General features: G+C 35.0%; 7 protein-coding genes and 1 long non-coding RNA gene across 14 annotated transcripts; 4 read left to right on the top strand and 4 right to left on the bottom strand.

Annotated features, from left to right (window-relative positions):
• Window positions 1-5,845: 5,845 nt before the first annotated feature.
• On the bottom strand, window positions 5,846-20,426 carry LOC142975468 (protein FAM151B). 3 transcript variants are annotated; one of them, XM_076118320.1, is made up of 6 exons: window positions 20,266-20,426; window positions 15,528-15,629; window positions 12,317-12,561; window positions 10,070-10,123; window positions 6,526-6,768; window positions 5,846-6,163 (listed from the first exon to the last, which is right to left on the bottom strand). In XM_076118320.1, the coding sequence occupies exons 1-6, from the start codon at window positions 20,294-20,296 to the stop codon at window positions 5,936-5,938; spliced, it is 903 nt and encodes a 300-aa protein (XP_075974435.1). In that variant the 5' UTR covers window positions 20,297-20,426; the 3' UTR covers window positions 5,846-5,935. The 3 variants fall into 3 exon arrangements, with proteins under 3 accessions (XP_075974435.1, XP_075974436.1, XP_075974437.1); XM_076118321.1 differs by lacking the exon at window positions 20,266-20,426 and adding an exon at window positions 15,906-16,020; XM_076118322.1 differs by lacking the exon at window positions 10,070-10,123.
• On the top strand, window positions 16,173-25,121 carry LOC142975469 (uncharacterized). 3 transcript variants are annotated; one of them, XR_012959618.1, is made up of 4 exons: window positions 16,173-17,021; window positions 21,496-21,634; window positions 22,752-22,854; window positions 24,982-25,121. It is a non-coding gene; the product is annotated as an uncharacterized LOC142975469 (long non-coding RNA). The 3 variants fall into 3 exon arrangements; XR_012959617.1 differs by having other exon boundaries at window positions 21,496-21,642; XR_012959619.1 differs by lacking the exons at window positions 16,173-17,021; window positions 21,496-21,634 and adding an exon at window positions 22,296-22,612.
• On the bottom strand, window positions 23,458-105,199 carry LOC142975465 (protein peste-like). 2 transcript variants are annotated; one of them, XM_076118314.1, is made up of 11 exons: window positions 105,003-105,199; window positions 67,836-67,914; window positions 49,964-50,105; window positions 39,823-39,961; window positions 33,152-33,312; window positions 31,740-31,955; window positions 31,225-31,356; window positions 30,044-30,215; window positions 28,767-28,969; window positions 28,495-28,568; window positions 23,458-27,475 (listed from the first exon to the last, which is right to left on the bottom strand). In XM_076118314.1, the coding sequence occupies exons 2-11, from the start codon at window positions 67,892-67,894 to the stop codon at window positions 27,205-27,207; spliced, it is 1,569 nt and encodes a 522-aa protein (XP_075974429.1). In that variant the 5' UTR covers window positions 67,895-67,914; window positions 105,003-105,199; the 3' UTR covers window positions 23,458-27,204. The 2 variants fall into 2 exon arrangements, with proteins under 2 accessions (XP_075974429.1, XP_075974431.1); XM_076118316.1 differs by having other exon boundaries at window positions 67,842-67,914.
• Window positions 44,626-49,108, top strand: LOC142975467 (alpha-1,4-N-acetylglucosaminyltransferase-like). Of its 2 annotated transcripts, none has more exons than XM_076118318.1 (5): window positions 44,626-44,864; window positions 45,620-45,915; window positions 46,282-46,566; window positions 47,017-47,120; window positions 47,773-49,108. In XM_076118318.1, exons 1-5 carry the CDS (start codon window positions 44,715-44,717, stop codon window positions 48,006-48,008), a joined length of 1,071 nt encoding a protein of 356 aa, XP_075974433.1. In that variant the 5' UTR covers window positions 44,626-44,714; the 3' UTR covers window positions 48,009-49,108. The 2 variants fall into 2 exon arrangements, with proteins under 2 accessions (XP_075974433.1, XP_075974434.1); XM_076118319.1 differs by having other exon boundaries at window positions 44,628-44,844; window positions 45,624-45,915; window positions 47,773-49,104.
• A 10,193-nt stretch (window positions 105,200-115,392) lies between the features above and the next one.
• On the bottom strand, window positions 115,393-150,064 carry LOC142975466 (protein croquemort-like). The gene is made up of 11 exons (XM_076118317.1): window positions 149,813-150,064; window positions 141,011-141,140; window positions 137,391-137,573; window positions 131,302-131,427; window positions 130,624-130,833; window positions 123,563-123,771; window positions 122,214-122,322; window positions 120,309-120,472; window positions 119,542-119,646; window positions 118,940-119,087; window positions 115,393-118,449 (listed from the first exon to the last, which is right to left on the bottom strand). Exons 2-11 carry the CDS (start codon window positions 141,125-141,127, stop codon window positions 118,333-118,335), a joined length of 1,488 nt encoding a protein of 495 aa, XP_075974432.1. The 5' UTR covers window positions 141,128-141,140; window positions 149,813-150,064; the 3' UTR covers window positions 115,393-118,332.
• A 657-nt stretch (window positions 150,065-150,721) lies between these two features.
• Stip1 (Stress-induced phosphoprotein 1) lies at window positions 150,722-158,406 on the bottom strand. The gene is made up of 7 exons (XM_076118708.1): window positions 158,219-158,406; window positions 157,691-158,140; window positions 155,877-156,336; window positions 153,693-153,893; window positions 153,005-153,201; window positions 151,794-151,919; window positions 150,722-151,474 (listed from the first exon to the last, which is right to left on the bottom strand). Exons 1-7 carry the CDS (start codon window positions 158,225-158,227, stop codon window positions 151,295-151,297), a joined length of 1,623 nt encoding a protein of 540 aa, XP_075974823.1. The 5' UTR covers window positions 158,228-158,406; the 3' UTR covers window positions 150,722-151,294.
• A 731-nt stretch (window positions 158,407-159,137) lies between these two features.
• Window positions 159,138-170,773, top strand: Mad (mothers against decapentaplegic homolog 1). Its single transcript, XM_076118709.1, has 3 exons — window positions 159,138-159,608; window positions 162,549-162,710; window positions 163,063-170,773. The coding sequence occupies exons 1-3, from the start codon at window positions 159,501-159,503 to the stop codon at window positions 164,059-164,061; spliced, it is 1,269 nt and encodes a 422-aa protein (XP_075974824.1). The 5' UTR covers window positions 159,138-159,500; the 3' UTR covers window positions 164,062-170,773.
• Window positions 170,774-179,933: 9,160 nt separating this feature from the next.
• Cpr97Eb (Cuticular protein 97Eb) lies at window positions 179,934-203,989 on the top strand. Its single transcript, XM_076118343.1, has 3 exons — window positions 179,934-180,069; window positions 198,000-198,267; window positions 201,123-203,989. Exons 1-3 carry the CDS (start codon window positions 180,055-180,057, stop codon window positions 201,710-201,712), a joined length of 873 nt encoding a protein of 290 aa, XP_075974458.1. The 5' UTR covers window positions 179,934-180,054; the 3' UTR covers window positions 201,713-203,989.
• Window positions 203,990-218,700: the final 14,711 nt, after the last annotated feature.

Genomic DNA, 218,700 nt, shown 5'->3' with positions numbered 1-218,700 from the left:
AGTGTTTATCGGAATATGACAATGGGAAATATAGTTTAGCATCAATTGCAATGCATTGCGCAAGTTTCGGCTCTAACAAAAAACGCGTGGCGGTTTCAATTTGTATATGTTTATTTGTTCATTTTTTATAATAAGTTATTTAAGTTTTGACAGCATGTATGCTGTCGAAACCTCAAGTGTTTAGATGCAAACAAATATGTAAAAACTTACTCGATAACATGATAGCAGCATGATTGTTACTAATGCTGGAGAAGGATATTTCACCAAAAATCTTAATAAAACCAGACAGACACGGCTATTAGCATATATGTACGTATATAAAACGTAGTAAGGTCACAGTAATGTCTAATTTCGAACTCTGCCTGCAACCACGCATGTGTAGTAAATGTCATGTCACGTTACATGTCGTACCCATAGGTCAAGTCATTAGAAAGGGCTTGTAGCAGTAAACTTTGGTCAACTTTAAACTTTCGCGTTGTATGTTTATCTTCAATAGATAGATTACGACCTCCAGTGCTTACTTATGAAGTTGCCAGACAGTGTAACTTGCGCCGAAATGTCAAGTAATGCGTGTTTGCGTTAATTGTCTTTTAAGAGTTAGATAATCAATCGGCGGTCCTGTATGACAAGATGTATGGATGTGAAAGAAGGAAGGGAAGTTTGTTGAGAAGTGGCGTTCTTTTGTCTCTGCTCACCTCTATGGGTAAAAGACGTGATATTATGACAATGTATGTATGTAATAAATGTGTAAGGCGAAAGAATAAAAGTTTCTTATCTGTTTTTTTTTCTTACTTTCATGTTAGAACGGCTGAACTAATTTTGATAAAATTGAAATGAGGGATAGATTTGAATAGATGATTAAATTTCAACTACACGGAATATTCTAGTAAGCTAGTCTAGATTAAACTAATTTTGTGGTAAAATCTAGGCACCAAAATCTCAAGACCTAGTTTAATTCTAAAACAAATAATTATTAAGACCTAAATAACCTATATATCTGATCGTAAACTACAAAGTAAATGTTCAAAGAACACGACAATGTATCAGTATTATAGAAATACACAGAATTAATATTATTAGCACAAAGGAACCTTTTGTTGTGCTTTCTGAAGAAATATGCAATACTTAGAAGAATGTATTTTTATTTTTAGAAATAAAGTTTCAAAGGGATCGGGTTTTTTGTCCCTTTTTGTATAAAAGAAGTTCGATATCTAAATTAAGTGATCATTGTGTCGATTCTCGTGCAATATACTGTTGAATCGCTATTGATCCCATATTTGATTATTATCTATATGCATTTTACTTTGCATTTGGGTTTTCAAGTATGCAAAAGCTATTCCAATTATCGCAAAAAAAAACAATCTTCGAAATGTTGATATTTGCAAGCTCTATTTGGATTACTGGACGTTTCGGCGCAGGTTACACTGGCCGTAGTAACACACTGATTATATCGCGACATATTTCATTTAATTTAGGAATTACTTTGTCAACATTAAAAGAGCGACATACAAACATCTATAATACTATAACAAACCAATTTTAAAATACTACGGATCCCAGCATCATAATTTTCCAACGTGTTTGACCGGCAGGAACTTTTAATTTAAACTAGGCTACCAAAATACTACTGTTGCCTCCTTGTCTAGTCCAAATGACACACCGTCCAAATAAAATAAATAAACAATATCTAAATCAGTCGCTTGGCACCTCACACTGTTTATCCATATGTCACTCCCGATCTCACGACCCGGTTAGTTCCCACACGGTTATAAAAAAATAACTATCGTGTCTATGGCCGCTTAGTCACGTAGCCATTAAAAATGTATTTTTAACATCATTGTAATTCTCAATGGATTAGAAGGATTTACTTCATAAGTAGCTGACCTGAAGATTTATTGTTCTCCCCAAAGTCAAAATTCGGCCGCAGCGTAACAATTTTTGTTTTCATCTTCGAGTCATATTTCAGCCATAGCGTCGCTTAAGTGTATGAAATGCATCTACGTTTCATTATTATAGTGTAAGACTCTTATAGTAGGACCTTATTATGAAAACCTTCTCATTTATCTTACCTTCTGGTGAAAAGTGCATGAAAAGTTGATCAGAAATATTTTAGTCTTTTGTACAGACGTGTGTTAAGTGTCGGTTAGCTTATCAATTGGATCGAACTGAAACTGAAAATAGTTCTCATATCTTTGCTGTCACTTATCTATCAGATATAATATCCAACAATTATCTATAAGTCGAGAAACGGGCCCTTGAGGTCTTAATTTACTACTAAATATTTAGGTAACAACTATGACTAATTCTAACACACCTAAGTTTAGTTAAGCTTTAGTTTGCCAATCTAAAATCACTGTCACTATTCGAGGTCATTGCACTACAGTCTATTAACTGACAACTTACAACATGTATGATTCAGTATCTAAGTAATTAAACTCTTGATTATTTCAGAATTTGATAGAGTTCATGCTGCATTTGCTTTTCATAAAGAAGACGAGACCGAGATCTTTGAAACCGTGAAACAAATAACCGGTCTTAAATATTATTTGTGGTTGATGCTACATTGCAGTAAATTGGTTTTGTCAGGAAAGGACCCAAAGATTTCAGTTTGATATTAGATAAGGAATTCATCCCCTTAGAATGTCTGTATGAGCAATATTTTGGATTAATTTAATATTAACTACTCCCCAACCCGCACTTGACCAGCGTGGTGGACTCAAGGCCTCACCCCTCTCTCGTTTGGGAGGAGACCCTTACCCTGCAGTGGGATAGTAACGGGTTATAAAAAAAATGCTACATAAAATTTATTTTATCAAAATTCTACAAGTATTTACCCAATCATCAAGAATCAAGCCTGTACCTTTATATAGGTAAAATGTAGAATGTTCTAATCCTTTAAAGTGCTAGTGGCTTAACTGTTTCTTAAAACCATATTTTACAGTCTCCTCACAACTTCAAACGACGTAATTCCTCAGAAATCATTCTACTTTCATGCGTCTTCTGGACGTTCGCCTAAATACATAATAGGACTGCTCATGAGATATACATGGGATTTTATATGCACATACATTTTACACGACAGAAATTATTCTGAATATCGCGGAAAACAGTTTTATTTCATTTACATTTCTCACCTACTTTTCTCACCAATATTGATAATACGATTTTTCTGTGATTTTGCGTTATAATAATAATATAATTTATATAATAAACGTAATATAGTCAAATCGTCTTTACCGGATTCTATTGAATATGGTGTTCACAAGCTTTTTGTCATAAGAGCAAGAAAAACCTCAATTTCCCAAAATTCGAGGCTCCAGAATCCAAATCACTTCAAAGCAACGTTCATTATAGTTGCTGAAAATTTGAAATCATCAACAGCATTACTCATAACTAACCCGGTTCTAAGTTTGCTTTCTTGCAATACATGCAAGCTCTCGCCAACCGCACACACATTGTTATCTGAATGATTCTTCATTTCCATGTCACACGCCCATTCTTGAAATGCAAATAGCCTGCAGGTACCAATTTAAATAGATTCATGTCTGGTAAAACAACAGGCCGTGAATGACAATATAGGAACCGCGTCACGTGGATAACACATGGCAAAGGTCGACACCCTTTCATGCAAACACACCCTAAAGAAACTTCCAACTTTATCTCCTTCAAATAAAGTCGAAATTCCTTTGACAGATTTATTAAATCCTTGTTTGCTGTAGGGCTGCTAGGAGATTTCAATTTGCTGTTATAATCACTCTTAATTTGTTTCCACTAAAGTTTAAATTTCAGTGTTTTTGGTTGTTGTTTCCTTGGTCTTCGGGAGACAGAAAGGCGCTCTGGGACAATGTGAATTATAATAAACTGGTCGTAAAGTTAGTATTAATTACTAGGCAGTTGTCGCGGTACAGTATTGACCTTAAAGTGAATGCGGCTCACGACTTGAGTAGGCGGCGAAAGAAATGACAGGTTGCAACCTTTGTGTTAATCTGGAATGAAGATTTGGAATTTACCGTATTCATTGAGGAAGGGTTGGACCGAAACGGTAAATACTTAATTAAATTTCGAGAATTTACGTGGCAGTAACTGATGTAGCATATAAAGCCTTATGTTTGAAAACTGGAGGGATTTTCGTCAGGACTTATTTGGTGTTTGTTCCTTAGTGACCTCTTAAAATGTCTTTGTAAAGTAAACGTAATTGTATTCTCTTCAAAAGGCAGTTTAAACTTAAAAACTAGGCGGCTCTTTATGTCAAACTTCTTCAAGTATCTTGAACAACTTTGACAGCAAGTTAACCATATACAAAATAAACAAGGAAAACTTGCTAAGCTTTTTTCAGTAAGACACAAAGAGTTTAATATGACCACCAGCTGAGATGGTTGCACAGATAGAACGTCATAGTCCGACGAACAGGAAACTACACACTCACCGGATGTAAGCCTCGCATTAATGTTTGTTTAGATGGAGTGATATATCCTATAGTTCATTACTGACAGACGGATTGCGCTTATGTTGCGTCTTAGTAAGAGGTACTTACTCAATTACAGATTATTGCCAACACGGGTGAATCCCCGGACATGAGTATGCAATGGGCTTATATAGGTGATGAGGGCTATTGCTGTATGTATTGGGTCTAACTTCTGTTTGCTTCTGAACAGCAATATCATTTTCAATTTGTCTGGTGACACATATGGTATGTGAAAGAAAATACATTTACGTATAGTGAAAGTCGGATACTGGAAGGCGTTAGGCAGTACCTTTCATGCAGTCCACTCGGCATAGACCATATGCTAGAACGATCTGATAGTGTTTGCGATCTTCAAAGGACGAAGAAGAAGCTTCAACTCAGGTTTTGGAAGGAAAAGAGGGTATTTCTCAAACGACTGAGACCAACTAACTAAACTAAAGTACTCAAATAGTATTATAATCTTTTACCTCCCTATAAACTCTCGTTAATGTATCGTAGTTACATATGTGTTGACTCAACGACTTGAAAATTCTCGCTTCAATTACGCCAGTAGCTCTTTCGCCCACCAACAGAGGCAATAATTCATCTCCAATTATTTCATAGATGCATAATATTTACACCGAGAGCCAGTCTCTTTGTCCGCTGTTAATTATAGCATCATAAATAACGAGTAGTTGACGTCTTCTCACATCTGGTGCATTAGATGTTGTTTCTGGAAGCCAGTGCCAGTGTTTAGGAAGTATAGTGACATGAACAAGGTTGGATAAATATATTTTATTCTGCTTTTTGTAATATCTCGTTTGTTTTACTCAAAAGTCTACGTGAATGGGAGGCTAAGGCGTATGACATTCCTAGAAAAGACATATATCAGGCAGTTTATACCATTATCGTTGAGAATATCCCATGACAAATTGGTAAATTTCGATAGCACGTCGCGCCCTGGGAATTGAACACCAGATCTTTGATTCAGCAATCGCATATACTGCCGACTAGATTGGACCGTCAGGAGGTGCTCGACAAATGTTTCTAAGCTAACACCCTTCAAAATGTCTTTGCTTTGAATCAATTTCTGGACCGTTAGCCTATTCCTCCATCTTTTTATATATATAATTCTTCTGTAAGTGTGTATGTCACTGAACTTCTCTTAAACGACTGGACCGATTTTGATGAAATTTTTTGTGTAAGGGAATCTGAGAATGGTTTAGATTCACAATTTTGTCCGCTGGACAATGTATTTGAATTAATTTTTAATTTATTAGACAGGACAACGTCTGTCGGATCCGCTAGTTCTCAATATAATTTATTAGTTTATACCCACTTGCATCTATCATTACGGAAACTAATGGACTATTTTAAAGGACAAAATAAAAACTAAGAAACTTAAATTTTCCATAAAATACTTTTATTTTCTTTCTTGCATCTTTTCACATCAATAAATAAAACGACTCCTTAATAAATACCATAGTTTATTCAATTCTTGGCCTTGGCAGGGGGGAGGTGGAGCTTGGCTGCCAGCTCCTGAGGGACGTCAAGGTAGGTCCTCTCCAGCCCAACGGTGAGGATGAGGGCCCGGAGACGGTCTACCTCCACGTGGTCACCCTCGCTGGACCAGACGGTCATTGAGGAGTTCAGGGAAGAGGTCTCCCGGAGAAGGTCCAGGATTACCGGCTGGCTGTTTGCTGCTAAGCCGGCGCGGACCTTGAAAAGAAAAATATTTGGGCATTCTATTAAGAATCTTTTTGAGTGTGTCCGGGTTGATCATTCAGTTTATCCACATATTTTTCAGCAGTATCATTCACGGTACCCGGTTTTAAAAAATTGGAAATCTTTACTCATTAATATGCTTAAAGCACACATATCCACTAATCGATAGATGATCTGTGAAATAACCAATTTCACGTTCATATAAAGCATGTTATATTTTAGCTAGGCATCAAACTCATCAAGTTTCGATTATAAATGGTACCTACTAAGACAATAGACAAATAGCAAAATAAAGCTTGGTCAATTATGACATAAGGAAGAACACCTTAAGAAGAATATTTATTTCTTCTACTTACAGGGAAAGTGACAGTCTGATTGATGTGATGTTCATTGATCATCCTCAGCATTGTCCCGATCTGTTCCCCGCTGTACTCTCCCTCCGTGAGGTTTCCTCCGTAGTTGGTGGTCCATCCGACAGACAGAACAGCCCGAGGGTGCTTGGACCCCAGCTCTAGGAACTTGGCAGGATCTACCGGCTTCACTTGAGAGTCCACTGGGCCAGGCAAGATGTCCGCGTTCAGCCATATTGGGAAGTTTGGCTGAAACAAGGGAAGAAAGTTACCTATTGAGTTTTCCACAAGAAATTATGGGACATGGCTGGCAAAGTATGGGTTGAAGGCTTTGAAACCCTAAAATTTGTGATTTAAAGAACTCTCAGGCATGCGTAGTTACATCATATTTTAATTTGACGCTAGAACAAGTTATAGAAAGAGTAGTGTTTGCAGAATATGCTAAAAGCGATAAATAATTTATATAAATAGTATATCATACGAAATTTCTCGATAGCTGCTCGGTTATCGATAGTCGACAATGGTCAGTCATTGCCTATGGGAAGGTAAAAACCACTGGCAAAGTGGTATAACGATATCCATACTTACTTACTTACTAATATTATAAATGCGAAAGTAACTCTGTCTGTCAGTCTGTCTGTCTTTCTGTCTGTCTGTCTGTCTCTACTCAATCACGCCTAAACTACTGAACCAATTTACATGAAATTTGGTATGGAGATATTTTGATACGCGAGAAAGGACAAGGAAAGGCTATATAATTATCATCACGCTACGACCAAAAGGAGCAGAGTACCAGTAATTAATGTTAAAAAAACGGGGAAAAATTTCACCCATTCTCTCTTATTAGACGCAAGCGAAGTTGCGCGGGTCAGCTAGTTTTAGCATAAATGGAATCGGTATTCCTTGTTGTCATGAGGAACTATGGATCGAATAGGAACCTTTAAGCCTAATTAGACGTAGGTACGTATTATCAGTATACTGACGTAGGAAGATATCAATTTGTAATTTTTCCTTCCCGTATTAATCCTATTTATATTCTTACCAACGTGTTATTATTTAAAAATGAAGACTTACATACTCAATTTTACGAGAGGTATTTAGGCAGCCCGCAGTTTAGTCGTTTTAAAAAATGTGGCTTGTCTACTAAAACGCCACATTCAATTAAATGGATTAAAGGTTCATAATATTATTATGTTAATCTACTTAGCAGTCAATCTAATGTCAGTTATTTAAGCTGACAGTTTTTAAAACCACTAGCTGACCCGCGCAACTCCGCTTGCGATAAGAGCGAATGGGTGAATTTTTTCCCCGTTTTTGTAACATATTTTACTGCTACTCTGCTCCTTTTGGTCGTAGCGTGATGATATATAGCCTATGTCCTTTCTCGGGTATCAAAATATCTCCTTACCAAATTTCATGCAAATTGGTTCAGTAGTTTAGGCGTGATTGAGTAGCAGACAAACAGACAGACAGAGTTACTTTCGCATTTATAATATTAGTATGGATAAAAGAAGTTATTTTTAAACACGACAAACAAGAATACCATCAATAACTTATTTTTAAAGTTGATAAACGAGTAATTTTTGTGGTATATTATTAAAAGTTAATCAGATAATTGCATCGGTTGCAAGTTAAATGGCTGTAGAGTACTAAGTGGTATCGCGAGCCCGGAACAGAGGGTGACTGCTAATGACGCCACATGTGCGAGAGTTCGGCTTGTTGACTAGTAAATGCGAATTATAGCTGGCTTCAAATGTAAAGTTGGGCTTCACTTGGCTTTTTTGCGATGCTGCGTGACTAAGCTGTGTTATATAGCAATAATTCTGTTTGAGTTATAAGTGAGAATATTTTATTTAAATTTGGTTGGTTTTGCATAAAATAAGTACTTAAGCAGCGATAGCCGAATGTAAGGCACTTATATATTTTTTTGATTGGATATTAAAAGGTGAACAAATCTTAAAGAGAAAAGTGTGCATGCTTTACAGAGATAAAGAGTTTTCGCCAATTATAATATCAGTACCATGTAATGGAACAAAGCAAGTTATTGAGAATTCGAATTTCAATATAAATTATAAAAGCGCTTTGCCCGACCCGGAGATCGAACCTGAGGCCTAGTAATCTACTGATTACACATAGTCTACACTACCACCAAGACCAAGGAGTAAAGACCAAGACCAAGGGAGTAACTCTAAGCTATACTTTTTTATTTTATAGCTATATCCTCGCTGTAGCTGCTCGTTTAATACACGAACGAAGATGTATGGTGACCGTGAATCAGTCTTTTGTAATGGAGACATATCTGTGAGCGGTTCAATTGTACTTAATTAACTGGTACGCTCCTAACCGCTGATGAAATGGCTTAACTTGGCTCAGTTAACTCATAACTGGGATACAGACAGTGGTATTTATTGAGAGATTAATAGAGCTAAGTGAAGATTAATTGCGTGATTTTAAAGAAAAGTTTACTTACTCCGCTTTATAAAAAAGCTTATGGCTCGCATCGCAAAACCTTTCTTAACAATCACTCTATCTTTTTATAAAAAACGCATTAAACTCACGAACAAACAGCCAGATGCAGTAAGGGGACTTTATTTAGTCGTGGAATCGACCATAAGTGTGATTAGAACTTTCTTTTGACCCATTACTGTCCGACAACCGGGCAAAGGTCTCCTGCTAAACTAGGGGAGGGGTTAGGCCTTGAGTGCACCATTGCCTGCCCTCAAAAATACCTTAAAAATGTTTTTACATGCAAGGTTTCATCACGATGTTTATCATTGGAGCTAAAGATAATTATTTCTAATACATACGAAAAGTCATTGGTGTTGCTTAGGGTTCATATTACTTAAAACCTAATTAATATAAAACTAAAATAAGTTTGTATCGCTAGGTCGTCACAAGGACATGGGTTTGTACCACATGTGTTAAATCCTTGCTGGTTAGTTTGAACCCGCTCTGAGCATCAATGGCGGGGCGAGTATTTACAAATGTGACACAGACATATGCGCGGTGTGACTTTGTTGTTATTGTACGGCCACTAGAACTGCGACGCTTAAGCTTAGAGCGAGATTTTAAATTAATTATCTTTGCTGTTTTGTGTACGTCTGTAGCGCGGTTGTTAGTGTATGCGGCTGCCGTGTAGAAGTCTCACGTTTGACTCCCAGATCGGGCAAAGTTCTATTCTATTTTCTAATGCATATTAGAATATTTGTCATTAGTAGCAAGGAGTTTGGTAACGTATCCGGTAAATTGCAACAGGCCTAGTTCCCTATTACATGGGCCTAACATTGTTAATAGTGAAACTTGTGGGTTTTTACTTATTAAAACTTATTAAACAAAGATATATAAAGGCGGACTTAATGCCAAAGGCAAATGTTTCATACACCTCTACCTAACCTAATTCTTCGGGTATAACAGGTGTAAAATTTTAAAGAAATTTAAAATCTCATAGCGCATACATTTCAAGCATTTTTCCTTTAGCTTATAATTATAACCCGTAAACTTGCATGCTTATTATCCAATATACAGGAATGAATGCGAACATGCATGTTACCTGTGATTGCGTGATGTTTCGGCGCAGGTTACACTGGCCGTGGTCGCAAGATGACTGAAACGTCAAGCAATCCAATGTTAAATGTACGTTCGCGTTAATTCCCATATTAAATTTATATATTACTCATTGGATATACCCATAATTTTGAAATAATCCCGGAATAGGTAACTTTCACAGAGGCAGGTTTGTTGCCTATTTAATGAGTGATATACTAGAGCAATATGAAACATACATACGTACATACAATCATGCCTGTTATATCCAAAGGTGTAGGCAGAAGTGTGAAATGCATCCACGTTTCGTAATTTACAATGTTAGTCCTATGTATTAGGGGGCGAGTCTATTGCCATAACCAAGCACATTATCAAATATCAAAGCTAATATTTAGAAATGTTCTTATATAAGACTAGTAATGACGAATAGAACTTGCCCGTGGAATCGAACCCTAGACATTGTGATCGTCTACACAACAGCTGATACCAGAATGGCAGTCCTTTGTGTTTCGAACTGTTTTAGTTCTCCTCCAAATTGATTCAATGATCGTTAAAAAATACTGTACTCGTACTAATTATTTATTCATGTCTTTAAGACACCTTATACGTGTATCGTATATCGGACTTTCAGGGAAAGAATGACATAATATTATACCAGCATCGCTTGTACCTTTTTTCTCCAAGCCTTCCCGCTGCGCCCATGGCCCCAGCCTCATACAATCCGACCACACAAGATGTTGTTTCAAATTCTTGAATATTCACACGCTATGTCATTATTCTAATTAAGACGTCTGCTTTTATATCTTCAAACTAAACACTACCTTATCACCTTTAAAATAAAGCCTATGTTTCCATAGCATAATCTACCATAAGCCCTTTACAACAGCCAGAGAAAAATCGACTTTTTGTTCAAAATTTTAAGGTGGATATTTCAATGTATGGTTGGTTTGTAAAGGGATCTCTATGAGACAATTTTGAAACCATAACTAATTTTAAATGATGACTGAATTGATTACTTAATGTTTATTATTTTTCATTGAGAGATAGTAGTGTTGGTTTGTTAGTTTGATTGTAAGTGGTTATGTGTGTGGGATTCGATTCTCTGGTAAACGAGGGCAGAATTTTTTAGGTTTTTCGAAGTCTGTAATATCGACTTGGAGTTTAGAACTAAGACAGATTTGCTAGCACTGAATTTGACACAAATATTCCAAAGTTAGATGATTAATATTTTTAACCGACTTCAAAAAAGGAGGAGGTTCTCAAATCGTCTGTTTATTTTTTTGGTTTTTGTAAAATTGGTTACATTTTATACGCAAATTACGAAATTGTCTCATTGCCAATTCAATGACATGAAATTAATTTCTCTGTAATATAACGAAATACTATTTTACCAAAAATAGGTGGTCTATTTTACCACATACCTTAATCAGCAATCAAACCCGGAAACGCAAAGCTTCATCAGTCATCCTAGCTTACCCTCGTAACAGTTCCTGATTGCAATTAAGTTAAAATTACCCGGGAGGAGATAATCTAACCAGTGTAATAGCATCTTGCGTGTAGGTACAGTAATAACTGCCCGTGTGGGTGGTCCCGGGTTCGTGGTCATGTAGATTGTGAGGGAAATTAGATATTAGGTAAAGTTTAGTTTTTTGTTAGTTTTGTGTTAGGGGTGAATAAGTTGCGGGGAAGTTTTGTATCAAAAGAGGCTATGAACAATTTAATTGTTTACTATTTTTTCGAATTGGTCTATTGTCAGTTTAGTGTCAAAGTTGTTCATGTTGTTCGAAGGGTTTTGTTTAAATATAAAACAAATATTTTGGTCGGATGACAATCTGATTGAACAGTAGAATAAAGTGTAGCAGGGACCTAGGGGGCTATCACGTATCTCAGTTGACAAAAATTTGAAAGCCAGCCTATGCTATAAATTGTTTATAAGCGCAATAACAACTTTGTTGATTTAAACTCTTCTACGCTAAACTACTGAAACAAAGGTGAAATTAGGCAGGTCGCATCCAAGCAAAGACCAAAAGAAAAACCCATTTATTTTTCTACTATACTATACTTTGTGAAAAAGGTACAGAAGACTGAAAGAAAACTGAATTGCCTGATTGAAAATGGACATCGATAAAAAGAGGCTAAGACTGATAGAGATGAATGGAAGAAAATACCTGTTTTACCCTACTTAGCGAAGGATAAGGTCAAGACAGTCATATGAACGAAATTTAATGCAATAGAAAATTAAGTAATCTCTTACCTGCGGCTTACTGTACCGGGCAATCACATCCTGGCTGCTCTCAAACGCCTCTATGCTCTTGAAGTCCAGCTTCACTCCCTTCTGCTTGTCCGTGTTCTCATAGTTGTACTGAGCCACGGTGGAGAGGAAGTTGGCCAGAGACAGGTCCGAGCTGGTAGCCGGTGGGTGTGCCATCACCGGGATAACCTCATCCTTGCCGCTTATAGTGCCCAAGACGATGTCGGCCTCCAACATGCATATATTGCCTGGAAAGAAATTTGATTTAGTCGGCCTTAATGGAAAAACTCTCGCTTTAATGTTTTTACTTGAAAAGGCTGCTCATACTCCAAATTATCTATTTCAAAAGATTTTTCGATAGATTTAGTTGGCTTCCAAAGAATGAATTTTGGTTAAAAACACTCGCTACTATTTTTTTTTGCTCTTATTATGAATTTTTACGTTGGAAGCATGCATATTATTATGTATTTTATTTAAAAAGCTGTTTCCGCACTATTTATGCAAGTCAATTGTATTTTTTATGTCAAAAGTCTGTTCAGATATATGTTATAATATGTATGGGTATATTATAAACATAATGATGTTACTTTCGCTATAATCATTTTATTTGAAAAGCTGTTTCTGCACTCATTATGCAAGTCAATCGAATTATTGTTTTTATGTCGGAAGTATGCTCTAGTATAAAAAGTAAAATATAAAATTCTTAGTTTAAAACCTCCTTTTTGAAGTATGAAATTCTGTTTAATCTATGGTCACTTTATTAATGACATCTCAAAGTAAATATAGGTTTGAGTTCAGTTTGATTACAGTTTGAATCTGTACGTTACATTACATTGTAACAAATTACTACATAGCTAAGCCAGGTAGTATTATTGATTTATTTCTTCAAGATCAAGACAAAAAATATTTTTTATTATATTTTTTAACGTAATTTAATGATTTCATAGAACAAAAACATGTAGATTTTCAGAATTTAGGATAAACTAACAAGTAAAATTTCATATTCTTAATTTTATTCAGTTAATATTTTTTTCTTTCTGTATTCTTGAGCAGTTGCATTTTTTCCTTTTTAACATATGTTTTATCAAAAAGTTTAATTTGAAAAAAATCCTTTTCACTCTTTGAGTATATAAATCTCAAATGAAATTAAAATAAAAGCAAATTGCGCCACTAAGCAACAAGAACGACTAAATCCAGGAACTCTATTGTAAAAGCCACAATTAGTCATATTTTCAAAACACAACTCAACAAATACATTTCTCATTTGTATGTATTTACAAACATACAATTCCTTCACGTAGCGCGCACATTTGTACAAATATAAGTGGTAGTGCGAAGCCCAAATCTGTCAAATGCATAATTGTTATAAATCGTTCAGTTCTGTGAACTAACTGCACGGAACAAGAGACGGCTATTTTAGATGCAATTTGGTTTAAGTTATAGGCTTATTCATAATTAATTAGGAATATTAATGTCTATTTAATATTCTGTGCTCATTTGGTCTGTATCATCTATGATTGTTGGGTAGGTACCTATGTTCCCTGTTGTCTCCTCTAAATCTGTCACCGAGAGTATACAAGTAGGATGAAAATAATTCCCAGTTTTCACCCCGGGGGACAGTGTTAGAGGAGGAATATACCGTTGGGTAAGGCCGGACAGATATAAGATTTTCTGTTTAAAATTTCTCAATAGCAATCTAAAATGGCTCATTCAAATAAAGCAGTTCAGACACTAGATCTGAACTGCTTTATTTGAATGAGCTATAACAATAATAGTTCAAATGTTAGTGTGTATTTGTAAACTTCTGAGGATGCCTTCGAATATAACAGGCGCGGAGTTAAAAGAACTTTAAGTAAATTCAGACCGATATCTTTTAAATTAAAGTCGGTGAGCGGAAGGATCATTAACAAGTCCTGATTTATTTCGGGAAGAAAAAGAAACTTCTGATTATGATACCCGCTTGATTCTTTAACTTTGACCACTACGCCATTGATCCTAGTGTTGCCACACTCAATCAAATCACATTATTCTCCGGCTAACCGCTAATTCTCTCTCTTCCACTCATATACTGCAAGACAGAGATGCAAGACGCCGTTGATTGATAGGTGGCGCAGCTGGTATTCTCAGTAGGAATGTAACTAATGGTAATATTATGGAGCTTGATTGGTGTTAGCTATTTGCAAGTAATTACAGTGATGGAGAGTAATTTCTATTTTATGAGTTAAACGTTTTATTGTAATTAAACGATTAAGGGTCAGTAACGCGCTTTTTGTTGCGTAAGTTGTAGACGTAATGCGAGACGTTGTAGTGCGAAATACGAGATAGTAAACGGGCAAAAAATTTATATCGATGAATGTAATTATTACTTTATTAAACTGGCATCTAAGTTTTTATTTTTCATTGATAGAATAATATTTGTATATCATTATCACTACACGTAATAAAACGATGTATCCTCGCGGCGCATCGTCTTTTCTGCCTGTCTGTCTGTCTGTTCGGTATCGCGAATAATTCAGAATCATCTTTCATTAATCATCAAACATTTTTTTGATGATTTATGAATTGAAAATTTAACTTGGTCGAAGCTGGGGCGGGTAGTAGTATAATGAATTAGTTTTAAGCTAGAGTTTATATGTTGTAGACTGTAATTTTAAGTGTCTAGTCGCAAACTAAATGTAAATAGGTACCTACGCGCTAAATGAGTGCTTGCAGCAAATTGCTACATAGGCCGCAAGCAAGGAATGCCTTTGTTTTAACCCTTAAGTGCTGACATACCAGACACTATAGCAACATATTGTTCCTCGCACTGATCGATTCTTCAGCATACCACAGGTACATAAATCGCTTCAGGTGCATTGAAAATTTTCAGCAACTCGGTGTGTTTTGCTTTATACAAGTTTTGGCGTTTAATGTATTATGTCTTACGTACGTTCATTATTTCATAACTATTTGCGATTTCATTTTTCCATATAAAAATAAATGATTTAGGTAATTTTTAACTGTCTCCAGTTACGTTAAGGTTTTACCGAAAATGATGACTGGGTCCTAACTTCGTAAAGATTCTATATATAAAAGTTCTACAAATCAATGCTACAATATGCAGCTAATTGTGTATATTTTTTTATCAATTTTTGACACTATTATACTGTTCCTATCAATTTAATAGGTTTTAGTAGTTCGTTGTCATTCAAAATGATTTTCGCAATATACTTACTAGCAAGCACCGCCTCCAAGTAGGTCTTGTTATTGACGGCATGAGCCCAAGTGACTGTTGTCAAGTTTCTCATGTTCTCCTCCTCTGAGCTCACCACGGTGGCTGTGAACAAAAACATTATTTATATGCCAAATAATATTCAAGAGACAAAAAAAGTTCCAAGGTCTATACTTTTTCTACCAAAATGGTACTATTTGTACTGGCAGCATTTTGGTAGAATAATATTTTTTTTTTATTTCTGACAACACTACAACCTAAATGTCATGTTAAACAAAAATGACACAGCTTGTTTACAATCTCAACCTAAGTTAAAATCTATGCAAATACAGTGAAATATTACAATCTAATATTAATACTGAAAAGTTTTCAATACTTTACATTGTTCCGCCATAACTTAATGCTTTAAATGATGTTTATTACTGGTTAAATGTTTTCTAACCTTTCAGCGCACAATAAAAAGAAAACTAACTGAAACAAAATAACTCGTACTAAGCTGTTATTGTTAGTGGCGCTAGTAGTCAAGGAAATTCTTTGTTTATCTTGTAGTTCCAAATTTTACCACCCGCACGATAAATTTCAGTATTGCGTAGCTACTTTTTCAAGAAGTAGCGCTTTGAATAGCAGTCTTTTGAGTGAGCAGTCTTATTTTTTTCGCAATTTGTTTTTGCGTGTCTGTTTAAAATTCGATTGTTTTGGATTTTGTTTCGTTTATGTATTAAGGATGCAATAAAAAGTATTATTATTGTTTTTATTTAATTGAATTTTAATATATTTTCTAGGTATAATGATCTGGAAACTTTTCCTATATGCATGTAGTCAACCACGTCCCGTCGCATCCCGTCGCGTCCCGTCATCCTGTTTGTATAATTAAGGACGTCCTATGACGTCAGAGAAATCTCGGCGGACCTCCATTTTAGTAAATAATTGCTTTTAATTTGAGTAGGTATTATTCTAGTTTATTTTTTGTATTTTTGTTATTGCGTAATTAAGTACTATTTTTATACCAATTAATTTATTATTTTCGCGTGGTTTAAAAAATCATGATTTTTTTTTCATTATCTTATTCTCATTCCATTATAACAAAACACGTCCATATAGACTAGACAAAAAAAGAGTGAGAAAAAAATATAAATTCTTTCCACACATCAAACAGTCTAAACCTAATGGAATCCATTCGATTTTATTGCATGCAATTCAAAGATATTTAGTATCATCGTTTGATCTTGGGACCGGAAGCCTACTGACTCAGTTTCTGTGGAAACTGTGAAATTAGGTTATCTTGATATAATATTGGCTTTAAGACTCACCGGTGATATAAGTGTTTGGATTATGAATACGGGAAATGCGATTAAGAATGTGGGTAGTCAAAGATTAGTCATGTTATTTTTAGAAACGACGGTAGTTTAGTTTGTTAAAGCAGTAATTTTGCAAGCGTGATATCTTGGCTTCGATGTATTACATTTTTTCTCCGGCTTGGTTTTTATTTGTTCATTGGTAAGTACCTAATATTTTATATACTGGAGCGGTAAGCAATCAGGTAGGTAGGTATACAATCTATTAACGATTTTATACTCTCGCGATTTGTACACATAAATTGTAATCATGCACCGGGTCTAAAACGCGATTGAAAATTAAAGGTTATGCTACCTTTTTTGTTTACTCTGCTTTTTGTACAATCACAGACAAAATTTAAATTTGGTATGTAAATTTAGATATTTGTCATTATATGTTCTCGGTTAACTATTTAGTAGTAGAAATGTAGTCTAGTCTTTAACGTTATGAGATTGCATTTAAGATCCGTTTAGTAATTTACTATAATGTGTACCAACCGAGATAGTTTAGAAACATTTTATTAAGTGCTAGCTACCTACCGTATTTCAATACTAATAAGTAAATACCTCCTTCCTAACTCACGCAGTAATTTAGGTAAAAGATAAAAGCTATTTTAAATAACAGCTACATTGACAATCATAAATTTTACAACATGTATTTATAGTAATCCAAGTGCCAACACGTTTTTAATAGCACTAACGCTGCGACACATTGCTCGTTAAATAATGTTAGGAGCTAAAAATTAAATAAGAGTCGTTTGTATTATAAACCGAAGTAGCATAAAACAATTATTACTGTTCTTGAAAATATACAGATTTATCGGTCGGTATTGCTTTAACTTTGGTATTTTAAGTGCAAGTCTTTTGAATTCTGTTTTATTTTTTGACGTCGTATTTATTGTTAGTTATTGATACCTAATATTAAAAGCAGGAAGGGAAATCTTTATATAATACAGTTATGTGTTGTACAACACAACTAAATACTTTTGATTCTACTTTAAACATTTTAGTCAAGGATGTAATAAAAGCCTGAATGGCTATTTATATTAATGCTCTAGAAACGTTCAGTAAGAGGATTGCAAATAAATACATAAAAAATAATACTTTTCATTAACATTAACAACAGTATTACAACAGTCCACTAGTAACAAATTTAACTTTAATAATAAAAAATCCAAAATTAGCTTGTGAGTATTTCTAAATTCAATCAAATCAGCAAAATGCATTTCAATAATAAAAGCAAAACATACCCAACTAGCACACAAGCTGCTTATACAGTCGTTATACAGCCTGATAGTTGCATAAGAGTCGTTCAAATGCTGTACAATTCTCTATAAGTTGTATACTAGCTATTTAAAAAACCCTTTAACAGCTAGGCGGGACAGTAGCCGTTTAGTAGGAAACTAATGACTTATAGTGATATATGAGCATGTAATTGCATCGCTAGACAGCCTAGGGAAGTATAACTGAGTTAATGGAATCTTCTATAACACCGTTAACTGTATAAGGGGACTTTAGGAGATAAAGGAGTTTAAACGGAGTTATGCGTTGCGCTTATAGCGCTCAAGAGCGTAAATAAGCTTTTTGTAATGCCTTAGGTTCTATAACAGATTTTTTTAGGGCTAGTGTATTACTCATCTATAAAAGAGTTGCGTAGGTCTTTAATAGCGCCTTGAGCGTTATATCAGATATTTATATGGCTTCTGTACGGCAAATAGATGTATAAGGTATCATTCGAAACATTTTTACAGCCATGGGGATTACAGAATTATGTTAAGCACCTAAAGCGCTATAACCGAGTAATATACCTTTATACTAAAGCTTAAAATTATTATCATAATATATTTACATAGGTGCAGTGGTGGTTCAGTCTGTCAACTGTTTTGTCAATAAAATAAAATAAAATAAAATAAAATAAAATAAAATAAAATAAAATAAAATAAAATAAAATAAAATAAAATAAAATAAAATAAAATAAAATAAAATAAAATAAAATAAAATAAAATAAAATAAAATAAAATAAAATAAAATAAAATAAAATAAAATAAAATAAAATAAAATAAAATAAAATAAAATAAAATAAAATAAAATAAAATAAAATAAAATAAAATAAAATAAAATAAAATAAAATAAAATAAAATAAAATAAAATAAAATAAAATAAAATAAAATAAAATAAAATAAAATAAAATAAAATAAAAAAGATTTTCAAACTATTTTAATATTCAACGACTGACCCCTAAAAGTACGAGTAAAATGCTGGTGTGCGACCAAAACAGTTATATTGAAGCACTCCTATGCCACAACTGCAAAACCTTGAGGTCTACAACAGCAAACACTAGAGCCTTTGTACAGCTTAAGGCGCTAGAGCAGATGTAACCAACTCTGAGAGCTGCTTGATCGAGACGCCATTAGCATTTGGTAAACATATTTTTTGAGGTTATTACGATCTTTTGAAGATCATATAAATCTATAGCCTGGTAACGTTAACATAATTAAAATCATTTTTTATTACCTATAACCCTAATTAAATTATCTGTAACCCTCAAAGTCTTATTTATGTTCAAAATACAATTTCCAAATCCACATATCTATATAATTTTTGCACTTAAAACTGAATATTTTGAGGGCGCATGAAAATATTGACGATAATATACATATATATTGACAGCAAACTTGAACTCGCACTTTCATATCACGTACACAAAGAAATAAAAGCGATAGACTACTTGTTATTTTAATAATCCAATCCGTAAAAATAAAATGTCTCCTCATTTGTCACTGATGATTCATTTTAAAAAAATATATTTAGTTTACACCATAATAAACCGACTATATTACTAATTTAGAGCGTTAGCATTTATAACCGTTACACAGTAGCGCTAAAATAAGGTAAAGGTGATATAATCGCGCTGCAAGAGCTTTTTCGAACGCTCGTGGCGCTAACCACCTCTGTACAACAGCTGGTAAGCGCCACGAAGCTGCGAAAAAGCTCTTGTAGCGCGATTATACCACCTTCATCTTATTTTAGCGCTCCTGTATTACTACTATACTACGTACTATTATAATTACTATTTACGACCACTGTAGATCCAATGTCGAGCTATAAGCTGGACAGTATGGGCCTATTTGACGCTACAAGAGATCTGTAGCCGCTTATAGAACCACTATACTTCTTACTAAGGAGCCTAAGGCGTTATAAAAATCCTTTAACCGGCCATTGTACAGCTTGTTATAGCGCTTGTGTGCTAGTTGGGATAGTCATGTAGGTAATAGTGCCTCAACAGTTTATTTGACAAGTGATATAAAATTCAAACAAGAAAAAAAAACAATCGGAAAATTTCACAACATTTGGCAATCCAAAAACAATATAATTTTATCAATAAATAGTAAGCAAACTCAACTTACCTGCTACAGCCAAGACGAGTAATCGCAGCATATTTTTTTTAATAAATCCTTTTTTTAAACACAAGGAGTTTTCATACCTCGACGTCGTTCAGGCCCGACTTGATGTGTACTGGGACACCCTGATACCTGGTTATTGCTAAATTGCTTGATTATACTTTGATTGGTACAAAGTGCTTTTCGAGATGGTCCTCAAGGACAGAAAATGACGTTCGCGTGTTAGGTGGCGTACATATAGAGAAAACATTTATAAATAGATTCGGTGATTATTTGGACAGGTGTTTTAGGCATTTGGGGTCAGGGCTGACAAAAAGAGAGAAAAAAAAGAAAAATATTTACATAAAAAAACTTGGTTGCAATTTCAAAAATACGTGCCCATTTTCTTGATAGGTATGTATAGGAATTATATACCACATATCCTGCATGGTTGAGGATATCAATCTTAAAGGAAAATCTGCCATTTTTTTCGAGACTTCTCGAGGAATGACTCAGCCCCCAGTTACTACTGGGCTAACGTGAGCGGTGGACATACGTAATCTGAAATAGGCACAGATTATGAGGAATAACATAATAATATGCTTCGTCCATTTTTTTTGAAACCACTGCATTTAAAAGCAATTAACCAAACAAGTTATTACAAACAAATCAATTTCACGAAAAATTTAGCTCATTTCATAGAAAAAATAGAGTCTATCTTTTACTTTGGTATAACATGTAGCACTCAGCGTTGAAAATAAAAATCAATACTTAGCTATAAAAACGCTGTAAATATTTATATACCTATTTACTTTTAACATTTTATAGTCATTTTTACTAAAAACATTTTTTTTCTTCATGAAATAGTTTGTGTATGAAAACTGTCTTATTTAGATATCCGTATCATATGCCGAGACGCAGTTATCTACATTATCTGAGTTTCATCCCATTCACAGTTATAGAATATTTTTTATCTTTATTTTAGGCTTTATCGCGTTCTAGTTATTTTAACGTACAGTTTTTATATAAATATTATAAAAAATTATGTGCTCTCCAAGGTACTATGATCTCATTATCCTTGCTCTGTCCTTTTGCGTCGTTTTTTCAAACCAGATTCATGTTTTATATTCAGGAGCAGTGATAGCCGAGTGATCTAAGTATGCGCCTACCACGCAAGTAGTCGGTAGTACGAACCACACACTAATATTTTTTCTTACTTTCCGTATTAGATAATTGTCATCAATTATTGTTCATAAGGTGAAGGAAAACATCGCGATGAAACTGGCATGCCTAAGTTCTTTAACACAGTTCCTGAAGGATTGCAACCCGCACTTGGCTGGCGTGGTGGACTCAAGGCCTCTACCTTATTACGAGAGGAGACCCCTGCCCAGAAATGGTACAGTAGTAGGTAGTAATTATTATTTACCTTTCCTCCTTTGATGTTGAATATTTTTAACAACCATCTTCATCACCATTATTTCCAGCTTTTCCATATAAGTATATTTGTGCCAGCCATATAAAGTGGCCTCTGTTCTGTGCCACTAGTAAGCATGTCTTCTATACATCTATCCCTTTACATTTCGCATTACATCAAAGCTTCACCAGCAAGTATTATAACTGGCCAAGACTCATATTCATTGAGCATTTTTTACCTATATGGGTCTGAGTTCGAACACTATTACGTGGCTTATTTCGACTCTTTACTGTTTTATCTTCATATACTCGTATAATTAGGAGTTTGCTACTGTACCTACCTACGAAAATCTTAAAAAAGTAAGAAAAATCTCAGCGTTTTACAAAAACCTAGTCTATTATGTGTCCTAAGACGTAGCCTAGTATTTAGGACTACGTCCAACCTGAAGTCTAGCTCAAATTACGTTGTCACCTACATGTCATTCAATGTTAGATCGTCCGTGCGTCCGTTAACTACTACCACACATATACACACAAAAACCACACGAAAATCAACCTTATTGCACACAAAATAAAAGCTACACAAACCGCAAATGTTAAACTGGTTTTGCGCTCTTCTGTATGAGAGATATTCAACTTTATTCTTAATAGAATAGAGATAGTTTTTCTGTGATGTACCAATGACAATGAGTTTTGTCTGAAATAGCCGTGGCCACGATAGGACGAGGCGATTTGAACTAGCTGGGATGTCGTTGATTGCATATCCTGCCTGGGTGCTCTATGTATACTTGTATGTATGGTGACACGTGTTGCCAAAAAGACTGTCACGTGAATTGTGGCATTTGGAAGTGTCTCGTGTCAGCCGAGGACCGCGACATCCGTGAAATGAATGGACGCCTTTTTAGGACGTCTAAAGTATTTATTGGATGATTTAAGACGTATTTTTTTCGACTGTTCAGATGTAAGACCAACGATTTCTAGAAATTGGACGGGCTCTGCAAGATTGGTAGATTTTTCTTAGCATTTTCAGTAGCCCAGTCCAGCTGACTTAAATTCATATTTCATTTACATTAATCCAGTGTTTTTTTTAATTTTCACAGGTCTATAACAAAGATGATTCTGAGATGGTGACCAATCACCCTGCCCAGTGGGTGGGCCAAGAATACATCCGGGTGTGGCTTTGATTCCCGAGTCTTGTAAATAGTAAGTGGGAATTTCCGATTTCCGTTAGAGCTGATCGCGTTTTATACCTCTACTTGAATGAAACCTAATTTCTGAATTGGCGAAAGTATTTGAGTCTGTAAATATCTATTTTCATTATGATTTAATTACATACTAATGTAGTGGCTTTAAAAGCGCAACTAAGGCCATTTACAGCACACATTGCCAAATTCGTGCTGGGCATTTTTTCAGTCTGCTTTAAGAATTTAATTATACATAAACTTAATAACTTATTGACTGAAAGTCAAACCAAATCGGGGTTGTTGTCATAACTACTGTATGAACAAAATATTTTATTTAAATAATAGAATAACTAGTTCACTGTGTACGCTATAAACTGTAGACTATTCTAGACTTCTAGAAGCTACTAGAATTACTCTTTCCATACTATACTATGCAACTACGTGATAAGAATATGGATAAAATTTAATGGCCACAGGACTGCAGTGTCCCGCGATCTCTTCGAAAGTAGAAAATAAATTATAGGAGAGAACACCAAATTTTTTTTTTAATCCTTTTTTTTTACTAGAAAGCGGGACAGTAGTTTCATAGCTTTAAAGTAACCTTAATAAATAAAACACAAAATAACTTCATATTAATTTAATATCTTGTTTTTTGTACAAATTACTAACTTAAACACATATTATCGATGTACTGTCAACAACACAAACGAACACTCAACCACACACGACCACAGTTTCATTTTACTAGAAAATATCATATTATAACCACACATTGGATTTTCGAGCACATAATATGTCACTCACAATGCGGTGGGTTTTATTAAAATAAAGTAACCACACTTTGCGACCACATTTTCAAGACAATACTGAATCGTCGAACAAAAATTTCGTATACATAAAATACCGTAAAAGTTCAAAAGAGGCAGTAAACTGCAAACTGCGATAGACTGATTAAACAAAATAGGTCTATTTCTTTAACTTCAGCAATTATAAGATAACAGTGACTTGTGCAATAGGACTGCCAGATGTTCAGGAAATTGAGTATGTCCCAAAAATCCGTGTATTTTCCCCGTGTAATCACATAAGACAGCACAAAAAAATCGGAACTTAAGTCCCGATTTTTTATGCTGCGTATGTGATTTTTAAAAAAATTGAATTTATACTTAACATTCTTCATATGCATTAAACATTCATGAAAACTGTATTGTATAATTGCTACTTATGCTTATTCAAAATAAAGCCTTTAATTTGCAAATTACCTCGCAATTTGCAGTCTACCACGCTTGTCGTAATTTTAAACTTTCTAAAATAAAGTGTGGTCAATGTTCTTAAAGACTAGCACATACATGGAATATCAAACATTTAATACTTATTCTATTGTCATTCGTAAATAAAATAAATTTATTACAAAAATATCTCTGATTTAACATTTTTAATGTTAGATATTGATATAATTTGTTTATGAGCAAAACATATTAAAACGCCAGACTTTGTTATACAGTCAGCTACAAGACTTTACCAATTGTATATTTCCAAAACCCCTTTATTTCGGAATTTACGTGAAAAAGTAAAAAACATGTAAAAGTTGTTGAAACAACATTTTAATCAATTTCAAATGTTGTTTAAGTTAATTAATATGAATGCTTCGGAATAAAGCGTTTCGAAAGGTTTAATATGTTCTGTGACTTTTGTAGCTGACTGTACCAGTGTACACGTAGTATATTTAATAATGTACTTTTTTTCCAAAGTTGGTTCTATAAGGTCAATAGTAGATGGTAACCAAATCTTTTTTACAATATATCGTATTAATTAAATATTCTAAAGTGTGGTCAGACGTTTCCAAAAGTCAGAAGGGATAAAAATATATAATATATTTTTTCTAAGCTATAAGCTATGACCCCATGCGTATGGAATGTCCTAAAATAATATCATTATTATTGGCACTGAGCTATTTTAATAAAATAATCTATATTAGCTAGTACAAGAAAAATCTTTATAAAAAGTAAAATCTGAAATTATTTGATCGATTGTAAAAATATTATGCAAAATATTTATGCAATTTTATAACATTCATAAACTCTATTCTATTAGTATACTCGGTACTAACTAATATTACACAACAACTAATACAATACACTTTTTGTAGATACACAGGGGTAGGCAGAGACCAGAGAACGTCTTCTCTTTTACATTATCCTTATCCCACGATATATGAGGGCAGCATGCCTTTTCTCAAAAATATGCTGAAGCAGATTTGGCTGAATATTTATACCCGGCTGCTTTCTTGACGTCAACCTTCGCAAGGTATGTATGACTTTTACGACCAGGTTTGGTGCATCTGACGCTGATTTTTGAAGCAAGGGTTGATAAATTTGCTTGATTATTATATTATCTCCGTGTAATATTAGTTAATAGCTATGCAACGCGAAACTTTAGGAAGTTATACTTATATTATTTTGTTACAAAAAATATTCATAACAATAAAAATATAATATTACTTTATAGAATTTGATGTTATATAATATTTTTATTATTTAACTGGAATGATATGAAATATAACACTCACTATATTTTACAAAACATACAAAATCTCTTTGGTCTAAAATTAGTAATACATTTATATTTTTTACTTTATTATTTCAAACATACCTTTATATAATATATTTTATTTATGTAAATATTTAAATGTTTTATTTTTCCCGGCCGTAATTTTAATGTGGTCACAGACACAGTTTTTGATGAAGTTGTATACAATTTTTATAAAATTTTCGTTAGTGTTGACTTCAAACTGTAAGCCCCTTTACACATTAGCGGTAAACCGCAGATACGGCTAGAAACGGTTACGATTTATGCTAGTGCGTAAATGAGCTGAAAGTGGGAAAAGTAGAACAAATTATCATTTGTTTAATTATAATTCAACTTTATGCTGCTAAACTTTTTATTCAATGATTATACGGTTTGGCAACTTACTATTTTTTGTATTCCTTTTCTTAATATACTTAATACATTTTTTAATTTGTTGTGTTAGAAAAGAGTAGTGCTCCTGAATTAGCAGATTGTGGACCTTGGTACTCTTAATCATGGCAGAATACGGCACAAATAAAGTATAATCTTTAAAATTATGAATGGCAACATTTATTTTATATTATTATACAATACAACTTGCACACTTGGAAATATCACAGAGCATTCTGATATACTCGTAAAATTATCAATAATATTAATTAATTATTTATTTTTATAACTTTCCTTTGAGTCACACAATTTATTAACAAAAATAAATAGAAATAATAGAATTAGTTACATACATAATATAAATTTTAGTAAGATAAATAAAAAACACTGACACGGCCTGAAAAAATCTTTTCATGGCAAAAAAGAGTGGATCTCAAATACTTATCTCAGTTTATTAAAAAAGCTACCTATCGCAAAAATAATAATGAAATCGGATTATTTATATTAAAGGTTAATTGGGCAGAAGGTAAATATTATATTATATACATACCTGAGTGAATAAAAAATTTCCAAAAAATCTCAAAATAAAATCTGGACGGATAAGTATTGATGTGATTTTTCTAACAAATTATCTATAAAAAATAGTTTTCTTCAGGCATAGTTTTTATAATATGAAAGTCATGGTACTAAAAATTTACGTGTCATAATAAAAAGTGGCAAATTATCAAAGAAAATAGAAATATAAAAAAGCTATTAAAAGCTAATATCTCTCTTAAAAAAACATTCTCACAGTACAAAAAACTTATAAAAATAACACATTTATCACTAAAATACAATAATATCTATCAAATACATTGTTCTAAAATAAGGTAGTATTTACAGGACGATCGTGGATATAACATAATACCTTAAAAACTCGTTCCAATAAAGTTTGCCGGTGACTTAGTACATTTCTTAGAGTAACTTGCAAAGAAGTCATCGGCAAACTGTTATTGGACTAGTTAAAAAGAGCCCTAGACTTTTTAGAGTGCACATATTATATACTTAAGTTTTCAGTTGTTTATTTCATTCTTACTTGTATTGTAGACTACACAATATAACGGCCAAGCTTGGTTGGAATATGAACTTCGACTTCTCGCTTCTGCGACTTCTCGCTCGCAAGTCTGATACCCCAACCTTTAGGGTACCACCGTAATAAGCTTGTGGCGATTCAAAATCAAAGATTTAGGTTTCTCCAACATTAAAGTATGTTTTAAAAAATCAAATACGCCTCTAAAAAACTAGAACTCTTTCACAAGTAATTACATCCCGTCCTGTAAAACACCCACATCACTTCATAGTCAAATGGCACTTATCCACAGTTCACCGTACACATAGATCTTTCTTCCACTGAGAAAAAACTTAGATTCGACCTTCATATAGGGTTCAGTTTCAATTCGGCCTCGTCTTTGGGCTTTTCAAAAGACGCAAGGAGTTCTGATTTGATGTACTGTGGCTTTCTCGCGCAACACGTTGCAATAGTGACTAAGATGGCGAAAACAAGCGCGGCGCATGCGCAGACCGTGCCTCCCCAGTCAAAAATGGCGCGCACGTATCGAAGCTCTGCTATAACATTGTCGTCAATTTTCACTTTTTGCTCCACCCAGAATATTGGGAATAACATTCTTGGGACGTTTTGGTAGAGGCTGTGGATAAAAGGAGATGATTATTAGTATTAAAACACATATATTTCGTTGCTAAGTTGGGTAAAAATAAGTGATAGATAGGCACTCGTCTCCCACGCAGATGATCTAAGATTCAGAAGCACAACAATGACTTTTCGACGTTATGTGTTTATTAGCAATAATAATTATTTGCCCATACGGTGAAGGAAAATTTTGTGATGAAATTTAGCATGCCTAAAGTGGTGCAACAGTTCTTGAAAATTATGCAAAGACTTCATTAAAATGAATATGTTTTATAACAACTGTACTTAAATTACAAATTGATATCTCCAAATGATTGTATTTTCTTAGGAAATAAGAAAAAAAAATGAAACAAAAAAAAATGCTGCAAAAACTAGATGTGCACTAACTACATTATAATCGAGGTCGATTCTAGCGAAAGTTCAATCAAATCCGATCAAGCTGTTTACAATGATGGTGATTACAAACGTACAAAAACTGCGAACCAGTTTAAAAATTACGGTTCGATTTAAATTACTGGGTAGGCAGTAAGTGTGCTAGGTCAGTAATGTTATGGCCTAGTATTTTTTTGCGAAGTTAATTAGTTTTTTGAGTACAGATACGTGCTATTTTGGACCTAATAGCCTTTATGACTTAGGCTCAATGAATAATCGGACTCGAATCCCGCTATTGTATGCAAGAATGACAAAATACTAGCTATCATTTTTGTTTGTTAGTGGTTTAGGCAGATCCAGGGTTTCCGTACCGCTCTTTAGCTTGATTCTCTACTACTGTTGACTACCGACAACCGTCTTGTCATCGAGAAATTTTGTATGAAAATCTGATCAGCGCCTCTGACGTAGAAACTATTTTGACAGTAGATTCTAAATGTCAAACTTTCGATACTCAATCGTACCGACTGTACACAATTGTGCTACTGTATACCTTTCTTGCATTGGGTTGCGGGAGTTAAGCCTATAGCAATGAAAAGTTCAAGCCCTCTCCGAAAACAAAATATTAGCTGTTCTTTTGTTACTCACGCAACGTTCGGACTTGGTTCCATGTATATGTTGAGCTGGAACCTCGCTGAAACGTCTAGTGGGACTCCAAGTTTCTGGAAATGAAATTATACCAATATTTATGTATTTGAAATGCTATCTTTCATATCTCGTATGAGATTCTCAGGGAAGAAAGTACTAAGAAATCTTCTGTTATCATCTTTAAATATACAAAGTTAAATTGACAGAAAAATGTTACATTACCTACCAATTCAAGTTTAAATAGATTCATAATCTAATTGTTTGCCACTTACCGGCTCAACAGCGAAATAAAAGGAATGTTCTTCAGGGTTAGGCTCCATGCCTTCAACAGCCTCCCTGAGCTGAGGGTCTCCGTGCAGGAAGTGAGGGAGGGAGAGGAAGGCCGGGGAATTGAACCTGCACGCCGACACGTTCATCACTCCGCTCCACGCGCACTCGCCGTTGCAGAAACATGTGTTTGATGGAGATAATGTCGCTGGAAAGACAGACATCTTTTATAAAGTTGTTGAAGAACATTTAGCCTGGTTTACCTATTTCTGGATAAGTAACTGATAGCTTAACAGAAGGAATTTGTGACAGTTGTTTTGTTTACATCTGTCTGTCACTTCTTTTAGCAGATTAATTAGTTAACTTTGTTATAGTTAATCTGCTTATTAATTTTTTTATTCATCAGATGAACAAGTTTTCATCAGCTGTAAAACCTTCCCGAAAATTGAAGTTTTAGTGCTTCGAAGTTTTCTTTTAAATACCTACATCTATACTAATATTATAAAGCTGGAGAGTTTGTTTGTTTGAACGCGCTAATCTCGGGAACTACTGGTCCGATTTGAAAAATTCTTTCAGTGTTAGATAGCCCATTTATCGAGGAAGGCTATAGGCTATATATCTATACTAATATTATAAAGCTGAAGAGTTTGTTTGTTTGTTTGTTTGTTTGTTTGAACGCGCTAATCTCAAGAACTACTGGTCCGATTTGAGAAATTCTTTCAGTGTTAGATAGTCCATTTATCGAGGAAGGTTATAGGCTATATATCATCACGCTACTACTAATAGGAGCAGAGTACCAGTGAAAAATGTTTCAAAAACGGGGAAAATTTTGACCCATTCTCTCTTATGCGACGCAAGCGAAGTTGCGCGGGTCAGCTAGTCATATATATATATATATCACGCTACGACCAATAGGAGCAGAGTAACAGTGAAAAATGTTACAAAAACGGGGAAAATTTTGACCCATTCTCTCTTATGTGACGCAAGCGAAGTTGCGCAGGTCAGCTAGTTTTATATAAAAGCTAAAAAATTTCGTTTTCTATTGCTGCGTTGCTGCATTTTGCAGCTATATTTCCTGTAGGCACTTATCACTCATACGATTGTTGACTGTACGCTACTCATTTTTTCACGCGTGAATTTGAACACAAACAAGACAGTTAAAATACTAAACTACAACCCCAGATCCTCAATCCTTTATAAAATCGCCTATTAGCCTAACTTTCTATGCAGAGAAAATGCCATACAGTTTCAGTTCTCCTACATTTTGTCAATCAACACTCACAATTATCGAAGCTCCTCTGCGACACAGCGTACTTGTGGTACATCAGTCCGTCAATCTCCCCGCTGTCCACATAGTCCATGTTCACAGTCCGGCACAGGTCTGGCACGAACATCGTCAGCACGGAGTCTTCTGTCAGGTTGCGTGGCATGAACTCTCCAGCACTGCCTGATAGCTGAGTAAGGGAGATTTTATAAGAAAATGATGGTATGCTTTATATAACAAATTACTCCATATTTGTAACCTAACACAGGCGTTATTTGCTTGACAGGAGAATTCAAGCACATATTGTTGTTTGTTCATATGTATTGTAAGTTAAATATATCAATTTATGGTTAAAATAGATAAAGAAATGTATTATTATTACTCTTTCTATAGTTTTCGGTAGTTGTAGTTCGAGGACAAACATAAATAAAGATCAAACGGAGAACTTACTTTTTGAGTCGGTTAAGTTTTAAAAGGTTTTATACGCAAACACTACCTACTAAGCACGTAAAGAAACGACATATGGATTTTAAGCCCGTAACCTTATTGGTCCACTGTGAAAGTTTGAGTTTGATTACCACAGGGATAAAGTTTTGGTATTATGTAGGTAGCTACATCCAGAACAATAAAAAAATGTTTTAGAATTTCTTAAAAGGTATGTCTTATTTAGCTGTATACGCATCGAAGTTTCAACTGCTAATAAAATAGCACCAAAGCTCGGTAAACTTGTCTAAAGCTAATAAAGTAGAAGCATCCAGATTTCTAAAAGGTCATAGTTAATTTTTGGTCGATTAAAATACTTCTAATATTCTAATAGTTATATAACACCCATCATTCATAATAACTATGACGACTCTAGTTTATTAATTATTCCAAAATAATAATTTGACACGTAACCAAGTTTAAAGATTTGAAGGTCGCGCAAATTGATAATCATCTTAACTTTTAATTTACAATGTAAACGAAATTAGTTTGCTTACATTTTGTAGATTGTGACTAAAAAAAATATGTCTTATTATAATTCTATGTTTTGGATTATCATTTTGAACAGACAACTCCCGCACTAGTGGTGAAGCCTGTTTTGAACGGATTTCGTGCCGCGGAGCTCGAAAAATAATTATTTAGATAAAAAACAATAATTAATCTGAAGGGATTGCTAAATATAAAGATCAGTTTTATTACAACTAGTCAATAAATACCTTAGAGCATTCTCCTTCATAATAAGGCAGGTGGTCTTCATAGTTCCATCTCAGGATCTGTCCTGGTAAGGTACCAGCCAACTGTCCAGTGGAGACCTCCATGTAACCGTCTGTCTCTAACGAGTTGTTCCTCTGGAATAGAAAGAGTATTTACTTAGTATGAATCACTTATCTGCAAGCTAAGGCATGAGGCCAAAAGAAGTTATTGAAGTTTGGACCTAAAGTTTTGCTATAAACGTTAGCTCGTAAGTACACTGTCAATCGACTTTAGTACGAGTCTGGATTAGGCAGTTTACAAAGTAGCCATTCGCAAAGTTTTTAGAAGATTTGCACGTTATATCTAAGAATTAGAGGTATAATGTTTTTTAGTCTATGTGTCTACGAAACAAAGACTCTCCCAAGTTCGAAGAACAACTAACAGGTCTTAAAATTTTTATTTCTATGTTTATTTCAGTGTTAACAATCAACACCACTGACCAGATGATTAATAAGAGTAGAAAAACAGCCCGGCTTACCTCATAAAACCATCCAAATCTGTCAACCGGTGGTGCTCCTCCCGTAGTGCTAGGAGGTAGACTCTTGGCCAGGTCCAGCAGAGGATCCGCGTAACCTTCGAACAGTAGTTCTTTAGCCAGCTTGGAGACGGCGATCTTCTGGTTGAACATGGAAAGACCCATGGAGAGACCCTTCTGTTGAAGGAAGCCCCAGTACCGAGAGCGGTAGACTGCAGACTGGAAATAAGAAAAATTAGGTTAAATTTGGTAATTTGGGTACGTATTTTTTTAGACTGACTCCCGTGTGGCATGGGCGTACACTACCAACCAGGCCACAAAGTTGTCCGACTGCTGACCAAAAGGTTTCGGGTGCGATTTCCAGGTTGGACAAAGTGCATTTGTATTGTCTAATTCATATGACCTGAAGAAATTTGTATGAAAATCTGATCAGCGCCTCTGAAGGGCGTCGTGGAAAGTTTTTTGGGCAGTACATTCTAAATGTCACAATGTCGATAGCTACACGGTTGTCGGTAGTCGATAGTGGTAGAGAATCGAGGTACAGCTCTCCATTACATTGGACTAACATCTTAAACAGCAAAACGCGTCTGTATTTCAGAAACCCCTGCTTTCACCTCTAGTTATAAGAGGCACGTTATTATGTGAGTATAAATTAACAAACCTCTAATATCATGTTATTCTTTATCAAAATAAACAAAATAACATAATTATTTCGCAGAATGAACACAAGTAAGTTGATACGGTATAAAATGCTTGTTAAAACTCCCAAAGCCAGGGTGTAGCCGGATTAAATGCGGGCAAGTTTTAATGATCTAAACATTTGGTGTTACGAGAGAACAGGGATAAACGTACCATCTCAAATGGCTATAGTAAAAGATTTTAGAGGGAAATGAAGTTAATTTATTTTTACGATTTGAATAAAGCTGATTTGGTGAAATTTTCAGCAGAAATGTTACTACCAAAGCAGTTAAAGCTTAGGAAATGATGAAGTAATCTGCGATTTTGGGTGTCTTATAAATAATTTAGTCCTTCAAACTCATTAATTTTACTTTAGAGATTATGAAGGTGTTAAACGAATATCTTAGTTATTGTAGCTTAAGTTACCGATGCAAACAATAAAAAGAGATTACTTTTACTATCGCGACTTCTTTTGTGAAAATGTTTTTAAGAACACACAAACTCAAAGCGACTTATTGGACAAATAAGTGGCCTAACCACACCGTCACATAGAATAAATGTAAGACAGAAAGGCGCTCAACATTGTTTTAAAAGGAGATTATTTTAACTGCAAACAATCCTTTTTAAAATTTGTCTTTTGACTTCACTTAACGATACTCCAGCCAATTTGCAAATTACTTACTATCAATTAAAAATATAGAGCACCTGAAATAACTGAAACAGAAAAGTATACTCACAGCAGCAATAACGTTCAAAGTAGTGATATTATCCTGTAGTGTTCCATTGGAGTTCTGTTCATCAAAGAACCAGCTCCGCTGCGTCTTGTAAGCCACGGTACCGTTGTGTTCATGCCACGTCACATTCACGTGCTTGCGCTTCTCACGGAAACGGTAGGGACCTGAAAAGATAGATGGAGTTTAAAAAACGGAGAATAGTTTTAATATGGCATCCGTATTTGCTGTTTAACTTATTACAATATACTACTTAAAACAGAAATGTAATTATTTAAACACGATTTATTGAAAACCTAAGTCTCTGTTTCTTTTTTTCATGTCTCATGTGAATATTGTTTACGTAATTTGACAAAGTCGTTGATGTGGTTTCGGGGTATATCTGTATTGCTTTTGTGCAAATTAGCGTAGTAGTGACTTTGATTAAGTATATTATCGAAGGTGTTGGACAAATATTGGTGCCGCATTAAGGTTCAGATTAAAGCAGAATAAAGTCTGCATATTTGAACTTTAAGGAGATGATATGGTTTTCTAGTAAGGCCTTACTGTAATGATCTTAGATTAAGATTTTACACCTTTTAATACTTTTTAAGTAGAAGAAAATCTCCGCCGCTGTACTGACACTTAACTACTTACATAAATGTGGGTACACTTTTTTATCCGGAAACTAAAATATAACCTCCAAATCCAGTATTTGCACTTAGTTTATATTAACAAGCTGTCAGTTATCTATCTTTGAAACATCGATCTAATTTATAAAATATGCATTTTTAAAATTATGCAAAAAAACGCTGTGATAGAAGGTAGACCAGGTGACTTAACCAAGGTTCTGGTAAAAAATTACAAGTTTTATTAATTGTCTATAATTCTAATTAGGAAACCGACACAAAACACTGAAATATAAAAGCAAATATAGTTTGTGTAGCTGCACGATTATGAAATCACGAAGAAAAAAAAAGTAAAACTACCCTCATTTACGATGTTTTTTTACATGAACTGTCAGTCTAATAAAATGATAAAGTGCTACTTTAATTGGGCTTTTATAGATATTATCTATAAAAGCCATATTAAAGTAGCACTTTAATCATGCACGTTAGGCATTATTATCTACATTAGGCAAAATTATAGTATAAGTACAATTGGAGTAAAAACCGCGAACCGTTTAAATAGCTAATTATTAATTAAAAAAATGCAAAAAACGAACTTGTTAACACTACCCACACTCATTAAATACACATAATAATATAATAACATAGGCGTAAATAATAAGTAGTTATGATAAACAACGTCTAGTTTTTATGTACTACCGTCATTTGTCAGGTGTTGTCTAGGACCAGATACGAACCTTGCTCTAATCTAGGTTCATGAGAGTTCATATTTTAATTAATTAGGAAACGCCTTCATGTTTATGTCCCGTAAAAAAACAATAGACTGCAAGCGTAGTTCAATAGTACTAGTACGCTAAAAAGAGTTTTTTTTGGCTTACTTTATTTCGAATGTTGTCGTGCTTACGTGCTTATATGTGTTTCACCCTCAGTTTCTGAGGTACATTTAGCGGATTTATTCAATAGCGTTAAAACTGATATAAAAAAACGCTCGCGGCGAATTTATCTATGTAACACGCAATAGACGGTTTGGCGTTCGACCGATTCGGCGTAGAAAGAAGGAAAGCCTAAAAAAAATGCAGCTTCTGTATGTGTCCTCTCGTTGGAAATGATCTATCAAATACTCTTAAAAAAAATTAACCCATTCATGTCCCGCTGCTTGGCAAGGGACTCCTCCCATGATAAGAGAAGGGTTAGGAGTTAAGACCACCACGCTGGCCAATTGCGAGTTAGGGACTTCGGTTGCGACCTATCACCCTGGCAATTTTTTTAGTAGCCGTGACAAAAACGCTGACAGCATTACTTTCGCTTATATGCATATTTAATAACCATAAACATTAAAAACCTTTGTTTTTCTGTCTGAACTGAACCAGCTTAGATTAGTTTTGACAAAGTTATAGACCATTCATTAAAAGGAAAAATCATAGGCTTATAGAAGGAGCCATTAAAAGCTTGTATCTATTCTTATTAGTATGTATTTCTACTAAAATTATGGTGCCAAAGTCCCTTTCAAAACACGCATAATTTGACATTTTGCGTACAGGTACCCGATGATGTAATTTTTGATAGTGTATGACCTTGAATATATGCGTGTTTGATAACCAAATACTAGAAACAAACAGCTACACACAATAGGTACACTATAAGCTATTTGACATTGTGTTTTTTTATTTGTTTACTAACGCCTAGCGCCTACGAAGGGGCCCCATTTGGACATAATATTTTGATTTCCGTACAGGTTTTTAACTACTTATAAAGCCGTGGTTATTGTTTTGTTTACATTTCGCCGGCGTATTAGTTTATCTGTGATAGTACAACAGACGGACAGACTTCCCTACGGTTTTATCAGGACTATACTGTTCTTACGAATATTATAATTGACTACATTTCTAGGGGTAAAGGTTCTCCAAGTTTTGCAGGCATTATTCTTGCTGTGTATGAAATCTCATCAGTATATGTTTAAACATCCTTACATTCAGTTAAATCTATACTAATATTATAAAGCTGAAGAGTTTGTTTGTTTGATTGTTTGTATGTTTGTTTGTTTGTTTGAACGCGCTAATCTCGGGAACTACTGGTCCGATTTGAAAAATTCTTTCAGTGTTAGATAGCCCATTTATCGAGGAAGGCTATAGGCTATATATCATCACGCTACGGCCAATAGGAGCAGAGCACAAGTAAAAAATGTTACAAAAACGGGGAAAATTTTCATTCTCTTTATGTGACGCAAGCGAAGTTGCGCGGGTCAGCTAGTATCCAATATAAGTAGAGTTAGAATCGAACAATAAAGCCCATAGCCCTCTTGTACCTATTATAAAAAAAGGCTTTTAACTACAGGAAATAGGAAAATTACGGAAACTTTTTCCCGCTGATAAAGTAGGAAATGAAAACTAATTTTACAAAAGAGGTGACGTTTTTACCGCGCTTTAGCCGCTTATCTCACAAAAAAACTTCATCATCTTTGATCAAAACACAGACTCAGAAACTACTTTGTCTTTAATTAACACAGGAGAAAAAAAAATGGGTTAAAATAACCCATCCATTTTTTTTCTCCGATGGACTCAAGGAATAGTCGAAAGATTTTCGGGCAGGACTAAAACCTGTCATTACGAATTACTAAGGATAATAAATAAATATATAAAGGCATTAGAGTAGGAGAAACGCCATCGTATTGGGATTCGTCTGTCATTTTGACGTGGGTAATAGGGCGAAGAGACCAGGGCTTGTTAAGTCACAAGATAGTCCATAATATCATTATCACTCGTTAACTAAATCACTAATTAATGTCCAACATTCAGAATTATAAAGGATAGTAATGATCTAACTCGATTAACATTCCACCACAACACGTGGGTGCGTGCGCCACCATGACAACCCAATTCTCTAATAATGGCCGCCTCCCCAGCGCTCGGTGTTATGTCTTATGTCAACGGTCACTAGCCAGCATTTAAAACCAACAAAAAGGTTGACGCGCCTACACGGCCAACCCTGACTGTAGCACGTCCTCGTGCGATTAGTAGTCTCGTACAGAATCATCTGAAAGATTACACGTATTAGTTTCAGTACGTTCACGTATATTGTGAGCTCGTCCATGCCTGACACAAAGCCAATTTGATAACTCAATTCGGGGTGCAATATTCTCACGACTACAATACGCATCACTGAGACATGGACCAGACGCATTAAGACCCGGGTGCACGTGACCTTTCCGACCTTTGGACAATCGTATAGACATAGCATGGGCCGGGCGCATAGAGCCCCTTCAACCAGCCAACTACAGTAACAAGGCGTGGACCGGGCGCATAGAGCCCTTTCAACCAGCCAACTACAGTTACAAGACGTGGACCGGGCGCATAGAGCCCTTTCAACCAGCCAACTACAGTAACAAGGCGTGGACCGGGCGCATAGAGCCCTTTCAACCAGCCAACTACAGTTACAAGACGTGGACCGGGCGCATAGAGCCCTTTCAACCAGCCAACTACAGTAACAAGGCGTGGACCGGGCGCATAGAGCCCTTTCAACCAGCCAACTACAGTTACAAGACGTGGACCGGGCGCATAGAGCCCTTTCAACCAGCCAACTACAGTAACAAGGCGTGGACCGGGCGCATAGAGCCCTTTCGACCAGCCGACCACAGATACAAGGCGTGGACCGGGCGTACAGAGCCCTTTCGACCAGCCGACCACAGATACAAGGCGTAGACCGGGCGCATAGGGCCCCTTCGACCAGCCGACCACAGATACAAGGCGTGGACCGGGCGCATAGGGCCCCTACCGACCAGCCGATCACAATACACAACTTCATGGCGTGGACCGGGCGTACAGAGCCCCTTCGACCAGCCGATCACAATACACAACTTCATGGCGTGGACCGGGCGCATAGGGCCCCTACCGACCAGCCGATCACAATACACAACTTCATGGCGTGGACCGGGCGTACAGAGCCCCTTCGACCAGCCGATCACAATACACAACTTCATGGCGTGGACCGGGCGTACACAGCCCTTACCGACCAGCCGATCACAATACACAACTTCATGGCGTGGACCGGGCGTACACAGCCCTTACCGACCAGCCGATCACAATATACAACTTCATGGCGTGGACCGGGCGTACAGAGCCCCTTACCGACCAGCCGATCTTAGCCATGGACCGGGCGCACTAGGCCCATGTCGACCATTTATCCGGGCGTGATTTAGGCGTCCGAGGCCTTACCAACCAGCCATTACAATAACATAGATGTAACTTAGGCGTATGAAACCTTTACAATCGGTCTTTCTGTTCATCAACTCTAGGAAAGTGGATAGTGTTCGGGACGAGCATTGGCATTAAACTCCCTATAATCTACACACGTCCTTTCCAAACCACCCTTCTTCTTGTCTAACAGGATGGGGCTGACAAACCGCGATGAGCTCTCACGAATGACATCTGCATCTAGAAGAGACTGTACATTTTTTTCGTTTACTATAATATCCTTGTCAGCAGGCGATACCCTTAAAGGACGACGTTGTACCACCTCATGTGGGTCTATTAAATCAACCTTTAAAGTGCCTGTCGAAACGCGACGAGTTGGAATACTTACTGTAAATAAAGGAGGCGTTATATTTTTTTAAGTATTCTAATTAGTGCAAATCAGTCGTCACTTATAAATAACGTTAGTTTCAATAGTGTTAAAATCAACCTTGTTTGCATTTTGCACATGTTTACTTCTTTGCGTACAAAGAAAACTTAGACTGCCACTATTAATTTCAACATGGATTCCTTTTTCGAGTACGTCTCTTCCTATAATAATTGCATCTGAAATCACATTATCAGAAACGACATGAAGCAGTATAGATAGAGAGATTTCCTGTATTGTAACAGAGCTAATGATTTGCGATAAACACTTAACATCTTTCCCGCCAATCTCCGTTAAATAAACTATCTCGTTGCGTTTAGTGCCGGGTAATTTCTCAGTAAAACTACTTTTTACCAGAGAACAAACCGAGCCACTGTCGAAAAGAAAAGAAATGATCTCACCAGATGATGTCGACAGTGTACCTCTACTCGCCCGTCGTTCGCAAGTCAGGACTTCCTAGGACGCCGGAGCGCTGCTGCTTGTAGATTTCTGGCTTCCCGTACGCATAACACGTCCCTTCTGCTTCAGCTGGTTTTGACTGCATGGTGCCCCGGCGTTTGCGATACTCCTCCATTTTTTACCACGTTTTCCACAAAAGTGACAGGTATCAATGAATCGTGAGTCACTTAAACGAGGTTGCTTCGCATCTATCTCCTTTTGTGGTCCTTATGTCGTCTTTTGATAGAAATACCGTAGAACATTCTGCACAGTTGAGCTCTTGAAGACACAAGATAAGAATTCAATCTCTTGGTATCAAGGGGTACAATTATAACACCAGACACAGACACAGATTAGGTCCCCATCATCGTTTACATGGTGCACAATTCGTTTGTAGGTCTCGGCATTCGATTCTTCAACAAGCTTCTCAAGCACATCATGGATTTACCCCTTCAATATCCGAATCAGTTACGTCTGCATCAAACTTGACAAGATGTGGCGGCGAGCTAGTTGATGCATACTGTGTAGTCGCCAACAAGCGAGATGAAAGCACCTCCATGTTTGTCAGAATGTTTTTATTCTCCTCGCTTATGTTAGATTGGCCAGCGGTCGCGCCGCTGATCTCCTCTAGATTAGGCCCTCAACATCCCACTTCTGATAAAGGCATTAGAGTAGGAGAAACGCCATCGTATTGGGATTCGTCTGTCATTTTGACGTGGGTAATAGGGCGAAGAGACCAGGGCTTGTTAAGTCACAAGATAGTCCATAATATCATTATCACTCGTTAACTAAATCACTAATTAATGTCCAACATTCAGAATTATAAAGGATAGTAATGATCTAACTCGATTAACATTCCACCACAACACGTGGGTGCGTGCGCCACCATGACAACCCAATTCTCTAATAATGGCCGCCTCCCCAGCGCTCGGTGTTATGTCTTATGTCAACGGTCACTAGCCAGCATTTAAAACCAACAAAAAGGTTGACGCGCCTACATATAAGTATCGTTCTTACCTAACTGCTGCAGAACCGGTTTCTCATCAGGAAACTCTTCAGAATTAGTCCAGTTGAAGAAGTAGATATCAAAGTTGAGGGGAACTGTTGGCTCCACCCAGTCCCGGTATGACCTCGAGGTCGGAGTCAGGGCTAGTTGCTGGAACAAAACTTTACTTATTAGGACTTGTACCCTCAAAACAGATGATCGAAATTAAGAAATTGATAAGATTCCGTCGCAATAATATTAGTCCGACAAATTAATAGAGAGCCTTGACATGCAAGGTTTATCAAAAGGATAGTTTATAATTTTGTTTTTTCTAAAATAAAGTAGCTGTATCAAACAGACACCACCAGTTTGTTGCATAAGCCTGGGTCACTGATATCCTAAATTCTCATTTTTATATTTGCCTGCAATTCAAAGTTCTCTACAAAATTGATATTTTTATTACAAAGTTTCAAAAACTGAAGCACGCAAGTCTTATCTGAGCAGTACATTTTCTTAAACAAAATACTCCGGGAAACTGTAATTGGCAGGCAAACATCGCACCAATAGCTTTCGTGCGAAGAATTAATTTGCTCTAAATTGGTAACACAAGTAAGCCATTTGTGAACTCTCACTGCTAAGTAACTTGATTAGGATCTAAACCTTTTCTTATCCTATGCCAATTAGCCTATAATGGCTGACTTCTTATTAAGCCTTCTTCAACCTATTTTGCTCGCAATAATGAGGTCTGTTAAATACATAATTGGTTTCCATTCTTGCATTGGCTAATAGTGACTGGGGTTTTCTAGTTTCAGTTGGAAATTTCTCGATTATCACGTAAAGCGGTGTTAACTGGGTGGTCTAAGCTTGTGTCTCCCACGAAATTGCCTGACAATTCAATCCCGAGTGTGTTTTCGAAGTTTTGTAGTATTATTTCTGAGCCTGGTTGTCAATTTATCTATATAAGTATATATTTAGAAGTATTTAAGTATGTTTATCAGTTATTTGGTTACCATAGTACAAGCTCTGCTTAGTTTGGAATCAGATGACAGTGTGTGAGTTGTCCAATGATTTTTTTTTTTAATTTGTGTGAAAAAAAAATACTTATCTTTGTTCTAACCGTAAAAAAAACCATGAAACCATGTTTGCCTAAAAGTTTTTTTGTTATGTAATTTTATGATAAATTACTTTATAATCTAGGAAGTATGGTAGCAGTATTTCACACGTTAACAATTTTTTTTCAAGTATTTATCATAAAATAAGCAGTGATAGCCGAGTGGTATAAGTTGACACCTGCCACGCCAGTGGTCGCAGGTTCGAACCCGAGGCAACACACCAATGACTTTTCGAAGTTATGTGTGTATTAGAAATAATTATCACATGCTCCAACGGTGAAGGAAAACATCGTGAGGAAACCTTGCATGCCTAAAAATTTGTTTAAAACATTTATTGAGGGCATGCAAAGTCCCCAACCCGCACTTGGCCAGCGTGGTGGACTCAAGGCCTAACCCCTCCCCCATTACGGGAGGAGACCCTTGCCCAGCAGTGGGACATTAATGGGTTAAATTTATTATTTATCATAAACAAAGGTCAAGTTCATGAATAAATATCACAAGGTCATTAACCTCTTGAATGTAAGTCATTATTTCAAACGTTTTATGAGGGGCTGTAAAATATAATTAAGACAGAACGAAGTCTAGAATCAGGTTTAGAATGGAAATATACTGAAAACTGGCTGATTGACTTTTGATTATAATTATTTAATCAATTTTAACTTTAAACCTAACTAGGAATAACTGCCATTATCGACAACGGAGAAGCGATAGGCAATTTGTATGGACTATTTTTTTCTAATCATTTAAAATGTCAACCGCTTTGCTAGTTAATTTCGAGACGATTCTTGTGTTAAGTTAAAAACAACCTCCTTCAGCTATAATTGGTACAATAAATTCTTAATAACTGTTTTATTACAAGTGCAAATAAAACTATTTTGAAAACAAGTTTTTGTTTATATTGATACAGTCAGTATCACAATTCACATTTACATTAAACTGATATATTTGAATCCTTTACTGCCTAAATGCTGGTCAAGGATTTCTAATTGCAATGAGTCATGGGTTATGCCCTAATCCACAAAGCTTGTCCCTTGAACATTTATTAACTAAGTCTAAGAAAGTGGCATAACGTAAAGTAAAGTATGAGAGTATTTAAAACATCGGAAAAAAATCAAGAATATTCTGCGCCATTTTCCAAAACCAACGCTTAGATATACTTAAAATATGAGTTATTATTTTGCAGTTGGTGTTTTGGGATTTTTTGAATAATTTAATCAATTTTGAAAAGAAAGATATTCAAAGGGTCTGTCAAATGAGTAACGGATTAACTGTTAATTTTCTCCGGTTGAGGAGCTCGTGGCTTAGTTAACGATAGCCGCGCCGATCGATCTCTGAGGTTAAGCTACGCTTGCCGAGATTGATCTGTGGATGGGTGACCATCTTATACATATCGAGTTCCTCCGTGTTTCGGAAGGCACGTTAAATTGTGGGTCCCGGTTGTCATTTTCGAAGATCTTTGACAGTCGTAAACAGTAGTCAGCAGCTTGAAAGTCTGACAACCAGTCTTACCGAAGGGTATCGTGTTATATCCCAGGTGACTGGGTTGTGGAGGTCAGATAGGCAGTCGCTCCGGTCAGTCCAGTGAGACTGGAAGCCGACTCCAACATAGTTTGGAAGAAAGGCTAAGCTGATATATTTCTCCGGTTTCGACCGCTTATGACTTAAGAAATATTTATCTATTAAAGGCGGTAAGCATATTTAATCATATAAAATATAAACCTTTTCTGTCGACTCTACATACACAGATCAGTAATAATATAACTTTAACTGTGACCTTTCAATACCTAGACATATGACGTTAGTTCGTTACCTAAAAATGTTAGTTAAGTTTTTATTAATCTGTCTGACTTTAACTAGTTGGTCCAGTAATAAACTTCCTTAATAAAAAACATTACGTTCAGTTTATTTCGTATAAGTTACTTGCATATTGATGACATGTAAATGATATCTTATTAATTGAATATTAAAGTATCGTTTGCCAGATATTCAATATTTGAACACTAGTACCTAGATTATTTTCAGTTACTTAAAACTTTAAAGAATGTATAGGTACAAACTACAGTATAATGTTCTAACTTAGTAGAGAACCTTGGCATGCTAAATTTATCGAGATGGTAATTAATACTTTTGTATGTTTCCAAAATAAAGTAGATGTTTCAAACAGGCCTCCATCAGCTGCATCAGCCTGCGGGTCAATAATGTTCTGAATTTAGTATACCTCCGTAAGCCGTAAATATATCTGTTAGCCTTGCATACAAGACTCTCTTCAAAGTTGTTGGACTATATCACTGTTGTTGTTTATCGTATGGTTAGTGGTCAACCTAGTGTCAAAGTTGTTCAAGCCGCCCGAGAGGCCTTTGACATAGCTTAACGACTGTTATCTTAGTAGTCAACAGCCGGAACAGACTTTTTACGTGCCCTCCGAAGCACGGCCTTCTCCGGAAGCATACCACTATGTCACCCATCTATGGAACGACCGCGCCAAGTGTTGCTTAACCCACAGATCGTTAACCGACCCGAGAGCGCAACTGGCTATGGGCGCCTCAGACTAGGTATATCACTCATATTTTTCTTTTGTTTGCCTAGACCTCTTTACTAACTCCAAAGCACGAAGACGCTTAACTAATCGAATTAAATAATGCTAGCAATTAGTTACCCATCTATGGTCCATCAGCACCAAAGATTGCTTAACTCCTATACCGACTACGGTCTTTACCGACTATTAAAAGTGACTAGGTATGATTATTTTATATTTTTCAGCAATAATGGAACCGTAGTTCAAAGTTATCTATACCCACTATGAATGTGAAAGTGTCCGTCTGTTTTTTAAGCCTAAACATTTTGATGTAGGTATATAGATAGACGTAGATACCTAGTTGAAAACCCAGGTCCATACATACATTTTAATTAATCAACCTTTGAGCCTCTGAAAAATAAATTGATAATTTTGTACGCAAGCAGAATCATGCGGCTCAACTAGTCGATTATAATGTAATACGCAATTTTCCTTTCATTTGACATCGGGTCAGAAACAAAGTTGCACAATTAAAAGGCTTATCCAGTATTAATTGTCATTGACCATCTATTGATTTGCGACCGATATTTGACACCAATTGTTCGCGAGGCCACGGATCAAGAACCAATTGGTCTGGAAGTGACCGCCAGTGGGATAGAATTGCATCCTTCTTACGTCTACGTTTTTTATGACTAAATAACCTTTGATTAGTCGTTTATTATGTAAAGTTTTATGTTTGACGCGCTCATAGCCAAATGCGCTCATCGGTCAGTACAATCAGTGGTAAAGCAACCCTAGGGGTGGTCATTTTACAGTTGGGTGACCGCATAGTGATATTGAACTGAGCGTCTCTGTGTAGACTTCGGACAGGCGGCCGGTTTTAAAATCATCTTTCAAATCCCCTTAACAGCATGTTTTCGAGACAAATCATAATATTGTAGTAAAGTAAATTAGGTGCTACATACATGCATACACTAACATGGTGTAAGAAATGTATCATATATACCCACAGTTCACCATTAGGTACTTATCTAACGATCAAAAAATCCAGACAGACCTATAATAAAAACAACCTTCCGATATTTACCAACACATGTTTACAAACAAACAAACACGCTGTCCATCAAATAAATAACAACAATGAACTACACTAATAACTATTTTATATTGGACAATACATGCACGTAACAGTGCGTTACGCAAGTCTAACAAAACCAATTAAAATTATCGATAGCAAAATGGAAAAATTGTGGTTGAAAAACTACGAAATAATTTTCATTTCTCAATCAGTATTGTAATGTTAAGAATCGAAGTTTTTTTCTCTCGAAGATGTCTGAATTCCAGAATGTTTCCAAGGAAACTGTCTATATATTTGTTGATATTCACTCCTTTGGTGCTAGTGATTTACTTGGCTGTCTTCAAGACGGGTGTGTTAAATAAATTCCAAGTACGCGTAAGTTTACTAATACGAAACAAATATATTTTAGAATGTTGCAAGAGTGTAACTTTATAAAGTATAGTTTGTCACAAATATTAAATACTAGCTGACCCGCGCAACTTCGCTTGCGTCACTTAAGATAATCATAATTTTCCCCGTTTTTGTAACATTTTTCACTGTTACTCTGCTCCTATTGGTCGTAGCGTGATGTTATATAGCCTATAGCCTTCCTCGATAAATGGGCTATCTAACACTGAAATAATTTTTCAAATCGGACCAGTAGTTCCCGAGATTAGCGCGTTCAAACAAACAAACTCTTCAGCTTTATAATATTAGTATAGATTTGAATGCAGTGCAGTGATAGCCAAGTGATCTTAGCGTTTGCTTTCCACACAAATCACAACAACACCTATGACTTTTCAAGAGTGTATTCGAAACTCACTTGTTCTAAAGGTGAACAAAAATATTGTGTTGAAACCATTATTGCGTGTGAGTGTTAAAATAGTTTTACAAGAGATGCTAGGTCCCCAACCGAGACTTGGCGTAGTCTTGAAATAGCGTAGTCGAATTACTATCCCCTCCCTCAGTACGGGAGGAGACCTTTGCAGTGAAACATTAAATGGTGTATTCGAATAAAGATTTGGTTCTGACGTGAAGTTTTTAATTCTTTCAGATTTAATTCGTTGTCGACTAATTCGAATTAGTAAACTTACGAAAACATGGTACTTAACCTTACACTTTACTAAGTCAATTTTTCTTTCAAGACAGGTTTAAAACCAGAGCAACCAAAGGCACACTACTGGAGCTGTCACTTCAAAGAGTACAACAATGCTCTCCCTAAGCTCGGCAACCAGAGGTTTCTTAAGAACTCCATATTCTTCGTGGAGTCTTCTTGTACGGGAGGACTGAGCTCCCGCCAGGCCTGTGCCGTGGAAGCTGCTGCGACAACCAATCGTGACAGTCTGGTCGTGGTGTTCTTCACTTCTACGGTAACCTTGGACAGGATTAACAACAGTGGCCTCTCAGTTTTACAGAAGATCGGCAATGTGATGCTGTTTAAGTAAGTAAAAATTAAACTTAAGAATTAATAAAAACGAAACTTATTTTGAATATTTAAGTTATTTAATTATCAGGATAGGACTTGCATTTTTAACTGTCCCTCTGCTGGGTAAAGGTTATCTCCAGATTTTAGGTAAAAGTTAGGCCTTTACTCCACCACGCAAGCCAAGTGCGGGTTGCGGATTCTGCATGCCTTCCAGAAAAGCGTAAAACAACTTTTAGACATGTAACGTTTCAAAATCTAAAATCAAATCATTTCTTCATTTAGGTCAAATATTGACACTTATGACAATCGTAAAATTAACATGTTTCACTTTTCATGGACTTTTTAAAAATACGAACTAAATTCTATTCTCTTACATTACAGGATAAATCTAGAACACTTCGCTGCGAGCTCACCAGTGTTCTCCAGACTAAAGACTGGATTCTTCTACAGAGACGACATAAACATGAACATAGGTACTATCCTCAAGTTCCTCACTATTTACAAGTACCCTGGCATCTATTTAGACCTGGATGTGATAGTAGCCAGGTCTTTTAAGGAACTGCGAGGTAACTGGATAGTGAAGGAAAACCCTGAGCTCATGTCTTCGAGCGTGTTTTCGTTCATTGATGATGAAGATGGGAGATTATTGGCTAGTTTGGTTTTGCAGTAAGTATTGATATATAATGATACTTTAGAGTTTAGAGTTAGATAGTTAACTGGACTTTAAGATAGAAGGTGGGCCAAAGCAGCAAGCGAATGATGACCATGAAAGTCAAATAACTAGACATCTTGTAGTGCTACCTAGATAATTATGGCACAGGACTGGCTAATTAAGGGGTAGCCTTATACGTCCTAAACTCGACAATAGGTGAAAATGAACAAAATCATATCTTAGATTAGTAAATATAGTGGATAATAAGAAAAATATTACCTTAGAAAGTACAGTGGAAAAAATAAAATCCGGCCCAGTAACATGACTTCGACTTTGACGAATTAACCTATTCGATAGATATAATGACGGCGAATGCTTAACAAGATCTCTGCGAATATTCTAGTTGTTAAACTAACCAATACTTATCCAGAAGTGGTGCAATGATATGGTTAATATATTTACAGCATATTAAAAGACTATTTAATCTTCCCGGAGAAGCAATACTCATTTGTTATCAACGGTTCTGACATTTTTGACCAACTTATGAATATCAAGACCCAAATGACAGGTATTAATAAATTTTGTTCAAAAATCTTTTATTTCTTTCCGATAATGGTAAATTAGGTATTAAACTGCCTTCGTGAAGCAGGAGTGAAGATGTCTGAAGAATTTATAGAGAACGGGCAAAAAAAGTGCAAGTGCAACAATTCCAACTGGTTATAAAACTGCAGTGGAAATATTACTACTATCGACTATCAATGATTGACAAATATATGAAAAACTGATCAGCATTTCTAACGCACTTCAAAAGAACTATTTTGTTCATGTCGTTGTAAATGTTAAGCCATCCATAGCCAGTCGGTCACCAGTCGGTAAACGATCTGTGGATTAAGCAAACGATCTGTGCGCTTACTGGCGCGGGCATTCCATCGATGGGTGACCGCATAAGGGTATCTGAATTGGACGTCTCCGTGCTTCGGAGGACACGTAAAAGTTGGTCCTGGTTGCTATCAATTTTATTAAGATAATAGTCGTTATGCCACGTCAAAAGCCTTCGGGCGGCTTGAACAACTTTGACATGACCACTAACCATACGATGCGAAGAAGAATATACTAAATAGTCTTGTTTATATAACGATATGTGTTTTTTGTGATTGCCAAGTAGAGAGGACTTTTCTCGGTGTGATAAAATAATTATAACGATGAATTTTATGTTACAGATTTAACAGTACACGAACCAGAACAATTCTATCCACTGTCATTCGAAGAGAAACATAAATACTTCAAGCGGGGCAATCTGGACGCGTGGAAAAAAGAGGAAATATACACATTTCATACATGGGACAGATACACTAAATATACGAGGATGAAGAACGACTCTTTGTATGCCAAAATAGGTCAAAAGTACTGCCCAAAGATTTATAAGTATTATGGAGATAAATTTGGTAAATGGTGAATATCATTTACCCCCGGTTACTGAGTACATTTAGCGGTTGTTTATCTATTCAATAGCGCTTCTTTTATGTGAGTTATAAACCGGCCATTAATCGCAATGAAATATTTTTGGGTTCCTTTGGAAAAAGGGCAAGAGTAATAGCGTTTAGAGTGTCCCCTATACTGCGTCTGCGTTTGCTTCCTTGTACGGCAACTTGTACTCAAACTGCTTATTGGCACCTACTCAAACAATTTCAAAATCATAGCAATATTTATAGTTATATCTTGTAAACCTTACATTTTTTCTGAAAACTGCGGCTATTAAACCTACAGTCAAGACATACAAAGTATTGTCCAAGAACTAGTTTTTCTGTTAATGACCCGTTAATGACTTTAGCATTACTTGTAGCATTGAGACGGTAGAATTATATCACTTGTGAGGGCTCGCCACACGTGCGTCTAAGCCGATTAGACGCTTTGATTAGCGATTGTCACGTGATAACGTATGTAATATAATTATCTTTAATTTGGCGAAGTTACCCGGTTAGTAAATGTTTATAAAATATTATATTCATCGATTGGCCTCAGAGAACCGACGGCTTTACGTGCACTGCTGCTTTCTGCGCCTGGTCCTGTCAGTTATCCGTCCCACTGGGTTACGAGAGTAAGGGAATAGGGAATGTATCTGTGTGTTTTACACACACTTAGAAACTATAATCAGAGTCCTGTTCCACAGTCGGCTGGTTTCAATGAAACTGGCCGTAGCCGAAATTCGGTCAGGAGGACATTATTCTACTACTATTCTTGTAGCTAACCAAATATTTTTGTTATTTATCTATTAATCATTAGCTATTTTAAAAAAAATGCGGTTTTCAAAGCTTTGACGCCTACACAGAAAGGTTAAAACAATAGTTACTTTTTCCTATATTCTATTAACCAGCAAATTTCATGTCTTGGTTCACAAGTTCAGTTGATAAAAGCGTTGGAGACAGATATTTATAATAATAGTATTACCTTTCCATCCTACACTCTCTTACGCATAAACTCTTACAAGTGCACGTCTGATGCAATGGGCAATGAAAGATCTGTCCTACTTGCGTCAGTCATGCAGGATTAGCAACTAACTTGAACTACTGAACTGATTAGAGTAAGATTATTTTGTTTGATAATTATAGTCAAATATATTTTATTATTCTTAGATATACCGGCAGTCATCTTGCCAATCTGAAACATTCATTCAATTTGAACTCTGAAGAGGGAAATAAAAATATAAATTTGAAATGACAGTTTTGCTACTCTATAAACTTTATTTATCTACGTTTTATAACTATTGAAGGATCACTAAAAGGATTTATAGACTCATGCAGCACTACGAGCCTAGACAAAATTGCTCTTTTGTGAGCGCTTGCGGAATGTTCAAAATGTATGAAAATCATACTGCCGCATGCCGAGCCGCCGCAAGATGCCGTGTCGAACTAAAGCGCCCTGTCTTCCAAAAATGGAAATGCTAACGCGAAATTATTTTCGACACTTAAAAAGCCTTCGTGTCATACTTCATTTAAATACAGAGGTCCCTTTTATATCACCCTAATATCATGGATAAGTTACGCTAGGCAACCGCTGCTATAGTGACGTAGACAAGCAGCTTGAAAAATGATGCTCCTTGTGAAGGATATTTAGGTCCGCTTGGAAAGAAGTACGGCGCGAAGTTGCGAGGGCTATTGAAAATAGCGTTTCTATCACCTGTCTCTCCATTCTTTATGCTACCTACTACCTGCACTCAAGTTTCAATTTGTGTTCAAGTTGTTTGGCTGTATATGTACCTAATTATGTGGCTATTTCGAGGAAGCTACTTAATGGAAATGGAAGCAAATGGACATCAACCAATCAATGCTTAACTTACGTCTTATAATTTAAAGTAGGCACCTTTTTAACAGTTGTTAGTGTAAATGTTTCATTAATAGTTTGAATACTCACCGAAGCCAAAGCAGAGTCAAATATATTGGTCCAGGCGAGGGCAGCACTGAGCGCGGTCAGGGCAAGTAGCGCTCCGCACCCGGCACCCACCCACAGCCAGCGCGGAGTACGCCCACGCATCTTGGGCGCTACGGGAGACACTCTGTAATTAAAAAAACTGTATAAATACATAGAAAATATCAAACGCTTGAAAACAATGGTAAATTTTCGCTTAGTAAGCGTAGGTAACCATTTATTTTACCTGTTTTAGAACTACATACGGTGCCTACAATCTTCGCTATGTGTGGTGTGGGTAGTTTGAGAAAATTACGGGAGTGATATGACATGATGTGTCAAATTGTTATACTTTTTGACACAACCGACACAACTTACTTTTAAAAATGCAACTTGTTAATGGAATGACCAAGTTCCAAGCTAACAGTGGCCTGTTTGATACAGCTACTTCATTGCATTAAGTAGAATTATTTATTATAATCTTGATCAATTGTGCGTGCCAATGCTCTTGACTAAGTTGCCAAACTATAAAACTAATTCAGTATTTTTTATCTTCCGTCTTTTTTACTTCGCCTTTAGCAAAGAATAGGTTTAAATTCTAAATTATAGACGAATCTAGATACAGTATACTACTTATAGACAACTAACTACAAAATATTTTGAAACCTACACTACAATCATAAACATAAACGATAAAAAAGAAATTCGATAAATAACTTCAGGTGTTTGTTTATCAAACATTTCTCGGAAACAGCTCGACAGATTAAGATAAAATTGTAATAAATAATAATCATGCTATTTACGGATGTCCTAGTATGAATGAAGCAGATAATGTAAGTGTTAAAGATCAATATTGAAATTAAATAATATTTTCTAGTACGTATGCAGTTATTTTATAGGTATTCTGATAAATATGTTATTGTTATGGCTATCTTAATAAAAATATGTTTTATAAATAAAAATGCATAATAATAGTGACCTTCTTAGCCGATATCCGGCTACGGCGGTCAGCTTCATTGAAACTAGCCAACAATGCAGGAATTTGTTTGTAGTGTCCAAGTGTGTGCACAATACACAGGTACACTCTCTATTCCTTTACTCTCATAGCTCAGTAGAAAGGATTGACAAATCTCTGGCCTATATCGTTTTTTATATGATTTTATAGCCTATTGAATAGATAAACTACCGCTAAAAATGCCTCAGAAACCGGTTATAAAAGTTCTAAGAACAGTTCTCGAAGGTGAGTAAAGTCCCCAACTCGCACTTGATCAGCGTGGTGGACTCAAGGCTTGAACCCTCCCTCATTACGAGAGGGAACCATTACCCAGCAGTGGGACATCAATGGATTAAATTTATGTCTATTTATCCAGGATTCGTGTACATAGTTGTAGTAACCATGACCCAGTAAATAATCCGCGTTACATAAGAGCGGGTGACCGCAACGATCGATACATGTATCACGTAACAAACAGACAATCCATATACTTAATATATATATACGATTCTGTGTCTGACCATACCATTTTATTTATTTATTTAATAAAATTGTATCGTATAGTTAGTGGTCAACCAAGTGTCAAAGTTGTTCAAACTGAAAGACTTTTGACATGGCTTTAACAACTGTTATCTTAATATACATACTAAAGCACGGAGATGCCCAGTTCAAATACCACTATGCAGTCACCCATCTATGGAATGACCGCGCCAAGGGTTGCTTTATCCACAGATCGATTACTGACCGGTGAGCGCAACTGGCTATGGGTGCCAGTAAACCAAACAGTAATAAAGAAGCTAAGATTAACTCATTAAATAGTTATATACAAAATCAAAAACTTCAGTAACTCGAAAGAAGAGTGAAGAAAAAAACCTTCTAATTTTTCAGTGATTTTCATAAAAAAACCAACAACAGTCTTCAACTTCGTTTATTTCGCCCCATAACTTTAATCAGAAACATAAATAAGGTCTCCAATAGCCTTTGTATCACATAAATAACTATCAGCCTTTATCCCGGACAGGCGAGGTCACAGGACCCCACTAGTTCAACGTAGAAGGTCGAGCCAGTAAGATTAAGTATGTTAATACACTTACTATTCCCTAAGGAACATGATTTTATTTGTCGTATTTTAGTAGTAAAATAAATATGGAGCTCGTGCCTAAGTATCAATGCTGCACGAATTGATATTTGAGGTTAAGCTACGTTTGCCGAGGTTGTTCTGTGGATGGGTGACCATCCTATACATTTAAAATTCCTCCGTGTTTTCGGCACGATAAATTTCGGGCATCACGGCTGTCATTTTATAAGATCTTTGACTGTCGTTATAGTCCATTGAAATGTTACAATTTGAGGGCCGAATATTGCATTTCTTAGAGGACGCAATTTTATTTTTGGAACATGTAGGGGGGGTCAATAGAAGCTTAACTTGAAGTTTGTGGGGTCGCCACTCTTGTCCCCCGGCCGCCATCTTGGAAAAGGGGGTGGAAACCATTTTTTCACTATATCTCAAAAACTATGCGTCTTACAATGAAACTGTAAAAGCATAATTTGTAGCAAATTATTTTGCCTACAAATATGTTCAAGAACTTTTTGCCCTAAATTAATAATTAAAGAAGTTATAAGCAAAAAAGTGTTTTTTTTTACAAAAATTTTCTTTCCGAATCTGGTCTAATTCGGAGCGCTGTTACTTAGTTTCTATTTATTGAAATTGAAAAAAATATTTGGAAAATTTTTCCTCGAAAAATACTCTCCAAGATTGGTCTGAGGTATTTTTTTTTGTATATATTCATATCAGCTTAGCCTTTTTTCCAAACTATGTTGGTTCGGCTTCCAGTCTCACCAGGTGCTGCTGAATACCAGTGTTTTACATGGAGGGACTGCCTATCTGACCTCCACAACCCAGTTACCTGGGATTTAAAACGATACCCTTCGTTAAGACTAGTTGTTAGACTTCCAAGCTTCTGACTACTGTTAACGACTGTCAAAAATCTTCGAAAATGACAGCCGGGACCCACAATTTAACGTGCCTTCCGAAACGAGGCGGAACTCGATATGTGTAAGATGGTCACCCATCCACAGAACAACCTCGGCAAGCGTGGCTTAACCTCAGAGATCGATCCGCGTGGCTGTTGTTAAAAAAAGTTATATAGAAACAAAGAAAAATTTTATAAAAAAAATTGCATGTTTTTGCTTATAACTTTTTAATTGTTGATTTAAGGCTAAAAGTTATTAAGCATATTTGTAGGCAAAATAATTTGCTACAAATTATGCTTTTACAGTTTCATTGTAAGACGCATAGTTTCCGAGATATAGCGAAAAAAGTGTTTCCACCCCCTTTTCCAAGATGGCGGCCGGGGGACAAGAGTGGCGACCCCACAAACTTCAAGTTAAGCTTCTATTGACCCCCCCTACATGTTCCAAAAATAAAATTGCGTCCTCTAAGAAATGTAAAATTCATGTAACATTTCAATGGACTATTAACAATTAAGTCAGAAGCTTGTCGTAACCTAGGTAACTGGGTTATGGAGGTCCGGAAGACGGTCGCTTCATATAAAATACTGGTTTAGCTACACCCGATGTGACTGGAAGCCGACTCCAAAATAGTTAGAAGAAAGGCAAGGTTGATGAAGAAATATGGAGTATACACAGACTTATAAAGACTATAAAATCATACCTACATTCATACACCATACTGATAGTTCAGGTTTGAGACTGACGGCTTTAGGTGTTCTGCTATGCAAAATTTATCAACTGTCTGTAACTTTTGGACACATTGGAATCTGAACCCAAGAATTCTGCACGACGGACATAAACAATATCGATGCAAAGGATAAGTACTCATATATGTATTTCAGGTTTGTGGTCATTCTAGCGGCAAAATTGTTCAAGACGCATGTCTTAAAAAGCCACGAAAAATCAGTTTATAAATTTTAATATAAAAAAGTGTATTTTATAAGTAAATGAGTAGTCTTTGACATTATAAGTCGTAATAATAAATTATATCAATACTACACTGTTGTCAGATTATTAAGTTTTTTTCAAACCATAAATATTCAAATACTTTTTTTTTCCAGCGCGTGTTTTATGTGACGCAATTAACATTTTTTTTGTCTTTTCTTATAATTACGCAAAAAATATGCAATCAATGATCTAGCTTCAAGAATTTATGATAGATTATTTGAATAATATGAATATAATGCATATTGAATAGTTATAATTAATATTATATAACTGTGGACTAACAACTTTTATAATTAAAAAATAACTGATGAACATAATTCTCACTGTCATGTCAGGGGCAATAAAATGTCTCGTAGGTACTCAAAATTATTTTTTGCATATTTTGTATAAATTACTATTATGATATATGTCACATATTCTTGGCTTTCTAACCCTAGCAGCAATTATACCACTAAAAATGTAACAGTAGTTTTCACTCATTCATTTCTCATTATGGGCACTTAATTTTTGTAACGAATAGTCAAGTATCCAACACAGGGTTGTGAATTCCAAAATAAAAAATACTAACAATAAACTAATCACACCTTCGACTAATCAAATATTATTGATACTAATAATATTAATTCCAAATTCTGTCTGGAGAATATATAATGTAGTTGAAACAAGCTCATTTATGCTGCGTCAACTTCTTTACCTTACTCACAGTCAAAACAAATGTGTAGACCAATATAAGCTGACAGACTTAACCTTGATGTCTTAAACCTGACTTCGAAAAAAATATTTTTTGAAGGTTTTACAATGCCTAGTCTTATTAGTGCGTTGGCATAGCAGAAGATTTTGAGATTTTTGACGAGAGAACCCTTTTTATCCGGCGGGCATCGTCTGATCTCTCTTAAGAATAGGAAATTGATCACGCTCCTAAATTACTGCTTAGATTCGTAGTATATTATGAACTCTCGAACACTTGCATCAGAGACGAATTCACTTGGAATCGCTCATTTAGAGCAACAGTAACATATTTTTTTTCCAAATGCATCGTAATGCATCAAATGTGAAATACCTATCACTGCGTACAAAAATATCAAAAATCATTCCTTTAATAAAGTTTCTTAACGATGGAAATAACTTTGAGCTATAAAGAAAAAATGTCGCAACGTGGTAACATTTTAAGAGCAATGTTGATAGAAACTATACTGCTAAGGTTTCTCTTCAAATAACTTCTGTTGCAAAACGACTTTATTAATTTACCTTTAACCTCAATCAAGAAACTTTTAAAAAGGGTTATTTTTTATGAACTTGTAAGATTTCTTGCGAAATTCACTCCATTGTTCAATGGGGAGTTGTGAAACATTGAACCTATTTAACCTTCAGTTAAATAACGATTCGGGGTCACTAGATGCTTTTCATTGCTTATTTTTTAGATTTGGTTAGGTAAGAACGAGTATGTACCCTTGTATGAGAGTAAGATACGCAACTAATCTCGATAAACTAAAAGATGACTTAAAGGCAAACATACATACATGACACATTATCACGCCTGTTATACCCTAAGGTGTAGGCAGAGGTGTAGAATTACTCGCACGTTTCGCCATTGTAATACGGGACCAGGGTATTGCCAGTGAAATAATGACATTCTATCTGAACCTTATACGTAGTTTTGGAAATACATAAAAAGTACATAGAGTCAAGGCTTTACGTTTTAAGAAAACTTTTTGATAGGTCCTGTAACCTAAACAAGAGCATTTTGAAAGCTTGAAAAATTTCGCCACTACAAAAAATATTAAGATCTCTTTTCTATACAAATAATATAGATACAAATATATTTAAATTCTAGATAATCCCAGCATTAATGCCTAAAAGCCTGTCATGAATGCTGATCATTAATTAGAATATAAACAAAATAATGATTCATAAAACAACTTGTGAATGGATTTGAATAATTGATTTGATTAATGCGTCACTTAGCGTCATCAGTAATGTAATAGAGATAACTATGTATGTCTTATATTAAATCTTTTTATTAGGTCGGGGAAAAAGTCTTTTCGCATTATAGTATGCATGAACATGTAATAAAATCTTTTCTCTACACAAAAAAGCTCGATATTTGGGTACTTCACGAGCTCACTGAAAGAAACCTAATAAACCGTGTACTCATTTGTGATTCTTGAAGCCAAAAAGATTTTATTACAAGTTCATACATACTATAGTGCGAAAATACTTTTTTCCCGACCTATTATTTTTATAACTTATTAGTGTCCCACTGCTGGGCAAGAATCTCCTCCTGAACGAGGGAGGGCTAAACTGTACCAAAAATAGTAATATTATAGTATAATAATAATTAATGCTTGTTTAAAATATATATCAAAATCTAACAAAGGTTTTAGTTGATTTCATGTGTTTAACTAAATCATGTTAATTTTCATGCGTTTAGCAATAAAATACATCTATTACGATGACAATTAAATGTTATTTTTATTTATGAAAAAAGATATCATTCTTTTTGCTAGAATAAAAAAATACCGGACACAGAACACGCGTGACTTAAAAAATGCGTACAAGTAAAATTTATTTTATTACCTTAAAAGACATAAGACAAAAAAATGTATTTCTATACCTAAATAAAATGTTTAAATTTTCTAGATTTTTTTAGTCCATTAATATTCATGTAAAAATTCTGTAAAACGATATGCCTGTAACGAAATTTAATTCGGGTTTTTTCTGCCAATAATGATAAAAATCTTTAATGGCGAAGTTGTGTCACATCCTCTTTTATGATTGAATTAAAATGTAGACGCATACTCAGATAAATGTAAAGATTGATAAAAGTGCATTGACTTTTGGCAATTAATTATTTTAATTATTGCTAGCTGTGTTTTTTTTTGTTGATATAAGAAATATAGTGCTACTGCTGCTATACTGCTGAAATATATTAAGATTCTTAATTCCTTTATCCAAATTATTAATTTCGACGATTCTTACTAATATTATAAATGCGAAAGTTAGTGAGGATGATTTCTTCACTTTTAAAAATAGTACTCCAAACTATGTTTGTTTATATTATATAGTAGATATGTTAGTTTGTTACTCTTTCATTCACGAAAATCCTACTGGACGGATTTGGATTAAATTCAAGTCACATATAGTTTATATATAGCATTAACCCATAGGATACTTTTATCACTAGGCAATCTTTCAAAGCAGACGAAATCGCGTACAGAAACTGATATATTATAATTAACATAACGGTACTGACTAAAATATGTAGGTACCTGCCATTATAAAAAATATGAATTTATAAAAAAAAACAGCAACTCGAAGAAACTCCCACACACCCATCCGAATCTAAACCTCTTCAATGGTGCTTAACCACACTTACTCATTTGTTTACATTGTTACAATGTAAACACTTGTTTAAGTTTTGCCACGCGCTACTACGACTCGCATCGGCCTTGTGTTGACACATGTCTATAATGATTCATTCATACTTTGTATGTTTGTATCAGGGATGTTAGAGCTCTGTAATTGTATCCGAAACAATCGAATATCCGAAAAAAATAAAGGTTTCTGATAAATTCTACATTTATCAGAAACCTTTAATTTTTTGTCTTGTCCCTTGATAAACTAAAAATATGACTTATTTTGAAGAAATTTGGTGGTTAATTATATATTTTGGGGGACAAAAGACGCTGTTTCACACATAAACTATATTTTTATTGTCACTACGGTTTCTTATACAAATACCAGGCTTATGGATTTTATTGTGGGTTATGGGGTACAATAAATGCTTTTAAAATACACTCACCGGCACGGAAACTTGGCCACATACGAATTTGGCGATATTTTTTATATTATTATATTTTTATTACTAAATCAATGGTAGATTGATTGATTAAGTGTTTGTTAGGATATTTAAAGTGTTAATTAAAAGATTAACTCACCAATAATAAAGTTTTTAAGTTTTTTACTTTCACGAAAAAAAGTTTCATCACTTTCCACAAAAACAAAAACACTGTAACTGGAAACTAAGCGAAATGTCTTTAAAGTTTTTACATTTTAGTATAGTGTGTTTCCTCCTCGTGCCCTTATAACCGCTTGCATTCGATCAGGCATGCTTTGAATGATGTTTCTGACGTCAACTTGCGGTATACTGTTCCAAGCGGATACTGCTGCACTTCGAAGTTCGTTTAAAGTTAGGGGAGGGTTGGATACCGACTTAATCTTTCTTTTAAGCATATCCCAGATATGCTCTATTGGATTTAGGTCTGGGCTTCGCGCTGGCCATATCAGTTTTTGAATACCGACCTCTTCCAGGTATTCTTCAACGCAATTTGCGACGTGGGGGCGTGCATTATCGTGCATTAATCTGAATTGCTCGTGTCCAATGAATCCAGAATAAGGCACAACATGTTCCTGAAGAACCTCCTCCATGTATCGCACAGCTGTAAGGCGATTATCGACAACAACCAGCTCCGTGCGTGCATCGGAACTAATGCCTCCCCAAACCATTATTGAGCCTCCATAAAAACTCACTGTTTGTGTGGTGGTGATTGGTAGAAATCGCTCTCCTCTTCTTCTCCACACTCGTTCCCGACCGTCAGGAGCACGTAAAGCTATCCTACACTCATCTGTGAACAATACGTTTGCCCATTGCTCATGCGTCCAGTTAGCGTGTTCTCGAGCGAAGCGAAGTCGAGCTACTCGGTGTTGTCTGAGGAGTTGTGGACCTCGCGCTGGCCTACGAGCTTTTAAATTAACTTCCTCCATTCGTCTTCTCACCGTACGCTCACTCACATTCACACCTCTTGAAATTTGAAGTCGCTGGCGTATCTCAACTGCGGTGAGGTAGCGGTTTCTCAGAATTTCTAAGATAATAAAGCGATCGTCTCGAGCCGATGTGCACCTTTGGCCTCCACTACCTGGTCTGCGGGTGTGCCCGCCCGTCTCTCGGTATCGTTTCAGGGCATACTGCATTGATGACCGAGGTACATTAAGTGCAGCAGCAACTTCACGCTGTGACATCCCTTGGTCAATCAGTGCTACAGCTTGTGCAACTTTTGCAGGTGTTAGGGGCATCCTTTATTGGTTTAAAGCACGCCTACTTACGAAATAACAAACAGGAAATCACAAAAGTAAAAAAATGTAACAGAAAACCTTCAACATCACACAAAATCAAACTTGCAACTTAGTCGCTAAAATGACCCGAACCGACTAAAGCTCAGAACTAACGTCATAGTGCACTCAATCGTTATGAATTACCCTCTTGAGCTGAAGTAAACATTTTTTTGACCTACCTGCACTACAAACCGTCAACTGAAACACTTAAAATTTTTGTTATCGCGAGATAAGTGATTGGCCAAGATTCCGTGCCGCTGAGTGTATGTTCACTTTTTTATTTAAATATGATCTATTTAAAACTAACGGATATACCAAAAATAATTTCATATCAGTAACCGTATCCGAAAACGATGTAATATAATTTTATTAACACAGTATACTATTAGAAATAAATTAAACTCTCGAGAAAAAGAAGTAAGGCCTAAACATACTAAAATAATGGGTTAGAATAAATTATAACTACATATACGGATCTGAAATTTCTTCTCCATAACATCCCTAGTTATGTATGTATGTAGTAAACAGTCATCGTAGCATCGTGCAGTAAGATGCGTTTATAAATATCACTTTGTTATAATTAGATGACACAAACCAGTCAAGAAAACATAATTCTTAATAGGTACATTTGTATTTAAATGACTTGCACAGATTATTGTACAATGGTGAATGGAGTTGTCGCAAGTTGAATCATTCGTACGCGTTGTAAAGAGTTGTACTAAAGAGTACTTATATAAATATTACTAACTGACCCGGCACACGTTGTTTTGCCATATAAATAAAAAAAAATAGTTTCACTTAGGGGTATGAAAAATAGATGTTGGCCGATTCTCAGGCCTACTCAAAATGCTCACCAAATTTCATGAGAATCGGTCAAGCCGTTTCGGAGGAGTACGGCAACGAAAACTGTGACGCAAGAATTTTATACATATATTAGATATTACTAGAGGCCACTCGCGACTTCGTCCGCGTGGAAATCCATTCCGTGTAAATCCCGATCCCTCAGGAACTCCGGAATAAAAAGCCTATGTGTTATTCTGGGTCTTCAGCTTCATACATACTAATTTCATCGTAATCGGTTCAGTAGTACTTGCGTGAAAGAGTAACAAACATCCATCCATACGTATTCGCATTAATAGTATTAGTAGGATGTACCATAATATTAAACCCTGAGTTGCTCATATTTTAAAAATAATTATAAGATGTAAATCACTTCAAAACTACTGAACCGATTTTAATAAAATTCGGTTAACTGGTTTTTCTTGCCTCGGGAAACGTAGGACTGAGGTTAAAAAATCGGTGGTAAATAGAAAAATGGTTATTTTAAAAAATATTGTGTTACACTTTTCTTCTAACAATTTTATGAAAATAAACTAAGTATCTATTTAAAAAATACTTAAAGGTATTAAAGTGAAACGTTATTTCGATGAAGATTACTGGAATGTAACATTGAAATGATTAAGAATTTATACATAAACAATCAATTTCAAAGTAGTATGAAGAATCTAATTATAATATCGATTAACTAATAACTAATCATACAAGCTAGACATAATATATTATTTTCCATTTTCATAATATAGGCGATTTAGATGACAATTTTAAAATCAAAAAGTTATGCATATTTTAATCGGTATATTTTTGAATTTTTATATAAAACAATAATTATTGAAATATGTGTTTGTTTTTAGTCTCATATGCATTTAGATGATACAGCATTTTTATATACGAGTATATGCTATTAACTACAGTTCGTGACTCTTTTTGCATGTATAGTGTATAATATTAGGTCGGGGAAAAATTCTTTTCGCATTAAAGTATGTATGAACTTGTAATAAAATCTTTTCTCTACACAAAAAAGCTCGATATTTGGGTACTTACCGAGCTCACTCAAAGAAACCTAATGAACCGTGTACTCTTTTGTGATTCTTGAAGCCAAAGAGATTTTATTACAAGTTCATACATACTATATTGCGAAAAGACTTTTTCCCCGACCTAATATATACCCAATAGTAGTAGTAGTATGTACGACGGTTACTGACGGTAGTTTTGTCCAAAACGTTAAGTCAGCACAGGCTAAAACATTTTATTAAGCATTCGTTTGATCCCAACGAAGATATGAAACTATGACGTCACTATCTCGTAGCTGATTTAACTGGTAGTCGACTACTGATCGCAAGCTGTCTTTATGCAAAATTTTATCAAAATCGATGGTTAGTGGTCAGTGGTTTAGCTATGGAGTGTAACAGACAAACAGACAAACAATGTTTTCTTGTATGATAATAGTATTGATAAAATAAGTGTCAAAATTAACCAGTTATATGTTAAAATATATAATTAACTCGTATATAGCCATATTAGTTATGTATAACACCATGTTTTTTTGTAAAGAAAACAATGTAGTCAAATGTCAATATTACAATAAAATAGGTGGCTAACATTTTTCGAAAAGTTAATCGATACAGTGTTTTTTTATTTATTTTTTAAGTGGGTGTGGGTATTTCAATTTATTATTTTTATTTATTTATTTCAAACTGTTTTTTGAATTAATAATGTTTTACTACATTTGACACGGATCTACTGTTAGAACTCAAGGTCGCAATTGTAAAAGGTATGAATATGAAATAATTTCTATGCATTAAATTTTATATTTATAATAACAAAACAAAACCGACTCTACTCATTCGTTCGGCACAATACCTATGTGCGCAGCAACTCTAATTGGTAAAAATTACACAGAAATGCGTTTAGTAGTTTTGGACTTAACAGGAACAGAGACAAGAAGCCCCAAAAAAGAGGTTTTACATCACATTTTTATAATTCTTGAAGATTATTTTATGTGCATGGTAACTAAGAAAATGCAGAAATTATAAAACGACCATAGGTCGAGGTCCACAATGACTAAATAATATTAAATCGGAATAATTTGTAATTTGATACAAATGGGTGTATGTAAATTAGCATATATTATAACTTATGCCATTCATTGATGTATGATAAGAAAGGTTAAATTACTTTCTGCCTTCTACTGGGTCTATAGATTTTAAATATTTTAAGTTGAAGATATAGTTTATCAACTTGTCTATCTAGAATTTTCGTAAAAATTTACGTATGATAGTTTTTTATCTGATTTATCTGAAAATTACTTAAAATATCTTATTGCTGCAATATTATGTTCTAGAAAAATAATGAAGTCTTATTTTAATTGTGTGGTAATTATACAACGATACTTGCTAGATTTTCTTGCTTTGCTTGGTAATTCATACACCTCATCAAACATGCACACTTTGCCCACAAATTAATAAGAATCATAAATAATAATAATATTTAAATAGCTTTCATACATAGTAAATATAGGCAAATAAATATGTTTTAATAATAGCATCTATAATATATTTTTTTTAAGACAACTCCCGCACTAAGAATTGCTCCTGTGTTGCGGGGACTTTTACAAACAAACAACGGACACAAAGCACAATCAGACCCGAAACAATTATTTGTGGATCGCACAAACAATTGTTCCGTGCCGGAATCTCACCCACGACCTCCCGACGCAACAGTAGAGACATGGAGACCTAAACCATTGCGCCACAGAGGCAGTCAATTAACCTTTGTTTAAAAAAAACTTAAAAAAGATTTCCTCAATCCTTTCAACAACATTCATTAAAACATACACACAACTCCACAATCCCTGAAGAGATAATACAATGTACGTATGTATGTACAAACAGTAGTGGAAATGTGAAAATCATATACATTTCCACGCAAATGTTATGTCACGTCCCCTGGAGAGTACGCGAGACCTCGTTATAAACTACGTGACTCGTTTCTGTATATTTGTATGTTTGTATTTAGATATTTTGTATGTATGCCGATTATTGGAAGAGTTCTTTGTTAAAGGTATACTCTGTATTGTGAGAGAACGATTTTGTTGAACATGTGCAATGTGCATCTATGCCGTTCAATTTATTTAGTTCGTAAACTTAACTGTTTGACAATCGAAGAACTTATATTGGCCGCGACTATCTTCGCATAGATTCGAAACACAAAGGAATAAATTGTAGCTTTCCAAAGAACCTCTCTTACCCCCGGTTTCTGAGGTACATTAAGCGGTAGTTTATCTATTCAATAGCGTTAAAACTCATATAAAAAACGCTATTGAATAGATAAACTACCACTAAATATACTCAGTAACCGGGGATTAGTGCTCTCTCTTCCACCTTCAGTAAGTCAGTCAGTCAGTAACAGAAGAGTTATATATATTTTAGCAGTGAAAGGGTAACAACCAGTTTCGCTTATATTTCGGATGTTGTGTAGATAACCTTTCTAATTCGATGATACCTTCGCCCAGCAATGAGACAATAGGATGAAATAATAAACAAATACATGACGACATCATGTCATTCGTTGTGGTCAACACCACGCGGTACTATCATGGACTTCACAAATCATTTTCCTCTAATAATTGTCATGGTTTGGGTTTTGTTTTCTGTTAGATATTTGTGTGTTTGTAAAAGAGCTCATAAAGCAAGACTAATAGCGCGCTTTTCTATCTTTTATCGTTTCATCATACTTATCTTAAGGAACAGCTAAAGTCACTGACTTCTTAAACATTTATTTCAATTCATTAAGAAACAAATTTGATTGTCTTTTTGAATTTTCCCCTATACTTTGGCTATAACTTTTGACGAAGAAACTGGCCGTAAGAAGCGACCTTTTGGCATTTGAAATGTCTTAATATTTGTCCTGAATAAGTTAAAGAGCGCTGGTTGTTTCATACAAAACTTTTAGATGCTTACTACTTGTTGTCATAAAAAGTAGGAAATTTTACCTCTCCTCTTGGTGCTAAAGTAGTATTTTAAAAGAGAATAATCTATATTAATATTATAAAGCTAAATAATTTGTTTGTTTGTTTGAACGTACTAATATCAGAAACTACTGGCTCGAATTGTAAAATTATTTTTGTGTTGAATAGACCTAGTAAGGCTTTAGGCTATATAACATCCCGCTGCGACCAAAAGGAGCAGAGTAGCAGTAAAAATGTTACAAAAACAGGGAAAATTATGACCCATTCTCTCTTATGTGGCGCAGGCGAAGTTGCGCGGGTCAGCTAGTGAAGTGAAGCTAGTCAAATAAAACACAAACAATCTCAAATGTTCAAGAACTCGTGTTCGTGCGTAATGGCGGTAATCTTTCAATAAGTAGCGACGAACGGCAGATTGACGCGTCCGTTGTGCGTAGGCGCCATGAGACACTTTCTCTAAGATTGTAAGATAATCATTATATCATTACACGATGACAATGTCGTAATTACCATTAAAACTGATCTATGTTCTTTTCTTTTAATATAATAACCTAAGGTTTTTTAACAGAGCAGTGATAGCCGAGTGGTTTAAGTTGACACCTCCCACGCAAGTGGTCGCAGGTTCGAACCCGAGGCAACACACCAAGGACTTTTCGAAGTTATGTGTGTATTAGAAATAATTATCACATGCTCCAACGGTGAAGGAAAACATCGTGAGGAAACCTTGCACGCCTAAAAATATGTTTAAAAAACATTATTGAGGGCATGCAAAGTCCCCAACCCGCACTAGGCCAGCGTGGTGGAAGGGAGGAGACCCTTGCCCAGCAGTGGGACATTAATGGGTTAAATTTATTTATTATTTATTTATTAAGTTTTTTTAACCATGTGTATTTATTTAACCTGACGTAATAATTGAAATACCAAATTCGGGTATCAATTTAAAAAGGTACGGAGTGATCTAAATTGTAATTTATTTATTTAACCCGCTAACCTTATATTGTTTGTATGATCGACTACCATATACTGAAAATCTAATCGCATAATTTTGCTATGGCGTGGGCGGTGTCAATACAAAAGCTTTAACCGAAAATAAAGAAAGGCTTGTAAAATAATTTCAGATATGAATGTGATTTCAAGGAACCAATATGAATCTGTAGCATCTTTCTGTGAAAACGCATGCTCCATTTCAAAAGTATTAACTGCACGTTTGGCGCAGTGGTTTAAGCGGTCACCTCGCCGCAACAACCGTAGCGCCGCGTGTGGTGGGTTCGAATCCCACCCGGGACAAATCTTTGTGTGATGAGCACGAGTATTTGTCCTGAGCCTGGAAGTTAATGTATCTATATAAGTATGTATTTAGAAGTATATAAGTATGTTTATCAGATATTTGGTTACCATAGAACAAAATCTGCTTAGTTTGGAATCAAATGACCGTGTGTGAGTTGTCCAATAATATTTATATTTATTTTATTTCTTTTATTAAGAATCAGTAGCGCGTCATAAAGTGGCTAATGTTTAATCACCCACTTGGAACAAGACACAGGTGTTAATTATCTACAATCAATTACTTCAGCGATAGGCCTACTTGTCCCACTTGATTATCTATCCTTGTGAGAAGATATCCTGGAAAATATATGTTTATTTAAAGATTATAAGATTGATGATTCAGTACAATAGGATATCAGCGAAGATCAACATGAGGATCAGTCTCTCTGGTTAAGCTATACTTGCCAAGGTTAGTCTGTGGATGGGTGAACATATTATACACATCGGTTTCTCTGTGTTTCGGAAGGCACGCTAAATCGTGGGTCTCGGCTGTCTTAAAAATCTTTGAAAGTCGTAAGCAGTAGTCAGACGCTTGGCGGTCTGAAAACCAGACTTACCTTTCGAATCTCGGTATGTACAATATGGTCAACCATCCACTAAACAACCTCGCCAAACGTTGCTTAACCTGAGAAATCTACCGAATCATTGTTGTTACTTTAAAGTAAAACTACGCAGGTACAAAACCGACATAAAATCACGTCACAGCCACATGCCCGATAACAAACAAGTGCTAGCGATTTAAACTTGAATTCCAAACTGTAGCGCAATTCTGTATAGTCTGTACCATCGAGTATCGAGAGTTTGACATTTAAAATTAACTGCCAAAATCTATACTAATCTATACTGATATTATAAAGCTGAAGAGTTTGTTTGTTTGAACGCGCTAATCTCAGGATCTACTAGGCCGATTTGAAAAATTCTTTCAGTGTTAGATAGTCCATTTATCGAGGAAGGCTATAGGCTATATATCATCACGCTACCTTTATTAGGAGCGGAGTAGCACCGAAAAATGTTACAAAAACAGGGAAAATTATGACCTATTCTCCCTTATGTAACGCAAGCGAAGTTACGCGGGTCAGCTAGTAGTACATAAGAAGCCCGGTAGAGGCGCTAAACAGATTTTCGTGTAAAATTTCTCTATAGTTAGTCGGTCGTCGGTAGTCGATAGTATGTAGTAGAGAATCAAGCTACTGAGCCGTAAAGGAAAAAGACTGTGCGATAACACAATGTTTATAACATTATCAATAAGATTAGGGAAAACAGCAGTGATCAAAGTTCATACAACAACATGACGTATAGAAACAAGATTAGTTTGGGTAAAACTATTGGTTATCAAATTTCGTCTAGCCGCATGACTTATGAGCAATGAGCATACGTTATAGTTATAGAATATATAAAATAAATATTTACAGAATTCTAAATGTAAAGGTTATTTTGTTCATAGGTCAGGTGCGTTATGCGTAGTACTGGTAACCAGCGGTCCTGTATGACAAGATGTATGGATGTGAATGAAGCAAAGGAAGTTTGTAAGGATCGTACCAAGTGGCGTTCTCTGGTCCCTGCCTACTCCTATAGGAAAAAGACGTGATTTTATGTATGTATGTAAAAATACTTCAATAATATAAAAAACGTAAAGTATAGAATTACGACTAGCTAAGCTAGCTACTCCCGATAAAACCGAATGCTATATCGGTCGAGGGTCAAATCATACTTTTAAATACCAAACTAAAACTGACTTACAACTCTAAAACTACAAAACAACTGTTGAATTTTTCTACTTTACTCTCTAAATACTTTTGCCACAATAAAAATAATTCTAAATCTCTACTACAATTACATTTGCCAGAAGCGAGATATCTATAGATAGTTCCAAACAGTTACACGAAATACTTTTTGCCATAATAATATAACAACAAATAATTTCAATTAGGTCTTCTTTTAATACTTTTAACCCAAAATACGGATATTCTTTTCAGAATCGAGATGTATCTATATAATTTCAGCTATCAACTCTACATTTAATAATGATTTTGTCAAAATAGAGATATAGTTCATTTCAGATGACCACCTCTTTTTCATTTTACTTTGGCCCTTAACTCTAAATACTTTTACCAGAATCGTGATATAAGTAATTAAATAACTGCTCTGCTTGGAAAAAATTGCCAGTTACTCTAAACAAGTTTGCCAGAATAAACATCTGATATTTCAAATGCCAACTCTAAGTACTAATCAAATCTAATTTGAATACTTTTGCCAGACTAACTTCTAAGCTGTGCATCTACTGCTTCGGAATTTTAGCGTACGGACCGTAAGGATCTGTCTCTTTGATGAATGATTTTATATTTGTACACCACCAAGTGGTAGGACGTAATTGTTTGTAACACCTATTGTATATAACCTATGTTCACAAATAAATTAATTGAAATTGAATTTGTATACATTTCTATGACACCGGAGTGCCGACCGAGTGGACGCAGTACCATAGAAATTAATACAAAGCAACAAATCAAAGGCCATACGTTCCGATGCCGACGCAGTAGACGCGCAGATTTATACTAACTTCTAAATACTCTTGCCACAATAGTGCTATATTCCATATTCCAACTAGCAATTCTGCTAGAAATACCTTTGCCAGAAGACTTAGAGAAGAAGGCACACATCATGTAAGAAGTAGCAAGTACCTGTACCTGAGTCTCTTGCCAATCTTCAGTCCGGTGGGCAGACCGGTGAATTGTGGCATTTCCTTCTTCACCGCCCCAACTATAACAAGTGGAAATATACCGGTCAAATAAAATAAGTAATAATCTAAGAATGAGAAGAAATCCCACTAATGCAAGAACATCAGGAATTTTCGTGAATTTGTAGAAAAATTCGAAAAAAATAAATTAAGCAATTAAACTTAACCCATTAATGTCCCACTGGTGGGCAAGGGTCCCGTAATGAGAGAGGAGTAGGCCCTGAGTCCACCACGCTAGTCAATTGCGGGTTGGGTTGTATACCTTCAAGAACTATTCTAAATAACTCTCAGGCATAAAGGTTGCCTCACAATGTTTTCCGTCACCGTTGGAACAAGTAATAATTATTTCTAATACATACATAACTTTGAAAAGTCATTGGTGTGTTGCCTCGGTTTTGAATCTGCGACTACGTGCGTGGAAGGTGTCAACTTATATCACTCGGCTGTCACTTTCCTAATATATATCTTTTATTTTTACTTTATCCTTTAAAATAACAGAAGTCACCTAGTAACAATGCAATCTTAATCTTTATCTGAAAGTATTAAAATATTGAAAGAAATAGTATTAACAATGCAATAAAGATCTGATAAAGAGCTCAAGCGTTTTCTATTGTGCCTGGTGCGAACGTACTCGAGAGGTTAAACTAGTTAATTTAAAAATACACAGCACTGCCGGTACATTAAGTGCATATGTCATACTTTCCTTGCGTATTCCAGAATTACAAAAACTAGGCCTTTTATCAGTCCTGAATAAGTAAATTGTACCTTATCAGGTGGATTTTTTACTGATGTTTTAATATATTTGCTGTCATTTATCTTGCAGATAAGTTATCTGACGCATATCTTTAAGCTGTTGAAATTAGACTCAGAGATAATATTATGTTTTTATGAAGAGCTGTTCAATTGCGAAACTTGGATGCAACAGTATTTCGAGAATGCATTTTTTTATTGTTGTCTAATCAACGACAACAGGAAGCCGAGAAATTGAAATGTTTGTCTTCCTAACCTTAAAAATATTTCGTTACCAGAGTTATAGGCTGATTTTTCTGAGGTTAAATAAGTTTATTTTATGAATAACATTGGTGATTATTTACGAGGACATAATTAGATGGAGTATCAATCAAAATGATTCGAAACTCTCTGAATATGGAGAAATCGGTACTTTTTAAATACAAATTGCGGCCTAGCCTAGGGACACTAAAGGAGACATTAAAAAAAAATAGAGAATCTGTCAATGGGCTAACATATTTCTGTTTACAGTTATTAAATAATCACATTATATACTGTACTATTCCTTTAGGAAACTTCTTAGTGAAACACTCAAACCTTGAGCAGTATGTGAGTGAGTTGAGTTAAAGTGTTGGATCAGTAAATATAGCGTCTGTCGTCAGGTCGCTCGTTCAGAATTCGTCCGCCACAAGTAGATAATGACCGTGTCCGGTGTGGACCGACAAGACACGTATTATCACGAGCGGGACGGACTTGGGACGGGGGCTTGGGTGCATAGTGTACGGCATAATTTTTATTGTACTAGTAAAAACGACGAAACAGGCAGGCCGAGGAAACGTTGGCGTGTCAATTTGGACACCTATCTGGAAGGGTGGCAGGAGACGGCTGAGGATAGAGACCGGTGGAGGAGTTTGGGGAGACCTTTGCCCAGCAAGGGGACAACATAGGTTAAAAAAAAATCTCGTAAAAAGTTTATTGTAATGATTGTTTAACTATTGAATTTATTGATACTTTCATACTTTCTACTCATATTAAAATACGATTTTACTTTTGGAAGTCTTTTCACGCGAACGTCGGGGACGGAGCTAGCGTCTTATAAATGTGAAATTCTTTATACTTGTTATTATTTAACGACTGAACTGCTGATTATAGTGAAATCTAGTAAGGTAATGGAAAACTCGAGATCAAATAAATATGGATAACTGTTTTTATAAAAATCACCACTAACTGACTAAATGCTCTTTAAAAGTGTAGTCACAATTAAAGCAGCGCTACCTGGTCAGCTGGTAACTTCATAATAATATATCTAGACTGTTAGATAATAGATAAAATTCTTTAGGTTTTATTATTATCTTCATAATGTAATGACCAGTAAGCCAATAATCCTGTTGTTTGCGACGATAAATAATTTGCAGATTAATAAAAAAACCCTACTATCCCAAGCGTGGAAATCATTAAAGCATATTGTAATCTTATAATAAACTAGCGGATTGACTTCGTCCGGGTATAGTATAATTTTATCCAGTTGATTCAATTCCTATAGGAAGTTTGATCCCAATAAACTGCTACAAACATATTTTAAAAAATCCAATTTAGTTCAGTTGTTCAAAGATTATTAAATTTTGTTATAGATTACTTTTGATCAGGCTTATTTCTTGAATTCAATATACCATAGGTACCTTGATTTGATATTATAGTCACCCAATTTTTTGAAATTATTGAAAGACTATTTCAGGTTGTGTTTTTATAATTTAATTTATTTTCACAAACCAAATTTTCTTTTATAAAAAACCAAATAAAAATTGTAAAAATCGCTGTAGATTTACCAATAAAAACATTTGATGGCCAGTAAACAGGTTATCACATGCTTTCATTAGAGACTTGGAGTTATCAGTTCCTTAATCAGGATAGTAATTTGGCCGATAGCATTACGATACCATACAAGTCAATTATTTATTGTCATTATTTATATTTAAACAAAACTTCGCTTTTGATAAGATCGTTGCAGAAACGTGATGCTTATTAATATATTTGTTAATTCTAGATAGAACTAGATAGGATAATAATATAGGAGTTCATGCCTCAATAAACCATAGTCACGCTGATCGATCTCTGAGGTTAAGCTACGCTTGCCGAGATTGGTCCGTGGATGGGTGACCCTATTATACATTCCGAGTTTCTCCGTGTTTTGGAAGGCACGTTAAATTATTAGTCGACAGTGGAAGATCTGAACTTTTTTCATGACATCGCCAATGTGCTCGGCGTTTGTCTTTCTAGGGCGCCCATTCCCGACGCTTCCATTTACAATAAGTTTTCATTTAATTAATAAACAAATAAATGCTGTAACACAAATTTTACCTCCCTACAAAATCAAAACTAAGCACCCAAACTCATCACCATTATTGTGGGCCCATCGCACCTCTGACCTAACTCCCTCTCTGCGCAGTATATCAAGAGGAACCACATACAGCTGACCCTCTGTCGTTTGATCCGTGCTCATGTACTCATGGACTCTGGCTACAGACTCGACCAAACTGTTCGTGTAATATCTTATGTATTATATTGTATTGCTTATATATTCTTTGAGAGAACAGATGATATTATCATGTCTACAAAACTGACTATATTTTTCACATAAGAGATTAGTGATTCTCGACAGTAGCTATTTATTTTAATTTTTTACTAGCTTTTACCCGCGACTTCGTCCGCCACTTGAAATTTCGTCGAATGGGAATGCGTCATTTTCCCGGTAAGAAGTAGTCTATGTCCTTTCTCGGGTATCAAAATATCTCCTTACCAAATTTCATGCAATTTGGTTCAGTACTTTAGGCGTGATTGAGTAACAGACAGACAGATAGACAGAGTTACTTTCGCATTTATAATATTAGTATGGATATGGATTAATTCTTTTATTTTATAGCTGTACTCGCCGGATGGATAAATATATTTAGATAAATCTAAATATTGACCCGCTAAAAATCATAAACCATTTTTTATATTGACAAAAACTTAGTTAAGTTATATTACCACCTGGATACCAATTAACAAATAAATATATTTCTACAAGAGACTACTTAGCGACCACAGATAAGAATGTGACGTCACTAACTAATTATTATGTCATTACTTATATACTGGCCGTTTGTTTGTTTGACCTTCTTAAAAACTAATTAATAGATACAAATAAATAAGTATGTTTCTTAACATAATATATGTATGTATGTTTTGATATATTTAGTTGTACTTCAATATTATTATAAGTATAAGTGAGGAATTTGGTCTGTATGTTACCCTTTCACTGCTAAAATGATGAACTGATTTTCATGAAATTCTGAATACAGTCAGTTGAAGACTTAGAAGAAGCCGCTCGTGTCTGCAATTTAGGACATTGTAGAGGTCGTAGCAAATATATATAACCTACCTTGATTAAAATAAAGTATGAGAATTTTTATAATATAATAGTATAATATTTTGCCTAACATTACACTAATTTCCAAGTCTGGGGGTGTAATTTTTTGGCCTTGAGTCTTCCATGGTTGCCAAGTGTTTGAGGATTATATATCATTTTGAAAACTATATAAAAGAAACGTTAGGTTTCCTTACAAAACTTTCCTTCGCGCTCAAAACAAATGACAATTGATTTGTATCAACAATTAAAATGTCATAAGTCACTTTTAAACTGATAGTTATAACACAAAAACTTGACTTATCTCGATTAACAAGTCCATAATAATCTAAAATTATAAACAGTTTAATTAATACGATGAAAGAAAAACTAAGATCTTAATGATAACTAAAGGTTTGTAGTTTCTAAATGTCTTGAACTTTAGTTAGTTGCGATAAAGGTGGGTCTACGCTTGAGGAGCCGAGCACAAATTTCTTTGAGAATTCGTGCTTTTCTTTTAATAATATCGCCAAACTGTGAACCAGTTCGTTGGCTTATTCGATGCTTGCCGGACGGTAAAATCGAATATATCTGTAGATTTGTTTTCGACAAAACACCGGTCGCAAATACCGCGCCTGAAGAAAAACCGAATTGTAACGATTTGACCTGAAGGAATAACGCGATCGGTACAAGTCGAGCAAGTGCAGTATTTGCTTGGAGTAGGTTTTGTTTTTTGATAAATACTGTCGAACCGAATATGTATGTAGCAAGCCTAACCCCCGATTTCTGAGGTCGGTAGTTTATCTATTCAATAGCGTTAAAAGTCATATTCCGAGCTAGTGGTAGATTCAGTAATTGTAACGACTATCATAAGTGTCAATATTTGACCTAAATGAATAAATGATGTGATTTTGATTTTATAAAAAACGCTATTGAATAGATAAACTACCGATAAATGTACTCAGATTACGGGGGAAAGTCAGTCCATACTGATCGGATTCGAGCTCGACTTTTGCTGCACTGATGTTTAACTCCTAGTACTGACTATAATATTGTAGACTCACCTTAACAATCTTCAGGTATAGGTTATCCAGTCAATAAAATAATAAAAACACTAATTTACGTGAAGATGTTATCAAATGCATGTTAAACTAAACTTTAACACATTAAACACATGTTTTTGGTTAATATTAACATAAAAATCGTATATTTTTAAGATAAAATGTTTTAAATATTCAGTTATCGATTGGATGTAACATTTTGATTGTTTTTTTAAATGAGTATTAATTGAATTAATTGATAACATTTTGTGGCGCCCGCCTGATTACTTTGATTATATTATTATAACTGGACAACTCACACACGGTCATTTGATTCCAAACTAAGCAGAGCTTGGTTACCAAGTAACTGATAAACATACTTATATACTTCTAAATACATACATATATAGATACATTAACAACCAGGCTCAGAAATAAAACACGTGGGATTCGAACCCACCACACGCGGCGCTACGGTTATTGCGGCAAGTTGACTACTGCGCCAAACGTGCAGTTACTCTCTTCACTTCGCAACTTTCGGTCCTGGACCATTTCCCGGTCATGTCTAATACCATCCCATCGGGCTATGAACTGGCCTAGTGCGGGTTTGACTTTGCATACCTTCAAGAACAGTTCTTCAAGGTAGGCAAAGTTTATTTCTAGTTTTTTTTTATTATTTCAGTTTATTACTTTCATTAGCTTTTTCATATTGTGTCGGGATTATTTTTTCAATACATATTACAATAAAAATATTCCAAGAACACGGACTAAATAAGAAAAAATACTATTTCATATATATAGTTAAATATAAGTAATAATAATATAATGAAAATGCATACTTTATCTACTTTAAACTGCATACTTTACTTGCCAATAAAAAGATAATGTAAAAATATTCATTAGGTACAAATATTCCTTTAGGAAAACTCTAGAAAACGCAATTCTTCGTTCTTCTTAATCAATATGCATGTAAATATAAATAAATTCTCAAACAGATAACTATCAAAACACTAACAAACTATTTTACAATGCAAAACTTTTCCTACTGATTTTCAGATAGTATTATATTTCTTAACACAATTTTATCAGCTAGTAATAACCTTTTATTATGTTAAGTATATTCATATTTATATTATGTATACTGCAAATGTTCACGATCATTTATGTACTTTAGGTCATTCACCTTCTATTCTGCAACCTTTTCGTATATACTAGGTAGTAGTTTGTAAATTTTTAACGACATGGCTAGACGAGAGGACTCGAAATTGCAATTTTTACATGTCTTCAAGAGAGGTGGAATAAAAAATTCTTAAATAGATTTAACTGTCTGCTGAATAGACTGTCCTACTGCTGGACAAGGGCCCCCTCCAGGACTGACGAAGGGATGAGTCTATAGATCAGATTACCAATCCAAAAATCTGTCCTCACCACACGCGGCGCTACAGTTATTGCGGCGAGATGACCACTTTAACCTCTGCCTCCGTTGCGAAGTGGTTTATTTCACCACGCCATACGTCATACATGCCACGCCACGCATACCATTGCGACGGGAGATGGTGGGTTCGATTCCCACACGGAACAATTATTTGTGCAATCCACAAATAATTGTCTCGGGTCTGGTTGTGCTTTGTGTCCGTTGTTTGTATGTTTCTAAAAGTCCCCGCGGCACAAGAGCAATTATTAGAGCGGGAGTTGTCTTTAAAAAAACAAACAAACAAAACACTGCGCCAAACGAGTAGTTAAAATATATAATTATTTCAAAGTATACAGGCGTTGATCGATTTTTAATTCCCTGATAGCTGTTCGACTCCAGGAAATAGCTCAACAGAACCTACTTATTATTCCAGCAGCGAAACTCCTCACTTGTCAACGATACAGCCTCTAAATTATATTTAGTTTATCAGCACACAATCGTACATACCAATAGGCCTATACATCTATATAATCTATACTAATCTATACTAATATTATAAAGCTGAAGAGTTTGTTTGTTTGATTGTTTGTTTGTTTGTTTGTTTGAACGCGCTAATCTCAGGAACTACTGGTCCGATTTGAAAAATTCTTTCAGTGTTAGATAGCCCATTTATCGAGGAAGGCTATAGGCTATATATCATCACGCTACGACCAATAGGAGCAGAGTACCAGTAAAAAATGTTACAAAAACGGGGGAAATTATGATCCATTCTCTCTTATGTGACGCAAACGAAGTTGCGCGGGTCAGCTATCTGATCTATACCTTCAGTTACAGCAGGCGAGATAGTATTATGTTGGGAGCACAAAAATGGTTGAACGTATTTGGCAAAATTTATACTTATTTCCTCAAATGATAATACACGTCTATAAATACTAATCTGTGTATAATTGTGAACGGTTCTAGAACATCATATTTTTGTATGTTGTATGATGATTTTTATTGCAAAACTTACCTATAATTGACAAGATAATTTAATGATTAATGATAACTATCACTTCGAAGCCACGCTTACAAATCAATTTAATTGTAAACAATGATACCTACTTTTTATTCAGTGAAAATAGGTACTTGTATGTTCTAGACATTTTTTGAAAAGATCCATCACTAGCTTCTGTCCACGATTCCCTCCGCGTGAAAAGATTTCCCAGGGTATAAAAAATATCCCATATGTTAATCCAGGTGTATGCTATCGGTGTATCAAAATCCGTCTAGCAGTGTTTTCGTGAAAAAAGTAAAAACCATACATATCCATTCCATCCATATAATGTTAGTAGGATTTTATAAAGGGAACGGGATATATTTTATTAACCCTTAAACTAAAACACTTCTTACTAGCCGTTTCTACTTCTCGAAAGTATCAGTAAATGCCAATATCAAAAAAAACAACTCCCGCACTTAGAATTGCTCTTGTGTCCAGGTTACAAACATACAAAAAACGGATACAAAGTACAACCAGACCTGAAACCATTATTTGTGGATCGAACAAATATTTGCTCCGTGTGGGAATCGAAAACTCACGACCTCCCGACACAATGCTATCGGCGTGGCGTACTGAACCACTGCGCCACGTAGGCAGTAAATAAGTATATACTTTCTATTATATTCAAATCAAGTTAAAAATAAAGCCCAATCTAATACAATGTCCTTCATTACATCATTTACATTATCTAATCAGTTCGCTAATCAGTATTTAGTCGTATTTCAGTACCGACACTATGTTTATCTTTCATCCGATATCTGCTTGCAATGAAGATACAATTGTCATGCTGATTTGTTATGTAGAAAATATATTTAGTACTAGATCATGTATATTTTTATATTAATGAAGATATGAAAACAGGTGTACAATTTTGGATATTATTTTGAAAATGACAGCAATGATATCGCAATTAGGTTTCAATGCGTTTCATTGATGACTTTTTTAAATTATGTGTATTAGAAATAAGTACGTAAGTATGATAATAATATTCGTTCGTTCAAGTAATTCTTGAAATTATGATAGCCGAGTAGGATCAGTGATATTGGAGTGGTCTAAGTTTGCAACTCCCATGCAAGTTGTCGACGGTTCGAACTTGAAGTAACGCACCAATGACTTTTGGCAATTTTGTGTGTATAATTTCTTTTAACAGTAAAGGAAAGCATCATAATGACATCTTGCCAGCCTAAAAGTTTTTTTTACGCAGTTCTCGAGGGCAAAGCGAGCCAGTTCCCATAAATTGAAGCAGGTAACCAAAACTCTGGCAACTATTGAGAAATATTAAATTATAAAAGACTAATCACACTTTGCCCAACGTGAGACTCAAGCCTGGGAGCTCATGATCTGCAGATTACACTATATCAACAGTGTCTTAAACGCTTCAACTGCTTTTTATTGCATCTAACATTAAAAACGTTTTCTTTCATAAGTGAGGCATGATGGTGGAACTTTTATAAAAGCAAAGTATGACAGAAATTTGGATAAAAATGATCTGTTCCTGGACAAAAGTGGGCATTTTAATGCAGAAGTTGACAAAGGTTCTTTAAACGACTATATTAAAACTTTAGTAATAAGCTTTTGACGTAAAATAGAATAGACCAATTGAGATTGAATCATCTATACTTATATACTTATAATATTATAAAGCTGAAGAGTTTGTTTGTTTGATTGTTTGTTTGTTTGTTTGAACGCGCTTATCTCAGGAACTACGGGTCCGATTTGAAAAAATCTTTCAGTGTTAGATAGCCCATTTATCGAGGAAGGCTATAGGCTATATAACATCACGCTACGGTTATTAGGAGCGGAGTAGCAACGAAAAATGTTACAAAAACGGGGAAAATTTTGACCAATTCTCTTAGGTGACGCAAGCGAAGTTGCGCGGGTCAGCTAGTATAAAATACTAGCTGACCCGGCAAACGTTGTTATGCCATATACCTAAATAAAAAAAGTGTCACCTAGAGGTATGAAAAATAGATGTTGGCCGATTTTCAGACCTACTCAATATGCTCACAAAATTCCATGCGAATCGGTCAAGCCGTTTCGGAGGAGTATGGCAACGAAAACTGTGACACGAGAATTTTATATATTAGATTAGCAGGGCTTTTAAAAGTCAAAAATATGTGTTACCTTTTAATAATATTTGTAGACTAATCACTCTTATCAGAAAATAAGTGATTAAATAGTCGAACACCAAAATCAGTGTCTATTTCACGCAACTTTACAACCAGCTGAACTAACTGTAAAGCTACGGCGTAGACAACATATAAGAAGCCCAATGAAATAACTACCATAAGTAATTTACACATAAGGTGCAATTTTAAATGCACTCATTTACATAATTCTGTACTAAAAAGAGATCAAAAGTTTCCAATATCTCTTAATACAAAACAATAAACAATGCGTTTATGTAACAAAAAAAAACAGAATTTTGTTTTTCCGTGAAAAAAATTCAGATTACGAGATAAGTCTTAAACTGGGCTATCTATATTATAAACTAGCTGACCCGCGCAACTTCGCTTGCGTCACATAAGAGAGAATTTTCCCCGTTGTTGTAACATTTTTCACTGGTACTCTGCTCCTATTGGTCGTAGCGTGATGATATATAGCCTATAGCCTTCCTCGATAAATGGACTATCTAACAGTGAAATAATTTTTCAAATCGGACCCGTAGTTCCTGAGATTAGCGCGTTCAAACAAACAAACTCCTCTGCTTTATAATATTAGTATAGATGAAAATAAATCAAATAAATGATGGATGTCTGTCTGTACTGTTATCTTGTTTGCGATAGTGTAAAACTTTCGAGAGTGCAATGAATCATGGTCAAACTATTTTTGTGCGAATTTGTTTTTGTAAATACGTGTTTTTGCGACTAATGACGTTGACAGTTGCTGCATAACATTTAGACAGCTACAAATTTGTAAACAATTATTGGAAATATGTTACACTAATATTGCATGCAGCTTTTTGAAGTGCAGATGTTACATCCCGTTATTTAGACAAAAGACACCAGCAGTAGCTTTAAAGCTTTTGCCATGCATAGCTTTTATATCCAACTAGAGGCTAGCCATGGTTTTGCCCAGTTGAAAAAGTTATCTAACAGAAAACCTTAACAAATTAACTTTACACTTAAATCTTCCTTGAAAATCGCTCTACTTGTCAGAGAAAATCGAAAATCCATTCAAAATATTTAACGTTTATCGCGAACATACAGACAGGCGTAGCGAGGAAACTTCATCATAATATTATACTGTAAGTAATTAACACAACCGTCTAAGTAAGTAGTACTTCATAAACTGTAGTGTTTTATTCAACTTGTGCCGAAACAAAGAAAACCCAAGGTAAACTTGTAAAAAATACAGAATTTATCGTAAAATACATTTTTTTTTCCTCCTCATTAAATTGGATGCAAATAAATGGTCAAATCTAATCAATAATGCAGCTTAAAGCAGTATAGACTATTGTTATGAGCGAATTATCAGATAAGAGCCTGTTTCAAATGCTACACGAGGCGCAAATTAAGTTCAAGGTTGGTAAGTTCCTTGTCGCTTATTCCCGTCACGTAAAGACTTGCTTAAGAAAAAGGTACGGAGTAAGGGTATCTTATACCCTTTGAGTTGGCCCTTTGATGTGGTTCGAGAGTGGTATATTTTATTATAAGTTTTTCGTTGTCAGTTGCACTTTAACTTGGGTATATGATTACAGACTTATGATAGACTAGCTGACCCGCACTCCGTACAGGTAGTCTTGCGAAAAATCGAGTTAGTCATAAGAGAACGCTATTTTTTTAGGCTTAAACGCAAATCTTTAAGCTTCATGACGTCTAAGTCTAAACTTTAAAGTCTTAAAGCCCTCGTGCTTTGGATGGTAAATTAAGCTTTTCCTAGTATCTATCTGTTGATGGTATCATGTCACAACTCCATTCGCTCTAAATCTTTATCAATTATGTAGAATTATCAATCATACGAAATGATTGAATGACTGTTAAAAAACAGAACCTTTACCCTATTTCAAAACATGATGACATCAATACTGACATACCTTCAACGCGTCAGAAGACAGACAAATAAAGATATCAGCGATTACTTATCCGGAACATACGATACAGACAATCACTTCTAGAACATCCTTAATACGATTTCCATAAGTTACGAATAATAATGTTATATCGACTGATATTGCATATGATATTCTGCCCGCGACTTCGTCCGCATAAAATCTCCCGGGGTAAAAAGTATCTTCAGTGTTAATCTAGATTAAAAATGATATGTGTCCTAAATTTCATTAAAATCCGTTGAGTAGTTTTTGCGTGAAAGGGTAACAAACGTTACAACATACATGTACTTCTTCTTTGTAATATCACTAGCTTTCTGCCCGCGGCTTTGCCCGCGTGGAATATTCAAAAATTCTCTTTTAGTTCTCCTTTACACTTCCTTCGGTATCTTTATATCAAAATCCAACTTTCTACGGTCAGTATTTTCTGTACGTTGTACTTGCTGTACTGTGTGTGTACCGGCTGTACGTTGACCACCAGACGAGTCAGTAACGGAAAAGTTTTATATGCATAAATGAATTGATTAAAGCAAATTATTATTAAAAGTAAGTTTGTACGGAAGTTGTTTTAAGTGACCACGTGTATGCATAATACAAAAGATCACTCTCAATTTTATTACTTTTATAATCCAATGAGCCAGTATTTTGACACGACCGTTGAGAGATCAGGCGCAGGACCGATGGCTTTACGTGCTCTCAGAGGCACGATGATCTTAGGTTTAGACTTTGTTACTTAGAGCAATTACTGAGAACTTCTAGACTGAAATATTAACCAATTTCAAAGCTTTGGGATAAAAACTTGGTTTGTTTTTTGTAATCGGATCCGAACCTACTTATTCTGCTGTTATTCTGCTGCTTAGGCACCAGCGGTTAACCGCAGGAGCTGCTAGCCGCGCGGTTGCGCGGTTGCAACCGCTTGAAAATTCATGGCAGTTAAGTGAGTACAATCACAGGCGGTTGCATATCAAACTGTAAGACCAGTTAACCGCGCGGTTAGCCGTTCTCGCGATTAAGCACCAGTGAGTAAGGTTTGTTACACACATATTAAGTTCGGAAATATTTACCAAACAACTATACCAACTCAACTCACTTGTTTGACTTGTGCCGATCGGTTTCATCTACACATATTCGTTCATGTCATCCGGCTAAGCCGATTAACGCCGAACTAAAGCCGGAACAGTAACACTCCTATATTTTTATCAATTCTAGTACATCTTCAAAAATATTTCAGGAATATGAACTAATAACTAAGTAATGTGCTTCATAACATTAAATAAACAGCTGTGTCTTCTCATTCTGATAAGATATGCTTACATTCAATACACGAACTTTTATCAGCGAGTGGCTACGAATACATCGTAGTTATACAAATGTCGATTAGATAATTTGTGTCTGTGAAATTAGGAAATAAATGAAGGTAAGGACTATGAGTAGGTTTGGATCCGGCAAACCGTATTTATTCCGCATTTTAGACAGCGCTGTTTTTGTATTTTGTATGCTTATTTGACAGCTTCGACAATTAACGATACAGAACAGTAGCTCAATTCTCTATTACTATCGACTTCCGACAACAGACCTGTCATTGAAAAATTTTGTATGAAAATCTGATCAGCGCCTCTGACGGGTATTGTAGGAAACATTTTGGCAGCACATTCTAAATGTCAAAATTTCGGTAGCTAGCCGGTTGTCGGTAGTCGATAGTGGTAGAGAATCGAGGTACAGTAGCGCGATTTTTTTTAATCGGAACCATCGAGTTTCGATAGTCTGACATTTAAAATGTACAGCAAAGATAGTTTCTACGACGCTCGTTAGAGGCGCTGAGCAGTTTGTCATACAATATTTGTCGATACCCGGTTTTTGGTAGTCGATAGTGGCAGAGAATAAAGCTACACAATAAAGATTTATTTGACAAAGCTTTAAACAAATCCTAAAGCTTCGTCTTTTTTATTTTTTACACAAGTCAAACGAACTTAATAAAAATGCTAGCAATGATTTTTTTTTCTCAAATAACGTATACACAAAAAATCTGCGCGTACGCCTAGAACATTAAGTTTTTATCAGAATGCCTATCACGTAACGAACAAACTAACATAGTATTCAGCCTAGTCATTCTGAGAAAGACTAAACTGTAATTACAGTAGCAAATCTGCGCGGCTCCACACGCTTTTGAAAAGCTTTTGGCTTTTAGGATTTAAAGAATAAGACTTCCTCAAATTGGTACTAATATCGGTAAATATTTAAAAACCACTTGATCAAGTAGGTAGAACCAATAATATTTGCATTCTCTTTCAAGATAAGTAGCTTGTATTAGTTAGAAATAAAGTGTTTAGCACTTTATTGAAAGAAAAAAGAATGTTGAGTGTACGTGCTTTCTACAACAATTAAAACCAACAAAACTTATTTTCTCATTCATTAATTTCACTTCTCAATCTGAAACTGCTCTGCACTGCTGAAAGTTTCAGAATTTATAGTATAAGGCAGACTGGTACGGTAGAGGACTTTGTTTTTACATATGTAGTTACAGATAGATAGCCTTACATTTAAAAGAGCACTAACCTATTGCGTTCTTTCGTTTGAAATGTTAGTATATAAAAACCTAGGTCCAGTGACTGACAGTTAATTTAGACATGAAAATTACTCATCACAAACATATTTGATAGAACGTAAGAAAAAAATAGTAGTAGATGATTACAGACACGATATGAGAACAAAAAAGTTGAAGTTAAAGTTAGTTTAATTTTATTTTTTCTACTTTTTTTAACAGTTAAATAAAACTGTTTATGTTTTTGTAAGTATGTTGTGCCTGTTTTTCTGAGTGCAAATTTAAAGACCTGTATTAATTTGAAAGCTGAAATACAGGAATATCTGTCAAATAAAGAGAAACAGCCCATGAAAGTTTCATGATTCAGACAAATTAATTTGCAATTAGATTTTAAGAACTACCAAAATTATATATTATATAAATATCTTAGAATTTATGCCACAAAAAAATCTTAAGGCATTTTAGGTCCCAAGACTAGGTACCGCAAGAGACGCTGGCCGTACAATCTTTTTCATATAAACCAAAATGCATTCTCTAACAGAACATTGACCATACTTCCGTGCATTGACCTATGCTAAATTAAACGTACTTATGCAAAAAGCTATAATAAAACACTTATCTATGATATCTAGATTTTACTAGACCAATCTAAAGTTCCTAGGAAAAAATTAATTGCAGTCGCTTCTCAAACGATGCTATCTGATTTCGCATACCTGTTACTTGGTAACAAAATACTTATGTATGTTTTATATTGTATCAGCATCTTTCTTCCAACTAAGTTGGAGTCGGCTTCCAGCCTCATCTGGTGTAGCTGAGTCTCAGTATTTTACATAGGGCCTCCACAACCCAGTTACCAAGGTAACACGATATTCTCCGATAAGACTAGTCAATTTTATATGACGAAAACTGCCCTAAGAATCGTAATTTTACAGACATAGATACCGAACTGAAGAACAATACCTAAGCCGAAAAAAAACAACGCATATAATAATATGTTAATGCTTAAAAAAATCTTCTGCTTGGAAATCTAATCAACATACCGACCCTATTTCCCAAAAAATAAAGACTAGTACCCCTTAATGTATTTGTCCTAGAAATCATATATCCCTATCTAACCCTATAGTAGCCGTAGCTGCATTTTAACACTAAGACACTGGTTTTTCATTCGACTTGCAAAAAAAACAGCCTCACTTGGGAATCAATCCGAGACTACTGCTGATCGTAGACGCGGAAGAACACAAAACAGCCATTAAATTAAAAACACCTGTTATCTAATGAATTGAATATAAAAAAACAGAAGTTTTAAAACCAAACGGATATTTAATTTACATAACAATAAAGAACTGCATTTCTGCATAACACACTACTCTAGTCACCTTTTAAATATTTAAATAATAATGTACTAAATATCTCTTCAATTAATGAATGGGTTTGACACATTTATTGACCATTAAACATAAAAATCTATCTTGTTTAAATTGTTCTGTATAAAACACTAGCTGTGCCCGCGTCTTCGTTCGTGGAAGGCCTATAGTAGCGATTACCTTGCTCTATTTCATCAAAATCCTTTCAGTAGTTTCCCGAAAATACCGTTACAGAAATCCTCTCGCACTTATAGTTATAACTCCACTTTCATGAGTCGTAACTTCATGTTACATAGCTTTAAATCTTGTATGCCACTAAACAATTGATTTTAAACTGTAGCCTTTTGTGATGGTGTCTTCGACTATCTACATGCAAAATCAAACCTTTTCAGTAGTGCTTTTTTTAGACAGCCGCACTTAGAATTACTTTTATGTCATGGGGACTTTTATAAACATACAAACATCGGACACAGAGTACAACCAGACCCGAAACAATGTTTACTGGATTGCACAAATAATTGTCCCGTAGTAATGGTAGCGGCGTGGCAACCTAAACCACTGCGCCAAGCAAGCAGTCTGTTTAGCCATAAATGGCATAGTATACAGACAGAATTTCAAATATATTAGTATACTTGTAATATATAAATATTAGTATAGACAAATAAATAATTTAAATATTCAGTATTGCACAATATGTTGCAACTCAGTTACACGTGGGAATAATAATAAATAAATGAAATATACATATGTATAGGAATAACAACAATAATAATAATATGTTTTCTTAGAATATAAAGTAGATATCCTATTGTATTAACCGTATAGACTATGAATCATAAAAGTAAACGATAGTTTACACGATAAACTATCTTTAATCGTTTTGTTACTTAACTTATGTTTTAGTTCAGTTTTTTTTAACCCGTTACATAAACTGCTGGCAGGATCTCCTCCCAAACGGAGGGTTTCATCACGATGTCTTCCTTCACCGTTAGAGCAAGTGATATTTTTCTAATAGGTATACACATAACTTCTACAAATAATTTAATTGGTGTGTTGCCTCTGGTTCGAACCGTCGACCATGGTTTATTTGGTGACCGCTTTACAGTGTGGGAGATGCCAAGTTATGCTACTCGGCTATCACTTTTTTGTTAAAAAATATCGGAAAGTAGGGCCAATTAGGAGAGCTGGCAAAAAAATCCTGGCCTCTTCCTTAATTTCCTTAACCTATCAATAATGGCCTCTAGCCAATATACAGCTCCGACGGCGACGGTCAGTTTCATCGAAATTGGCCACTACGGAAATTTTCTTATAGTGCTCAAATATATACTGTACACAGGTGTAGTCCCTATTCCATTACTCTCTTAGTCAGTCTTAGTCGAATGGAACGGATAACTGACACGACCAGTGAGATGTCAGACACAAGACCATGCTTTCCAAAGCACGGAAGTCTCAAAAATCTCAACGTAATAACTCCGGGCAATTTAATCCACTAAGTATTTCTTGATAGAAAAAATCAGTCATAGTTTTTTAGCCCGACTTCAGTCACCGTTTCAGAGATTTAATACTTTAGACTGTTAAAACTGAGCTTTTTGAGAAAGTTGAAGATCTTATTAAAATAAAAACCCAGGCAGAACATTAAATTAAAATAATATATAACCCTTTACTGTACCACTGCTGGGCAAGGGTCTCCTTCAGAAATGAGTAAGAGGTTAGGCTTTAAGTCACCACGCTAGCCAAGTGCGGGTTTTCACCAAAACGTGAACAACTGAAGAACCCAAGATGGCGACTGCGGTTTGTTTGTCAGTGCCATTAGAATTTCTCCATAATCCGAATTTTGCGGGTGGATGTGTTGTCGAATCGAAATCAATATTTTTTTTATGTTTTGTTATTCATATTATATTTCGGGCGAGTCTACCGTACCCCTTGACGAAATGATTAATACAGATTGAGAAGCAGGTAGAACAATTAATCATATTTTGCGTAATATTAGTATTTATTCGCTCAAATACGAAATGATAACGATTATCTAAGATTATCGGCACGTTGTCATAGGTCACGCGTAGGTCAGATAACAGACTTGATCCTTATTACACGTTTGCTGTTATATCAGTGATAGCATGTATATTTCTACTTCTCCATTCGATATTTTGACTGAGAGAAAAATAACAATGACGTAAGGTCCAGGAAAGAAAAAAGTAAATTAAATCCATTGTCCCACCGCTGGGAAAGATTTCCTTCCAATATAATATAAGTTTGGCCAGCGTGGTGGACTCAAGGCCTAACCTTTCACCCTCGTTTTGGAGGAGACCCTTGCCCTGCAGTGAGACAGAAGTGGGTTATTAAGATAATAATAATTATAATAAGGGAGAGTTCAGGCCTTGCGTCCACCACGCCTTTGCTGGCCGAGTGTGGGTAGGTTTCGTCCCATTCTAATGTCAAAGTTGTTTGAACCGATCGAGGGCCTTTGACGTGGCTTAATGACTGTTATTTTAATTGACATATTACGTGCCCTCCGAAGCACGGAGACGCCCAGTTTAAATACTATTTTGCGATCACTCATCTATGGAACGAAAGTAGTTAAAGGTTTTTAAGTATATGAATACTATAACTTATTGTAGCTAAAATACTTCTAAAATAACCAATATCTTTCAATGCACTAAAGAAATAAATAAATTTAACTCTTTATAAGCTTCTCATATGTTGTCAGTTGCTAAGCAAGATTCATTAATATTATATTTTTATTATTAAATTATGTCATTCATTTCACCCCTAAATAGATATCCGGATAATAATAGAACTTATAATATTTATTCATTATATTATGAATATTATAATGATTTAGTTATTTATTTATATTAAGTCATGGAGACACGTTATGTTAAATGTTACATATGCAATAAAAATGCAACAGCAATAAAATCCATTTATTCTTCATTTATATTGAAGGGGCTATGTTTGTCAGTTTGGGTGTGGCAATCTCTAAAACTGCTGATCCTATAGTTTTTCTCTTTTTTTTTAAGATGACTCCCGGACTAAGAATTGCTATTGTGTCGCGGGGACTTTTACAAACATACTAACAACGGACTCAAAGTACAACCAGACCCGATACAATTATTTGTGGATCGCTCAAATAATTGTTCCGTGTGGGAATCGAGCCCGCGACCTCCCGACGCAATGGTAGCGGCGTGGCGACCTAAACCACTGCGCCACGGAGGCAGTATTATTGCACAAAAACACATAGGCTATATTATTATTATTTATAATGCAGGTGTCAATGATTTCTTACGAACTTATCGCAATAATCTCTCAAAGATATGCGATATCTTGGTGAAAACTGCATTTCCTCATTATTTTGACAAATTGCATGTTTTTGTTATCTTATATACAAGGCCAAAGATTGCTATATTTAAATATTATTATTTTAAATAACCGTGCTGCCTTTCTTAGAAATATTAATATAATAAATAAATTTAACCCCTTAATGTCCCACTGCTGGGCAAGGGTCTCCTCCCGTAATGAGGGAGGGGAATTACTATTTAATATTAGTAGCCAGAAGCTTGAAAGTCTGAAAACCAGCCTTACCGACGGGTATCGTGTTAAAACCCAGGTAATTGGGTTGTGGAGGTCAGATAGGCAGTCGGTCCATGTAAAACACTGGTATTCAGCTGCATCCTGGTGAGACTAGAAGCCGACGCCAACATAGTTGGAAGAAAGGATTAGCTAATTGAATATGTCATTCAAAATTCATCAGGATTAGTTCTGTAGTTTTGCTGTAACAGATATGTCTCTTTTGCCTGTAACGCGAATACAAAAAAAAATAAAATTAGATTTTCCATTTTTGTCAAATGAAGTGAATATAAGTGCATAAGAAGCTCAAATTAAATTAATTTAATACAGAATAAATGACAAAAAAATAAATTATTTAATAATAAATACGGATCTTAATGCAGCCATTATTATTATTGTTGATATTTCAACGAATAATACAAATGGCTTTACATTTTGTCATTCGATACGTCAATAAATTCACAGATTTGTTATCTGTACATTCTGTTAAAAGCTGAAATTCTTATCTTTGGTCTTTGGTATTTTAAATAATGCGTTACTACTTCATTTTACTAGATTTTTCAATTAATATATCGAATAATATTATTATTTAAGAGATACACATATTTAAATACTACCTGTCCCAAATGGCATTGGCTTGCGTAAAATATTTTATCTCCTATTTTACCTGCTTAAGGGCTGATTTTCGTAATGTAAACTAGCTAACATTTTACCCTAAAAATCTAACGATCTCCACGTCAAATTTCAGCAAAATTGGATCAGCCGTTCAGCGTTGAAAGCGAAACAAAGAGGCAGACTAAATTTCCCATCTATAATAATAAGTATGGATATGAATAATGAAAATGTGACCATATGGATTTCGATTTCATTTGCGTTTCGTAGCTATTACAATGAATATTGTAATAAATATGTCTAATTTAATGTAGTGGTATTCTTAATATGTAATTTTAGACCTTGAATTTAGACGGTACATAAGTAAAGACAAATGCATTGAGTACTTTTGACATTTAGACGATAGGGGCTCGTTAAAGGTCGATAGAAGTTCGATAGAATCGAATATTTGCCTGAGTTAAAACGACATGATTGAGACGTAACAATTACAGTATCAATCACCTTTACACATCTACTAGTCTCTTATTTTTATTATTTTACTTTGAAACAACGGTTTGTGGCTTTATTCCGAATTGTAAAGTTATTTGGCGTGTGTTTTTCGTCTTTTGAATTTATTGTCCCCTGCGCAGCGACTTGCCGCTATATTCAAGAACACAAAAATTAAAACGATTACTGTAAGTAGTGATTCTTTGATTTTTCTGTTATTTTTTCTCTGAACTGCACCTCGGCCTTATAACAGACTTAAAAAAGGAGAAGACACTCAGATGATTGACTCCCGAATTAGTCTCATACAAATTTCCTTATACAAATTATCGTGGCTATTGTAATTAAAGGATGACAATGCAAAAAAGTATAAAAACCCAAGAAAAATCTCATCTAATCTTGTTAAAGTAGATAAAATTATTTAGGTAAAGTCTACAAGGCTTAGCTTAAGTAAGGCGAGGCTTATCAAATGCAGTCGAATATTTCAATAATACCTATTATTTAATCATCATTTTGATGCATAAATATATATGACGAAGCAGGGTCCCCATGCTGATTTTTAGAAAGCGTGATACCAGCATTGCTGGCATCACAACTTGCACGGTCAGGGTTGTCGCTCATCTTCAGGTATCAAAAGAAACGCAAGTAATAATTTCCTGAATTTATTCTCGAACAGGGAGGTCCGATCGCTACGACGGCTCGAGTGATAATGACGCGAGCCGGCGTGCGCTCGGCCTTTTATAGTAAAACTAGGTGACTCATTCATTCGAACAAAATACTTATCCATGCATAATTAAATATTGTTTTTTACACAAAATAATGTTACAATTAAATAATTACACGTTTTAAATTAATTTAAAAACTATAAACACGTGTAAATCAATTTTTAAATGTTGACATGGAATAAAAATATTGCACATGTGTTTTCATTTTACAAATGCTATTTTCTTACAAACTAGAGTAGGTATTTCAAAAATAATCATCAATATTAATTTAGTACTGTAGTATTTCAAACGAAATTTATCATTTCTTTGTTCTGAAGTGTGGCAACCCGCCGACACGGCCATTCTGACAGGCGGCGCGTGCTCTGCGCCTGCCTGCATTGTGGTTGTAATCTTGAATGCCTGAATTTAAGAAAACGTTTTTCTTTCAGGTTGGTATCAGTAAGCAACCCATGTTGCTTATTTTTATAGGAACATTTTTCATACAAGTACATCAAGATATCTTAAATGCACTGCTTTATTTATTTCAAATCTGTGGTGTATACATGTCTACCCATAGGTTCCACAAGGCGTCCCGACGGTATCTCAAGGTTCCCTTGTGGATGCATCAAGGATCCGTGGTTAGCTCAAGGGTAACACCTGGTATAGCTCAGAGGTACCACTCTCCAGACATTTTAGTCTTATAGGTTATAGTTGAAACTGTCGTTAAAATAATAAATTTTGACTCACGGGTTAATCCGATGATGATTGTTCTTTATCATGAGTTATCTGAACTGGCTGGCCAGCTTGAGATGTGGATGGCACTGGATCAGGAGTGGTTGCGATGTTATTTTCTGGTGTCTCGAGATCATCTCCCGCCGACACGGCATCTTGGTTCCCCGGTTGTGGTGCACGCCGAAGTTGATCGTGGGCGACTTTTCGGGAGCGCCCCCTGCCGACCACTTTTTTTACCATATAGCGGTCATTTTCGAGAACCCTGATAATTTCGTAGGGCACACTGAATTTAGGGTCCAGTGATGTTTGATTGCGGGGATTATTTTTGATCAGAACATAATCCCCACGTTGAAAATGATTTATTTTAGCCTTGCGGGAATTAAAGCGTTGTCTATCATACTCAGCGGTCTGAGTCAGTCGTTGCTGCACTTGTCTAGTCAACGCCTCTATGTCAATTGTTTGGTTATCGATGTCAACCAGGTTAAGTAAACCTGGTGGTGCGCAATGTTGTCGTTGTGTGATCAACGTGAGTGGTGCTACTCCTGTCACACGATGTGCTGTGCAATTCATCGCCAGCTGTAGTTCTTCAAGAGTATTGTGCCATTCTTCGGTCTCATAATTCTTGATCATTACCAGCGCGTTTTTCAGTGTAGCTACCACTCTCTCCACCTGGCCATTTGCTCGGCTGATACCTGGCGCTATGGCATGAATATTTATGCCAAACCGTTCACAAAATTGTGTGAATTCACCTAAAAATTCTCTTCCTCCATCCACAATTATTTGAACTGGTGTTCCAAATAAATGTACCGTACGTTTTAATGCGGCAAGCGTACTGTGTGGACTTTTATCAGTGGCATGGTATAATAGTACGTATTTTGTGAAAGCATCCACTGTTACAATAACGTACTGTTGATTCTCTTGGGTTCCCAATTTTCCCGTGATGTCCATGTGGATTACTTGAAATGCACATGTTGGTTTTTCAATCGGATGTAGCTGAGCTTGTACTGCTCCAGATGTGCCTTTACAAGTTCTACATACCACGCAGTTGTCAACATATCTTCGGATTGTGGTGCTCATCTTATTGAACCAGTAGGTTTCTTTGACTTTCTGTAGGGTTTTATCCCAACCAGGGTGCTTGAGTGTGGTGTGGAAGGAGTTTATTAAACTCCATTGGAAGGACTTTGGTACTACTATTCGCAGCTGTTGGCCGAATGTCGGGTCTAGGACGTGCTTCTTCAGAACACCTTCTTCCAAGATAAAACCTTCCACTGGATTGTTGTCAAACAGGTTATTCAGTATTGGTCGAAGTTCTTCATCTCGTCGTTGTTCGACCTTTAACCATTCTAAGTCTTTTGTAATTATATTAACTGCTAGTTCACCGTGATTTCTGCTGAAGAAATCGGCATGCTGGAGTCGGTTTCCTTTACGATATTCGAGCTCGAAATCATAGTTTTGCAGGAACGCCCACCAGCGGTGAATCCTTGGTAACAAGTCCTTTTTATGTTTCGACGCCTTAAGTGAATTACAGTCAGTTATTACTGTAAACTTCCTTCCGTACAGGTACTGTCGAAAGTGTTTTATTGCTCTGACCACTGCCAATGTTTCCAATTCGTATGAATGGTACCGGCTTTCAGTATCAGTAGTCCTCATACTCATGAAAGCTACCGCATGTTGTCGTCCTTCAAAAACTTGCACGAGGACTGCTCCAAATCCGAGACTGCTTGCGTCTGTATACAGCTGTATTGGTGCTCCTTCTTGAAAAAGGGTCAGCACTGGAGCTGAGGTGAGGCATTGAATTATTGTTGACCTAGCCTTCTCGTGTCGGTCTTCCCATTCCCATTTAGCTCCTTGTTTGGTTAATTCGTACAACGGTACCATGATGCGCGAAAAATCCGGGATGTACTTTCTGAAATAGCTTGCGAGCCCATTGAATTGCCTCACTTGTTTGACGGTCTTCGGTATCGGGGCTTTGATCAGAGCTTCCACCTTTCTTGGGCTGGGTCGTACTTGGCCGTCTGATACCAGGTTGCCTAGATATTCGATGGTCCGCTTAAAGAAACTGCACTTGTCGGCGTTGATAGAGAAACCAGCTTCTTGTAAGGCTATTAGGATGCGTTCAATGTTGACTAGCCCTTCACTGAAATTTGTGCTTTTGCTGAGCACGTCATCAACGTACACTTGTGCGACTGTTCCCAATAGTGAGTGCAATGCTCTATTGATACACCTCTGGTAAACCGAACAGGCATTGCTCAATCCAAACGGCATGGTAATGTACTCGTATAAACCATCTGGTGTCACAAACGCAGTCTTCTCAATGGACGTCTCTGCGATGGGTATTTGATGAAAACCAGCTGCCATGTCAAAGCTACTGTAGTAGTACCCATTGGCCAATTGATCAATCTGATCAGAGATCAATGGCAGTGGATAATGGTCGCGTAATGTATTTGAATTGAGTTCCCTGTAGTCCACACATAGCCGATCATCTCCATTCTTTTTTTTAACTAAAATTATAGGACTCGAGTAAGGAGATTTGCTTTCGCGAATGATGTTATGTTCCAGCAAATCTTTGATGATATCCCGAACTTTCTCCCGTTCCACCGGACTAAGTCGATAAGGCCTTCGCTCAACATATTTGTCTGCATTCTTCAGTCTTATTTCCAATTCTCCAGTGTTAACGCGTGTTTTTGGATATCCTCGAATGAACAAGTGCTCATATTTAGCCAGTAGCGTGCGTAACTGTTGTAATTCTTCGGGATTAGTCAGGTCACAATCTAATTTCTCAAAGGTACTACTTTTTGCTGTCACATGATGAACCATTTGCTGATGCATCAGTCTGGTACCGTCTGATGTTATCACCATGCTTAAGTTGGTACCATGAATCAAATTCATACCAATTAATACATCAGCTGACATCTCATGATCAGGAACCACAAAGAATAATATTTCAATCCTTATCGCGTCAATGATGCAAATGGTCTTCATCTCTACTAATGAAATTACCGGAAATTGACCAATCCCCTTCAGGTGGTTAACTGCAGAGCGTCGTTGACCAGGTAATTTTGCAGCGATAGTTTCCCGAATCAATGAACACTCTGCTCCACTATCGAAGATGGCACGTGTTGTTATTGAACCAATCGTAACAGTGATAGGTGCTTGATTGGTTCCAGCTATACAGTTCACGTTCGATGTCAGTGCGTTTTGTCGTTTATAGCACGTTTCGAATGTGTGACCCGTTTTCTTGCAAAACGAACAAGTAATTACATTTTTTGATGTCTCCATTGTTGTAGTATTAGTTCTTTGAAGATTTGAAGTTGATTCCAAAGGTTTGAATCTACAATCATTGGTGCTATGGTTGGTCCTTTTGCATATTTGGCAACGTACAGCAGGTTGAGAAGAATCTGTATATCGCGCACGTTTAGGCACTGATGTGATAGGATTCTGGTGAGGGCGCTTCTTTCTTAATGAAGAAGCCACAGAGATGAGTTCTGGAACTGTATTTGCTTTTGCATTCAACAGCTCGATACGTAATCGTTCATCGCTTATACATCCTATTACTGCTTCCACTGAAAGTTCATCATCCAGTTGATCTTTCGTAATTCTTCTCCAGAGAACCCAGGCGCGGGATAAAAATTCAGAAATGTCCTTGCTTGAGTCATATACATGCTCCCGAAACTGTAGTATATCACGGGAGTATCTATTCTCTGGCTCAAATGTGGTAATCAGTTTTTCGCGGAATTCTTCCCACGAGGATGTTGTCACCAACCAGTCGTCGATCCACATCTTAGCACGACCCTTGAGTAATCCACACACCTTAGTGCGTAGATCCAGGTCATTAAGCTTGTAGCTGGCAGCTGCCTTATCTATGTGTTGGCACCATTCCCGGACTCCAACATGACTGTCGGGGTCAAATGACGGTAGATATATGTCCTTGATCCTGATCCGTGGTTCTGGCGGAGAATGCAGTCGTTCAGACATCCTTTCCATCATCTCCATCATTTGTATCATAAACTGGGGAGGACATCCGACCATTGGAGTGGTTGGTTGAAGATGTACTCCCCTATTTGCAGATGTCCCTTGAGGATGTACTCCTTCATTGTAGGAAGTGAATCCTATTGGCATGAATGGTACCCCTGCGGGAGCTGGTATTTCCGCAGCGATTGGTGTACACGTCGTGCCTGTAGATATTCCCATTGTGATGGGCTGTACGGTATTCAGGTTAATTGTTTGTGCTTCAGACATTTTCGATGTGACAGGGTCTATCAACCTAGTACTACCCTGCGCTGCTCCAGTCATGACAGGTTGAACCGAAGTCGCTGAGGATGTGGTTAGGATCAGGGCTTGTTCTGATCCCACTTCTGATGACGAAGCAGGGTCCCCATGCTGATTTTTAGAAAGCGTGATACCAGCATTGCTGGCATCACAACTTGCACGGTCAGGGTTGTCGCTCATCTTCAGGTATCAAAAGAAACGCAAGTAATAATTTCCTGAATTTATTCTCGAACAGGGAGGTCCGATCGCTACGACGGCTCGAGTGATAATGACGCGAGCCGGCGTGCGCTCGGCCTTTTATAGTAAAACTAGGTGACTCATTCATTCGAACAAAATACTTATCCATGCATAATTAAATATTGTTTTTTACACAAAATAATGTTACAATTAAATAATTACACGTTTTAAATTAATTTAAAAACTATAAACACGTGTAAATCAATTTTTAAATGTTGACATGGAATAAAAATATTGCACATGTGTTTTCATTTTACAAATGCTATTTTCTTACAAACTAGAGTAGGTATTTCAAAAATAATCATCAATATTAATTTAGTACTGTAGTATTTCAAACGAAATTTATCATTTCTTTGTTCTGAAGTGTGGCAACCCGCCGACATATATAAATAAAATATGTTTTTATTTTGTCTCTGATAGCGGCTTTATCGGCTTATTGTTTTAAATGCAATTCTTGTTTTTGCTTTCGGTAGCAACTGTATTCTGCAGTCGTAGAATGTTCTGGAATTCTTTATTATTAATTTTACAAGCTATCTCGCAAGTCCGTTGATATACTTAAATCCCCTTTGTGAGCCGCTAAGGGATAAACTAAAAAACCACTTGTATTGCAGGTATTTTCTTTATATGCTAAGCCGTAGCAGGCAGGACGTCAGGCAGGCGGAAAAGCAAGCAGACTGACAGGCAGACAGACAGACAGATAGAGTAGTAATTTCTATATTAACATAGATTTTTAAAGTCTTGAAATGAATCTGAGAAGTCTATGTCAACTATACTAAAGCTCACATTTTTCATTGTACGGCAACCTATCATCCCTATAGTTATAAGATAAAAGTATCAATGACCTGCAGCCAAATTCGTGAAACGCAATCTTTAAGATACGGAAATGACAATAAACGTAATCAGTTAGTTTTCAGTTTTGACTCAAAATTGTACGGGGTATTGACCGATAAAAAACCAAAAAAAAATGCAATTATTGAACCGAAAATGATAACAATAATTGAAGTTAATGAACTATTAAAACAAACAATCATTAATTCTTTTTGGATATTGTTGCACGCGCGTGTAACCTAGAAAAAAATAGGCATAATAATCTCATTCGATGATACGAGATTAGGTAAAAAGCTGAACTTCGCATATTTTCGGCCTACTCACACATTAGGTGCCTTTGAAGAGCCTTGAAAGAGCGGGTGTGTAAAGGCACTTTATGTGTATAACAAACCTTTTCCTATTCCTTATAGTGATCTGTACCCAAGAGGTAAAAACGGGATCCTAGATTAGACTTGTCTGCTGCTTTTCTGTCTGTCCAGGCTGTATCTTACGAACCGAGATAGTTAGACAGTTGAATTAATTCGTACATGATGATATTATATTGCTACTTCCACAACAAAATATACCTAGTTACCCTAATTGAATAAATATTTAAGGGGGCTCGCATACAATACATATTTTTTATCATTTTTAAGAATAACGGTACGGAAAATAAAGTACCTTCTAGTAATAGCCGTTAGTTATAGTAAATAGCTACTACTAGAACTAACGGCTTATGAAAAAAATAAATGAATTATGAGTACATCGTAACAAATTCGGCCCTTAAAATATTCTAGTCAAACCTGTTCGGTCATCTGTTTCGTAAATACCGGTTTGGTTAATAGTCGGCACAGATAGACGGACAAAAAAATAATAAGCCGCTTATATTTGTAAACCTTGAAAATATGGTTCTAGAGCAAACATATGATTAACCTACTAGGGGAAACTACTAATTTAATTATTAGTACTAGTATAGGATGACTGGACGCAACAAGCGACCCAGGATTGGAAATCCAAGGGCCTTTGCTCAGCAGTGGGACACAGAAACAGGCTAGATAAAAATTAAGTAGTATATTAGGCGCTTACTGATCAATAAACGATCTGTGAGTTAAGCAGCCATTCTGTAGATGGGTGATCGCTTAGTGGTATTTCAACTGACGGTTACCATGCTTCGGGAGGCATGTTAAATGTCGATCTTGGCTGTTCGCATTACAGATGACACTCGGATTAAACAACTTTGACACAAGGTTCGATAAAAAAAGAAATAGTTGCTTATATAAAGATAATATTCTTTTTACTACCTCATATTTCCATTTTCTTATTAACCATTGTTCACTGTATTACATTTTTTTTAATCTATCACTCAAATCGCATTTCAAATAGATTAAAACTGAAATTTATTATAGTTTAAATCAATTAAATAAATTTTATTCATAGCCCCATTAATTTTCAAGCCTCATTTACAAAAATCATTGTTTTTTCTACCGTAGCAACAGATTTTTTCTAAAGACTTCTATAAAACACACCGGTTCGGTGTTTTTCTATGTCATTAATAATATAAAACATTTAAATAAAATGCAAACAGCCGGTAGATTGATTTAAAACGTAACTATTTCAATAAATTAATGGTCAAATGAGTTTCTAGAATATGACGTCAGAAGTGCATACCTATTTTTTTTATTGACTATATTTACGGCCGGCTTCACCTCTGAAGTATCAGTTTACTCAAGAGGTATGATTTCGACTGACTTTTAGCATGAACTATAATATTATTAATCTATTTTAATATCTGGATATAAGCATAGCTAAGATTTCGTTTTATTTATATTTTTTTCATTGAATCTTAAATATACTTACATAGTTTATTTAAAAGTATCGAAACTGCAACAATGAATAAATAAACCATTTTACTCAAGTATTTTGTTATAACATAGGTACATATTATTATAATCAAATGTAAACTTCATCTTAATACAGCATGGAAGCAGTTTAGTATTTCACAGACAGACAGACAAGAAGAGCACAAGCCGCAAGACTAAATCTATGTTTAATCATATAATGTGTAAATAAGTGTCCGTTTTTCTAATCTCCATAAAGTAATAAATCAGCTTAAATAGAGTATATTATTTACCAATAAAATCCGACCACAAATTAACTATATACATGCCAAAATACAGAGCAGTGATAGCCAGTAACCTAGTGGTATAATTTGGTACCTCCCACGCAAGTGGTCGACGGTTCGAACCCTAACTCACCAATGACTTTTCAAAGTTATTAAAAATAATTATTATCAATTGTTCCAACGGTAAAGGAAATTGCAAACCTGAGAGTTTTTCGGAACGGTTCTTGAAGGTATGCAAAGTCCTCAACCCGCACTTGGCGAGCGTGGTGGACTCACACTAATCACTATCTATGTACCTACATTTTATGCAAATAAATTCTATTTTATTCTAAGTTTTTCGCTTCCGTCATTACGGGAGACCCTGCTCAGCAGTGGGCCATTAATAGTTTAATTTTATTCAAGTAATGTTTGCCAAAATACACCTTTTATTTGACCTACTTAATTAACAGTTAATAATACAAATATATTATAATACATGCGGTAAGAGGCCCCCTTGTAATGGCAGTTTAAATGTATCATGTCATTAATAGTCAATCAACGTAGCTAAAGATAACATGCTTTGTGATTGAGAGGTCTTGAGGTCGATTTCCGAGTCGTTAAAGGGTGATTTGACCTTATTATGACATAAGGTAAGGTTTGGCGGTTCTTTTTTATAGGTTATCTAAAAGATAAACTAATTAATCGATAAATATTGGAAAAAATCTGTAAAACTTAAATATTCTATGTCATCGATTTTCTATGTTCTGTCTTCTGTGGCGCAGTGGTTAAGGGGCACTTCAGGAAGTCGTGGGTTCGATATTATTAATATTTCGGGTCTGGTTGTACTTTGTGTCCGTTGTTTGTATGTTTGTTAAAGTCCCCACGATGCAAGAGGACCTCTATCCTAGTGCAATAGTTGTCTTGAATTTTTTACTTCCACTTGGACAAGATAAAACCTTTTTTATTTGATATTTAATCATTAATTTTTCTTACATAATAATGCAATTTACTACACAGTTACATTATTTTATTCGTCTTATAACACTTTAAACCGCCAAAATTCTACGACATTAGTCAATTATCATACCAACACATATTTAATGAACTATTATCGAATACAAATAGAAGGGCCAAGGGCAAGGCGTGAGCGACGCATAATTATATGGAGAACTTGATGTTTGTCTGTTGGGCAACAACTCAGAAACTACTGACTCGATTTTGATTACATTTGGCACAGAAAAACGTGTATTGAATATTATACTGATAGTTTTGTTTTAGTTAATAGAGTAGTAGCCGGATTTTTATTGCAATGCGCTTGGTTTCAATAAGCTGTCCACGTTTATGGATAGATCAGCAACACTTTATCTTCAGACTAAATAATTTTGTCGAATATTAAAATAAAGTACTTTTTCAAACAGGCTAACAATAGCTAAATAAGTCTACTAGTCACTGATGTTCTAAACTGATCGTTTTCAATACTTACCTTAACATACAAAGTTCTTTACTAAGTTGTCGGATTAGAGCAGTTGATAACTAAACAAAAAATTAAAGGCCTATCTGAAGATATGTTATTGACATCGGCAAGCGAACGTTTTGTAAGGCAAATACATCTTGGAGGCTTCGTTTGAATAACATGTTTTGGACAATGCGCAATTAACTGGGAGTACCTGCCTATTAATTCTACTTCCTACAAATATTATAATGGATGTATGTTTGTTACTCTTTCACGAACAAACTACCAAACAGATTTCAATGAAATTTAGTACACTGATAGTTTATAATCTGGATTAACATATAGGCTACATTTTATCACGGGAAATCTTTTCACACGGACGAAGTCGTGGGCAGAAACTAGTTTGTGAAAAAAGACGTCCGTTTTGTCGAAAAGACGTTGAACTAGCTTGCTATAATAACTTAAATATAATTTACCTTAATATTTGTGGTTCGCACAAATAATTGTTCCGTGTGATAATCGAACCCAAGACGTCTCTCTACTTTAACCACAGTAACATGGAGGCCTTCATTTTCTTTTTTTTTAATATTACTCTTGCAATCATCTCCCAAACGAGGGAGGGGTTAGGCCTAGAATATTGAAAGCGTAAATATATTTTATTTTGCCGGTCAATGACAGACATTATGACAGGAAAGGTACACTGTCCCACACAAAACAAGGGTATAGATAATATCAAGACAATGTTATTCCCTAGCCAATTGACATCGTTTTAATTTAAGAGAGTGGTTTGATCAATATCTATAAAAATAGTTTACTTATTTTTTGGCATTGACGTAACTGTCACAATGGAATATGAAGGATTTTTTTTACCCATTACTGTCCCATTTCTGGGTATGGCCTTGAGTCCACCACGCTGGACAAGTGCGGGTTAGGGACTTTGCATTCCCTCAATAAATGTAATAAATCATAGTAATAAATTTAACCCATTAATGTCCCACTGCTGGGCAAGGGTCTCGTCCCGTAATGACGGAGGGGTTAGGCCTTGAGTCCACCACGCTGGCCAAGTGCGGGTTGGGGACTCTGCATTCCCTCAATAAATGAATTAAACAATTTTTTGCAAGCAAGGTTTCATCACGATGTTTCCCTTCACCGCTAAAGCTAGTGATAAATATTGCTGATACACACATAACTTCGAAAAGTCATTAGTGTGTTGCATCTGGTTTGAACCGACGATCACTTGTGTGGGAGGTGCCAGCGTATACCACTCGGCTATCACTGCTTCAAACAGATTCCTGTATAGCGTAAGATAAAATTAGGTCGGGAAAAAAGTCTTTTCACATTATAGTATGTATGAACTTGTAATAAAATCTTTTCAGTACACAAAAAATATTTGTGATATTTGGGTACCTCACGAGCTCACTGAAAGAAACCTAATGAACCGTGTACTCATTTGTGATTCTTGAAGCCAAAGAGATTTTATTACAAGTACATACATACTAAAATGCGAAAGAACTTTTTCCCCGACCTAATAAATGCTTAGACATTTTTATCACGAAATGGCCAACGCAAAAGATATAGTTCTAGATTATCCTAAAATTGCGTATAAAATAAACAAATAGTATCGTAATATTTTGTTTTTCACGGCCGGAGGACAGATTACACTGATTAACATTTTGTTTATCATAGACACATCTTTTATTCATTCAGGTCATAAAGTTACGGTCATAAAAAATTAGTAACAACTTTACCGCCTAAAAAAAGAGCTTATAAATTACGAACCGCGATCTAGGTATATACTAAAACGCTATATGCTATGTTCTCTGTCTTGGCATATACTGTTTAGAGACCTTTTCACCGTTTTAAAAAAAGAAGGTGGTTTTCAAATCATCCGTTTTTTTTTTCTTTTGCCGTTTCCTCTCGGCTTTTCAATAGATGGACTGATATTGATGTTTTTTTTTATTTATTGGAAAGGTATCTTTGAATGGTGGTGCTTCTAAATTACTTGGTGATGTTTGAAGACGGTTTCTTTGCAAGAATTATTAAAGATTATTGTTTACTATTTTAATCTGAGTTTCTTGTAAATAAGACTACCCTACCCTTCTTTTCTCCTATTCTTGTTTATCTTAAATATACAAATACAATAGCAAAAGATTCCGTCATTAAAGTATAATACCGATTTTATAAGAATGACTCGTTTTCAAACTTTTCGTGACAAACAATGAAAAATCAGATATTTGAATGCTCTTATGTCATAAATAGGCTATATTTTAGTATTGTTAGTAATCATGAAATCATGATTGTCTCACTATAATTATTCAGGGGATTTTCCTATTGCAAAAGGAAAATTTCCTACTTGAAGATTTTTTTCAAACTGGCCGTCTCTTGCGCAATTGTTCGTGCATCTAACTAATGAACATGAGGTTTCAGGTTCGTTTCCCGGGTATAATAAATAATAAACATTTACAATTATTTTGAAAAATACATATTTCTGTTCTATAATCGTGGACTTTGACATAGCAAAGAATTTAGCACGGCTGTTTAAAAAACCGTTGACCTGGGTTTTAAAATGTTTACTAAGTAATAAATTAAATTTAACGATGTTTTATTGTTATTTTATGTAAATATTTGGACATATTTTGGTAATTTTTTATTACCATTTTCTAATTAATAGCTTTCAAATATTTTCTTTAATCAAAAAGTCGTAATTGTTTGCAAGCAGATTACAATAATATTTTTCTCTCTTCAATAAATACGACTACGTAGGGATACCGAATTCAATGTCAAGGTCAAATTTGTAAATTGTCTTCTTCTGTTAAGAAAATCAAGATGAACTGAAAGCATCATACTCTATATACATACATAGCCATTTACTTGAAGTAAGCGTTTTGTACTTGGAAGGGCTATAAATGGATCTAAAGTTATGTCAAAGAAAATAATGTAACATTAAATAACTTGAACTCTAGATTAATCATTAATAAAGAAAACAAAAAGTAATGTCTCTAAGTAGTAATCAAAAAAGATAAACATTACTTTAAATTTTGTTTAAGACCCATTACATTATAATAATATGTTAAGAGTTTAAAATAGTTAATAGTTGTTTTGTAAATTAAAGAGTAACCCCTATTTTCTGAGGTGCATTTAGGGGTAGTTTGTCTTTTAATTCAATAGCGTTAAAACTCATATAAAAAAACGTTATTGAACAGATAAACTACCGCTAAATGTACTCAGAAACCGAGGGTAAGAAAAGTAAATAAAATTATTTAATTACTTGGTCATATTTCTTTATAATAAATAAAAGCGGCAAACTCTAGACTGCCACAGAGTCACAATGTCATTGACATTGATAATCTCAGTTTAAAACAAAACATTTGATTACAATAATCACTCGTATGACTCCAATTATACAATTATATCGTTGTTACTTTCTCCTACTGTTATCGGGTTTACTACTTAATGACTAATTCGATTACCAGTCAGAAAATATGCTAGTAAAATGATAATTTAGCTCTATGACTAACAAAGTCTTGTTATTCTTTTAAATGTTCTGCAACTACAAATGTTATTAGTTAGGTACATTTGTATAGATTTTGATAAAAACAAATGTACTCCACTACTGGACACAAGTCCCATCTCTACTATTGGAATTTTTCGTGTGCCGATATACCAAACAAACGTGATTATATTTATAGGATATTAAAAAATAAATAATAACAAGGATTTCTTCCTTTGCACGCTTTCGACATGTAGTTTCAAAAAGAAAAAATTAAAATATAACGAGGAGTTGCTATAGGTACCCTAAAAATAAATTTAAATAATACCCTTCAATATTGAATAGCTAGAAAATACACGTAACTTATCTATTATAAGGTATATTTGTAATTATAGTTATCTTTTAGGTGTAAATATTTTCAAAATAATTAAAGTACAATAACCTTTAAATACGTAAAGAAAAAAACCCTTTTCTTTGTATTAACGTCATACAAAGACACAACAAAGTACATCTTCATACAGTAATGTTTCCCAGCTTGGTAAAAAGTACCGGATACTTCAATAAATCTTATCGGTTATTTGATTAGCGGACAGACGGTCTGCCACTCATACCACACAGACAATGAGAACACTACGATTCTCATGTCATACTCACTACCTAAATGAAACGATATTAAAAAACTACTGAACGGATTATGATGAAATTTGGTACACTGATAGCTTATAACCTGGATTAACTTCTGATACTTTTTATACAGACTAATTTTTACACGCGGACGAAATCGTTGGCTTTTAACTAAAGTTACGGCGTGGTACTGAAAAGTCCTGAAAATCTTTAACGCAAAATCACAGTCACTTTTGATAATTGTGAGGGGTTTGATTCCGTGCTAGGACGTTAATAGGGAGATTAAATTTTGACGCACGTAATGATTATGTCATAGGCTTGTTTTCCAAATTAGAAAGAGATTTTATACACCTCCGTGGACACAGACGAGTATAAGAAATATTTATTTATATCAATAACTTTAATTACAATTAAATAAACAATTACGGCGCATCTCTCATTACTAAGAAACAAGACTTACGCCCTTTTACAAACTACACAAAATATTATTCCATATAAAACATGGCATAATATATAATATTCTCAAAGAACAGATGGCATCAATACCTAAATAGAGATCGCACATCCATTACGATCAATTTGTCAATCAATCAGTTTAAACAATTGACAATACGTCTCTCAGTAATGACAATGTCATGTCATTGAACACTATCACTTTATTATAATACTATATTACTAAGAAATTGTGAAAAATAGTACGATTATTTATTGTTTATTTAAGGCTATATACTATACGGAATAACGTAGATGACTGGTTTGAACTTGTACTCATAAAAGGTTGAACCAATACAATGAACGTGTAGCGCTAATACTTTTCGTAAATTATATTGAAATTAAAATTATTATCAACTGAACATTATATAACGCACTCACTTGACTTCAACAAAAAACGAAATTGTATTGTGACTATGTCTTATTTCTACGATTACCCTGTAAATGTGAACCTGCATTATCAGTCATGGTTGCAACCACCGCCAGTGAAACCTGCTCCGAAACTTCAAGCAATCTTATGTAAAACGCGTCACCTTTTGATGATATTAGTTTCGTACATCGCAATAGTTTAAAATTCATGAAGACAATTAAATAAGAAAAGTCTTAAATCGTAATAAAAATAAAGAAATTAATTACAAAGTAACATTACATCCAAAAAATATTACCATAGACATTTATCTTTTTAATCCGCATGTCATCAATAATGTTATCGAATTCGGAAGATAACTGGCCAGTAGACAGTATGTTATCTGTAGTCAGATGACCTACAACTACTTGTACTGATTAAAATTATGTTACATGGCCCTAACATTTATAATCAAGTTGCAGAGTAGAGCCATTTAAATTTCTACTAAGAATGTATTTAATCAATCGTATTATTAATATTTAGTTGTATGCATGCTTAATGAATGACATGTGACGATTAATAATTAAGAACCATAAATAAAATTTAAAAATACTTTAAAACAACCGATGAGGAAGTTTTTAAATCGTCATATAATTTGCGTAGAACTCGATTTAGAATAGTGCGTATGTTAATGAGTGAACGAGATTAGCAGTAGCTAAATGTGTACTTAGAAAATTAAATATCTTGTTGACAGACGCACTTTTTTGACAACTTTGGCATATCGAGTGTCAATACCTTGACGAATGACCTGATTTTTTTTTAGATTTTAGTCTAGTGCTGCGACATGAACGGCTGGTTAAGAATAAGACGCGGAATAACTCAGGTTAGGTTTCTCGAGTATATTGTCTATGAATGTAGATTTTCATTCTTTTTTATGGTTTCTTTTACAAATTTAGAGGCTTTAAGGATTTTAACGTTTCAGGCATCATTAGAATTATTGCCATAAGAGTGCAAGTAATGCAGTGAGAAAAAGAATACCCGACATGATTTAAATCATGTCATAATTTAAAAAAATACGAATTGACGGATTAGTGCGAGTAGTGTTTTAATAGTATTCTTCTTAGATAGTAAAAAAATATGACTTAAATGTTAGTATTCCTGCATAATTGTTATTGCTTAATGTGAATATGTGCCATTAATTGTTTTTCTTTGAGGTCGTGATAACTGAATGATTGAATGAAGACATCAGACATTTAATCATGTATAATTGAACCCAATAACATAATTGATTTACGCCCACTTATAACTTAAACATACAACATTGTATGAAATTATCAATTGTTTGTATAAATATATCTAGGCACCTATAAAATTATTGTTTGTGTTTTTTCCCGGATTTTATTATCTCCAAAGTAATTAAAGTTTTGATTAGGTATACAAGTTTTCGAAAATTTATAAGCCCCTACTGTTTCTTTGAGTTTTATATCAAAATAAGAATCGTAGCACTTATCAATTGCCGTACACGTGTAAGTAATCACATAAATTTAAATCGAATTCAACGTCTCAGCTAAAATAAAACATTATCACAATAATATATGACCTAATTAATAATCATTAAATCTGATAAACTCACCTGACTTCCGAACGAAAAACGTGAAAAAAGAAACCAAATTGATTATTAAAAATTTGCTTGTCAAAAAAACTGAACAGCACTTTCAAGCACTATTTTTAAAAATATAGAGCACTAATTTTATTTTTAAAATGTTTTTGACACTTCGCGATTCGCGCGTAATTTTTTTGAAGTTGGAACGAACGTGCGGCCAGTTCGAATGATAAGACCGTACTGAGGCGGCACAGATAAAAATATGTACACAATATGAACGATTAACTTTGGACATTGACTATAGAATGATTTAATAGAATTATTATTGTGATTGTTCGAACCCAATGATTGTTTTGGTAAAGGAAAACTTGAATATTAGTAAACTATGGCGTAGTATTACTTTAAGACAAGTGGGCATTATGCCGAGTTGCATTAGATCATGTGAACGTTTTCAGGACTTGTTTATTTCATAGAGGCGTTTTATTCTTTTTTGCTTTAGCCAGTTTACTTATATTTTGTATATGTTCGGATTAATTAGGCTTCGCCAGTATGGTGTTAAGCCCGCACTGGGCACAATGCTTGATTTCCCGTTTCCTTATAAAGTTTCTAGAGTTTGAGTGTGGTTGTAATTTGTGTTTGTGTTATAATGTTTATAAAGAATTTGCTTATATGAATATCTTCACTTAAGCAAAACGTTTTTTCATAGTTTTCTGAACCTTGTTTCTCCTTTTCTTCAGGACAGGATCGGCAATACTCGTTATCAAAAGCTTATCAATTTTGCCAAGAAATTGACTAACCGGGCTCCAGAACTTAGTTATTAAGAATGACACTGTCCAACCTGGAACTTGAACCTGGAAACAGTGGAAACCGTCATTATCATACGCAACAAGGACTTTCTATTCAGCTCCTAATTTTATTTACGATGCAATTTTTTGATGAGTAGGACTAGTCGGTTTCTTCCGCCGATATGACCTGATATAAAAAGGAGGGACGTCGATGCCCAGCAGTGGGACACTCAACCAGGCTAACTAGCAGAAAAAAAAAGTAAAGCCTGAGTCATCCCTATTATTTCGCAATACGATGGCTAAACATAACTAAAGTCATATAAAAAAATATTCTACCGATTTTCTTTGTGTTCACCACGCGGTCAGTCTGACATTAATCATTAACCTTGTTACATATTACCTACAAATAAGAAAAACAGAGTTTACTAACCGTTTATCAATGCATACGTCGGGTCATCTCAGAGAAACGGATTAATTATATAATAATAATAATTAGCTATTAATTAAATTATTACAGTGCAACTGCACTGAAAAAGCTAGACTTTTGAGTGCAAAGAGTGTGTTCGTTCTGGTGCAAATTTTGCTGAAAGCAGGTTTTCAGTGCGTTTGTTCGTAAAGCACTAAAAATGTACTCTCTTCTTATGTTGAACTCGGTGTGAATCAGAATCGTTTCAGATGATAAACTGACGTTTTATATTGAAATTGAATAGCACTGGAAAGATAACCGGTATTGTGAGCCATTTTATGTTTTTATTCTTTTCTTCTAAAGACAACTCTTCTTCTCTTTTAAAGGCAACTCCCGCACTAAGAATTGCTCTTGTGTCGCGGGGACTTTTACAAATATACAAACAACGGACACAAAGTACAACCAGACCCGAAACAATTAATTGTGGATCGCACTAATAAATGCTCCGTGTGGGAATCGAACCCACGACCTCCCGACTCAATGGTTTCGGCGTGGCGACCGTAACCACTGAGCCACGGAGTCAGTCAATACTATTACTTTTGCACAGTTAAATATATATTGTTTTGAGAGCATCTAACGTAATGTAAAACCACGGTCACAAAAGTCTCACCCACTCCCGGTTTCTGAGGTACATTTAGCGGTAGTTTATCTATTCAATAGCGTTTAAGTTCATAAAAAAAAAATTCGACTTTGTCCGCGTGGAAAATCTTCCCGTATGAATCCCGGTCCCGGTCTCCGGGATAAAAAGTAGTCCATGTGTTATTTTGGGTAGTATATGCGTGAAAGAGTAACAAACATCCATACATTATCACAAACTTTCGCATTTATAATATTAGTAGGATTTAACGACGTTTCAAGAAAAACTCTTTACAATAGACATAAAAAATACAGCTTAACTTGAACACTATAATGTTCCCGAGTGCTATTGACATCGTGTTTCAGTACAACTGGAGCGGACGAGTTTATCAGTTTATGCCAATTGCCAGTACACGTGAGAGTCTACTTTAATGTACTTAGCTATTACTGTTTAATAGTTTTACTTAGTTATTATGAGCCCATAAAAATGTACGGAGATTTTTTTCTGCTTGTCGATCAGTGCTAAAAGATTTTAGAGGTTTTGTGGGTTCCATGTTCAAATTTGAACCATCTCCCTTAAAATAAAGATTAAAAAAAAAAGTTTTGTGGTTTTTGAGTTAGTAGAGTGAATTGTTTCTTTACTTATGATTTTATTAGGGCAATCCTTGAATGGACCAAGATCCCAGAGCTGCCAGACCTACGTCATTTTAGCAAAGCTGAAACTTTGAGGATTGTTAGTATAAAGGGTCTGTTAAGAGGTATGCACATCCACTACCTTGAAAGCGGGGCCGTTTCTGAGGTAGCGCGGAGTGAAGGTGCGTAAAAAACGACCCAACCTACGTTATAGTAGCAAAGTTGGTTTTCAGATATGTTATTAATGATATTATGTAGAATTAAAATTGACTATTGCCAGACCGTTTCCCGGGGCCATTACTTCTGCCAGACGCCTTAAATGTTATAAAAAAATGAGGTCAACTACGTCATAGTAGCAAGCCTAAATTTTATATATGTTATTAAAGGTACAATTTTAAGACCCCCTGTATGCGGACAGACCATTCCGCAGGGCCCTTCGTCCCCTAGACGCCATTAAAATTTCCCTATGAGTGCGAGAGTAAGAGCATTATTCATACGCATAAATGAAAAACAATTGAAAAAAAAAAAAAAAATTGAAAAATTATTGAATACTAACTGACCTGCGCATCTTTGCTTGCGTCACTTAAGAGAAATAGGTCAAAATGTTACATAAACGGGTTATGTAACATTTTTCACTGTTACTCTGCTCCTATTGGTCGTAGCGTGATGATATATAGCTTATAGCTTTTCTCAATAAATAGGCTATCCAACAGTAAAATATTTTTTTATTCGCACCAGTAGTTCCTGAGATTAGCGCGTTCACACAAACAAACAAACTACTCAGCTTTATAAAATTAGTATAGATTAAAAGTACTTGGAATGTTTAGGAAGATAAGTAACATTATTTTGGGAATTATTTTTAAAATAGATATGGTTTACACTATTCACAAAAATTATGAAAAAAAAATTGTAGTCATTCATCATCATCATCATCATTATCTGAGCTCTTACTTCCCTCATCAAATTGAATATTTAAATCATCTCCACCATCGTCTTCATTGTTACTTGAATTCTCTGTAAAAAAAATGTAGGTAATGATGTTGAAAACAGTTACAAGTAGGTATATTGAAATAATTTATAGTTAAAATAAAATACCTAATTCGTTTTCAAGTGATTCGCTTACGAAACTTGGCAATTGGTCACCATCAAACCACTTAAAATGATAATGGTTATCCTTTAGAACCCACCCTTTATTTGCTGGGCTTAAAATGCTAGGACGCTTTATATGAGCATTACTCCAGACACCCGCAATATAATTTGCTCGTCGAAATTGTTGAAGCAATTCAGATTTACAAGGAGGTAAATTACTTGCGTCGAATTTTTTAACATTTTGCCGGTGGAATTTCTCATTCACATCGCCGACTGTATACGTGTTAATGAAAAGTTGTAGCCGTGCAGCATCTACATCAATTCAGCTCAGACCATTTAAAATTTTAAAGAAATCGCGAGAATATCAAGAAGCTTATGTTCAATTCGGAGAAGTTGAATTATCTATTGATAAAGCGAAGGAACAAAATATATTTGATGTACTTAATTCAAAAATTTATCTGCGAGTTATATAATGTTCCCGGATTAATTGATGTAGATGCTGCACGGCTACAACTTTATATAACTATAAATTATTTCAATATACCTACTTGTAACTGTTTTCAACATCATTACCTACATTTTTTTTACAGAGAATTCAAGTAACAATGAAGACGATGGTGGAGATGATTTAAAAATTCAATTTGATGAGGGAAGTAAGAGTTCAGATAATGATGATGTTGATGAATGACTACAATTTTTTTTCATAATTTTTGTGAATAGTGTAAACCATATCTATTTTAAAAATAATTCCCAAAATAATGTTACTTATCTTCCTAAACATTCCAAGTACTTTTAATCTATACTAATTTTATAAAGCTGAGAAGTTTGTTTGTTTGTGTGAACGCGCTAATCTCAGGAACTACTGGTGCGAATAAAAAAATATTTTACTGTTGGATAGCCTATTTATTGAGAAAAGCTATAAGCTATATATCATCACGCTACGACCAATAGGAGCAGAGTAACAGTGAAAAATGTTACATAACCCGTTTATGTAACATTTTGACCTATTTCTCTTAAGTGACGCAAGCAAAGATGCGCAGGTCAGTTAGTATTCAATAATTTTTCATTTTTTTTTTTTTTTTTCAATTGTTTTTCATTTATGCGTATGAATAATGCTCTTACTCTCGCACTCATAGGGAAATTTTAATGGCGTCTAGGGGACGAAGGGCCCTGCGGAATGGTCTGTCCGCATACAGGGGGTCTTAAAATTGTACCTTTAATAACATATATAAAATTTAGGCTTGCTACTATGACGTAGTTGACCTCATTTTTTTATAACATTTAAGGCGTCTGGCAGAAGTAATGGCCCCGGGAAACGGTCTGGCAATAGTCAATTTTAATTCTACATAATATCATTAATAACATATCTGAAAACCAACTTTGCTACTATAACGTAGGTTGGGTCGTTTTTTACGCACCTTCACTCCGCGCTACCTCAGAAACGGCCCCGCTTTCAAGGTAGTGGATGTGCATACCTCTTAACAGACCCTTTATACTAACAATCCTCAAAGTTTCAGCTTTGCTAAAATGACGTAGGTCTGGCAGCTCTGGGATCTTACTCTAGAACCTTCTTCTTCTTATCGTATGGTTAATGATCAACCTAGTGTCAAAGTTGTTCAAGCCGGAGACCTTTGACGTGACTTAAAGACTGTTATCTTAATAAACAACAACGGGGACTGACTTTTACGTACCCTCCGAAGCACGGAGACACCCAGTTCCAATACCACTATACGGTCACCCATCTACGGAATGACCGCGTCAAGGCTTGTTTGACCCGCAGATTGTTTACCAGTGAGCGCCACTGGCTATGGGCGTTCAAACGGTGAACCTTGTTAACTGTTTTACGATCACAAATTAAGACGTCCTTTTCATAAGATTCTCCATGAAAATGGTAAAGGGTTTCATACTATTTCATAATGCACGTAGGTAAATAAAGAAATTCCGTAACTCGAATAAGAGAAACCGGTTCGCGAGGAAACCGTAGAAGTACTTAAATTTGGTTTTGTATAACCTACACGTGAAAAGAGACAATATATTTTACGCGAAATAAATATCCTACGTCTATTGTTATTCCTCTAACTTATGCAATTTTTCCACAGTTTACGAAATATCATCACAGTTTTCAAATGACGTGTCGCCTCTGACTAACCCAACAAAAAAACTATAATAACCATAAGGCCACGTATGTTTATAATTATTTTTACATAAAACTATGACGAGAAGTTTTTAACCCACTTCAAAAAGGAGGATTCTCAATTCGATAGGTTTTTTTTAAGTATGTAGGTACCTACACCGAATCCGCTGAGTTTTCCGAACTGATTTACGTAATAATTTTCTTTGTATGTTGAATAGTTTCGAATTGGTCTCATAAAAATTGAATCCTGGCATATTAGTTATAATTTTATGAGCATTTTTTTTATTTATTTTCACTGTTCAAGAGCATCTTAACGTAGTTAATTGTGATTTCACATATGCGTTCATGACCGCCAAACATTTTTCACGATCTGTTATAATACAAATATACAAATTTATTTATATCTATTATGTATAATCTTCAATAAAAACGTCTAACAATAATCTAGGCTCGATATAGTATCTTTTATAACAGAAATAAAATAACAAAATGTGTCACGTGCAAGTATCCGGCGTGGGCTTCAACGTGACCTACCGTCCTTATGTCTTTGACTGCTGGAGCGAGGGTCCACGCACATTGGAGGTAACGCGATACCAATGGTGTAAAAATGGCTCTACGTAACATGATTGAGATAAAATCACGTTAGTCCTTCTAGGATAGCATGAGGTTCATTGTTCTTTAATACGGTGACTAGAATTTAAATTACATTTATTTAATAATATATGAAAGAAAATGGGCTTATTGTAGTTAAATCTGTAGTTATTTATGCTTGCAGGAATGTTCTTTACATTCTACTGCAACGTAGATGCCGCGTGGTTTTCTGTACATATTTGAAAAGTATAAAGACACTTTAATCAGGAAATACATAAAAATAAAGAAAAGCGAAGACAGTTGCCCTCCTCATATTTGCATAATTTATAACCAGTTTCTAACCTTCATCTGGTTACTGTGTCAAAGTGGTGCATATTTTAATAGTGCGTGTCCAAAGTACAAAAAAGATCCACCATTGAGTACTTATCTATACATAATGTACGAAGTAAATAGTGTTTTTACATAATGAGAACTAGTGCGTCGCCGACCTGTATATACCTTTATCAACTCGCATCGATTTATTGCTCTCGACATTGATAAGCATTCAGCCAATCTTACATCAGCGATAGTTTGTTATATATTGACAAATATTGAGAAATATCTGACAAGAAATCGTCATCGCGATCGATCAATAGGTATTATCATTTTAGTATAAAAATCTTTATTATCTAGTCATACAAGCAGGCTTCCTGACCGACATTTGATGATGGCCAGGTTCAAAGAAACTAACCAGTGAGTTTGTTCGTAGAGTTGAAAGTGAAGCAATGACATCACCACCATATAACGATTTTTTTTTTATTTATTTATCATTTCAACAAAGAATAACAACATTTTAAGCAAATGTTGTTATTCTTTGTAGAAATGATATATGAATAGCAACAAAAAACCACTAAGGTTTAAACCTGTGCTATCCTGAATTTTAAACTCTCGCGATTTGTACACATAATTTTATAACGCAATGGGACTTAAACGCTAATGAAAATTAAAGAATAAGTTGGTACCTTATTTATTTACGCGACGTTTCAATCGAATTACATCGACCGTGGTCACGGGCTGACTGATGTGGCTGCTAAGCGTCATCTCCGTGCCCTAACCTTTAATTTTCAATCGCGCTTAAGACCCGTTGCATAATAATATTATCACCACGATTGCTCAAGAGGAAAGATTTTCATGGCTGATGAGATTAATTGGTACAGGACGAATGTGGAGCAAGCACATATAAGCATTCAATTTTGTGAAATTTGTGAGGACACAATCACAAAAAATATTCTTTACAGAAAATCTGAATCAAGATTTTGCCTTTACTCAGGATGCGAGCAAGAGATTAAGTGATATACTTTATCACTGCTTCGCAATGGCAATATTTAATAAGTATAAAAGTAGTTATAAAATGTCTTTATCGGGAAACATATTCAAATAAAACGAAAACAAATGATTGTCATATTTTTTATTAAACTTACAAAAGTCTTAACAAACATTTCATAAACAGTTTAATTATTAACAAGTCATTATTCTATTACTTAAAACAGAAATACTCATTCATACATTTATTTGATCAGCCTTCAAACATAAACAATTACATAAGAATATGCTGTCTATAAACACATTAATGGTTACTGTATAATAGAATACGGGAATTAACGCGAACACGCATTTTACCTTAAAAAAAAAGGCATTTTAAGGTAAAATGCGTGTTCGCGTTAATTCCCGTATTTTATTATACATTAAACATGCAACGCGAGAGTTTAAAAGTTATGACATTAAGGGTTATTTTTAAAACACGTAAAATCTCTCGGGACAAGAAAACTAACAATCATATACCTTTGGAAACCTATGATCAAGAAATCATCTCGTATTTACTCTAGAGTTTAGTCTAGCCGTTTTAAATATACAGGGTGTGGCGTAAATAATGGATAATCCTTTACCAGCGGATGGGCGACAACCCAATTGATCTAAATAACAAAATTTACCTCTGGCACAAGTATCATAGTTTTTGAGATTTTGGCCATTTTGTGAGTTTTTTAAAAAAGCGATTTAAGCTCGTTCTTTTTAATGCTGTGATCACAATTTAAGGCTTTTTTTAAATCCGTTTTTTGCAAATAAATCCTGAATAGATGTGCTGAAATGATGATGATGCTAAAAATAAATTAGTCGACCGGCAAAAGTGTTAATAATTTAAGTTCGTTGTAATATTTTGACAATAATCGGTATTAATGCTGCATGTTGTACCAATTTAGAATTCTAATAAAATTTAGAAATTAGTTATGGCGTGGGCAGTAAAGCCACCATACATTTTTTTTTCACCACAAGTGCTCAAAGTTGCACAAATTTTGTGAAAGATTATAAAATTCAACTTTGAATGCATAATTTAAATAAAAAACAAGTAATAATAACAAAACAAGATTGTAGGTTCAATAGCACATCTATTCAGGATTTATTTGCAAAAAACGGATTTAAAAAAAGCCTTAAATTGTGATCACAGCATCAAAAAGAACGAGCGTAAATCGCTTTTTTTAAAAACACACAAAATGGCCAAAATCTCAAAAACTATGATACTTGTGCCAGAGGTAAATTTTGATATTTAGATCAGTTGGGTTGTCGCCCATCCGCTGGTAAAGGATTATCCATTATTTACGCCACACCCTGTATATGACAACGTCTTATGTCCGATTTCTGAGGCACATGTAGCGGTGCTTTATCTATTGAAACTGTCATGAGCTTTAACGCTATTGAATAGATAAACTACCACTAAATGACTCAAGGCCTCACCCCTCCTTATAATTATAACCCTTGCCCTACAGAGGGACAGTAATGAGATAAAAAAATACCTTAGAAACGAGGGGTTAATTTAATGAAAATATTAATGCGTGTTGCAACATCTCTTCTAGAAATTGTTCTTAGTACTTGGAAGATAACTAATTAGTTAATGAGTCTACATTTACAAAAGGATAAAGAATACAATTAGTTGAAGCTCTAATGATAATTTCATAAACATAACTATAGTAAGTAAAGGATATGGCAATTAGAGTTCATTAGCAAGGCAAGACAATATTAAAAATAAAATACATTGGTACTTAATACTTAAGGAAGCTTTCTTTTAGGGAGAAACACACCAGGACGACAGCGGCCATTAGCGATGGGCAGGCTATCACGATTAGTACCGCTTAAAAGGGACGCTTTTCGGACTCCTGAAGCGATTATGGTCTTTAAATCATGTTGATAAAGTCTAAAATTGTTTTAGACTGAAAGTGCTCGCCGCGCCACTGCCTTCCCGGTGTAACTAAAGTAACAATATTATAATATATAAAAACTAGCTGAGCCGGCAAACGTTCCTTTGCCATATAAAAAAAAATAGTGTCACGTAGGTGTATGAAAAATAGATGTTGGTCGATTCTCAGACCTAGTCAATATGCTCACAAAATTTCATGAGAATCGGTCAAGCCGTTTCGGAGGAGTAAGGCAACGAAAACTGTGACGCGAGAATTTTATATATTAGATTACTACTCACTGAGCGTAGAACACGCGCGAAGTTCTTAAATAAATTAGTAGCTCTAAATATTCTTTGATTATAGTTTAATACACACGCTTAGGAAAGTTATAAGATAAATAATATATGAAATATATTATTGTACTTTATAGATATGTCTCGGTGAGTACTTTGTTATTTTACGGTGGTTAGAAAAGTGTACGCGTTTAAAAATCTCGTGTATTCAAATTATATTATGCGTTTTATTGTTTCATTTATATCATTAGGTAAAACGTCGTTATATCTTTGGTTATATTGTACTAGAAAAACAGTATGAAATTTGCATGTAGTATGATAGATAATGTTAAATGTTTGGTAAATAATATATATTTTAATTAAATATACAAGAGGTTATAATAGTATGTTTTGGAATTTTTTTCTATGGCATCACTATGTTATTGCCATACGAAAAAAATGCTTCTTAATATTTAATTTAATAAAATAAATAGTTTTCTTGTTCATAATTTATATTAAAGATAATTTCTACTAAATAAATAATATAAATTCGTTGCCACAAATTATAGTATTTAAAAGGACCATATTTCTTTGTTATAGACCATTATTAGTCTAAATTTGTAAATAAAATTCTCAAATAAAACGAAATAAATAAAAGTCATATAGGTAATTAAAATAAATAATTTAAATTCATATCAATTTTATACACAAAATAAGTAAATGTACAAAACATTATTTATATAATATTATTTTAGATAATATTTCTTAATAACTATTTACAAATGTAAAAATATTTAAAACTCGTTCAATGTTAGACGCCGTTTTCAGTCAAAATTGCCAGTGAAAAAAAATGTATTTATAAAAGAAAAATGGAAGAAAAATAATGTTACTACTATAAAAATTAAAAGTAATACTTTATATAAAATCGGGTATAAAAACAAAATAATTGTATAACAAATAAATTATTTGTTCTTATATAAGTAAAATATACGGTAACTTTTTATACGAAAACTGAACTAAAAATATACTTGGCTATTCTCTTTAGTTACGGTACAATTGGGAGGTGTTTAATTAAGGTAACAAACACGAAATAACTAACATAAAAAGAAGGGGCATGTGGGCGTGGCACGCGTGCCATATGAAGTATGTGCAGCTATACCTACCCTAGTACTAGCCTAAGAGATGACACTAAAAGCACGTAGATAGAATTCCGACATAAAGCACAAAGTATTAGCGCAAAATACGACTCTCATGTCTTTGAAAAATGACTGGTCGTATTAATTTGTAATAGTCGTTTATTCCTCTTCATATTTCAGTGTGCGTTCAATGTCATCGGCTGAGTTTGGCGACAGCTATCTTCAATTAAAAGTATGACATGCCCTTTCCTCTTGTGTTAGCTATTCCGTGGTAACATGGTAAAAGTAATTATAATTAGTCCGTCAATTAAATTTCGGTTAAATATAGTATACGTGATTTTTTCATTAAAAAACCAATACAAAGCAATTTCTTCCTATGATCATAAAATTTAAGTTACTGTAGTAACTTTCGTAAAGTAAAAAACATCTATTTATCAATATTTTAGTATTATTTACAGTATTTATTTAAAGTTAAAATCATTGAATTATTCAATGTATTTGCATATTTATAACTATTTATTTATTTATTTAGGATTTTTAGCTGTTTTTAGCTTAAGGCACTTATGAAATAAAGATTGAGCAATGTAGTGAATGATATCTCTATATACAAATTACATATAAAAAGAGTTTTTAAGATAAAACTGTATGGTTTCTTTAAAATAAACAGTTAATAGAACAGAGGTATATGAAACTAACTTTTCCATACTCCAAAATATTATTTTTTTATTTCTTTATTACTTCGTACACGCAAAGAATGTTCAGGGCTTTATGCTTTACCTGAGATAGGCTTCTTATTTCTTTGTAATTTTATTTTGTCAAAGACATTCAGGTAAAATATTTACCCAAACCGGGATTCAATTCGTAGACGACAAGCCTTCTCCGTAACTGTATTAGTTACTACCATTGCGAAATATGACATTTTCTGATTTCTCTTCGCCCTTTTTTTATGGTTCCGTACCTACAAGGTAAAAACGGAACCCTATTACTAAATCTCCGCTGTCTGTTTGTTTGTCCGTCTGTCTCCAGGCTGTATCTCATAAACCGTAATAGCTACGAAGCTGTAATTTTCAGAAATCATGTATTTCCGTTGCCGCTGTACTTTAATTAATAAGCCCATACATTTTTATCTTAAAAACTCACTATTTTATAGTATATATTTGGAACTTTATATGGCAGTTAACTACATGGGAAGCTCGATTAAACTAACATAGACATAAAGGTCATTTTTTTAACGTCAGATAATTATATACATAACTAAATGTTTAAAGTTTAATACATATTTTTGGAGTGATGTAAGTGTAGTGGAAATTCTCTTTTACTACAGTCAACTTGGGTAACTTTGAATCATTTGGGTAACATTGGGTAATATAAAAATTGATAAAGATTAATTTTAGTTTTGCAATCTTTTATCAATTGTGTTGGTTTCATATGAAAAAAATAATCGAAACTAGTTCAAATTCCTACGTTCAATGTTACCCAAATGATTCAAAGTTACCCAAGTTGACTGTAACGTCAACTTAATAGATTTTTATGCCAACGTCTTTACGCAACCATTTTCAAATACATGACGCTAAGGTCTTTTTTATCTTATACAAGCATATTTCTTTACAAATAAACGTTAGCGGTAAAAAGGATAAATAATTATCTAATTTTTATAAAATTTTCTAAGACATTTATGTCTTTTTTCATATCACTTGATTGATATATTATTGTAAAGTATAGTTCTTTCAAGAATCTATAAAGGAAGAGTTATTTATAGTCCACACTTTACAAGCTGTGGGTTTATAGTCTACAGCCCCTAATATGTAAAGACCCGTGTTTTAAGTGGGACAGTATAGCTTATATTACGGCCGTTTTCAATAGCCTACCGACAGATTTATAGACCTACTTGTAGTTTACCCTTCTTATCCATAAAAATATACGAAGTTATGAAAGGCTTAAAAAGAGTTTTGTTTCGTTCACTCCTTAGCGAAATGAAAAAGAGAAAACATATCATAGGTTTTTAACTTAAATAAGTTTATAGTGTGTTTATGAATAAGAGGATATATGTACAGGTATCTACGCTCAAACATTCATAGCTAGTGTCGGTAAAAGATCAGTGGATCTGTAAAGCATATACTTAATACATATATCATAAAAATTGATCTCTTAGAGGTTATTTAATTAACAAAAACCACCTTTAACATCCGATCCCAATGTTTTAAATTATACGGAAAAATTATGTTGGTTGTTACTAAAAAATGTGGGTCTATCTTTACCTGAAGGTAAGTTCTTCAGGTAAAGATAGACCCACATTTTTTAGTAACAACCAACATAATTTTTCCGTATAATTTAAAACACATTTACCGATTCAACAGTAGTCCTATCTAGATAGGTCTATCCTTACCTAAAGATACATTATTGAAAACGTAAAACGAATTTAAAACAGTCCATCTATATCACTATATACAAAACTATCACTGTATATCACTAAGACTCCACGGACGATGACGACTCTTCGTTCAAAATGGGCGCTGTTTCAGGAGATTTTAGTAATTTTCTCATTAACACCGTTATTCCTGCTATTAGAAGGACTACGCCTATTGCCTGTGGAAAGAAAATAAGATATTTTGGTAGTAGGGTAATAATTAGCTAGGGAAAAGTCTTGCAGTAATGGGGTAAAAGTTTGCACCATTGGGGAAAAGTTAGCAATCACGGGTAAAAGTGAGTAACTTCGGTAAGTTTTAGTGTAAATCATACTCATAAAAATTACCACACTTTTTATTGAAAAATTATCTCATATTTTTATTTAAGAACTTAGTTGTTTTAGTTAGATTTAGTAATGTGTCTGGGAAACAACAAGAATTTTTGTTCTTGAAAAGGACAATTCTGTTATGTAATTTAATATGTAACATAAGTATCAAATAGTTGATAATTTCGGGAGAAAATTTAGGGCTCATTATGTATAAATATGACAAATTAAATTACTTCCTTGCCGATTCAAAGCTCGAATTTTGCAAATTAAACATTCTTTAACTAGATAAAAAGCTAAGTCAACCATTCAGAAAGAATAACTTTTGTGTTGTGTGTCACTTACAGTAAGTGCATACAATCCATAAGGCACCCAGTAGCGCATGCGTATGGCGAACTGTGCCATGCGCGCGTACTCCGGGGTGGTCTCCATCTCCTGGCGGAACCAGAACATCGGCACCATCGTGTCACCGTCCGGCAGCTGGTTGTTTATACTGGAAATATATAATACAAGTGTTAGGAGTATTGTATGAAAGAAATAGGATATGTATGTGTTTTAATGAAACGAATTGAATTTTGTGTCTTTTTATATGTTCATGACTGGTATTTTCCAAAGATAAATAGGGGGCAGTATTTCGAGAGAAACTGATGTATTTCTATTTTATTTTGTCTATAAAGTTGGTCTCTTGTAATATAGAGCGATAGTATCCCCGTGTATTTTAAGTTTACTAATGCGTCCAGCATTTCGGATACACAGGAAAAAAAGGAAACTTAGAACTTTTAAAATAATAATTAAAAATATACTTAGAAATTGTTTATTTTTATCTGACTGATACACTTACAAGTTGTACTTTAAAAACCTGCAAACAATTTTTAAATCAAAGGCAAAGTAACTTTAGTCGCTTAATAAACGAATATAGACTTAATAAATGTATAGAAGATACTCACGTGATACCAGTAACATGTCTAACTAATAGATTGATCTGTAGCTGCGCGGAGACTCCCAGTGGCATGCCGGTGAACATCTCCAATATCAGTCTGAAGTTCATGTCACTGGAAATAGATAAGAAATAATTAATTTATATAACAAAAGAGGTTAATTAATAATTTACACATGAGTCTTGACTCAAGGCCTAAAACCTCCCTCTTTACGGGAGGAGACCCTTGCCTAGCAGTGGGACATTAATGGGTTAAATATATATTTTATCTGATTTTAGAAATCCTAGTGTGTATGTAATGTCTTTGTTCTGTATTACTCTTACTCATATATTTTGTTGTAACATATTTAAGAATATTAAATAAATCAGTAATTTTTTTTCATTGTTGACAAGCTTTGTATGGAAAATAAGATAACGAAAAGTTAAAGCGCTACTGAACTATCCGGGTCTGAATTTTGCTAGAACAATGTCGGTCAGATTCTAAAAACATCTAATATTAAAAGTAAATCTATTACTTCCAGCACGGGACTCTTTAGCACCCTTTACACACACTCTATCGCACATGAAACAACAACCGTGCGTGAAGGAGCGCGCGTGTATGGGGAAAGGAAAGAGCACGCGCCACGCTCATCTGTCCGTGCCCGCGAAGACAATCGCGAGCAAAGACCGCGCTGCGAACACAAGCGTAATTCTGTACGCTCCTAAGAACGTGCGATACAGTGTGTGTGTGTAAAGGCGGCTATTACCTTGAAGCTATCACAATAAAAATATACTCACTCAGTAGCATTTAAGCCATCAATCTTGCTAGGGTAATGCGGGTCAGTATTCAAGAAGTGGGGTAACGATACAAAGGCGGGCGCGCCGAAACGACACGCGGACACGTTGAGAGCGCCTGATGGTAGACAGTCCGGTGATGACGTCGGCTCATCGCAGAAACAAGCCTGGAATTATGGAAATCACAATCATTAGAAATGAATTAATACTACTTGATGGAAAAATGTGAGGGTATTTAGAATTGTTTTAAAAACTTTTAGGTGTGTTTCAGGGTTCCATAACCTACTAGGCGAACGGTTTCGTGCACTCGGACATCAGAAAATTAGGCGGCCTATTTGGACTACTGATCTTCGACTATCTTCCAACAAAACTTCATCAAGAATGCTTCAGCAATTTAACCTTTAAAGTGAGCCAGTAAGTTAACCAAACACAAGGCGAATTACATTTCTATGGCCATGATATTTTATAAATTTTTATTACCAATAACCCTAGGATGTAAATCATAGTTTTAAGTATTAACAGTCAATATAATATTACTTTTTTTATGTGCCTAAAACTTTGCAGCGGAAGTTACTCACTATAAAGACGGAATTAATCAGTAAAATTACAAAGAAACAATGATATCACGACTTAAATATTCGATTAGATATACTATCATACATTTTTATGTGGCGCTATATTTTTAAGGGGGTGGTAGGAAAGAGGGGGGAGAGGGTAAAGTCACGTTGTAGCCCAAAAGGTGGGTAAACATGTGACATTTATTGGCGGTAGTGCAATAAAGATTATGATGTTTTTGTTATGAAACTGTTACATGAGGAGGCAATAAAATTGTGATAGTATGATCTTAATATCAGACGATATTTGAACACGATATTGGTTATATACTATGTACTAAATACTACTAGGTAATATATCACATAGTGTTTATTTTTATCATTTAGGTGCAGTGTTTTTGTAAGGTTGTATGTTTTGTAGCTTCCACTAGATGTCGGTAGGTGACTCAACATTACAGTGTTGCCATAATACTACAAAGTATGGTAGATTTGGTAGATTTTAGAATAAATTACATTGGCAGATGAAAATATTTTTTTCTACTGTTAAACTTTACAATTTGTTTTCATTGCTAGTTTTTACAAATATGGAAAATTACTAATAAATAAAGTTTATAGTTATTTGAAAATAGTCAGCTGAGTAATCTATACGCTTAAATATAGGTATTTTCAGGAAGTTCTTAGGTAGCTATTTATAATCACTTTTCCAATAAGTAATGAACAAAATAAGTTATAAAATAACCTAAAGATTGCATGCCAAAGTCACGTTGTTTTCCACAAGGTGTTCAACCACGTGATAAACAAATTTGTTGTAAATAATACAATCTATTCAAAACAGATTATGCACTGATATATCAAATATGTCGTTTATCTGTTAGTAATAAATGTCATAAAAATCGTATGAATAATATTTTAATACGGAAATGAAGTAAAAACTACGCTCAAAAAGTCTATTCTTATCTTATTCTAAGAACTCACGAATGATAACGGTTACTTCTTATTAGTCGTAAAATTAAGTTCATTTATAAATCTAGTGCATTAATTATTAATTTGTGATGAATCATTATAACCATTACATAATTCTAAGCTATTGAAGTGTGTTTGTTTGCCTATTTTCCAAGTTTAAGTGACTAAAGGTAAAATATCCTGTAGAAGATCACATAATATCGTCGTGGGCCGGCTAGTCCCAAGTTAATGACAGAGAATTCAGCGGAATGCCTGTACTATGTAGAAGACACCATTTCAGTATGAAAGTACCATCGTCATCAAATTTATTTCAAAGAAGCACAATAGAAAAGCTGTCACGAATTTGACCTAAATGTTGGGGTAAAACTCATCAGTAAGGGTAAACACTCACCATATGTGGGTACTTGTGTCCGTTGTCAAACGTTGAATCGTTGGCCGCGTATTGCACGCCCTCTACACCTTGTACTATCACTTCACGATCTTTGCTCAGTGTTAGGTATCTGAAAAAATAAATAACGAAAAATTTATATGAAGAAGGTTTTAAAGAGGTTAATGAAATACAGTTATTGGCATTGGACTCTATGAAATCGTGGCCTATAACTAACAAAGGATAGAAATATCTGTTTTTAAAAAGAGAACTTTTAAAAGAGGACTTTTCATTGGTTAAGGCATTTCTCTTCTTGACAAAATAATTCAAAATAGAGTGGTTAAAACTCTACCTAACTGTAGCTCCATTTTCTACGATTGAAACTTTTCGGTTGCAAGCGTTTGCAAGCAAAAAATCTCACTAAAATGGTTCTTGTCAATACGATAAGAGCGCTGATCAGTTTTTCATTTAAGATATAGCGATGGCTACTCAATTATCAATTATGTTAAGATATCAGATCATTATGAATCATACAAATGTTATCGCTGCCGTCTGGACCTTTTCCACAAAGTCACTATGGTCACTCAAGTAATGTACTAATAACGTAAATCTCCACAATTTAATAAAAGATTATATCCGGCTAATTACAAGATAAGTTACAATTAATACTCTTTACCTAAAACTATTATAATCCGGTAAATCTTTAATCGATAAATTAAGAGTACGATTTTCCTGGTTCAATGTTATAATTATATTTCAAACAAAAGGTAATAATGTTATATACAATACAATAAGGAAAATACTGTTATCTTACATCGCTATAAATATTTAAATGATCGTGTTATTATCGTCAATGGCCTATATACATATATTTCAGATGGATCAGGTTTAAGTTTATTATTATAGGTTCTTAAAATATCTGTTATTATGCTTATAAAAAACATTATTTCTGTTTAGATTTATTTATACAGATATACTTACAATGGATACGGAACACGATAACTCGTGAGATCAAACAGCATCTAAGATTCTTTCCACCAAAAATTGTACATTCTCCGACTTATTTCATCTATTTTTGTGTTAATTTCAATAAAATCTCAGCATTTCGAGAAATCATAATTTAGGCAAACACATTTTACACAGGTTACAGCTATATAATGCTATTAAATCATAAAAAAACTACCATAAGCGTCCAATGAAAAGTGAGAAAAAGCCTCAGCAATTAAATTATTAGCATATACTCACGTCAGTCATTTAGCCATTTTAAAGGTCTGACCGGCCGAAAAAGGCGTTTGACCACTAACCATACGATAAGAAGAAGACAACCAATAAAAATCATAAAGATTTTTCAAGTAGTTAATCAATATACTCACGTGCAAAGATCCGACGTGAACACATACACCTCCTCCTGCCCGTACTCCGGCGCCCAGAGCTCACCAGTCGAGCCCTTGACGACGCCGCACTCGTCCCTGAACTCCGTCCGGTTGGAGTACCGCCACTTCTCAACGTTACCCAGCTGAGAGAAGTCTGCGGCGCCGGTGTTCATTGTGAAGGAGCCGTCGAATTCTATTGAGCCGTTGCGCTGTGAAAGAAAGGAAGAAATGTTTTTATATAACTTTACTAGCTGACTCGGCAAACATTGTTTTGCCAAATAAATAAAAAAAATAGTCACTAGTCACTTAGGGTTATGAAAAATAGACGCTGACCGATTCTCAGACCTTAATAATATGCTCACAAAATTTCATGAGAATCGGTCAAGCCGTTTCGGAGGAGTATGGCAACGAAAACTGTGACGCGAGAATTTTATATGTTAGATTTTAAGGTTTCCTTCGTTGTAATTAAGGGGTTTTGCGACACCCCACTGGAGAGAGTCTTTACTAACAAGTAGTAAATATTTGTGTGATCCACAAATATAATTAACTAGCTATTACCCGCGACTTCGTCCGCCACCTTAATTTTCCCATTATGCGTCATTTTCCCGGGGTAAAAAGTAGCCTATGTCCTTTCTCGGCTATCAAAATATCTCCATACCAAATTTTATGCAAATTGTTTCAGTAGTTTAGGCGTGATTAAGTAACAGACAGACAGAGTTACTTTCGCATTTATAATATTAGTATGGATATTGACTTTAGTTCTTGCCTTTTGTTGGTATGTTTGCAAAATCCTGTGCAACATAATACTATCTGTTAGTAAGACCTTTTATAAGATGAACGAGAGATTTGTATCTGCAAAAGTCTACGTAAAAGCAGTCATACTATGTAAGATTACCCTTCAGATGGGTAACAGAACTGTAAACAGTCTGAAACTTCGTCAAGAATTTCATGATGGACCAAAGTATTGTCCGTCAAATATATTTACGCAAAAAGCAGTTTCCCTAAGTGGCTTTGAAGTGGGTAATTTTAAAAAATATATGTCGAATACAAGTCTTTTACACAATCAAGTTGCTAAACAAAAAAAAGTATAAACAACACCGTTATTATTAATAATAATATGAAATCATATGACCACTGTGTGCTAATTTCTACGCAAATAATTTTCTGAGTTATCAAATTAGGACATCATTTAGTGTTACCCTTGACCCCATTGTATTTGACAAATTGATAAATATCTTACGTGATCATCATAATAATAAGAATTATTTGAGAACACAATGAAATAAAAAGGAAAATTAGTAGATATTTTATTGTATTGTTCAATAAAGTAAATTTTCCTTCCTGTTATGTTGTATTTGTTTATCTTGTAAAGGAATTTAAACTTGTTGTTTATATTTATTTTTATAGAAGGTGCAATCTAAACGACTAGTAATGATCCAAAGTTAAGTCGTGGTTTCCTTATTTTATTTTTACAAAATTTCTTCTTCTTTTTAAACAACACCCGCACTAAAAATTGCACTTTTAGAAACATACAAACGACGTACACAAAGTTCAATAAGACCCGAAACGACTTTATTGTGGTTCGTACAAATATTTATTCCATGTGGCAATCGAACCACAACCTCCCGTCGCACTGGTAGTAGCAAAGCGACCACCTTTAATACTGCGCCACGGAGGCCGTCAAACTTTTGGACGCATGTCTCCTATGAAATGGATCAATAATGTGATGGAGCCTTCGCCACAACTAGTTGCTGGTCAAGTACCGGTTAGAAACACACTGGGTGTTTGGTAAGCATCTTCAAAATTCTAAGAACGGTTTAAAATAATGGGTATAAATCAGATTGTCCCTTTATCGCCATGTCAAAGTAATGCCAAGTTTGATGACCATCCGATTTCCTCAAAAGAAAAACCTCAAGTTTTCTTCCAAACAGCATGAAACGTACGTTCGTGTTGTTACGACACAGTGAAAGTGCGTATGATCCATGAAGGAATGCCGATCGCAACGCGTGACGTAATCTATTCAACAGTGCTGTGTTGTTCATCCTCGAGGTCTAGTTAATGATGCTATTAAACCGTTTGACAGTTCTTTGTTGGGAATATAGTTTCTATTCGAAGTGGTTAGTTTTGGTGTACGAAAGAGTTTTATGGTGACTGTTGAGAAACTTTTCACAGTGAAATTCCCCATCACCAAAAACCATATTGCACGTCAGTGTCCCGTTAAAAGTGTCTCGCCAACAAGCTCTGTAGCCTGGCGAGGAGAATATATTATGTAAAAAATATTGTATGTATTTTACATCAATAAATGTAAAAAAAAAATACTTGACTCTCGAATTTCTTTTGGTTAAAGGTGCATTAAACATGTAAGGTTTAAGTCTGGAGATAACTGTCTTAATGATTATTTTCACTTTGAAGACATGTGAGATTTTATACACTTTTTCAACCTTTTTTTTGTAAAGTAATACCAACAAGTCTTAGTATAGTTACAGCCAATAATGAAAGGAAGGTGTACAAAATAAGTACCTCTATTAATCTCCCTGCGTAGAATCAGTTCCATAGTTAAAATTTGGAGTAGACTAAATTTTTCGAAACGATAAAAAGTTGTATTACATTAGGTTTAACCGGTCCCTTAATAACCCAAACATAAATAAGACAGCCCTTTCTCTCCAACAATTTAAGAAATTTACTAACACATTCTTAGAAACTGTTTACTACATATTTGAACTGCAATCTACCGTACATAGTGGCTGTAAACACATGTTACATAAGAACCTCATAAGACTACTCTCAACGTTTATCATAATGTGATGATAGAATGACGCAAATTTGTACTGCCATTATTATGTCACAGCTACCATTGTTTAAGACTATGTTGGTGAGCATTAGAAGACTGTAACAACAAATATTTGTTTAATGCAGTCGTTGTGGCTTGTTTACAAAAACAATGTCTGTCATGTCTGTAAAGTCCCGCATGAAACAATACTTATTTAGTCAATTGAAAAAACCCTATTTCGTTTGCACTAGATTATATTTTCAGCGAGAGCTTAGTAAATGTATATGCTTCTATCTGTATCTATGTGCTTCTGCAGAATCTCTCCTTTTAAAGGCGATAAACAATATACATATAATTAGAAGCAACTGTAATAACTGTAAAAATAACATGCTTTTATATGAAGATTTTTTGTGTTGACATTTGACACAGTGTGAATGAGATTTGAAACAATATAGCACGTTACATTAATTGCAAAGATTAAACGTTAAATAGTTTAAACCAACGTTGAATAGTCTCTTCCTTTAGATCCCATACAAATGCTTACGACTATCATAGACATCGTTAGTGTCTTCACCGTGAGTTCGGAAAGTAGAGATATTGAGACGAATCGGCAAAAACTCTTTGCCACTCTTTTATATTACTTAATATACATATCGTCTCAATCGTTAATAAGACAACAGTTTAAAATTTCCAGTACTAGACTTATCCAATCTAACCTAGATAAGCAAAAGTAATTCACACAGACAACAGAACGATTATTTCTTAGAAATCGCACCAGCGCAATAACCATTGCGCGTTGTGTTACATAACACTAAAGCCGGGTACACATTGGTGCAATGTAACATGTAATGCAACATGCAATGCAAGAATTTGACGTCCACATTGCTGCAATGTATCATGTAAAGTAACAGAATTCCCATAGTGTAGACGCCTTGCGCGCACGAACCGCGTCTACTACGCGCACGAACAGATTGTTGCAACTCTTGCGCGTAGCGACCCGAAATTTGTCGGTTTTTTCCCCGAACACAAAGAGGCGCGCAGTATGCGCGGAGCGTCAGTGTGGACAGGTTGTGTGGTGTGTACGGCTAGACGCGCGCGAACATGGAACAAGTCAATGAGAACAATGCGTGTTCTTTTGCAGACTGAGCGATCCGTTCGCGCGCATCTCGGAAACAGATGTGAGTAGGTACATGCGCGGTTCGTGCGCACGTTGTGCGCGCCCCGCGTCTACACTGATGCAATGATCGTTTCGTGTTGCATTGCATGTTGCGTTGCAGCAGTCTGTACCCGCCTTAAGACGTCCGCCTGACCGACTTGTCAATGTCACGGCACAATGCACATTACATCTTTAAACTATTTTGTACTACAGGCCGCCTGCGACTTCGTCCATGAGGAAACCCTTCCCGTGTAAATACCGTTCCCTGGAGAACTCCGGGATAAAAAGTAGCCTATGTGTTATTGTAGGTCTTTAGCTACCTACAAACCACACATTTTATCGTAATCGATTCAGTAGTATTCGCGTGAAAGAGTAACAAACATACATACATACACACAAACTTTCGCATTTATAATATTAGTACGATTTACTTGGTGATGAATGTCAGATGCTCTTAAATGGTTCTTTTTCTATTGTCGTCTTTGTATAAGAAGTTTGTAAATGTTTTGAGTAGTAGACAAATAGCTTACGTCATTTTCTATACAAATTATTGTTTGTGATTTATATGAATAATATTTTGAGTTTGTTAGTTTTCACTGTTGATAAATAAGGTTTACAATCGTGGGTGCTGTGTGAAACAGGACGTATCTTGAAATCCTACTCATATCATAAGTGCAAACGTTTGTGGGATGGATGTATGTGTGTATGTGCGTTTGTTACTCGTTCATGAACTTTCCAGCGTAAAACCTAAGGTTTAATACTTAAGATACTTTTTATATTTTTTAAAGATACCTATGGCACTCAAATTTAATTTTCGCGACGGGAGTTTTACCACCTTTCTTTTTCCACCTTTTTTATCACTGAATAAGTTCAATTCAAAAACTAAAAATTAAGCATAATAAAATGTGCCATTAATAAAAGTTATCCATTTGTTATAAACGTTGCCAAAATTTTTTGAACAGTTTCAGACATAAAACGTATTTCTAATGACATTCTGATTATTACGATGACATGAATACCTCGAGGTCATGCAAAGGTTGAAATGATCGCGTACAAATCAAATAATTGCAGCAGCGACGCTTCAGTGAGTCACCTACAGTAAACAATCCTATTTACACTGCACTCTGTACTACAGTAAATATTGTTCATAATGCACTTCCTTTATGACAAATCAATGACCTACTGTCTTTTAGACTGCCTCTGTGGTTTGACCGATGGATGTATGACAGAGTATGACTGCTAATCATGGGGTCTCGGGTGAATTCCTGTGCAAAATTTGGTTTTTCTATTTTATATTAGACTAGCTTTTGCCCGCGTGGCTATCCCCTATTTTGTCTCTTTGGGGGTATAATTGATCAAAATCGTTAGCTGATACCTACGTCATAACATCTACCTGCATGTCAAATTTCAGCCCGATCCGTCCATTGTTTTGTGCTGAGCGTTGATATGATGTGATGACTATGTAAGGTCAAAGGCCTTCGGGCGGCTTGAACAACTTTGACACTAGGTTGACCACTAACCATACGATAAGAAGAAGACTATGTCAGTCAGTCACCTTTGATTTTTATTTTATATTAGATTATTCTCTAATCTCAATAGTACCTTAAATTTTGGTAACATGGTATATGGATCTAACAAAGTAAATAGCGAAACATGGGTGTACTTCATACACCTCTTTCATCATCATTGGCCTGAATACATCTATTGCAGATTATTAAGGTGGCGTCAGGTAGAATTAGTGCACTTTCGTTCGTGCAACCGCGACCACATTTACCACAAATAAAAGTGCCAGAGGAAGATGAGGTCAACCACACCTCTGTATATCTCTCTCACGTTTGGATATCACTGGCTTGTTATTAATTACTAGCTGACCCGCGCAACTTCGCTTGCGTCACCTAAGAGAATTGGTAAAAATGTCCCCCGTTTTTATAACATTTTTCGTTGCTACTCCGCTCCTAATGACCGTAGCGTGATGTTATATAGCCTATAACCTTCCTCGATAAATGGGCTATCTAACACTGAAAGAATTTTTCAAATCGGACCAGTAGTTCCTCAGATTAGCGCGTTCAAACAAACAAACAAACAAACAAACAAACAATCAAACAGACAAACTCTTCAGCTTTATAATATTAGTATAGATACTTTAAGTATGTTTTAACGCTAGACACGGTTCCCGAAAGAAAAGAATGATTGAAGGCTTAAGTCGATAAACATGATCATTATTCTCCATTTATTTACTTGGGAATTTACGGTCTTCCTAGTCATATGTTTGACACAATTATCTCTTTCTGTGTCATCCAGTCACGCTTAAAACGTGACCGAATCATTTCTTATTAATAGTTTTAATTACGCTTATCGTGTAGACAACAAAGTTCAAAGTTTAAGAGTCCAAATGATTCATATACAACATTGTTCTGAACAAAAACATAGATTAGAACTGACGTAAACTCTTGTAAATTACCATTTTTCTACGATTATGTTTATTTGGGTGCTAAATTGCACTTTAAAATACTCTAGTAAAAGAAGTGCCATCTATCAACCTTATTCTTATATATCAGAAATATGATGTTCAAAGTATTTTAGGTCGTCTAGGAGATACAATTTTTAGGCTCTCTTGGGCCTGCTCGTTTGTGAATTTAAATAAAAGACCTTAAATTGGAACAGCTCAATTTTGGGCAGACAATACCTCTATACGGCAAAATTATAAGATATCCGATAGTAGGCGAAGAATGAACCCCAAACTTAATTCAAGGTATGAAAAATCATTATCTACCCAAATTAGTTCAGTCAAAATGACAAAGCTTGTCTTCGCTTAATAAGCAAAACGAAAATTACTTGTCGCATTCACGACAAAGACAGACCCTAGCTGCCCTTCAAACAGCAGCAAAAAAACGCATTCATTTGTCAAACCTATCTCATAAAACCATCCGACTCCGAACAGCGGCAAAAAAGTATTCATTTGCAACTTTTAAACTCTCGCGTTGCATGTTTCATGTATAATAGAATACGGGAATTAACGCGAACACGCATTTTACCTTAAAATGCCTAACGTTTCGGCGTAAGTTGCACTCGCCGTTGTCAGCCTGCGACCATTTAATTCCCGTATTCTATTATGTATTAATTTGTGTTACTCACCTCATAGAACCATCCGAACTTATCATAAGGAATATCAATAGGCAGCTCTGGGAAGTGTGAGGCGATGTCCAGCACCGGGTCGGAGATGCCGTCGAACAGCCAGTCCGTCACGTTGGCAGTCAGGAACATGTTCGAGTGGTACAGACGCAGGAATATGTCCACTGGCACTTTCACTACTAGGCGCTGGTGACGCATCAGGTAGGCTACTGTCTGGGAAAAGAAATAAATGTTTAGTATGGGGTTTTAATAACTTAAAGGTCGAAGACAGATCCAGAATATATTGAGGGCATATGGTATTGCACTTGGGTAAAAAGACTTCCCCCAAATTCATTTTTTATTTGATGGGGAGAAGACGATTTCGTTGGATTGTAAAAGCAAGCTAGAAGTATGACAGAACGTATGAGTATGTTCAGGAATACGCTATTGTATTAATTAACTTTTGTTTGTGCTGCTCCAAAAATATGCAGCTGAGAATGTATACCAGCGAAATATGTTGCCTTAAGTATGCTCCAGCAATTTTGACCACAAGGAAATTGAATGCTTAATAATAGCGTAACTTGAAATTAGCAGCATTCATATGCCGAAAGGACTTAACAAAAAATTAAAACAAATTGCCAAAAAAATCTCACTTTGAATAATGGTGTAATAACACCTGTAAATAATGTAATAGTAACTTACAGCAATAATAGGGTTGATACTGGTGATCATATCCGAGAGCTCGCCGACAGACTTCTCAGGAACAAAGTGCCACCACCTCTGGTTGTAGAACGTGAGGGTGCTGTTGTCATTCCACGTCAAATTCGTCTGTGGACAAGAGATATAGTTTAGACATATTCTTACAAACGAACCAGTAGAGAAGGGCACTTATTTGCCGCAAGGTACTGCAAGAGATCCACGAATCCGTACTAATATTACAAATGCAAAAGTAACACTGTCTGTCTGTCTGTTACTCAATCACGCCTAAACTACAGAACCAATTTGCATGAAACTAGGTATGGAGATATTTTGATATCCGAGAAAGGAGATAGGCTACTTTTTACCCTAGGAAAATGACGCATTCCCATGGGAAAATTCAGGTGCTGGATTCTCCTCTCTCTACTCTGCTTCGATATCTCTATACACAAAAGTATCCCTAGGGATCTTAAGGCATGTCAAACCGTCCTTGCTACAAGTTAGCTGTTGAAAAATGGCGTGTATGTACCGAATTAGACTTTCTTCAGCACCTGGAATAGTGCCTAATTCGAGATATCCTTGCTACTCTAAGTATAGTGTAAACCACTTTAAGAGACATCGGAATTAAACTACTATTTCGGTATTTCGAAAAATTAAAATCATGATCGATTTTTGAAATCTTACTACAATCTTTTCGACCTTAACATTATCAAAATGCAAGGAAACCTAAAGATATAAGATTACGCAATTGTATTAATTATTAACATTACAATAACTAATAATCTTATTAATGAATTATGTATTTAGAGATTAAACGTAGATAAGCAGTTTACTTTTGATAGCCAAGGATTTTGCCTTCACTGTGGAAGATCCAAATTAATATTATAAGTGCAAAAGAAATGTCTATCACGCTTTTTGAGTTAAAATACTAAGCCGATTTAGATGTTTGCCAGACCGATAGCTTATAATCCCTGGGAAACACATAATCTACTTTTTTTATAAAGATACCACGAAGTGAAAACAAAACAAAATATGTAGGCATACAAAAAAATACTAAAACAAAAAAAAGTACCCGTTTATGTCCCATTACTGGGCAAGGGTCTCCTTCTTCCGTAATGAGGCCACGCTGGCCAATTGCAGATTGGGGATTTTGCATATCTTCAAGAACTGTTCTAAAGAACTCTCAGGCATGCAAGGTTGCATCACGATGTTTTGGAACAAGTGACAATTATTTCTAATACACACATAACTAGAAAAAGTCATTGGTGTTTTGCCTCGGGTTCGAACCGTCAACCACTTGCGTGAGAGGTACCAACTTATACCACTCGGCTATCACTCCTAACAGATTTTACATGACGTCACATGGTAAAGTTATCAATATCAAAATACGTCAATACATAAAGACAAAATTGAATAATTTTAAACCTTTATCGCCAGACACGGAAGTGAACCCACTATACAAAACAAACGTCTATATTTTGTTGTACTGATAAGATACGAGAACACTATGTGCATAAATATGAAGCTTTGTATTGACACAGATTCTGCGACTGTTCTTCATACTTTTATATATTTATCATAGGAAGTCGTGTAACCAATAGATAGAAGTTTTACAATAACAAACGTTAATAGTCATTTTTACTTGTTAGTCATGTTTATAAAATTTCAATTTTCAATCAGCCCGCCAACTTAGTACACAGTAGACAAGATTTATATATATTATAATGTTTATTCATACGTTTGTGCATTTGCAAAATTAAGTAGCTGTATCAAATAGGCCACCGTCGGCTGCATAAGCCTTCGAGAACTAATCCTTCCAAGAACATATTTCTAACCTCATCAACGAAAAAATAGGTCAAGTTCAAAATAAAAATGTAACCAAGCTTGTAACCAAAAAAGATCCGATAGATTTAAGATAAATGTATTATCACAGTCTCAGACACACATTGTGCAATGCACTTACTATTATCATGACTAACGTGACCGATAACGATTTACGCTTCATGGTTATACTTATGTTTTATTACTATTTAATATTGTAGACATTCCATTAAAGGTAATAGTTCTCAGAAGTTTTGATTTCAAAATATAATCACAAGAAAAAAAGCATTAAGTTACCACAAACGAATAAAGATTCAAATCAAAGTAACACTACAACTCAGAAATGAAGAACCTAACTCGTTTATTATAAGGATTTTTTCACAAAGCCGCAACTTTTGCCATAATGAGTAGGAGCTCAAACCTTCTTTAAGAATAAATTTTAATATTAACTCGGAGTTCTAGCAGGTTAAATCCTACTAATATTATAAATGCGAAAGTTTGTGAATATGTATAGTTGTTTGTTACTCTTTCACGCAAATACTACAAAATCGATGACGATGAAATTTGGTATGTAGGTAGCTGAAGACCCAGAATAACACATAGGCTACTTTTTATCCCGGAGTTCCCGAGGAATCGGGATTTACACGGGAAGGGTTTCCAAGCGGACGAAGTCGCGGGCGGCCTCTAGGATCCGATAAATCGAAAGGTCGACTCGAGAGAACCCCTTGACTTTTCCTATTCTTTTTTTTTAAATATCTCGAGCAACACAAAAACAAATGATTTATATTATAGAAATATCTCTCCTCATATACTATAAACATAATAATATGTTTAAAACAACATATCCAAAATAACAGTTTCGACTTTTTAACTGTAAACACGCGAGGCAAAACGGTATATCTTTTTAAAACTACATTTATCTATGTCTCGATTCGAAGGCTATGCAAAAACCTAGTATGCAAGATAACTACAAAAAATATACTAAAAAACGCTCGCCTTTAAATCTATACCTGAGATACCGGTTCTACTGGACCCATGCAAGAAATAAAGGTAAGTAACATATTCATATATTGTATAAAAATAATAATATAAATCAAATATGAATCAATATTCATATACTTTATTTATCATTGAGACAAAAAACGTTTGGTTAAATTAAGCTAATAATTGATTAGGGTCTAACCAAACTCCTTTTTCATTTATTCTGGGTAGTACCTACCTGCAGTTATTATTTGTGCAAATTTTAAATTGGGAAAATAATTATTTATACCCGATATCCGGCGATTTTGGCAAGACCCAGGATTCGAACCCGAGAGTTTCTGCAGTCGCATGCACTAGCGACCGCGCTGCAAAAGCAGTCCAAAAAATTTTAATACTTCTTTCAGTAGTTCAATCGCGTTTATTGTTCTGCTCAACCTAGGTAAATGTCACACCGTGATGTTAGAAACTCTAATTATTTTTAGATACTTAGGTGTAGAATCATGATCATCAGCCTAGCTTTTCTTCCAAATATGTGGGAATCGACTTCAAGTCTCACCGGTTGAATACCAGCGCAGAATATGATTACGATAAAAACAGGTAGAACACAATAATAATATATAGTTCTGTTACTAAATGAAGATAAAAATCAGATTTAAGAAAGGTATCACACGTTTTTGTGTCACTAGTCTTATATCTTAAAACGACAATGTTCAATATTAATTACCCTACTAATCCAAAGATACAGACAGATAAAGGAATTAGTACTCATGATGTAATTCGCTCGTCAGTCATTCAATACAGTAATATCTATACAGGAAAATTATTAATTAAATAATAATATGGCTTAGTGAGTTTCCAGCAGACGTTTTTACTAATCCAGTACAAAAATGTGCTGATGTTGAATGATTCTGTTATAATAGCACTTTCCTTATTTTTGAAAACGTGACTCCACAATTTGTGCGCCTAAGGACATTTGTTACTCAACTTAAATAAGACTTTTTTTAAATCCATTACTGTCCCACTGCTGGCCAAAGGTCTGCTCCAAAATGAGGACCATAACGAGGAAATATAATTGAGGACAGGGTTACGCCTTATGTCCACCACGTTGGCCAAGTGCGGGTTGGGACTTTCGCTTTGTGGATCTTCAAGAACTGGATTAAAAAAACTCTCAGGCATGCTTAATTGTGGGACATTAATGGGTTAAATTTAGTTAGTCAAATGGATACGATGCGATATATTAGGTCGGGGAAAAAGTCTTTTCACAATTCAATGTATGAACTTGTAATAAAATATTTTCTCTACACAAAAAAGCTCGATATTTGGGTACCTCACGAGCTCACTGAAAGAAACCTAATACGTGTACTCATTTGTGATTCTTGAAGCCAAAGAGATTTTATTACAAGTTCATACATAAAATAATGCGAAAAGACTTTTTCCCCGACCTGATACATACTCATATACTGAGTTTCAACTGCTCTCTCCAATATCCACAGATCGATGGCCGTTATTTAGCAAAAGTGATAGTAACATAGTAAGTACTAGATAACTAAGCTTTCGAGAGTATTGAATAACAGATAAGTGTTACACCATATCAATAAGTTTGTCCTGTGAGGTTAATACTCTGATATCGTACTTGTAATTACTATGTGGTAACTTATGTTATTTAGACAATGACGCATGAGCTGTTAATCTAACTTTTATTAAGTATGTTGTATTACTTGGCTTTGTCGACATGGTCTGTATGGAAGGATGTCTAAACAAAAATTCATTATATAATCAAATAGGTACTAAACTTATTAATCAAGGTTTTAAAGTGTGTCTGTTCCTGGCCCTGTTTTTAACGAACCGTGAACCCACTCATAAAACAAATAAGTATTTTGGCGAAATTGGTTGATAATAAGGATTGCTAAGGTTTCTCATATATTATAATATGCTTGTAATCTTTTCATGTAAAAAAATATTGATAGAGGATTCTCAAATTCACTATGGCAGCCAATTTGTTGGCGACTTCACATTTTTTACTTTATCGTTACTTATAGCAATTGATATATTTTTATATTGCCTAAGGTGTCAGACCCGATCGCTAAATGCAGACTATAACACACATCCATACTAATCTATAAATCTACAAATCTCTGCTACTCAATAACGCCTAAACTACTGAACCAATTTGCATGAAATTTGGTATGGAGATATTTTGATACCCGAGAAAGGACATAGGCTATATATCATCACGCTACGACCAAAAAGAGCAGAGTACCAGTAAAAAATGTTACAAAAACGGAGAAAAATTTCACCCATTCTCTCTTATTGGACGCAAGCGAAGTTGCGCGGGTCAGCTGGTATATAAATATAATCACAATATCTTCTCATAGGGGTAGGCAGAGACCAGAGAATGCCACTTGGTACGATCCTACAACTTCCCTTGCTTCATTCACATCCATACATCTAATCTTGTCACTTATTTCGTCTTTGACCTGAGTCCCTCTATTTATCGGAGATGATTCAAGTGGTATCAGTTAAAGGATAAATAATGGCTTTTCGTGACTAAAAAGGCCTAGAACAAATCGCGGCTACTTTATATTACGTAACTTATAAAAATAACAAGTAAACAGAAACACAATAACGTTGTTATAAATAGTTTATCGTTCGTTGCATCGTTACTCACTGGTATAAAGTACGTTTATTGATCATTATGTAAACGCGATGTATATTATTTTATTTATAACAATATAAGTGAAAACTAAATTGCTTAGATTGCGTTTCTAGATTGGATGTTACGTAAAATTGCAATACGTTACAGTTTTAGTCCGCTTCAGTTAATTAAGGATTTCGAAAGATACCACGACTTCTCTATGGCAAAGAAAATAAATAATCCCTTTTAAATATTGTTTTTAACCCCTGACGCAAAAAGAGGGGTGTTATAAGTTTGACGTGTCTGTCTGTCTGCGGCATTATAACTCCCTAACAGATGCAGTGATTTCAATTTAATTTTTACTACTACTACTACTTAAATGAGGTTAGTTACAAATAAAATGCTATTAATGTGTCTTTAAACGTAAAACTCGAAAACGGCTCAAAAATTTGTATAAGTAAATTAAAATCATTTATCATACTTTCATTAAGGTACCAAAAAGTTTTAACGGACAAAAAAACGAAAAATACCCCAAGAAAACAGTAAAACTAAACACTTATTTTTACCATACAAACCATAGAATAAAAAGACTAATAACTTTTGACAGAGAAGGACCACAGTCAATCTACAATAAAAACAATCTAATAAAAAATGTTACCTTTATATGTGTCTCTCGAAACACATAAGGCCCTAGTTCGTCCACCCTGAGCCGGACGCCCTCCTTCCTCGCGAGGATCTCGTCCACGTTGCTGATGTTGAAGAAGTGGATCTCCAAGTACATCGGTATCGGCGTCTCCCGCCAGATGTTGAACGACATGGATTCATTTGTTAAGGTCATCATCTGGAAGAAGGAGAATACGTTAGAAAAACTAAAATTGAAGTTTTTACTCTGTGGAATCAAGCGCAATTTAAAGATTCCCTCAGATTACTTTAGTTTTAAAAATACTGTATTAATTTGACTGTCATCGTGGCGCAGTGGTTTAGGTCGCCACGCCGATACCACTGCGTCGGGAGGTCGTATTCGATCCCCACACGGAGCAATTATTTGTGCGATCCACAAATAATTGTGTCGGGTCTGGTTGTGCTTTGCGTCTGTTGTTTGTATGTTTGTAAGTCCCCGCGACACATGAGTAATACTTAGTGCGGGAGTTGTCTTTTAAAAAAATATATATGAGCGATAGAGACTAGTTGTCAACTGAGATACACAATATGCAAGCTCAGTTTATTTCGCACAGCATTAGTCACTATTATTTAGCTTTACGTAGTTTGCGGTTAGAACACACGCAATTGAGTAAAAAGGACTTCAGCAAAGACAAGCTAATTACACAAAATCATTATTCATTCCGTAGTGACAAATAAATCATTAGCTCTTTATATCTACAACCCGCAAAAAGAATTGTAATGTTCGAATTTAGCACAATCACACCAGCGCAGAATACTGCATGCAAAAACAAAGATATTTTTATGAAATGATTTTACAGCAAGCTTGATATCAAAACGAAGACCATATGATTTTGAAGTTAAGGCATCTTCAAGCAGGCTCTAGAATTCTCTGTAATCAATTTCTGACAACAATAATTTAATATTTTTATTATTAAGGTTTACGGACTCATCTGCTGACTAGGCAATTTCATTGAGATAGTTTATTGGGACAATATAACAAAGAATAGATATCGTATCTTCTGCATAAGCTATTATAAGTCATATACTACAATATAAAAACATGATGATAACGAACAAGGAAAAACAAAGGACATTGTGAGACATTGCTGAGTAAAGCGACGGTAGGCCATTGACTTTGCAATTTTCAATGTTATGGCAAAGATCACAGATAGTTTGCTATCTTAGATAAGAACATCAAAGTGATCTATCAGTAACAGATTTCGATAGGAACTGCTACCCCGGAGCGGATTATAGAAAGCCAAGTAGCTATAATGTCTTGTATTCTATCCCTTTGGGGGTAGAATTGATCAAAATCCTTTCTTAGCGACTTTCTACGTCATAACATCTACCTGCGGATCCGTCCAGTAGTTTGGGCTGAGCGTTGATAGATCACTATTTCAGTCAGTCACCTTAGAATTATATAAGTACTATTTAGATTCTTCCCCCCTACAAAATCACGAACCACGACTGTGATCAGGATTAGGCTATTATAGAGACTAGATAAAAAAATCCAAGATATTTTAATTTTTGAATATCAAATCGAAACCATCAATCAATGGCAGGCGATTTAATAATCATACTTGGTCAGGATTAGCCGAGAAATTCCATTAACATAATTTTGTTTATCAAAAATATTTTGCGTTATCGTTAATACGTTATAACATATCTATAACGACGTGCGGTGCGGAAATCAAAAAATATAATACCTACAAGAAAAAAACTAAATTGATCTTTTAATTATTTTTTGTGCCTTTGACCAGCGTGGTGGACTCAAGGCCTAACCCCTCCCTCAATTCGGGAGGAGATCCTTGCCCAGCAGTCGGACATTAATGGGTTTAATTTATTTATTTTAATTTATTCTTCTTTACAAAAGGAGCTCTAAATAGACGTTTATTCAAATTGTGTAGTTGGGAATTTGCAAAGTTAAGTGCGAACTGCGTATACATATTATACATATTAGAGGTAGGAAGCACGCTAGATTTGGTACATACGGGCAAGACAAGTCGGGGAAAAACCCTAAAAACTATATGAATGAAGTTCCCGTCTGAGGGAGTACATGCCCCTGTGACTTCCTCCCGCTCGGAATAACTCTACTGAACAAGACTGATCATCCTCTTACTAACGCGAAGTAGAAAGAAAAAGACCTGATTACTACCCAAGAAGTGTTACGAAGTTGCCGGGGGCCATAAACTTCGGCATGAACTAAGTAGGTACAAAAGCTGATGATTATTATGAATGGAAAATTATAATCATATTGTTAAAGCAGCTTATGACGTACCGTATCGAGTAATACTTTTTATTATCTCTTTTTAATATATATTGCAACCCAACCCGCACTTCGTCAGCGTGGTAGACTCAAACCCGCAATCGTTAGGGAGGAGACCCTTGTACTACAAGGGTTAAGGGTTATAAATATTTATGGTGGGAAAAAATAAAATGTAACTAGACAATCAAACGTATTGTAAAATGGAAAAAGGATTCGTCATTACCCAGATGACATTTCACTGACTTTCTTTAAACTGTTTATTTTCTGACTAGGGCAGTCTCAGTCACAATAACATATTCTACCATTAAATATTGGATTAACTAACAATTAAATCGGATTAATAGTTATTTTGACTTTAATCCTGTTAGTATCTGGCTGACGCATGACTGACGTAGTAAAAATGCTAGCCCTCAGTTTACAGTACTCTGAGATTACAATTAACAGGGAATTATATATTATCTAAAAATTGCATTATCATTTTTACATAAGGTTCTACAGCAGGGGTTCCCAACCGTTTCTTAGCCAGAAACCACTTTTATATTATTCTTATTAGCAGGGACCACTTTGTAAGAATATTAAAAGTAAAGTGTAATAATCATCCTGAAAATTTAATTTTTTTGAATAATTCGCACCGAAACGTTAAGCATTTTAAGGAAAAGTGCGTGTTCGCGTTAATTCCCGTATCCTATGATTAAATTCATTAAACATGCAGAGTTCTTTTATACAATATTCTATTATACATTACCAAAGGGGCGCCGAAGGAATTTTGCACTAAGATCGTCTATTTATAATGAAACATTAACAAGATGCCAAACAAGTAATTAGAATAACAAGAATCGTGTTAAATAATTGTCTCTACTGTAGATAATGAAGTGTTTGCCCAAGCGAAGAGGCACGTACACTTTTCACCAGTCACATTCTCCCCAAACATGCTATTTTAGATATCGATCGTCTTCCGTCAGACTGCATTTAAATTGTAAAGAGTATATAAGGTGGGAAAAAAGTAGGAAAATGTCAACTAGATTCAACAAAAACAATATCCAGTTGTGATGCGCGTATTTCGTAGACAAAACATGGCAATTGAATAAATTTTACTCCAAAATATTTTTGGAATGATTCGTATCAGATCGTAGTCAATTGCAATGCGCTTGCATTGCAATTGACTCTGAGAACATAATTACGAAAAAAACAATATGCAGTAAGTATACAAAAATAACAAAAGAAAGGGAAATGACAAGAAATCCAGCTTAAAGAACTGAATAGAACTAAATTGATTGAGAAACGCTAGGAAGGTGATTGTTTTCACAGTGATGAAATAGATACACAATAAGTTTAATGCATTTACGAACCCTTTGCAGCTGTGTGTTGAAGATCGGTGGCCAGAAAACCACCATGATGGCACCCAGCACCACCGTGACGGCGCCGAAACCTAACAACAACCCGCTCTTTTTACCTGATGACACCATCTTGATTTATTACCTGTGAACAAACAACATACACATTAAGAACTGAGTATTTTACAAATCATTAACAATAACTTTTCGAAGTTATGTATTTATTATAAAAATTATCACTTGAACGGTGAAGGAAAACATCGTGAAGAAACTTTGCATGCCTAAATTTAGTTTAATACATTTATTGAGGGCATACAATGTCCCCAACCCGCATTTGGCCAGCGTGGTGGACTCAAGGCCTAACCCCTCCCTCGTTTGGGAGGAGACCTTTGCCCAGCAGTGCCCAAAATATTTCAAAATTTTGGTTTTTAGTTTTATTGGAAGTCCTTGGTAATGAGTAGCACATATTTTCCCTTCAACTGTAAGCACTAACGCTAAATAACACGATAAGGAAGTCTTTTCACTAACGTGAAAATGATTTTTGAGGGTTGTATCTGTATTTATGAAAAAGACCGTTTTACAAATTGTAGCTTCTAAAGTCCAGACGAAATTCGCATTTTTAATTTTTATGTGATGTGTTTTCTTCTTACTTTCCAGACTTTGAGTTTTAACCGCCAAGAAATATTTTACGAAATACATGTCATAAATCAGTTGCGGCCTTGCAGCAATACCCTAATCAAATATTAATCGAGGATCTAATCTTGTAATTTTATAACAAAGTTATTATGTATTAATAAAATACGAGCATTACGTGTTTGATATATTTATTGAACTCTCCCGATACGAATTGTCGGCCATTGTCTGAGACAAGGAGTAGAGGTGTTCCATAGGTGCAAAATAGTTCTTTCAATTTTTGGATGCACCAAGAGCTTGTCGTTGATTTAGTAGGTATAATCTCTGTCCATTTCGAAAATGCGTCTACAACTATTAAAAGATAGTATCCGTAAACAGGTCCGGCAAAATCAATATGAAGCCTTTGCCAGGGGCCCTTTGGGTGTTCCCAGTGGTGTAGTGGTGCTTTCTCTGGTTAATTTTGTTGTAATCTACATGTTCTACAGGACTTAACTTTTGTTTCGATATCATTGTCAATTCCTTTCCAGTATACAAAACTGCGGGCCAGTAGCTTCATTTTCACAATGCCCGGGTGACCGAGGTGTAGTTCGTCCAGCACTCGTTCGCGTAATGTTTTTGGGATTAAGACTCGCGTTCCTCTTAGTATACATCCATCTTGTAAAGTAAATTCATTATCATTGTAACCGAGCGTTTTAAGTGATCGGCCAGTTTGTAATGCGAGTACTAATGGTGTATAATCGGAATCAATACTTGTCTCTTTCGCTATGATATTTGGGTTGACATCAATGGTATGTATTTGTTGAAGTTGAAAGCTGTAATTCTGGTCCATTTTGTTTGCCTTTGTGTTTTCTACTGGGAACCTGGATAGGTAATCTGCATTTGAGTTGTTAGGCGAAGTTCTGTATTCAATGTTGTAGTCAAATCCAGATAAGAAATGAGCGTAGTGGAATAATCGCATTGTACTCATTGCTGGTAACGTTTGATGAGGGTGGAAAATTATTGTCAGTGGTTTATGGTCTGTCACTAGGATAAATTTTCTACCGTAACAATAATAAAAGAACTTCTTCAATCCCCAGTATATGGCAGTAGCTTCTTTGTCAATTTGGCTGTACTTCTTCTCGCTATCCGATAGTGTTCTGGAAGCGAATGCTATCGGTCTTTCTGATCCATCTGGGAGTCTATGTGATAGTACTGCTCCGATTCCCAGTGGAGATGCGTCTGTTGCAAGAACCAAGGGCCTCTTGGGATCAAAATGTATAAGTACTCTTTCGCTTAGAATTTCTTTTTTAATGTGTATAAAGCTCTGTTCGCATTCTGTAGACCATCGAAAACTAGATTCTTTCTTGAGTAAGTTGTTCAGTGGATTCGTGATCGATGATAGGTTGGGTATAAATTTGTTGTAAAAATTTGCCATTCCAAGAAATGTCCTCAATTCTGCGGTGTTGACTGGGCGTTCTGTTTTAATTATTGCGTTAATCTTTTCTCTGTTTTTGTGTAGACCTTCTTTGTCGATAGTGTGTCCCAAATAGTCGATGCTTGTTTTGAAAAAGTGGCACTTATTTTTGTTTACTCGTAGGTTACTTTCTTTTAGTTTGTCTAACACGAGCTTAAGTCTCTGTAGTAATTGTTCTTTGTTGATGCCTTGAATGATGATGTCATCAAAGAAACATTTTACACCTTCGAGATCTTGAAGGAGTTTATCCATAAATTTCTGCCAAAGGCTCGGCGCGACCTTAACGCCGAACATTAGGCGGTTCACCTTAAAAGTGCCTAGGAAGACCAACATAGAATATACCAATACCATAAGATTATACCAAAAATTCAATTTAATCCTTTACATGAATCAGAAACGTTCAATAACTTTAAAAAACGTCTGGAAGTGTACTTTAGACTTAATGAAATTACTGAGCCCCACATGAAGACAAATATTCTTCTGTCTACATTATCACCAGAACTCCATGAAAAATTATGTGATTTAATAGCACCAGACGAACCATTGAATAAGACATTTAACGAAATTACTGAAACACTTGACGACTACTTAGACCCAAAACCTAGCAAATGGGTTCTACAACATAAATTTATATCGAGAACTCAAAAATCGGATGAAACAGTAGCGCAATACGCCGCAGATTTAAAAAAGCTCACTACCAACTGCGAATTTAAATGTCAACACTGCCAGAAAAACATTTCAGAAAGCTTTTTATCTCTTCAACTCATAAGAGGATTGAAAGATAGCGACGCACGTACAAAAATTTTACAAGACCGAACAGTATGTACATTTAAACACCTGACACAGATTGCAACATCTATTGAAATGAGTAAAGCAGAAAATACATCAATGCTTCCGAATGAACAACCAAGTAGTGACAATATCAATAAAATTTCCACTGATTCCTACAATAATTCAAAAAAATCTCCTTTTAGAGGAATCACACCAAGAGATTTAAAAGGGAAATGTTTCCGCTGTGGTTTAAATCACGAAACCAAGAAATGTAGCGCTATAAACATAACATGCTATAAATGCAAGAAGGTCGGACACTTAGCTAGTGTGTGTCTACAACGGCGCTCAGATGCGAAGCCCAGTAAGACTACACCGGATATAAATCAATTAAACGACTCAGCGATAAGCGATGATGATGAATGGAATGATATTAATGTTATATCTGGTGAAACATCCGAAAAATACATGATAACGGTACACATTGAACATGCTAAGATAAAAATGGAATTTGACACTGGAGCCTCGTCGCCAATATTATGTATTAATAAAATACGAGCAAAAGTAATACCTAGGTACAATAACGTTAGGCTTGCCTAGGTCGTGTGCGCGTCCTTCATGTATGAAACAAAGTCTATAATATGTATAACCTAAGGGTTGCTACTCTATCTATCGTATGGTTAGTGGTCAACATAGTGTCAAAGTTGTTTAAGCCCCCTGAAATCGAAATATAAAATCGAAATCGGTATGGCATTAATCCGCCTTGGTGGTAAAATCGAATGTATATAAAAGTTCTGGAGCTTAACGTTTGCTGCGTCGAATGAAAACCAAATCGTGACGATCGGACCCAAAGAAACTACCCGATCAACATAAACCAAAAGCTGTAAGTATTTATAATATTTATTTGTTACAGCTCGACTTTTCCGTTTACACAAATACAGCCGAATCGAATAATTTGTTTGAATGTATAACCAGATCAGCACAAATCGATAAAGTGCAGTGTTTGCTTCGAGTCGGTTCTGTTGTCCGATACGTACTACCCTATCGAAAATGCGAGCCCGAATATGTGTTGCAAGACTTGCAAACCTTAGCTACAAAGTGAACTTAGGTCAGTGAATCACGATCGATAAGATTCCAGCTAAACATGCCACTGCTTAAACGTAAATGTTCCAAATACCTAGACTTAAATGACATGCAATTTTGATAAAATTCTTTGTAAAAATTACCTACTCATAGAATTTTATATTAACATCTGATAATAAACAAAGTCCAGAGTGCTGTAAAACAAGGAGTGTCATCTAAGATTTTCCGATAACTTTATTTGTTAAAAGATTACTAGCGATTATTTACATTTATTGAGGGCATGCAAAGTCCCCAACCCGCACTTGGCCAGCGTGGCGGACTCAAGGCCTAACCCCTCCCTCATTACGGGAGGAGACCCTTGCCCAGCAGTGGGACATAAATGGCTTAAATTTATTTTATTTATTTATTTATTATTAACATTGTAGATTTCACAATAATACAGCAATCCAGTTAACATCTTGAAAGCTTGATGGCTTGTGCTAATGGAATTAAGTTGCTAGTGCAATGGCTGGAAGTCAACACCGCAACCTTTGTACCACCTTCCACTATTTTATTATAGCATCAAGTCATAAACTCATCGGTAAATAATTTGTGGACCGTATTATACGTGTTCTATGATCTTCTTCTCATCGTATGGTTAGTGGTCAACCTAGTGTCAAAGTTGTCAAGCCGCCCGAAAGGCCTTTGACATGGCTTAACGACTGTTATCTTAATTGACAACAACCGGGACCGACTTTTTACGTGCCCTCCGAAGCTCAGAGACGCCCTTTTCAAATACCTCTATGCGGTCACCCATCTATAGAATGACCGGGCCAACGGTTGCTTAACCCACAGATCGTTTACCGACCGGTGAGCACAACTGGCTATGAGCGTCTCGTCTTCATTATGGCATAAGGTCATAAACTCATTGGTAAATAATTTATGAACCGTATTATACGTGTTCTATGATGAAAAATGGTTATTGATTTGACCACATATTTAACAGTTGTACCTCTAAAGCTGTTACTGGCCCAGTGTTGGAAACGAGTTTTTTCTTTTTTTTTGTTTTCGCAGAATTAGATAATCGTTAATGCAAAAACTAAGCTTACTTGCAAATGTCGTATTCGCAAGTAAACTTAGTTTTTATTTATCAGTTAACCAATAAAAAATGGATTATGTTGTTGTTGTGTTTAGTTAATAGTTACGCAACTGAAGTTACCTTTTTCCTTCTATACGAGAATATAAACTGCTTAAAATTAAAAGATGTAATTCCTCAATCTTTGTTAAATTTACTAACTTTTTACATAATATTCAAAGGGTTATTCTGTAGTCCGACAACTTAATAAAGAGCCTTGTACACGAGGCTCGCGGCTGGCGGGGGTATGAAAAAACTTAGATCACGCGTGACCCATACGCCTAATGCCTATGCAGCTAACTATAGCTTGTACTTAATACATATACTTAATTTTGGAAATAAACATCATTATTCATTTTAAGCCCGTAGCCAGTTGCGCTCACCGGTCGGTATACGATCTGTGGGTTAAGCAAAACCTTGACGCGTCTTCCATAGATGGGTGACCGCATAGTGGTATTTGAACTGGGCGTCTCCGTGCTTCGGTGGGCACGTAAAAAGTCGGTTGTTGCCAATTACAGTCGTTAAGCCACGTCAAATGCCTTTCGGGCAGCTTGAACAACTTTGACACTAGGTTGACCACTAACCATACAATTAGTAGTAGTAGTAGTGTAACTATTCATTTTGATGTAGATAAATCGCGCATGCCAAGGTTCCCCACTATGTTGTTGGACTGTAGGACCGAATAGATTAGTAAATGTATATCATAGATAGGGGGGGCCTTCACCTTGCTATGACAATCATAGACATAAGTCCTAGATAGTAGATACATGATTAGACACAATTAGGTATTTTTTTATGTCATTGACTGCCTCTATGTCGCCGTCGCCGCGTCGGTGGGTCTCTCTGTCTCGGGTCCGATTCCCGGTTCGAGCGAAATGCGATGGTCTTTTTTAATATAATCCATACTTAATATTATAAATGCGAAAGTAACTCTGTCTGTCTGTCTGTTACTCAATCACGCCTAAACTACTGAACCAATTTGCATGAAATTTGGTATGAAGATATGTTGATACCCGAGAAAGGACATAGACATAGAAAATGACGCATAATGGGAAAATTAAGGTGGCGGACGAAGTCGCTGATAAAAGTTAGTTTAGATATTTCTCAAAAGCGGCCTGGATTTGGTTACATGCAAGATAAATGGCAAAAAACTTGCCCCTTATTACATGGGGCTAACATTGTAAGCTACTAACAAATGCAAAAACTGCTTAAATTTTCATACATCACATTTCGTACCCATAACAGGCGTGATTATAATGTAAGACAGGAAATTAGGAACACAATAACTGCTGATTTTAATGACTAACTGAAGTTCGGAATGCGATTTTTTTATGACATAGTGTTAAATTAATATACGGCTTACTGTTATCTGTATTTTCGTCATTATTATTAGCGTTCTACCTATCAGATATCGACGGATTCGCCTGATAACTAATAATTTTGACGTAGTACAGACTGTTCTAGAAGGAGTCACTCGAATACTATGCGTATTATTGATTAGATGACTATGGATATTGTATATTTATTACAGCACAGATAGGAGATCTTAATCCTTATATTTTTAAAGTAAACATATTTAAAGGTCGAGGTAGAATTGTTTACAAGGACGCAATATGCCTGACTTCGCATCGTTAGATCAGAATAAGTCACCTAGACTTTCCATGGGGTGATACAGGAAAAAATAAATCATGTCACTACGTAATATAAACAAAGGGCCGCCGCGTCTGTCTGTTTGCGAAAGATCAGACTCTGCTGTAATGTTTTTCATGGAATTTTGACTAATAGGCAGAGAGATTGACAAGCAAGATTTTAGTATGTTCAGATTTAGCAAAAATGTTATAATGTAGGCAACAAGGACTAATGGTGACGTTAAAAACAATAAATATCGTCGAAATCGAGCCCAGCAATAACTGGTAGACAGCTACTAGGATCACTAGTTAATAATAATCCTGGCATTAACTATTATGTTACAGGCGATATTTTTTGCGCGACTATTTCCACATTCAAGATATGTAGACTAGTTGACATTTAAAATTGCAAGAAAAAAACTCTTAGTTACATTTGAATATTGATATCTTTGTTTTTTCAAAGCTCAGTCTATACTCTGTCAAGACCTATCTATAAATAAAAAAAACATGATATTATGTACCTATGTATGTATGTATGTAAATAAGTAAACATCTAATTATAATCAAATAAAATATTAATATGTGTTATACAGTTTTGTAATACTCTAGGAAGAAAGATTAAAATTAAAATAAATTTCCAAACAAGAAATTTTTGGTAGGTATCTATTTACTTTTATCTACTGTGGCAGGGCATTGACCTCCATGTCACGGCCTTTGCCAATGAACTATAATTATATTATGGCTGTTTTCTTAAGATAATAGGTGGTATAATGTAATGAGATATTAAATTGTTTATAATAAACTATAAGTAACAATGTTGCCAATTGTTGCCTTAATTTCATTAAAAAAAATATTTTTCTCTTCTCAAACAGTGATGTTCCACCTTAAGCACTTCTTACTTCTTCTTACACATTGTTTTTTTTATTTATGACAGAAGATTACTAGTTTTATCTAAAGATTGCTGCTATTATTATACCAAATATTAGTTTCAAAACAGATTTAATTTATTCAAGCCTTGCTAGCAATATTGATAGCAAAAATTGCATAGCATCTTGTGAATAGTTTTGAGATAACCAAGGTCATACATAATAATGTCTGTTGTATGACATAATACTTAGATGACTAACTAAACAAGGTAAGAAATTATATACAATAATATTTATGTGCAAAAATAAATTGCAGCTTAAGAATTTTAATTGATTTGTCTATTGCTTCTATAATAATTTTAATGTGTGCTAATTAAAAAGTAATTAAGTAACTTTTTGATACAATTACATTTGTATTGGCATAACTTTTTTTTATTGTTTTTTTAAGAATTGTAATGAAGCAGTAACAATTATTCAGTAGACAACGAATTATTTAAATTAAATGCATCTAGGACTATGGTAGCATATGACACAATAATTGGACAAAAACTACACACTAATTTTAAAGCAAAACAATCTGAACTTTGCTATGTTATTTCTAATAATCCATAAATATATTTTACTAGCTGACCTGCGCAACTTCGCTTGCGTCACTGAAGAGAATGGGTCAAAATTTTCCCCGTTTTCGTAACATTTTTCGTTGCTACTCCGCTCCTAATGACCGTAGCGTGATGTTATATAGCCTATAGCCTTCCTCGATAAATAGGCTATCTAACACTGAAAGAATTTTTCAAATCGGACCAGTAGTTCCTGAGATTAGCGCGTTCAAACAAACAAACAAACAAACAAACAAACAAACAAACAAACAAACTCTTCAGCTTTATAATATTAGTATAGATTAATGTGACAGTTAAATGTGTAAATTAAATAGTCCTTGAAGTCTAATATAAACAAACGAACTAGGCCGTGAGATAAAAAATCCGATTGCGAATTCATCGCAATAACTTTTGGCGCAATTGTACGAACAAAAAACAAATTGTTGTCATACGAAACCGGATCTGTTTTAGCCAGGCCATAGATATAGATAGCTTTTTAAATCGAGTGTAAACGCATCAATCGTTATGCCTAAGCTGCCCATTTTTCTAAAACTAATTTATCGCAAGTATGAAACACAACTAACTTGTTTATATAATTGATTACTCTGTAAACGGACAGCTATTACAGAAGAGAGATAAACAGAATGTCAAAGTAAATATAATGTATTGTACTTACGATTTACAAATGATTTCTAAACAAAACACTAGATCACAGTTATAATGAGTGATTCTTCGTTGATAATATTCACAAATATTCAATAAAAATCACATTCACCACTTGTCAACATTATCGCTAAGTCATTATGGACCGCACAACGGAATTAAATATAATATAATTGATATAAATAAATAAATACAAAGTTTACGTGCGTTTCGCGTAAATCACCACTTTGGAATTACAAAAATAATAGCGAGTGATTACTGTCAAACTCAAATGACGTTTGTGACACATGACTCAAACCGTGATTGATAAAAAAATGTTACCAGTTTTATACCCGTCTATTTCTACCATAGCAGAAGAAAAAAAAATGGCATACACTAAATGTAGTAGAAAGAATGTATTACAACAACTTAAGGTTTTTATCCTTGAACTTACCAACATTAACACAACACTTTAACTATTAAACAACACTATATAATATATACTTGATTTTTAATGATTTGGACGTCCCATTGTGTGCGATACCAGTTATGATATAAATTCTGCTCACGCTGATGCCTGACTTTATGCATCTCTAATCTAGTAAGTAGATAATAAGGTAATTATTTTTACTTTTCGAAAACGGCGAGGTACAGGTGTTACGCTAATCAGACTAATTAATGAGATTTATCTACTAATTCCTGACGCATAGCCTTGCAATTAAATCTTAGATACTGACATTTTTAATTTCACACCTGTTCGCATGTGTACGATACAATGTGATAATATTGCTCCTCACGTGAGATTGCAATAACTCCGTGCCACGAACTTAGCCGTTGGTTAAACTAATCATTCATCTAAAACAGTCAAAAAATAATTATCACATTGCGCTGCTTTTTACATCAACGTTCTGATCCTTAGGACAGTGTTCAATAAAACAAAATATTGCCTACATATTTCTTTATTGAATAAATTACAAAAATTGCTATTAATGTAAATTCCATCATTCAGGCAGTATATCTGCATAAAGATACTCTTCAAATTAAGTAGGTACGCTATAATAAAACCTAAAACCAAAAAAATCCAAACTGCACTTACTGAAAAAGCATACTTTGGAATGGTCCACAAGCCTACAATTTGAGACAAGCATAAAACTTTAACTGAGTAAAATCACAGTAAAAAAGCGACGACTTTAATCCCTAATTAAGTTCAACGTTTGGTAGGCGAAAATCCTTTGAAACAGTTACTCGATCTCCACAAGTATCCGAGATGACGAGACTCTGAATTCGTAGCTGAATCGATAAGAAAAACTGTCGATAAGGGCCACTGGGATATGCGATATTTATTTAATGTAAAATCTTGCTCTATTCCTACATTCAAACATGAGCAATCTCCTACATCACACAACAGTCCTAGGGGTTGGCAGCAACATAAGGAATCTACTATATCGGTAGTTTTTCTGATCGGTTCGGGAACTAATTGATATTGTATTCCTAAGAGCCATAAGGCGCACGCTGGTTAGTGAATGGCGATGAGGCCAGATTCTAGAAGTTTCTGAATCTTGGCGGCGATGTCTGGGTTCTTGAGATGGTCCTGTAGGGCATGAGGGTCTTGCTGCATCTGTTCGAGGATGCAACGCATCGCGGGATCGCGGAGGATCTGTTGGACTTCTGGGTCAGCCATCGCGCGTTTACGAACCTGGATAAAGAATGGCAATTAATTTCACAGAAAAATCACATCACAGCCTTAATTATTTGTGGTAAGTGGTGATGTAAGGCATGTTAGATATACAATTTCGCAGTTATCAAATCATCTGTTGATTAACTTTATTTCGCAAAACCTATGAAGTGGCATATTTTACTACTAGTTGTAAGGTAAATTAACTCCGGATTTGGACGAAGAATGCCTCTATTTACACACACAGGACATCATCAAACTTGATTAATAGACTTTCCCAAAAGACAATGGAGTATTTTACCAAAAGAACTCTAAAATTAGTAGTAGTAAAAGCACTTACCTCCTCAGGATTGGAGTTAAGTTGCGTGGAGCAGGCGCGGTACCCCTCCAGCGCCTCGGCGTTGCTGGGGTCCAGCTCCAGCGCCTTCTGATACGCCGTCAGGGCCTTCGAGTGTTGCTGCATACCCTGGGCAGAAAACAAAGGTAAATGTTGATGGCTTTCGTAAGAATAATTAAGATTTATAAAGTGGAAGAGGTTTTTGTTCAGGGGCATACCCTGAACAAAAACCTCTTCCACTTTCCACGTAACGCATTTCCCCACAAAAAAAACAGGACTCAATTCTAACCGGGACGGGCACGATACCGCGGTCCATGAGTCCGCGAGGTCCGCGAGTGTCACTTAAAGGGCGGAGAAGCCGGCGCGCTCTTAGAGCTTCTGAATCAATCAATTATGTTTATAAAGTTTATAATTATTTTAAACTGAAAGTGCTCCCCGCATCGCTGCCGGCCTCTGCTACCCGGTGTGAATTGAGCCTAGCTCATAGTAATTAACAGTACACAGTATGTTAGGCATTCTTAAGGAAGACTGCAGGTAGATGTTACTAAGGTAACGAGAGCAAACTACTCATAAACTCTTAAGTAGCACTATGTCAATTAATCGTGTTTTCTTCAAATGATGCAAGTCAAGTAAGACCAGGAAATAAGAAAATCCATAGATATAATTTATTATTTTCCTTATATAGTATTTATTACACATACAATAAATGAATTTACTCAGATGATAAAATGATCAATTACAATATAATTCGGCGACGAACAAAAACTGATGAGTCATGCGGACATGTCATTTCTTGTTATTAAAATAAATTTGCAGTTTAATTTACGTTGTGACCTATGTGTGTTCGGTAGTTTTGGTAGCAGTTTCTTACATCATCAATGATTTATACTTCACTTCATGACAAAAACCTCTTACTATTTAGAAACCATAAAATAATTTAAAGTTGATTATAGTGATTTAAGTACATAGTTGCCTCTGCGGAGCGGTCGGTAGTCTATGCGACTTCCGGGCAAAATCTCTGGTTCGAATTCCGAGTTGAGCAAAGAGCTATTAGGCTTTTCTAATGATAAGAATCTCAACCAAAAGCCCTGAGTTTGGTAACATGCCCGGTATAATAAACGGCAGTAGACACGCCCCCAAATACAGAGAAGTAACATTTTTAATGGCGGAACATAACATGCGTGATATTATTTAAGTATTTATCTACTACTAACTTGTAAAATCTTCCCCTTCCTAATCCATCCTTTGATAAACTTAGGATCGAGCTTGCAGCACTGGTCGCAGTCCTTGAGGCCCAGGTCGAAGGCCGCTAGCTTGGTGTAGCACGCGGCACGGTTGGAGTACAGCTTGGGGTCGTCCGGGTTACGCTTTATCGCCTCCGTGTAGTGCTTCACTGCTGTACTGTAGTCGCCTGAAATAGGGAAAAGAATGATAAGAAAATCATCTTAAAGAGATGATTTTCTTCATCTTCGTCACAGGTATTTAACATAAATACCAGAATGTCTTCTCATTTCACAATTAGACACCAATTTGCATATTTGTGGGAAAGTTGTCATGATCCCTTATTAAGACTGAACTTAGAGGTAAAAGTTTCAATCGCATATTTACTTAGCTTATTAAAATTTATTTATGTGTTACGCCTTTTTATGTATAAAAATGAGGCAAACGAAATGAAAAAATTTACTACGACGCGTAGCGGGCTTTCCATCTTTTTTTTTATTATTTTTTAATCTATTTGTATATGTAATAAAAGTGATTTAAGACTAGATAATCACTAACAACAAACATGCAACAAAAAGTAAAGATTTTCAATAAAAAAAATATCAAGGTAGACTTTGTCACTTATTGTCACTTCGTGACTTTGTCCATACAAATTTATTTAAAAACCAGTGCAAAACCTACCTTTCTTAAAGTAATCATTGCCCAACTCCTTCTCCTGTTCTGCCTTGACGGGGTCGACGTACGCCTTCTTCTCCTCCTCGGCTATCCGCCGCTCCACCTCGCTCAGCAGCGTCTTGATCTCAGGAGTGCGGTGCTCAGACATTGACTTCTCGAAGTATGTCTTCGCTAGCTTCCATTGTTCCATCTTTTTGTATGCGTTACCTGTGGAACGAAAATTCATATTACAGACTTTTTTATACCAATTCGCCGATTTTTATTGCGAGCATTAAGCAACCCTTGGCGCGGTCATCTCATAGATGGGTGACCGAATAGTGGTATTTGAGGTGGGCGTCTCTGTGCTTCGGAAGGCACGTAAAAAGTCGGCTCTAGCTGTTGTATACTACGATAACAGTCGTTAAATCATGTCAAAGGCCTCTCGAGACCTTGACCACTAACCATACGACAAATAAGTAAATTGAGACTGTTAGATGTAACTTTCCCCAATATAACTATATTACAAGCATACATAAAAAGCACGCTATGTTGCCATTGGGATAGGCAGAGATCAATGTACGATCCTTAAAAGTTATGCTTGTTGTAATCGAACCTTAACATTTAGTATGCAAATGTTGAGATTTAATTAAAAACTTATTTATTTCACGTGGAAATCGAAACTGTAATGTGTAAATCAAATTGTACCGCGATTTTTACTATTGCACAATAAGTGTGAAGTTTATATGTAAATTTTACTCAAACAGCCCCCTTAAAATGTCCCTGTAATTTTGTAGAATTCAAAATACTTTATAAAAATTCCTCCCCATAATATAACTAGCAAAAAAATATGCTGTTTTCATAAAATCTTTCGCGCTAAATTACTCTACATTTAGCACTCTATTATCCAAATTATCTCCCATATTTAAAATAATATAAACCTGTTTGTTTACATTAAACTAATATCTTTTATATATATTCAAATGGAGTAGCTGGCGCGACGCCAACCGCAATGTAAGCCAGGATACGACCTTCAAAAACATGATAGGCTCACCGCATTTAACGTTTAAACTAACATTACTTAATAATTCAGTAATTTTCCTTGAAATATTACCTAAGTTATAGGAAAAGATAATAGGAAAACTGGTTAGAAAGTCGACATAATTGATTCATGTTCTAAGAAAATAATAGTTGACTAAGAATGTAAATTACTACAGGCGCAATTTATTTTATCATCGTTCCGTGTCCTTCTAGAAGCAGGATAAAGTCTTTTACTTGGATTGGCTACATATACCTAATATCACACATATAGATAACTTGGGTCTAAATTCGACCTCTGATTCAAAGCATGTAGGACTAAACAGAACTACAACAACTTAGTAGAGAACCTTTTCATGTACGATTAATCTAGCTAGAGAAGAAAATATAAATTTAGGAACTGAGGCAACCATCAGGTGTATAATTCTACAAGCATAGAAGCTTGAAATCCCGAAGGTTCTATACCTCCACTAGTCGCGAACCTTGCATATAAAGCTCTGTAACAAGTTGTTAGACTATACTAACATGTCTTATTATATGAAGCCTACTTAATCTACCTATTACTCATTCATAAGACTGTACAACAATGTATCTCAAGAACAGGTTAATAACGTAAATATCGTCTATTAATATAGCATACATATAAATATACGAGGTGGAGAGATAAAATTGTTTTGATTAACTGTGCTACTGATCTCTAAGATCATTGAACTTAGTGATAATATTGAATGTATATTAAATTATATGTATTACTAGTTACTATTGAGATAAAAAATAAAATTTTCGTGTTAGTGGTCAATGTGGTCACCACTCCACTTCCACTGCTGCACTGGGGCAAATCTTTATTTGACACAAAATCAGTGCTGCATTTCAGTCAAATAAAAACACTCATGATTATCAAATAAAAGTAACTGATTTTACCGCCAGTTCGGTAGAAAAGAAGAGCTGGTAAGACAGTTATATTTGTTCCAAGAGGGAATCGAACCAACAACCATGCCATGAAAGACAGCTATGATGCCATCTAAAGATATGATTGCACTAGCTGTTATGTTGTAAGTCATGGTGTCATACTAGTGTTAGTTCGTGTAAGAATGACATTATAAAGTTATATGAGTCATCTTATATTTCACATACAGTATGAGTCATTTAGAGATCATAGAATGGATTATCACTTACCAATCCTAGTAAAAGCTTTCGCTATTAATTTGAAGTCTGCTCTATTTTCTCTTCCCACATCGATAGCCTTCTCGCACTCCTTAATACATTTTTCATACTCTTTCTGTTCAAAATACACGGCAGCCATATTGGTATAAAAAGTAATATCTGTAGGATCACTATCTATAGCCTTTTGGTAATGTTTAAGCGCATTATCAAAGTCTTTTTTCTTGTAACAGTCGTTTCCAGCATCCTTTTCTTGTAATGCTAGTCTCCGATGCTCGGGTAAGTCATCATATTTTGGTTTCTGTGGCTCTTCCTCTTTTTTAGGCGGTTCTGCAGGCTTTCTCTCAGGAGTTGGTGGGTCTACGTCCATGGGCATATGTAGGCTAAGGTCGAACATAATGCTGATTGTGGTGAGAATACGCTTGTCTTCTTTGGCACCAAGAGTCTGAGCATCAAACGGGTTCTGGACTAGTTTCTGTGGGTTGAGAAAAAAATTATGTATTTATTTGCTGTTACTATACAAAAATTGGTTTGAAAACTATTGTCTGATAAAGATTGAATTCACTATGCTATAAGATAGCAGTTATCACTAGTTTTTACAGTCCTTTGTTGCTATTAAGGTTACAGTTCAAATAATGACCAGTAACCAAACTGAACATTACAGCCAGCTATGAAGATGTAAACACAATACAATTTTATACTATTTAGCATGGAGGGTATATAAGCATACTACAAAAAAAATACATTGAAAATTTATTCAGACAAAATAACTCTCTAAACTAAAATTAGAAAATTACTTGCATTTATAGAGGTACTTTATTTTCTTTTTATGTGTGTCATATTTGTTTTCCTTTGTAAGCATTGTAATGTAGCTTTATAAGAATGACATGGTCATTAATTTCAAGTATAACTAAATCTAATCTAAATAAAATAAGGATTTTAAATAAATAAATGGCAGATTGATTATTTAAATTAAAATACATTATCTGCCATGTATAAATCACATTAATGCTTTCTTACTTGGCTTGTGCTAAAGCAAAGGTACTATTGATGTTTTTATATAGGGCTCATTGACATAAATAGGTTAACTTTGAAAGACTGTAAGCAATATATTGACTTGTCTGGCTTTTGATTCCTTTGGGAATATTCTAGAAATCCCTAGGGAGCATTGAAAATGATGTCTACTTGATACATTGAAGTATGAAATTCATGTGGCTTAAATTGTATAATAATATGATATAGATAATTAGGTTTGTAGTCACAATTATGAAAACAAGATATGATAATGTGTGTATAAAGAAATATAATTATTTACATCTTCTTAAAAATGGATCATTATTAATTAAGTTGTTGTTAAATATTTTTTATAAGTATTAAAGACTGCCTAGACTGGTACAAAATTAAAAAAAAAAAACAAAAGTACACCTGTCTTGTTGCTAGGCAGCTATTTTTATTAATTGGTCACACTTGATTTTACCTCAAGATTGGGATAATGAAATCAATAAAAATGTTAATTTATGTATGGAAATTAATTCAGAATGTGGTGTTTCTGAATGTATTACTGATGGTTACAATAAACTTATACTTTTTGTTTTTCTTTTACCACAGAACATTAAGTTCATGCTACCAGAAAGGGGCATTTTAAAACAGATGTTTTATTTATCAAATGATTAAATTTTTATGATGATAAAATGAGTTTAGACTTGTTTTTTAGATATAATATGACATTAAATGTAAACTTATTTCAGTTACAACACTCATGATATTGTGAAGCCCAAAACCTGTACTGAATTATTTATAAATTGTAATTATTTGGTCAGCAGACTTACCTCAACCATTTTGACATATTCAGGGTCTTTCAACCATTCTTTTGTCACAGGATTTGCTCTGAGCTTCTCAAACAGTTGTTCTGTCTTAACCTTGAGTTCTTCAGCCTGTTTCTTAGCCTCTGCTAGTCCAGAAGCCAACTGAGCATTACCAGGTTCAAGTTCCAGACCCTTCTCGTACGCTGCGATGGCCTCATCGTGTCGCCCTAAGTATGCTAGCGCTGCACCTTTACGCGAATAACCTTTACTCCACGTAGGGTTTATTTCGACCGTTGTGTTAGCGTCTTCGAGCGCGGCAGCGAAGTTCTCAGCCTTTGCGTGAGCAGCCGAACGGTTACTGTACAGAACGTGGTTCTTAGGATCTAAGGCAATCGCGTCCGTGTAATGCTGCACCGCCTCCTCGAACTTCCCCATCGATAACGCCGCATTGCCCTTCTCCTTTAACTGATTCACCTAAAAACCATACCAGTGTTCGAAATAAACTACTTCATTCAAAATTTCTAATCACAAAGCATCGGTATAACCTCTTACCTGTTCCATGATTGTTTTCTGCTAACAACTGATAATAACAAGGGCACACTTAAAATAAAATAACTGCTAGTAAAATGCAGACGTATTTACTTCACAATGTTCTCTTTTTCACTAGTTTGTTCGCAGAGCTCAAACAAGCAACACGAAGTCTGGAAATGACACTTCAAATTCGAGAAATTTCTCGCCAAAATGCGATAGGTAGAACGTTCCCGATACTGTATTTCGTACATATCCTCATTTTTACCGGTGATGTCAAATGAACTGCGATGAACTTACACATCTCTTTTGCACAAAGGGACTTTGTATGTATCTGTCCTCTTCCGATGTTGGCTTTGACGTATTAATAGCATTGATATTTATTTTGTTTTAAATCACAATATTTGTAACGCCGATATAATCATTATTGTATTAAATATCTTACAAGTTTTATTTGATGTTATAATCAATTATTTTGGAACCAATACTTTACACTGTTCCAAAGTTATATTCAATCAATCTAAAGCATTTGGTTTTGGAGAAAATATTTTGTAGGCTCAGACTTTTTTACATTACCTATCTATTTTGGCAAAGTTCCTCTTCAATTTATTTAAAGACGTTTTTATAGATTTGTTAATCCAACTCACTCGCTGTTACTTTGAATATTCACGTTAAATTGATTTGTATTGATTTTCGCAGTTTTTCTTAAATCTCTTTGTATTTTTATTAGGAACGTGTTTGCCGTTTGTATTTGATCGATATTCGTGAATTATGGAGTATTTTATTAATTATACTAAATTAAATCTTCAATCATTAAAGGCCGCAAAATAATTTACTTGCAATTTCAATTGATTTTCGAAAATAATTATAAAATAACGTCTTAGAATGTTATTTTTGCGATTGGCTACCCTGAACAAATAATATTTTATCTGTGTGATGCAAAATGTCTCCTGAGCTGTCCTGTGCAGTTTGACGAGTGTTTTATTTTATTTTTGCACAGTTTTCCTGTCTTCTACTTTTACAAAGTCGAGCTGGTGGGTGCTACAGGGTTATACAACTTGTGATTTGTGCAAATGGAGCCGTGACACTCGTATATCTGTGCGTCGTAAATCATAAAGTTGAACCGACGCCTGTCACGTTAATCACTATTTTGTGGTGTTCGTAATTGGTTCCTAGACGTCGTGGGGAATACCAAGTGGTGGTTGTGATCGATGGCGGTTTGAGTGGTGGCACAGAGTGATTATTGGCGGGAGGCGCGCGCTCCCGTTGTCGGTGACTCATTCGCGGTACGAGTGCGGCCGTAACCATGGACACGGATGATGGTGAATCGTCCAGCAGTGGGCCTATGTCCAGCTTGAACAGCCTGTTCTCGTTTACAAGTCCTGCTGTCAAGAAACTTTTGGGATGGAAGCAGGTAAGGTTTTAATGTCAAGTTGTCAGTAGTGGTATTTCCTTTTGAATGAACCTTTAGTTGTAGAAGCTAGATAGACTAGTTCTAATAATTAAACCAATAAATATCATTGTCAACTCCCACACAGTCACTTGAATCCAAACTAAGCAGAGCTCATACTATGGTAACCAGATAACTGATAAACCAACTTATATGCTTCTAAATACATACTTTTATAGACTCATTAAAAATCAGGCTCACACCATTCACAGACTTGACATACAGCAGCTCTCGAAGCTGCATAACACTATGATGTAGAGACAAACAGGTGTCTGTCATAACTTTGGTTTGATGTGAATGTATTGCATTGTTTACATTAGGTGCTTTTGTAAGTGGTATGATACATATCTCATTCATAATAGTCACTAGGACATCGATGATACAAATCAGTTGTTGCATTTCAGTGTCCTGCAATGGGTACTATTGTTGTCATGATAAGAGATTAGTTAATCCTAATGAGCAACTTTTTTACATGCACCCTTTCCTGCAACATTTTTGATCATGAAGTATGTGATATGTGATTTCTTTTGTATATTAAGGGATTTATACATACATACATAATACCATGCTTTTTTCGCATTGGGGTAGGCAGAGACAATAGAACACATCTTAGTACGATCCTCACAAACTTCATTATTATTAGCTGGATTTATCTGCTATACTTACCAATAACAGGTGGAAAAACTTAGGAACCTACTCTTTGTAATAACTACATATCTACATATAATCCATGTGGAACAGTTTCAAAAACATCTTACAGCCTAAGCAGGCTTATGACTTAAAAGGCTTGTCTCTTATATTATAATCAAACATTTATTCATTTGGGTAGGTCAAATGTTGACATTTTTAATAGTTAAAATTATAAAACTCATCACTAAAAAACCTGTATGCTTATCACATATCTCAGTTAACAACTAGTGTATGTCAAATTGATGGGCACTATTCAGTACATTGCTGCTTTGACATCAGGGGTAATCACTATAATCTAAGAGAGAAAACCATGTGCAGCTCAGTGTCTTTCAAATAGTTGTCAACTGCGATACATGTTAGCCCCATTGGTTATTAGGTAGTGGCAAGGTGACTGCATCAAACATACAGTTAAATAACATTACAGCATTCAAAATCACACACAATTGATTCAGAAATCAAATATGTAAAACATAATCTTCAAAACAGTCTTAAAATAAGGCATTCCTTCCTTAACATTCAATACTTAAAACCATACCTACAAAATAATCAACCAAACTTTTTATAACACAAATTCCAAGTAAAATTTTGTCAATATTTTCAATTCCTTATCCTGTTTATGATAAAGTGTATTTTTAAATATAAATATGTAATAGTTTATGAGTCATGTGCCCTCATCGGTGAGTTCTAGGTAATGGTGAATCATGTTGCTTGTTTGCTGCTATAAATATTGGTTTCTTTTACTACTGTTGTGTTATTTAAACTCCTACTATTATTGGAATACAGGAAGTGACATGTTTGAGTAAAATAACTTTTGTTTGTTGCCCCAAACTACTTGTTAACTGGAGTCTCTACTAACTTAATGATGGCTTATGCACTTATCTGTGTGTTGCTGAAGTCTCAAGACTCAAGACAAACTACATGAAAAAGTACTAAAATTATAAGAAACCATGGGTATTATTTGTACTTGATATATAAATAACTCCCAAAAGTATAAAATTGAATAATTATCACCTGCTCCAATGACGATGGCTAAGTACTCCTAACTGGAACATTAATACTTTAACATGTAACTACTACTATTCCCTGTTTTCTATCTATCCCTATATATATATTTTTTATGTATATATAATTACTTCCAAACAAATATTTCAGTCCTACAACAAAAATTTATTACATTAACTTAAGTCATTGTACTAAGTAATGCATCCAATGATACAGAACATTAAAATTGTAATTCAACTCTGCAATAAACTCCTTATTAGTATTCCGAGAGCATTATATTATGCTGGTGTCTGATTAATCACTGCATTTGACACGTTTAGTGACTCTCTTGTGAGTTTAAGACCACACACAGTACTTACAGTTTAAACTGGCTAATTATGGACTGCTTTACATCAGAATTTTCATGCTTTTAGCAGAAGAATGTGTAAAAATTTTGATAGTGATTGAATATGTAAAATCATACCCATTATTTTCCATTTATTTGCTGAACAAAGAAAAGTTTGATGACTATAAAAAATTTTGACAAGCCTGTCACAGAAAGGTTTCCACAAGTATAAAGTATCCTATGTGTTACTTTGAGTTATAAACTCTCTGTTTACCAAATCTCATAAAAATCCTTATGGTTTTTATGGTATAATTGTCACCCTCAAACATCCTAGTTCTACTCACAAACTAATATTATAATTGATACCTACAACCAACCATTCAGATGCATTAAAGATCATTTTTAAGTGATAAGGAATAATTTTGATTAGTGTATTTATAATGCATTTTACCCGCACCTGTTCAACCTTACACATGGTTTGAATCTATGATAAATAGAGTTGAATTATTTTCCTTCCTTAGTAGAGTAGTAGAATTAATAATGCAATACAAATGTCATGTAAATTATTAATGAAGGTTCATGTTTCCTTTTTTTCTATTTTGTCCTTGTTATTAACCCACTGATGGGCAAAGGTCTCTCAAGTTTACATAGATGAAATATCACATATTGCCTAAATTGGTATCAATCATTGATACAATCGTAGAAGAATTATACCTACTTTCAGAATAAAAAATAAATGAGTAAAATTCAGAATACCTTTCTTTTCGAAGCATGTCGAAATTATTGAATACTTCCGTCTGAGTCTACTGTACTTTTGAACTCACAAAAAGCATCCACAAAATCCTCAATGTTTTCATTTACTTAATCATCTTGTTCTTTTTTCGCAGGGTGATGAAGAAGAGAAATGGGCAGAGAAAGCAGTAGACAGTTTAGTGAAGAAACTAAAGAAACGGAAAGGCGCTATTGAGGAACTAGAGAGGGCGCTGTCGTGTCCTGGCACGCCCTCCAAGTGTGTCACTATACCTAGGTCTTTAGATGGAAGGTTACAGGTCAGTGGTTTGCAAAATACTTTTTTTTTTCAGGACAAATGCCAGGATAAAACCGGGGGAGCCCTATAGTTCTATTTATGAGGATTCAAGTGTTTTTTAGTCAGTAGTTTAGTCTGTTTCTGTGGCATATTCTTCCCATTTAACCAAATACTGAGAAAAAAGCAGATGAGTATGTACAAGGTGTTAAACCAATATTGGTCAAGAACTGCCAGTTTTACTGTCATTTAGGAGATATCCTTGAGAACTGAGTGTCACAAAGGAAACCCAATGAGTGGTTCAACCATTTTTTTTTCAGATTATTTATTTTGATTAATGCTAGCCAGACTCAAATTTTCTATCCTAAACATTTCAGGTGTCACACCGCAAAGGTCTTCCTCACGTTATCTACTGCCGTGTGTGGCGCTGGCCTGACCTGCAGAGCCACCACGAGCTAAAACCTTTGGAGATCTGCCAGTACCCCTTCAGCGCCAAACAGAAGGAAGTATGCATCAACCCCTACCACTACAAACGTGTCGAAAGCCCCGTGCTACCCCCAGTGCTAGTTCCAAGACATTCAGAGTTCGCCCCAGGACATTCTCTGCTACCATTCCAAAGGACAGCAGAGCCTTCCATGCCCCATAATGTCTCGTACTCCGGGTCAGGGTTTCCACCTTCAGCCAGTTCTGAACTCCCTGATACGCCACCCCCAGCGTATTCACCACCTTCAGATGACACTGAACCTCCTGGTGAAGTAGCCCCAGTGTCGTACCAAGAACCTCTATACTGGGCATCAGTAGCCTATTACGAGTTGAACTGCCGTGTAGGCGAGGTATTCCATTGCAACTCTCATTCGGTCGTCGTGGACGGCTTCACGGACCCCTCGAACAATAGCGACAGGTTCTGCCTGGGACAGCTCAGCAATGTCAACAGGAACTCCACGATAGAGAATACCAGACGTCACATAGGGAAAGGAGTCCATCTTTATTATGTTGGCGGTGAGGTCTACGCGGAGTGTTTGTCCGACGCCGCGATCTTCGTACAAAGTCGCAACTGCAACCATCACCACGGCTTCCATCCTTCAACCGTGTGTAAGATACCCCCTGGATGTTCTTTGAAGATCTTCAACAACAGAGAGTTCGCGCAACTGTTATCTCAAAGCGTAAACCACGGCTTCGAAGCGGTGTACGAGCTCACGAAGATGTGCACCATTCGTATGTCGTTTGTGAAGGGCTGGGGGGCGGAGTACCACAGACAGGACGTGACGTCGACCCCCTGCTGGATCGAGATCCACCTCCACGGGCCGCTGCAGTGGCTGGACAAGGTCCTCACTCAGATGGGCTCCCCGCACAACGCCATCTCCTCCGTGTCTTAGCCGCGTGTCCAGCGCACGACGTCCCACCGTTATTTGGTTATCCGGTATTAAAATTCTTCTTAAAATCATTTCAATTGCATTTTCTATTTTATATGACAGAATATTTTTAATAGTATCTCTTATGTTTCGTGTCGCCCCAATTGGCATTTTACATTATGCAGCTCAAACCATGTGTCCAATCGAAACGTAATTTTAGCGTAATTATATAAAGACATTAAGGTTTACTATACTCGTCAATATAATTTATGACAAGGTAAAAAGATATTATTGGTGTACATAATGCTTAAAAACATTTTTTTTGGTTATGTCAAGCACAAATGTGTAAGGTCGCCATGAATTCGTACGATATTGATGATATTATGTAATTTAGTATATTATAAATATATTGTAGTAAGACATATATTTGTAAGTTTCATATACTTTATATAGCTTAGATTTAGTATGATGCAATTTTTATTTTTTAACTAACATTAAAATGATTTTGGTTTTGTGGCTCAAACTTATTGCCCAGTTAATAACATCTATAGTAAATGCAGTATGTATTTAAGAAGAGAGAATATTGAGTCGTTATATTTAAAATAAAGTGAGCCACAGAACTCAATTTGACATAGGATAGTGATGGATATGTGTTCTATTATAATTATCTACAGTAATTGTATTTATACCTACCGATTAATATTTTTTGACCTCGCAACACTGACGATGAAAGCACGTCACAATGAGGTAACTGAAATTATATCTCATGAGGGTATTTATGTATTTTGTTAATGGAATGCACGTGGTATTTTTTAAATTAGCGAAAAAAATGGTTGGTACATCCTTACTAGGATTGAATATGGGTAAAATAGACACCGAAGAATGAGAATTTTTTAGGAAGGTGTAAAGGAAACAGCTTGTGATGATGTATAGAAAATTATAAATGGCCAAAATGAGTTAGGCTGTGTAATGCAGGGTCGAAGTGCAAACAGTCAGTGTTGCCAGCGTCGAAAATAATGTTATATTGGTAGTAATTTTAAATCGTGCCATCAAAAAGTTGACGGAGTTTATTTTGTCATGTAAATTGTAAAATCTGAATGTTGAATTATCTTAGAATTTATTTTATATTGTAAATTTTATTTTTTATTAAATGTTTCGGACCCACAAATTCAGATGCGAAAATTAATACAAAAAGTTAAAGTAGTTTAGGAGTAACAGTTTCTAAAACAAACCAAATCTGGGGACATTGTAAAGTGTATGTGATTGATCTCAAAATATTAATAAGAAAAGATTTAGTTCCTCAAAAAGTGCGATTGTTGGATGTCCCAAGCCTTAGTAGTTGAATTGATTAAACTTATATATTTTTATTGAAATATTGCATTGACTAATAACTCTGCTTTGACTATGAAATGTATAAGTCTCAATTTCTTTACGACCTTTTGAATGATTATTTATTTTGATTCAAAATAACAATGTAGCGAGACATACTTAGTAAAACTAGTTTATTCATACAAGTAATACTTGTAAAATTGAACAACGCCTAAAACGGACATATTGCTTCGCTCTACGCCACGAGACATCACGCGGCGTCGCCCTGCAGCGTGCGGCGTATTCTGAATTCTCACAACGAAATGTGTATCTTTTCGTGTAAATTATAAAGTAAAATGTTGAATCGTTCTTTGCGAGTGTGCAGACCACATCGCAACGCGTCGCGTCTAGGTGTGGGCTGACCCCAACAGCATTCACCAATATCTGTATATTTCAATGTGATTTAGAATAAATAATCATTCAATATGTTTCCACCACCATAAGTGCTCCATAATTTAATTGCTTTATAAACTGCTACTAACATAGCGAAGTATATAGAACAAATAAATATATATTTTATAACCCTGTTGCTATTGAGGACTAGAGGGTTAACACAGTAAGGCCAGCGAGATAAAGATTGTAAAACATGGACAAATAAGGTGAAAAGTTTATTGTGATGATCATTACAATATGGTATTTTATTAAATGCTTATAAAAAAATATTCGTGTTGGTATAAAGATACATCTTAAATGTTTACAGCTAAAATAAAGCATGCCTTTATGCTGAAATTTGTTAAATAAGACAACAGAAAAAAGAATTGCCTGTGACGTCATAAGCAAGTATTTTCATACAATAAAGCATTTTTGGCATTTTAGTTAGAGTAGCTGTCTAACAGTCAAAGTCCATTTACTGTATCTACCACTACCTCGGAAAGAAGAAACTCACGGCCACTCTTTTTAATTGCATGCTCACACAAAAATGAAGTGTACTTTTGAACAGTTTTTCTTTACAATCTTTATCTCGTTTTAGGTCTTACTTACTAGAGCTTTTAGTATTTTCATATAAAATATATGTATTTGTATATTATAACATATATAATGAAACAGTCACTAAAATTGTGCCATACACGATGTATCGCAATCGCCGATAATCCAGTGACTCAATATATTGAATACAGTGAAATACCAAATTCTAAGTAAAAGTGAAAAAATATTGGTATTTTTACTGACTAAATTCATTTAAAAAGAGGTATTCAATAAAGCGTACTGTTGGTATAGAATGCAAACAAGATAGTTTTGGAAATTGATATGGCATTCCTGGAAATTGTTGATTAGTGTGGAGACGTAACGACCACGACATCTATTCTGCTTATCGTATCGTTAGTGGTCTACCTAGTGTTAAATTTGCTCAAGCTGCCCGAAGGCCTTTGACGTGGCTTAACGACTTATCTTGATTGACAACAACCGGGACCGACTTTTAACGTGCCCTCTGAAGCACGGAGACGCCCAGTTCAAATATGCGGTCACCTATCTATGGGATAACCGCGCCAAACGTTGCTTAAACCACAGATAGTTTACCGACCGGTGAGTGCAAATGGCTAGGGCGTACTAGCTGAAAGAATTGATAGTATTCTATAACAATAATGGCAGGAGAGTAAAAATATTCCTAAAAGTATAAAAGTTAAAAAAATATAAATATTCTAAATTACATTAGCGGTATTTCACTGTATTCATGCAAACAGATTTTCTGATAACCAAATGGCCTGTCAAATTGTGCCTAAGTATTTTATTGCATGTATTACCGTCCACGGCCAGCTGAAATTTTGTATGAAGAATAAAATATATACAAAAATATATAATTATGTATGTATTAAGGAACACCTTCAGATCCCTTCAGGTCTTTAGGGTTAGGTACTCAAGTAAACATGATACGAAAATGAAAAATAAAAATATGTATTTATGAAAAATAAGGAAAAATATTTAATGCGTTGTCCTGAAATCTATACTTACTAATATTATAAAATTGTAGTTTGTTTGGTTGAACGCGCTAATTTCAGGAACTACTGGTACGAATTGAAAAATTATTTTACTGTTGGATAGCCAGAGTAGCAGTAAAAAATGTTACAAAAACAGGGAATATTATGACTTATTCTCTCTTATGTGACGCAAGCGAAGTTGCGCGGGTCAGCTAGTTGTTATATAAATATTTAGTGCTATTATAACGTGTCTTGTTATAAAGAATTATAAATAATATTTACTACTACCCATATAGAATTTCAGCTGTCCTTAGTATACAGTAGCGAAGTATACAATCTTCATTTACAGTGTTATTACATAAATGACGTATAAGCTTGTTGTAACAAACATACACGCAATTATATATTATTATATATAGTGCCTTTTTATATTGAACATTGACATATATGCCTTATTATTATTTAAGGGGAGTACAGAACGTACACGTGCACGTACGTATACGTATCCGTTCTACACTCCCCTTTAGAACAGAGTATTCATATATTCGGAGATATTGCATTTTTTGTTTTTATTAAAAACGTTTTTATAATAATTTGACCATGATTATAATAGTGCCTACACGTAATTAGTATAAATACCATTTGTATGCCTTATTTTTTTGAAAATCATATTTTTTTGAAGTTGTGTGGAAAGTAATAGGTGTACCTCATTTTGACCATATTGTAACTTAAGAAATAAAATTATGTAATCGAATTTTATTGATTAAATGAATAAATTTCTTTTAAAAGTATAATAACGTTTTATATTTCAAAAGATCATGAACGAATCAAGTAAAATATGGTTTTGAAACCTGTTTTCCTTAGAGGACTTGAAATTATTATTTTTACAAGTCCAGCAATAAAAGTCTTGCTGAAATTTTCATGAAAATCGTGTAATGTGATTTGTATGAGGGTAAAAGGTTTAAGTTATTACTTTACACATAACTTGACATATTTGTCTGTTAAACCGTAGAAATCTGTAAACTTATAGCTGATGATATTAAAATGTATATTTAAATATGATTTTGAATGGATTGTATTGAATTGTGGTTTAAATTTTGATGAAAAAGAAATAGGTGATGTGTGTAGCCAAGCCAGCTCTAAGCTGCCGAAATGCCGATCCAGTGGACGCAGTACCATAGAAATTAATACAAAGGAACTTATTCTGACATCCCGTACGCTCCGATTCCGTAGCACAAAGACGCATTAAGACGAACTATAATTTTGTCTTTACTAAGCTCTAAAAATTTTAATCATTTTCATCTGATTTCTTTTTATCAGTATATAAGTATTTTAATACCCAGATAATACTGGTAAAAATACTTCACGTCTCACGTCACGCCGACTATAAAACTTATATATTTAAAGGTAATGAGAATATATCCGTTAATTTAATACAATCCATTGAAAACAGTATACTAATATAATGATGGTAACATAATGTGCATCTGTGTGGGGTGTGTTCAGTGTTCGATGTCCGAGTGATATATGTTTTGTATATAGCGTGACGCGTCCAGTGCTCATTGTTATATTTTTGTACAGGTTTATATTGGATTTGACCACATTTTCATATTGTTTTGGAAGTTTTAGCTGTTTTGGGTATATTAGTTTAAATATACGTTCTCTGGTCTCTGCCTACCCCTATGGGAAGTAGGCATGTATGTACATACATGCGTTATTTTGGATTTTTAGCAAAAGTATCGATGGTTTTAAATAATGAGCTCTTAAAACGTTTTCCATATTTCATGAGTTAAACAAAAGAGCTTTAAATACTATCTGTATTGAAAATTGAATGAGATTGATATTGATCTTACAAAAGCTCTGTTGATTATTTGCCAGATTGCTAGGCTACTGGTTGCTTACGTAAACAGTTCAATAGCAACTTGGTGTTGCTTATTTCCTATCAGAAATATTTAAAACACGAGAATCAAGTGTTTAATCTATACATTACTACTTAAACAGCGTTTCATTTAACATTACAAAAAAAGAATCTTAAGGAAATGCTTTTAGTTTCCGCTTTCTTAGCTAGATGGCGTCACAGTTGCAGCGGTCGGAAAGTAATCATTACTATAGTGTAAATGATCTATAATTAACAACAGTTACGATAACTTTATAGTAATTGATTGAAATGATACAGTGCAATGATCAGTTACGATATGTATGAAATGTGGCACCTATAATTTGTATGATATGCTTATAGGATGTTGCGAAAGTCTTCGGTATGTAATTTTGTTATTGGGTTTATGACACTTATGACATATTGAGTATTGAATTTTTAATACGTCATAACTGCGCCTAGTTTTAGTAAGTAGGCAGAGGCCGAAGAACGTCATATGCTATGATCCCTGAAAAATTATATTGCTTTATCTAAATACTTATTGTCATACACTAACTACGTTTAAATTGTCCAATTTTTTTTTGTTACTGGATTCTGCTCACAATTTCGTTTTCGTACAAAGTTTTCACAGCATCTCGTTCTAGTGACATCTCCGTAGCTCTAGCTCTTAGTCAGGAACAAAAAAGAATTTCTATATATTATAATAGAAAGGTTTTTATTATTCATTTGATAATAACGAAAAATATCTACAAATTATATTTTTACTCATATATTATTCTTTCTGTAGAAAAAAGGGTAATTAGGTAGTCTTTAGAAGATGTCTTTGGAATTAAAACTGCAGAACTTTGTGCCTAAAGTATGAAATGAATAATTTATAAAATGTGGTCAAATCCAATATAAAGAAATGTCTGTTGATTTGTGCAGAGTTGTAAGTGTCGTGTTGGTATTACGGATTTATAATGAGTAAGTGTTGGAAAACGCCGCTTCATCCAATGTGACGTAACGTAGATCCTGTAAGAACTTGAGAGTGATAGATAATGTATGCAAAACTTTTATTTCGTGATGTATCAGAATTTATAAGAAGGTAAAAAAGAATTTTGCAAAAAAAATGTTTTATTATCTTTATCTTACGACTGTTTTTATTATTTCTTGTTATTGGACAGTTTATTTAGAAAAAGATTTCGTTTATACATTTTCTATCTCTTTACATGTTATAGAATCTATCTACTAATCAACAAGTTCTCAAAAACAAAAATAAATTATATCTTAAAAAAAATGTCTATAAGTTAAAACATACAAATATATTAGTCAATATTTGTATAAAATGCCATACTGGAAATTTTGTGAAATAGTTTTTAATACAGAATGAAATAGTAATTATAAAATGACAGCTGTCACATTTGACAGGTGTCAAATGACGTCACAATGGATGAAGGGCGCGGTGTACAAAATTGTGAACATTTCCTTTCGCTCTATTTACAGTAAGATAGGTATAAGCGCATAGAAGCCATTGTTCATGTAATTTTTAGTATATTTTTTCTCTGTTTAGCAATTAATAAAGTTTCTTTTATTGATATACCCATTTGTTTTTTCACACTATTCCTACCTACTCCCTTATTTCAGAAAAACTTTCTCAAGGCACGATTTATTAAAAACAAAATGCAATTTTATTCTCTCAACTGTCTTAAGCCAAATTACACCATTCAGGATTTACATCCAAAACAGCGAACATTAAGATTGACAACCTCCTGCCATTTTAAATTGCAGCAACATCAGTCGTATAACGTTTGTCGCAACATAGGAACTAAAAACCGTGCCATTAAATCATATAACGTGTAACAAGTGAAATAATATGCAATTATCGGTTACCGTTTCGTATGTGGCGCGAATACAAATGTCGATGGTGTCATGGCCGCCTGCGCACGCGCACTGCACTTCAATGCGGTGAAAATTTGGCGCGAAAGGCTGTATTGTTTGGCGATTATTGGGTATTGTGAAGTTAGATAGAAGTGATTTGCTGGAAACTTAGATGTTTTCCCTTCGATCTATTACAGTAGGTAACACCCAGACCGGGCCGCACCATCCATAATCATGTGTCCAGATAAAAGTCACTGATTTTTAGATTAATTCGTGGGTGATTAATTTAACTATCAGTGCTGAGCCAGTGCAATTCTTTGTGGTCTACTTACACTTATTGTTGAACCCGGCACACTACGCAGCACAGCTATTTAGTTTTTCATATTTCTTTTGCCGTTTCTTGAACGCAAAATTCGAAAAATGTATACGATATCAGAATTTAGACACGACAGTCGAATCTGAGCAATATCTGTTACAATACAATAACAACCCATCCACTACGGGACTAGTAGGACAACAAACAAAATATCCGTAGTTTTGCGTACAGAAGAAAATAATAACCACCCTTATGTAAAAGAGTGGTTATTCTTTTCTTCTGTAAAAAGAGAGATTTACGGGACTTACAACTTAAAGAAAATGTCTCACCCCACCTTTACCACAAAATGACACCTGTGGTCCAATCCGTATTAGGCAGAATTTCGCATCTCATTGCAAAGCAAGTTGGTGTAACAACTTCCATTATACCGTAGGTATTGGGCGATTGAGTAAATCCGATGTCCGTCTAAGGACATTTAGTGATCAGAATAACAATGGCCGTAGTACTACAGTACAAGGTGCCTACTTTACATATTGTTTCACAGTTTCAATATGTACCTACTGGGTATTTTGCCACGAATTACACGGTCGTTTGTCTTAAAATTGAAATCACAGCCTCCAAAGGGGCTTAGTTTTGTATTTAGTTATGCATAACTTATGTGAAGGTTTAAAACAATATCTTGTTATAGGATTTCGAGCTAGCAAATCTAGCGATAGAACCGGGTGATCCCTGATAAGTAATAGTAAAAATAAGGAGAAGAAGCTTCGTTAATTAATCTCATAAATAAAAATATAAAAATATTCGTCTAGTAATGATGTTTAAAGCAAGTGGTTGATCAACTTTATAGCTTAGCTTCCCAAATCGTGCATAATTTTTTTGACTATTGAGTTACCTACTAGGTTTTTAAACCAATTCTTCAGCTACCCTAAATTGTAGAATTCGCTGTAGTTTAAGATATTATCTATTAAAACCTATTGTACTTAGTATTTACTGTCGGAAATCCCAATGATCAACATTTTTAAACTTAAAATAGGCGCAATTAAATCCAATTGTATGCTCCATTCAACCAGTTTAACGCTCATTAAACATAAGTGGAAGCATGTTCTTTTATTTAATCTTTAGTATAAAATGACGCAGATAGATCAGTACTTATAGGTATTGACGGAAATGAGTCACTATACGGAACGACTCTCACTAACCTTGTGACTACTTACGTTTTTGTTTGTTTTCATTCTGAGAAGATATAACAGGATAATACGTGGGCCACTATTTATATTTTGAGCCTAACTATGAAAAACGGTAAATATGTGAGTGAAAACTACTTTATCGTGTTCTCGGGTATTCTTTTGCATGATCTAGATAGATTTTTATGCGATCGAAATATTTTTTTAATATTTTTTTTTCTTTCCCGAAGACCCCTCAAAAACATGGTGTTTAAAAACATAACCTGTTACTTGAGCCAATGAAAAATTAATGTTTACGGTATTTACTGTTGACGTTTTTGATTAAAATAAAGTCATTTGATGTCAAACTGTAACGGTATGGCAAGAAACTCATTCCTTCGATTTTTTCGTTCACATATTAGCCGGTTGTTTACCAAGAGGCGTTAAGGCTGACATTGTTTCTATAGAACTCGACCTGTAGGATTTTGTGGTTTTTCCGTATTTCAAACCAGACTTTAGGCAAATTTTTGGTTGTAAATCAATAAATATTAACCATTCAAAATTTTTCTGAAGGCACTTTGTGCAGTGATAAAGTTTTTATAAAAAATCAAGGGACCGTTTATTTCGAAATGCTTCAAGCGCGAATAACTTTTTCTGGATTTGGTTCATCTTAAAGCACCCATAAAGTCGACTGGTGTTTATTTTTCGGCTCATGCGCATAGATCCTAGATCCGTGTTCTATCACGATTTGATACATGTATTTTGAAGCAAAACGATAGATTTTTCAAGCATTTATTTGCGCTAATCGGCGCGAGGGCCTTACCCAATTGTTGTAAAAAAAAATTGGTTCATTTAGAAAAAATCTTCTAATGGGAAATGTTGTTACCTAATATTTTATATCTAAGAGTGGAAATAATGTTTAGGATTTTGTTATTCTTTTGATGCATCAGGAAACGAAAATGCATAATTAATTTTCGCACAGCATCAATTTTTCCGGACACAACTGGTGACCTTGGACGACCTTCAGGAATTTCATTGGTGAGGGAAAAATAATCATGATAGAACTCTATTTATTTACGTTTTAAATTTTCATAGGATCGGACATTATTGCCAAAATAAAAAATAAGTCGATGTAGACACGACTGTTTCTTTAAGTCACGTCGAAAGTCGTAAAAAATATTTGCATGAAAATGTTAACATCCGAATGCCATTTTTCCGCACACTTACAATTTTCGATCGACGATATTGAAAATATTTTCAGCGCAGATTTCAAAACGTTCTTCGGAATGTAGTAGTCAAAAAGGGCAAACTTTACGATGAAAACACCAATTGACGTCTAAAACAATCAGATTCGTCAATGCTCAAAATATAAGTAGTGACCTAAGTAACTGGTAATTTCCATATGTAGGTGACAGGGATTACCTACTCTAAACGATGTATGCAATACCTAGTAGGTACCTACCTACTATATTTCCACTTGTCTTAGGTACCTTTTAAAAAAGGGTCAGTCTGTAGTGTATGCTTATTTCGATAGAGGGATTTTCTCAGAAAAGATTCTAGCAATACTTATTGCATGCAGACCGGTGTACCCAACTTGTTTTGAAAACTCCAAATTAGTTTAGTGTAGGTATAGTCAAGTCCTTTATACGATATTTCCTCTTATATAATTAATAGAATATTACGCATACATATCCGGCACCTAGTCCATTGGAATACTTAACACATTAAGAAAATGAAATAGCGGCTTCTAAAATGTGACTTTTCAATGAACCAGCCACTGAATGTCTAAACGTGTGTTTCGATTTCTTGTCCTTTTAATACTACGATTTATTCTTCAAGAAGCGACAAGTTTGCCGTCAGGATGCACCCTTAGTATTAAAATAATAAGCTCTTAATTTAACCAAATGGTGAAGCAAGATGTGGTCACTAGTTCCAAGCTATTATCATGTATGTAGGTCGTAGGCCCACCGTAGGTCACTCAGTAGTGCTAAGTAGAGTGTAAAGTTTGACATTACACGTAACTTATCTCCAGTTATCCAACATTATATCATATTTTGCAACAGTTAAGTAACATCCTAATTAGATAAATTAGACGCAGTGATTAATTGTGCACCATTTGGGCTGTATCACCGTTTTAATTTGGTTTTCTTGGGCAATTTTATCTGAGTTTAATGCAAGAATTTTGGTTATATGATTACGATTTTGTGATGTTATCGTATTGCCTTCCTATACTTAGTAGTAATGTTTGATGATAACATTAAAAAACAATTTAGATTAAGACAAAATGAATGGATGTGAGTGAGGCAAAGAAAGTTTGTAAGGATCGTACTAAGTGGCGTTTTTTTGGTCTCCACCTATCCCTATGGGAACCCAGTACAAGTGTTGATCAATAGATAATAATGGGATTATTGTAATAGTGTTTCAGTAAAAGGAACAGGAAATGAGGGGCTACCTTAACGGGTTCCTATATTGCAATTTTCTATAGCCGGAGTTTGACATTTCATTGTTCTGAAAATAAGTTATCGTAGTTTCTACGCTGAATCGTTTTTCGTAACTTTTAAATTATTTTATGTAGATTGCCTAAAATTTTGAGCAAAATAATATAAAAATTAAGTCAATGCCATCGTGTTATTAGCAAATTAGTTTACAGAAAATTAGATTCTCACCATCATTACAAATTATCGTAACATTCTTTATTAATGAGAACCGAGAACTTAATTTTGGTAATACTTACATATTTATAGACGTAATAAAATCACTAAATTAATGTCAATAGATAACCGGATATGTGTAATTATATTACTAATTGATGCTACTGATGATAATTTAAATATAAAGTGATTAATTTCACATGCATACGACCTTGCTTCTCACCAAGCTGCAATAACCGTAGCGCCGCGTGTGGCGGGTTCGAATCCCACCCGGGACAAATGTTTGTGTGAATAGGAAATGCGAAATAACCTCTGTACTATAGCGATGGGGGCAGATGAAACTTAATAGGTGCTATTGGCTACCTGGGTGGTAAACGCCACATATATGTGCCAACCACCACCCCGGTGGCAAGCTCAGGGGTGGCAGATGGGAATAAACAGCCACGATGGGATCGCATATGCCGTGTGCACCTTATAAAAAAAGACAATGAAATGAATAACCTACCTTTAAAATTCAAGACCCTATCACAACACTCCTAAAAAGGTTTTAACAAAAAAAAATATAACAAAAATATGACATGCATAATCAAGCTCTTAAATAAGGTAATTAACACTATACACGACGTCTAAGTCTGTAATTGGCGGCACATTTGATGTAATTGAACCTAATAAATCATTTCAGTCAATCTTGTTTAGTATTTATATTACAAGTTCACCTTACATACCTGCGAAATGTCTTCAATTTATTTATACGTTTCCTTATTACTACAAGTCAATTTAAATCTTTGCTTATGTAATATATTTGTGTTATTTATAGGCTATGTTTTGAATGCCGTACCAATGACTATTGCCATCGATTGTAAGACAACCAAAGAACCAAGCTGCTGAAGGCATTAATTTCATTGAAGCTACAGTATTTATGTGTTAGGAAAGAAGCTTTACCAGGTAATCTAGCAAATATTAATACAATAAACGCATAGAGCCAACTTCGTCGTTGTATTATGACAGTTACCATACATCATGAAGCCATAGACATTAGAGTTTTTACGTATTCCTCCCATTTATCGAAACATCTATAGCTGTGAGGTCAATAAGAATTAAGCTTGCCTCGTCTCTGTGTAAAATATAGCTATTAACAATGTTTTTTTATCCACTGAATGCTTCTTCAAGTGAAATTAATGTTCAAGCTTTCTAAAGACTCTTGTTTAACAATAGTCTAACTAAGCCTACTCCTTACTCCCTATTCCTTTGTCATCCAGACCTCTTTCCTCTCTTTATCACAAAATATTCCGAACCACAATGTCCCATAACAAGATATAAAATAAACCATGTCATCCCACTTAACAAAATAGAATAATAAAAGTTTGTGAGCGCAATGCGCCGATGTGGTCGTGTCCTTTGTACGCATGTAGTAGGTACAGCTACGGTCTGTTGTCGCGGTCTAACATGCAATACTAGTCTGAGATATAGTGTACTGTGAATATCAGATTAAATAAAATTTGTATTTACCAAATTTTCTTTGATATTGAGGAACAAGGAGTCATTTTATGTATAGTATGTATGTGTGTATCATGTTTTCAAGATTAGACAAATCATTTAGGGGAAGATAACAGTGATTAATGTCGTTTCTTGATCTGTTTTTTTTTTACTGAATACGCTGATTCTAGTTGTCTGTCCTTACAGGCTATGGATAAAGCTAGATTATATAATACGAATCGGCCCACTAACGTCACTATATGGTCTATAATTATGTAAAGATAGCTTTCTAGATTAAAATGGGAACGCTAAGGGCACCTATTTGCTAATTGTCAATAAATATCTTCTTTCTTAAAACTCCCTTCAAAGTAATCTACATTTTGTGGGAAACAAGTTTTGAAACAATATTACATTTTTGCGTACAACTTAAGCGTTATATAATGCAATTGCTTTTACTACATACTTCGATAATTTTGTAATAAACTTGTGTTCCCTTATGAAACAAGATTGAAAAATACTTTTAAAATACATATACTGGCTTCCTTAATTTTAAGTCTCCGTAAAGCTCGTATAAAAAAATGGTATATTTCTCATCTCCTGGTTTTTAATTTCTTTTTTTTTTTAACATTTGAATATCCCACTGTTGGGCAAGGGTCCCCTCCCTAGCGAGGGGCTTTGGCTCCACCAAACTGGTCAAGTGCGGGCTAATAAACTTTTTGATATGCAGGACAAGCATTATTTCACGATGTTTTCCTTCACGGTTAGAGCAAGTAATAATTACTTTTGATAAACATAACTTTGAACACCCATTGGTCTGTTGTTTGAACCGACCGACCACTTGTGTGGAAGGCGCCAGCTAAGACAAGCTTAGTTCCTTCTCTTGGAATGAGAAAGAAGTTATGCCTTGGGTCGACCACACTGATCATCCGTTCAAAAACTTGGAAAAAAATATTCTATACTTTACTAAATTATTTTAAACACAAAATTCCACGACTCTACATCAAGTTATTTAATTACATTTAGTTGCAAACACGCTAGCTCTTACACTATTCTTGCCGGAGAGGGACTGGTCGTACTTGGCCTTGCTCGAGGCATCTAGATCAACTTGTGGGTGCCTCAACCGCCTCAAGGGATCAACTCATTTATTTATCACTCGGTTGTTTGTACTTCCTAAATATTAAGACGATTTGCGTGAGCATTGAGATGCAAAACGTATTATAACAAAAAATACAAAAGGACTATTTTTTACTTTAGTCAAATAACGAAGTTTAAGAAGCAATTTTTGCATTTTTGATATTTTATGTATTAGGTCGGGGAAAAAGTCTTTTCGCATTATAGTATGTATGAACTTGTAATAAAATCTCTTTGGCTTCAATAATCACAAATCGAGCTTTTTTGTGTAGAGAAAAGATTTTATTACAAGTTCATACACACTATAATGCGAAAACACTTTTTCCCCGACCTTATATTATAAAAGCGAAAGTTTGTGAGGATGAATGGATGTATGTTTGTTACTCTTTCACTAATAAACTACTGAACGGATTTGGTTTGAACTTGGCACACAGGTAGTTAACAATCTGGATTAACGCTTAAGATTATTTTTATCCCAAGCAACCTTTTCACATGAACAAAGTCGTGGGCAAGAGATGCACACGCTTATGAATCAACGATGTTTTAAATTCTGAATTTTGCGACCCTTCGCCAGCGTCGAACCTTGCATACAAGGCTTTCTACTAAGTTGTTATACTATACTTGAGGACGATTAAAGTATTCAAAGAATGTAAATGTCGATGCTAATTAAAATATCTGGAAGCCACTCCTCGGTAAATAAGATCAAGATTGTTTATTCCGGCATATTCTTAAAGGTTTCGGACATGAAGCTAATTGTAAAGTTAATGGCCTAGGGTCTAAAAATAACAACGTTTAATTTTTAACCGGTTATTTATTTTACTTTTCTGACTTTTGTGGCGGGGTTAGTAGTGTATCTGACTGCTAAACACGAGGACCTGAGTTTGATTCCCGGATCGGTCAAAGAACTATTAGTCTTTCTTAATTTAATTTAGCATCTTTCTCGATAGCCGCTCGGAGTATGGTAGCATGCCCGGTATTTGGTCACCCACTGTACATGTTATATTAAATTTTAATATAGCATACATTTTAATATAATATAGCGTTAAGGAATATTACAGAGAAAAATATAAAAGGAAACGCACATGCGGCACATGTAAGCAGAGGATGACTGGAAAAGAGGCGGATGGATTGTGGCGACAGAATTGACAGCTGCAAAGCTCTACAGGGCACCTAGAAATGCTTAACATCAAGAAAGCTGTCTTAAAAGTTAAGTATATTAAAATATCTAAATTAAAACTTAAAAGTACCTAGAATCTTACCTTAAAAGTATTTTGGCAACAAAGGCCGACAATTAGGTTCAACGAGTCCGTGACCGGTTTTTCATATAAAATCAGAAAGGGTCTTTATTATCAAGTAGTGTGTTTCGTAAGGAAATAATCGAGAGGTCAGTGACCCGTCTGGCTATTAAGGAGAATACTTCCGATGAGGCTTTTATACACGTTTTTGGTAAATATGGAGAACTTTGGACATTATGAAGGTTGAATTCTTAATTATTATGCGATTATCTTCTTTAATTTTATTTCTTGTGTAGTTTTTAAGTCTTGCGACAATATAAACCTGAACTTAAAGTCCTGAGTTCAAGCTGTTTTATCTAGAGTTTAATCTATGTTCTTTAAGCACTATTAATTAAAATATTTGTGACGTAGTACGTAGGTATGTACCTAATTAATTCGCTGTTACATTTGAAAATTTACATATAAATCTAAAAATTAATAAAAATTGTCTGTGTAAGTTAATATTAGCGTCTTTTCATTGACCTACTTTAAGTAAACAGTTCTTACTTAAAATTCGCAGTTTCTAAGGAAAACCTGTCTATAGAAAATCAAAGCGAGGCCGAAGTCAGATGAAAATTTATATTCACCACACATTCAGACTATCTCCATTGTTAAAAGACCATGCTCTAAATACGAATTAAACCTTAACCTAGGCTGTATGAGAAAATATCTTTGCTATTTTAAAAAAATAAGTCTGTCAATTCCTTGCCTTTGATAGAAAAATATTTTACGAGCAAAATCTAGAGTATTTGTTACAGAAAACCTTATTGAATACCAAACATGTTTTCTCAATGAATCATTATTAAATATGTCAGCGTATCAACGGGGGTGTTACGTTACTAGGGCTCTGCTACGCATAACAATATCTGAACAACCACTGTTGTAACCTGGCGACATTATAAATACAAGTGGCAGTGTAGAAGGCGGCAGACGTGTGTAGTGAACGGTCAGTGCCGACGTGAAAACGCGGGAAAATTTGACAAGCCGCCATGTTGGTTATTAAGGTGAGTTTTTTTTATGACATTAGAATTAGCGGGAAAGTTTTTAAAGGTTAGAATTTAGGCGGGAAATTTTGACGTTTATATTTTTTTAAATATTTTTTCAGAAAATTGTGTGGTTATATTATGAAAACAGGTTATTTGAATATTATTATTTTATGTTAATTAGGCGATAGTGTTTAAATGCAAGTCGACATTCCTAAGCAATACTTGATTTCCTTCGGAAACTTACAAGTGCGTTGTAACGTGATTGAAGCTTTTGCTTTTATTGATTGAATATTTACATTTATACTTATGATCAACAACTTATTTTGAACTCTATACCTACTAACTTATGAGTTTGAAATTCATTTCATTTTATTCTTTAACAGCCCCGTTTTTTTAATATGAGTTTAAACGCTATTGAATAGATAAACTACCGCTAAATGTGCTCAGAAAATGGGCATAGTACTGGACTAAATTAATGAATTAAGTGCGTAGGAGTAGTACTTATCTATTACTGCAAACCCGATGTCCTCAGAAAACTAGAAATATAAAAGCCTTCTGCATTCGAAAAATCCTTGAAAAAAAAACATTATAAGTAATACAAACAGTTAACTTAAACTTTAATACTTAATTAACTAATACGAAGGACTTTTTCTTTATTTACACATTTTGCGACAAACAACGTTATATAAAAAAGTTCGTGAAGTAATATTACTCGCTTGAAATTGGGTTAACGCGTTCAGTCAATAAGCTTGAGCAAAAACTAGTTTGTGATTAAATATTGAAACATCATTAAATAAATAAACACTTTAATGAAACTAGCACATTATACCCAGTTTACTTTATAGAGGTGATAGTTATTACTTAATATGTGCTAAACTTCGCCAAATGAGACACAAAGAAATTGCGAAAGGCTATAAACTTGTTAAATCCATAGCGTTCATGAGTGATTCGGGGTGTTTTTTTTAAAGAGGTTAAACAGAGATACACACTAAAATAGAGCAACGATTTTTTTGTCTTTGAATAAATCGAGCTTTTATCTACTTAATACGCAGATTTTTAACCTTCAGGTTAATAGAGAGAATATCTTTGAAGAAAAATTCATTAAAATTTTGCAGTCCTTTTTAGGTGCCAAGTTAAAAAAAAACTTTTAGGCGTATCAAAATTCCACTAGAAACAGAATTTTACAACAAACAGTATCTATGTTTGGACCACAAATATAATAATAATACATTCAAGTCTAAATTACACAAACCATTTTTCAAGTTGCTAACAACTCATATTACAACACAGCAGGTCTTAATTTCTTGTTCTTTAACTTGTAAATGAAAACAGGTGGCAGTTGACTGGCCTATGTGTTTGCGGTAGTGTATCCGACTGTTGACCACGAAGTCCTGGGCTCGACTCCCGGTTCGAAGAAACTGCTATTGATCTTTTTCTCATTCATATTAGATTATTTTCAATAGTTTGGTAACGTGTAATCCGGAGTTTGGTAACGTGCCCGGTATATGAGGCTTACCTATTATATGGGACTAACATAGTAGGTATATAGCAAAACGTGGGTGTCTTTCATACACCTCTGCCCACACCTTCGTGTAAAACAGGCGTGATATTATGTATGTATGTGTCAGTAAATTGTAACATTTCATCACATTACACGTATAAAATAATAGATTTTTTATCAGATCTCCGCGGGTAATTTACAACAAATTAAACACTCATACACATTGTAAAGATAATGAACTAAAGCTGGCATTTTTTCTCATAGTTTATAAACTATTATGGAGTAACGTAAAGTGTGAGTTCTTGGGGTAAAGTTTATGTTATTAAGTATTGCAGTTCGTTTCTTTTTATTAGAATACTAGCTGACACGGCAAAATTTGTTTAACCATAATAATATAATTAAAAAAAAAACTAATGTCACTTAGGGGTATCAAAAATACATGTTGGCCGATTCTCAGTCCTACTCAATATGCTCACTAAATTTCATGAGAATAAGTCAAGTCGCTGCTCCGGAGGAGTACGGTAACTAACATTGTGACATGGAACTTTAATATTATAAGATACTAGCTGACCCGCGCAACTTCGCTTGCGTCACATAAGAGAGAATGGGTCAAAATTTTCCCCGTTTTTGTAACATTTTTCATTGCTACTCCGCTCCTATTGGTCGTAGCGTGATGAAATATAGCCTATAACCTTCCTCGGTAAATGGACTACCTAACACTGAAAGAATTTTTCAAATCGGACCAGTAGTTCCTGAGATTAGCGCGTTCAAACAAACAAACAAACAAACAAACAAACAAACAATCAAACAAACAAACAAACTCTTCCGCTTTATAATATTAGTATAGATGAATGAGGAAGGGAAGTATTCGTTGTGTTTATGATATTCTGTATTTATATCTAGCATTCCATGAGTGTAAAAAATGCTATAATATTTGATAAATGAATTTCCGTACATTTATGGCTTAGTACCTACTCATTTAAGGGCTCTTTCTATGAGTACTTTGGGTATTTTCTAGATTTTTTGCGGTTTGTATTTCGAGTTTTAAAACAAACATTTTTAAATTAGATATGTTAAATAAATATGTACTTCGGTAGTGTTTTTATCGATATAAATTGCTATTACTCCAAAGCTTTATTTCATAACAACCTATTCTGAAACTCATATAAAAAATAACACAAGAAAAACATAAATATAATATGGAGCTATAATCATTTGTAAATGTACTTCCAGGGCCGTTGTAAACAAACAAAAGACTAAACTTGAGCACATTGCTTTCCTTCATATTACGCGTAGTGCCTACTTATATGGAGTACTAAGGAAGCTTATAGGTTGTATTAGGAAGACATTGTGTGATGTAATTATGATATTATGATAGCGATATTTAGGTCGATTTTGTAGTGTATTATCGTAGTTATTGGATAATGGATAGTGATCTGTGTTTGTCGCGATGACACGATAAATTTATTAAGTCCAAAGATAACAAGATACCACATTTAACTTTCTTAAAATGTTGTTGGTGAAAAAGAAGTTAGCTAGAGTGGATTTTACAGTACTTATACTTTGCAGGATAGTAGCAGCTGTCATGAACTGTAGCTAATATAAGTAGTAGCTTATTTATTGTATAGTGTATAGTATTAGCTAAATATCTTTGACTCAGTTAAGCTAATTCTACAGAATTGCTATTACAAAAAAAGTACAATATAGGTGTAATTAAAAAATATAATGAAGCTGCAAATGGTCTAAGCTATAGACCTAAACTTAATACTGTGATTATAAGTATAATTTCTGTGCTTAGTAATATTTCTTAGAGTCTCTCCAACACATCCCACTTTTAATAAGTGTAGTAACTCAAAATACATCGCCAAAAGCTTCAACTAGACTAGAATCAAAATAATATTCCTTATTCTTTTTTAAAATACAAAGAGCATTTAGTTTTTATGTGCCCATAATAGGGAACCACACTTAGTCAATGTGGTGGGCTCAAGGGCCCTTGCTAATGTGGGAGGATACCCTTGCCCAGCAGTGGGACAGTCACGGGTTAAAAATGCTGTTAAATGGGAAATCATTGACTTATGTATATTGTAGTACAAACAAGTTATTCGTCGATTCTGATAAAAGTTGTATTTTGAGTTACAGCACTATTGTATTATTAGTGCGACATGTATTCGTCGTATCTTTACAACCTATCTACTACAATAATGTACCTACGATACATTTAAACAGATTTTCTGATACTCGCCTATGCGTAGGAGGTCTAACGCAACATACACACATGTAATCTCTTCTCTACACTTAATAGAGTCCTTGCTAACTAATTTGTTACAACATCACATTAGTTGGACAATAATCAGATATTTGGTCCGATCTGTTTCACAAGTAGGAATGCGGTACAGAGCTGTGGGCGCGGTGTTTGTGCAACCTGTGATAAAGTGTCTGTGGTTTAGATCATAGCTCTGTTTATACTTCTATATGTCTATAGTCGGATGACAGTCTGTTTGTAAGACTTAAGTGTCGAAGAGAATTACCTAAGCTCAAATTATTGATGGTAGTTTCGTCTCCTTAGTGAGTTTTGATAGAGGTCTATACTTCGTCAATGTGTTCGAACCTCCTATGTACTTAGAAGTATTGCAATTAGCATTATATATTTAGGTACATAAAAGTAGTGTTATTTTTCAGGATCTAATGATAAATTAATGAAAAAATAACGGTAAGGATATTTTGATAGATCAAACCAAATCTATCCAATAATTGTACCAGACAAAGAAAGTTACTCGACAAATTTTTCGTATTCAGAAAACTTTATTCGAAAAATTTCCAATTTAAACAGATAAATGAATCGTCGAATATGTTATCCCACAGAAAATAATCAATCCCAATTCAATATGAACAAGGATTTTATCGCTATAATTATATGAATTACGCAACCATGTGTAGTATAAACGTAAAACGAGAGATGTAAACAAAATTAACCTTATAAGTTGTGTACAAAACTGGTCTAATAGAGTTATTGCCTAAAAGACCCGCGGCTATAATTTATAGCCAATCTTCGTTAATGTACAAACTAACTAGATTAAAATATAACGAAATATTATAGAGAAAAACGGTGAAACATCGTGATGAAACCTACACTAACCGTAATTTAATTAGCTTTTGAATATGTAGTCTGCCTCCATTAGAGAAAGTAAGTGGAGATAACAATAGCGCGATTCTCTACCACTATCGACTATCGACAATCAACTAGCTCATCATTATTCATCATATTCATTTATTAAATTATTTTTTTTAAGCCCTTGCCCAGCAGTGGAAACCGGCAAGGATGTCCTCCCAAACGAGGTAGGGTTAGGCCTTGAGTCCACCACGCTGGCCAAATCCGTTTTGGGAACGTTTCATGCCCTCAAGGAATTATTTATTTTAGGTCTGTAAGGCCAATCATGATAAAATAATATTTATTGAGCTCTGTCACTGTTGTTATTGATGAAGTTACCAATCAATTCATAGTGAAAAAATTAAACAAATGTCCACACATAATCTGATTCTTTATGTTTTAAATACTTTTAAACCTACTATTGGGTTTATCCATAAAAACAGTATAAGTAGTGGGTATAAGCTCTAACAAACAAATATCAGACTAATTGTGTCCTAAATATGGAACAAAATAATTAGGGCAAATGTTACGTCTATCATTATCTTCAGACATACAGTTTATACCAAATAAGGTAAAAAGCAATTGTTCTAGATTGTTCGTTTATTATCCTTTCCGTTTATTTGTCAAGGTTTCAGCTGGGCTTATGTCCGCGGGGTATGTTGATAGTAATTTGGACTTTATTGGTATTATATAGTTCAGGTATTATTATGTAGAAATATAAGATTTCGGTAATCTATATGTATAAAAGCGAAAGGTCACTAACTCTGCAAGTGTTAGGAATTTCAAATTTTGCTGGGGAATAAGGGGGTATATGGAGGTTCTTATTAGGTGGCAGGTGTAGTGGCCCCGCAACAGCAGCAACTAGCACATACATACAACAACCCCTTTCTTCCATAGGGGCAGGTAGAACGCAAAGAACGCTAGCTAAGATCTCTATAAACTTCCTTTCTTCATTCACATACATAATGTTGGTCATACCTCCAGAAAAAAATGTAGGTTTAGTGGCTACAATAAACACAAAATCTACTGAACGGATTTTCATTCAGTAAACGTCAATAAACAGAGCTTTATGAGAAAGATTTTGAAAATCAATCATATGAAGATTGGCTGAAGATGTTGCAATAAAGCTTCAAGTAGGAGCACAAAGCCTTCTGGGTTTACTATTGTATTATAATTTGTCTTATTACCATACAAGTTTAAACAGCTGTCAAATGAGTCGTCATTATTCAAAATCTAACCTCTTTGATGTGTATTTGACGTAAATTTATTGGTGATTAAATAAACATTAATAATGGCATACAAACAAACATACAGGAGGTAATTTGTCACATAACTATTACAAAGAAACGTATAGATATAGAGTTAAGTGACTACATTGAGTTTGAAGTCTTAGTGGAAACTGCATAGCACTTTTCGCTATGGAATCCTCAACGTCACTGGTATATTTACAGGTTTATATTATTTCCTGAAGTTATGGCCAGGTTACACTAGCCTTTGTTTCAGGAGTTTTAGCATTTATACAAATATCGATGAGTTAAAACGTTAATGTGGATAGAAAGGGCGTCAATTTCTATAATACATTGAATGGTTATTTTTGCTTTACTGATTTAAGGATGTATATGAAATGATATTTATCAATCCCATGATAACGAAAACAAAGGGATAGAAATAGATAGAAAATAAAAACTGTATCAATATTCGGTAGTTTTAAAGCTCCCAGCATATGTACATTCATACATACAGACAAAGGGACAGACGCGGGAAGCGACTTTGCTTATACTATGTAGTGATGGTGCGACTTTATGAGTAACTATTCGAAAACAACTAAGTCTAAATAGATTACTATTCCGTATACTTGTTACTTAGTATTCAACAAACGTAAAGCAATAGATACATTAAGTAATACAGCCTACTTTTATTTACGCAACCATGTTTATATACAACAACAACACTTATTAGGGTTCCTTACACAAACGATAATAATGTACCCTATTGATAAGAATTCGCAGTTCGTTTGTATGTCGATCTGTTTTTCTGTCTGTTCGTTTGTCTGTTTGTTTGTCTGTCACCAGGTTCTATCTAAATAACCATGATAGCTAAACAGGTGATCCTGTTTGATTCAAATCATTTTAAGTAGTTATTCCATTCATTATAATAATATATCGCCGAGTGATGCATTTATGTTGCCCCGACTTGCCCCTATAAAAACAAATACAAAAAACAGAATAAAACAAATATGTATTTAAGGGAGGTTCTCATACAACAAATGTATTATTAGCCGTTTAATTGAACTAATGTAAAACTGTAAGATTAACTATGTATTCTTATGGTTTAACTCTTCGAAAACGTGTTCAAATTCATACGTTTTGTTACAAACAATAGTGTTATGTGTTATTGTTTAAAATACACCATAGTGGTTTATGGTTATTGTATAGTAATGGGGACAATGTCAAGTGCAGTAGTTGTATTATGGTCTATTATGGTAGATGAGGTGTTACAAATTCATTATTTAAGCTTAGTTAGTAGATTTTTCTAAAGTTTCATGCGTATTTTCGAAGTATAGTTATGTTTATATTTCATAAAGTATACAAGTCTTCTTCTTCTTGTCGTATAGTTAGTGGTCAACCTAGTGTCAAAGTTGTTCAAGCCGCTTGAAGGCCTTTGACTTGGCTTAACGACTGTTATCTTAATTGACAACTACCGGGACCGACTTTTTACGTGCCCTCCGAAGCACGGAGACGACGCCCTGTTCAAATACCACTATGCGGTCACCCATCTATGGAATGACTGCGCCAAGGTTTGCCAACCCACAGATCGTTTACCGACCGGTGAGCGCAACTGGCTACGGGCGCCTCAGTATACAAGTTAACTCTTTAAAGTATCTTTTTGTGTTTTTCTCTAGATATATCCTTTAATAGATAAACATAACGCTACTTTTCTGACGCAGGAATCAAACTAAGAAGTTAATAGCTTACGAACTTAATTGTAAAATAATATTGTAACCATTTGATTCAATAAGTATTAAAGGATTATAAGGACCAGTTATGGGATAGCCTATCCAATAGATAAAGAAACAGGAAATGCATGAAAACAACAGCTCAACATTCCTCCTGATAAGTTAACCGATACATATTCACAAGTAATGAAACAGGTACAAAGACTTTCTTTTTTGTTAGCCCTTTATTTGTCCCACTGCTGGGCAAAGGCCCCCCCTCTCTCCTTTCAATACTGTCTGTCCTGTGCCATGCTCCGCCACAATGCACCCTCAAATGCCGTTAAATCGTCATGCCACCTTCGTCGTGGTCGGCCTCGACAACGATGTCCATCGTGTGGTGCCAATCTGTCAGCAGCCTCGCCCATCTAAGACAAAGACTTTAAAAACAAAATAATAATAATAAACCACAAAAGTGACAGGCCAAATAGGAAACCATTTAAGATAATATCAATTAAGCTTTTATGTTTAAACCGATTGTTACATTGTTATAAACTTTATAACATTATCGTGTGCGTAATGTTTCCTGATATAAGGCGCTTAACACACTACCCCGCACCACGCAGCGTAGCGCGTGAATGCGTGTTCGAACGTTGCTTGTAAGTATCTCCGTTTGTATGGAAACACGCGTGTATGCGCGTGATCCGCATGAACGCGCGTGGATGCATTTTCTGTGTGTTAGACTGTGCGTGTTTTCCATACAAACGGAGATACTTACAAGCAACGTTCGAACACGCATTCACGCGCTACGCTGCGTGGTGCGGGGCAGTGTGTTAAGCGCCTTAGGCAATTACATTCATTTATTGCTAGCCAGCTAACTAATCTTTAATTAATCTACCGACTGGTTAAACGCAAAAACATAATAAGAAACAAAAACACAAATTTAAAATTGTACCGGTAATGCTCGTGCTTTAGAAAAAACTATCTTTTTGAGTAACTTGGGTCTCATGATCTTTTAGGTGCAGTAAATTTTTGAAAAATTATGTTTTAAGGAGGGTTTATTGTTACATTGAAAATGGATTTATATCATAGAATGAAGTGATGTGCCCGAATAATTATCAAAAAGTTCTTGAAGGGGTGGTAAATTCCTGTCCAGCTAAACGGTTTGCAAAAAAGCTCTACCCATTCCGGAAGGAGACCCTTGCCTAGTTATAAGTAAATGGCAATGGACTGAATTATTTTATTTACAAAATGCCGATAGCACATATTCCGATGGTAAAGCGTTTAATTGGAGAACACGAAAAAATACATAGAACTGTGTACATTTCTTATGCAATTTTAAGAGCAATTCGAAATTCTATGGATATAGTCTTATTTATTGACATTTGAACACAGCGGGAGCCGCTGGCGTTGGCTAGTTGCACAAATCTTTCATCTACAAATACATTGTTTTGTTAAATAAAGTGAATGGACAGGGTTTGGCTCAGTCTGATATTAGGAATAATATCGTTATTGGTCATTGAAATTACAATTTGTTATTTATTTGTAATTGCCACGAAGTCTGGTGCGTGCAGGCACGATTGTTCGTGAGGATTTTTAAAGTAAACTTGAACTATATTACTTAAAATGAAATTGACGAATTCCGGTATTGTACATAAAAATTAGGACCACATAAAATACAGTCTTACAGCGGGGAATCCTTAGGCATTACCTCATACCTAATATGTAGATACGACATGACACAAAACTATACTATTAAGGATTTATTTGCAAACTAGTAAATTGGAAAATAGTGTTTTTATGGCCTGCGTCTAAAAAGTCCTCAATGATGAGAGAGAAAGAGAAGTTTGAAATGATCGGTTTAAGAAAACAACCAAATAACACTGGCAAAAGATGCAGAAAGCTTGAAAGGTTTTAAAGAAACAAAAAGTTAGAATGTTTGCACATTAACATTTGTCAATACTCCATTCGTTTAACTAATCGATACTTATCAGTAGATTATGAAAACGGACCGGAAACAACTAAATACCTTTTAATCTATCACCACTCTATAAATTATCACTACTGCTACGAATTCCATTCAAATTTCTCTATAATAACACTAATAAAATCACCAATGTTTAATTGGCATTTCAACACGAACAGTTCTTCAAGGTCTGTAGGTACAAATCCTATTAGATGATGTAAAAAGCGACCTTATAATAAGTACTCTAAATATAGGCCGTGGTCAATGTAATGCGGTGTTATTCAAGTGGTACATGACAAATACATGGTTATTAACGCTAAAGAATGCTCTTATGTTACTTAATTTTAAGTAGGACTTATAGTTCGAAAACTGAGTAGAGTGTCTTGGCTGTACTTTGTCTGTTTGTCATTACAGTTGGACAACTTAGTTGAAAGTGTTAACAATACAATTTATCTACATTATAATTAATAATTATGTGTAGTGTATATTTTCATAAAGAACTAGCTGTATCAGAGTGAGCCTTCTATACACAAGGATCTTTACTATCTCATTCAATTTTAAAAGTAGGTATTTCGGTGGCTACAATACCTTCTAGTACAATTACAAAAACAATACAATACGTATTTTAGGAATGTTTTGGTATCCCTTAATCTCTTTCGGAAGTTTTGAAAAAGTGTATTATCGTATCACATTATTTTGTAGGTGATTTAGTTCTCGTTTTTTAATAAAACTCCTCACTAACTTCACAAAAGAAAAGAAGCCATGCCTTATTTGCCTGTACTGAGATTGTCAATTAAGCAATCAATCGGAGATTTTTGTGGAACAAAACTACTGCTGCTAACAACATGCATGCTTGATCTGAGAACTTAGTTATATGGAGTCTTTATTGGTTTTATTTATAGACTAGCGGACCCGACAGACGTTGTCCTGTCTACACGTCTTTAATTTGAAAATTTAAAACTTTTTTTAATAATCTAAACCATTCTCAGATCCCCTTGAACACACACAAACAATTTCATCAAAATCGGTCCAGTCGTTTAAGAGAAGTTCAGTAACATTATACACTTACAGAAGAATTATACGAGTATTATATAAAGATAGAATACTTGTTCGCAATTGCTATCTGTCGAGTACTTTTTTGTCCCATTTGACAATGATCGATCTACATTAATTTCCGGCTTAGTTTTTACATTAGTATTGCTATTTGTAAATTAAATGAAGCCAAAGCATGACATGCACTTATCATCAACAGAATTATCTTAAAAAAAATTGATCGATTGATTAACTTTGCACGAGTAAACGAACTTATAACTATTAAGTTTTAAGGTTAAAATTTTAAGGAAAATTATCTTATTTTAAGATATTAACGGCAGACAAAATATAGGTTTATTTCCAAGATAGACAGGTACTCTATAATTGGAGGACCAATATAATTGGTATTGAAAAAGGTAACAAAAAAACCATATTACGGTTCGCGGGTAGATCCACATCGGCTTCTTTTACGGAGTTTTACTTAATTTTTCCATCATAGATTATAGAATGTACAAAACTAACACTTTCTCGGACAGAAAATTATATCTATTATTCTTGAACATTTTAGACTCTAATGCATTCCTATTAATAACTGAAAGATCGCTTTAAAACTTACAACTTTAAAGTCAGCGACGGGCAAAAACTAATCACCGTCGAATCAACAAGACATACTTATCTATACTTCATTTAATATTCAAAACATACCAACAAAAAGTTTATCACAAAGGACCAAGTGTATTTATTCCACGACATAACGTCTCATTTACTTGGACCACATTCTTGAACCAGTATTCAGTATATAGTTTTATGTACTTGTACATAGTGCACGAGGTTGTTAAGCTTGCTTTGGTGACATCTGGTCGAAGGTATTTTATTGATGGATGAATGTCAAGGCTGTGAGTTTAATGTGTATGTAGATCATTATTTCAATCTATCAAACTTTCATCATACATTACACCTTATATTATGCACTTATATTTATATACCTGGCATATAACAATAGGCAAAATGAAAAGCAGAAAAAAAGTGCTTTGTGTCAGGAATGTAAAATCAGGAATGTTTCTCCGAAGTGGGTTATTGCACCCTAATAATGCAAAATTGGAGGAACCACTAGATACTTGGGGACACAAAGATACTTCAAAGCTACTATGCTGTACATTGCTTTGTACCTTAGATTATAGTGATTAACACGTTGCGTAATAACAGCAATGTAGTGCAAAGCGGCTATGAATTTGACGTATACTTTTCAATTGAGATACATGATAAGCCCTCAGTGCCTCGATTCTCTACCACTGTCGACTACCGACAACCGGCTAGCTATCGAAATATTGACATTTAGAATGTACTTCCAAAATGTTTCCTACGACACCCGTCATAGGCGCTGATCAGATTTTTATACAAAATTTCTCGATGACAGTTCGGTTGTCGGTAGTCGATAGTAGTAGAGAATTGAGGCACAGATCATTTTTATCAATGACTTAACATAACGATTGTAACAGATAATTTTACGAGCTATGTCTATCCAATAGATAGCGCGCTTGAGCTGCGATCACTATGAAAGCACTTGAGCACTTTGAGGCGCCCATAGCCAGTTGCGCTCACCGATCGGTAAACGATCTGTGGATAAAACAACCGTTGGCGCGGTCATTCCATAGATGGGTGACCGCATAGAAGTATTTGAGCTGGGCGTCTCCGTGCTTCGGAGGGTACGTAAAAAGTCAGTTCCGGCTGTTGTCTACTAAGATAAGAGTCGTTAAGTCACGTCAAAGGCCTTTCAGGCGGCTTGAACAACTTTGACACTAGGTTGACCACTAACCATACGACAAACAACAACTATGAAAGTTAATTAACAGTTTAAGTTGATTAACGTCACAATTCCGTAAACTTTCCCAACAAGTTCTCTTAACTCTACTTTCCTACAATCACTCTATATTTTGGTATGTAAATCACGAACAGAGTCAGGAAGCGAAATGTCCTGTACTTTACGCAACAATCTATTGAGTTACGCAGTTATGAACCAACTTGTTGGCCAAGCCTACACAATTATAAGTAGAGTAAAGCTGTTTGTCTACAATTTATGAAGGAATTTATTACGTAGCAATATTTTTTCTTTATAGTTTGTTTTGAAGAAATGGTTGCTTGTTGTTGGTTTAAATTAGTGTCCATGTTTGTTGTTGGTTAAAATAAGTGTCTACAGGATTAATACACAAACTTACTTTTACTAAGATTATTAAAGGGTCGATTCGCTGTAAATGCTAATAATTTTCTAGCCTACAAGATTACGAGATTGTATCAGTACGCAGTCTCGTAGCCCCTCGTCATTATTTTCTTAGTTCAGTTTGGTCATAAGAACATAACAATCATGTTCAATTTGTACGAATTATTTTGATTTCTGACCTTAATTTGTCTACATTAATAGCAACTTTATTTTATACCCATAGAACTACAGCATAACAGTAGCTCGATTCTTCATTACTATCGACTACTGACAACCGGCTAGCTGTCGAGAAATTTTACACGAAAATCTGTTTAGCGCTTCTACCGGGCTCTGTAAGAACTATCTTTGTAGTACATTTTAAATGTCAATCTCTCGATTCTTGACAGTACATGGTATATAGAATTGCGCTACAGAAGCGCGATTCTGTACAGTCAGTACCATCGAGTAACGACAGTTTGACGTTGAAAAAGTACTGTCTAGATAGTTCCTGCGACGCCCGCTAGCAGCGCTGATCAGATTTTCATACAAAATTTCTTGATAGCTAGCCGGTTGTCGCTCGCGGTAGGGAATCGAGCTACAGTACGACAGATTTTCAATGAGTTTTTATCGACTTGAATAAATTAATTGAAATCAAACGTCAAGCTTTCGTATCTACAGATTTAAATCTAATGTTATGGCATGTTGTCGACCTTGTTTGGCTAATAGAGAAAATGTAACCATAACATAATAAGTGGTATTTATACAGCACATTGCCATAATGCTACATACATGTATGTATGTATAATATGAGTGGAACAAAGATAAGTAAGTAATGCGTTTAGGATTAGGAACAAATAAATTTCAGTTTAGAAAGAAATGTTTGTCGATTATATGAAGGTGTCGATAAATTTCAAAAATATTTAAGTTTTTTTTTGTCTATAAACAAAAAGAGTACGTTGTTGCAGTAATTTGTACATATTTTAATTGTTTTTTTACTTTAAGAACATTTTGAATAGTAATTTAATAAAATACAGTGGTAAATGAAGCAATCTAGCTATTTTTTAAAACTCTAGCAACTTTCAAAATCATATAAAAATATACTTGGGCATACGCATACGCATTGGGCATATGCAGGTGCGTATGCAAACTTTAACTGACCTCGTACCCATCAAGCGGGGAGTACGTCAAGGGGATACTCTCTCACCCAAACTCTTTACTGCCGTCTTAGAGGACATATTAAAGACCATAGATTGGAGTGAGAGAGGCATTAATATCAATGGTCAATTTCTGTCGCACCTGCGTTTTGCCGACGATCTGGTCCTATTTGCTGAGAACGTTGCTGATCTCCAAGACATGCTTAAGGAGTTACATGAAGCATCATTAAAAATCGGCCTTAGGATGAACATGTCCAAGACCAAGATAATGACAAACTCCACACGAGCTTTACCTGCTGTTACGGTAGGTAACGCTCACATCGAAACAGTACAGGAATACATCTATCTTGGGCATCGTTTATCCTTTGGTTCCGACTCACAGATCAAAGAGATTGCTAGACGAATCCAGCTAGGTTGGGCTGCTTTTGGGAAACTGGATGACGTATTCAAATCAAAGATACCACAATGTCTGAAGACCAAGACATTCAACCAATGTGTCCTGCCTATTCTCACTTATGGAGCCGAGACATGGTCGCTCAATAAAGCATGCCTCCACAAAATTAAAGTAGCGCAAAGAGCTATGGAGCGTGCCATGCTTGGCATTTCTCTCGTTGACCGCGTACCCAACGTCGAAATACGCCGTAGAACTAAAGTCGTAGATGTGGGCACGCGGATAACCAAACTTAAGTGGCAATGGGCAGGACATTTGGCTAGACGTGAAGACGGAAGGTGGACCAAAGCAATCACTGAATGGCGGCCATGGAATGGGCGAAGGTCTCAAGGAAGGCCTGCAACTAGATGGTCGGACGACATTGTTAAATGTGTAGGGCCGAAATGGATGAGACAAGCGGAGGACCGTATAAAGTGGCGTGCTGAGGGGGAGGCCTATACTCAACAGTGGGTGGATACGGGCTGATTAGATAGATACGCATACTACGTCGTATTACTGAATGAGTGTCTCAATGTCAGTGCATTAAAAAGGTTAGACTGCATTGCAATCCTTTTCGTACTTGTATGACTATAATGAAATAATTTTAATTACTATAGAATATTAGATCAAATTCTAGGTAACACATTCAATTTGTGCAATTATTGTTTCAAGGAAAAAGTTAATTACGAAGCATTTCATTTATTTCAAAATTTTTTATATTTTGCTTTTTATTTTTTTTATTATTTTTTTATGTGATACGGATGTGTTGCAGAAATATGTGCAACAATAATTACGGGGACCTAGGTTCATTTCTCGAAATTGGCATTGTTGGATGTCTAAATTGTTTCGGTTGGTATTTCAAAATGCAGTAACAATTAAGGATTGGGCCAAATAACATATACTTTTACAACTTTTGATCATGCCTTGCTGCAAATGGGAGTGTGGAATCGAACCTACAATCTCTAGTAAAGCGATAAAGTTGTTGTTGTGCATAATAGAAGCAATATCTAGTGGTGAATTATCTAGTGGTGAAGTCACCACTAGATAATTCTTCTTCTTCAGCTTAGCCTTTCTTCCAAGCTATGTTGGAGTCGGCTTCCAGTCTCACCGGATGCAGCTGAATACCAGTGTTTTACATGGAGCGACTGCCTGTCTGACCTCCACAACCCAGTTACCTGGGATAACACGATACCCTTCGGTAAGACTGGTTGTCAGACTTTCAAGCTTCTGACTACTGTTAACGCTTGTCAAAGATCTTCGAAATTGACAGCCGGGACCCACTATTTAACGTGCCTTCCGAAACACGGAGGAACTCGATATGTATAAGATGGTCACCCATCCACAAATCAACCTCGGCAAGCATGGCTTAACCTCAGAGATCGATCCGCGCGGCTGTTGTTATCTAAGCCACCACTCAGATCACCACTAGATAATGATTGCTTCCATTATGCATTAAAAACTCTGCAGTACCTATTAGAAAACTAATCAACGAACAAACGTGCACTATTTCTTTTATTCCTAACAAAGCATTACTTACTTAGATCTAGCATTTCAATTAACTAAACCAATTAAAAACCCAATCAGACCAATGATACCTTTATAATAAAAATATCTAGCCACAACGACATGTCCGCGTCTGACCACAGGCAGACAAGGCTAAATCTGGCCATTCACTCGGCGTCAAATTACTCATATACCAAGAATTCCATACAAAAAGTCTTGTAGTGAATAGCCTACCTTTTTTGTATTTTGATTGATTTTGTATTGATAATAGTGTGTAATTTAATTATTGTTGTGTTCCATTCATCTTTGTTGTATTCTGTTTCGCACGGATAACGATTTTTGCATGAATCGGGCTAAAAAGGTGTTAATGATTGTTAAGTGTTTTGTAGGAAATATATTAACTTTAAAAGTATTTACAAAAATAATAACCTTAACATGACGACTTTTGAGAAAATAATAATAATAATAAAATTTATACGGATAAATTAGAAATTCTTGATGATATATTTTTTTGATTTAAGTATTCGAGTTGGCGCGGTTATTCTATGGATGGGTGACCGCTTAGGGGTATATGCGCTGGTTATCTACTTGCTTCGGAGGGCACGTAAAATATCCGTCCCGGTTGTTGTCTACTACGCTAACAGTCGTTAAGTCAAGTCAAAGGCCTAACGGGCTACTTGAACAATTTTGACACTAGTTTGACCACTAACCATACGATAAAATAAAATAAATAAAAAAACTACTATTATTATATTGCACAATCATATTTCTAACAATAAAACACTCTAAACAAACAATTAACCTGTATACTGAATATAAAAAGTAAAAACAGCGAGTTACGACACCACAAGATCAAGGTCAAACACTTTATATAAAGTAATATAAACCACTTCAAATAACTTCACGCTAAGTATAACACAGACCAGGTATCAGCAACCTTTAATTAAATAAAATAAATTATACTATGATACGAACTTCGCGATTGACTAGAGCGTTGGCAAATTTTCTATGACGTTAACCAAAAACTGTTCTATAGTACCCTGTCTTTATACTTCACAAATACAATGACATTAATAAGCATATAGATTAGTATATTATTTTAGTTACCGGCAGAACAAAAACCGTTAATTCCTAGTCAGCAATCAAACGAACGGCATATAAATAATAATGTACGTATGTGATTTTTAATGTAGTCTCTTTTTCAGGCTACAATTTCATGTACAAAACCATGTTACCTTTTCAACTTGCATAGCTCATAATGCAAAGCCCCTCTAGCAACTTATTATGTCTTTGCAGTAACGTCGTTATAGGTACATTTTGAGTCTGGTATGATACAGGCACTATTAAACTCTCGAGAAAACGAACTAGGAATTATGTCAAATATTTGCGTACAAGCTCCATCCAGAAAATTTTCTGGGTTTGAAAACGACAGCGTTTGTGAAAATACTGTAATATCTTAATATCTAGCAAAGTTATATTTGCGGTTCTATATTATGCAGGTTGTGTACACCTGACTAAGACTTCTCTTTTTTGTGCAGTTGCGTAATAACTAAGTTAGTTATACGGTTGGTTCCACGCCAGGGCTTCGCTAGTAGTCGTTTTGTTTTACTTCCGAAGGCTTTGTGGGTTACGGTGACAGATGATGCAAAAATAACTTTGATGACTATATTTGTATGCTATCTATACACGAGAAGATTAAGAGTGTAGAAGTCTCAGGTCTCGGTGCTTCTTTATGGTTCTTTCTATTAGGTTTTAAATGATTGCCTGAAGTTTGAAAATTGCTTAATAAATCTGTAATATACCACTTAGGTACCTCCTTGCTTATCACTGTAATATGATTTCTGCGTTCATAAGTAGACCACGTCAGATTTAATTCCGACACAGAACAAATTTTCATGGTATTCACTATAAACTAAGCGGTAGTTACGCCCCGTTTAAAAACACTATATTGGTAACAGTACTAAGCTTATCGGGTTTCAGATCTTTTATTTACTGTGAATTAAATCCCATGTATCACAGACTTACCCAATTTCACCATAAAAAATCATAACCAACTTACTAAAAAAACCATTTCTTTTCGTCCAGACTCTAATCCTCTGCGCTGCCTACCTGGCAGTCCAATGCCAGCACCAGGGCCCCACCACGACCCCAGTGCCCATCCTCAAGCAGATCAACAGACAAAACGACGACGGTTCCTACAGTTACGGTTACGAGGCCGCTGATGGCTCCTTCAAGATAGAGACTAAGTATCCTAATGGAGATGTCGCGGGGAAGTATGGATATGTTGATGAGTCCGGCAAGACGAGGGAAATTTCCTATGGAGCGAGCAGTCAGAGAGGATTTGAACCTGAAGGTAAGATGTTGAAGCTTTTATAAGATTTGGTGGGTTAAGGAATTGATGTTTGGAGTTTGAATTAAAATTTTGGAAAGTACCTAAATATTATGGAAAAGTAGGAGTCATATCATGCAACGTTTGGTCTTCGAAGATGTTAGGTTGAAACAGGTTCAGGTCGTTCAGTGTACAAGATAAAGCTACGTGAAATAGAATTTATTTTGGAAATATAACGTCTGATTTAATGTTTATGACTTAACCAAAATTTTCCATTGCTATACCTAATTCAAGGCATAGTTTTGACCATCTCTATGACAAAATAAGGATAATGTATAACGAATTGGATATATACGACAAGAGTAAAGTAAACGACTAAATCAAATATCGCTCTTTCTAGTTCAATAAGACTCATGTTAAAAGGATGTATATTTTAGCAACATAGTATAACTTGCCTTGTTACAAAATCCCCAGTGCAAAATACCCAAAAACTTCAGCCCATTAGTATCAATTAACAAGTATTAAGCTCGATTAGAGCATACAAACATACAAACAAACAAACTGGGTCGGTTGCACCATAAGTAACGTAACATCGTGTTATTATGGTGTAAACGGTAGTTAAGCGTTTATTATGTTAGATATAGTTATTGTAACACATAATATAATGGTCTCAATGACGCAGCAGTTACTGAGAGAGACTGTAGAGGTCTCAGGTTTAATCCCGCAGTTGTGAAAAGTCCCCACATTTGGCCTAGATTTTCCAGTAACATAGTTTAATATACACTAGCATAATAAGCTATGAGTACTGGAAAACTCTAGACCAGCTTTCTGTCCGCGGGTTCTCCCGCATGTATTCTCACCTCCATCATGGTGAAATTTCCAAAAATCCACTCTTTGTGCTCCCCTACACTCTTCAATTCAAATTTCTGCTTCTTACGTTCAGTAGTTTCGGCTGTGTATTGTCTTTCAGTCAATCATTCAGTAACGGTTACGGTTCAAGTTCAATTCGTGTCTGTATGTATTGTTTGTCCGTTGTTATTATAACAGTTTAAGTCACCTTAAACACGATGATTTTAGAAACAATAAAGATTTTCTTCATTACGACATTTTTGAGTTTGGTTCTACATTGAGTCAATTGCTATGTCACTACATAGTATAAAACAAAGTCGCCCATTTTGTCTGTAGTCCCTTCGTATGCATAAAACTTTAAAACTACGCAACGGATTTTGATGCGGTTTTCACTAATAGAAAGAGTATTTTCTCCGGCAGGTTTTTATATATAATTGAAATACATTGAAACTATATTAGCTGAGTTATAGCGATTTATGTCCAAGAAGTCAGAAAAAAAATCTAATTGAAGATTGCATTTGTGCGTGCGCCGCTTATACCGTTGGATACAAGTAAGAACAATGTATAGCAAAAACATTGGTCTTTATTAGTTCTACAAAAAAGTCCGCGATGACATATATCCAGCTTTTTTATTTAAGTCACAAAAACTACTTTTCTGTATTAAAAAAACATTTAATTCGTTGGGTGATGTTTAACTGGTGATATAACCAATAATACATATATCCTTATCAAAATAAGTAAGTTCATCATCACGAGCATTTAATTTAGATTATTTTTGCAGTTTACAGTGTGTTATTTAGACATATAGTTTAGGAGATATCACGATATTAGTATTGCGGCACGGTACGGGCCGGCCGCGGCGGCGGCGGCGGGGGCAGCGTGGCAAGCGATACAAGCTAGCGGGCACGCTAGCCACGTGCGTAAGTCCATCCTGTATGACAAGACGTATGGTTGTGAATGAGGCAAGGGAAGTTTGTAAGGATCGTACCAAGTGACGTTTAGGTTTCTGCCCACCCTTATGGGAATAAAGTGTGATTTTATGTGAGTTTGTGCGGGTTGGGGACTTAGCATGTCATCAATAAATCAATATAATGTGTTACACAATATAATATAATAAATTTATATACGTTAAAATAAAATCTATACTAATATTATAAAGCTGAAGAGTTTGTTTGTTTGTTTGAACGCGCTAATCTCAGGAACTACTGGTCCGATTTGAAAAATTCTTTCAGTATTAGATAGCCCATTTATTGAGGAAGGCTTTAGGCTATATATCATCATGCTACGACCAATAGGAGCAGAGTAACAGTAAAACCTGTTACAAAACGGGGAAAATTCTGATCCATTCTCTCTTATGTGACGCAAGCGAAGTTGCGCGGGTCAGCTAGTAAAATATAAAACTAAAACTACTTAACAAATATCCACACCTACATTCCTAACTTAACAAGATAATTAAGAAAGTTCTCCAATTACTGTGGCACCACGCAAGTGTCGCAACTTGAACGTTCAACCTTCACGCACTGATAAATCATCTAACTAGATGACTTGCTAACTAAAAACATTAGATTTCATCACCACAACTAAAAAGTGGCTTCATGATGTAAACGGAGCTATTACTATGCATTTTTAAGTATGTAATGCGGGTTAATTGTACTTGAGTGTGATTTACTGATTTGAAAGACGTGAAACTTAAGATAACATTGATAATATAATGTTTGAAATAGGTAACAATGTGCTGGCCAAAAACGTCAATTACAATTACAATTCATGGGATTATCAATGATAACTGAATCTATTAATTATTTACTTAGCAATAATGAAGATTTTATACTAAACGTATGCTTACATCGCTTTTGAACCAGGTCTTAATATCTTAACTACTGATCCAAATAAACCTCAATTTGGTCATTATTTTATAAATATTGTTGATTGTAAAATATCGAAGTAAACTTGGTAAAACCTTAAGTTTCAATTCCAAATGAAGCAAGCGAGATATGGTCCATGTCTAAACCCAATCCTTCACTTTCCAGGTCCAGGCATTCAAGTCCCCCCTCCAACACTGAACAACCCATCATCCAACGCGCTCACCGACGGCCAAGAAGACGACGGCCAATACCGAGAAGACCCCAGCATTTACGAAGACCCTAAATACAACAGCCGTTCTCAACCAAGACCTGCTCCAATCAGGCAGTACCATCAGCCAGCCCAGCCAACTCAAGCTCCTCAGTACCAGCCACAGCCAGCCCCAAGCCAGTTCAGGTCTTCTCCCGTCTACTCCCAACAGACTACTCTCTTCAATCAAGGCCAGCAACAGAGCTTCTTCAACCGTGGTCAGCAACAAACTAGTCTTTTCAACCAGGGTCCTCAGCAATTCCCGTCAGAAAACCAGGAGCTCCGTCCTCAAAGCCAGGTGTACCACCAGCAACCTCAATTCTCCTACCAGGCGTATACTCCTCAACCGTATCAGAACTTCCAAAGCCAGAGTTTCCAGCCCCAGCAGAATTACCAACCTCAACCAGCTTATCAGCAGCAGAATCAGAATTTCAACCCGTTCTTTGGCCACCCTGCGCAGAACTTCGACCCTAACACCGGGTCCTATTCTATCAACTTCACTGGTTAATTGATGACTGTTAGTTAGGTAGTTGTAAGTTAGTGCTGGGGTAGACGAATCATCAACAGTGTTATTCTGATAAATAAGGATGCTTGGTTTGAAGCTGCTGTTAAAAAAGTGCTTCTTATATCTATGCATATTTGCGCTAAATAAGAATATATCTGACTTCAGTAGAGACTAAGTTTAGGCCTTTATTTGCAAGTACTTAAAAGAGATCGTGATTGTTTTTTTCGTCACATCGTTTTGACCATAAGGCTTGCTATTACACATATTTAGTGGCAATATTTATCGAACAACAAAACCGAGTCGACTCATTTTTTCAGCTTGTGCCAATTGGGTTCATCTTCAGATATTCGGTTTTGCCGCCCAACTAGGCCGATTAATGCCTAACCGAATACGTGTGTAGCAAGGTTAAGGTGTAAATCAGAAGATCCTTTCTGCTATTAAGCTTAAATGAAAGCAAAATATAGCTTATAATATAATGTAGAGTACTGTTCTTGATTCGGCTAGATGTCAGCACTGTGTACTTAGTAATTTTTGTACAAAATATTTAATATTAATTAAGTGTATACCCAAAGTGACGAACGACACCTTTTTTACGACTTTTGTATATTTTAGTACTAGTCAATAATATTGGAGTTTTTTGTATGAAGAATAGGCTTTAATATGTATCTGTGACTAACAATTGTAAATTATACTATTTATTTAGTTTTTTCCTTAGTACTAATAATACTTGTAAAGTAATAATCTAAGTTTCACGTACTTATTTTAACTTAATAATTGTAGTATATTTCTTTATTTGTACTTACTTATTATAATATGTATATTTATGTATTATATTTATTATATATTAGTATGTTTAATTTTATGTACAATATATAATTATTTTATTACATTACTTACGTACTATATTTCGATTATATCTGTATATAATTACATACACTATACGATATTATTATTAAGTAATTTACATGTATTTTGATGTAATTTTAAGTACGAATACTCTATTTTTATTCGAATATACAATATATTGTCTATTTAACTAACAATATAATATATTACAGACTTATCAAGAGTTAAAATCATCCATATTTGTTGACCATTACATGAAAAATATTAAAAATTTAAAGATAGAATTATTGGTCGACGGAATTCATTCTTAAAATAATTATGCTATATTTCGAATAATAGTCAGTAATATTATATTTAGTAATTCTGTTAATTATTTTACAATATAATCTATACTAATATTATAAAGCTGAAGAGTTTGTTTGTTTGTTTGTTTGTTTGAACGCGCTAATCTCTGGAACTACTGGTCCGATTTGAAAAATTCTTTCAGTGTTAGATAGCTCATTTATCGAGGAAGGCTATATAGGCTATATTATAACATCACGCTACGGTCATTAGGAGCGGAGTAGCAACGAAAAATGTTACAAAAACGGGGAAAATTTTGACACATTTTCTTAGGCGACGCAAGCGAAGTTGCGCGGGTCAGCTAGTTACTTATAAAAGTAATTAAAAATATTGTGTAAATATACGACTATAATTAATTGTATTTTTGTAATAATTATATTTTAATGTTGGCAATACGACTGAACGAAAATTTACTATTTTTGAAGTTAATAATGTTAATTACTACATTAATTACTCAATTATTATTATTTAAAGAACTTTTTAAATGTACAATATTTTATTTTCAAAATGTTTTATTCTATTTTGATTGTTAATATATTAAAGCACTTTGGTATCAAGAACAAGCAATAATATGTAATAGAAGATATTTGGTTAGCTGTAATGAGCAATCATTACAACGATTCCGAATTATTTTTATATGTTAAACTGTAAGTTTAAAAAAAATATTAATTCAGTTTCTAAAGCTGCATAATAATTGGAGTATATGTATGTAAATAAATATTTAATAAACTTAAACGCATTGCTACACAACTCTTTCAGTGTAATAAATACAACAAAATCAATTTGTAAATTGATTTAGTTTTCGATTCACTGCAAAATTGAATTTTCCTGTAACTACACTGTGTAAAGCATAAAAGTATTTAAAAACTGCGCAACTTATCACAAAATTACTCCATACAAATCGAATTTTATAAAAACTGTATCATTGATATTTCATAGTATTGCCAAAATACATAAAAGTGTAATAAAATCATTATATAACAATAAATATGTATTCATAGCGTCAGATCGAGTGCGCGCAAAATGGCGGACAATACGAAATAATACGTGGACCGATTGTAAATATATGATTAAATAAACTGTTATATAATGTGAATTGGTTTCCTTTTGAGTGAAAGTGATGTTGTTACAATTTATATTGTTGCAGGTTTTTCTAGTGGGTGGTCTTGAATGCTAATTTAAATAAATAGGTATAGAATAGCCTGAGCAATTGTAATGGATTGCGAATATAATACTAAAGACTGGTGACTAAACTGGAAGGAACAGTATGAATTGATACAAGATTGAAACTAAGTCTAGTCTGTTTGAAAGATCCTAAATCAGTATAATAAATAAATAAAATAAATAAATATCATTGGACAACTCACACACGGTTATTTGATTCCAAACTAAGCAGAGCTTGTACTATGGTAACTAAATAACTGATAAGCATACTTATATATTTCTAAATACATACTTATAAAGATAAATTGACATCCAGGCTCAGAACAAATACTCGTGCTCATCACACAACGATTTGTCCCGGGTAGGATTCGAACCCACCACACGCGGCGCTACGGTTGTTGCGGCGAGGTGACCGCTTAAACCACTGCGCCATACGTGCAGTTGATAATACTGAATGTGTACCTAATATATGTAGAATGTCTTCGATAAATAAAGGTGCTCTGTAACGCATACATACTCAGTAAAACAAACTATTCAGTTTTAATATAATAAGTTGACTTTAGAAAGACAATTAAATCAATTAAAATTTCACAGATGACAATTTTTTGATCTGAGTTCTTCTTTTTATACCATAAGTTAGGGAGTTCTATAAGGATAGATTAATATATACCTATTATGTTATTGTTTTACGCAAAAACCACTTAACGAATCTGGATAAAATTTAGCATACCGATAAAGTATACCCTGATTTACAGTATCCGTTGTTTTCTAACCGGACAAAATTGCAATTGGGAGTCAGTCTCATCATAATAGACTTTCCTACGAATATAACTAATTCATGTTTATCTACAAATCATATTCAAAAGCACGCACATAAATTAGCTACACAAACATCGCTATGAATATTTCATCAATCAATTGACAGCTGAAATATTGAGACACTCGAACAATGTAAGGCCGTCCACTCACGAGGCGGATATACAAGCCGCCTACGACATTTCCTCTCAACACTTGAAATTCCCGTTTGTGAACGCCTTAATTTAATTATTGTACTTCCGAAATTGACTTTAACCTTGGTGACTTTTATGGTACATTATGGGAAGTAGTCAAAGTATAAAGCTATCACTACCGGTAGTATTTTTGTTGTGTCCGTGCGAAATCATTTCCCAGGGTAGCTCCTTAAAAATATATAGATTATATATCTATGAAGTAGACAAAATCGGGTCTGTGGTATTTGTATGAAAGACGGACCTTTGGAAAAATGCCAAAAATGTTCAGTTTGTTCGATAAGACAAATATTTTAAAGTTGTTTTTATTAATTCTGAGCAATTGTTGTCAATTAAATTGGTGTTATGAAAAAATGTGCAGTCATCGACTATTTTGTATCCCAGAAATTAGTCAAAGTATCACACCTCTCTATTGCAAACAACGACAATAACAAAATAGTTTTAAACATGTTTACGCCAAGGCATATTTAAGTCTAGCTTCAAAATATGTCTAATTTTGAAACTGATCTTAAACTTGAGTGCTCAGGCCATTCGCGTAGTGTTTTCTGCTCTATATCACAGTGCGTTATCAATACCTATTTATACTAGGTGTTTGTAAGCAGAGTGGACGACCTTCTGGCTCAAATTGTGGGTAGGGATACAATTGGCTAGCAACAAATACTAGACAGCCTAACAATAATTATATTTATTTATTTTGTAAGAATGGCCACACCTATTAGGTTTTACTCAATTTAATTTAGTGTTCCAAAACTTATTTTGTAGGAGGAAAGACTACGTGTAAGGATTCGAGATTTTAAATGAGTAACTTTTAAGTATGGGCATAGTAGAGATACTTTTTGTGGTAGAAATTGTAATTATCCAATTAATTTCACGTTATTTAACACAAGATTGAAAAGTAGAGCTAGTGGAAAAATGTTAAGAAACTCCCTGGATCCTCAGAAATTCTCGCTAACCTTGAAACCTAATTTCATCTCAATTAAAATACCAATGATGTCAAAACAGTTTAATTGCTTTCCTTAAAAACATAAATATGTTTCAAAGAATTAATTGAATATTATCAATATATAAACCATTGGAAAAACCTACCTAGAAAAAAATCGTACTATTCAGGATAAATACTGATTCCTTTCCTTTAATAACGTTCCGTTCCTCGTTAATAACGTAACTCTAGTTCAAAAACACAAATTGCATAACCGACCATGATGACTTGCCGAATTTTCCTCAGCCGCAGGCTTTTCCATATTAAGTAATTACTGTAATAAATAACTAAATATGTGGCAAATGGTACATTAATTGCTTTTGCATAATGTTGGACAAAATGTCAAGTGTGAGCGAGGTTGTGCGATGGTTTGATATGCTTGTAGGACGAAATTATTTGAGGACTGAATGCTAATGAAGTTGTTTAAAATTACTTTGGTATTTGACCTAATTTGGAGATTGTTTTGCGTAATTTTGTGTTTGAATTATACTTTTGATAGCAGAAGTAGTTTAAAGAAATTCGGCATTTGAGATAATTTGAGGATTATATTTTTCGTAATTTTGCGTTTGTATTATTTTTATATAATTCAGTGTTAGTTCATTTAAAAAGGGACTATCTAAGCCGATCAAGAATAATTTTTATTCACATGCTTTAAGAGTTTTTGTTGTCATCCAATGCCTTGTTCTTTTTGCAATGCCTCAATATATTATTGAACATTACCAACAAAACTTTTCTTTTTTGCATTAATGTTATCTAATCGTCCACAACATGCACTTGGCCAGCGTAGTGGACCCAAGGCCTAACCCCTCCCTCATTACGGGAGGAGACTCTTGCCCAGCAGTGGGACATTGAAGGGTTAAATTTGATTATAACTATGGTCTATTTAACAAAAAAAACTGGCTTCCTTATTTGGTTTATATTGATGACATTTTGACAGTTTTGTCATGACATTCTTAAACATGACATCCGTGTCTTGGACATAATGTGATACAATTTTACTACAATAAAGTTTAGTATCGTAAAAAATAAAGGTTAATTACCTACCTCAGATGACTTATTGGCCATTCTCATTCCCTTAATATACATATTAAAATATTAATGGCGTCTGAAGTAAAATTATGTTCCTGTTGAAAATATTAAATACCAATAAATCCATATCTCATACATTATTTAAGATTCTTAATTCGTTTTAAATTATTACTACAATAAGTTTACATTGAGTTGAAAACTTCCGGATATTTAACACTTTTAATCATGATGAAATCATGAATCTTATTATGAATTTCACGATTTAATACAGTAATAAAAAAGAGGCGGTCTGATCATGTAAATAATTTTTGTTAAAAATATAAAGGTTTTTTATACGAAGTTAATTCCATTATCTTCTTATTATAGCTTTGACAATAAAAATTGGAACCTATCCTCATAAAAAAATCTAAGTGAGACTTTACATTTTTCATGATGGTAGAGTAAATCTATCTTCTCTTTCTAATCTTTGATCATTTAAGTGCCAATAATCAACCTAATTTTCGACAATTAGTTACGAATATTTGCACTTTTCTTGCTACCCTTGAAACCTAATTTCATCTCAATTAAAATACCAATAAAGTCAAAATATATTAATAGCTTTCCTCAAAAACATACATATGTATGACATATATGTAATAAACGTACATATTATGCTGTAATTCCACCGGCCTTAGTAAAAGGTCTCAATTGCCGATATATTATAATACATCGATAGGTAACTCAAAACTAATCGGCTAAGGTCACTCAGACCTCTAAATATTGAGACTTGATTCAATTCGTCGTCGCACTTGTTTGACCACACCCTGTATGTGTTACACAGAGTAGTTATAGTGCACAGAGACAACGCTTTTTTGTTGCTGTAATGAATTTTAAAATTTCTTTTTTGTCTTTATTAATAATACAGTTTACAAACAGGCAATTTTCGGATTTAACTTTTATTATTTTGGTTTTTCAAATGACGTTTGAGATAAACACAGTAAATATCTTTTAAAGGGCCATCAGCATAACTACAAAAATTCGAGATTCATTTGAGTAACCTTATCATAATTTATTAAACTCCTTTATGTATGTTTGTAAATCGCTAAAAATAAAAGTAGCAATGAACAATGCATTACATTAAAATTGGTTGAAATGTCTAGCTTAATTACGAAACGTCGGGTAAACAAATATGTACTTTTAATTTTCAATCGCGTTTAATACAGCATTATTACAAGTCGCGAGAGTTTAAAATCGTTTAGCCAACCAAACCTACGTTTAAGAGTTAACTAGCTGCCTCTGTCTCAGTTTACTCTATACACATAACAAACTGTACAAAGTCATACACCAGTTCCAAAATGTCACTTCCTTATCTGTGCCGTGTGCGCGGTCATATGGCGTATACGTCCTTGTGGATATACGAGCATGCACGGTGAATACCTACATAATTAAGATTTTGCCATAAGTATTGAGGTGATATCATTATGACTAAAAACTCTAATTATTATGTAATTTTTTGAGGGTTCAGTGTGGCGTAATAGATAGTACTTCTGGGAGTTGTGGGCTTAACTCTCGCATAAAATTAATATGGTTACTTATTTTAGTATTTAGTTGCCTGCTTTTTGTATATTTGTTAAACTTTTGATAATATTGAATCTTGACGAATGACCTGAAATCTTTTTGAGTTTCGTCGACATTCGAAGACACTGCACAGTTCAGTTTGTTTCATTTTCTTCAGATTTTATATTTTCAGATACGTTACAATCCGTAAATATAAATGTAAACTTGAAACGGTAACTAGCCGACTCATAAAAGAGGAGAAGTTCTATATTAGTTGCAGCTTCGAACATTTGATGAAGGTTTTATTTTATAGAATTATACTTGTTATAATAAGACCACAGTCATATTGCGGCACTCTTATCTAAGCTTGGGATAGTAATGGGTTATGTTTATAGGTAAAACAAATTACTTTCTCTGCTATCTGACCTCTATAGGAAGAAGGCGCGATGTTATGTACGTATGTACAACAAGTTATATGAACTATGATAATCTTTATATATATAATTCTTCTGTAAGTGTGTATGTCACTGAACTTCTCTTAAACGACTGGACCGATTTTGATGAAATTTTTGTGTGTGTTCAAGGGGATCTGAGAATGGTTTAGATTCAAAATTTATGTCCGCTGGGCAATGTTTTTTTATTTAATTTTTATGGCAAAACAACGTTTGCCGGGTCAGCTAGTTTTTATATATTCTTAGTTTTAAAGCGGAACTATTTGTAGCATTAGTGACCGTTAGAAAGGATATTTTATTTATAATTACACACACACGATACTCAAACTATAACAATTTGACTTTTAAGAGCTGACCTCCGTCTTACGTATCCGTTTCGTGAAATAATAAGTCAATTCGATTCACTTATTACCTATACATTATAGCGAGGTTTCAAACGCTAGGATATAATTAAAAAGGTGTCTAGTGCTTTTTTTGTTTGAGCTACTATTTAAATAGTTTTGGAAGTGCAATATAATATATATATATAATATAACAGAATGAAATCAAATGATTGTTTAAAATTTGAATATTGATTGATATCATTTTTAGTAATGGATCTATTTTCAATTCAGGAAATGTGTATTGTGTTGCCAAATAATCCTTTCACTAAGACTGTTTTATCGGATTGCTAGGAAAGGGTTGAATTATAACCCACCTTAACTTCATTATGATAGTTTACAATCGTCGATAGCTTTATACACCGTTCAACTATACATCGGATATCGGCTAACAATTCGACTACTATCTGTCAGAATAATTCAATAATTTCAACGATATATTTTGTTCTGTATGACAAGCTGGGCATAAAGCATATAATATAGCATATAATAAAGCAAGAGAAGTTTTGTGGAAATCGCATAAAATGTCGTTCTTTGCTCTTTTCACACCCCTATGTGATAAAAGCCTGATTTTGAGAAAGTATGTATTGTATTCTCAAGAATTATTCATGTAGTAAAAATACAAGAAGGAGCAATTATTCCCGTTATCATGTTGCTATGTATGCGACGACTGTAGTTAAGATATAAGCTCAAACTCTTCTGTACTGCTTAAAAATAAATGTAGAAATAAACTGGTATCAAAAAGCAAATAATTATTACAATTACTCAACATGGCTCTCTCTCTCAAAGTAGGCCGATAATTAAACAATACCACCAAATCAATCAGCAAAGTATTTAATTATAACTTTCTTAACATTCATTATCTCACAGACTGACGCATATGAAAGCAGTCAAGGCCATATTACTTCCTTCTTTAAATTATATACTTATTCCTAATTTTACTGCTAAATTAAAGCGAAAGTTTGTGAGGACATATGTATGTTTGTATGTTTGTTTCCCTTTCACACAAAGGCTTTTGACTGGATTTTGATGAAATTCGGTACACATATCGTTTTGAACCTGGTTTAACACATAGGATATTTTTACTCCGGGAAATATGTTTACGCAGACGAAGTCAGGCTGAAGCTAGTAAAGAAATGTATATTTTTTCATTTAATTTTGTGTAATTCTTCGTACTCAGTCATTATGTCATTAGATTATTTAACAAATCTCTTAAGTAGGCCATAAGTACAAATGTAACAGTCCAATTAAACAATACCACCGAATCAATCAGCAAAATATTTAATTATTACTTTCATAACAATCATTATCTCACAGACTGACACACATGAAAGCAGTCAAGGCCATACCACTTCCTGCTTCAGATAATATAACTATATAATGTATATTAAAACTGGTTTACATTTAATCGAACCAAGTGATCGATGGAACAAGTGAAATGTTTTAGTAGTGCCATCTAGTTTGTGACGATGGAACTAAAACGTGCTACGACGTTTTGCGACGATGTTTGGTTAAAGAGCTATTAGAAATATTATGTTCATTGTCGACATAATGTTTTTGGAGATTGAAAATTAAAAACCTTTTAAAATACTTTTTCTTGATGAAAGAATTCAAAGAAGGCTGGGTCAGACATGGTCATGGGTTATGCTGAGTTGCAGTCTACCATTTCGCTGAACAAATTCGTATTATTTAGTAGCCTATGAGACGTTTTTTCACTTATATTTGAGTGTTTCTCTCTCCGGTGACTGTCAGTACATCTTATGAGTGGTAAATTATATTCAGTAATTCTGAAATCTGTCCTGTGACGTCATCTTATTATTTCTTTAAAAAATGATCAGTAATTTTCTCTTCTTATTGACGTTGAACTTTAAGCCGGTAATCTCTATACTATACATATACGAGTTTAAGTCTTACTTTTGTCCTTATTAAAGGGATTGTCATTTTGGTGTGATGACTGACTATGAATTATTACACGAACTAAATATAGTCGTAAATCGTTAGAGCAAGTATTCTAGGTGTCACCGTCAGCTGCTTGTTAAACAAATTAAAGTAATTGAGTCCGTTTATGCAACAGTTAGTTAGCGACCTTTGTGTTAAGAATGTCCCCGCGAGAGCTGATAGTTGATACAAATGACGACATTTTTTATGAATTTGTGTTAAGTATATCACTTGGTGCAGAACTTGTGGAGTGATGAACGAAGTTTTGGGTTCGATTCTTGGAGAGAGTAGGATCCACAATAATTGTAACGAAGTGGACTCTGAAAAAAGGTTACTTCTAAGGAAAAATTCTTTTTCCCGACCCGAGATTGGAACCTGGCACCTCTGCGATGCAGTTGCATACACTATCAACCGAGAAGACAGTCGTCTTTGACTATTGGTTATGTCAATAAGGACAGCAGGTACTTTTTTAAAACACGAAAAAGGGTTACAATTAAAAAAAAGAAATCTATCTTGTGTCTGATATCATTTGCATGTGGTGCTGAAAAAATCTGAAAGTTAGATAAATGAAATTAATGCCTGTTTCATAAAATCTAGATATACCAGAATTAATGAAACAACAGAGGTCAAACGTGGGAATGTACATCTAAGATAAAATGTTTTGAGTAGGATTCGTCAACGTACACCTGTGTGATATTTACTAAAATATTTTGTGTGAATTAGTATTCAAGGATTTAGTTTTAAGTGTTCATTGTTTAGTCCGTTTTTGAAGGCATATGAAGTCGCCTAAGGTGAACAGTGGACTGTTCAACTAACTTAGTAGACCTTAAGTGAGTAGCAGGAATTTGAAAATGTCTGAATTTTCTTGCTGGAGCTCCAGGTACATGTTTATTTGTTAGGAGTGGGTTAGAAAACATCACAATCTTCACACGCATGAGAAATAAAGGTAACTAATCCACCGTACGGGAGAGAAGAATGAATATTGACGCTATGACTCTTCTCAGAAAAAACTAGCTGACCCGGGCAACTTTGCTTGCGTCACATAAGAGAGAATGGGTCATAATTTTCCCCGTTTTTGTAACATTTTTTACTGGTACTTTGCTCCTATTGGTCGTAGTGTGATGATATATAAAGCCTAAAGCCTTTCTCGATAATTTCCTTCCAAATGGGCTATCTAACACTGAAATCAATCAATCAAATCGGACCAATAGTTCATGAGATATGCGCGATCAGATACAAACAAATACAAAATTCCTAATAGACTATTATTTAAAAAAAACGTCATTCTGCTGCAATTAACTTTGTTCTATTATAAAAGTGGTCAATATTTGCATTCTAATTATTCGTTGTCCGATTTTCACGTGATCTTGGGTGTACAAATAAAGTAAATTAGATAGTAACTACATTTCACTGGCTCGTCTTGATTCTGTGTCACTTTGTACGGTGATCGGGTATTCAGGGCTCGGCTGGGGCCCTCGCGAGGTCACTCAGGGCTGCCACTAACAACATTTATAAACTACAATAGTGCTACTGTAACAGGACGTAGCAACGCCTATTCTGAGAAAATCTGTGAGCAATTGTACAAGATTGTACATGATACTGACTTTACATACCTTCCTTTCTGAGGTTCATTTAGCGGTAGTTTATCTATTCAGTAGCGCTTAAACTCATATAAAAAAACGCGTAATTATGACCAAATATATTGTCAATGACTTCGTACTGAATTTTTTTTCTACTCTGTAGGTCTTTTACTGTACTCGGTTATAATCCACGTCGTATCAGTGCCACTACAGCATATAGGAGTGCAAAAACTTCGTATACTACGAGTAGTATATATGTACCATTAATCTCACGAAGCACCATTATTGTAACACATCGCAAACTGTCAAAGGTTGACATAAAGAGAGCACAGAAGCCTGACCTTGAAGTAATTGACTCCAATTCTCAGTGAAAATATCGTACGAAGGCTAAGCCTTATGTAAACGTGTTGTAATAGAATCTATGAATGAAACTGCTTCTATTGTTTACTGACTGCTTTCTAGATCGTGAACAAACGGTTTGTTATTTATTTGTTAAGTATTTTGTATTTAGTAGATCATTTTCAATGAATGAATGCCCTTCATACTGTAGAAAATTCTGATAAAGAACAATTTGTGATGAAGTATACTCTTGTATCCGTAGATTTCAACTCAGACTCAGATTTGTCAGCGTTACTCTATCGTTTAGCTGTAGTATATACGCTGTAGTATATACGCTGTAGTATATATTGTAGTATATACGTATATCTAATATATAAAATTTTCGCGTCACAGTTTTCGTTGCCATACTCCTCCGAAACGGCCTTTTTTTTGTTAACTCGGTTAATGCATGAAATTGCATCCCCAGCGCCCGGGGGAGCGCTGGGGTATGTGGGGCTCTCCGAACCAGAAGGGCTAGGCCTACCCACTAAACCACCGAGGTGTTGCCTCCTCCTCGCCGCATGGTGCCGAGGTCACGGGAACGCTTTTGAGCACACATCCGCGACCCCGACGCGGCCGTCCACACGTGGACTCCTCCACAGTGTGGGACGACACCCCAACACACGGGTACCGTCCCCCCACTTTGCCCCCTTGTGCAATGGCCAGCAAACTCCCCCGAGTTCGCCAGCCAGGGGGCCTTCGGAAGCCGGGACAGGCCACGCGCAGATGCGCAGCATGTCCCGGCCGCCGGCGGCGGAAGATGTGTAGGCCGCCGCCACCTCCTCTCCGACCAACGAGCCCGAGAGCGAGATCCCAACGCTCCCGGGCCCTACGGTCCCACCACCAGCCGCCATGGGTTAAGAGCCGGGTCCGACCGCCCGACCCCCGGCTCCCCACGGCAGCCCCACCGTTGCCGCATCTCACGGTGCGGCCCCGCCCAGTCGCGGAGATAGGATACATTCATTCCTCCGCGATCAGCCCCTCTAAAACCGGCCAGACTGAGTCCACTCAGTCCAGCCGGCCGGCCGCTTTTGGTCCCCCGGGGTAAGACGGTACCGCCCTGACAGGGAAGCGGCCTCTCCTCCATCAGCCGCCATGGGTTAAGAGCCGGGTCCGACCGCCCGACCCCCGGCTCCCCACGGCAGCCCCACCGTTGCCGCATCTCGCGGTACGGCCCCGCCCAGTCGCGGAGGATGAGATAAAACATCCCTTCCTCCGCGACTAGCCTCTCCAAAACCGGCCAGACTGAGTACACTCAGCCCAGCCGGCCGGCCGCTTTTGGTCCCCCGGGGTAAGACGGTACCGCCCAGACAGGGAAGCGGCCTCTCCTCCTTCAGCCGCCATGGGTTAAGAGCCGGGTCCGACCGCCCGACCCCCGGCTCCCCACGGCAGCCCCACCGTTGCCGCATCTCGCGGTACGGCCCCGCCCAGTCGCGGAGGATAGGGATGAGCTACCTCCCTTCCTCCGCGACTAGCCTCTCCTAAACCGGCCAGGCTTACGTCGCCTAGGCCCAGCCGGCCGGCCGCTTTGGTCCCCCGGGTTAGTGCGGTACCACCCAGACAGGGAAGCGGCCTCTCCACTGGGTCCCTCTTGGTTCACCGCAACCGAATCCGCGGACTCAAGGTTGCGGCTACTAAGCCCCCCCACCACAGCAAGGTGGAGACCCGTCGGGGGGGCTCCGAAACGGCCTGACCGATTGTCATGAAATTTATTATTATTTCTTCTCATGAAGAAGGTCTGAGAATCGGCCAACATCTATTTTTCATAACCCTAAGTGACACAATTTTTTTTTTATTTATTGCCGGGTCAGCTAGTAATATATAACAATCTATTTTGAAACTGTATATGAGTGAAAAACACAGAGCAATGTACAACTTATAAGAGTTTACCTAAATGACGTTGGTTACGTAAGACAATTAATCTACAACATTAGACAACTGATTTGACAACCTTTAAGACCTTTCAAATAAATAATTCATAGTAACTTTTAATTTATTTTTATATTTTCTCATATTATACACCGCTTCCACTCGTAGTTTTATAAAATTAAGTTACTGTCGAAGCCAATATAATATTGATAAGATTTTAGTTATTAAAAAATAATGGTTCAGACTGTGCATATATTCTGAATACTTTTGTTACACATATAATACGACCTTCATTCTAAAATCTTAAGAAAATAAAAAACAATATGCATTTTTCGTGGTAATCGATCGCCCTACATAATTGGGCTCGCAGGCGCATCGGTCAAATCGTGCGAATTTTAGCCGAGACACAAATACGCGACCTGAAGCTCGAACAGCCCGTGTTATGTAACGCGTGCATTACTAATAGGGTATGTAGGTTCGATTCTTTACGTGAATTAGAGCTACAATTAGCGATAATGTTGAAAGAGTGGTTTTTGTTTTGGAATTAAGTAGTGTGGGCTGGGAGCAGGTAATATTTTTATTTCGTAGTGAAAAGCCAATTAAACATTATATTAATTTAGGATTGAGATGTGGGATTTTTTTAGTATATAGTAACGTGCAAGTAAGCCATTTTGAGCTGAATTTCTATTGTAAATTTTTGCCATTTTGGTGTATGGAGTGTTTGTACAAAACGTCAAAAACATCTACCGGAGTATGATATAAAAGGGTATATAAATTCAAACAGCTTCTGCCACTTTATATTGATAGTGGGTAATACCTTATAGTGTAGGGTGAGACTTCAGTGGTTCAATTCTTAAAAGCTATTGACTACTGACAATCGGCTAGCTATCGATAAATTTTGCATGAAAATCTGATCAGCACCTTCATCGGGCGTCGGAGGAACTATTCTGGCAGTACATTTTAAATGTCAAACTTTCGATACTCGACAGTACCGACTGTAGAGAATCGCGCTACTGGCATCTAAATATTGTGATATAAAATCTGGATATCATGACAACTGTCATTAAATTAACGTACATAAGTAAAAGGTATGATATAATGGTTACAAAGGGATGGAAGCATAACAATAAGAAAGTAATCCGAAAGTAGGCGTTGAACAGCATATAAAACTATGTAACAGTATTAAAGGAAGTTGTTACACTTATTACAATTGCTAATAATGTACTTACTAACGAGATGTGTATGTATTTATGTATTTTATTATGTACTTTTAGTTTTGTGGGTGTGTTATAAAACTTAAACTAGTTATGTATTATGGACCTATGTAATATAGAGAGCTTGCCATGCATTCGGCTTCAGGATTTGAATTTGCTGAAGATAGCTAAACTAAACTTAGATAGGAGAAATCTTAAGGTTGTTTGCTTTATTTTTTTTAAAACCAATACATTTTTATGAATGGTTACAACGCAGGGGTAAATAAATATATTTCTCAAGAAGAAAATATTCTTAAACGTATTAATTTTAGTTAAATTAAGATTCATAATATTTTTTTATTAAAGTTAGCCTGATATGTCAACTTAGGTAGCTGTGCTGGCAAGGGTCAGCTGTAACAAAAGTCCATAATTATGATTTCCTAGTTTTAACAAAAAATCTTATTTAATGAAAAGTTCAGAGTTTAGTTAAAAATCCCATGTAAAGTCTTAAAGCAGGCCTAGTATATTGCTATGCAAATGTAGGTACTAAACACTGCAGTACTACTAAACATACTGATCAGATAGGAAGTTAATCTAGATATCTGACTGCCTCCGTGGCGCAGTGGTTTAGGTCGCCACGCCGATTCCACTGCAACGGGAGGTCGTGGGTTCGATTCCCACACGGAGCAATTATTTGTGCGATCAACAAATAATTGTTTCGGGTCTGGTTGTGCTTTGTGTCCGTTGTTTGTATGTTTGTAAAAGTCCCCGCGACACAAGAGCAATTCTTAGTGCGGGAGTTGTCTTTTTAAATAAAAAAAAAAAATAAAAAAAATCTATCACATTAATGCTCTACAAATACTCACGTAGACGCGTGATTAGACCTCTAACTATATTAGCCAGGGTTTCTTCCGGCCCTTTTCTTTAAAATAAATAAGGGAGGGTAAATTCATAGTATAATATTATAATTAATGTTTGTTTGTTCGATTCATAGGTCAAGACGGCAATCATATTTGGAGTGGTTGAAGTACGTATATGAAGGAAATAATTCCTTTCCTTTCGTTGAAAAAAAAATGATTCATGAGCTTTGATGGTATAAGCAGTGATAGCCGAGTGGTATGAGCTGGCACCTTCCACGCAAACCCCTCCTTCGTTTGGGAGGAGACCCTTGCCCAGTAGTGGACAGCAATGGGTTAAAAAAAGATTAGAAACTGGAGTCAACAAAGAAAGTTGTAATTTCATCAAGTTTTGAAAATTGAATTGGCTCTTAAAGTTTCCAATTACTGAATCTGAGTAGATCACGAACAGTGTCTAAATTGTTTAATTATTTCAGATTTCAATTAGCACTAAATATTGTGCTAATAAACAAAGGATCATTTGATCTAGGTCGGCTAGGTGATATTGAGCTGGACACGGCATTGTATCAAGAATGTGTAAGGCGCGGCGCTACTTTCTTTCCGCTGAACCATCAAGGTTAACGCGAATCCTTGCCACTTTGACGTTTGTTAGACAAATGGTTTATTTATACTTTATTTTGATAACTTTAAAACTACTGTTTTGCTTTTTTGTTAATGGAGATGTATATATAGACTTTATCGTTAAGGAAGGATCAATGGATCACTGCATGTGTCACACTGTGTGTGATCACTGTTGGTATTCCTTTTTCATTTCGTTTTAGAACGAGTACAAGTTTCACAGATAGATTTGTAGTAAGGTTCCATGGTGATTTGTTGGCAAGCAAAGTGCATACATCAATAAATGTAATTACTACTTATTCCCAAAGCTAGAGATTCTCTACATATTTCAGAAAAACTATCTCAAAAACGCATACTAAATAAAATATAAAAAAATCGGATATGCTTGATTATTCTTAAAATTATAGTATAGTTCCAATATAATCTTGAACCACGATTTAAAGCCCAATTCTACAAATAGTTCTCATCCGTAAATTTTCAGAAACACAAAACTGCGATTATTGTATATCGATTCAAGAAACCTATTCTGCGCTTTCCCCATGTAATTTTTAAAAATGTCCTTACGAATTACCACATGAGGAAAACTTATAGAATCTTACTACGACGAATTACTTTACATGTATTCAAAAACTGGGCTACGCCTATTGGTAGCACGAGGCATTTCTAAAGGCTATTGAGAAGCCTATGTTATAGACATTGTTAGCCGGAAACAATGTGACCATGAAAATAATCCACCAATTGTAGCTGCCGTCTAATCTTGTACGTAGGAAGGTCAATGACATGCAACTATTTCTAAATTTAGGTTCTTTTTGTCAAAATAAGC

Source organism: Anticarsia gemmatalis, chromosome 9, assembly GCF_050436995.1.
Source record: "Anticarsia gemmatalis isolate Benzon Research Colony breed Stoneville strain chromosome 9, ilAntGemm2 primary, whole genome shotgun sequence".
Taxonomy (NCBI): Eukaryota; Metazoa; Arthropoda; class Insecta; order Lepidoptera; family Erebidae; genus Anticarsia; species Anticarsia gemmatalis.
This window is presented reverse-complemented; position numbering and strand designations above follow the sequence as displayed.

Coding starts and splice junctions, on each gene's coding strand:
- Stip1 (XM_076118708.1), bottom strand. Junction 153,202..153,692: donor CAATGATTACTTTAAGAAAG/GTAGGTTTTGCA, acceptor TCCCTATTTCAG/GCGACTACAGTACAGCAGTG. Junction 151,920..153,004: donor GGAAGGGGAAGATTTTACAA/GTTAGTAGTAGA, acceptor TTTTCTGCCCAG/GGTATGCAGCAACACTCGAA.
- LOC142975465 (XM_076118314.1), bottom strand. CDS start 67,894: ATGCCACAATTCACCGGTCTGCCCACCGGACTGAAGATTGGCAAGAGA. Junction 50,106..67,835: donor GGCAAGAGACTCAGGTACAG/GTACTTGCTACT, acceptor TTTTAATTACAG/AGTGTCTCCCGTAGCGCCCA. Junction 33,313..39,822: donor ACCGGTTCTGCAGCAGTTAG/GTAAGAACGATA, acceptor CTATCTTTTCAG/GTCCCTACCGTTTCCGTGAG.
- LOC142975466 (XM_076118317.1), bottom strand. CDS start 141,127: ATGGTGTCATCAGGTAAAAAGAGCGGGTTGTTGTTAGGTTTCGGCGCC. Junction 137,574..141,010: donor TCAACACACAGCTGCAAAGG/GTTCGTAAATGC, acceptor TCCTTCTTCCAG/ATGATGACCTTAACAAATGA. Junction 118,450..118,939: donor ATGGATTGTATGCACTTACT/GTAAGTGACACA, acceptor TTCTTTCCACAG/GCAATAGGCGTAGTCCTTCT.
- Cpr97Eb (XM_076118343.1), top strand. Junction 198,268..201,122: donor GAGAGGATTTGAACCTGAAG/GTAAGATGTTGA, acceptor TTCACTTTCCAG/GTCCAGGCATTCAAGTCCCC.
- Mad (XM_076118709.1), top strand. CDS start 159,501: ATGGACACGGATGATGGTGAATCGTCCAGCAGTGGGCCTATGTCCAGC. Junction 159,609..162,548: donor AACTTTTGGGATGGAAGCAG/GTAAGGTTTTAA, acceptor CTTTTTTCGCAG/GGTGATGAAGAAGAGAAATG. Junction 162,711..163,062: donor CTTTAGATGGAAGGTTACAG/GTCAGTGGTTTG, acceptor TAAACATTTCAG/GTGTCACACCGCAAAGGTCT.
- LOC142975468 (XM_076118320.1), bottom strand. CDS start 20,296: ATGCTGCGATTACTCGTCTTGGCTGTAGCAG. Junction 12,562..15,527: donor CTTGGAGGCGGTGCTTGCTA/GTAAGTATATTG, acceptor ATTTCTTTCCAG/GCAATATATGCATGTTGGAG. Junction 10,124..12,316: donor CCCGGTACAGTAAGCCGCAG/GTAAGAGATTAC, acceptor TTGACGTTTCAG/TCATCTTGCGACCACGGCCA.
- LOC142975467 (XM_076118318.1), top strand. CDS start 44,715: ATGTTAAGAATCGAAGTTTTTTTCTCTCGAAGATGTCTGAATTCCAGA. Junction 44,865..45,619: donor GTGTGTTAAATAAATTCCAA/GTACGCGTAAGT, acceptor TTTTCTTTCAAG/ACAGGTTTAAAACCAGAGCA. Junction 47,121..47,772: donor TATCAAGACCCAAATGACAG/GTATTAATAAAT, acceptor TTTATGTTACAG/ATTTAACAGTACACGAACCA.